This window comes from Gopherus evgoodei, chromosome 1 (assembly GCF_007399415.2).
Source record: "Gopherus evgoodei ecotype Sinaloan lineage chromosome 1, rGopEvg1_v1.p, whole genome shotgun sequence".
Classification (NCBI taxonomy): domain Eukaryota; kingdom Metazoa; phylum Chordata; order Testudines; family Testudinidae; genus Gopherus; species Gopherus evgoodei.
Window position 1 is genome coordinate 23,510,954 of NC_044322.1, and position 236,244 is coordinate 23,747,197.

The 236,244-nt window shown below is 44.9% G+C and overlaps 3 protein-coding genes across 4 annotated transcripts; 2 read left to right on the forward strand and 1 right to left on the reverse strand.

Annotated features, from left to right (window-relative positions):
- The first annotated feature begins 39,380 nt into the window (after positions 1-39,380).
- Positions 39,381-100,229, forward strand: HEPHL1 (hephaestin like 1). The gene is given in 21 exon segments (XM_030559679.1): positions 39,381-39,484; positions 39,486-39,607; positions 50,681-50,925; positions 53,485-53,697; positions 53,810-53,989; positions 55,529-55,783; positions 57,779-57,947; positions 64,320-64,459; positions 64,640-64,771; positions 68,761-68,972; positions 69,730-69,880; positions 70,998-71,210; positions 74,648-74,846; positions 79,684-79,823; positions 81,996-82,136; positions 87,520-87,626; positions 89,626-89,848; positions 91,130-91,269; positions 91,869-92,028; positions 97,399-97,479; positions 97,563-100,229. Coding segments are annotated over 21 exon segments (3,471 nt in total). The 5' UTR covers positions 39,381-39,436; the 3' UTR covers positions 97,763-100,229.
- Positions 100,230-109,745: 9,516 nt separating this feature from the next.
- On the forward strand, positions 109,746-164,890 carry PANX1 (pannexin 1). The gene is made up of 5 exons (XM_030550916.1): positions 109,746-109,931; positions 137,606-137,745; positions 157,057-157,280; positions 158,764-159,431; positions 163,451-164,890. The coding sequence occupies exons 1-5, from the start codon at positions 109,751-109,753 to the stop codon at positions 163,534-163,536; spliced, it is 1,299 nt and encodes a 432-aa protein (XP_030406776.1). The 5' UTR covers positions 109,746-109,750; the 3' UTR covers positions 163,537-164,890.
- Positions 164,891-224,980: 60,090 nt separating this feature from the next.
- On the reverse strand, positions 224,981-232,714 carry GPR83 (G protein-coupled receptor 83). 2 transcript variants are annotated; one of them, XM_030559699.1, is made up of 4 exons: positions 231,947-232,714; positions 230,504-230,629; positions 228,725-228,858; positions 224,981-227,906 (listed from the first exon to the last, which is right to left on the reverse strand). In XM_030559699.1, the coding sequence occupies exons 1-4, from the start codon at positions 232,331-232,333 to the stop codon at positions 227,282-227,284; spliced, it is 1,272 nt and encodes a 423-aa protein (XP_030415559.1). In that variant the 5' UTR covers positions 232,334-232,714; the 3' UTR covers positions 224,981-227,281. The 2 variants fall into 2 exon arrangements, with proteins under 2 accessions (XP_030415559.1, XP_030415552.1); XM_030559692.1 differs by having other exon boundaries at positions 224,981-227,921.
- Positions 232,715-236,244: the final 3,530 nt, after the last annotated feature.

Genomic DNA, 236,244 nt, shown 5'->3' on the forward strand with positions numbered 1-236,244 from the left:
CGGCTGCCGAAGAGACCAGACGCGGGTGGCCGAGCTCCCGCCTGGCCTGAACTTCCCTGCGCCCGGTATCCTGAGGAGCTGCCTGAACTTCCCTGCGCCCGGTATCCTGAGGAGCGGCCTGAACTTCCCTGCGCCCGGTATCCTGAGGAGGATTGGCTGAGCCTGCCCCTTGCCCGGTATCCTGAGGAACCCATGGTCTGGGACCCACCGGAAGAAGCCGGCGAGACCCAGGTACCCAGAGAGAGGGAGGTCGGAAGTGACCTGGGGGTAGCCGACCCTGGTTTGGCTCCCAAAAAGCCTGAACCAATGTCAGTGTGTTGTGGCCAGGATCCCCACTGACAGCAGCGAGTCTTGGCCGTTATTAGGGCCCCGGGCTGGAACGCAGTGGAGTGGGAGGGCCTGCGTTCCCCCTGCCACCCTTCCAAGGGTGGCAGACTCCCCCTCTCCCTGGCCTGAGGAGGCCTTCTTTATAGACTACTTGTTTGCTCAGCCCCCTGCTGAGGGGTCTGAATCCTGACCTATTTTGCCATCTGTAGTGAGGCGCCCTGGCTCCCAGCTGCGCCTGAGAGGGCCGAGCCCCAACACCGGACATTTACACGTGGTGCCTTCTCTGAGGAGTTCCGCCCAGGATGTGGGTGTGAGCTCTTGACTCCGGTGAGAAGGGGGCTGTGGGGGAGCAGCTCCCCTCCCAGGAGATGGATCTGTCCCAGCTCCTTGCCCTCGTGACTGAGAATCAAGAACGACAGCAGGTGGACCAGTCGCGGCAGCAGCAGGAGCAGCAGGCTGCCTACCTCCAACAGCAACAGCAACTTGTCGAGCAGCTGGGAACCCAGCAGTGCCAGCTGCTCCAAGAGCTGATCACCCAACACCAGGAGTTCCAAGGCCAATGCATCCAGCAGCTCGCAGCGGCTCGGTCTGCGCCAGAGGGACCCCAGCTGGGGGGCACGGATGGGGCCCCGCAACCCAGCCCCCCGATCCGGCTGATGAAGATGGGCCCCAGCGACGACCCCAAAGCCTTCCTCGTCACGTTCGAGCAAGTGGCGGTCGTCGCAGGGTGGGCCCATGACAGTGGGCTGCCATCCTGGCCCCCTACTTGACAGGGACCGCTCAGGCGGTCTATCGAGGCCTGTCGGCGGAGGCAGCCCAGGATTACGACAAAGTGAAGGCCACAGTCCTAGACGCCCTAGATGTAAGTCCCGAGACGTTCCGACAGCGGTTTAGAAGCCTGGCCTACCCCATCAGGGCTCAGCCCCGTATGGTGGCCCAGGAACTCCGCGAGACCTGCAGGCGCTGGTTGCAGCCAGAACGCCGGACGGCGGAGGAGCTAATGGAGCAAGTGGTGCTGGAGCAGTTCACCCACATCCTTCCCCCGCGGGGAAGGGCCTGGGTCCTCCGCCATCGGCCAGCGACCCTGGCTGCCGCCATCTCCCGGATGGAGGACTTCCTCGCGGCTGAAGCACTGGTGGGCTTGGCGGTTCGAGCAGTGCCTCTGGGGGCAGAGCGCCCTAGCTCCAAGAAGAAGATGGCGCTCGCCCGGGCTGACGCCCGAGTTGCATATCGGGGGGCGGAGGCCTGGACCCAAACCCCGGCAGCCCCTGGGCGACCTGCTCGGACCCCGACTCCAACGACCCGGGGGGGGCCCCCGGAACCCTCCAGGGGGCACCCCCAGGACCTGGCCTTGGCCCGGGCAAACAGACTTGGTGCCCTGCTTTTCCTGCGGGGAGTATAGCCATCTACAGCGGGACTGCCCCAGACTCGAGTTCACTTTTGGCCAGGTCTGTTCAGGGGAAGCTCGTGCCCGTCAATCCCCGGCAGCCAAGATCACTGTGCCCGTGATGGTTGAGGGATACCCGACCACGGCCCTCCTCGACTTGGGCTGTGGACAGATGCTGATCCGGCAACGCTTGGGTCCCCCGACTGATGCCCACCTGGGAGAAATCCGGCTACAGTGCATCCTCGGGGACATCCGATCTTACCCCAGCACCCAGACCCAACTGACAATTGATGGGGTCACCTGCTCAATGGTAGTGGGGCTGGCGCCGCGGTTGGCATATCCGGTGATCCTGGGCCGGGACTGGCCCGAGTTTCCCCCAGTCCTATGCCGCCACACTGGGGAGGGGGGGCTAGAGCCCATGCCTGCCTTGGAGGGGGAGACCCCAGAAGCTGAGGAAGACGAGCTGGAGGCACTCGACCTTGCCGACCGGCTGGGAGGAGTGGAGGATGCCCCCCCGGGAGGGGTGGAGGATCCCTCGGCCCCTATGGATTTTTGCCGAGACCAAAGGGCTGACCCTACACTCAAGCAGGCTTACTAACAACTGGCTGCCGTGGATGGAACCGTCCTCGATCCCGGCCGGGCGGCACAGTGGCTGCATTTTGAGCTGAGATGAGAATGCTTGTATCGGGTTGAGCGGGACCCACACACCGGGGAGCCCCAGACCCAACTTCTCGTGCCCTGATGTCATCGGCGGGCGGTACTGTCATAACCTTAGTCCCAGATTTGGATCTTAGCGTCCAAAATATGGGGGTTAGCATGAAAACCTCCAAGCTTAGTTACCAGCTTGGACCTGGTACTTGCTGCCACCACCCAAAAAATTAGAGTGTTTTGGGGCACTCTGGTCCCCCTGAAAAACCTTCCCTGGGGACCCCAAGACCCAAATCCCTTGAGTCTCACAACAAAGGGAAATAATCCTTTTTCCCTTCCCCCCTCCAGGTGCTCCTGGAGAGATACCCAGACACAAGCTCTGTGAAACTACACAGAGTGACTCCCCCTCTCCGTTCCCAATCCTGGAAACAAAAAGAACTTTCCTATTTCCCCAGAGGGACTGCAAAATCAGGCTAGCAAATCCAACGCACACAGATTTCCCCTGATTTCTTCCTCCCACCAATTCCCTGGTGAGTACAGACTCAATTTCCCTGAAGTAAAGAAAAACTCCAACAGGTCTTAAAAGAAAGCTTTATATAAAAAGAAAGAAAAAATACATACAAATGTTCTCTCTGTATTAAGGTGACACAACACAGGGTTGACTGCTTAAAAGAATATTGAATAAACAGCCTTATTCAAAAAGAATACAAATCAAAGCACTCCAGCACTTATATTCATGCAAATACCAAAGAAAAGAAACCATATAACTTACTATCTGATCTCTTTGTCCTTACACTTAGAAACAGAAGATTAGAAAACAGAACTACTTCTCCAAAGCTCAGAGAAAGCAGGCAGCCAGAAAACAAAGACTCAGACACAAACTTCCCTCCACCCAAAGTTGAAAAAATCCGGTTTCCTGATTGGTCCTCTGGTCAGGTGCTTCAGGTGAAAGAGACATTAACCCTTAGCTATCTGTTTATGACAGGTACTGAAGCTGGCCCACGACATCCCAGCGGCTGGACATCTGGGTCACGACAAGACACTGGCCCGGATACTAAGGCACTTCTTTTGGCTGGGTATATATCAGGAAGTAAAACAGTACTGCAACTCCTGCCCAGAATGCCAGCGGGCTGCCCCAGCACGAACTCCCAAGGCGCCCCTAGTGCCCATGCCCGTAATCGAGACTCTCTTTGAGCACGTGGCTATGGATCTAGTGGGGCCCCTCCCCAAGAGCATTGCGGGGTTCCAGTACATCCTGGTTATGTTGGACTATGCTCCCAGGTTCCCTGAGGTGATTCCCCTGCGAAACATCACAGCCCGCACTCTCGCAGGCAAATTGGTGAAGGTCTTCGCCCGCATTGGCCTGCCCTGGGAGATCCTCACGGGCCAGGGGACTAATTTCACCTCGCGATTACTATGCCAAGTGTGTGAACTCCTGGGGATCAAACAACTGCGGATGTCGGTATACCATCCCCAGACCGGTGGATTGGTTGAGAGATTCAATCGGACTCTAAAGGACATGCTGCGCAGATTCCCCCCAGCAGGACCTCCGCCGATGGGACCAGCTACTCCCACCCTTGCTTTTAGGTTCCCCAATCATCTACCAAATTTTCACCATTTGAACTGCTGAACGGCTGCCGGCCCCGGGGCCTCTTGGATCTAATGCGGGAAACCTGGGAGCAAACCTCATCTCCCACCCAAGGCCTTTTGAAGTACGTGATCCAGTTGCGGGAGTGTCTGAGGCAGGCGGGGCCCTGGCCCGAGAGAATTTAAAAGCCGCCCAAGAAACACAGGCCCAGAGCTACAATCGGGACTCACAGACCCACGACTTTCAACCTGGGGACCGGGTCCTTCTCCTTCTTCCCTCCAACTAGTCCAAGCTCCTGGCTCGGTGGCAAGGACCGTATTAGGTGGTTAGGAAAGTAGGACCAGTCACCTATGAGATCAACCAGCCCGAGTGGCGAAAGAAGCGACAGCAATACCATATCAACCTTCTCAAGCCCTGGCGGGAATGAGAAGGTCTTCTGATTAACCCTACCACCAGAACCTGAGCTAGGACCCCAGGTAACCCACACCGAGGACCCGGAGGGGCCCCAGCTCGGGGAGACACTGATGGAGGCCCAGCTTAAGCAAAGCCAGTGCCTCCTACAAGCATTCTCCTGCACTTTCACGGCCCGGCAGGGATACACCACCCTGGTACACCATAGGATTCAGACGGAGCCTGGAGTGGTGGTCCGGGGCATGACCCGGCCCCTGCCCTATCATAGGAGGCAGGTCATTGATGAGGAGGTACGGAATATGTTAGACTTGGGGGTGATTGAACCCTCGCAGAGTGAGTGGGGTAGCCCCGTGGTGCTTGTCCCGAAGCCCGATGGCTCCCAACGTTTCTGCATTGACTTCAGGCGCGTCAACACCATCTCCAAATTCGATACCTACCCCATGCCCCGGATAGACGAGCTGTTGGCCCGGCTAGGAGAGGCCCGGTATATTACTACCCTGGATTTAAGTAAGGGTTACTGGCAGATCCCCCTTGATCCAACCTCCAGGTAGAAGATGGCCTTCGTCACCCCGACGGGCCTCTATCAATTTACTCGGATGCCCTTCAGCTTCCATGGGGCCCCGGCCACATTCCAGGGCCTGATGGACCGCCTCCCCCGGCTGCATCAGGACTACGCGGTGGCCTATCTGGACGACATGGTCATCTATAGCTGCCACTGGGAGAACCACTTAGAGCGGGTCGCAGCCGTCCTGAGGTTCCTGCAGGCGGCCGGGTTAACGGCCAACCTAAGAAGTGCCGCATCAGCTGGCAAGAGACCACCTGCCTGGGGTACACCATTGGAAATGGACAGGTGAAACCCCTCGTGGACAAGGTTCAGGCCGTTGCAGCCTGTCCCCCGCCAACCACAAAACTCCAAGTATGTCAGTTCTTGGGGCTGGCTGGGTATTATCGGCGGTTCATCCCCCAGTTTGCAGCGATCGCCGCTCCTTTTACGGGGCTCCTAACCGAGGACAGCCCATGACAAGTGACATGGACCCCCGTGTGTGACGAGGCCTTTCAAATGCTTAAAGCAGGTCTCTGCTGTGAGGAAGTCTTGTATAGCCCCGATTTTAGTCAGCCATTCATTCTACAGATGGACGCCTCAGAGGCGGGGCTCGGGGCTGTCCTCTCCCAAGAGGTGGACGGGGAAGAGCATCTGGTCCTCTACATCAGCCGGAAGCTGTTTCTTCGAGAGGAAAATTATGCCATGGTTGAAAAGGAAGCCCTCGCTGCGAAGTGGGCTTGCGACGCCCTGCGGTACTACCTCCTTGGGGCCCCATTCACCTTGGTCACCGACCACGCCGCCCTCCAGTGGTTGGCACGCATGAAGGACCATAACATGCAGCTGCAGCGATGGTACCTGGTGCTGCAGCCCTATGCCTTTACTGTTCACCATAGGGCCGGGAAGGATCACGCAAACGCGGACTTCCTTTCCCGCCTGGGGGTATGGAAGGGGTCTGGCCCATTGCTTGGGAGCCCGCCTTGAGGGGGGGGCCGTGTAGTGAGGTGCCCTGGCTCCCAGCTGCGCCTGAGAGGGCCGAGCCCCTGCAGCCTCCAACGTGGGTAGAGCCACCGCTGCCCGTTCCCGCCCCCTGGAAGTCAAGGGGCGGGACAGGAAGTATAAAAGCACAGCCCCGCCACTCCCCTGGAAGCCAGCCACCAAAGAGACCAGATGCGGGTGGCCGAACTCCTGCCCTGCCTGAACTTCCCCGTGCCCGGTATCCTGAGGAGGACTGGCCGAGCCTGCCCCGTGCCTGGTATCCTGAGGAGCTGCCTGAGCTTCCCTGTACCCAGTATCCTGAGGAACCCATGGCCTGGGACCCACCAGAAGAAGCCGGTGAGACCCAGGTATCCAGAGAGAGGGAGGTTGGAAGTGACCTGGGAGTAGCTGACCCTGGTTTGGCTCCCAAAAAGCCTGAACTAATGTCAGTCTGTTGCGGCCAGGATCCCCACTGACAGCAGCGAGTCTTGGCCGCTACTAGGGCCCCGGGCTGGAACGCAGTGGAGTGGGAGGGCCTGCATTCCCCCTGCCACCCTTCCAAGGGTGGCAGACTCCCCCTCTCCCTGGCCTGAGGAGGCCTTCTTTATAGACTATTTGTTTGCTCAGCCCCCTGCTGAAGGAGCTGAGCCCTGAACTGCCCCGCCCTGACCCAGGGCCTGGGCTTTATAGACTACTTGTTTGCTCAGCCCCCTGCTGAAGGAGCTGAGCCCTGAACTGCCCCGCCCTGACCCAGGGCCTGGGCTTTATAGACTACTTGTTTGCTCAGCCCCCTGCTGAGGGGTCTGAACCCTGACCTATTTTGCCATCTGTAGTGAGGCGCCCTTGCTCCCAGCTGCGCCTGAGGGCCGAGCCCCAACACCTGTCATTTACAGGGAGGCACCATGTAAATCTAATGTATAGCACACCACCAAGGATTCAAGAGACCTGGCTTCTATTCTTAGCTCTGCCATTGGACAGCAGGGTGGTCTTGGGCAAGCCATTTTACCTCTCTTTGCCTGAGTTTCCCCATCTGTAAAATGGGGATAATGATACTGATCTCCTGTGTGAAGTACTTTGAGATCTATAAGAGAGCTAGGTTATTTTTAACTGAAATATTGTAACTGGAAATGCCAGCGATATGAAACCTTTCCAGTCTCTACTCTGGTGGCTTTTAGTGTTCTATAGCCAATCCCCTGCTCAAACAATATTTTCACCAGCTGCCTAGGCCTGCTCCACAGTCACTCCACACAGGCAGAGTCTGTGACTCTCGCCTCAGACTGCCATATATGAGCTCCCCAATATCCATGACTTGGGGTAGGGGAAGGGTAGTCTTCCCCATGACTGACAGCCAGGGAGAACTGAACAAACTGCATGCCCGGATTAGTCTGCCTTGGTTGGCTGCCGATGTTTTAATCAGCCTGTCTGCCTTAATTGGTTCTAGCAGGTTTCTGATTATTCTAGTGCAGTCCCTGCTCTGGTCACTCAGGAACAGAAAACTACTCACCAGTATATTTGCCCTCTACCAGACACCTGTACCCCACTGGCCTGGGTCTGTCGCATCCTCTTTTCTTCACTAACAAATGAAGGGCAATAAGCAGCATATTCCCTTTAAGACTTCTTAAAAGCAAATAAAAGGTTCAATTTGAATATAGAATCCCTGTTTTATTGTTGTTCCTCTTCCATACCCTTTGTGCTCAATACATGGGGGCAGATCCTCTGCTGGTGTAAATTGTCACAGCTCCTAGAAAACTAGCTCCAGAACTCTAATTACATCAGCTGAGGATCTGCCCCATTAAACCGAGATAGATCAACTTACCTTCCTGTGCTGGTCAAAACAAAAAACGTAGCATAGGATGGTTCAAAGACAGCAGGATGGCTGTTTATGCTTCCAATCGCCAAACCAAAAGTCTGTCTGTGTTAGTCTTTGGCTGACTTTCTTCAAACTTTCTGGAGTGATTAATTTGCCCTAAACAAACCAAAAATTTGTTTTAAACTATTTAGAAAAAACCCTGAACTTTGTCTGTGGAGTGGCCGGTAACCAAACTGAGTATATATCTGTGTGTGTCTGTTTGTCACCCTCGAGTATTGATTTTTAAGGCAATGAAAGTATTGCTCTGTTCCACTGATCAATGTTCCCCGGTTATTGATCAACTGAACACCAGTGCTATATTTTTTTTACTATAAACTCTTTATTAATTTTCCAGTTACATTCAGTGGCACAAGTAATGAGAAAGGAAATGTAAACATATACAACATATATGTGTGTATATATATATACACACACCATATTAAGGATCAGAATACCAGCTGTAATATTACCTTGTATAGTATAATGTGTGGTTTGGAATCAAATTATGCCATCATTCCATCTTGCAGGGCATATTTGATTGTTCACTTACTCCTTTAATAGCTCTGTTCTATTATTAATGTAGAGATGGCGTACTAACTACAACAGGTCCTCTTAGTTGTTTACATTATATGTGTCATTTATACTGGTATAAATCTGGAGTGAAGTCAAAAGCATTACTCCAGGTTGACACTAGTATTACTGAAAGCAGAATTTGTTCTAGTGTTGGCATCATCACAAACACTTCGTTTTTTCCAATCTTACAATGATCTTCTATTGTTCAGGTATTTCTTCAGCTCTGGGGAAGTGAGGGGCTGTTTTTCCTGGGGAAGGGTCTGCCATTGCCTTCCCCCAGATCTGGGGGACAAGCCCACCTCACGTTATAACATATAGGGAAATGATTGTGAGTTCTTCACAAAAGGGATCATGTCTTCTCTGTTTGGAAAGTGTGTAGATGCTACCAGAAATAGCAATAATACATGCAATAAAACAGGGGTCTGCAACCTTTCAGAAGTGGTGTGCCGAGTCTTCATTTAGTCACTCTAATTTAAGGTTTCGCGTGCCAGTAATACATTTTAACATTTTTAGAAGGTCTCTTTCTATAACTCTATAATATATAGCTAAACTATTATTGTATGTAAAGTAAATAAGGTTTTTAAAATGTTTAAGAAGCTTCATTTAAAATTAAATTAAAATGCAGAGCCCCCCGGACCGGTGGCCAGGATCCGGGCAGTGTGAGTGCCACTGAAAATCATCTTGCGTGCCGCCTTCAGCACATGTGCCATAGGTTGCCTACCCCTGCAATAAAACAATATAACACAGCAAACTACTTTGTTAAAATTAAGAACAATCCTAATAGATGGAATAAAATACTAGGTTTTAAACATGCACTCTACCCTCTTTATAAGTGTGTGTGTGTTACAATCTCTTCCTTATAAAGATGTCTTGGCTTCCATTAATATTGTTATTGTTAAACTGATATAGAGTTCTCTGAATGTACATGTGCTTGTAACAACTTCATAACTTTTGAAATAATTGGTCCTTCTTTCTCCTTTAATTTCCCTGTCTCCATTATATTCTTTCAAACTGCTCTCCCTTTTTTCCCTCTCTTCCTCATACTCTTTCTTTTTGTATCCCTTCCCATACCTTTATGCACCTATCTCCAATCTCTTCTCCACTCAGACAATGTACAAAGCCTGGCTTACAGTGAGAAATGGCTAGCCCAATCTACTCTTACAGCAATGGTTCAACAGGCAGTAATGACACAACTAGAAGACAGACCTTGGGAAGAAAGCCACATATTTATCCATTGACAGTATGTTGCCTGCTGTGTGATCTCACTGAAACCTTCAGTTGTTTGCACAGCCAATGGTTGTTTGCAAAAGCCATGGTGAGTAAAAGGGAGGGATGGGGGAAGGGTTGAAATGGGTTTCTGTGAGCTAGACTCAATACAGCCAAATGTTTATCCAAAGATCTGTGATGTGACTATGGGTCCACTTGCTTTGTCTCAAAACTCATTTTACTTTAATTACACAGAAGTGTTGCTGAGACAACATTGTGCAAGCTTGAAAATATTTTGGAGATGGTATTATCTGGTGAACTGTGACCCATGGCCAAGGGTTGCTTGTACGCCTTGTTGTATGCAAAATTGTTTGACAGGTAGTTTCCTCTCATAATTAGAGTTATGCAAAGCTTTAAGCTTTCAGTTTGCAGGATTTCAATGCAACACTTTTTTCTGGCTTTGTTTCATATGTGTTTACCACCTGTGAGTTTCACTTTGAATTTGTGTTCACTTGGGTGCACTGAACTGAAGAACTAAAAGCAATACACAGAAGAAATACCCAGTTTTGCCTGGTTTCAGAGGGAAGCATGCATTCCTCTTCCTGAGTTCCAAATCCCCTTTGTTTCTTCAAATTCATCCTTATAATGCATTGCTTCTCCCATGAAGCCTTCAGTAACGACCTCTCCTAGATATTCCTGTAAGCTTGAGCATATGTAGCTAACCATTGTACTCAATGACAACTGTATAGTCCATATTCTGTCTTGGCTAACACCCCAGATAACCCCAATCAAATCAATGTGTAAATCAGGGCAGAAATTTGGCTCTGTGAACTTGATCCAAGACTTCTGGAAATCTTTCCATTCACTTCAGTGGAAATTGGATCAGACCTTAATTTAAAATGAACACACGACAGAGAGTGGCATCTAGTGAATAAAGCAGGGAACAGGGATCTATTTCTGACTATGCCACTGACTCACTGTGTTATCTTGGACAAGGCCCTTAGGGCCAGATTTCCAAAAGTGGCTTTTTATTTTGGGTGACTCAATTTTCAGGATCCCAAATCTAGACACTTGAGGTAGGTTCATAGATTCCAAGGCCAGAAGAGTCCCCTGTGATCATCTAGTCTGACCTCCTGTATAACGCAGGCCACAGACCTTTCCCAAAATAATTCCTAGGTCTTAGCATCTAGAAAAACAGCCAGTCTTGATTTTAAAGTTGCCAGTGATGGAGACTCCACCACAATCCTTAGTAAATTGTTCCAGTGGTTAATTACTCTCTGTTAACATGTTAATGTATATCTTATTTCCTGTCTGAATTTGTCTAGCTTCTGCTTCCAGACATTGGATTATATGTACTTTATTGTCCAAAACTGGCACCTGAAAAATGGAACGCGCCCATACTTAGAGGCTGCATTGAAAATTTGTGGCTAATCCCTCTGCCTCTCTTACCAACATGTGAAATGGGGATAATAATACAGTACTTGCTACCTCTCAAGGGTGTTATGACTGAGGTTTAATTAATGTGTAAAACACATTGCAATCTTTAAATTTTAGGTTCATGCAAAGTTTTAATAATTTTTAAAAGATACCAACAATTTAAGTTCCATAAAGATGTGATCATAATGACTGTTGGTGATCTGGAGTACATTGGGCAATGTTGCCTTTCATTAAGTCATTAAGTTTTTTGTGACAGGTTTCAGAGGGGTAGCCGTGTTAGTCTGTATCAGCAAAAACACAAGGAGTCCTTGTGGCACCTTTGAAACTACACAATTTATTTGAGCATAAGTTTTCATGGCTAAAACTCACTTCGTCAGATGTATGGAGTGAAAAATAGAGTAGACAGGGAAATATATTACAGCACATGAAAAGTTACCTTACCAAGTGGCGGGTCAGTGCTAATGAGGGGCCAATTAATAAATAAATAAAATAATAAATAAATATTAGTTTACATCACCCTGTGTGAATTGGCCCCGTTAGCACTGGACACCCCCCACCCACACCACTTGGTAAGGCAACTCCCTTCTTTAATGTGCTGTAATATATATACCTGTTTACTGTATTTTTCACTCCATGCATCTGATGAAGTGGGTTTTAGCCCATGAAGCTTATGCCCAAATAAAATTTGTTAGTCTCTAAGGTGCCACAAAGACTCCTCGTTATTGAAGTTTTTAGTGATAACCCTAAATTTTCAAAAGTGGCTGCTGATTTTGGAAAATGTCTTAGGTTGGGTTCCTGAAAATTGAATTGAATCTCCCAAATCAGAGGCCACTTTCAAAAAAGGTAGGCCATAGTCTGTTAGGTGTCCAGGAAAGTGTGAACCAGAACTTACAGCAGAGGCCAGACCCACAGAGACTAACAGAGACAGACCTCAACTGATTAATACCAGGGTGGCACCTTTTCAGATTGCAAAAATGGGACAACATGCATGATCACCCTAGCTACTATAAATCAACATAGTTTCAATTGACTTCAATTTACCTCAGCTGAGGATCTGGCCCATGAAGTATAATGAATTATGAACTAAACGAATCTTACTCAAGTTATCTACACTCCCCTTGAGTTAGCCTACCTCAGGCATGAACAATCACATTGTAAAATAATGACTGAGCTGCACAGAGTAGTCCTGTTAGCAGCTAGTGCATTGTGCAGATTCCGGGTTTCACCCATTCATGGGCCAGTCAACTTGAGTTAAAAGCATAATCATACCTGAGTTAAGAAGTTTTGTGTGTGGACAGGACTTGAGTTAGGGACAGCACTTGGAGGTATAACTTTGACTTCACTGTAGTGAAGACAAGCCTAAGAGGACTGAGGAAGGGGGCAAGACTCCGGGCATGGCTACACTTGCAGATGTAGAGCGCTGGTGAGTTTAAAACAGCCCTCAGAGGCCGCAGCAGGGAAAGCGCTGCAGTGTGTTCACTCTGGCAGCTGCAAGTGCACTGGCATGACCACAATTGCAGTACTTGCAGCGGGCAATTGGGAGCGGTGCATTCTGGGGAAAGCTATCCCACAGAGCCCCTCTTCCCATTCTGGCGCTGTAGCTTGTGGGAAGGGAGCAGGGGCGTGTCAGGCATTCTGGGTTGTCTCCCAATGCCCCGTAATGCATCACTTTGCATCCCAGCAATCCCTGTGCTTCTGTCCACATTTGGTGCCGTCTTTCAATGTTTTTTATATTACACACTGTGTCTTCCCTTTCGGTCTGCGGGAATGGATCCTGAACTGCTGAGGAATATGCTGATGGGTCTCACCAGCACGTCATGAATTGCAGTCAAGTTACTCCTTAAGCTACAAACTGACAGTGAGGAGTCCGACGATGATGTTGACTCGCGTAACGCATACGACACGTGATTGCTTGTGGCATTCACAGACATGCTCAGCACCATGGAACGCTGCTTTTGGGCTCGTGAAACAAGCACTGAGTGGTGGGATCACATCGTCCTGCAAGTCTGGGATGACAAGCAGTGGCTGCAGAACTTTCGGATGAGAAAAGCCACTTTCATAGGACTGTGTGATGAGCTGGCCCCCGCCCTGCGGTGCAAGGACATGAGATTGAAAGCTGCCCTGCTAGTGGAGAAGCGGGTGGCTATTGCAGTCTGGAAGCTGGCAACTCCAGACAGCTACTGATCGGTCGCTAACCAGTTTGGAGTGGGAAATTCGACTGTTGGAATAGTTTTCAGAGTAGCAGTCGTGTTAGTCTGTATCCGCAAAAAGAACAGGAGTACTTGTGGCACCTTAGAGACTAACAAATTTATTTGAGCCCACTTCTTCAGATTCATAGAATGGAACACATAGTAAGGAGACATATATACACACAGAACATGAAAAGGTGGATGTAGCCATATCAACTGTAAAAGGCTAATTATTAAGATGAGCTATTATCAGCAGGAGAAAAAAACCATTTGTAGTATAATCAAGATGGTCCATTTCAGACAGTTGACAAGAGGTGTGAGGATACTTAACATGGGGAAATAGATTCAATCTGTGTAATGACTCAGCCTGTTGATGCAAGTTTGCAGGGCCATTAATTGCATCCTGCTCAGAAGGAGCGTGACTCTGGATAACGTGCATGACATTGTGGCTGACGTTGCACCAATAGGTTTCCCTAACTGCGCGGGGACAATAGATGGGACAGATATTCCAATTCTAGCACCAGCCCACCTAGCCTCCAAGTACATAAATTGGAAGGTGTATTTCTCTATGGTTCTCCAGGTGCTCTTGGATCACAGTGTGCATTTCATTGACATTAAAGCAGGTGGGTCTGGAAAGGTGCATGATGCATGCATCTTTCGGAACACAGGCCTATTCAGGAAGCTGCAAGCTGGGACTTTCTTCCCAGACCAGAAGATCACTAAAGGGGAAGTCGAAATGCCCATTGTGATCCTTGGAGACTTCGCTTACCTTTTAATGCTGTGGCTCATGAAACCCTACCCAGGGAGCCTTGACAGCAGCAAGGAGCAGTTCAACAACAGGCTGAGTTGGTGCAGAATGACTGTGGAGTGTGCTTTTGGCCATTTAAAGGGCCACTGGCAATCTCTGTATGGGAAGGGACTTGGGCGAAAACAGCATCCCCGCGGTTATATCCGCGTGCTGTACCCTCCATAACATTTGTGAAGGGAAGGGTGAAAGATTCACTCAGGCATGGAGCTCAGAGGTTCAACACCTAGAAGTTGAATTTGAACAGGCAGAGAGCAGGGCTATTAGAGGGGCCCAGCACGGGGCTGCAAGGACTAGGGATGCCTTGAGGGAGCAATCTGAGGCTGAAAGCCGCCAGTAATGTTTGGTGCTCTGCATGGGGCAGTGGTTCCAATGTTAGTAGGAATCTGTGTTGCTATGTATGATGCACTGACTTGCAGTGCCTGTTATTTTCCTTGGCTACTGCATGGTTTACTTAATGCAATATTAAAGAATGTTTTCAAAGCCAAAAATTCATTTATTGAAAATAAACACAACTGCTTGGGCAGAAAGGGCATGACACATCTGTGCTGTTTGGGACGAGGGAAGGGGGTGGGGTGGGGAACGGGACAATCACAGCTTTGCGTATGTCCTGTTATCATACTCAGCCTTTCTGTCTGGAGTGCCGTGCAATGAGTGCTGCACTTCAGGCTGGCTAAAATGCATGGTGATGGGGGTTGAGTGAAGTGGGTAAGGGTCTTAGTTTGCAGGGGGGTGATGAAGCTACAGGTGTTGGAGGCAGCTGGTGGCGATAAGAACCTAGAAGTTGTGGAAAGTGGGTTGGTGGTGACATGGGTGCACAAGGATAAGAGTTTTGGGACAAAGGCTGTTGGGGGTGGAGGGAGGAAGTGCTCCGCCTGCATTGCTATGAGCGCCTGTATCGGGTCCACTTGGCGCTCCTTGATGCTTAGCAGCTGCTCCATGCTTTGGTGCCGGCAATCCACATTCTGTTGGCGGACCCTTCTTTCACTCTCTGCCACTCCTGCACTTTTTGGTTTTCATTAAGGGACTGCTGCATGACTTCATGCAGCATGTCCTCTTTGCTTCTCCACGGACGCTTCTTGATTCTTTGGAGTCTTTTGGCCATTGATAACAAGGACAGCTGAGATCTCAAGGCTGCATCTGTAAAGCCAAAATGCAACTCTTAACAGAGGCAGCATTGTTCACACCAGACAGAGCAATGATTTGACCATACTCAAAGACAAGCACAGTGTACACAATAACAGAAGTTGCCCATCCCAAAAAATGTGCACATAACCCACAGGAGCCCCAAAATGGTAAGTAAGCACAGAGGCAAGGGAGACTGATTGTTTCACGGCCGTGCTGTCCTCTGGAGTTCTGTGTCTTGGGAGGAGCCAACAGCTGCAGGAGGCCCCTATACTGAACACTGTCCCCACATTTTCCACAGGATGAGTTTGTCCTGGAAGATATCTTGCTGCTGAAGGTGACCTGGGAAGCAAGGGAGGGTCTTCTACTACAATGCAACTTCTGTCCTGGCCCATATGCAGCTTGCCTCTGTGCAGAAATGGTCCCCCCCACCCGTCGGCACACTGGTGCAAACATGTTGGCCTTACTGGGACAAGGAGAACAGTAGCTTGGCCAAGGAACCTGCCCAAGCACATTGCCCAGCTTCTGCATGAGACCTTTGAAGAGATCACTGAGGCCGATTACCACAATGTGAGAGAGCACATCAACACCCTATTCCGCATCTAGACATGCATGCAGCCCTAACCCTTCTCGCCCGAAGATCCCACACTGAACAACTTCCTTCTCAAAGTAAAAGCTACTTACCGGCCACCTCCTCTGGTGTTTGTTCTTCCCCAAGCACCATCCGCTGCAATTGGCTACCGTCCTCCTGGCTTGAGAACAGCTCCTGGCTGCATGCATCTAGGGATGCCTGGCTGTCCCTCTCCTCCTCAGCACTCTCGCTCCTGCTTTCCTTCTCCTCCCACCTTGTTGAACTGGGCTCTGAATTGTCCATGGTGGTACTCGGAGTGGAGGTGGGGTCGCTCCCAAGTATAGCGTTCAGCTCTTTGTAGAAATGGTAGGTCATGGGGGCAGCACCGAAGCAGCAGTTTGCCTTGTGAGCTCTGCAGTACACATTCCAAGCTCCTTCACTTTAACCTGCACTGCAGTGCATCTTGGTCATGGCCCCTTTCCATCATGTGCCCAAAAGTATTGTAATTCCTACAGCTGGAGCACAGCAGGGACTGGAAAGCTTCCTCCCTCCAAACACTGATGAGGTCCAGCACCTTGCCATTGCTCCATATTGGGGATCGCCTGGTGCATGGAGGCTTGGTCACCTGGAAAGATTCACTGAGAGCACTACATGTCTGGCTGAGCAAACAGGAAGGGAATTTTTGAAATTCTCAGAGAATTTAAAGGGCGGGTCTCACGGTTGTTCACCTGAAGGCAGGGCAGTAGAGTTCAAAGTGATGACCAGAGTGGCTAGAACAGGCATTGTGGGACACTTCTGGAGGCTGATCAGAGCGGATTAATAGACCAGGGCATCCACACTGGTGCCATGGTACTCCAGACGGGGTGCAGCAAGCATTATGCTTTCATGGAGGTGGATTACCAGTAGCGCTCCAGACGCAGAGTCCGAGTGCTCTACATGCCTTGCCAGTGTGGATATGTCATGAGTTAGAGTGCCTGAGCTGCTTTAATGCACTCTAACTCGCAAGTATAGTCAAGCCCTCAGAGGAAGTCAGGTGAAGAGGGAAGAAGCTAAGGTAGAGACAGGATCAAAAAGGAACTAGGAGAAAGGCACACTTGATAACTGGAGGACCCAATCCTTTAAATCTTGTTCCTTGCCCAGTGTACCAGGTAGCATTGAATTTCACCTAAGTGTAGGGTGACCAGACAGCAAGTGTGAAAAACTGGGACAGGTGGTGGGGAGGTAATAGAGGCCTATATAAGAAAAAGCCTCAAATATCGGGACTGTTCCTATAAAATCAGGACATCTGGTCACCCTACCCAAGTGACTCTACTGTGACTCTTATCACACAATAAGAACACTCTTCATCTCTGGCCATTAGAGGGAGCCTGTCCCGCATCCACAGAATAAAAGCTAGCACTTTAGGGCAAAGGTTGTACATGCTGGATAATTTGTTCATCTTGTAAACTTAGCTTTTGGATGCCCTAAATCCAGAAAGCTGAGGGAATTGTGCTCTCTACTGTTGACAGGAAGAAATACTAGTGGCTGATTTTTAAGAAACTGGTTTTTGAATAGTTATGCTGCAACGAATAGGCTATACGTCATTATGCCCCAGCAAGCCTAGGAATGCATGTTCTGTTTTTCTTTATAGGAACTTCAGAGATTGCACACAAGCCAGTGTTCTGGTGATAGCACCTTCCTCAGGCCTTTATAGCAGGATTTATCAGAATGACCCCATGAGCAAGAGGGTCTCTGTGGAAATGGTCATGAACTAGCCCTAAGGAGGTCTGGATTCAATTCCTGGTTTAGTCGCTGGCTTCCCATATGACCTTGGAGAAGATACTGATTGGGTAGCACTACCCTACCTCATAGGAGTGTTGTGAGGATAAGTACAAATGATTGTGAGGTGTTCAGATACTGAGGCAATAAAAGTGCCATAGATAGTTCCATGTACAAATTACTTTTGATTTTATCAAGGCAAATAGTTTTAGCTCAGAAGCCAAACACAGCCTTGATAATGACAATATGAAAATCAAGGAAGGATTTGGTGAGACATTATAACCAATCTTGTAGTTTAAAATATCTTTGTAGTGCTAAACAAGACCAGCTAACACCTGCCTCAGAAGAACTACATTACCACTATGTAAATGAGAAGCTCACACTGAGAGATGTATGCAATGAAGCAATTCTCAGTTTAGAAGTTCGTACAGAATGCTACTTCTTAAAAATATAATAAGAATAGATACCCACAAGATTTAAATCTGCATGTTGTCCTGTTGCAACAAGCGGAAGGAACATCAGGGAAGGAAAGGGATCGTATCTTTTCTGTTCCTGGCTCTTCCATTGACCTGCTATGGAACCCTGGGCAAGACACTTCACCTCTCTGTTTACCCTCCTGCCCTATGTCTGTCTTGGCTATTTAGATTGTAAGTTCTTTGGGACAGGGGCTACATGAGTTCATAGAGCACCAAGCACAATGGGGTCCTAATCTCATTTGCGGCCTCCAGATGCTACTATCATACGAATAATACCAATAATATCACAAGATGCTCTTTAAATGAAACTCAATTAATATTAAGAACAAGGTCACAAAGGAAATAAGGCTAGGGAATTTCTGAAATCAAAGAACTTCTAACCAAGGCAGGGCCTTCACCCTAGATCAGAGAAGGACAGGTGCTGCAAGGGTGAAAGTCACACATGAGGACTTATGCTTCTCTTAAATCTTTAACATAGAGTTTATGTGGTGTATGGAGTCTTGGGAAGAGCCCTGTACAAGCTGAGATTCCTCCTAGGAGAATGCATGTGGTCAGAGAGTGACAACTTCATCTGTTAACAACAGGAGGCTTTCAACTATTCCCTGAGAGATAATGTAGTTATATTCCAACCTAAAACCTGCTCTCTCTGCCTTGTGTGTATTTGTGTGTGCAAGTGTATGTGAAGCCAGAGAGCCCAACTTTTGCAATTTCATCACAGTCTCATAATATTTCATATGTTTCCAAAGCTTCAGCTCCTGGAGTCATGTGAGACTCTCAACTTTGAAAAAAAAAGTAAATTTTAGCCCTCGAGATTGTGAAGAAAAGCTCAGAAACATGAGCCCTAAAGACTCAAAGCAGTTTTTAAAAAATGTAATGGTTTGTTGGGCTCCTGAGTCATGATTTTTGAATGCTTAGGGTTGGTAATACAGACATTGCTAGCCAAATTAGAAAAAAAAATCTGTTAGAAAGCATAGTATCCTCAGACTATAGCCAGTCACCACCTTGACCACTTTTCCAGGTTGTTGTACCCCTTTTCTCTATCCTTTGCTTGGGGGTCTGTCTTGTAACATTGCAAGCCCTTTGGGGCAGGGACTGGGCCTCCCTATGTGTTTGCACAGCTCCAAAAACATTGTGAGTGTACCAGAAACAAATCATTGTCATCATACTTTCTGCTTTCATGTCCAATTGCATAATATAAATAATTAATAATAATTTTGCCCATCTGTAGATTTCAAAGTGCTTGACAAACATTAATTACGTTGGCTTCACAACACTGCTGTGTGGTAATTAAATCTAATTATCCTCATTTTGCAGATGAGTAAACTGAAGTCCAGAGAGAAACTAAATCTAGAATTATCAAATTTGAGTGCCTAAAGTTAGGCAGCTAAATCCTCATTTAACAACTGGGAGGTGTGGGCACTCAGCACTTCTGTAACTCAGGCCATTTGTTTAGGTGCCTAAAGATGGGTTTAAATGCCTAATTTCAGTTTCCCAAATTGAAAATTTGGATTTAAGTCATTTGCCTAAAGTCACGCAGCAAGTCAGTAGTATGTGCAGGAAACAAGCATCCCGGCTCTGAGACTTTTGTAGTCTAACAACCAATCACACAACTTCTCTATGTCAGTAGGCACAGATTAAAGCTATGACTCCAAGTTACATGTACTGAGGCTGTAGACAATCAATGCAGTGATGACATTTAATGGTCTGATTCTGTCGTGTTTTGAGCCCCTTCAAATCTCATTGAAATCAGTTGGGTGCTCAGCTCCTCACAGGCTCAAGCACTTAAAGGGAAACATGCAGTGAGTAAGAGCTGGGTGACTGCAAATAAGCAGAGGTCTTTCACCTGGTAGAGATCTGGATAAAAGCAGCAGCAGGGATGCTGGGGAAGGGTTAAGAACTGACCTTAAAGGCAAATTATGATCTGGGAATGAGCAGTGACCACTTTCAGGTGAGCAGCAAGGGGTGTTTGCTTTAACTTGTCTAGCATTTGGGCTAAGAGAAGGGAGAAACACACGCACAATCAGCTAAAACTGGTTGGTCTTATTACAAAGCTCTGTAGACAGATGAAGGACTTTAAGTGCTGATAATATCCCACAAGTGGTGTAAAATCATGCTGCTTCAGTATGGGCAAGATACCAAGTTTCCAAAATGCCATGACATCTCCTCCACCATTTCTTCTAAGTGAGAGAACGTAACTAAATGGATCCGCTGGAGAATAATGGTCATTTTAAACTCCTTCAGCAAATACAACAGCCTGTGGTCTAGAAGCAATCACACCGCTTACTCCTTCCCCAGGAAGGCTGTTCTACACCCTCAATTATTCAGTTATCTACCTTAAACATTGATAATAGGCTTTTCAGTGCCTGAAACTCTGTCCACAACTCCCAAGTGTGTGTGTGAGAGAGAAAATGGGGCAGTATAATAATCTGAAATCCTGTGGGCAAAATCCACCACTCCACCATTAAAGTCAACAGAACTGCACCAACTTATACCCATAGTGTAGCTGGCCCAGTGTCATCAAAGCACTGGAAATACTACAATATGTGCAATGTAAGTCAATATAGTTTTTTAAAATCCTCTAGTCCAGGCTATCTTCTCTGCCCTTAGGGAAAACACAAGTTGCCGCCATATTCTTTTGTCCACATAGAGGTCCATCCTGTCCTGTCACTGCTGCCTTCGAATGATCAAAACACTAGCAGACTAACCCACCCAACAGGCAGGTGCTGAGTGCCCTTAACTTCCAGCACAATAAATGGAGTTGCATATGGATCTCAGTGTGTCTCTGCAGGTAGATCTGGCCAACTATACCAAAGGTGAAACACAGACGATGCCATTAGTCTTAATAATGACAGTAATGACAACATGCCAACTGGGGTAGAAAACCTTTACCCTGTCTAATGACACAGATTTCCTTCTTGAAAAAGGCATGGTTGGTATAAAAGGGGCCTAGTCATTCTAACAAAGCTTCTTTCAAACAATACTCTCTTTAAAAAGCCACACATGAAAACAATTTAATCTCCAAATAGCTCTTAATCTGAGAAAGTAAGCAACAAGAAAGAGAGAAATGTTGATTTTGTTGTACAGCACCGGACTGGGACGCAAAAGATCTGGATTCTCTGCTTGGTTCTGCCCAGACTTCCTGTGTGATATTGGGAAAGTTACTTAACTATCTCATGCCTCAGTTTCCTCATTTGTATCATAAGGATAATACTTCCCTGCCTTAGAGTAGTATTGTAAAGTTAAACTCATTAATGCTTGTGTCTTGGTTCTCAATTCAGCCCTGACATAAGTGGGTGCATCTCTCTTGGACCTCATTGTACTAGTTACTGGGCTTGGGTAGGTCATGCACTAGAAAAGAAGAGACCTTAGGACTGGGAGATTTTATTCATATAAAATTCGAGCTTTCTCCCTCCCTCCCATCTGTCCCTCCCACAGCTGAGCCTTTAGCTTATTTTAGAACACAAGATGAATCAAAGCTTTTAGGGGGCAGATGTCCAGCAGATAAGGGGTCTCAGTTGGGAATCAGCAGAGTTGGATTCTATTTTCAGCTCTGCTACCGACCTGCTGTGTGACATTGGGCAAGTCCTTTCACCTCTCTGTCCCTCAATGGGCCATCTGTAAAATGGGGTTATGATACCTTCCTTTGGAAAGTGTTTTGACGCCTTTTATGGAAAAGGTTAATATTCTTATTTGTAGTTCTGATATGCTTATATAACACTTTCTTTGCACTAACCCTTTGGTTTAGTAACCTTTACACTGCCAGGTTCAATCAGGGACTAGTCCTGGAACTAGCCATATACTGCAAGAAAAGCTTTTCTCACAGAATTTCTATCCAGGATTAAAAGTAGAAGTGCTGGACTTCTTGTCAGAATGGCTGTTTTCATGAGATTTCCATCTGAATTGTGTAAAGCCTTTCCCTAAGCATCCCAGCCCACAAAGAGAATCTAGCCTCTGAACATATTAAAGTTCACGCACTGCCAGTAATGCCTGTCCCTCAAAAAATACTTAAAATTAAATATGATGAGTGAAGTTACAATTTTTCATTAATGTAATAGTTGGTAGTTAGTATGTGTCTGTGCTTGGGGAAACAGGAGACAAGGAGGATGCTCTTGCAGTAAGGATTTGGAACATAATCGTTCAATCCTGACTTTGACACAAGCTTCTGTGTGACCGTGGACAAATCACAATCTGTTTCTTCCTCAGTTCCTCTTCTTTAAAAAGCAGGTTATAATGTTCGTTTCTCCCACTCTTTGTCTTGTCTGTTTAGATTGTAACTTTCTCAAGGAAGGAACTGTCCCTTACGTGTATATATACTACACCTACTACAATGGAGGGCTGATCTTGAACCCTCTTTTTCAGAAGCACCAAAGGAAAAAAAGAGGAAACTATTTAAAAAATACTCTTTTAAACAAAATATCTAATATTTTTTAGAGGAAACTGATGGGAACTAAATTTGCAAGTCACTTAGTGATTGGGTAAAGCAAATTACTGGAATATATGAGAATGACATTTAGGAAGTCAAGGTCTTCTTTTTGGGAATTCAGAAATCTAGGGCTTTCCTGTAAATAGCTGTGGTGGAAGGAAAGCAGCTCCCGTAGGCAGGTAATCCTACCTGAGTTTGGAAATGCCTTTAAAGGCCCATTTCCAAACTGGCGCTTGAGACAGACTCATTCGTGACTTTAAAATGTTTTTTTTTTTTCTCTCTCTAACAAAACTTAAAAATACCCAAACCCTGCATATGTTTTGGATTTGAAATGTGTGGAAAAAAGCTGTAGGATGGCTCCTCCATGAATGTTTTCTAAAGGTTTATGAAAATTCTGATTGACAAAACAATTTCAATCCATCGCTTCGCTGCTGGGAAGTTCCCAAGAATTTCCCAGATGTCAGGGCAAAACAACTGTTCTTTCATCTTTTTCTGAATCATAGTGTGCACCTTAAGGAATGTTAGACATGCCTCAATTTAATGATGCAACAGGTAGTGAAGCATTAATGTACACCAAGGCTGCCAGGTATAGTAACTGCTGGAGCCAGGCTAAGGTGTTTTCCAACATATGGTTCTAATCACATCCACACATTATTGCTGTTATGCAAATAACTATCACAGTAAGGAGCAAGAAAATTGATTACTATTCAGTTGTTATTCCAGCAAATCTACATCTGGCGGACCTAGTCTTGCTCTTAAGATAATCAAGGGCCAAAACTAGAATTTACTGAGCCCTAGTCCTCCCCTGCTCCCTCCCGTGCAGAGCTGGCCCTCCCACAAGCCCTCTCCTTCCTCCTGTTCGGAGCTGCCTACCCGAACCCCTCTTCTTCCCTCCCCCACTTCCCGCGTGGAGCTGCCACCCACAGCCCCTCTCCTTCTCTCCTGTTGCTCTATATATATAAAGGTTAATAAAATTGAAATTAAAAATGTAAAACTCATTAGCCCTTAAAAAAGAAGAAAGGAGATAGTAAGGCTGCTGGGGTGAAATTCAGGCCTATGCTGATGCCAGTGTATGGTATATGCCCTGCTTTAGTTCCACTTAAGCTGTATTTTGATGGCTTCATTGAAATTTACATAGTGCACAGGTTGCATTTTACCCTCAGAGAAATACTCTGTATGAAGTTTCCATACTGAAATATAAACAGACCTTGTTTCCATAGGTTATATGTAAGGACCCAATACTGCAACTGTGACTCACCTGAGTAACGCAGACTTAGGCACATCGTGCAATTGAGCTCAACCTAAACCACTTGCTGGAATATGGGGTATTCGTGAGAGTTAGGATTTGCTTGATCATGGACTAGTCTGCTCTCTTTCTTGCTCTTATAATTTGAATGTGAAGTAACAACCCTAAGTTAACTTTCTGACAGCTTTGCCATCTCCATTCCCCCATTTGTTTTCTTTCTAATGATGAATGTTGGAAACATAGTAATATAATTTGGATTATTTGAATAGCTGAGCGATGAGCTTTAAGCAGTGGAAGAAGAAGGTAATTATTAACACCAGCATTTTAAATGGGCTGGAGTAGAATGAAGTGAGATGTTAGGGAAGCCAGACAGAAAGTCTTGAAGTAAAAGAGGTGAGAAAGGAGCAAGACTTTTAGGAGAGGAATGCGACTTGTGGGTGCACCTCAGCTCTCAGGATCAAGTCTCCTCTTTGCACAGCCTTATGATGTTATAGTAATAAACAAAAGAATGTGGAGAAATCTATCAGTAACTGACTGGGATAATGAACTTCATTGTATCAGGGGACAGCACAGCTGATAGCTAAACATTAAACCATAGCAGCAGCACTGAGTCAAAAGTGGTTGGGGGTAAAATAAGAGGGAGAATTGTCTGATCTTGAAAATAAGAGGATAGCTCATCCTTCGGACTATACTTGCCTTCTCTTATTAACAATGGTTTTTATTTTCACTCTCCTAGGACTTAACTATGCTTTCTGAGCTTTAGAGATTATGTTAAGATACATATATATTGCATTATAAATAGAAATATTTAACATAAAGAAACTCATAAAGCTACTTCCAGTAAAAAGCAGTCTGCATTGTTTCTGGGTCAGATGGGATCAGCCTCATTCAAGTGCCCTGAAACCAGATTGGTGTGTTGGTTTCCGTGTTTTTTTTCAATTGCTCCATTGGTGATTCCGAGAAGCACAGACATTTGAGATGGAAAAAGACCTTTTAGGTCATCTAATCCACTACCTTCCCAGTACAGGATTTGTGTCAAAGTTAGAATCAGGACTCACAATTTGTCAGACCACTCTGTTTATTAGCGCAGCGCTCCGCCAATAACATTCAGAATATGTGAGTGGCCATGCAAGGCCCAAACCAGTCTTATTTATACAGATAAAAGAGCGGGAATTAGACAAAGGGACAAAGAAATCAAAACAGTAAAATTCACCTGGGGCACAGCGTGCATATCCTATTTCCTTACTGTTATCGATCTAAGGCTAATACTTCACCAATTGCCCTTAAACGGTTGCAATTGTTCTATGTTAATGTCTATATTCCTTACACCTCGGTTGCAACATTCCAACAATTTTTCTTAAAGGTAAGGACAACATTTCTTAATCCTTTCTATTCTTACAATATAATTCATTCTACTTTCACAATCCCTCCTTTGGTCAGGCGTACGCCATGACCAACCCTTACTGGGTTCCACAAATTAACTGTTCCTTATCTCTTGTTCATCAGTAATATTCAAATCATCATATAGCACTCTGTTTGGGTCAGTAATCTGGGTGACCCCAATCTGGATACAACAGGAGATTAACTGAAAGCATACAAAATCACTAAGATTCCAAACAGGATAGTAGGGCTCCCTGAAACAACAGTTTCCTATGCCAGAGAAATCGAACAGGTTACTTAGCCACTTCATAAAGAACTCAGCTCTTCATGAGGAAGATATGCGATTTGTTCTAATGGCTAGCGTGATCTATTACCTCATTGGTATTGTCAGGTATAAAACACAACATTCTTTCCCAATGAGAGCACAGGTCCCCTCCTTTGGCCGCCAGCATATGTCTAATGTTTGACGGTTTTGGATGGCAACTGTCTGATCACCTCTGTTTCTTGGTCAGGGTTTTAAAACTTCTCGGTTTCTTTGCCATTATTTCAACCACTGCTTGTAACCTTAGGAGTCTTTTTGCGTGGTGTATTACTCCCCCAAGTGGGATAAAGGAAGTGCCAATGGCATCTTCCCAAGTTAAGGGGCTAATGTTATGTATCTACCATTGGGCATCTAGTAGTCCCTTCTTTTTTTGCCTGAAATTACAGAGGCGTTCTTGTGGGAGGGACTCTAGTACCCGGAATTGTGGGAAGAGTTGGGCGGGATAACAGATACCTGACCAGTTAGCTGGTAATACAGTATAAGCTTTGGTTCCACAAACCCAATGATGGCCTGTTAAGGCCGGGAAGGGTCGATTGCATCCATTTGTTACATAGGTATCTGCAAATTGAGAGTAATATCCTCCAAAGGGCACAGGTAATCCTCCTTATGAGGAGTGGTAGTATTTGTATGGCATTGGAAGATTGTATTATTTTACTAAGATTACTGTAGGGGAACATGAGATTGATTTTTCTGTTTGATCCCAGGTTGAGAAAAAATTCATATCCCCATACCCAGCCCGCCACTCTTTAGTTTGTTTGAATAATCCCATACACCATTTGCCACAATATGCTGAGGCAACAGCTTTTTCCCAGATCCAGCCCTGTCCCATTACACACCCAATACCAATGACCTTTTTCCCCCCACCACACTTATCCATTTTAGATACATTTATTCCCATGCTTCCCAAGTGTCATTGCTGTTCCATGTTTTGTTAAACGGACGAGGTCCTCCAAGTAAGGTCTGGGGAATTCAGTGGGATAGCCAGGACAGGAACACCAGCTTGAGAGTGGGCTGGGATTGTGGCTGCAGACCCAAGCATTTAGAAATAATAATGGTCTGAACTATCCACACTTGCTGCTGGATAAAAGAATTGTTTTGTGGGCTCTCCAGATCTTAAGATACCAGCAGCCGAGGAACAGGCGCCACCAGAGGTGCATGTTGGAGGCAGGGCCCTTCTGGTTCTGACAACCTCAACTGAGGGAACTGCAGTCACAGTTTTATGTCCACCAGGCAGCAGGCGCTGGGCTCACTACTGCTGCTTCTTGGGCCTTGCTTTAGGTCCGTAGTCTGCTTCTGGCAACCCTTACGAGAGCGTAGATTGTAAGGTATTGCAGGCTGTTCCTCTACGTCTTCTTCTGGAGTCAAAACTGACTCTGCACAGTCCTGAGGTGTTGATTGGTTTGCCGGGGAGGGTGTCTTCTACACTGTGAAGCATGTATCCATGCTGTGATGCCAGATAGCTTAACAGCTGTCTGGGTAATAAGCCAGTACCTGATGAGGACCCTTCCACTGAGGTTCCAAGGCGTGTTTTCGATTGGTGATGCCGTACGTAGACCCAGTTACCTGGCTCAAGATTGTGGCAGGCGTCAGAGGTGGGTTCCGTTCTGCCAGGCGGCTCGAACCTGTGAATGGAAGTGACTTACAGCTTGCATTAATCCCTTGCAATATTGAAGGAGCGTACTGTGAGTCAAGTTCAAGTCTGGGACTGGAGTAATGGTAGCCACAGTTTGCATAGGGCGTCCCATAATGATTTCAAAAGGACTCAGTTTATGTCTTTGGGATGGAGTGGATCGCATTCCATAAGGGCTAGTGGTAAAGCTGCTGGCCAGCTTAACCCTGTGGAGTCACAAATCTTAGCAAGTTTATTCTTAAGTACACCATTTTGCCTTTCCACAGCACCTGCACTTTGTGGGTGGTAGGGACAGTGCAGCAGGTGTGTGACATGTAATATACGATCCAGGTGTTGAACAATTTGTCTGGTAAAGTGTGTACCCCAGTCACTGGACAGAGTGGCAGGAATTCCCTTGGCAGGCATAATATGGTTTAACAAACATTTAGCAACGGACACTGAGTCAGCCTTGTGACAAGGAAAGGCTTCAGTCCAACCAGAAAAATAAACATACCATAACCAAAATAAATTCAAATCGTTGACACTTAGGCATTTGTACAAAATCAAGTTGTCAATGCAAGAAGGGTGCTTGGGGCAAGCCCGGAATCCCTGAGCCACTTTTACAGGTTACCAATATGTGGCTCTGGCAAGTGGTGTAGGCGGCACAGTGGCGGGCTGCAAAAGAGCTGAAATGGGAAGCCCACCATCCCGCCTTAGAGCAGAGACCCATCCCCTCCTTTCCGACATGCGAAACACCATGTAACAGGGCTGCCAGCAATGGGTAGAATGAAAAGGGGCTACAAAGGTACCAGTGGGGCGAACGTCAAAGGGTATCAGGATGTATGAGAGCAACGCTGGGCAACCCAGGAGTCTTTTTGGTTCTGGGGCAGAGTTCTGGAGCAGAGTGAGGTCAGTGAGGGATGGTGATGGTATAGAAACAGAGAGGGAACCTAGAAAGCAATCTGGGGAAGGTTCTATGGCAGCAGCATGTTTAGAAGGAGGCATCAGCAAATGCGTTACCCTTAGCAACATCAGTGTCTGCCATCGAGTGGCCAGGACACTTAACAATAGCCAGGGCCAGAGGGAAGTAAAACTGCATACAGGAGAGCAGCGATATAGGGGCCGTTCTTAATAGGGGTACTGGCAGATGTAAGGAAACCCAGAGCTTGCCAGAGGGTACCACAAGTCATGTACAACCCCAAAAGCATAGCGGGAGTCAGTGTAAATGGTGGTGGAGCATCCCTCCGCCAAAAAGCAGGCACGGGGTGAGGGCAACTAATTCAGCAACTTGTGCTGAGGTTACAGAAGGTAAAGGTTGCAGCTTCTAGGGTTTCAGAGAGTGACACTACAGTGTATCCTGCAAGGAGACGACCTTGGTTGTCTCGAAAACAGGAACCATCAGTAAACAAAACAAGGTCAGAGTTAGGAAGAGGGACATCAGAAAGATCAGAGCGCGGGACGGTGATAGCAGAGACAGTTGCAAGGCAGTCGTGAGGATCACCCATCATTAGACAAAGGAAGGAGAGTGGCAGGATTTAACTGAGAACAGCGCTTTATAGTGATATATGAGGCCGACAGCAAGTAGAGGTTCATACCTGGTAAGGCGAGGCGCGGAGGAGAGGTGGCTTGTATTGCGTTGTAACAGCAGAGTTTCTACAGAGTAAGGGACCATGAGAGTAAGGGGGGAGCGAAGGACAAGGGATTCAGACATTTCGACTAAGCGTGCTGCAGCAGCCACCAGCACCAGGCAGGGGGGCAGGCCTTGGGCCACAGGGTCCCAAAGTGGCAGAGAAATAAGCTACTGGGCGGTTCTTGCTCTCCGTGCACCTGAGTGAGAACTCGAAGTGCACATCCAGATTGTTCATGGCAGAAAAAGGGTAAAAGGCTTAGAATAGTCTGGCAGCCCTAAAGCAGGGGCAGAAGCCAAACCTTGTTTTGAAGGAAACAAAGGGCAGAGTCTGCTTCAGGTGGCCCATGGCATGGGATTAGGCCACAGAGAGTCGAGTGAGTTCCTGTAGAGGTTTTGCAAGGGAGGCATATTGGGGAATCCGTTGCCTGCAAAATCCAGCCATGCCCCAAATTTTCAGACCTGGCGTGGAGTGCAGGGTTGAGGAAAGCCTAAGGATAGCCTGGACGCGGGGTGGGAGAAAGCGTAAGGGAACCCTGGGAGAGGAGGGAGAAAACCAAGGTATGTGACAGAGTTTTGACAGCTGTAGTTTAGAGCAAGAAGCCTTGTGACCTTTGTTTTGCTAGGGCAGTAAGGAGCACTAAAGAATCAGTTTTTGAGGCAGATACACGAGGGAGAACAGAGGAGCAGATCAATCTACATGTTGACTAGAGTGGTCCCAGATGGGAAAACAAGGTCAGATAGGTCTGGGCTAATGCCTGGGAGAAATACAGATGGACTTTCTGTATACCCCTGAGGGAGCGTGGTCCATGTATATTGCTGTACCCTGTATGAAAAGGCAAAGAGGTACTGGGAGTCAGGGTGAACCGGAACAGAAAAGAAAGCAGAACACAAATCAACAACAGTTAAAATGAGTCGCAACTGGTGGGATAGAAGCCAGGATCGTTGCTGGGTTTGGGACAACAGGAAAAAACGGGTTCATGGACAATATGATTAATGGCTCGAAGGTCCTGAACAAATCACCATGATTTGCCATCAGCTTTTTGAACGGGGAGGATAGGAGTGTTACAGGGACTGGAAACAGGGAACAATAATGCCTTGCTCCTGCAGGGCAGTTATGACTGGAGCAATGCCAGCCTCTGCCTCAGGGTTTAAAGGGTACTGGCATAGGCGAGGCAGGGGTTTGGAAGAGGTCAACAGTAATGCAGACAGGATCAGTATTTAAGCGGCCCACCTCAGAGGGATGGGTTGGCCACAGAGAGGATGGGACCTGCGAAATTAGATGCTCAAGGGACGGGACCAGTGGGCAACAAGGGACCGGAGTAGAAAAGGACTTTTCAGACAGCAGGGAGGCTACAGAATCACTCAGGGAAGACTGGGGAATTGGTAAATAGACCCCATCCGGGGAACAGTATATGGTGCAGCCAAGCTTATATAATAGATCCAGACCCAAAGGTTTACCAGAGTGGAACTCAGAGAGAAGGAAGGCATGATCCACAGAAAGGGGACCAACCTGGACTGGTAGAGGTTTTGAAAGGGGATAAGGGGTTGGGACTCCCATAATGCCACAGCGGACACGGTTTTTCCGGAGCTGGGAACCTCAGGCAGGTCAGTAGTACGAACTGCAGAGAGCGAAGCTGCCGTATCAACAAGGAAAGGGAGAGAAAGATCATTGATAGTTAACACACACTCACCGTGGGAGTGAAAGGTAGTAAAGGGGCTAAAATTTCCTGAGGTTCCCCGGTTGTCCCGTCATTGTTGTGGGGCAAGTAAGGCTGGGGGCTGACTGGCTGTGCTGGCAGGGAGTTTTAACTGGTTGTTCACAGAGTTACCAGGCCGGCTTGGACACTCATTCTTCCAATGTCCTGGCTGTTTACAGTAATTACAAACATCCCCATAACCCGAAAATCCGGCTCCCTGTCCCCTCCCACGACCACGTCCCCATCCCTGGTATTTTCCCCATCCCCGGTACTGTTTGCTCTGCCCTGAATAATGCTGTATTTGCAAGGCCATTAACTGCTGAGCGGATTGCTCTTCCTTTCCTTTTAAAGTACTTTGGCAGTGCTCTGCCACTGTTTGCAATTTGTCCATGGTTTCGGTCTCCCATCCAATATTTATTCATTTTAGCAGATTGCCAATAGCAGGCAGGAGGCCATTAACAAATGCAGTAGCCAGGGCACCCTGTCCATTTGTATCTGGTTGCTGTATACCAGAATGTTGCAGAAAAATGTCAGTTAGTCGGGTGCGATAGTCGCCCGAGTTTTCTCCCTGTCGTTGCTTACAGCTATTTATGGCCATCCAGTTGGTTTTAGGAGTCCATACCCGAGGGATGGCTTCAAATAGATTTTTAGCTCGTTCCTTACACTTTTTTCGGTATTCAGCAGTAGGACCAGTGTCTGGCAAAGTAGAGTGGCGGTCAGCAGCGAGCCAAACTGCTGCTGTGAGCCATTTTTCATGCTCGCTAGGGGCTGTTACAAGTAGCTTGCACAGCTTCAGGAGGTCTGCCTCAGAGGGTTCATAGGTATCACACACTAACAAACATTCCTCTGCAAATTTGGTAGGATTTTCTCGGGGCTTTGGAAAGCCTTTTATAATTGAAAGGAGCTCAGTGCGAGTCCAGGGTTTATAGCTCCAAGTGGGGCCCCCGTCCTGGCCCCCAGTATGCAGGATTCGGAGGGGAGCCTGAATATTTTTAAGGCCCAAGCGCGAGCTTTTACGAGGCAGAGTGTGTCCAGAGGAATGGGCCTCGGCAGTACCGGATGATCCGGATGGGTCTGAACTGGAGATCTCTGGGAATTGTTCCTGATCTGGGAGATCTGGTAACAGTTGTTCCTGAGCTGGGGGCGTGGGTGGCCGTCTATTGATTCGACGCAAGGCTGCCAGGCCAATTAATGCATCTTCTTCATCCTCGTCCCTGGAATCCAGCAAGGGATTTTCTTCGTCTTTTCCCACCAAGAGACAGGAGTATGAAGGGGGGTCTGCTTGGACAACAGGGTAAAGGGGAGCGTTCAGTCTAGTGGTGGAGAGGAGGTTTCCAATAAAGATTTTAACTTATCATATGAATCTTTGAGAGAGGCGAGTTTCGATTCTGTCCATCTATGATTTGCCTCTTCCCACCATTGCTTGAAACAATCGACCTCTCCTTTTGCCAATTTAGTTTTAGATTGGCCGAGTTTGTCTTTTAAGACATCTACTTGATCCTTATCCCAAGATCCTAACAGTGGCCACTGAGTTTTGGGATCTCCCTAAGTTAGCCTAGACCATTTTTCCAGAAACTTACAGGAGTCCAGACCTTTCCTAAAATACATAAAATGAGCCAGAGTTCCTTTAGGGAACTGCCCCGGCTTAGACGTCTGGTTACACATACAGGAGGACTTCACACACCAATCACACAAGAAGGAAATTAGGGTTTGTCAGAGCGATGCCCAGTGCAACACACAAAGGAGCCCACAGGCTACTGCCTCAATCGCCCTTGCTTTCACACTAAGGGTTTTACCCAAGGTGCAGTGCGGCTGCGAGTGTGCAGATTTCACTCACTCAGACAGCGGGGACAGGAACCCTTGGTCGGCCGATTCCCGGACGTAGAGGGCACCCAGACTCAACACTCCACAGGGAGGACGGATAGACACAGAGACAGGACAGTCCTCAGTCCGGACAAAACACAGAAATAATTACCTGACCAGATTCCTGATGTCAGATCCTGGGATCCATACCAGAACAGAGTGGGAACCAACAGGTTCGACGGCGTAGACTTCACTGTGGTCGTGCGCCTTTCCGTTCTAGTGGAGGACCGCTTGGGCCAAGTGCTCAGGTGACGGCTGCCACGGTCGTCCTACAAAAATGGTCAGGAATCACACAGCCCCAGTGAAGACGGTTGCCATCTCGGTGGAACCTCCAAATTGTCAAAGTTAGAATCAGGACTCACAATTGTCAGACCACTCTGTTTATTAGCGCAGCGCTCCACCAATAACATTCAGAATATGTGAGTGCCATGCAAGGCCCAAACAGTCTTATTTATACAGATAAAAGAGCGGGAATTAGACAAAGGGACAAAGAAATCAAAACAGTAAAATTCACCTGGGGCACAGAATGCATATCCTATTTCCTTACTGTTATCGATCTAAGGCTAATGCTTCACCAATTGGACATTAGCGGTGCAATTGGACCTTAAACGGTGCAATTGTTCTGTGTTAATGTCTGTATTCCTGACAGCTGGTTGCAACATTCCAACAATTTTGCTTAAAGGTACAGACAACATTTCTTTAATCCTTTCTATGTTTACAATATAATTCATTCTACTTTCACAATTGTTACCTACAGCAGACTGAGGTCAAACAGGCTAAGCATTATGGGTGAGATTTTCAAAAGAGCCTGAAATTTGCTGTGTTCAGGGGGTTTGTTTTTTCACACCCCTGAGCGAGAAAGTTGCAGCACTGTAAAGTGCCAGTGTAGACAAGGCCTTAGGAACACAAGCCTAAGTCCCCACTGAAAGTCAATGGGGCTTGTGCTCCTAAGGCCAGACTTTTAAAGGTATTTAGGTGCTTGAAGATACAGATAGGCACCTAATGGGATTGAAATCAATTGTAGTTAAATGCCTGGGCACTTTTGAAAATCCAAGTAGATGCCTATTTGCATCTTTAGCTGTGTAAATACCTTTAAAAATCTGGCCCTAAATACTTTTGAAAAGCCCACTCTATAGCTCCAGAGACTTCCTCATCAACCTCTTCCAGGCATTCACCAAGCTGGTAAGTTCAGCAAGAGCTAGCTGAGCTGAGTTGGACACTGGGATTCAGTTCCTGGCTCTGACTAGATTTCCTCATGTCACTTAATTAATAATAATCTCTCTGCGCCTCAGTTCCTTCATCTGTAAAATGGACAAAATACTCCCCTCTTTCAAAGTTCTCTTGTGAGGACAACTGTATTAATGTTTGTGAGGCACTTGGATATCACAGTGATGAGGGCCATCTGTGTATCTAGATCACAAATTCTCAAAGTTGGAGGTGAGCCACCCTGGATGGGCACAGACAGTGGTGTTTTACCGCATCGGCCCATGGGGCCCATGCCCGTGGGCTCCCACAAGGTGTAACTCTGTCTCCATCTTCTCTGGCTTCTCCTTTCTCTCCTCCTGGGGCCCTGCTGCCCTGCTCCTCCTCTTCCCCCTGGCCAGGCCAAATGCAGGAGCTGTAAAGTAAGCATATCCCCTCTCCCCTCTGTGCGGAGCTGCCCCCACCAAACCCCTCTCTTTCCCCCCCCAAGTCTATCTCCTTTCCCCTCTCCCCCAAGCCCCTCTCCTTCCCCCTTCCTTCCCGTATGGAGCTGCCCCTCCTCCCCAGCCTCTCTCCTTTCCTCCATGTTACACATGGGTATAGTGAAACACACAGAGGTTAAGTGAATTGCCTACATTCAAGCACAAAGTGAATCAAGTATCACTGCTAGTTAGAGAACTCAAGAGTCCTGACTGCCTATCTCCAACACTTACCAATAGACACTACTGTTTTCATAAAAAACCTCATGACTCAACTATTACAATGTTTGGCACTTAGACAGAGTTCTCTGGCATAATGCTGCATTATGTGTACAGACAGCTGCAGCTGTCCACACTTACTCACCTGAAACTACGGGCTCCAAAACTACTGTCACGAGTATCTGCAGGGTTATTCATTCAAAACCAAACAGTGTATTGACAAGAGGACAACTTTAAGTGCATTGAACCATTTATTTTTATTCATATTTATTTCTATGCTGCCTATTTTATATTAGTGTTTGATTCTTTGACATGTAAAGAGACAAGGCTCCTGCCATGAGCAACTTACAATCTAATATTTTTCCAGTAAATATGTAGTTATATTTAGTGTTTTAGAATTGCAAGTTGCTTTATAAAAGCTAAATAATTAATCCTCACTTACCTCCAGGCAGGGAGTAAGTAAAAATCATTTTATGATGTGGAAACTCAGACAATGCGAAGTTATGCAATGAGCAAAGATCATCTAGCGAGGAAGAGAACTCATTTTTCTGGCTCCACAACCTGTGCTCAGACACTCTGACTACATCAGCTTCTCAGACCACTTAAAAAGGAAAATTTACATTTCATATGTAAGTTACACAGGAATAATTGGAGTATTTTAAATCATTACATGTTTTCCTTTATTAAACCAGTTGCAAGAAGATAGGCAGTTCTAACCCATTTTAAAACAATCAAGGCAGTAAACTAAAATGCAGCAACTGTACATGGTTCCTTTGTTGTCTTCAATAAATAGTTGGTTCCACCCATAGCTGATTTTTAAAAAAACACTTTTCCAGCCAGCCCAGTAGATAATATATAAGTTCGCTGGGCTTTTCTCTGCTCTCCTCCCACCCTCTCTCAGATTCTTTCTTTCTCTATTTGAATGGGTCTTTTAGGACAGCCAAAATTTCCCGTCTCCTTTAAATATATATACACATTGCTCCTTTGCTCCCTGAATTTGTAAACAGACCTTCCGTCTAAGAGTCCCCAAAACTCCTCTGTTGCTCCTCCCTCCCAAGGACACTGCCCCCCACCAAAGCCCAGTTTTGCCAAAAGCTTGGGAAGTCTGGGGTGGAGCTTAAAAAGAGGCTTGGCCTGGCCAAAACAGGATGTGTGGTCACCCAAGACTGTAGTAAGAGGTGCCCAGGGAGTCCAGGTAGCTGTGGGGAGCCCCGGACCCTCCACCTGCCCTGGGCGAGGAGTCAGGGTATCCGAGAGCAGCCCCTGGCCCATGTCCCTGCCCCCAGGGCACACCATCTATAACAGGTGGAAGATCCAGGGCTCCTCACAGCAGCCCAAGCTCCCTGGGCAGTTTTTACCCTGGCCTGACTTCCAGCCAGGCTAGGAGGCAGGGTCGTGGGAGGAAGGGGAAGAGCAGTGGGCAGAGCCCCATGGTGTGTGTGTGGTGGGGGCAATGTTATTTGTGCCCAGGGCCCCAATAAAGCTTAATCCACCTTTGGGGAAGGAATGTATTCTGGGAGGGCATGAGACATTTTAGAAAAAAATATTGTGACATTGCATCCCATTTTTGTCATAGTAATATTATTATGATATGATTATGGCATAATTATGATGCATTTTGTACAAGTCATGCGAGGTGTCACTGAAAAAGTTATGATTTGCTGAATATGATTATCCTATTCGTATGCATTTGTCATTTTTGTATCTGAAGTTATGAATATTGACTAAGGATCTGTATTTTAAACGGGCTTACTCTGGAAAACACTCACAGCCAGTCTTTCAGGTACAACAATGAAGAAGCCAGACTGTGCTGATGGCCCATCAACAAAGACAATGGACACTGGAAGAAATTCACCTTCCTGTGAATGTTCCAGACAGCCTGTAAGTAATGGCTGCTATGACTCAGCAAGGTATGCACAGGCCTGGGACCAGGCCACATGACTCTGGATTCCATCTTGGGATATCAGTGTTTTTCCACAAGCCGAGGTTTGGGACAAAGAGTTCCCACCATATGCTAAAGCTATATAAGGCAGACAGTGACATCATCATTGGTTCTTCACTCCCCACACAAGAAGACTCCTGGAAACACCTGAGGAACAAAGACTGAACTGGGGGGAGTGCTGGACCCAGGCTACAGGGATTTCTAGCCTGTGTATGAAAACCTGAGGATTCCAAGCTGTAAAGCAAGTGTAACTTGTGCTTTAAGAATCTTCAACCTGCTTGTATCATCCGCCAGGGTGAGAATTTGCTAATTCGTATCCCATCTTTCTAGTATTTTAGCCTTAGTTTGCATTTTTGTTTATTTGCTAGGTAATCTACTTTGATTTGCTTGCTATCACTTATCATTTAAAATCTATCTTTTGTAGTTAATAAACTTGTTTTTGCTTTATCTAAACCAGTGAGTTGGAGTGAAATGCATGGGAAATCGAAGGTCAAGGGGCAAAGGCTGTTGCATATTCCTCTCCACATTTCGGGGGGGTGTTGAACTCTATGAGCTTACACTGTACAATCCCTGTGCAGCTCAAGGCGGTATAATTTTGGGTTTATGCTCCGGAGTAGGTGCATGCCTGGGGAGCTGAAAGTTACCTTGGCTGTAGCCTTTCTACTGTTGGTTCATGCAAAGGCTGGTCAGAGAGCCTTGCATGTAACTGCAGCTGGTGTGTGAATGCTGGTGGAAGTGTAGGACTGGGAGTGGGTCTGCAGCATGTCACAGCAGCATTAGCTCAAATGGTAAAGATCTGTGAGGTGCATCTAAAATGGTCCAACCCTGCTGATGAACTATTTTGGTGTCAATATGATGCTACATGACGGAATTTCTGTTTTTTCAGTTTGCTTTCTTGAAAACCTTGGAAATTATATACATGCACCACATTAAAAGAACACTATTAAGACTGCAAAGTCTAGCACCCAGAAGTAAGGAAATGTACGAATTCAAGCTGCTTGTGCAATCTCAGTTTGACCCCTTTGCATGCATGCATTGTGATACAGTCTTTAATTACATGTACGGTTGGCAACAGTCTCATATTACAAGGGACAACCCTTATTTAATAGAAAAATTACCTGTCTTGTACTAAGTCAGCCCAGGTCACGTTTATCCAGTATTTCAACAATAGGGAGCTAGTACGTATGGGTGCATCTTTCCAGGAGAGCCCTGGGGTTACCAACAGTCCCTTATTAGAAGGGACGTCCCTTATTTCTTCATCTCTGTACAACAAGATTGGGAGTTGCTGAGTGCTGCAAAAAGCAGCAAGAAATATCCCTGGCGAATACATAAGTACTGCTTACTGTTATTGTATTATTCATTCATTCATTTATTTATTATCATCATCATATTGGGGAGAGAGTTGACGCAGGGGTTTAAGAAAACAATCCCTTATTTTTGAAATACGCTGTTGGCCACCAGAACTACATGCTCCCGTACTATATGTTGGACAGGACCCTGTCCCATTCAGATAGACCTGCTCTAGGTATGACTCAGGGTTGTGCAGTGAAGGATACCATTGTCTGGAGGACCCATGTTTAGTTTGTTGCAGAAGCTAGAACATGTGTCATGACTGAGGAAGGTGATTGCTAGGAGAAAAAGGATGATTTCATGCATAGGCGCTGACTCTGTGGGTGCTCTGGGGCTGGAGCACCCACGAGAAAAAAGTGATGGGTGCTGAGCACCCACTGGCAGCCCCACTATCAACTCCTCTCCCTCCACCCAGCACCTCCTGCCTGCTGGCTGGCCCAACCAATCAGATCCTTCCCTTCCCTCCCAGTGCCTACCTCCTGCCATGGATCAGCTGTTTCGCGGCATCTGGGGGTGCTGGGGGGAGGGGAGAGAGGCGAGGGAGCAGCGTGGTTGGGGGAGGGGGCAGACTGGGGCGGGGAAGACATTTCCTAACTTGAGAGCTTGTCATTGCAATCTTAATAATGTCCTTTTAACATTGCTTGTTTGTGCTTGTATTCAAATATATTTTGCATATATAATTGGGTGTATTCTCCGATTATAGACAATTAGGCCTGGATGTTCAAAAGTGACTAATAATATTGGATTAGGGTTGCCAGAAGTCCAGAACTGCTGACCAGGCCACTAAAAGTCCGGTTAGTGGCACTGCCAGGGCAGAGGGGATGGCAGGCTCCCAGCCTGGCTCTGCGCGGCTCCTGGGAGTATCCCTCCAGCTCCTAGATGGAGGAAGGGCCAGGGGCTCCACATGCTGCCCCCATCCTGAGCGCTGGCTCCATTGACCAATAGGAGCTGCAGAGCCTGAGCTCAGGGTGGGAGCAGTGTGCAGAGTCCCTGTGACCATCACTCCACCTAGGAGCTGGAGGGACCTGCCAGATGCTTCTGGGAGTCGCCTGAGGTAAGTGCTGCCTGACGCCTGCGCCCCAACTTTCTCCTGGGCCCCAACACCCTGCCCCAGTCCTGAGCCCCTTCCCACACCCAAACTCCTTCCCGGAGCCCGCACCTCCTCCTGCACCCCAACCCTGTGCCCAAGTCCGGAGCCACCTCCCGCACCCTGAACCCCTCATTTCTGGCCTCAAGCCAGAGCCTGTACCCCCTCCCACATGCCAACTCCCTACCCCAGCCCGGAGCCCATGCCCCCAGCCAGAGCCCTCACCCCCTCCCACTCGCCAACCCCTGCCCCAGCCGATGACAACAAGTGAGTGAGCAAGGGTGGAGGAGAGAGAGCGATGAAGGGAGGGGGGACAGAGTGAGTGGGGCGAGGCCTCATGGAAGGGGCGGGGCAGGGTGCAGGGCAAGGGTGTTTTGTTTTCTGCAATTAGAAAGTTGGCAACCTTATGCTGGATGCCTCCATTTTTTAGGGGTCCAACTTGAAAAAAATTTAAAGGGTCCTGATGTTTAGAAAGTGCTGAGCATCCACCCTATGAAATTAGGATTGTTCTCAGCTGTGCAGTGGCTAGTAGGGTGACCAGATGTCCTGATTTACAGGGGGCCGTCCTGATATTTGGGGCTTTGTCTTATATAGGCGCCTATTACCCCCTCACCCTCTGTTCTGATTTTTCACACTTGCTACCTGGTCACCCTAATTTCTAGTGACTTAAAATTACTAAGCAAAGTCCAAGAGTCTAGATTAAAAGTCTAAAGAAATGATGAAAAGCAAATATTTAAAAAAAAAATATGTGGATGTGATGAGGACCAAAAAAACCTGGCCTAACATTACAAACCACACTTTCTGGTAAAAGTGGAAGAAGGACTAACAAGCATCCAAACTTCCCAAAACACTAATTTGTTGTAGCCTGAAAGGCAAACAAAATAAGCCAGTTACACATTCATTGAAGGGCTGGCAAAAGTCCTGTCACCATAGCAACCCCCTCAATGGGCCTGTTTTGCTTGCACAAGCTTTCTTGTCTATCCCAGCCCCAAACTGCTGAATAGGAGGAGCTTTGCTTTGTCCATTCCTCATTTATAACTTGTTGAGAGCTAAGGGGAGGGAGGAGTGAGCCATCTCTGCTGCACGCTGTCTGCCTGAGTTGCAATTACACCTACAAATGCCTTCTGTGTTGTGTGGTGGCTGCATGCTGCCTCTTAAATTCCTTTTGGCTGTTTGTGTTAGTAGAAGCAACTACCAGAACCTATTATGTTGGGATTGTGGAGGAGAACTGGGACTATGCACCAACTGGGAAGAATCTGATTACAGGACAAAGCCTCACAGAAGATGAGTAAGTCCCTCAGGTTTCTGGTAAATCAGATCTCATGATGTCTCTAAAGAAAAATCCTTAGGTCACCAATGTTGTCTTAAATGTCTTAAGTTGTGCCGTCACTGAACTTTAGTTAAAAAAACACAAACTTTTGCTCGTGTGGCTGCAATATACATTTAAGGCTGGATATGACTTCTATTCAAGTCAGTGGAGAGACTCCCACTGAATTGAATGGGAGTTGGATCAGGCCTCTGCTGTTGTCTAAAATGACTTATCTCTCTTATTGCTGATACAATAGGGTGGGGTGCAGGCCCTGAATGCGTGCTGTGATGTTTATTGAAGGGTGAATTTCAGGTGTTGACAGTTCTCAAAAAGGATTAAAGGGTTTTTCTTATTGCAGCTTTACTTTACAAGGATTGGTGTGGGAAATCAGGTCCTGGGGAGCCAAAAAATCTTACCGTGTTATAGGTGAAACCGTAATATATCGAATTGCTTTGAACCACCAGAGTGCACAGCCCCACCTCCCCGGAGTGCTGCTTTACCACATTATATCCAAATTTGTGTTATATTGGGTCATGTTATATTGAGGTAGAGGTGTATTTCTGTGAGCGCTGGCCCAAGGTGACGTCACAGTTTGCCACCACTAAACACAGCTTTTCACAATGAAAACTGAAGAGAATCTTTTGTAAATTGGTGAAATTTGACAGACTGGAAAAACTGGTGTGAAATCAATAAGGACAAATGCAAAGTACTGCACTTAGGAAGGAAAAAACAGATGCACAATTACAAAATGGGGAATAATTGGTTAGGTGGTAGTATTGCTGCTGCAAGGGATCAGGGGTTATAGCAGATCACTAACTGAATATGATTCAAGAATGTGATGCGGTTGCACAGAAAGCTAATATCCTGGAGTGTATTAACAGAGATATGATAAGAAAGACACAGGAGATATTTTTCTTGCTCTGCTTGGTACTGGTGAGGCCTGAGCTGAAATACTGTGTCCAGTTGTGGGCATCACACTTTAGGAAAGATGTGGACATATTGGAGAGATTCCAAAGGAGAGCAAGAAAAGTTTAGGAAACCTAACCTATGAGGCCCAGGTGTAGGAGTCCACACTAGTAAACTGTGATGCCAGTTCAGAACTTTGTACTGTTGTAGAAGTTAGAGATGGAAAAGACCTCTGGGAAAGCTATCTAGGCAATGCCAAGCCAATATAGGATTGTTCCCTACACCCATAGTGATATATTCACGCTAGTTTGAAAAGTCTCAAGCAATACAAGGAAAAGTATTTTTTTAAATAACTTAGGTGGAAGACATATGCAATTTTACAGTTAATTACCATTAAGTACCAAAAATGCAGTATTAGCAAATGAAAAAAAATGGACTTATCACTTTTTGTTTTAGCATGGATGTGATGGTTACGGAGAAGGAGGTGAAGAAATGGCATAACACTCTATAATCACTGTTTCTGGTAAAAGAGGAATGACTAACAAATGAAAGTCTTCAACTTTGAAGAAAATGTTGTGCAAATTCATTCACGCTCCCAGAAATCTCTCCATTTTGCAGAATTTGTAAAACAGTAGTTTGACTGCAAAACTATAAAACTATGTTTTCAAACAGCAACTTCACAGAAAGTGGACTCTTTTTCACTCACAAAAATTATGACATTTTAGTGAGAAAAAAATAATAGTGCTGGGGTGATAGAACTGAAAATGGTCCCATGTTCCTGTGAGCATTTTGGGAAAACAGGACCAGTTTTGAATTAGCAACAAAATGTTCAGTACTTGAGTACTTAGAACGTATTGCAACCATTTCACCCCAATCTAATGGGCATCCAAATGTAAGAAACACAATGAGGTTGTTTCTACTAGTTTTCACAAGAGCTTCACAGGTGTACCCATTGTTGATTGTCTGTTACATTTCACCCTGCTGTGACTGATTCATAAATAGTATGAGTCTGCTACAGTACTGAGGCAAGAAAGGGCTTTGTGTTTTTGCTCAAGCGGAGAGGTTGTGCAATTAGTTCAGGAGGCCCAGGTTTTATTGCCTAGGGTTATCAAGAGAGTCATTAACATACCTAGACTGCATGGTGGCTGCTTGTTCTCCACACGTGAATATATTTCAGAGTTTGTTATTTGGAAGGGAGTAGGGTGGCCAAATCTTTCACTGGGAAGGCTACGCAGTTGTGTTACATATTGGAATTTCTCACTTCCCTGCTCAAGATAGCGGAGGATTGCTTCCCTGCTCTCATTCCTAAGATGGAAGAACTCTAATGAAAGGAATTAACTTCAGATGGGGTGCAGAATATTTATAAATCTCACACACACCAGGAAGAGTTTGTATCCACCTTGCAGAATGTAATGTTAATGATTTGTGCTCTCTGGCCTTGGGACTATTTGAATACTAACCTGTACAGTTTGCTGTTTGGAGCAGGGTGCCCATTCATGCACAGGACTCTCTGAATTTGGTTGCATGTACTTTAAAGTCAGTGACATTAATTCACATACCTATTTCAAAGACAGAGAAACTTTTTGTTAAGGATTTTAAGTTAACTCTTTGCTTATTTTTGTAGTCTAATTTTTACAGGACATTACTTCCTAAGAGTAATTGTTTAAATCTTTTAAATAAGAAATTGATTGCTAAAGGTATTAAGCCTTGCAGGATAATCCAGTCCCATAAAACCTTTGGATTCATGCCATTCCAGATGACATGGACAACAGGGCAGTACCTCTTTGAAAAGGTAGCGTTCTGCAAATAATAATGCTTAGTACTTACTATACACAGTCATTTTCATTTTCAAACCTTGACTGATTAATGCTCACAACAACCCTCTGATGTAGACAGGTAAGTATTCTTACCCCAGTTTTACTGATGGGGAATCTAAGACATAGAGGAGGCAACCTAAACTGGGTCTCTTTAAAAGAGCTAGTGCACACAGTTAGGGAATGTTCCCTTTTGAAGCTAGCTGGTCTTCAAAGCTGGCCTGAATTCTCATCCAGTGCAGTCCTAAGAACATAAGAATTGTCATATTGGACCAGACCAATGGTCCATCTAGCCAATATCCTGTCTTCCAACACTGGCCAATGTCAGCTGCTTCAAAGAACGGCAATTATCAAGTGATCCATCCCCTGTGATCCAGTCCCAGCATCTGGCAGTCAGCGGCTTAGAGACACTCAGAGCATGGGGTTCCATCCCTGACCATCTTGGCTAACAGCTACTGATGACCTATCCTCCATAAACTTATCTAAATATTTTTAACACAGTTCTAGTTTTGGCCTTCACAGCACTCCTGGCAACAAGTTCCACAGGTTGACTTTAGGTTGTATGAAGAAGTACTTCCCTTTGTTTGTTTTTAGACCTGTTGCCTATTAATTTCATTGGTGACCCTGGTTCTTATGTTATGGTTAAGGGGTAAATAAAACTTCCTTACTCACTTTCTCTATGCCATTTGTGATTGTGTAGACCTCTATCACGTCGCCCGTTAGTCATCTCTTTTCCAGTTGAACAGTCTCAGTCTTTTTAATATCTCCTTATATGGAAGCTGTTCCATACCCTTGATCATTTTTGTTGCCCTTCTCTGTACCTTTTCCATTTCTAATATATCTTTTTTGAGATGGGGCAATCAGAAATATATGCAGTATTGAAGGTGTGGGTGTGCTATGGATTTATATAGTTATATTATGATGTTTACTGTCTTATTATCTGTACCTTTTCTAATGGTTCCTAACATTCTGTTCGCTTTTTTGACTGCTGCTGCACATTGAGTGGATGTTTTCGAGAACTATCTGCAATGACTCCAACATCTCTTTCCTGAGTGGTAACAACTAATTTAGACCTCATCATTTTGTACGTATAGTTGAGATTATATTTTGCCATGTTCATTACTTTACATTTATCGATAGTGAATTTCATTTGCCATTTTGTTGCCCAGTCATCCAGTTAGTGAGGTCCCTTTGTAACTCTTTGCAGTCTACTTTGGACTTAACTAACTGAATAATTTTGTATAATCTGAAAATTATGCCCTTGCTGTTTACCCCATTTTCCCAGAAGATTTATGAATATGTTGAACAGCACTGTTCCCAGTACAGACCCTGGGGGACACCACTATTTACCTCTCTCCATTCTGAAACTGACTATTTACACCCACCCTTTGTTTCTATCTTTTAACCAGTACTGATCCATGAAAGGACATTCCCTCTTATCCATGACTGCTTACTTTGCTTAAGAGCCTTTCATGAGGGACCTTGTCAAAGGCTTTCTGATGGTCCAAGTACACTATATCTGCTGAATCACCCTTGTTCACGTTTTGTTGACCCCCTTAGAGAATTCTAAGAGATTGGTGAAGCCTTTACACAGGCCATGTGGACTCTTCCCCAACAAATTGTGTTGACCTGTGTGTTTGATCATTCTGTTCTTTCCTACAGTTTCACGCAGCTTGCCTGGTACTGAAGTTAGGCTAATTTAAGTTACATACCACAGTTAGTAGCTTTGCAGTTTCATTATTATTTTTTAATTTAACAGTTCATCCAAAACTTCCTATTGACACCTCATCTGAGACAGTTTCCTCAGATTTGTTACCTAAAAAGAATGGCTCAGGTGTGAGAATCTACCTCACATCCTCTGCAGTGAAGACTGAGGCAAAGAATTAATTTAGATTTTCTGCAACGGCCTAGTCTTTCTGAGTGCTCCTTTACTGCCTCGATTGTTCAGTGGCCCCACTGATTTTTGGCAGGCTTCCTCTTCTAATGTACTTGAAAAACTTTTTGCTGTTAATTTGAGACTTTTGCTAGTTGCGCTTCTTTTCAGCCTGCCTAATTATACTTTTACACCCGACTTACCAGAATTTATGCTCCTTTCTATTTTCCTTAGTAGGATTTCACGTCCAATTTTAATGCCTTTTTGCCTCTAACTGACTCTTTTACTCTGTTCTTTAGCTACTGTGGCATTTTTGGGTCCACTTACTATTTTTTTTAATTTGGGTATACATTTAATTTGAGACTCCGTTATGATGTTTTAAAAACTTTCCTTGTAGCTTTCAGGCATTTCAACTCTTGTGACTGTTCCATTTAACAAGCTTCCTCACTTTTGTATAGTTCCCCTTTATGAAGGGAAGTGCTACTATGGTGGGCTTCTTTTGTATTCCTCCCACCATAAAAATGTTAAATTTAATTATATTATGGTTGCTACTTTGAGCAGTTGACCTATATTAATCTCATGGACCAGATCCTGTGCTCCACTTGGGACTAAATCAAGATTGGGCTCTGAGGCCCCGTGAGGGTAGAGGGTCCCAGAGCTTGGGCTTTAGTCCGAATTCAAACATCTATATGGCCCAAGCAGGCCCTAGCCCTGCAAGCCTGAGTCAGCTGACCCAAGCCAGCTGTGGCCATATGGATGTGCTGGGGAAAGCTCAGGATACACTCAGTGGATGCTCTCTTGCATTATGCCTCTGAAAAAATGCCTCCAGGCATGGGTTCTTCAGTGAAACTCCTCCCCAGCCTGACCAATATCTCTGGTCCCAGACACAACCCTAGGGAACCTCCATCTTGCTGTGTCCAGTTATGCCCACTGGATGCTGCAATCTTATATGGGTTTATCAGTTTAACAAAGAGATTGATATGTTCCAGGCTTGTTATCCCAAGGGGAGTCTCTGACATGCTTCTACCAAACATACTGCTTTAGGTAGAATAAACTAACAAATTTATTAACCACAAAAGATAGATTTTAAGTGATTATAAGTCCAAAGCACAACAAGTCTGATTTGGTCAGATGAAATAAAAGCAAAATGCATTCTAAGCTGATCTTAACACTTTCAATGCCCTTACAAACTTAGATTCTTCACACCACAGGCTGGCTGGTTGCCCTCAACCAGGCTCTCCCCTTTGATTGCTTGATGGTGATGTCTGTTGATGGAGGTGGAAGAGAGAGGAAGAGCATGGAAAACGGCTCTCCCTTTTATCGTGTTTCTTTCTTCCCTCTGGCTTTGCCCCCACCCCCTTCAGAGTCAGGTGAGCATTGCCTCATTGTAGTCCCACACTGACCAAAGGAAGGGAGATGACTCACTCGAGAGTCCAACAGATCCTTTGTTGCTGCTTAGGTCAGTGTACTTTGTTCCTTTAAGGCTGGGCTGGGTTTTTACCATACATGCCCTGATGAGGTGTGAACTGCCCTTCTGTTCCTGGAGAGTTTTTCCTGGACTTATTTTAAGCCATGAGGACACATTTTCAGCCTCATAACTGTATACATGAAATTACAACCTATAACATTACTATAACAATGCTCAGTGCATCATGAGCCTTCTGAAAACACCCGACATGACAAACTGCATTGGATACCATACAGTCATATTACAAGGATGAACATGGGGGTGCAGGGTGTTCCCCTGAGATACAGAGTGTCACGGGGAAATTTTAAGGAAACAAAGCCTAGCATATAAGTGAAAGATATATGGGAAGGTGGGGAAAGCATGGGAAACAGAAAATTAAAGTGTGGAAAGCCTGACATAGCCAGAGCTTTGAGGTGAAAACCTTGAAAATGGTGGTTGTTAAAAGAAGACTAATGCTCAACCTTCATGACGGTAGTAATATGGTGGCCATTAAAAATCCACATTTACCTACAGTTACCACTCAGTTGTATGTAGATGCTACAGTTAGTCTCTAGACTAAGTATAGGGGGAAACTCAAACGACCCCTGTCTGGTAACTGTTAGCAAATGTTATCATGATGCCAGGAAATCTTGACAATGGTTAGGTTGTTGTTGTACAGATTCCACTGCCTGTCATGCTGACCAGTATTGTCCCATTGTTTATCCTTATTTCCCCATCTGTTTGTATGCATCCATTGTCTCTTGTCTTGTACTTAAATCTTAAGGTTCTTGGGGCAGAGACTGTCTGTTTGTTCTTCGTTTGTACATCACCTAGCACAATGATGCTCTGGTCCATGACTGGGGCTCCTATGTGCTATGGTAATATAAATAATATATATAATGACAAATGCTGACATTTCAGTGGAGATCACTGTAACGTCAAGTGACAGCATAAACTCAAAGGGCCATTGGAATTGCACCAGAGAGGAATCTTACTCCAAATCTCCAGAAGCTATTGTATCGATACTGGGCGAGTCTTGTTTTTTGTCATGGTCAAGGTCTCTCTCTCTTAGGGTTTTCTATAGTACTCTTCACTGTGATAGCTACAATGAACAGCATAACTTGAAATCCAGATAATTTTTGCTACAATCAAAGTTGACATTTATATAAGAAAAATGCTAACAAATTAAGGTCCTCATGCTGAACACTTGCATACTCAAAACTTCCGCCATGTAAATGCCTGTTTAATAGATATCTGTGCTGGTGCAGTAGTTTCACTATGAGTTAACAGATGGTTCCTATCCTGTGATTGTTAAACTTGCCAATCTTAAATCAAGTATTATGACTTTGAGATCAAAGGCAACCTAATCTCATTTAAGGTGACAATCCTTGGCAAATACTCTTTGTGACTGATGGGTGAAATAGGTGTTGACATTACACTTAACTCATAAACATTATTGTATGACCTGAGTATCAGCATGGCTAGTTGTAGTGTCCTCTGGGTGAAATATTTATTGCTGTAGCGTTTTACTCACAATTCCTTTTGGAATAATATATCAATTATAGCACTTATGAGGGAATGGGAAGCTGAAATTAAATCAGTAATAACTCTAAAAGGCTGCAGTTTGTTCCCTTTTGATAACTCCTTGAAGTTACATTCTCCTCCTCCATCCATGTGTGTAAGCAGAAGTTGCCTGCTGGGGCTTAAGAATTGCTAGAAATGATAAATTGGGAAAATGAAATCAAGATGGCCTAAGGATTTGCATAGAGCCCAAGCTGCCAGAGTCTGAACAAGGCCTTCAGGGCCTGATTTAGCAAGGCACTTAAGCAATGTGCATAACTTTAAATAAGTGACTGGTCTAACTGAAGTCAATCGGACTGCTAGTGGCAGTCAGTTTCCAACCAAATACCTGTGCAGGCAAACAAGAGGAGGCTAATAAGACAAGTCCTGAGCATGTTTGCAGGAGGAAATGTAGGATATTTATTCTCTCCAGGGAGTCTAGAGATTTTTGTCTACAGGGACAACTCTACATACCGAACAAGGGATTGCCAATGATGGAACGTTATCATGATTGCAAGGAGTGCCAGTTGTGGTCCTGCCTGAAGAAAGAGATGCTCTTTGCAAAAGTTGCCAGGTGATGTCGTATTGGAGGAGAAGAGTCAAGATCTGGAAAGGCAGCTAGTGAGCCTGTTTAGCTAGAGAAGCAAAAGAGTGTTGGACAGCCAGATTGAGGCAGCACACTGCAGATCTATCTGTAGAATGAACAGGTTTCCAGGAAACAGAAGAGAGTGGAAAACAGAGAGAAGACTTAGCTGTTTGTAACCAAGCAAAGACAGAGAAGCAGGATTTTACACAGCCAGAAGCAGATGGGCAATCTGTACCCACCAGAAGAAAGAGGACTAGGGTGAATGAATGCATGTAGAGGTATCTAATCACTTTCAGGCAGTTCATGCAGAAGCTACAAAGAATATATTGGAAGATTCAGCTGAAGGGAAAGAACAGGGATCTCCACTGGACACACCTGTGGATGGATGCTCAGCCCAGCTGTTGAGAATGTCAAGCATACCCAAATGAAGACCACAGACAAACCTCAATGAGGACTTGATATTAAGGAGAGTGGACAAGACATTCTGCAGGGGACAGAAGGACAGCCAGACCATACACATCACTGAAAACCTGGATGGGATTCTGAAGATTGTGGGCAAGACTCCATTGGTTATCATAGAATCATAGAAGATTACGGTTGGAAGAGACCTCAGGAGGTCATCTAGTCCAACCCACTGCTAAAGCAGAATCAACACTGACTAAATCATCCCAGCCAGGGCTTTGTCAAGCCAGGTCTTAAAAACCTCTACGGTTGGAGATTCCACACCTCCCTATGATGATGTATATTGGCATGAATGACACTGCTTCATGGAACATCGAAAGCATCCAGGATCTTAGAAAGAAGAGGAAAGGTCTGATGACTCTTCTCAGGGGATCCTTCCTTTCCTGTGAATGAGAGAAGACAGACAGCAAGAAGATGCTGGACATAAACTGTTGGCCCAAGTACGTGGTATAAAATAGAGCAGTCTGGTTTTATGGAACATTGGTCCACCTAAGGTAGAAGAGGGTATGTGACTTGAGCTATCTCCAATCTGAATAGAATGGGAACCAATCTTCTGTGTAGCAGACCAACTAGAGTAGGTAGGAGAATTTTAAACTAGCATCTACAGGACAGGGTGCTAAGAAGGAAAACAATAAGGTCAAGCATAAAACTCATATTCAAGATACCATGAATGTAAAATATCAAGGATCAAAAGGATATAAAGAGAAGAAAATTCTTCAGTTGTTTACACACCAATGATAGCACCTGGATAATACAAAAGAGGAATTAAAATACTAATTTATTAAAAGACATTGATAAGACTGGTCTTACTGAAACCTAGTGGGATCATTCATGTGAACTGGTGTGTCCAAATCACTAGATACATTCTATTCAGAAGGGATAGAATGGATAGAAGAGAATAGAGGTTGGTGGTACTTTACATTAAAGATACCATTACGGCTTTAGAGTAACTGATAGTTCAGAAGGATGGGATCTGAAATGTTTATGCATCATGAACTAACTAATAAATCACAGGATGGGCACTACCAGGGGTCTGCTATAAACCTCAAATCAGATGAAGGAAACAGCCGAGCAGTTCTTTACACATCTATGTACCAATGTGTCAAAAGAAAAATTATGTTATTGTGGGAGATTTCAGTCTGTGGGACATATGCTGGAGGTCTGATGCTACCCCTAGTTTCAATGAATGGTATAGGTTCGATCTAGACAAAGATGATAAAATTATCAATCATGATGTAAAAAAGGCAGAAATATTCAACGTATGCTTCTGTCTATATTTAAAAGAAGGATGATGTATTCTATTATACAGAAGAGTCGTAAAAGATTGGCCAAGGCGCACTCTAAACGAATGATGGTTTTTAACAAATCGTGGAACACTGGGAAAGTTCCTGAGGACTAGAAAAAGCTAATGTTGCTCCAGTATTTTAAAGCAGTGAATCAGATGACCTGCAAAACTAACAGGCCAGTGACCTTAGCATAGATTCTGGGCAAAAATTATGGAAAGGCTTATATGGGATGCACTCAGTAAAAATTTAAAAGATAGCATAATTAATGCTAGTTAATATGGTTTTATGGAAAATAGTTCTTGTTAATTAGACATCATTTGTGGCTGCTAAAGGTAACTGGATTGACACAATATTCTTAGATTTCTGTAACCCACTTGGTCAAAAATTGTGTTCTTTTTTTTCCTTGCAAAATTTGGATTGTTTGACAGAAATTAAATACTGAAAAATTTAAGCCAAACCCTCAAATATTCAATTTGTAATATTGCTGCAGTGCTTCATGGGAGTTGTAATTCAGGTCTTCATCCTCCTATTCTCATCCACCGATCAAATGGAAGTTATGGGCTTGAAGGAGAACTATGCTGAGGTTGTTTAATTTGTGTTATGCAGGAGGTCAGACCAGATGATCATAATGGCCTCCTCAAGCCTTGAAATCTACGAAATCTATTAAACTGGTGCCTGAATTAATTCATCCTCTTTTCCCAGTGCTAGAGTGGGGACTATGCTTTGCTTGCTTGCTTTTATGGGCCTCCTGAGCAGCTGGGGATCAAGCTGTGGACTTTCTTCCTTGGTCTTCTTTTGTCGAAGTGGGAATTGAGTGATGAGCTTCTGGCACTACACAGAAACCCCTAAATGGCAAGACCTCAAGCAGTTGTTTGTCTTGCTTGTGCTTAAGGCCAGCCCTCATAGCATGACAACTACTGTTACATAGGAGGAAACTTTCATCAATGTAGTACAGTAGTGTAGGAGCTGACTCCTCAGCCTTTATTCGGGTTGAGTAGCTCTGAATGGTCTCCCTAAGTTCAGAGGAACCACTTGCATGAATAGCAAGCACCAACTTTTGCGTAACTTTAAAAAAAGAGTAATTCTGTCTTTAAACTATTTCCCCCTCCATTCTGTAGACATGCGAGTGAGTTTGTGAAGAGAGGAGCCAACAGAATAGGACGTATTTACAAGAAAGCTGTTTATAAAGAGTTCACAGATGGTACCTACACACAGGAGATCCCCAAGCCATCCTGGCTGGGTTTCCTTGGTCCAGTCATGAAGGCTCAAGAAGAGGATATCCTCGTTGTTCACTTAAAGAACTTTGCTTTCCGTCCATATTCTCTGCATCCACATGGTCTCTTCTACTACAAAGATTCTGAAGGTAAACACCAGTTCTCAGCTTCACTCCACACCTGCCCCTTCTGCCTTCTCCTCCCTTGCCCTGTCCTCCTTACTCTGCTGCCTCTCCTTTTCTTTCTGTTCCTAAGTAATTCCTACCACCACCCCACCCCAAAAAACCCTATGGTGCTAACTTTATGTTTGCCACCCCTCACATTATTTCACTCTATTTAGTGTTTTATACCTCTTCCCCCCGACGTTATCTGCCTTGTCTATTTCAGCAATATTGTCTCATTTTTCCTTGTATTCCCCTGTCTTTGCTTATTTCTTTGCTTATTTCTTATATTTAGTCCCTGCCCCAAAGAGCTTGCAATTTATCATTTTGTTCTGTATTTGCACAGCACCTAGCACAATGGTCGATGACTGGGACTCTAGGTGCCGCACTCATGCAAATAATAAATAATCATTTTGTTCTGTCTCAATTTCTCTTTTTTCCTACCCCCTTCCCTTTGTGCAGTGAATATACTGGATAAGGGCCTGGTCCAAAGCTGATTGAAGTGAATGGGGAACTTTCCATTGACCTTAATGAACTTTGTATCAGTTCCTAATAAACTGGCCAGTATCATTAACCAGTAACTTAAAAAAGGAAAATTCTCATTTATTATGTTTTTTCATTTTTAGAAAATAGCTTCTTCCTGCCTTGGTTGCTTTTCTTAGTAAAATGTGAACAGTCTAAATCTCCTCTCTAGTCTATATGAGAGATCTTGGCTCCAGCAATGTGTTCTCTCTATATATACACAACTCCCAGGGGCAAATGACTAAGCTTCTATAGCTCTTGTGGGGCTATAACATGTGATGTCATTTGCACAAGGAGGGATATTGGTTAGAATGCAAAATTACTGCTGTGTGCATTTCTCCTCACCTCCGTCATCAACATTTTCAACAATTTTAAAGCCAGCTGGGATAATTACAATCACCTAGTTTGACCTCTTGCATAACACACATCACAGAATATCACCCAGTAATTTCTGCACCAAGCTCAATCATTTGTGGCTGACCTTGAAGTGAATTGAAAAATACTATTTCTTTTATCTTTTTTACAGTGCAAATATTTGTAATAAAAATAATATAAAGTGAGCACTGTACACTTTGTATTCTATGTAATTGAAATCAATATATTTGAAAATGTAGAAAAATATCCAAAAATATTTATAGTAAATTTATTTTGGTATTCTGCTACTGTGTGATTAAAATTGCAACTAATCAGAACCATTTTTTAATCTCACGATTAATTGCGACTATTTTTTTTAATCATTTGACAGCTCTAGTTGCCACTTATTTATAACTGAAAGAAAATCATTCAGATTCAGCATCACAGAAGTGTGAGAGACCTGACCTGGCTTCTTTGGACAATTCCAGTGAGAAACTGCAAGATGCTGAGTTTAGCTAGAGGCTGTTTTTGTATCACAGTGGAACAACGTGTACAAAACTTTCATCATGAAACCTCAAAGTTGTGCCAGGGTCACCAAAAAGTTTTCTGAGTTTTGTGAACTTTTTAGCAACTGTGGGTACAAATGGGCCTGAATCAAAATCCCCATCAACACCCCAAATCTTGAAAGTATTGAATTCAAAATCTAACTCTGCACTAAATTTTGAAAATGGCTCTATGTATTGCGACAGAATATACCCTGTGCTCATACCCTACGTACTATTGTAATATGTTTGGGTGAGGTATGCAGTGTGAGGCATCATTTAAAAAATCATAATTTGCTGATGAGTAATACCATGGCAAAATGCACATAGCCGCATTGTATACGTGAAGTTATAAACATAACTTGAGATGACTAAAAGTATATTTTCCAGTTAAGTCTGGGGAATGACTAAACCAGTTTCTCAGAGACAAAGGGCAGGCTGACAGCTCAGCAAGGTGTAAACAAGGCTGATGGACTATTACTTCTAAAGGGCATCCTAGGTTACACAGCTACTTATTAGTCTGGATTTTGCCTCCGTAAATCACATCTGTGATAACAGGCTAGGCCAAAGCCCCAGATTTAAATATCTCAAATTAAATGGCTGGGAATAGGATGTTTCATGGGAGCATATGCATGCATCTGGGTGTGGGAGCCAGGTGCATGGGCCAGTCCTTCTGTCAGCTGAAGAGCTGCCGTTGCAGATGTCTTAGGTAGCTTGTGCAGATTTTTATACGAGCAGCAGCAGGCACAGCTACTAGCATGGAACTAGCATGGAAGCAGACAGACAGTGTGTCTTTCTGCACTGTGTATGCTTCTACCTTTTATTCTTTGATCTGTAGAGGCAACCTCTCAAAACAGATCAGGTGTACATCAATGTTACCAGACATGATGTCCTTTGAAAATTATACTTACTAATATTGTGATGGCTTTTTATTCTGGAGGCTATGCTCAGAATTAAGTCTTGATTTGTAAATGATTCTGTGTTTGCAATTGCTGCTGTCATTGGTCTGTTTGTGAAATACTTTAAGTTATTTCCAAAAAATGTAACAAACAGAAGAAATTCCATCCTTATCTAGGGTAACCCATTTTCCCAATATGTTTGGCCTTAAACTCCCTTTTTCTTATATTAGGTGCCCTCTACCCAGATGGAACAAGTGGCAAAGACAAAGAGGATGATATTGTTGTTCCTGGTGGAAATTATACATATACATGGCCAGTGAAGAAAGAATATGCCCCCACTTTGGCAGACCCAACCTGCCTGACTTGGATTTACCATTCGCACATTGATACACCTCGAGATATCAGTTCTGGGTTAATCGGACCATTGCTGGTTTGTAAAAAAGGTACAGAGCTGAAAATACTGAGAATGCCCTTCTGCCTGTTTTGGCTTCTAAATAATAGTTTTTGTTTACAGGTGTTTATTTTTTAGTACTTTCCTGTTTGTTTGCTGTTTAGGAAGTTTAGATGACTCCTCGATACAAAGCACTGATGCTGCTAAAGGCTTTGCCCTGATGTATAGTATTGTAGATGAAAATCTCAGCTGGTACATTGATGCAAATATAAAAGCTTTCTGCTTGGACCCAACCACAGTTGACAAAGAGGATGAAGGTTTCAAGAACAGCAACAAAATGCATGGTGAGCAGCCACTATCAAGCACAACCTTGTCATGCAGTAGCGACTAGACTGTTTTCATGTCTGTAATATATTGCTGTTCCTTATAGATGCTTTTTAGATGTCTTTCCTTTCTCTGTTTATTGGAAAGGCTGAGGGTGGGCCAGACTATTAACCCATTGTACTTACAGAAAGCCTCCCCTCAAGTCTATAAGCAGCATGGTATGTAGGGCACAGGATCTGAGGAAGGAAGCCTGGCTCCTGTGTCCATCTCTGCCACTGGCTTGCTGTTTGAACTTTGGCAAACGGCTTAACCCCTGGGTGCCTCAGTTTCCCCACCTGCAAAAGAGAAATGATGAGACTGACCTTTTGTAAAGCATTGTGAGATGTACTGCATAAAAACACTACTGGAAGTGGTGAGTGTCCAAAGCTCAAAAGTGCTTTACAAATAATGAGCCAGATCCTCAGCTGGTATAAACTGGCATTGCACTATTGCAGTCAGTGGAACTACAGCCCTTTGTATCAGCAGCAGATCTGGTCTAATGAAGTGAGCTGTGGCACTGTAGTCTCTTTACTTGTGGAGAAGGTGAGGTAGAGAGAGATTAACTTAACCGTTTCCAAATCTGAGTGCCCACAGTTAGGCCCTAAATCCATATTTACACACCTAAATAAATGGCCAGATTTTGAAGTTAATGGAAATGTGGAATCCCCATTAATGAGGGCTTTTAAGAACAGGTTAGACAATACGCTTGTCAAGGATGGACTAGGATACTGGGTCCTTTCTGAGCACAGGGGGATGGACTGAGGATGGACTACATGACCTCTCAAGGTCCTGTTCAGCTTTACATTTCTATTATTCTGTGATTTTCAGAGGTGTTGCATACCCACAGTGTCCATTAACTTCAAAATCAGGCCATTTATTTGCAGATTTCAGTGAAAACATAGCCTAAGTGACTTCCCAAGATCACCCAGGAAGTTTGCAACAAGTAGCGGTAGAAATCCAGGTCTCTTGATGCCCAGGCCTGTGATCTTAACTTCAAAGTGCTCCTTCTTCTTTCCTACCTGGAACTATTGCCTCTGTTTTTCAGTCGTAGCAGCCGCTCATCCTTTCAGAACAGTTCTTCAGCTGCAACTAATACATGCTATTAATTATTTATATCTGTTTTATCGTAGTGACTAGTCATGGACCAAGACCCCACTGTGCTATCCCCAAAGAGTCCCCAAGACCCCACAGTCCCTATCCCCAAAGAGTTCACAATCTAAGTATAAGAAAGAATAGACTAGATGGATACAGACGAGAGGGCACAAAGAAATACTGAAACAATATTGGCGAGCATGAGGTCTCTGCACATTAGCGGCCTAACCGTTGTCAAGTTTTTTGTAGGCATAATGGAAAAGGAGACTTTTGAGGGGGGTTTTAACTGCCTACTTTGGATAGGTCTCAGCATGGACATTCTGCGGGTTTATTTTAAGGACCAGGCATTTATATTCTTTGAATAAGAGTCACTAGCAATCTGTGCTTCTCCTTTGTATCTCATGGGTTGTGTTTTGTTTTGCTTTTAGCTATTAATGGTTACATTTTTGGAAATCTCCCCAACTTGGAGATGTGTGCTGGTCAATCCGTGTCCTGGTATTTGATTGGAATAGGTAGCGAAATAGACATCCACTCTGCGTATTTCTATGGCCACACCATCATTAACAAAGGCCACAGGGCAGACGTCGTCAACCTATTTCCAGCAACCTTCATTACAGTGGAAATGATTGCAGGGAATGTTGGGAAGTGGCTGTTAACCTGTCAAGTAAATGAACATTTACAAGGTACAGTGATACAGATCTGGCAAATCCTTCCAGAAAGATGCCAAGTTAGATAATTTATAGTACCTGTTTCAGACTAAAAAAGAGATCTCAACGAGGAGAAGTAGAATTGTGGGCCTACATTTTCCCAGGACAGTAACATCTTACACTTACTTGTTTCATCAAATAAATCTCATGAGTCTGATTTCAGTCATTGACAAAAAGCTATATGGTGCCAAATCATCAGCGAGTGAGGATGATTCACACAAGAAGGGCGTGCCAGATCCAGCCCTAGTTCAGTACTTTTGGTGCATATTGGGGCTTTTGATGAGCAGTGAATGCAGGGTCAGGCCCTTTGTATGCACTGTCTTGTAGAATATAGACTGAGGTGAGCAAACTTTTTGGCCTGAGGACCACATCTGAGAGGGGGAAATTGAATGAAGGGCCATGAACGTAGGGCTCGGGCAGGGGGTTGGGGTGTGGGAGGGGGTGTGGTGTGCAGGAAGGGGCTCAGGGCAAGGGGTTAGGGTGCAGGAGAGGTGCAGGGGGCTCAGGGCAGGTGATTGGGGTGCAGAAGAGGTACGGGGTATGGTAGGTAGCTCAGGGGGTCGAGGCTCAAGGCAGGGGTGCAGAAGAGGTGCGGGGTGCAGCAGGTGGCTCAGGGCAGGCGGTTGGGGGCTCAAGGCAGGGGGTTGGGGTGAAGAAGGGGTACAGGATGCAGCAGGGGGCTCAGGGCAGGGGACTGGGGTGCAGGAAGGGTATGGGGTGTGGCAGGGGGCTCAGGGCAGGGGGTTGGGTGCTCAGGGCAGGGGGTTGGGGTGAGGGGTGCAGGAGGGGCTCGGGGTGCGGACTCCAGCCTCGCGCCGCTTACCTTGAGCGGCTTCAGGGGGACTCCCTGCCTGCCCTGGCCCCGCACCGCTCCCGGGAGTGGCCAGCACCACGTCCCTGTGGCTCCAGGAGGGAGGCAGAGGGCTCCACGCACTGCCCTCACCTGCAGGTACCTCCCCTAAAGCTCCCATTGGCCATGGTTCCCCTTTCTCGGCCAATAGGAGCTGCAGGGGGCGGTTTCTGCAAGCAAGGGCTGCACGCGGAGCCCTCTGTCCCCCCTCCCCCAGGGGCCGCAGGGACATGGTGCCAGCCACTTCTAGGAGTGGCACGGTTCTCACAGCACCACGGGGGTGACAATCCTGGATCTGACGGGCCAGATCCAGCCCATGGACTGTAGTTTGCCCACCCCTGATATAGACTCTTTTACACTTAAAAGATGTCACGTCAGGTAAAACATTTCATACTTTTTCTGTTTAAAGAAATCTGATAAAAGTGGTCTGTGTTTCTAGGAGGCCAGTGAGAGGCCTTTGCATGAAAGAACTTACTATTATTATTAAGTATTGTTTGTATTACACAAGAGCCCATAAGTACCCAATTGGCTCTGCGTCTCATTGTCTCAGCACTGTACAAACCTAATATAAGATAAAGTCCCTGTTCCAAAGAAGTTACAATCTCAGAGTCTGATCCAGAGACTCCCACTGGCTTCTATGAACTTTGGATCAGGCAATCAAGGCTTGATTCTGTAAGTTGCTGAGTGCCTCCCACAAGATGCTGCCCACCCTCTCCATTCCTACTGAAGTCAGTGAGAGGTGAGGATACGTCATACCTTTCAGGAGGTGCTCAGTGCCTCAAAGGACCAGACCCTAAGGGCCAGGTTCTGCCATCCTTACTGAAATCAATGGGAGTTAAGCGCATAAATACTTTTGAGGATCTAGGCCTCTGACTAGTCCCTTTGATTTCAATGGTATTACTGTGAAATACAAGTAACAGTGGTAGAATTCAACCCCATATAAACTGGGGAACTCTTTCAAAATATAATTTTATCCGAATAATCTGTCATTTCTCACAGTCCATGTAGTTCACCTTCCTCTACTGAAGCTAATGTACATTAACTTTGTGCAAAGAGATGCCTGAAATGGTGAAACTTGCACTGTCTTAAGAACTGTTTGTGGGTTTTTTTCTACACTTTAGCTGGTATGAAGGGGCTGTATAATGTTCAGATCTGCCATAAAAATGTTTCTCAGCCTTCATTGACTGGTCAGGAAAGAAGATATTTTATTGCTGCGGAAAGTGTGCTATGGAACTACGGCCCTGAAGGCTATGATAAATTCACGGGGCAGGCCTTGAATACCACTGGCAGGTATGTATCCCAGCCTTTCATTCAGACTTTTAATGTAAAGAGTATGGGTGGATTTTCACACCTCTGTAGCAGATTTGTACACTGGATTACCATTCATTAAAATGGGTGTTCAGCTCCCGTAAATCCTTTGATAATCTCAGCCATTCTGTCACAGGTTGCCATAATGTGAAATCTTTTTTTTAATTTCTGTTGATGATGATGATGATGAGATTTTGTGCTAGGATATTGCCCAGAGACCCTAATCAGGATCAAGGGCCTATTGTGCTAGGTGCTGTACAGACACGTAGGATGACACAGGTCCTGCCCTCTAATGTTTACACTCTCTTATGTCTTGCCTTGAGTTAGAATGTAACACAGAGTGAGCATGGATTTGTTAACTTGGTTTTCTAGATATATTAATACATGTAACTGGCCCTTTCATGCCAAATAGCATGTATCTCACTCCTTTGTGTTATAACCCCAATTTATAAACAAACTTTGCTCACCCATGAAATGTAACCAGCCGAAGCCCTGATGAGCCACACCTGGGTTGAATCAGTTGATCCCAGGGTAAAAGGTAGCGAGAAGCTGCAGGAGTGTCAGGTTGAGAAAGTAAGCGTAAGACAGCAGTGCCAGAGCTCCTGCTAGATAGGTGGGGCTTACGATTTTGAACTCTGTGCAGGGGACTCATTGAGGACCTTTTGGATTAGTTTGTGGTTAAGGACTTTTGAGGTTTGTGTGAACTTTATTTGACATTAAATCAGTCCCAGAAAGGGCTGCTGTGAGCCACAGCAGAGACTGTCTGGAGCATGTAAGGGTATATCTGCACTGCAATTAGACACCTGCAGCTGACCTGTGCCAAGTGACTGGGCTCATGGAGCTTGGGCTAAGAGGTAGTTTTACTGCAGTGTTAACATTCAGCTCTGGGACCCTCCTATGTCTCAGGGTCCTACAACCTGGGCCCAGAAGTCTACTGCAGTGAAATAGCCCTGCAGCCTGAGCCCCGTGAGCCTGAGTAAGCTGCATGGGACAGCCGTGGAGTTTTGATTGCAGTGTAGACATGCTCTAAGGCTAGAGTGACCAGACAGCAAATGTGAAAAATCGGAATGGGGTGGGGGGGTAATAGGAGTGTATATAAGAAAAAGACCCAAAAATCGGGACTGTCCCTAGAAAATTGGGACATCTGGTCACCCTACCTAAGGCAGCGGTGGGCAACCTGCAGCCTACGGGCTGTATGCAGCCCATCAGGGTAATCTGCTGGCTGGCCGCCAGACAGTATGTTTACACTGACCATCAGCAGGCACAGCCGCCCACAGCTCCCAGTGCCTGCAGTTCGCTGTTCCTGGCCAATGGGAGCTGCCAGAAGCAGCAGCCAGCATGTCCCTGTGGCTTGCGCTGCTTCCTGCAGTTCCCATGGGCCAGGAACGGTGAACCGCGGCCACTGGAAGCTGCAGGTGGCCGTGCCTGCGCATGGTCAATGTAAACAAACTGTCTCACAGCCTGCCAGTGGTTACCCTGACGGGCTGCATATGGCCCATGGGCCGCAGGTTGCCCACCACTGCCCTAAGGTAAGGGGCCTAAGAGGGGCTAGTAAGGGCAGGGTACCTGTAATGGGACCCCTGGCCACGAGGGAGTGCTCTGTAAGCAACCACATCACTACACCTCTCATCTAAAAAGTGACTCCTCCAGTTGCTCTACACCTCAACACAACACTGGAGCACTGGTTCAGTACACACACCTTGTTGAAGGAAAAGGCCTGGGCAGAGACTATCGAATAGTGGAAGTAAATGTGTGGCTACTCAGGTTGTGTTGGTGAGAGGGTTTTGGCTTCTTTGACAATGAGCTGATGTTCCAGGAAAGAGGATTACTGTGATGAGACGGGCTCCATCTATCAAACAGTGGGGAGAGCATCTTTGGACATTGTCTGGCAACCTGATTATTTTATTTGGTATATGCAGTCTGGTCAAGCCAAGCCACAGCATTCTTATCAACCATGTTCAAGGCACAAAGACCTCCAGGAAGTGGAGTCATTTTGCAGTCCTCACCAACGCATGTCATGGTTTGTGGCTGCCCACATTGACATGGTGGACTGTCTCCAAAATGCCACTGAAATTCTGCTGCAGCACAAATTCCATGTCCGGTACAAAACCGGTTGAGAAGGCTCCATTGCCTTTATGGTAAATCAAATGTGGATTAACACTGAGTGGGGTCTGAGACAAGATAATTATTTGTCACTTTCTCTGCGCACCATGAAGCTTGCTACATGTCCTCTGCCGTAAATCACTTACCTGGTAAATTTATCCACAACAGGTGCTGTGAAGGCGGACAACCATATGCTGGATTAAACAAGGCTTAAGTTAACATTAGATGTGGCATATTACACAATTTTGTCATGAGCTTTGCTATACTTTCCTCTCTGCAAACATTGGATGGAATAATATTGCAGAGAACCCGTAACCATGGTAGACGAGTAGATTTAAGTGTGCCTGGAATAATATGAATGGTGCAATTAAGTTATACATCAATCATCCTTGTGTGGGATGAGCCAGCCCATACTGAAGTGCACTCTGCCACTGAGTAACAGAGTACCATGGCTGAAGTGCATAGCGTTTGGGTGTTGGCGCCTCGTGTCCTTCTGGCCAGTTTTCCGAGCAGATTGTTGTGCCTTTTGACCTTTGTTGCTGTCTTTTTAAGATGGTCACAACTAAGGTCAAGCAGCAAAGAATCCTGTGGCACCTTATAGACTAACAGACGTTTTGGAGCATGAGCTTTCGTGGGTGAATACCCACTTCCTCAGATGCATGTAATGGAAATATCCAGGGGCAGGTATATATATGTGTGCTAGCAAGCAAGCTAGAGATAACGAGGTCAGTTCAATCAGGGAGGATGAGGCCCTGTTCTAGCAGTTGAGGTGTGAAAACCAAGAGAGGAGAAACTGGTTCTGTAATTGGCAAGCCATTTCACCAGTTTCTCCTCTCTTGGTTTTCACACCTCAACTGCTAGAACAGAGCCTCATCCTCCCTGATTGAACTGACCTCGTTATCTCTAGCTTGCTTGTTAGCATATATATACCTGCCCCTGGATATTTCCATTACATGCATCTGAGGAAGTGGGTATTCACCCACGAAAGCTCATGCTCCAAAACGTCTGTTAGTCTATAAGGTGCCACAGGATTCTTTGCTGCTTTTACTGATCCAGGCTAACACGGCTACCCTCTGATAACTAAGGTCAAAACGCTCAACAACCTGCTTGGAAAACTGGCCGGAGCAACATGGGGTATCAATGTCCAAATGTTACACACTTCAGCCTTGGTACTCTGTTACTCAGTGTAGGTGAATGTGATGTGGAGAGCTTTAAACTAGGTCCTACATGGAATGGTGACAAAAATCCATCCAGTGTGCATCCAGGCTCAAATAATGAATGACAGGTGAAAGGGGCTAATTTCTGGAGAAGAGACTAGAAATCACAACTGCATTGAAAAGACGAGAGGAAAAGCAAGAGGGCACTCATCAAAATATCTTTGATGCCTGTATGTAAATGCAAGTAGTATGGGAAACAAGCCAGATGAACTGGAAGTCATGGTATATGAATAAAATTATGACATAATTGGCATTACAGTGACTTAGTGGGACAATTCCCATGATTGGAGTACCAGCACTGAGGGCTATAGCTTGTTCTGAAAGGATAGGTATGGGAAAAAAGGAGGTGTTGCGCTGCACATCAAGAATGTATACACTTGCTCTGAGGTCCAAGAGGAAGTGAGCGACAGACCTACCGAGAGTCTCTGAGTGAGGATAAAAAGGGAAAGAACAACAGTGATGCTATGGGTGGGGGTCTGTTATAGACCACCACATCAGGGGGAGACAGTGGATGAGTCATTCTACAAGCAGGCAACAAGACTAACACACATGAGCTAGTGTTAATGGGAGATTTTAACTTTCCTGATAGCTGTTGGAAGACTGTTACAACAAAACATAACATAGCATATGTCAGGGACAACTTTCTCATTCAGAAAGTTGAGGAAACAACTAGGAGGTCATCCGTTTTGGATCTGATTTTGACCAACAGGGAAGAATTCGTTGCGAACATGAAGGTGGTCAGGAACTTGGGAGGAAGTGATCATGATCTGTTAGAATTCAAGATCCTATGGAAAGGAAGACATGAGAACAGCAAAACAAGGACACTGGAATTCAAAAAGGACACTGGATTTCAACCAACTCAGAGAAATAGTAGGCAAGAAGTTCCATGAAAACACCAATTAGGAAAAAAAGGAGTCAAAGGGGGCTAGCTGCCAAGGTTGGCAGTTCCTAAAAGATGTAATACTGGAGGCTCAACATCAAGCTGGTCTGACGCAGAGAAAAGATAAGAAGCACCATAGGAGGCCAATGTGGCTGCACAAGGAGCTTTTTAGTTATCCAAAAACCAAAAGGGATACATACAGGAAATAAAAGGAGGGGCATGTCTCCAAGGAAGTATACATGGGAATAGCATGAATGTGTAAGGAAAAAATCAGGAAAGCCAAGGCAAAGAATGAGTTATAGCTGGCAAGAAATATTAGAGACAACTAGAAGGGGTTCTTCAAACACGTCAGACAAAAAAGAAAAATCAAGGATAGTGTGGGTCAGCTGCTCAATAGAGAAGGTGGGCAGACAGCATGGATTTACTAAGGACAAATCATGCCAAACCAGCTTGATTTCCGTCTTTGACAGGGTAACTATTTTGGTGGATGGGGGAATGTGGTGGACATAATATATCTGGATTTCTACAAGGCTTTTGTCACAGTCCCACATGACATTCTGATAAGTTGGAGAAATGCAGGCTTGACAGAACTACCATTAAATTGATACATAATTGGTTAAACAACCACAAATAAAGAGTAACTACTAATGGAATTATGTCAGATTGGAGGTAGGTCCCAAGTGAGATCCCCAGAGATCTGTTCTGGGTCCAGTGTTGTTTAATATCTTTATTAATGACATGGATGTAAGAATAGAGAGCATGCTGACCAAATCTGCAGATGACACAAAGGGAGCCTTGCCAACACTTTTGAGGATAGAGCTAAAATTCAGAGGGATCTTGATAAACTGGAGAACTGAGCTATAGACAACAAAATGAAATTCAACAAATACAAAAGTAAGTTGCTACACTTAGGGAAGAAAAACCAAATGCACAAATACAAAATGGAGGATAACTGGCTTGGCAGCAGCACTGCTGGAAAGGAGTTGTGGTGGATCACAACCTCAACAGGAGTCAGAAATGCGATGTTGTTGCAAAAAAAGCAAATGTGATTTTAGGTTGCATTAACAGAGGCATAGCATGCAAGTCACAGGAGGTGATAGTACCACTCTACTCAGCGTTGATTAGGTCTCAGCTGGAGTACCGTGTCCAGTTTTGGTCACCAGTGTATAGAAAGGATGTAGAAAAACTGGAAGGATCCAGAGGCCAGCAGCAAAGATGATCAAAGGGATGGAATGCAAGCTATATGAGCAAAGGCTGGGGGGAACTGGATATGTTGAGTCTGGAAAACAGGCGATTAAGATGGGACATGATAGCAGGCTTCAAATACTTGAAAGGCTACTTTTAAAGAAGATAGAGAAAAGTTGTTCTCTCTTGCCGCAGAGGACAGGACAAGAGGCAATGGGTTCAAACTACAGCACAACAGATTTAAGAAGATTTTCCTGAGATTTAATCCTAACTGTAAGAATAGTAGGACAATGGAACAGACTGCCTAGGGAGGTTGTGGAAGCTCCTTCACAGGAGATTTTCAAAAGGAGGCTGGATAGCATCTGTCTTGGATGGTTAAGACCCAACAAATCCTGCATTTTGGTAGGGGGTTAGACTAGATGACCCTTACAGTCTCATCTAACCCTATGGTTCTATGATCTTGTTCCTCACACTCCCTTCCTGTCATTTCTAACAACAGCCACACTCTACCTTTCCAGAATTCGAAATCAGATGACGACACTGTCATTTAATTCTGGAATGTATAACCTGCCAAGGCAAGAAGTTTCAGAGAAACAATTAGACCGATCTCTAGGGCTGGTTCTGGATCTGCAGTGCCATTCTGTTCTCTATAAAGCACATTTTTTTGTTGGTTAATCTTCACACAGAGCTCCCATTCATAACCACGGGACTTCCAGTTGTGATACAGGCTCAGCATATGATGGTACCTGAATTCTGGGTACATAACAACATGATGACAACAACAATAATATGCCTAGCTTTTATATAGTGTTCTATATCAGTAGATCATAAGAATGGCCATACTGGATAGATCCATTGTCCATCTAGTCCTGTGTCCTGTCTCATCTGAGAGAAGGACTTTTGCCCTTACTGTAGTGTTATAAATGTATATGCTACTATGTAAATCAGTCTGATTTGTTTATTTCTCAGTGAGTCTGCACCATTCTTTACACAAGGGACTGACAGAATAGGAGGACAATATTGGAAAGTTCAGTATGTGGAATACACTGATGACAAGTTTATCAGAAAGAAGAACCGAACTGAGGCTACAATGCACCTTGGAATACTTGGTACCGTAAATATTTTCAGGTCCTATCACTGCCTCATTTGTAAGCATGCAATTCCAATCCATCTCAGTGGGAATTTTGTGAATGTAGCTATTAGAAAAATCAGCCCTGTTCTGTAGAGGGGGCAATATTTTTATGCTTGGCACTTTTTCTAAGTGACTCATTTCCTGCTGTGTTTTCAAGGCCCAGTTATCAAGGCTGAAGTGGGAGATACTTTGTTAGTTACTTTTGCCAACAAAGCTGAGAAGAACTATAGCATTATGCCCCATGGTGTGAGCTATAGCAAGCAATCAGAAGGAACCTCATATTTAGATGGTAAGTTTCAGTTGTGTGTGTGATGAAGGTAGGATTGTTGCCATCTGATTTACCTGAAGCTAACTCTCCTCATCTGTAGCATTATAGCTTTGTCTGCTTCATATAGTCATAGACTTCAAGCCCAGAAGGGATCCTTAGATCATCTAGTCCAGTGGTGGGCAACCTGCAGCCCGCAGGCCACACATGGCCCATCAGGGTAATCTGCTGATGGGCTGGACCATTTCTTTGCATTTGCACAGCCACCCACAGCTCCCAGTGGCCACAGTTCACCGTTCCCGGCCAATGGGAGCTGCAGGAAGCGGCGCCCCCCACCACTGATCTAGTCTGACCTTCTGTATAACACAGGCTATAGAAATACATTCAGTTACTCTGTGTTGGATCCTCCACTTGGATTTGCACCAGACAATGTATTGGAGACAGGGCCGGCTCCAGGCCCCAGCACAGGAAGCAGGTGCTAGCGGCAGCCAATGGGAAGGGGCAGCATGTCCGGGTCTTCAGCGGCAATACGATGGCGGCTCCCTCAGTCCCTCTCGAAAGGAAGGACCTGCCGCCGAATTGCTAACGAAGAATGAAACGGTGCGGTAGAGCAGCCGCCAAAGTGCCGCCGATCGTGGCTTTTTTTTTTTTTTCTGTTTGCTGCTTGGGGTGGCAGAAAAGCTGGAGCCAGCCCTGATTGGAGACTAATAGATATTTTCCCATCTTGTAATGTCAAATGAAAATCGTGGGCCAGATTATATCTCAGTTATACTAGCGGAAATCTAGAATAAGTCAACTGAAGTCAATGAAGCTACACTGTATTTGCATCGGAGTAACTGATATTAGAATCTGGTACCATATCCCATGCATCCAACAAAGTGGGTATTCACTCACGAAAGCTCATGCTCCAAAACGTCTGTTAGTCTATAAGGTGCCACAGGATTCTTTGCTGCTTTTACATATCTCTTTGTTTGTCTTGTTTTTTTAAATATTGCAGTTCTTTAGGATATTGCTGTTAATAATTCAGTATCTGATCTGAGCTACTTGTTTTTTCTGCCCTCTTCCGCCTCTCCTCACCCGCCCTCCCCCCAGCTGTAACGGTAGCATTGTTTTGATGTTCTGATGTTCTAATCACAGTGGCATATTGTGATAAACCTGGAACATTGAGCAGCACTGGAGGTACCTTTTGCCCTATGTAACTGGAAAGCAGCAAAGCAGTTAATCCTTGTAAATATATAAATGTTTATGTGAAAACTCCCACATTATAAATTAGGCCTAAACATTCTAGTTCCCTAATCTGAGGGCTTGTCTACATCAGAAAGTTGCAGCGCTGGTGAGGGAGTTACAGCGCTGCAACTTAGGAGGTGTACACATCTGCAGGGCACCACCAGCGCTGCAACTCCCTGTTTGCAGCGCTGGCCGTACTCCCGTTTTGTCTCGGGTGTAGAGGATCCAGCGCTGGTGATCCAGCGCTGGTCATCAAGTATAGACACTTACCAGCGCTTTTCTTGACCTCCGTGGAATAAGCAGGTATCCCAGCATACCTGAGGAAGCCTCTGGTAATCAAACTGGTCTCCTTCCCCAGCTTGCTCTCGCGTTCCCCGAACTCCGAGCAAGCAGGTCTCCTTCCCTGAGGTTTGCTGGGTGGTTCCGGGAACGCGAGAGCAAACCGCGGCGAAGCTGGTCTCCTTCCCTGGTTTGCTCTCGCGTTCCCCGAACAAGCAGGTCTCCTTCCCTACGGTTTGCAGGGTGGTTCGGGGAACGCGAGAGCAAACCGCGGCGAAGCTGGTCTCCTTCCCCGGTTTGCTCTCGCGTTCCCCGAACAAGCAGGTCTCCTTCCCTACGGTTTGCAGGGTGGTTCGGGGAACGCGAGAGCAAACCGCGGCGAAGCTGGTCTCCTTCCCCAGCTTACTCTCTCGTTCCCCAAACCCCCGAGCAAGCAGGTCTCCTTCCCTGCGGTTTGCAGGGTGGTTCGGGGAACGCGAGAGCAAACCGCGGCGAAGCTGGTCTCCTTCCCCGGTTTGCTCTCGCGTTCCCCGAACAAGCAGGTCTCCTTCCCTGCGGTTTGCAGGGTGGTTCGGGGAACGCGAGAGCAAACCGCTGCGAAGCTGGTCTCCTTTCCCGGTTTGCTCTCTCGTTCCCCGAACCCCCGAGCAAGCAGGTCTCCTTCCCTGCGGTTTGCAGGGTGGTTCGGGGAACGCGAGAGCAAACCGCGGCGAAGCTGGTCTCCTTTCCCGGTTTGCTCTCGCATTCCCCGAACCCCCCTTGAAGCCGCCCAACAGCGCTGCAGTGTGGCCACATCTAACACCACTTGCAGCGCTGGTTGCTGTAAGTGTGGCCACTCTGCAGCGCTGGCCCTATACAACTGTACTAATACAGCTGTAACAACCAGCGCTGCAAAATTTTAGATGTAGACATGGCCTGAGAATATCTCTGCATTGTCTCTGTAACACCTTTGGTCTAATTTAAAGCATTCAACAGAAGGGCGAGTCACTTGTTGGCTCACCTGCTTTGTTTCGACTGCCGTGGCAGTGCTCTGAACTAATGCACAGGACATTCCCAGCAGAGACTTGTACAGAGCGAGTAAAGGGGAAATGTAAACAAACTAATGAAATCAATACAAACAGCAGCAGCACATTCTGTTATGCTTTCGATCACTGATCTCCCGGCATGTAATGTGAGCATCCAGGCAGCCCGCAGTGTTGTTCTCCTGAAACAAGCCTTCATGTCATTAGTAAAGACCCTGCTGCCGCCCACATCAACAACCGTCCCCTGATTGACATGTGCTTCTGCTCTGTCTGCTCATATTCACGTTCTGACCTCAGTGGGAGTTCTCTAATAATAGGGCCCTAGGCGACGCATGTGGCCATGCTTGGCATGGATTGGCCTAAGTAGCTAATTGTACCTTGGGTGCATTATATTGCTTTTTTTGTTATGACATCTAGACATATTCTCCTGTCCTGAAGCTCACTCCTGTTCTGTGGCAGAGCAATGCTATTTTGTTTACATTCTTCAGTATAACTTTCTGCTTCTGCATTCTTTGTAGTGTGGCTTGTAGCACATATTATAGCCTCAAGTAATAATATTAATATACTCGTTCATAGTCCATCTAAACCTTCAAATGTATCCTCTGTGGTCCTATGAAATATTTCAGGAGCACAGTTGAAGTAAACTGACACAGAGAGAATAAAATGCACACAGCCTGCCAGTGGCAGACACATTTAACTGCAGTGAGACAACCAGCCCAATCGATTTCTTCAATCTTAAAGCACATTTTGGGCCTGCTTTTGCTCACATTGAAGCCAGTGGATGTTTTGCCATTGTGTTTGAAGAGTGCAGAATTGACTCATTTTTCTAACCATCCTAGAAAGTCCCTTTTGTAAGTCTTCACTCAGTGGTACTGGCAATCTCTATGGCAGGTGTGTTACTAGTTTAACATTGTCCCTGAGTTTGCAGTGAATGGAAATATACCAAACCTTTGCATGACAGTACCCCCTTCCAAGTAAGTCACAACATATAAAGAGCAAGCAACACTCCTGAGACCACAGCAAAGTTTCTGGTGTGCTGTTGCAGAGCCAGAAAGAAACAGATAACAAAGTCTGAATTCAGTGGTAGTCGTGTTAGTCTGTATCAGCAAAAAAAACGAGGAGTCCTTGTGGCACCTTAGAGACTAACAAATTTATTTGGGCATAAGCTTTCGTAGGCTAGAACCCACTTCATCAGATAAATGTGTTAGACTCTAAGGTGCCACGAGGACCCCTCATTTTTTTTAGAGTCTGAATTGTTAAGCAGCCACAGCTGCACCTGCTGTCAATGGGAGTTGGGCATGCCCAGCCCTGTTGAAAAGGGCAGTGAATATTTGGACAGTATTTGAGTTTTTTTTTTGCTTAGAATGGAGAATGTGTCTTCAGGAACTGACTGTGACCAACCTTCAACTATTACTTACTTTCTGGGAAATGGAAGAGAAGTGTAATTTTTTGGGGAGGCTGCTTTTATTTGTTTTGTATTTTAAGGACATTGGAAGCTAGGAGCACATGTTAAACCCTGTGAGACCTTCACATACAAATGGAGAGTCCCTGAAAACGTTGGCCCAACCGCCAGCGATCCACCATGCCTGACCTACCTGTACTACTCAGCATCTGATCCAGTCATGGACACCAACTCTGGCCTCGTGGGACCTTTGATAGTTTGTAGAAAGAACACTTTGAATCATGATGGAACACAGGTACTAACTGTGTTTACCTATCCTGAATGGCATGATTTGGTGATCTGTGGAGAAGGTCACATCCAGGTCTGAATTGCACAACACGGGCTCAGCCGAATTAATAAAATATTGGAAAGGGTAAACAAATATCATTATTCAGGGTGGAAGCTCATCAGTGGAAGCTAAGTGTGTTATAGTTGTACCTTCGTTTTTTCCGCTTTCCCTGAAGCACGACATTTGTTTATTTCTATCATTTGTCATACAGACTAGAGCTGGACCCAAGCTATGAAGTTCTGATCTGGCTCTGAACTTCCCCATAGTTGGAGGTGTTTGGATCTGGACACAACATTGACATTGGGGCCAGATGCAAAGTTTGGATCCAGATCCGCATCTGAACATCATCATAGTTCCTGGGTGTTCAGATCAGGGGCTTTCGTGTGTGCCTATCTCTGTGGGTCTCTGTGTGTGAGTTAATATGTAACTCAGATAGCATGGTGACAAGTGCAGTATAAGAAGCTATACACACTAAAGTAGAACCTGAGTCCTCAATCTGGGGGTCATGAACAGGTCTCATGGAATCATGAACAACCTACCTTTCTTTATGGCTGAATGGAAAAGGCCCTGATGTGACATGGGGTGCTGGTATGGAGAAGGTCGAGAGCAACTGAAGCAGAGTATTTATTTTGCTATCACAAAGTTCATAAGAAAAAAAGTCTTTACATGTGTAATTCTACAGGCACCTTTCTTTTTAATGCATTTGCTTCCTCCCTGACTGCAGAAAGGAATAGACAAGGAATTTTATCTGCTCTTCACAGTCTTTGATGAGAATCTCAGCTGGTATCTTGACAAAAATATTAAGGTGTTTACTGGGGACCCCTCAAAGGTAAACAAAGAAGATGAGGATTTCCAGGAATCCAACAAGATGCACGGTATGGAATCTGTAAAGAAGACTTTCCAGAAATATTTAAGAAGATGAATAGTGAAGGTGTAAGACTTACCAAATTTTGTCATCATTCATTGTAGGGCCAGATTCTGATTCCTTAACTCACACTGAATAGTACTTTGCTCCCATTGCAGTAGATAAGATTACATCTCATTCTGCATCTCAGCATGTGTAAGGGGACCAGAATCTGGCTCTTAGGCACTATCCTGATGGGCCCAAGACACTCTGACTGACTAACTGTATGACCTGGATCAACTCACTTAACCTTTCTGTGCCTCAGTTTCCCTGTCTATAAAATGAAAATAATCTATTACACTTATGCAGTTAACTGCTCATATTACATCAATTAATTATAAAGGAAATATTGTGAAATAGTATGCATGTGGTGTCTATCAGCATCACATACTTTAGATTAACTATGCAGGTCTTAATTAATTTCCTATAAACTCAGAATTGGGTTTGTTCAACTGATTATATTTAATTCTTTCAGTATGAGGCAATATCTCTTAATAGTTCCTTATGCTGACATGGCACTTTTCATCCAAGTATTGCAGAGTGCTTTACAAACCTTACTGATCTTAGCTCCAATAAAGAGGAATTACAGCCTCACTATATAAAAATGTACATTGAGGCAAAGTATAGTTAAGTGACTTGGTCTATGTAACACGGGAAGGCTGAGTCACAGCTGAGACTATAACCTAGGTCTCCTTTCGCCCACTCTTTGCCTTAACCATCAGTGTATTGGTGTTTTCTAATTTACAGGACTGCTGTGAGGCTTGCATAATGTTAGCAAAGCACTTTGAAATGCTTGGATGAAAGCTGCCATCTCAGTGTAAAGAATTATTAAGAGATCCCACTTCACAGACTAAGAATGAAATCTAACAGTAGCTCAGATACCCAGACAGGAGTTTATAGGAACAGCATTAAGGCAATTAATCTTCTGTACTTGATGTTGATAGGTACCACCTGTGCAGTGCTTCGCAGAAGACTCTTCCTAATTAATTAACATGACATACTCTGTCAGAGTTCCCTGGCTAGACATGCTAGCAGAGTATTTGCAGAATTATGACACATCTTACTAACTAGACTGTCTTCTCCTTCAGCTGTAAATGGCTACTTGTTCGGTAATCTGCCAGGATTGGTGATGTGCAAGGATGACAAAGTTTCTTGGCATATGATTGGCCTAGGCACCTTCACGGACATGCATGGAGTTCATTTCCAAGGAAACACCATCCATTTGAGCGGGAGGACAAGGGATACACTGCCCTTGTTTCCGCACTCATCAGGGACGGCACTCATGCAGCCAGACCGTGTGGGTATGTTTTTGAATTTCTCTGAGTATTGCTCTGTTCACAGGAATCAAAGGGCTTGGTTATCACGTATGTTAAGGCCCATATACAGTGCTCTGGAAATGTGAAGGGGCCACAAAGTATGTGTGAATCTAGGAGCCTTAATTCGGGCCAAAGTTCTTTATTGCCAAGATGCTAGAAATCAGGTAAGTATTTACACCAGGGAACGAAAGACAGCACCCCCACATTGATGGGCATGGGATAGACTGACAAACAGGCAGAAAGGATCATCATAAAATGTTCCATAACTCTAAATAACAAAATAAAGGTAAAATTCACTCCCATGAATAAGGTCAGCAACCACTTAAGATCTATAGTGAGGTCTTAAGTAGGACTGAAGTAAGCCATAGCCTTGTGCCTCTGTACTGGACTCCGTTTCGCCTACAGAGTGTGCATAAAAGGTGTTCCCATTTCTCCATTAATCATCCAGTGATGTGATGTTTTCAAAATTAATATCGGACATATTCTGCACTCAGAGAAGCTTTGCAAACATTAAGGTCCAATGTTGTTTTCCTTTACACTGGTGTAACTCCAGTGGAGTTGTTACAGTTTTTCAACAGTGTAGTTGAGAGAAGAATTTGGCCAGAGCATTTAACAAACACCTGCATTGTGAGCTGGGGTGTTATTCCCCTGCTCATGTACACACAGTTGTGCCAGCTCTCCTACCCACCAGTTTCAGGAGGGTCTGTATTCTTCCTGGCTCAGTTGTGCCTGCTCTAGCGTGGCTACACTGCTATTTAGATGAGAGCTCTCATGAGTATGTGTATATGAGCACTGGAATCACACCCCTAGTTCATAGAATCATAGGGCTGGAAGATACCTCGAGAGGTTTTCTAATTGAGACCCCTGCACTCAAGGCAGGACTGAGTATTATCTAGACCATCCCTGACAGGTGATTGTCCAACCTGCTCCTAAAAATCCCCAATGATGAAGATTCCACAACCTTCTTAGGCAGTTTATTCCACTGCTTAACTAAACCACAGCTCTTGCTGTGAGCAGGATTCAAAGCTGAGCAGGGAAACCCCACTGGATTTCAGCTCCAATCCCTTAACCACTCAGCCATCACAGCTGTGTGTAGCTATAGTGTAGACATAGCCAATGTGACATCAATGGGAGTTATGAATGTTTATTAGCTAGCAGGATTTCTCTATTATGTGCTGAGTGTAAGTATGGACTAGAAAGAAAATTCTGTTCCAGCGTGCACCCTATGCAATGCCATCATCTACAATGGAATTACAGAGTATAAATCTTGGCCAGAATTTGGGCATCTGAACAAACAATAATCTACCTTTCTCATGATCCTGCACTAGCAAGAAGTTGGAGTGAATAGCTTAATGGATTTTTTTCAGTCTCTAACATCTGTGATTCATCTTAATTAAAGGATATCTTACTTCTCTATAACCTTGACTTTATAAGCAGTAGGGTGAGATTGGAATCTAGTATGTAGAGCAAGATTCTGAGAGTTAGGAAGCGTGGGTTCTACTTCTGGCTTGACCATTAAGCCACTGAGTTGGGCTTGAATACATCACTTAACTTCTCTGTGCCTCAGCCTGCCCAACTACAAATAGATCTGAAAACATTTACCTACCTCACCGGGGTATTGCAAGATGTAACTATTCAGAGCCAGATTGTGGCCAGCCTCTGCTTGGGTGCACAAGAAGGAGGATACAAGAAGCCTTGCCCATCTTTCGCACATTTATGGGAAGCCACCTCTCTCCTTTTAAGCCCTGAGAGCAAGAGCTATTCAGAGCTAGGCCCCTCTGGGTGGGAACCTCTCTAGAAGGACAGAGAGGAGTCACGGCTTCACCTAACTCTCTTTGCACTTGCCAGAGGGGATGGTCAAATGCTGCACCCTCCTATTTAGTATAGGCCCAAGCATTCATCCCTTATTCATGCTGGTGAATATGTGGGTGGCACAACTGGCCCTTATGTATTGCAGTAATTCCAAGTCAGGTCAGAGCCCGTTATGCCAGGTACAAACATCTAGTGAGAGTCGTCCCTTCCCTGAAGAGTTTACACTCTAAGGGCTAGTCTACACTAGAAGCACTACAGTGGTGCAGTTGCATCGAAGACGTTCCCTGCTGACAGGAGAGAGCTCTTCCATCAGAATAATAAAACCACCTCTTCAAGAGGTGGTAGCTTTCCTGCTGACTTAGCGCTGTCCACACCAGCGCTTAGGTCAGTGTCACTTTTGTCGTTCAGGGGTTGGCTTATTCACACTGCTGAGCGACATAAGTTATACTGACATAACCTGTAGTGTAGACAAGCCCAGAGGAATGGCACAACAGCTGTGCTCTCAGGAGCTCTGGGAGTCATTGTGGCACAGTGCCTTCCAGAACGTTCCCTGGGACAAGACTGCTCTGCACTAGTCACTCTCCTGGGCTGGGCTTTCACAGTGCAATCTATCTACTAATACAAGTATTGATGTTTGCAAAGCACTTTGAGACTATTAGATAAAAGGTGCTAAGTTCTTGTTCCTCACTTTACTATTTGATCAATGACTTCACATCTACACAGTTGTTCAGGTATTAACATTAAAGCTCTGGCACTGAATACGTGCCTAAAACACAAGCCAATGTTAGCAGAAGCTGAATGCCAACTAAAATGGAGCTGAAACTTCTAAGCAAGAGTGTTGTTCAGCAGCCTGCAGTTGGATTTGCTGCCCGATCCCACCTAACAAAATGGATAGGATGCCGTAGTGTCCCCGTTATATTCTCTGAAAGAATATCTGCAGAAAAAGAAATGGCATTGTAGTATTAGATAAATGGTGTTACTCCTGGGATAGCTGCCTTCAAAATTCTGCATCTGGAAGTGTTATACCCATAGAAAATGCAGCTAACTGGATGGTACTTAATGGTAGTGAGGGTTTGCTGGCCAGCTCATTTCTAAAAGCCAGCCATCTTATTGATAGTATTCCCTCAGCTAAAAGGGCTTATTCAGGTTTAAATAATGAGAAATAATTAAGGATGATGTTTAGGGATTTCTAGAGAAGATTATGTCAGTTCTCATGAGGGTAGCAAAGTTACTTGCTTTCTCAAGGATACAGTGGTCATGTTTTGGTCATTACATATCAGAATCAGTGAGGGAATATTCCCATTGATCCTGAAAAGACTTACACTGCAGGATCAAAACCATAGTTTGTAAATAGCAAAAGGAGATAAGTAGTGTATTTCCATTTCACTGAATGCATGGAAAGCCATATGTGTGTGCATCTGCACCTGTGAGGATCTCCACTTATCTTAGCAGGACTCTCTGAGAGAACAAGTGTCTGGCTGCATGGCTCTCAGTGCAAGAGCAGGTCTAGTTTGCTTTGGGGACAGGTTACTAAAGTATGAGGAATGGGGTTTTATCTTTAATCCTGTCGTTTTATCCTTTATATAAATCCCCAGTGCATTCCCTTGCAGGCATTTTTAAAGTGGTTTGCAGAACATTTGATCACTTTGTGGCTGGAATGAAACAGATGTATGAAGTGAATAGCTGTAGCAGTACAGCTCGCCCTGGGCAGCCCTATGGAACCATGAGAACATATTACATTGCTGCAGAAGAAGTGGAATGGGATTATGCACCTAATAAAACCTGGGCTCTGAGTGACAAAGATGCAAGGTACTGAAGTCAAATTAATGCCAAACTGTATTCATGGGTATTCATACATGCTCTGATGGGGAAACCTAAACATGTTTTTGGTTTCAGAAAAGCTAGCTAGTGCTTTTGGAGTGTGTTAGATGTTTGCTAAAACAGATATTTTCTGCAAAGAAGTTACAATACAATGTTTGTTTCTTACTGAGTAATGTGGTTTCTGGGTAAAAATTTAGAAAGTGCTTAAGTGACTTAGAAACCTAGTCTCATTGAAAGTCAGTGGCATGGAGGCTCCTAAGACCCAGATCATCAAAGGGATTTAAGTGCCTAGCTTCTCTTCTCAAAGGTATGAGGCACCTAGCTCAGGCACCTGTGTTACTTTTGAAAATGGGACTCGGTCTCCTAACTCAGGCACTTTTGAAAATGTTATTCTATATTTTTAGTTATTAAATTACAGCTCGGTTCTCTGGCTAACATTCCCTTGTGAGCTGATGCTGCTGAGGTTTTAGATTCCCTGGCAATGTTTTGGCCTTGGATTTCTCTTTTCAGTGCCCTTACCCCTGCTTCCTGAGCCCTTTCTGTTGGTCTATAGATAGATAAACACAGACCAGAGAGTGTAACAGTGGCATCTGGTGGCTAAATATATCATCACTTTGAGTTTAATATTATAGTGCCTTATAACCTCGGGATGGGACACAGCGTTCAGATCCTTATCTGAACTTTTCCAAAATGTGGGGTGGAGATAGCAAAGGGGTGGATCCAGGGTGTTGTTTCATCCCATTATAGGAACAGGACCAATGTGAACTCTAGTCATTTAGTAGCTATTTAAAAGAGAGGCTTTAGCTCAGCCAGAAGTTATGGGCTTGATGCAGGAGTTACTGGGTGATTTTCCAAGACCTGTGTTTTGAAAAAGGTCAGACTAGATGATCTTCTGGCCTTAAAATCTATAAATCAAGTTTTTAAAATGTAAAGTATCTTTACATTATTATTAATTGTAGTGGCTCACTAGTGGTTGGAGACCCCAACCAAGACTGAAGCCCCTCTGTGCCCTGAACAGAGCAAACACGTGAGACAGTCCCTGCCTTGAAGAGCTTACAGTCTAAGGCCCTGATCCTGCAACTGGCAATGTGCAGGCTGATCTCCATCTGGTGCTTCAGTGAAGTAATGTGATATAATGCAATAGAGTATTGCGCCTACAGCATTGGAACCACATTTAGCCACAGAGGGTCAGATTCTCAAAAGAATTCTGCTCCCATTTTGGCACATACATTTTCAAAGTGCTAAGCACCCAGCAGCTCCCATTAGCAGTAGGTGCTGATCACTTTAGAAAGTGTGGTCACTTCATTTATGCCTTAAGAAGAGCTGCTAAGTGCCAGGCTCTTTGAAAATCTGGCCCAAGATGACAGAGTTACATGCTCTGTTCTATATATACCCAAACAGATGGGACACAAAGAAATCCAACAACCCCAGGATAAATAAATGGGATTGAAGCGCACATACACTTTGCTGAGTCGATGCCTAAGAGGCTTGCCCAAGATCACATAAGCAGTATAACTACACTTGTCTCTTGAGCCTCTTGCCAATTTGAGGGTTTTCTTTTACAGTCATATATTCCTATTTGTTCAAATGTTTTTTATCTCTCCTGTTTCTGGGTGAAAGACCCACTCGAAACGGAGAAAACAGCTAAACTGACTGACAGTATGGGGAAAGAAACAGTGAAACTGACTCGGTCAACAAACTGAAAATTTAGAAAAGGTCATTCTTTCATTTCTTTCTGTTTTAGTAACCTTAGGAGTTAAAGTTCTTGTAACAATGGCAAGTCAGCAGGTTGATTGTTAAATGGATGGTGTCCCTTTATAGCTGTTTAGGGGGTGGGTTCTGGGCCTCTGTCACCAATGCTATTTTATAGGCAAGTGTTTCCTGGGTGCTCCACTTTGATGTGAATAAATAATTTACCTTTGGCTGGAGGAGTATAAAGGTCTTATCCTGCAGAAGCTTAAACACATGGGTAGCTTTACTTACCAGAAGCACTGCCTCTGAGGCTACGTCTACACTACAGCATAAAATCGAAATTACTAAAACTGGTTTTATAAAACCGATATTATAAAATCGATTTTATGCGTCCACACTAGGGCACATTAATTCGGTGGTGTGTGTCCATGGTCCTAGGCTACCATCGATTTCCGGAGCGGTGCACTCTGGGTAGCAACAGTGAAAGAATGAGACCAATAACTTTGATTTCCGTCCACATTAACCCTAAATCGATATAGTAATATCGATTTTAGGGTTACTCCTCTCGTTGGGGAGGAATACAGAAATCGATTTTAAGAGCCCTTAAAATCGATTTAAAGTGCCTTGTAGTGTGCACGGGTACAGCGTTAAATCGATATAACTGTGTAGTGTGGACCAGGTCTGAGTTCAGTGGGACTGCTCAGATGAATAAAGTTGCATACCCTCAATGTATGCAGGATCAGACACGACATTAAGAATCACACATAGTCAAGATGAAGTCAGAATAGTGTTTACTTGTATAGAAAGTAATTTACCTAAATAGAAATCAGGTCCAGTGAAAGTAAACTTTTTTGTTCACAGGGTTGTTGTAGCTGTATTGGTCCCATGATATGAGAGAGTCAAGGTGGGTCAGATAATCTCTTTTACTGGTTCACCCACCTTGTCTTTCCTTTTTTTTCTTATATTTAGGGTTAAGAAAAGTATTTACCTTTTCCACACGCTTTTTTAAAAAATTCTTTTAAAGCTAGTTTTGCCAGCAATAAGTACTTTGCTTTACCCAGTTCTTTATACTCTTGGACAGATAAGTTAGTTTGCCACAGGACTAGAACTACCAAGTACGAGAATTCAGGCATATCTGATTATTGTACTGGCTCATTTGAGGCCTGATTCAGTTACCATTATAGTTAATGGAAGGACTCCTGTTGACATCAGGTGGCTTTGGATCAGGTCCTTAGCTCAATCCTGCAAGATTCTGAGCACTCTCAACTCCCAGTTAAGTCAGAGTCACTCAGCCACTGCTAGGAACAAGACCTTATTGAAGATGAAGTAGCTCAGGTCTGTCTATTGGAAAATTCACCCCTGGTTGCAGCACAGTAGCCCTGCACCTAGTTAAAACACAGTATGGGCTTCCAGTATAGCCACAGCCAAATCATGTTTTTTTAACTGTTCTCCTGAATTCTGCTGCTATAGGGAAACTTGAACTCTGCAAAGAATTTCAGAGGCATCTATGTGCAATGCCCATTTACTGCCAAGCCTCCAAAGAACATAAAAGGGAGTTTGAACCTGACAACTTCAAAAAGACAAACGACTTCAGAAATATGTGCTAGTCTGGCAAAATGTACCCAGTTAAAAAAAATGAGGAGTACAAAGGAGCCAAGAAAGATAGATTTATTGAGGACCATTGGCAGTATGTTATGTAACAGTGTGGAAGAATCCCGAAAGAGTCACTTTCTCCTAACAAGGAACGTGATTAAAACATTGTCAGCTCCACCCTTGGCAAAGGATTGCTCTTTTATGTCCATGCAAAGTACAAAAGTTGGCATATGTTCTGCTTTCATTTTGCAAAAGCATGCTGTGAGCCAACCTAGAGACTCCCCTCCCAGAGCGCATCTTGAAGGTGACACTGCAATGAAAGGCCACTGCTCCCGGAAGAGAGTGGAAACAATCTCCTCTTTGTTTGTTTTTTGAGTGCCCCCTACTGACCAATCCACCTTTTTTTTCTAGTATTTGGTCCAAGATGCTGGGGTTGGGGATGGGGGGCGGGGGGAATTATGTAAACCTGGGGCAAGAGGACTGGATAATTGGAGAACCTTGTGTATACTAGCATTATGGTCAGAGCCAGAAATGTGTAACATATAGTAAAAGCATCAGTGGCTAGTGCAGGGATGGGCAGACTACAGCCTGCAGGCCGAGCCATTTTAAACTGGCCCATAAGTTCCTGCTGGGGAGCCAGGTCAGTGCCACACCATGCTACTTGGCCCCGCTGTGGCACTCCAGGCAGGACACCAGATGGGCCACTGCACCACAGGGCTCCCAGAAGCCATGGCATGGCTCCGCTCTGAGGGTCGGAGGCCTCTCCATGCCTAGGAGCCGGAGAAGGGACATGCCACTGCTTCAGGGAGCCGCTTGAGGTAAGTGCCGCTCGGAACCGACACCTCTGAGCCTCTCCCCATGCCCCAACCCTCTGCCCCAGCCCTGATCCCCCTCCTACCCTCCAAACCCCTCGATTCCAGCATGGAGCATCTTCCTGCACCCCAAACCTCTCAGCCCCACACCAGAGCCTGCATCCCCAGCCAGAACCTTAACCTCTTCTCACACCCCTGCCTAAGCCCTGATCTCCCTCCAAACCCCTCGGTTGCAGCCCAGAGTACCCTTCTATACCCTAAACTCCTCATCCCCAGCCCCACTCCAGAGCCCACACTCCCAACCAGAGCCCTCACTCCCTCCCACCCCTAATCCCAATTTTGTGAGCATTTATGGCCCACCATCCAATTTCTATTCTCTTATGTGGCCCTTAGACCAAAACGTTTGCCCACGCCTGGGCTGGTGTGTATCACTGCCCTCTTCTGGATGGAGTCAGAAATGCTCATTCTGTGTGTCAGGCTCTAATATTGGTTTAGGTAAAACTATTGCTGTAAAAGGCTGTGAGTTATCACCTTGCTGGTGCTATTAAGCCCAAATGGTCACAGTGATGAATATGATGGTATTCACCGATTTGTCACATGTAAGATGTAAAAGCCTTAAACTGAATGCTAAAGAGGTGTTCTCCAGCAAGTAATAAAGCAAATCTTTCATTAGCACTTTAGATAGTTAAATAGTTTGCACTTTTAATTTTTGTCTTTTTAATTTGCAGTTATGGGAAAATTTTTGTAAGCCCAGGTAAAGGTCGGATTGGTTCAAAATACAAGAAGGTGGTTTACAGAGAGTATACAAACGGAGAATTTACAGAGCACAAACTGAGATCAGCACAGGAGGAACACTTGGCAATCCTAGGCGAGTAGCTCTTATAACTCACAGAATATATCAAATGTAAGAGAGCATCTCTTTCCAAAACCAAACAGGTTGTGTGGTAAAGTACCTTCTTCTCCTCAGCAGGCTCAGTCCTTTTTAGCCTTGGAGACACAGGCTTGGGCAAAGCAAACCCTTCTAGGGGTATGGCTACACTTGAAATTTCAAAGCGCTGCCGCGGCAGCGCTTTGAAGTGTGAGTGTAGTCAGAGCGCCAGCGCTGGGAGAGAGCTCTCCCAGCGCTGCACTAAGCCACATCCCTTACGGGTGTAGCTTGCAGCGCTGATTACACTGAGGCTTTACAGCGCTGTATCTTGCAGCGCTCAGGGGGGTGTTTTTTCACACCCCTGAGCATGAAAGTTGCAGCACTGTAAAATGCCAGTGTAGCCCTGGCCTAGGTAGCATAGGGTCTGGCTAATCCTTCCCTCAATCAGACCCTTGTGCTTGTTTTCTCCCCTTCTGGGGACAGGGCACAGCCTTTCTTGCTGGAAGGGTTCAGAGCCTTGCTACACCTAACTTGCTGGCAACTTCCCTGCTTCTCTAACTCTCCCTCCTGCTTCTGCCCCCAGGGAGGGTTTAAAAAGGTCTTCAGCAGTTGGAGTCAGCTGAACCTAATTAGTTCCCTGGCAACCCCTTTTCCTGCTGAAGCTTATTTCCCCCTGGTTATCTCTTCTCAGTGGATTGGAAGAGGCCTTTTAACTCCCTGGGACTAATTACTGCCCCTCCCTTGGTAGCCATTTGTCCTGGGTTTGCCACAGTTGTGTCAGTTTTGTTGTAGAAGGAAACAATGAACACTTGGATTAGTCCCAGCTTTTTCAGTGGTTTTACACACATTTTAATCAGTGATTGTAAAGACAGGTATTTCCAAACAGGAAGCAGTTTGTTGGAAGTATGTAGCACATATAAGAGTGCCAAGTTTAAGATTTACCTATACCTTTAAAGATCTGCTGAACAGGTCAATGGGAACAGCTCTGGGGAGCAGGGTGTGGTTGCAGCAACAGAGTATGGTATGCTCCAAATTTGGACTCAGCCACAATTTGGGAATGTGCAAATTGTGTGTGTTTGTTTTTTGGGTGCTAAGTTTAATAAAACTACCCCAGGGCCTGTCCCTGGTAACAAGTACATCCAGCTAGGATGGACAAACACAGACATTTCCAGCATCTGCCTTAGTTTCGTATGCACAGTGGTTTTTTTTGCTATGTTCTGGTGGGCAGGCAGGTTGGACTGGATGTTAGATGTTTGGGTTGAGATTAGGAGTTGGAGAATTGGAAATGTTACCTGTGTCCTATGGAATGATCATCACCTCCTGTGATTTAGGGATGGGGCTAGAGCTGGTCAAAAAATGCTATGGATTTTCTGGGAACATTTTTGAAAGTAATTAAAACATTCCTTTTTTTAAAAGGTTCATGAAAACTTTCCTTTTTTCCCCAATGAAAAACTGAAAACCAAAAAAAGGTTTGAATGATTATACCATGAGACATAATCAGTTGTTTTCAGTTTCTGAAAAAATTGCCGTTAACATTTTCATTTGTTAAAAAAATCCAGCTCCCTCCCCCACCCCCAAAAACCATTTTTCACTGGAAAAAATTTGACTTTTGACTGGCCATATTTGGGACACCCTCATCTGCTGGGGTTAGGGACCTGTTTTGATGGCCTGTCCCTGGAGGCTGATGGAATCTGACCATTTCTGATGGGCTCTGAGGGAGAATATTGTTTCTCTAAGGTCATGTGTACACTACCATTTATGTTGGCAAAACGTACGTTGCTCAGGGGTGTGGTTTAATTATGCTGAGGGGAGAGTTCTCTCCTGTTGGTGTAGAGCGGCTACACGAGAGATCTTACAGCTGCATCGGTACAGCTATGCTGCTGTAAGGTCTCTAGCCTATGAAAATAACTCTCAGTGAAGTGGCTGTTAGCCTCTTTACAGTTTTGAACTCACAGCATTTCACGTGTGGATTTACACTGATTTCTCTTTACTTTCATTATGAGCAACAGTGACATGTCACAAAAGTAAACTTCCAAGTTAAACGCTAGCAAATTCTACAACTTGTAAAAATAATATTAAATATCTGTTTCTGACCTGACTTCTGGACAAACTCCAGTTTTCTTTATTTTAAAAGAGCAACGTTAATTACCATAGCTTGTTGTTTTCATTTAGGGCCCTTAATCCATGCAGAGGTTGGTGACTCCATACTCCTTATATTTAAGAATAAAGCTGTCAGGCCCTATTCAATAAGTGCACATGGCATAGAAGAAGTGGGTAGTGGAGAAAGACCTGGAACACTAATCACCATGCCTGGTAAGTGTGATCATTTATTCTTGAGCAACAGAAGAGCTCCTTAAATCTTATATGAAGAAGTCATTTTAAAAATCAAATGGCATTCCTTTTTTCAAACTTTCTGACACCCTCACATCTTTTTGGGCACAGTAAATTCTACTTTTATCTATCTATATGTCTGTCTAGCTAAGTTCTTATTATTAGTAGGCTCCAGATTGTATAAGCTTGTTAGGACAGGGACTATGTCTTCACTTGTTTCTGGGGCACATCTGGACACTCAGAAACAATAATTAATACTACCAATGGCTCAAACTTTAAAATTAGGTGCCTAAATATAGATTTAGCAACTTTACTTTAGGCACACAGGAACTGAAAATTCTACCCAATAAAAACAAGAGAGATCAGGCTTGAGTAGAAGAGATCTCTTGAACAAATAGGAATCGGTATACAATATATTTCTGTTTTCTCTCGATCCCATGCTCAGGCAAACTCCCACTGAAATCAATAAGGGCCTGATCCAACTCCCACTGAAATCAATAGGAGTCTTTCCATTTACTCAAACAGGAATGCGATCAGGGCCTACGGGCCTAATCCAAAATCCAGTGAAGTCAATAGAAAGACTTCCCATTGACTTTAGTGAGTTTTGGATTAGGCCTAAAGACACCAGGAGTTTTGCCTGGGTAAAGGCTGCAGGATCAGGATCAGTAATACTGCTCAAACATGATGTTTACCTGAAAGAAGGTGTTACAATTGGAATTTTATGTTATACATGGAAACAGTGATGTCATTTAGTGGGCCAAACTCTGAATAGGCAGAAGCAGGCCCAAATCAACTGGAGTCAGTAGAGTTTATACCTGTGCTGCATTTGGCCAAAGGCTGAGATTTTAATAACTTAAAAAAACCCAAGGAATTCAGAGTTAAGGTTTCCAACAACATAAACTCTGCTTCTTTGTGCATCAACATTACAAATGGAACCTTCATTTAGAGTTGGCCAAAAAAGCTTACGCAGAACCATTTTCCATCGGAAAATTAGGTTCCATCAAAATTGAAATCAGGTTGATTTTGCTAAAATGTTGTTTCAGAAAAAAAAAATGGAGGGGGGAAAAAGTTCCAACTATGTTGAAACATCCTGTTTCAACATTTTCATAATGAAATGTTTCAATTTTTTGTTTTGAAACCATTTGCTATTTCAATCATTTAAATGTATTATATATTATAATATAATAATAAAAGTTGAAAGTGAAACTAAACTACACATTTTGATCAATCTGAATATTTTCCCCAGAATTTTCTTTCATGGAGAATTGTGAAATTTTGGTGTTTTGTTCCAAATCAAAACAAAAACAAATCCTGAAATCTCAAAATCCTTCACAGAATGGAATTTCCATCTTTCACACAGTTCACAAAAATGCATAAAATACAGTAGTTCCAAATGCTGCATGTTTGATTATTATATAATACAGTGCAGCTCGTTTGTATGATTCCTTTGTGTTCTGTTATTTTTTAGCTAATATACACGCTGTCCAGCATTGCAGTGTTATGATAGACCTTGTTGTAATGTGCACACTGGGGCCAGGTTACAGTAAAGTTGTAGGAAAGGTAGCCCTGATGTGCATGACTGTTAGATGATTAAAATCTCAACCTGAATTTTGCATTCAGATTAAGGTGACGAGATAGCAAGTGTGAAATATTGGGATGGGGATGGGAGGTAATAGATGTCTACATAAGAAAAAGCCCTGGATATTGGGACTGTCCCTATAAAATCAGGACATCTGATCAACCTAATTCAGCTCACCAGACTCTGATTTTTCAAAAACAAAGAAAATTAATGTATGGCCCATGCCTTGAGCACTGTCTAAAAAGCCCATCACATTAATCTATGGAGCAGGGGACCATGCCTCTTGAAATGTATGGTTGCAGAGTCCTCCCTTCACCTCTTTCCTTGACTCTTTTCAGAGAAAGGATATTTTTTGCAGGGGCTGGGAAATTACATAGAGAGAGGCAATATCCTTTATAGCCACTTTTCTCCTGGTCTCTGGCTTTCCATCGGTTTGGTTCCCAATGACAGTGGGGGAGCATAGGGGCCTGCAGTCATTCCTAATGACCTATCTTCCTCATTAAACTATTTCCCTGTGATTCTTAACCCTTTTGCAGTGTAACTCTTCTGCCAGATGGATTTGGGAGCAACAAGGGCCAGGTTTAATATCTAGAGGTTCCTCTTAACAATACAAAGCAGAATCTGCCCAAGCCTCTATGCCGTTATCTGGGAAAACTTACCACCCGTGGGTGCTTCTAAGAAGCAATACTTTCCCTCTCACAAGCACCGAGTCTGTGTATAATAAAAGGGAAAGGGAACCAAGCATTAGTCTGGGAAAACAACCACATTGAAAAGCATGCAGCTGTAAGGACAAACCTGACCCCACAGTGTGCTGGGCACTGTCCTTTGCCTCAGTTTTCCACCCTCCGGTGGGAAATTCACACATCACTCTCCTCCACCCCACTCACAGTTGTTTGGCTTTGGTTAGCGAAGACCCACTGGAGAGGGGGAAGGTTAAATGGTGACTAGAACTCTTTTGGCAGAGTCCATACCACCAGGTACAAGCACTTGTCCTCACCGCCTCTCTCGTGCCCTCTGCTTAGTGCATGAGGTTCAGTTTAGGATGACTCCCTCAATCAGGGTAGGTTAAGCACAGTTCAGCTGCCCTTTACTCATACACTAAGGGTAACAACATTTCACTACCCCTGTACTCAACGCTGAAGTGATTTGTAACCCAACACCAGACAAAAGTGATCATTTTGGCAAAGTTGTGCCATCATGCTGAGGACTTAGGCAGAGTCAGCATAGAACCTGTGCAAACACAGTCTGTTCCTGAAGTCTTTTCCCTCAGCTCATCGTTAGACGTCAGGAGAGTGCTCACTCAGAACCTGCTTGCAGCAGTAAAGACTGGCTCACATCATTTCTACCCATTGTACTGCCATGCATACGGCTGGATTGTTCCAAACAGCCACAAAGAGTCCTGTGGCACCTTATAGACTAACAGATATATTGGAGCCAATACCTCTGTTAGTCTATAAGGTGCCACAGGACTCTTTGTTGCTTTTTACAGATCCAGACTAACACGGCTACCCCCTCTGATCATTGTTCCAAACAGTATCCATTAAAACTTGTTTCCTTTTAATTTGGTCTCGCTGTGGATCTTACCTTTTTTCCACACAGGGATGATTTCTATAGGACTTACCCACAGGCCATGTGAACTGAAAGGTTACTGAACAACATTCTTGCACATGAGAAATAAATGTGGCCTAGACTGTGCCCTTGCAGGGTCGTGCAGGTCAGGGGAGGGAAGGTCTTGCATGGTCTGCACAAGTGCCAGGCACAAACAGTCCTGAGCTCAGTGTAGCGCAGAAACTCCTCACTCCATAAGTCCCACAGCATCCAAAGTGGGAAGGTAAGAAAAAAGAGGAGGATGAGGCAGGGCAATGGCCATGCCCTCCCTCAATAACAGCCCACACAGCAGGGTCAACCCATGGAGAGGAATATACTGTGCCCCACAGAAGATTGGGTCACCAAATGAAATTAATAGGTAGCAGGTTTAAAACAAATAAAAGGAAGTTCTTCTTCACACAGCACACAGTTAACTTGTGGAACTCCTTACCTGAGGAGATTGTGAAAGCTAGGACTATAACAGGGTTTAAAAGGGAACTGGATAAATTCATGGTGGCTAAGTCCATAAATGGCTATTAGCCAGGAAGGGTAAGGAATGGTGTCCCTAGCCTCTGTTCATCAGAGGATGGAGATGGATGGCAGGAGAGAGATCACTTGCTCATTACCTGTTAGCTTCACTCCCTCTGGGGCACCTGGCATTGGCCACTGTCAGTAGACAGATACTGGGCTAGATGGACCTTTGGTCTGACCTGGTACTGCCATTCTTATGTTCTTATGTAGTAGTGGCTGCACTTTGCCTGCACATGTCTTGGGGGGCAGAATGCTTCCCAGCGCACCTGTAGTTCCACGTCCCCTCCCAAATCCAGGGTTGTGCCTTTAAAAGCCTCCCTGGGCCCTGCAATTCACAGTTGCCAACTTTCACGTGGTAAATAAGCGCCCCGACTTTCACAGTCAGCCAAAACTCAAGCTAATCCCAGAACCCCAACACTCTATGTGACTAGATCTACCCCCAGCATACAGTCTGGGACTGTGGTAGGCCCGCTGTGCACCCCGACTCTCTCCCCCCATTGCCCCTACCCCCCCTTGCCCATACTTGCCAGGAGCCGATAAAAAAAAAAAGAAGCAACAAGCTACAAACCAAACAAGCAACAAGCGAAAAACTAACCAACAAGCAACTCACAAGCCAATTAAGCCAAAACCCAAGCCCAATTTCTGTGGGTTTTTTTGTTTTGTTTGTTTTTGGGGAGTTTTTTTGTGTGTGTTTGGCATGTCTGCCCTGCATAAGTACATAAATCAATACAGTAATGAGCAGCAAGGTTTTGTCCCATAAATTTAGAATAATAGTGGTAATGCAGTATTTGTGTGACATTCACAAAGGTCAGAGCCATATCTGAGGTTCACCATTTTTTAGTATACATTTATTATTAGAAAACAATATATACAACTAAACATAGTAGTAAATGGGGTTTCTGTTCACCCGTACCCTAAGCACAGACATTACAAATAAATCTTGCCAATTTTAAACTTTAAAATTGTCCTTTGCTGTGATGCCTACTAATAATCTTGACATTGTGGTATGCTGAGACCACAGCCTAACATGCTGACCAGTACTGTCTCATTGTTTCCTTGTACTCCCCTGTCTCTCTACTGTATTAATATGTTGTCTCATGTCTTATACATAGATTGTAAGCTCTCTGGGCCAGGGACCATCTTTTCATTCGGTATTGTATGGCATTTAGCACAGTCAGGTCCTGGTCTATGACTGGAGCTCCTAGGCACTATGAAAACACAAATAGGAAATAATATTAATAAAAGCAGTAGAACAGGAGGAAAATAATCTGCTGTATTATTTTTTAAAATATAGAGAATTTAATGTGGCCACAGCAGACAGTTTCTTCAGTCAAATTATTTTGTTTTGTAAAATCAGGGATCAACACACAACTGGAGACACTAATCTCATACTAATACAGTTCTCGATCATTTCATGCTACATAACCATTATAAGAATCTTCCAGTTTGCCTCTAACCTCTGATAAAGAACAAAATGTTTTCAGCATCATTATCAGAGTTTGCTTTCAAGGGCATCAGCCCATTATAACACAGCTTCTCCTCAATGCATATGACGCACATTTGGCTCTTTACATTTCTGATTACGAGACTGTCAGATCTGAATTATATTTTAAAAACTCATAACATCCAACTGCTGTTGGTAAAACTGTTTTCTCACTACCGTTTCAGGGGAAATAAATACATACAGATGGAATGTTCCAGAAAGGTCAGGTCCAGGTACTTCTGATCCAAACTGCATCAGTTGGGTTTATTATTCAACAGTGAATTTTGTCAAGGTAACCGGGAAATAGTAACTAAAGGTTGTTATTTTATGTATAGCTTCCTTAACTGGGGCTGGATCCTGTGAACCTTTATTCACTACTTGTCTGAGGACTATTGGCATGAGGACAGGTTTACAGGACTGGGTAATTCATGCTTTTGAAGATGACAGCTGATGATTAAGGCTACGTTTTAGTCACAAGTATTTTTAGTAAAAGTCATGGACAGGTCACAGGCAGTAAATAAAAATTCACAGCCTGTGACCTGTCCATGACTTTTATTAAAAATACCTGTGTCTAAAACTTGGGTGGGGGGCTGCGGGTGTTGGGGGGGGACAGTCTGGAGATACTGTGGTTACTGGGGGGAGGACTCCGCTGGTCTGGGGGTGGGGGAGGGTTGGCAGGCCTGGCAGGGGCTCCCTACCCGGCTCTGTGTTTCAGCAGCTTCTAGGCAGTGGAGGGGCACAAGCACTGGCTGCCACACCTCCATTGGCCAGGAACTGCAGCCAATGGGAAATGTGAACTTGGGCAATACAAGGTGCAGAGCCCCGCCTCCAGCCTCTCCGCCGTCTAGGAACTGTGGGGCCATGCCAGTGGGAACCCCCCACCCCGAAGTAAGTGCCCCTCCAGCACCCCTCAGTCCCCTACCTGTAGCCCCCTTCCACACACCTAAACTGCTGCTGCTGCAGAAGTCACGGAAATCATGGAATCCTTGACTTCTGTGACATTCGTAAAAGTTTCGCAGCCTTACTGATGGTGCATGAATAAGGCCAAATTTGTCCCCATGTATAGTCCATTGAAATCAGGGGAGTTACACCAGGACTAAATTTGGTCCTTAATGTTTTATTTTCAAGGAAAACTTCAGGGCAGTTTGGGTGGAGGTGGGACTTTGCTTTATTTCATGAAAATCTAAAAGGTAGAAAGTCATTGTTACCATGTTAGACTTTTGTGTCAACTAAATGCACCAACAGACAGGCATAAATAGCACACAGAATACATGAAGCTAAGAGGAAGAATGGCTTCTGGTTTATTGATTAGTAATCAGATGGAAATGTTTTTGGATTCCCAATGCAGACAATCCCCATTCTCCTTTCAGCACTTGAACAGAAGTCTCTTGCATGGCAGGGGTCAGATTTTCAGAAGACCTCAGGCACCTTGATGAAGCAGCCACATTTGATGAAGTGGCTTATGAGTCAGCACCTCACAATGCTCTTGTGAAATTCTGTCTCTCAGGGTGTGTCTGCAATCAGAAGTGTGACTGCAGCACATGTAGACATCCCCAAGCTAACTTTAACCTAACTGGCTTAAAGAACAAAAGCAGTGAAGCCACAGCAGCACAGGCTAGCGTCTTGAGTACATACCCAAAGTCCCAGGTGGGCTTGTACAGCCCCTGCTGCCACAGTTTCACTACTATTGTTATTTGAGCTCACTAGCTCAGGTATATCTAGTGGTGCTGCAGTCACACCTCTTATTGCAGTGTAGATAAACCTTTGATCCTTTTGAACTGATATGTGCTCCGCATCCAGATATCTCTATGCATTCTTGCTTGGCTCTCCCATGTGCACATGGAATTGAAACAAAATTGGATAGCAAAAATCTGGGTCGTAGAAAATGTTTTCATCCATTTTGGGCGTGAGGAATGGAAACTAAATTTTTCATTTACTTCTTACAAGATGGTGGCAGTTACAATTCCAGGAGTTGGAATAATTATTTTTATGTCTATTATTTAAAAGGTTTTATAAAACAGAGATAAATTGGAAGTTTGAGTTTATAGTAGAAAACTATGTTGTAGTCCTGACTGTCTCAACTCCAGGAAGCATAGCCACGGTCAGTCATTCCTTTATTGCATGGGAAAATATAAGGCTCAGCTCTAACTGATATATATCATATCTGTATTTATTTATTAGTTATGTTATGTGAACTATCAATAATTATTAATTTAACCACAGCTCAATGTTATGGTTAATAGCAATGTTATGTACTGTGTATAATGTCTTTTTTAAAAATCTAATTGCAGGACACTTACAGTGGTTTGGTTGGGCCACTAGTAATTTGCAGAAAAGGAATACTAAATGAAAAGGGTTTAAGGAGAGATATTGACCGTGAATTTGCTCTTCTGTTCATGGTCTTTGATGAAAATAAGTCCTGGTATTTGAATGAAAATATTGAAAAGTATCTGCATAAGTGTTCTGATGACTTTAATTACTCCAAGGACTTTCTGGAGAGTAACCTCAAGCATGGTATGTAGGTTTCATTGGTTGCAGCAGCAGTTTATCCAAGAGACTAATGAATTCATTTTTTAATATAATCCTTTTAGAAGACTGTTAGATTGTCTTGCAATTGTATAATCTTGCTGTACAGTCCTCACGAACAAAGTAGACTAAGTCATTATTGGGCCAGATTGCTACTAAGGAACAAGGGTGCATTCTGGGCATCAATAACAAACCTGGAATCAGCCAGCAGACTTTGGGGGACCTTGACAAAAGTTTTCTTAAGAGTTAGTTTATATTTCTTTATGTGCTGAATGGCTCAAGACCCTGATAGCTGGAGCATTCAGGATATATTCCTGGTCTTGGATCACTCATTGACTTTGCTTTATAGTTCTTATTTAAGGGCCAAATCCTCCTCCGCCACTGTAGTGTGAGTGCACAGGGCAGAAAAATCAGCCAAACTACCAGTGTATGTGGAGAGGCCATTCCATGACCTCCTGTCACTGCAGAGTTGTGCTCCATGTTGGCACACTTTGTAACAGCATCATCATGAAGTTTGGGAACTGGGGGCCAAGTGGCAAGAACCTACTGGCCAAACCTCTGGGTAGGGGATAGAACAGATTGGATGCTATAGTAGCAGCCAGAGAAAAGCCAAGTTTGTGTTTCTGCACATTTCTCCCAGTTGGAATGGGATTCCATCCCCACGTGGGTCCCCTGTACAAAGCCCGCTCACTCAGCACTTTATATTAAGATAGATTAAAATTTGCCTTATGCATTGCAAAAAACTGCTTATGGTGCTGGGTTGAAACTGAAATGCAAACTGTACTGTCTCTTTGCCTGTAACCTTTGAGATGTGAACAACAACTTTACATTTGAAGGCCTGGGTCTGATTCTCCACCTTCTTGTTTCTTGACAGCCATTTGCACTGTTGCCAAGTGACCCTGATTCACCACTTTGTTACTTGTTTTATGCTGGGATAACTCCATTGGATTTCAATAGACTTACATTGGTGTAAAACTGGAGTAATGCAGTTATGAATCAAGCCCAGTGAGTGCAAAGTGGGTGTAAAATGCTACCAGTGACCTAAGTGAGGGTAGAAGTCTGATTCGGTAACGTTTTACTTCCCATTTTCACCCACTTTGCACAGATGTAAGTAATGACATAAGACGATGGAAAACCCTGTCCTTGGTCTCTGCAAAGAGAAAGCAAGAACAAGGGTATGGTACTGGTGTTTCTCTTCAGCACCCTCTCTCTTTACTGGACACATTTAGTCCACTAGTGAGAATCACTCTCACTTTATAATCCTTTCAGCAATTAACGGGAGGCTGTATGACAATCTCCGTGGGCTAACAATGAAAGAAGGTGAAAACACAAACTGGTACTTGATAGGAATGGGAAATGAAATCGATATCCATACAGTCCATTTCCACGCAGAGACCTTTATCTTCAAGGTTGGTAAAAACAAAGTAAAATCTTTACATTTTGATGGGAAATTTTTGCAAGATCTTCTAGCTTCTAGCCTGATCCCACAGCCTTTGCACATACACATGATTTGTCATCAATGGGAGATTTGCATGTGAATACTGCAGAATTAGTTAGAATTTTGTAAAGCTCATGGTTCATATGCCTTTGTGTGGTAAAATATAAATGAATATCAATAGTTAAGGTGTGCATGTGCTACAGGACAATAGAGGATGGTTCACACAAATTGAAGTCAGTGGGAATTTCACCTGCATATTTTAGGGTTCAGTGAAGCCCCGTGTTCTGTATTTATGTGTTGAAAGAACTATTTAAAGAGCTTGCTTTAAAGCAAATACCAACCATAGTATGGTATTTAAGGCATCATTGATGTTGCTAATGTAGCACCTGAAATCATTTGTATTAATCTGTATTGCCCCGTGGCCCCATCCCCACTGGGTGAGGCGCTGTACAAACGCATAACAAGGAGGGCAGCCCTGCTCCAAAAAGCTTCCAGTGTAGTCAGAACATGAATGCGTTGTTTCAGGTGTAGTAATGAAAGTCTTCATGATGCTTTTTTGTCTTGCCCCAGACGGATAATGATCACAGAGCAGATGTGTATGACCTTTTCCCGGGGACATTTCAAACAATCGAACTCATAGCGGATAACCCTGGAACATGGCTTCTGCACTGTCATGTAGCTGACCACATTCATGCTGGCATGGAAACAACTTTTACCATCAGCAAATCAGGTATAGTATTTGAAAATGCCATTTCATGACTGTGCGCTGGTCTTACAGCTGTTCAGATAAATGGCAGATGGTGAAAAAACATAAGGCTTGGGTCAGCACTGTCAGTATGCTTCCATGCCCCATCAATGGCTGGTTCCAGGGAGTGGACCTACACTGCAGTGTGAACAGGCAATGTTATCACTGCTGCCTTCTGCAAATTTTAAACCTCTTGGAGACCCAAAAGAGCTCCTCGAATGAGTACTGCTTGAAGGGAACCACTCTTGGGATTGTGCTGGTTTTATCCCTCCTCTAGGTGGAACTGAAGTTGCTTTGTGTTACCATAACCTGCTTTTTCAACAAGTCTTGCCACCAGGGATCATCACAAGAGTTTCTGCTAGCCTAAACCAGACAAGCAACTAGTGCAGGGGACAGCAACTTCCAGAAATGGTGTGCCAAGTCTTCATTTATTCACTCTAATTTAAGGTTTCACGTGCCAGTAATACATTTTAACATTTTTAGATGGTCTCTTTCTATAAGTCTATAATATATAACTAAACTATTGTTGCAAAGAATCCTGTGGCACCTTATAGACTAACAGACGTTTTGGAGCATGAGCTTTCGTGGGTGAATACCCACTTCCTCAGATGCATGTAATGGAAATATCCAGGGGCAGGTATATGTGTGCTAGCAAGCAAGCTAGAGATAACGAGGTCAGTTCAATCAGGGAGGATGAGGCCCTGTTCTAGCAGTTGAGGTGTGAAAACCAAGAGAGGAGAAACTGGTTCTGTAATTGGCAAGCCATTCACAGTCTTTGTTCAATCCTGAGCTGATGGTGTCAAATTTGCAGATGAACTGAAGCTCAGCAGTTTCTCTTTGAAGTCTGGTCCTGAAGTTTTTTTGCTGCAGGATGGCCACCTTAAGGTCTGCTATAGTGTGGCCAGGGAGGTTGAAGTGCTCTCCTACAGGTTTTTGTATATTGCCATTCCTAATGTCTGATTTGTGTCCATTTATCCTTTTCCGTAGAGACTGTCCAGTTTGGCCGATGTACATAGCAGAGGGGCATTGCTGGCATATGACAGTATATACGCCATCATATGCCAGCAATGCCCCTCTGCTATGTACATCGGCCAAACTGGACAGTCTCTACGGAAAAGGATAAATGGACACAAATCAGACATTAGGAATGGCAATATACAAAAACCTGTAGGAGAGCACTTCAACCTCCCTGGCCACACTATAGCAGACCTTAAGGTGGCCATCCTGCAGCAAAAAAACTTCAGGACCAGACTTCAAAGAGAAACTGCTGAGCTTCAGTTCATCTGCAAATTTGACACCTTCAGCTCAGGATTGAACAAAGACTGTGAATGGCTTGCCAATTACAGAACCAGTTTCTCCTCTCTTGGTTTTCACACCTCAACTGCTAGAACAGGGCCTCATCCTCCCTGATTGAACTGACCTCGTTATCTCTAGCTTGCTTGCTAGCACACATATATTTACCTGCCCCTGGATATTTCCATTACATGCATCTGAGGAAGTGGGTATTCACCCACGAAAGCTCATGCTCCAAAACGTCTGTTAGTCTATAAGGTGCCACAGGATTCTTTGCTGCTTTTACAGATCCAGACTAACACGGCTACCCTCTGATACTAAACTATTGTTGTATGTAAAGTAAATAAGGTTTTAAAAATGTTTAAGAAGCTTCATTTAAAATTAAATTAAAATGCAGAGCCCACCGAACCAGTGGCCAGAACCCGGGAAGCGTGAGTGCCACTGAAAATCAGCTTGTGTGCCACCTTTTGCACTCGTGCCATAGGTTGCCTACCCCTGAACTAGTGAATATGGTGCGTAGAAATTAGAGATGAACAAGATCTATTAGATCATGCAAAAGTGAGATCTAAAACTGACCCAGTTAGCTTCCTCAGCTTCCATTGAAGTCAGTTGCAGATGCAGGAGCTTGGCACTTAAAATCAGGCACAGGGGCCCAGATATACAAAGGTCTTTAGATGCCTAGCTTCCATTGAAATCAGCGTAAGCTAGGAGCTTAAGTACTTTTGTGGATCTGGGTCCTGGTGTCTCAAGTTGGGCTCCCAGAAACAGAGGCACCAAAAATTAATGGACGCATGACCATTTTAAGCACTACAGCAGCCGTTAAAACTAGAGAGAATTTTACACTGGATTGAGTGTGGCTCTTTAATTAGAGCAGAGGATTGAGTGTGGCTCTTTAATTAGAGCAGAGGATTGTAAATTACTGTTCTCTGTGAATTAGGCTGGCAGAATCTGGTCCTCAGTAACTGAAGTCTTTTGAGCCTCTCAGATGAAAGTCCCTGTATCTTTACGTCAAATGGGAGGAGACGCAGCTTCAGAACATTGTACTTCTGCTCTAAATTCATTTTCTTTTAAACGCCTGTTTACGCACATTAATAGCCTATTTTTATAAATCATTGTCACAGCTTATGATGCAAAGTGATTGTTTTGGAATGTTGACTTCATACCTGGCACATGTAGTCTGATCAAGTGCTCATTAGGTGTGGTACAAGTTCATCCAGTGTTGGCCTGGGCCATTAGCACAGAGAAGAGCTGCCATTTGACTGTGTATGTCAGCTTTGAGTTTTGGAATCATCCTTAAGTAGATGCTGAGATCCTCGAGTTATGGCTAGACTGAGAGCTTCCTGTTTAAACACTAATAGAACAGTACATTTAGCTACTAAATGGGAGCGGTTGCATATTGACTAGGGCTGATTGAAAATTTATTGTCAAAATGTTTTTTTTGATGGAAAATTTTGACTAAATTAATTTTTTTCGAAGTGTCTGTTTTACATAGAAAAGTTCTGTTGACAAACTGAACACCTGTTTTCAGTCAAACATAAAAATATTTTTATTCTGAAATGCTGCCGCACTGCCTCATGGGAACTGTAGTCAAGGTGCTTCATGCTCCCATTGTCTGTGAGCCTGGTTTCCCTGCCAGGCGTCATCTACTATGTTATATCATGGCAAAGTGACTTTCATGAGGCACTGCCTCCTCTCACCTAGAAGGGAGACTGAGGTGCATCATGGAAGATGTAGTCCAGCCAGGTAGCCCAGCATATAGAGGAGAATGAGAGCATAGGGTACATGTGAGCATGGGGCACAATTTTAGAATTGAAATATTTTGGTGCAGGGACAAATTACTGTCAAGTTACTTGCCCAAAACTTAAAACTTTCCACAGGAGGAAAAAGCAATTATTTTTCAGCCATCTCTAGTGTTGAGCTTCTCTGAAAATATAGCCCTAAAGAAAAGCTGTCAGCTCTTTAAAGACTTTCTTAATACAAAAGAAAATTAGAAAAAATGAAGTAAAAACCTATAGCAAGTGAGCTGGAATAACTTTTCAGGAGGGTGATGAAGAAGACTAGATACAGACATTGGACCCAGTCCTGCCTGTGAATAATGCCCATTGGTTCCAGTGGGAATTGTGAGTACACAGCTAATGCAAAAGCAAGCCAATCTAATTCATGTTGTGCTTGAGAGCTTTTCCCATCAAGTCATTTAGAAATCTTACACGTGGAAAACATTTTTATTTCATTTCTGGTAAAAAGACAATTTATAAATTCTTCTCAGGGGCACATGCTTACATGGAATATGTTTATCGGGCAAACCCTGCCCACAGCTGGGGTAATGATACTGTGGTCTGGGAATGTCCACAGGGGCTGGGGAAAGAAAGCCTCCCGTGACCAGGTGCTCCACAGGTGCTACAGCACATTCAGTGACTGCTGTAACCCCCCCTGCCCGCCCCCAGTAAGAGATGGAGGAATACACAATGGATTTTGCTCACAGTAATGTAAGGATTAAGCTGAAATTCCCCTTCACTGTCCAATGTGAATCAGTTCTGTAATTTTCACTTATTCTGGGTGTGAAACTTCTATTGATCTGAGTGAAAGCATGCAGAACTAATGCAACTGAGATCTCTGCTGTTTATAGGTGTAACCCTTCTGCCAGTCAGAGCTGGCAGCAACAAGGGCTGGGTTCAGTATCTAGGGGTTCCTTTTCAACAATACAACACAAAACCAGCTTGAGCCCTCACCCAGTGACCTGGGACAATTACACACCACCCCCTGGATGCCTCTAAGAGGCAATACTTCCCCTCTCACAAGCACAGAGTCTGAATGTAGCAAAAAAATATTAATAAAAGGAAGGAAGTAACTCAGCATTAATTCGGGAAAACATCACAAACAGGATTCATAAACTTAGACCATGAGCAAAAGACCCAACCCCAAGTAAGTTGGGCAGTGTCCTTTTCCGCTGAGGTTCTTAAGTCCAGCAACCCAAAAGTCCCTTTAACATGCTCATCCCTTCTCTGCACCCCACTCACAGTTGCTGTCCTTGGTCAGTGCAGACCCAGAGTTCACCTCCTGCCCTGATTGGAGGGAGAAGGCAAGGAGGTACTTTACACGCTTCATTGGTCAGGCACTCACTCACCACCTCTCTCTGCCAGCTGCCCAATCACCACACATCTCTGCAGGGCTCTGCTCTGGCCCTCTCCCCCAGCCATTCTGTCAATCACTGCACCTCTCCACCAGCAATGCTGCTGGCCACTCACTGCGCCTCTCCACCAGCCATGCTGCTGGCCACTCACCAAGATGTTTTCAGAGCCCACTACTTAACACAGCTCTCAATTATTGCAGTTCTTAGTTGGGGAGCCTCACAACTGGTGTACACTGGGTAGTCGCTTGGATCAGACACACTATTCCAAAGCAGATCTAATACTTAAACTTAAGTATCAGTGATTTCAGCTCTGTAGCATGTAACAAGACTTTCAAATGACTCTAAATTAGCTCTTTTATTACACGAGAGGAGAAAGCTCAAATAGTATCTATAGCCATTAAGCAGGGCCCACCTCAATACAGCTCCCAGTCCCTACCCTTGCTCATCTCACTGGGATGTGGAACCCATGTCCCCTACCTAGCGAGTGCCCTCCATAGGGCTATGCCAAGTACAGTTCTGCTGCCCTTGATTCACACAAGGATAACAACCCTTTATTACTCCTGCCCCAATAACAAGGGGACTGGGGATCCAACACCAGCCCAAAGTGATCATTTGGACAAGTTGAGCACCTAGGCAGGGTGGGTGTGCCCTTACAAACAGAGATCAGCTCCTGAAGTCCTCTTCCACAGCCCATCACTAGATGTCAGCAGAGAGCTCATTCAGACTCTGCTTACATAAGAAAGGGAAATTTTGCCCTTAAAACTACCCCTGAGCTACTGGCAATCTCTGCCTGAAACTTTGTTGGCCTAATCAGAGTTTCTATTTGCATTACCTAGGTAGAATAAACGATGCATTCACTGTTTTCTCAAACCACTAAAATCTGCTTCTTTATACTGTTTTCAGCCTAAGTAAACTTTTATTTTTTTACACAGATAACAAAGCTCCTTTAGAAGGGGAAGTAACAACCACAGCATATGACTCAATTCGTGTCAAAAACCGGGCTCCTGTAAAGGGTATGGATTCATTTTATTTAAATAATATAAACTTAAGCCGATGGATGTACAGATTTCTCATATGCCACTTTTCATTTTGACAGATGACAGAGAAGGAATCAAATTCTTAGGCAAAGCTCTGCATGCAGGAGAAGCTAACTCAATGCTCATAGCTCTTTTTTCTGTTGGACTTGTTCTTCTGGCAACAATATTAATCCTCATCATCCTCATCACTTGTCAGAGAAAAAGGACATACTACAGGTCTGTGCAACCCAAGTGTGCGCTCCCAACTGATTCCCTGTAAATCTGTATTTTGGAGACCATTTATAGAGCTCTGTTGGATTTCATTGTGTATTGTTGGTATATTGAGGCAAGATATATGTTTGTGAAGTTTACAAAGTGAGAGCCCAATCCTGCAGCCATAAGTCATGTGTGACATAGGCTGCAAGCTTAGGCCCTGATGACCATATCCTGCTTGTCTTTGCAGCCTGATTCTGCTCTGTTGAAGTCAGTGTGAGTTGTGCCATTGAATTCAATGGGAGCAGACTCAGACTTAGGGCTAGTGTACATTAGAAGCTCCCATTAGAAGATCAATGCAGCTGTGCTGCTGTAGCACATCTGGTGACGACGCTCCTCACCAACGGGAGAGAGCTCTCCCATTTGCATAAATACTCCATCTCTGTGAGAGGTCATAGCTATGTTGGCGGGAGAGCATCTCCCACCAACATAGTGTTACCAGCTTAATTTCAGGATGCACCGGGCTTAGATTGGTGTAACTTGCATCACTCAGGGGGTGACTTTTTCACACCCCTGAACAACATAAGTTATATCAACATAAGCAGTAGCGTAGACCTGCCCTTATACTTGAGAGGTCCCACTGATATCAATGAGATTGCTCACTTGAATTAGGCAAACAGGATTTGTCTCTGAGACCTGATAAAATGCTTCAGGCTTCTGATTCTTTTAATGCTGTAAAATGTAGTCAAACAACTTTATTTTTAGAATTTGAATTGAGTTGTGACTGGAGCAATGAGAAACTCAACAGGGTAAAGGGTTCCTGCAAACCTCTTCTTCTGTTTCAGTTCATGTTCATTGTGCTTGGAGATTCCGGTTCAAATAAACAGTAAAAAACACACTGAGAAACGTAGTCAAACCCACAATAAAGCCCAGACATTTCTTTTTATGAAAACCTATTATTGGCCCTAGATTCTCTCAAAAGATTGTTAAGCCTCAGTGAACATGTTGACCCACATGGGTTAACTTTCTAGGGCTTACTGGGCTTCCCCTATAGTTAATGTGAGCAGGCAGAGCCTGATCCAAAGCCCACTGAAGTCAATGTAAAGACTCTTACTGACTTCAGTAGCTTTGGATCAGGCCACAGACACTAGATCGTAATGAACCCAAAACAGTTGAGTTTTGCATGGCTTTGGTTTCGTAATGAAAATTTTACACAGCTCTAATTGCGAATCACTCTCAAAGGTGTGTGCAAACATATTGACTTGAAAGAGCTTTTAACAGAATCTTGTGCTTAAAAAGTAATACACAGGACCAAATTATGCCTTCAAGTTCAGTCCATCATCTTTGCATTTCCACTGAGTGCAATGGGTTTGCATGGGTGTACGTGAGGGCAGAATTTGGTCCATAGCTTCTGTGATAAAACAGTTGCATAATGGGATCTCTATTGAGTAATGCTATGTTGAGCTATTTTCAGTGTGCCAGCTTTTGCATGTGCTAGTGTAAATCTGGAACAAATCCATTGATTCACTGGCTATACTCTGGATTGACACAGTTTGAGAACAGAATCTGGCCCACTGAATCTACCAAAAGTTTAAGAGTTCACTTCCTTTATCCTATTAAATGAGATTGCTATGTTTTGGGGGCCAAAATTTTAAAGGTATTTAGGCACCCAATGAAGCAGATAGGCATTCTGGGGTTTTTTAAAAGCACTTAGAGGCCTAACTACCATTAAATTAGGTAGCACGGTGCCTATCTACAGCTGGCCCCCAAAACACAGCAAAAAATCTGGCTTTGGGTTACTAAAGAGAAAGTCGTCTGGTTCTATAACTACTGCTTATTGTGGGCCTGACTCTGTGACCCATACTTACACTGAGTAGTAGTTTACTCCCTGATTTCAATGAGATTACTCAGGAAATCAAGTATTTACTCAGTGTTAGTAAGGGTGGTAGAATCAGACCTTATAGTGATACTTGAATATTTACAGCTTATTTGTTTATTTCTGCCACAAGAATGTTCATATCACCTACAACCCTGGTGGATGAACTCCAGAACTAAAGCAACGTATTATCTGTGAAATAATTTAACTGAGTTTGATTTTCAGTGTAAATTCGAGTTGGTGTATAACATCATTTTTTTCTCTTCTGTATTTAAAAATATGCTTGTAGGGAACTTTACTGACAGTTACTTTGAATGTAGGTTAATGGTGTTCTGGATTAATGCCTAGATCACCAACAGATAAAAGGTGTTAAAAAAAATCCTTGAGGTGCAGGGTGTTTCTCAGTGTTTCCTTGATTCTTTTGTTTTCTTCTGGTTCTTTAAAAAGCAAAACAAAAAACTTTCTAGAGAAGAGACCTGATCTTCCAACTATTATTCATTCAAGAAGTCTTTCAAGAACAGTGACTTGTGTGAGTTAGTTACAGAATTAGGCTAGTACAGAATTAGGGCTCAGAATTAGGATAGTAATTACAGTACAAGCTGTTTTATTCGGCATATTGGGGAAATGGGAAGTGCTGGTAAATGAAAAACAAGGGTTAAATAAGAGGGAGGGAGTTTGGGTGTGGGAAGGGGAGCAGAGCACAAGCTCTGGGAGGGAGTTTGGGTGCGGGGAGGGTTTGGGGCAGGGGCTTGGGGCATGGGAGATGGCTCAGGGCAGTGGGTTGGGACACAGGATTGGGTATGGGGTGCTGGATCTAGGGGGCGCTCACCTCAGGCGGCTCCCCATAAGCAGCGACCTATCCTGGCTGCTCGTAGGAGGAAGCATGGCAGGCAGCTCCATGAGCTGCCTCCACCCTGCCCCAAGCGCTAGCTCCGCAGGTCCCCAGGCTGGGAACTGTGGCCAATGGGAGCTGCAGGCGTGGTGCCTGCGAGTAGAGGCAGTGCACAGAGCTGCCTACTGGACCTCTACCTAGGAGCAGCTGGGACAGGTCACCACTTGTGGGGAGCCACCCGAGGTGACCACCTCCTGGATTCGGGACCCCACACCAGGGCCGCCTGGGGGGGCAAGTGAGGCAATTTTCCCCAGGCCCCGCAGGGGCTCCCACAAGAATTCTCTGGCCCCAGCCCCGCCTCTGCATTCCCCCATCCCCCGGCGCCTCAGCGTGCTGCGTCCAAGAGCGGTCATGGACAGAGCTAAAGCAGTGTGGCTCCAGCAGGGCCTGAGCTCCTCCTGCTCAGAGCCACATGTCAAGGGGGTGGGGCTGCGAGCTCTGGAGCCATGCCGCTGCAGCACTGTACAGGGGCCAGGGCAGCTCCTGGATGTGGCGCATTGAGGCTCCGAGAGAGGGGAGTGGTGGGGTAACCCAAGAGTGGCCCTGGACAGAGCTAAAGTGGCATGGCTCCAGCAGGGCCTGAGCTCCTCCCCGCAGAACCGCGTGGTAAGGGGGCCGGGCTGCAAGCTCCAGGCCGACTGGCGGGAGCTCAGGCCCTGCTGGAGCCACACCGCTGCAGCTCCTGGACGCGGCACACTGAGACTCTGGGAGAGGGAGGAGGCGGGGTAAGCAGCATGGCAAGGGGCTAGGGGGACGGATGGATAAGGGGCAGGGAGTCCAGGGGACAGGGAGGGGGCAGAGGTTCTGAGGGGGACGTCAGGGGATGGGGAACGGAGGGTTGGATTGTAGGCATTCCAGGGGTCTGTCAGGATTCGGAGGAAGTGTGTGGATAAGGGTCGGGGCAGTCAAGGGACAGGGCATGGGGGGGTTGCTGGAGTCCTGGTTGGGGAGGGGGTCTTGTGGGGGCAGCGAGGGGACAAGGAGCAGGATGGGTAAGGGATTCTGAGGGGACAGTTGGGGGGCAGGAAGTGGATGGGGGTCGGATAGGGGGCAAGGCCAGGCTATTTGGGACAGCACAGCCTTCCCTACTCTAAAGCTCATTCAGTAGTTTGAGGCTTGCAGGCAGATATTTAACACAAAGAGCCAAGCTGTTATGTTTTCCATGGGGGAGGATCACGTGAGAGCAATATCCTACACCATCTACCTCCTTTTCAACCCTACCAAAGGAGACACCCCCCCCCCACATTCCCCGAGGCTCCAGAGGGGTTAATTCAGCGGTTCTCAAACTTTTGTACCAGTGACCCCTTTCAACATAGCAAACCCCTGAGTGTGACCCCCCCCTTGTAAATTAAAAACACTTTTTTAATATATTTAACACTATTATAAATGCTGGAGGCAAAGTGGGGTTTGAGGTGGAGGCTGACAGCTTGTAACCCCCACTAATAACCTTCTGACCCCCTGAGGGGTCCTGACCCCTTGGGTTAATTTAATTTTAGCACCCTGTGTCCATTCACATGCATGTGCTATTTTGAGCATTTCAGTTTTCACAACATAGGCTCATCCTAGATTCTGGAACAAGCTCAAATGCTCAGTTCGTGGAGTATGTACATAAGCTATACTAAAGACAAACCCACAGCAACCGTCTCCAGTTTGTGAGGGACCCCGTGGAGCCAGTCTCTAAGAAACTGATACATTCATGGAGGTTAAGTCCATTAATGGCTATTACCCAGTATGGGAAAGGAATGGTGTCCCTAGCCTCTGTTTGTCAGAGGGTGGAGATGCATGGCAAGAGAGAGATCACTTGATCATTACTTGTTAGGTTCACTCTCCCTAGGCAGGAGCAGCGCCAGGGTTTTTGGCACCCTAGGCTGGGGTCCTTCCGTGCTCCTGGTCGTTGGCGGCAATTCTGCGGCGGGGGGGGTCTTTCCGCGCTCCCGGTCTTCAGGGCACTTCGGCGGCGGGTCCCGGAGCGAGTGAAGGAACCACTGCAGAATTGCTGCCTAAGACCCAGAGCGTGGAAGGAACCCCCGCCGCCGAATTGCCACCCCCACAAATCCTGGTGCTCTAGGCGACCACCTAAGTTGCCTAAATGGAAGTACCGGCCCTGCCCCTAGGATACTTGGCATTGGCCACTGTTGGTAGACAGGATACTGGGCTGGATGGACCTTTGATCTGACCCAGTATGGCCAGTCATATGTTCTTATGTTCTAAGGTAAATGAACCCAAAGTTATGGAGACCGATATGAATCAAGGAAGCCAGCAGAGTATCAGAAACCTGGAAAAATCTCTGACTGGATGGGCTCAGGTGTTTGGTTACAAGCTGAGGTGGCTCAAAAGTTTTGGATTTTTTTTAAGCAGAATTTTTTTATTGTTTCTTTAAACAAACACAGTGTAACCCTTCTGCCCCTCTGAGTTGGCAGCAACGAGGGCCGGGGTTCTGTTTCAATAACACAATGCAAAACCGGCTCGAGCCCTCACCTAGTGACCTGGGACAATTACATACCACCCCCCCGGGCACCTCTGGGACGCAATATTTCCCCACTCGCAAGCATGGAGTCCGAGTGTAGCAAAATCCTTTTAATAAAGGAGGGAAACAATGCAGTATTATGTTGGGGAAACACCACAAACAGGATTATAACACAAACCATGAGCAAAAGACCCACCTCAATGGGTACGTTTCAATGTCTTTTTCCCCTCAGGGTCTTAAGTCCAAATCACCCCAAAGTCCAACAACCCAAAAGTCTCTGTCCCTGGTCACTGCCACCTCAGTGTTCAAAAGTTCATCTGCAAAGTTTTACACCACACCCAATCTGGGTGGAATTGGGGGGGGGGCACACAGGGTGATAAGGGGCACCTTACGTGAGCGAGGCCAACTGCCCCACCTCTCCGTGGAGGTCTGCTGCAGCCTTCACCACGAATGGCTCTGCTCCACCAGCCGCTCCGCTCCGCTCCTCCAGCCATCCCTGCAAACCGCTCCGCTCACTGTTCCATGGGCTGCTCCAACCGTCCCACAAGCTGCTCCACTCCACCAGCCATCCATGAACCACTCCAGCTATCCCCACAAACTGCTCAGCTCCACTCCACTGCACTTGCTCACTGCTCCAACTGTCCTGCAAACTGCTCTGCCAGCTGCTTAGCAGTATATCTTCAGGCTCCCCCACTAGTTAACACAACACTCAGTGATCTCAGCTCAGTAGTTTTAGCTCTTTTAGTAATTTCAGCTTGCAGTAGGGAAGCCCCAGTGCTGGTGCACTATTGGCCCAAAGTGAATTCAGCTCAGCAGCCTCTAGCTAGATTCCTAATAGAATCAAAATTAGCTCTGCTATTCAACAGTGGAGAGAGAAGGTGCAATTGGTGTGCTAGGCCCTCAGGGGGCCCATGCTGTCAGGTACACACACCTATCCCCAACCTCTCTCTCAATTCACTGGATTTTGGCACCCATGTGCCTTGTCCAGCAAGTGCTATTTACTTGATGGTAAGATTCTCTGTCATAAGGCAGTTTCATAGTTCCTCAGTCACATAATCAGGGTGACAACACTTTATTCCTCCTGCCTCAATAACAAAGAAATTGGGGATCGCACAGCTGCCAAAGTAACCATTTTAGGCTGCCATGGGCTATGCTAGGCAGGGTGGGCGTGCCTATGCAAACATGATCAGTCTCTGAAACTCTTTTCCACACTCACCATAATTCACCACCAGATGTCAGGCAGGGTAGAGCTCATCCTGACTCTGCTTACATCAGCAAGAGGAAAATATTTAGCCACACACTTATAGACTCATAGACTCTAGGACTGGAAGGGACCTCGAGAGGTCATCGAGTCCAGTCCCCTACCCTCGTGGCAGGACCAAATACTGTCTAGACCATCCCTAATAGACATTTATCTAACCTACTCTTAAATATCTCCAGAGATGGAGATTCCACAACTTCCCTGGGCAATCTATTCCAGTGTTTAACTACCCTGACAGTTAGGAACTTTTTCCTAATCTCCAACCTAAATCTCCCTTGCTGCAGTTTAAGCCTATTGCTTCTTGTTCTATCATTGGAGGCTAAGGTGAACAAGTTTTCTCCCTCCTCCTGATGACACCCCTTTAGATACGTGAAAACTGCTATCATGTCCCCTCTCAGTCTTCTCTTTTCCAAACTAAACAAACCCAATTCCTTCAGCCTTCCTTCACAGGTCATGTTCTCAAGACCTTTAATCATTCTTGTTGCTCTTCTCCGGACCCTCTCCAATTTCTCCACATCTTTCTTGAAATGCGGTGCCCAGAACTGGACACAATACTCCAGCTGAGGCCTAACCAGCGCAGAGTAAAGCGGAAGAATGACTTCTCATGTCTTGTTTACAACACACCTGTTAATGCATCCCAGAATCACGTTTGCTTTTTTTGCAACAGTATCACACTGTTGACTCATATTAAGCTTGTGGTCTACTATGACCCCTAGATCTCTTTCTGCCATACTCCTTCCTAGACAGTCTCTTCCCATTCTGTATGTATGAAACTGATTGTTCCTTTCTAAGTGGAGCACTTTGCATTTATCTTTATTGAACTTCATCCTGTTTACCTCAGACCATTTCTCCAGTTTGTCCAGATCATTTTGAATTTTGACCCTGTCCTCCAAAGCAGTTGCAATCCCTCCCAGTTTGGTATCGTCCGCAAACTTAATAAGTGTACTTTCTATGCCAACATCTAAATCATTGATGAAGATATTGAACAGAGCCGGTCCCAAAACAGACCCCTGCAGAACCCCACTTGTTATACCTTTCCAGCAGGATTGGGAGACATTAATAACTACTCTCTGAGTACGGTTATCCAGCCAGTTATGCACCCACTTTATAGTAGCCCCATCTAAATTGTACTTTCCTAGTTTATCTATAAGAATATCATGTGAGACCGTATCAAATGCCTTACTAAAGGCTAGGTATATCACATCCGCTTCTCCCTTATCCACAAGGCTCGTTATCCTATCAAAGAATGCTATCAGATTAGTTTGACACGATTTGTTCTTTACAAATCCATGCTGGCTATTCCCTATCACCTGACCACCTTCCAATTTCTTTATCTGCTCCCTTATCTTCCCTGGCACAGAAGTTAAACTAACTGGTCTGTAGTTTCCTGGGTTGTTTTTATTTCCCTTTTTATAGATGGGCACTATATTTGTCCCCTTCCAGTCTTCTGGAATCTCCCCCGTCTCCCATGATTTCCAAAAGATAATAGCTAGAGGCTCAGATACCTCCTCTATTAACTCCTTGAGTATTCTAGGATGCATTTCATCAGGCCCTGGTGACTTGCAGGCATCTAACTTTTCTAAGTGATTTTTTACTTGCTCTTTTTTATTTTATCTTCTAAACCTACCCTCTTCCCATAAGCATTCACTATATTAGACATTCCTTCAGACTTCTCAGTGAAGACCGAAACAAAGAAATCATTAAGCATCTCTGCCATTTCCAAGTCTCCCGTTACTGTTTCCCCCTCCTTACTGAGCAGTGGGCCTACCCTGTCCTTGGTCTTCCTCTTGCTTCTAATGTATTGATAAAAAGTCGTCTTGTTTCCCTTTATTCCCATAGCTAGTTTGAGCTCATTTTGTGCCTTTGCCTTTCTAATCTTGCCTCTGCATTCCTGTGTTATTTGCCATATTCATCCTTTGTAATCTGACCCAGTTTCCATTTTTTATATGACGCCTTTTATATGACGACTTCTGAAACCCTAAACCATGTTCAGGTTTTGGCAGACTAATTTCAGCTTTTCAATTTAAAAAAACCACAACAAATTTTGAAGGAAAGCAGACATCGTCCGTGATTTTTTTCTGCCTTTTAAAAACCCCTGGTTTTCAACCCAAAAAAAGTTTTGATGGAAACTATTTGTCCACCCCTTTTAATGAGCTTTCATGCCTTTTAGGACTAGCTGATGCTGAGAACCAGTGATACCTTGTAAAGGTGACTTGAAAAGAAGTTTTCTCAAAACTAGGTTTGTGCTGAGATGTGGAAGGTTTTTAAATGTTTATTTTTCCCAGGGCTGCCTGGGGGGGGAGGGGAGGCAAGTGGGGCAATTTGCCTCGGGCCCCACAGGGGCCCCCATGAGAATATAGTATTCTATAGTATTGCAACTTTTTTTTTTTATGGAAGGGGCTCCTGAAATTGCTTTGTCCCAGGCCCCCTGAATCCTCTGGGTGGCCCTGTTCCACATTGCCATCCACGCCCCAAGCCCCTGCCCCAAGCTGCCTCTCACACTCAAACTCCCTCCCAGAGCCTGCGCTCTACACCCCCTCCTGTGTCCCAAATCCCTGCTGGCTCTATGCCAACCAGACTATAAACCGGAATTTCAATGAAGATCAGAAATTCTGGTTATAGAGCTTTCGGTGAAGTGCCGAATAAAACAGCTTTTACTGTACATTGTACCACAAACACTCCTTCAATCATTACTTTTAAAGGTTCCTTTGTAGCTGGCTAAACCTAATAGCAATCAGGGAACCACAGACATTCTAAACACTAGTTTCTTTCCACTATGTAACCACTAGCATTGAGGTCTCTTGTTCTTTGTTAAATACTATTCATGTGTCCAGAACGCTTGTGTACAATACACAAATAGAGTTAAGGCTTTCACCCATCATGCAGCATAAATTAATCAACATTATTGAGGTATTTTTATTTCTGTTTTCTGTATCTTTGCTGTTTAAAACAGAAACATAAAATATCTGAATGGTATAATTTAGCCTTTTATATAAAGTTTAAAACTGTAATGTATTAATAAAAAAAGTTTACCATTTGTATGAACCTTTTGACAGTTTGTTTAATACAGGAACTCTTCTTTATTTGAGTTGGATAGCTCTGGTGGAACAGATATGGGGTATTCCAAAATGTCTTCAATAGCATTGCAAAGCTTCATGCTGTTAGTGAACCAAACTTTACAGTTTCACTGTTACCTTCTCCTTCCCCACCTTCCCTCCTTGCTTATCTTTTCTCTCTCACCATATGCTAAGAGTGTAAGCTTTTTGTGGCAGAGTCTGACCTTTTATTGCATGTGCGTACTGCACCTAGCAGTATGGGGCTGACCTCTCCAATTTTCTTCAGGAGCTTTGTTAGAATAGCATAACATTCTTATTTCAGATGCAAATCCCAAACAAGCCCTCAAGGACAGCATGTCTCCCTGTACCTTCAAATTTTAGGCTGAATATCAGGAAAATGTCTTAATGCTAAGTTCTGTTAGACTGTAGCCTAATCTCTCTAGGAAGAAGCCTCTCTCACCAAATCATTTATAGCTGAAGTGGAGAATATTTATTTACCTATTCAATGTTAGCTTGCGGTAATGCCCAAAATGTGATAGGCTCTTTCCAAACAAAAGCAGAGCTAGATACCATCCCTGCCTTGTAGTGGATGCTACAATCCTACACTGACAAGGAGGGTGGGTTAGTTGTCTTGTTAGGGTCTTGATCCCACAAACATTCTGTATGCGGAACTTCAGTTGAAGTGAATGGGGGTTCTGCAAGGCAGAGCATTTGACATATTGGTCATTTTCATCATTAATTTCTGAGATTGTTATGTGAAAGTGGGTTGCTCCTTAAAAATCAATGAACCGGTAACATATGCAGTCTGGTTCCATTGCCTCCTGGGCCCTCTGGCTCTGGAGAAAGCTGGAGTTATCTCATAAACACAAGAGAATGGAGTTCACTGGATTCAATCTAAAACCAAAAATTCCCACAGAAAGTTAATGGAAGCCAGAGACCAGATGGTTTAGGTGGGGGGATTTTCTTTTCTCTCCCTGTACAAATAAGCTATTAATATGCAGTCATAGCTAGTTGCCATTCCACATACTTTCTATTGGATGTTACAGGCTGGAGAGTAGCCAAGTAGCAGTACAAATACAGGCTGCAATTTGTAAGAAGCACTGGGAGTAACCCAGGGTTTAATCTGTAATAACAGAGCTGCTGGGGCCAAGTCGTTTTTTTACGTTCATAACTAATGCAGCAAGCCCAGAGGTACTGGGGCTATGAACTGCCAAGCACAGAGGTGCCGAGTCTCAGCACCTTTTGGCCTAAATTCAGTGGGGACTGCCACAATTTATCTGTAGAGCATTAATCTGGTCCTCAGAGCTCTACTCTAATCTCTGCCACATGAGATCTTTGGCTTGCTTCTCCGCTCCCACTACTATAAACCAAGAGTAGCTTCACTGAAATCAGTGGAAACGACTTTGGCTTAAAAGCAGCATGACTGGAGCATCAGGCTCACTGGCCTCTGATACTGCTTCTTTCTATAAGCACAATTTTCCCCGAAATGATATGACAGGCAGAGAGACCCTCATCCCCATAATCACAAGGAGGAAGATTGTTTGGGTGGAGGGATGGGGCTTGGAGCACTCACATCATCAACCCAGAAGCTCCTATCTAAGTTAGGGCCATTGGGACAGTTCTAGGGTTTGGACCAATTACTGCCCTCAGCCACTCCTGGGTGGACCCAATCCTGCCACCTCCCCTACCCCTGCGCCCAGCCAGCGGGGCCCAATCCTGCCACCATCCCAACCCGTGCGCCCAGCCAGTGGGGCCCAATCCTGCCACCACCCCTACCCCTGTGCCCAGCCAGCAGAGTCCAATCCTGCCACCACCCCAGCCCCTGCGCCCTGCCAGCGGGGCCCAATCCTGCCACTGCCCCTACCCCTGTGACCAGCCAGCAGGGCCCAATCCTGCCACTGCCCCTACCCCTGTGACCAGCCAGCAGGGCCCAATCCTGCCACTGCCCCTACCCCTGTGCCCAGCCAGCAGGGCCCAATCCTGCCCCTGCGCCCAGCCAGCGGGGCCCAATCCTGCCACTGCCCCTACCCCTATGCCCAGCCAGCAGGGCCCAATCCTGCCCCTGCGCACAGCCAGCGGGGCCCAGACCTGCCACTACCCCCAGCCAGCGGGGCCCAGACCTGCCACCACCCCCGTTTCTGAGGGCCACACCCCGAGCTACCCCCGGTTCCCGCTGCCCGTCGCAGGGCTGAGCCCGGCCCCACCTCCTCCCCGCGCCCGCGGGCTGCAGCGCAAGGTCCCGAGCCCCGAGCGCGCTGGCTGGGGAGGGGGAGGCGCCGCCGCGGCCCCACTCGGCTGCGGAGAGCCGCGAGCCAGACAAAGAGCGAGAGCGGGGCCGGGAGCCGGGCGCTGCAGCGGCAGGCCGGGGCTTGCCTCGCTGCTGCCGGCGCCTCGGGCCGCCGGGGGCAGGCGCGAGCAGGAAGCAAAGCGAAAGGAGCGGGGCAGGCTGCGTGCCGGGCGCTCCAGGCGCCCCCTGTCCGGCCCGGCTCGGCCCGCGCTCGCCATGGCCATCGCCCACATCGCCACCGAGTACGTCTTCTCCGACTTCCTGCTGAAGGAGCCCTCCGAGCCCAAGTACAAGGGGCTGCGGCTGGAGCTGGCGCTGGACAAGCTGGTCACCTGCATCGCCGTGGGGCTGCCCCTGCTGCTCATCTCGCTGGCCTTCGCGCAGGAGATCTCCATAGGTAACCGCGCCCCGCGCCGGGCCAGCCCGCAGCCTGGCGCCTTGCCACGGTCCCGGCCGGGCAGCCCCGCCGCGGCTTCCCGATCCGCGTACGCCTCGCCCTGCGCCCGGCTGCATTGTCAGGGCTGCGGGAGCTTGCTCAGCCCTTCGGAAACCCGCGTGTGTGTGTGGACAGCTCTGGGTTAGGCTGGCTCTGACGGTCCTGCTGACCTGGGGCTCAGCACCAAGGCACTTGCCTTTCTTCCTGTCTGCAGCAGATTTGGGTTTATCTTTATGGTAAGGGGCGAGTCACACAGGTCAGCAGAGAATCTGAGCTGGCGGCAGAAAATGGGGCTCCTAGTTGGGCAAGAATTCTTTACTCTTGCTAGAAACCCATCTCTGGATTTTGGGGAATAATGTTATTCAGTCAGTTCGTCTTTCCTGGCGCACTGCACGCGCTGGTGATGTCTAACTAATAATAATGAAGAGGCGGGTTTATTTCATACAAATTGTATCCAGCGCCATAGATTTCTCTGGTCAGAGTAAACGCGCTGTGTAATATTAAAGTATCCTTCTCAAGGAAATAACAGGAGAGAGAAATAAAAAAACATCTGTGTATCACAATAGGGAACTGAGCAGTTTCTTTGTTACTGACTGCACCAAGATGTGAGACTGTTCAGGGAGCATGGGAGAGGAATGTCTCTGAATAATTAAAACTAATAGTTTGGCTTTGATGTAAACAGGTGTGGATGACTACGGGTGCACTGCACTTCAGGCTTAAGAAAATGCTGCTAGAAATGTCATTTTTAAGGAATATGGTGAAATGTTTGGCTTGTCAGCCTTTGCATTGTTCCATTGAAATACTCCGTTTTCCACTTCCGTGACTGATACGTTTTTGTCACTCAGAGGGACTGAAGGTTACATATGGTTACAAAAGGGAAGCAGCAAATGATTCTGAAAGATTTGGGGGTTGTGGTAGCTAATCAGCTGAACATGTGATGGTGTGACCAAAAGAGCTAATGCAATTCTGGGATGCCTAAATAGAGGAAGCTCAAGCAGGAGAAGAGAGGTTATTAAATCTCTGTATTTGGCACTGGTGCAAGCACTGCTGGAATACTGTGTCCCGTTCTGATGTGCACAATTTCAGAAGGATATTGATAAATTAGGGAGTGTTCAGAGAAGAGGCGCAAGACTGATTAAAGGATTATAAAACATGCCTTATAGTGATAGACTCAAGGATCTCAGTCTATTTAGCTTAACAAAAAGAAGATTAAGAAGTGACTTGGTTATAGACTGTAAGTATCTACATGGGGAACAAATAGTTAATAATGGGCACTTCAGTCTAGCAGAGAAAGGCAGAGCATGATCCAGTGGTTGGAATTTGCAGCTAGACAAATTCAGACTGGATATAAGGCATACCTTTTTAATGGTGAAAGTAATTAATAATTAACAATATACTGAGGGTCATGGTGTTTTTCTAAAAGCTTTATCTAAAAGCTATCCTCTAGAAATTATTTTGGGAAAGTTCTATGTCTGTGCGATACAGGCGGTGAGACCAGGTGATCACCGGATCCCATCTGGCCTTATAATCTCTGAACTAGGTACATCAATTCACATGCAAAATTCTCATTGAATTCAATAGGTGTTCCATGCATATGATGCCTGGAGATGACCCATAATTTACACACTGACAGAGGCAGACATGGGGCTTTATTATGCTGCTGAAGAAGAAAGTTTGTCTAATATTTGTACGTCTCAGACACTTGAATGTGTGCCCATGTCTGTTTCAATAGAGGACAATCTAGATAGGTTGTCATCTCTGCTCCTTTGATTTCTTTCAGTTTAATTCAACTATAACACTTTATTATGCTTACACTTGGGAAAAATATTGTAAATTTGATTTACAGCCTTATTAATGCTCCCTGTTGGACTTTGGTAAACTGTCATGGGTATTTTTATGACCTTCATTACTGTGGTATCTGTGGTATAAATCATAAAACTGGAAGGGACCTCGAGAAGTCATCTAGTCCAGTCGCCTGAACTCAAGGCAGGACTCAATATTATCTAGACCATCCCTGACAGGTGTTTGTCCAATCTGCTCTTAAAAATCCCCAATGATGGAGATTCCACAACTGCCGTAGGCAATTTATTCCAGTGCTTAACCACTCTGACAGTTAAGTTTTTCCTAATGTCCAACCTAAACCACCCTGGCTGCAATTTAAGCCCATTGCTTCTTGTCCTCTCCTCAGAGGTTAAGAAGAACAATTCTTCTCCCTCTTCCTTGTAACAACATTTTATGTACTTAAACTGTTTTCATGTCCCCTCTCGGTCTTCTCTTCTCCAGACTAAACAAACCCATTTTTTTTCAATCTTCCCTCATAGGTCATGTTTTCTAGACCTTTAATCATTTTTTTTTGCTCTTCACTGGACTTTCTCCACATTCTTTAATGTATTTATCCTCACAACTCCCCTCTGAGGCAGGGAAGTGCTAATATCCCCATTTTACAGATAGGGAACTGATGTACAGAGAGGCTAAGGCCCAGATCCTCAAAGGTATTTAGGCACTTAACTCCCATTAAAATCAATGGTAGTTAGGTGCTTATTTACCTGCCTTAAGTGGCTTACCCAAGATCTGTGATGGAGCAGGGAAGCTGGGTCTCCCAAGATCTACGCTAGCACCTTAACCATGGGACCATCGTCTCTTGTTTCATCCTAATCTGTGACCCTCCGTGCTTTCACTGTCTGTTATGAATGTAATATTCTTCTAAACAAGATTGTATTAGTGCAGTGCACTGAAGTAACTGCCACCTCTTTTTTAACACACTCTTTGCTATTGATTTCTACAGGCACCATGTTACTCTTTTCCCATCGAATGAAATGTTGCTTAGACTGATGAAAGAGCAACAGATATGTAATCTATTCATTTTGTAATACTTGGCTATGAAGGGCTAGATTGTGCCTTTATAATTCAGTCCTGAGTAGGTACATAGAGCTGTACTAATGGGAGCTCAGCAAGGGATTTCACCATGAGGATACACCGTCCATCCCTGAACTTCCAGATAAACATGCTATCCCTAGTCCTGTGCTTAGCCTGCTCTAGTCCTAGTCTTGTGCTTAGCCTGCTCTAGTCCTTCCTCCTTCTTCTCTTCCTTTGAGGAGATTTCTCTTCCTGGGGTGTGCACAGAGGGATCAGTCTCTCTTGTCCCTCAAATGCAGTGACTATGGCTGGCCATTGGCAGGGCTTCATTGGGGAAAGGTTTTGTGCCTCCACCAGCAGCCCCCCACAAGAGCAAGTTGCAATCTGGTCTTAAGCAAAGCTGTTAATTGAACAAACTTGTGTTCAGTTACTGGTAACAGTTGAAGGCCTGATCCTGCAAATGCACATGTGAGTAACTTTACTCCTGTGAGTAGTCCCACTGAAAGTCAGTGGACCCACTCACAGTACTAAGCACTCTGCCCCTAGGCTTTAGTCACGATAATGTCCTGAGTGGGCCATAAGCCTGAGCCTTCCAGAAAGTCACTCTAGGCTTTCGTGGTGAAAGGACTAGCTATTCTGTCTGTTTTTAGAACTAGAAGTCACCAAATTAAATTAATAGGCAGCAGGTTTAAAACAAAAGGAAGTATTTCTTCACACAATGCACAGTTAACCTGTGGAACTCTTTTCCAGAGGATGTTGTAAAAGTGAAGACTATAATAGGGCTCAAAAAAGAATGAGATAAGTTCATGGAGGATAATTCATCAATGGCTATTAGCCAGGATAGGCAGGGATGGTGTCTCTAGACTCTGTTTTCCAGAAGCTGGGAATGGGCAACAGGGGATGGATCACTTGATGATCACCTGTTCTATTCATTTCCTTTGAAGCACCTGGCATTGGCCACTGTCAGAAGACAGGGTACTGGGCTTGATGGACCTTTGGTCTGACCCAGTATGGTCATTCTTATGTTCTTTTCTCTGGTATAGCCCAGGTCTACATTTAAAATTTAGTTCGACTTAGAGGTGTGAAAAATTCATATCACATAGCCCTTAATCAAGCCAACCTAGACCCTGGTGTAGCCATGGCTAGGTCAACAGAACAATTCTTCCAGTAACCTAGCTGCCACTACACTGAGAGGTGGTTTACTAGAGCGATGGAAAGCCCCCTTCCATTGATGTAGAAAGTGTCTACACTATGTAGTGCTGCAGCAGCAGAGCTGCAGCTATGTAGCTGTAGCACCATGAGTGGCAGGTAGGCCAGGGAAGTTTAAGTCCTGGCGCAGCTGCTGCCGACCCGCTGCTGGACACCTGGGCTACGGTGGCCCCTGGCCCCCACCGTCTGCTGCTGCCTGCCTGCCACTGCTCTCCTCGTCCTTCCTCCTTGGAGGTGGGGGAGTGAGGAGAGAACGCAGTGAGCCAGCGGTGGGCGGAGCAAGGGTCTGGCGGGTGGGAGTGAGGTGGCTCGCTCGACCGTGTGCTGGGGCTGGCCAGGTGCAGGGGGGCAGGGGCAGCAGCTTGGCCTGGTGCTCAGTGGGGGTGGGGCCTAGCCCGTCCGGGGGGCAGCTCAGCTCAGCATCCTGACTTGGGAGGGGGAGGGGGACAGCGGCTTGGCCCGATGCTTGGCGGGGCCGGCACTTGGCCCATTGGGGTGGGGGGGCAGCTCAGCCTGGCACTCGGCCGATTCAGGGGGCGGCTCAGCCCAGTGGCTCGAGGGGGCCAGCAGCTGGGGGGGAGGGGCCGGCGGATGACTTGGACCAGACTGGCGCTGGGGTTGGTGGCTGGGGTGGGCAGGCCACAGGACTCCTCAGTCATGGGGGTGGGCACTCAAGGCTCCTCCTGTTAAGGAGTGGGGGGTTGGGGCTCTGGCATGTGGGAGGGTGGGGCTTTGGGTGGAAGGGAGGTGGCCAGCGGGCTAGCTTCCCCAAACTGGGGCTTCACCCTCTGCCAATGTGTAGCACCCATAGTGCAGAGATGGCCTGGTATCAGTTGAAAAGTGTATTTAGTAAATTCAGGTCAGATTTCTTCAGAAAATACTGACTTCAGTGGGAAATTGTATTATCTGAGAATATTAATCTGGCTCCTGCATTACAAAGGCCAAGATTTCTGATTGTCTCACAGATTTCCCAGAATTAGGGAACCTGCATCATAAGAAAATTTTATGGATTGGTTATTTGAAGTTTGAAATAGACAGATATATATGTCAGAACAGGGCAGCTCACAAACATGCTTCATGGGTCCATATTTTTCAACCTCTTTTTCAAGAATATTTGTGATAATTTTCTGCTTCTTCATAGACTCATAGACTCTAGGACTGGAAGGGACCTCGAGAGGTCATCGAGTCCAGTCCCCTGCCCTCATGGCAGGACCAAATACTGTCTAGACCATCCCTAATAGACATTTATCTAACCTACTCTTAAATATCTCCGGAGATGGAGATTCCACAACTTCCCTAGGCAATTTATTCCAGTGTTTAACTACCCTGACAGTTAGGAACTTTTTCCTAATGTCCAACCTAAATCTCCCTTGCTGCAGTTTAAGCTCATTGCTTCTTGTTCTATCATTGGAGGCTAAGGTGAACAAGTTTTCTCCCTCCTCCTGATGACACCCTTTTAGATACCTGAAAACTGCTATCATGTCCTCTCTGTCTTCTCTTTTCCAAACTAAACAAACCCAATTCCTTCAGCCTTCCTTCATAGGTCATGTTCTCAAGACCTTTAATCATTCTTGTTGCTCTTCTCTGGACCCTCTCCAATTTCTCCACATCTTTCTTGAAATGTGGTGCCCAGAACTGGACACAATACTCCAGCTGAGGCCTAACCAGCGCAGAGTAAAGCGGAAGAATGACTTCTCGTGTCTTGTTTTCAACACACCTGTTAATGCATCCCAGAATCACGTTTGCTTTTTTTGCAACAGTATCACACTGTTGACTCATATTAAGCTTGTGATCCACTATGACCCCTAGATCTCTTTCTGCCATACTCCTTCCTAGACAGTCTCTTCCCATTCTGTATGTGTGAAACTGATTGTTCCTTCCTAAGTGGAGCACTTTGCATTTATCTTTAATTAAACTTCATCCTATCACCTTACCACCTTCCAAGTGTTTGCAGATTATTTCTTTAATTATCTGCTCCATTATCTTCCCTGGCACAGAAGTTAAACTAACTGGTCTGTAGTTTCCTGGGTTGTTTTTATTTCCCTTTTTATAGATGGGCACTATATTTGCCGCCTTCCAGTCTTCTGGAATCTCCCCCGTCTCCCATGATTTCCCAAAGATAATAACTAGAGGCTCAGATACCTCCTCTATTAACTCCTGGACTATTCTAGGATGCATTTCATCAGGCCCTGGTGACTTGCAGGCATCTAACTTTTCTAAGTGATTTTTTACTTGCTCTTTTTTTAATTTTATCTTCTAAACCTACCCTCTTCCCGTAAGCATTCACTATACTAGACGTTCCTTCAGACTTCTCAGTGAAGACCGAAACAAAGAAGTCATTAAACATCTCTGCCATTTCCAAGTCTCCCGTTACTGTTTCCCCCCCCTCACTGAGCAGTGGGCCTACCCTGTCCTTGGTCTTCCTCTTGCTTCTAATGTATTGATAAAAAGTCTTCTTGTTTCCCTTTATTCCCATAGCTAGTTTGAGCTCATTTTGTGCCTTTGCCTTTCTAATCTTGCCTCTGCATTCCTGTGTTATTTGCCTATATTCGTCCTTTGTGATCTGACCTAGTTTCCATTTTTTATATGACGCCTTTTTATTTTGTAGGTCACGCAAGATCTCGTGGTTAAGCCAAGGTGGTCTTTTGCCACATTTTCTATCTTTCCTACCCATCGGAATAGCTTGCTTTTGGGCCCTTTATAGCGTCCCTTTGAAAAACTGCCAACTCTCCTCAGTTGTTTTTCCCCTCAGTCTTGATTCCCATGGGACCTTACCTATCAGCTCTCTGAGCTTACCAAAATCCGCCTTCCTGAAATCCATTGTCTCTATTTTGCTGTACTCCCTTCTACCCTTCCTTAGAATTGCAAACTCTATGATTTCATGATCACTTTCACCCAAGCTTCCTTCTACTTTCAAATTCTCAATGAGTTCCTCCCTATTTGTTAAAATCAAGTCTAGAACAGCTTCCCCCCTAGTAGCTTTTTCAACTTTCTGAAATAAAAAGTTGTCTGCAATGCAGTCCAGGAACCTATTGGATAGTCTGTGCCCTGTGGTGTTATTTTCCCAACATATATCTGGATAGTTGAAGTCCCCCATCACCACCAAATCTTGGGCTTTGGATGATTTTGTTAGTTGTTTGAAAAAAGCCTCATCCACCTCTTCCACCTGATTAGGTGGCCTGTAGTAGACTCCCAGCACGACATCACCCGTGTTTTTTACCCCTTTTAGCCTAACCCAGAGACTCTCAACACTTCCATCTCCTATGTCCATCTCCACCTCAGTGGAGTGTGTACATTTTTAATATATAAGGCAACACCTCCTCCCTTTTTCCCCTGTCTATCCTTCCTGAGCAAACTATACCCATCCACACCAACATTCCAGTCGTGTGTATTATCCCACCAAGTTTCAGTAATGCCAACAATGTCATAGTTGTATTTATTTATTAGCACTTCCAGTTCTTCCTGCTTATTACCCATACTTCTTGCATTTGTATATAGGCATCTAAGATACTGGTTTGATCTTGCCTCCCAGCTTTGCCCTGACCCTCCTTTCTCTCTGCCATTATAGCCCGTGCTCCCTCCTGTTTCCAACCCATCTCCCAGGTCTTGTTCCCGACTTACCTGTGGGGTACGCTCACCTGTCCCCGTCGAACCTAGTTTAAAGTCCTCCTTACTAGGTTAGCCAGTCTGTGCGCAAAGAAGGCCTTTCCCCTTCTCGAAAGGTGAACACCATCTGTGCCTAGCAGTCCTTCCTCGAATAACATCCCGTGGTCAAGGAAGCCAAAGCCCTCCTGGCGACACCATCTTCGCAGCCAGGCATTCACCTCCACGATGCATCTGTCTCTGCCCGGGCCCCTACCTTCGACAGGAAGAATCGAAGAGAATACCACCTGCGCTCCAAACTCCTTAACCCATACTCCCAGAGCCCTGTAGTCACTCTTGATCTGCTCAGTGTCACACCTCACAGTATCATTTGTGTCCACATGGATGAGTAGCATGGAGTAGTAGTCAGAAGGCCGGATAATCCTCGACAATGCCTCTGTAACATCTCTGATACGAGCCCCTGGCAGGCAGCATACCTCCCGGGATGAACGGTCAGGGCGACAGATGGGTGTCTCCGTCCTCCTCAGCAGAGAGTCTCCAACCACCACTACCCTACGTTTCTTATTATCAGTGGTGGCAGCAGACCTCCCAGCCTTAGGGGTACGAGGCTTCCCCTCCTTAACTGTTGGGGGTGATTCCTTCTCTCCTGTATCAAGAAGAGCATAACGGTTATCTATTATCACAGCAGGAGGGTTTGCAGCAGGGGTGGAGCACTGCCCGCTGCCAGAAGTAACCAGCTGCCAGTGTCCACCCTGAGCCATCTCCTCCTCCACTGGTGTGTCAGATACACCCTGAGCCATCTCCTCCTCCACTGGTGTGTCAGTAGTCCTGTGAACTGGGACAGCTACGTCAGCTGTCTCCACATGAATACTGTCCAGGAATTGCTCATGGATACGGATGTTCCTCAGCCTAGCCACCTCCTCCTGTAGCTCTTCCACCTGCTGCCTGAGAGATACCACCAGTAGGCACCTTTCACATTGGATGCCACCCCCAGCCTGGATATCAGTAAGTGGAAATTGCAAGTTACAGTCTTTGCAAGCCCATACCAGAATCTGGGTAAAAGCATCCATGCTTTGGTGCTCTGTCTGGCTACAAGCGCAGGTGGAGGAGACAGAAGCAGTGCTGCCACAGGTGTTGCTCGTCCTCCTCACCATCGTAAGCCTCCCTCTGTCAAACTCTCTCAAATTCCCATCTGCAACTCCCTGTCCACTCTGCTCTGCTTTAAACAGAAAGGTTTTGGATGTGGCTTAGTTTATAGGTTCAGGGGACCAATGGGTCACAGATGAGACCGACAAGGGACCCCCACTCCCTGCCTACTCCCCTTCCAAACTCCCTTGTGAAACTCCCTGTTAGCAGCTCCTGGTCGCTAAGCTCCCTGGTCACTTGTGCGCAGCTTTATGAAGCCCTGGCCTGAGTGAATGGCCCGCCCACTGGTTAAGGCTCAGCCAATTACCAGAGGCTTCTAGCTTTCAAACCTTCCTTGGTAGCTCCGCCTCCAACTGCCAGCTACATTCATTCATTCATAGACTCATAGAATATTAGGGTTGCAAGAGACCTCAGGAGGTCATCTAGTCCAACCCCCTGCTCAAAGCAGGACCAACACCAACTAAATCATCCCAGCCGAGCCTTAAAAACCTCTAAGGAAGGAGATTCCACCACCTCCCCAGGTAACCCATTCCAGTGCTTCACCACCCTCCTAGTGAAATAGTGTTTCCTATAAGACAATCTAGACCTCCCACACAGCAACTTGAGACCATTGCTTCTTGTTCTGTCGTCTGCCACCACTGAGAACAGCCTAGCTCCATCCTCTTTGGAACCCCCCTTCAGGTAGCTATCAAATCCCCCCTCATTCTTCTCTTCTGCAGACTAAATAACCCCAGTTCCCTCAGCCTCCCCTCGTAAGTCATGTGCTCCAGCTCCCTAATAATTTTCGTTGCCCTCTGTTGGACTCTCTCCAATTTGTCCACATCCCTTCTGTAATGGGGGGACCAAAACTGGATGCAGTACTCCAGATGTGGCCTCACCAGTGCTGAATAGAGGGGAATAATCACTTCCCTCGATCTGCTGGCAGTGCTCCCACTAATACAGCCCAATATGCCATTGGCTTCTTGGCAACAAGGGCACACTGCTGACTCATATCCAGCTTCTCATCCACTGTAATCCCTAGGTCCTTTTTGAAGAACTGTGGCTTAGCCAGTCAGTCCCCAGCCTGTCACGATGCATGGGATTTTTCCGTCCTAAGTGCAGGACTCTGCACTTCTCCTTGTTGAACCTCATCAGATTTCTTTTGGCCCAATCCTCCAATTTGTCTAGGTCACTCTGGACCCAATCCCTACCCTCCAGCGTATCTACCTCTCCCCACAGCTTAGTATCATCTGCGAACTTGCTGAGGGTGCAATTCACCCTATCATCCAGATCATTAATAAAGATGTTGAACAAAACTGGCCCCAGAACCGACCCCTGGGGCACTCTGCTTGATATCGGCTGCCAACTAGACATCGAGCCATTGATCATTACCGGTTGAGCCCAACAATCTAGCTAGTTTTCTATCCACCTTGTAGTCCATTATTCCAATCCATACTTCTTTAACTTGCTGGCAAGAATACTGTGGGAGACTGTATCAGAAGCTTTGCTAAAGTCAAGATAGATCACATCCACCACTTTCCCCATATCTGCAGAGCCAGTTATCTCATCATAGAAGGCAATCGGGTTGGTCAGGCATGACTTTCCCTTGGTGAATCCATGTTGACTGTTTCTGATAACCTGTCTCTCCTCCAAGTGTTTCAAAATGGATTCCTTCAGGACCTGCTCCATGATTTTGCTGGGGACTGAAGTGAGGCTGACCAGTCTGTAGTTCCCCGGGTTCTACTCCTATATGGGCACTATATTTGCCTTTTTCCAATCATCCAGGATCTCCCCCGTTTGCCACAAATTTTCAAAGATAATGGCCAATGGCTCTTCAATCACATCAGCTAACTCCCTCAGCACCTTTGGATGCATTAGATCTGGACCCATGGACTTGTGCATGTCCAGCTTTTCTAAATAGTACTTAACCTGTTCTTTCACCACTGAGGGCTGCTCCCCTCCTCCCCATGCTGTGTTGCCCAGTGCAGCAGTCTGGGAGTTGACCTTGTCTGTGAAGACCGAGGCAAAAAAAGCATTGAGTACTTCAGCTTTTTCCACATCATCTGTCACTATGTTACCTCCCCCATTCAGTAAGGGTCCCACACTTTCCCGGGCCACCTTCTTGTTGCTAACATACCTGTAGAAACCCTTCTTGTTATCCTTCACATCCTTTGCTAACTGCAGCTCCAATCATCCCTTGGCCTTCCTGCATGCTCTAGAAATATTTTTATACTCCTCCCTAGTCATCTGTCCAAATTTCCAGTTCTTGTAAGCTTCCTTTTTGAGTTTAAGCTCACTGAAGATTTCACCGTTAAGCCACGCAGGTCATCTGCCTTATTTGTTATGCTTTCCGCACATTGGGATGGTTTGTTCCTGTGCCCTCAATAAGGCTTCTTTAAAATACAGCCAGCTCTCCTGGACTCCTTCCCCCCTCATATTAGCCTCCCACAGGATCCTGCCCTATCAGTTCCCTAAGGGAGTCTAAGTCTGCTTTTCTGAAGTCCAGGGTCCGTTTTTTGTTACTCTCCTTTCTTTCTTTTGTCAGGATCCTGAACTCAACCATCTCATGGTTATTGCTGCCTAGGTTACCATGCACTTCTACTTCCCCTACCAATTCTTCCCTGTTCATAAGCAGCAGGTCAAGAGAAGCACGGCCCCTAATTGGTTCCTCCAGCATTTGTACCAGGAAGTTGTTCCCAATGCTCTCCAAAAACTTCCTGGATTGTCTGTGCACTGCTGTATTGCTCTCCCAGCAGATGTCATGGTGATTGAAGTCCCCCAGTGGAACCAGAGCCTGTGACCTGGAAACTTCAGTTAGCTGTCTGAAGAAAGCCTTGTCTACCTCTTCCTTCTGATCCGGTGGTCTATAGCACACGCCCACCACAACATCACCCTTGTTGCTCTTACCTCTAAACTTAACCCAAAGACTCTCAGCAGGTTTTTCTCCAGTTTCATACTTGCATACAATGCAACTCCTCCACCTTTCCTCCCATACCTGTCCTTCCTAAACAGTTTATATCCATCCCTGACAGTGCTCCAGTCACGTGAACTTCCCTGCCAAGTTTCTGTTGTTCCAATCACATTATAGTTTCTTGATTGTGCCAGGACTTCCAATTCTTCCTGCTTGTTTCCTAGGCTTCTTGCGTTCGTGTACATGCACCTAAGATAACTAGCCAATTGCCCTACTTTCTCAGTATGAATCAGGAAGCTTCCCGTCTTGTACCCTCCTCCTTCTGTTTGCTCCCGGTATCCCATTTCCCACCTACCTCTGGGCTTAGGTCACCATCCCCCGGCAAACCTAGTTTAAAGCCCTCCTCACTAGGATAGCAAGCCTGCCTGCGAAGATGCTCTTTCCTCTCTTCGTTAGGTGGATCCCATCTCTTCCCAGAAATCCTTCCCAGAACAAAATCCCATGGTCGAAGAATCTAAAGCCCTCTCTCCAACACCACCTCCATAACTATGCATTCGCCTCCACAATTTGACAATCCCTACCTGGGCCTTTTCCTTCAACAGGGAGGATGGATGAGAACATGACTTGCACCTCAAACTCCTTTATCCTTCCTCCCATTCTTGCTATTTTAGCAGCAGATTCTTTTAATTTCCAAAAAATGACTGAGGGGCTTTCCAAGTCCTAAGGATAACATTAACTTACAGTTTACAAAGTATGTAGTTTTTGGTTACAAAATGTGTGGCAGAGTGTGCTTAAGTATTATTATCCACTTCTGCAGATTAGGAAACTGCATCAGAGAAAAGATTTATTCCAAAAGTAGCCTGTATCAGTGGGTGCCTCAGTTCTGGGTCTCCAGCTTTAGACTTCTTGAGCCTAAATTTCCTTAGAGGTTTTTAAGGTCAGGCTTGACTGGGATGATTTGGTTGAGGATTGGTCCTGCTTTGAGCCAGGGGTTGGACTAGATGACCTCCTGAGATCCCTTCCAACCCTGATATTCTATGATTCTAAGTGTTGAGCAACCACAGCTCAATCTGTTATCCATGAGAGCCTGAATTAGACTTTGAATTCAATGGCGAACCTCTGCAGAAATTGAAGTATTGGGGGATGTACTCATGGCGCTCACTTGCATTGCCTAGCAGGTGGACTGCCATACTCTGTTCCTGTTGCAGCTCTTCCAGTCTGTGTGGCTTTATTCCTAAGTAAAATGAGTTACAAGAATCAAGAAGTCATAAACACACAAGTTAGAGTCACCATGACTAGGTCTGAGTCTGATAGGATGAGGCAAAGTTTTCTTACCAGTCACAGATTGAAGAGAGATGTACCTGTTCCTGAAATCCCTTTATTCATGCTTTCCCTGGTTTTAAACACTTTGAGGGACATCCTGCTCCTCTCCTGTTTCAAGGGGGGGAAACCTTTCCGGAGATTGCGTAGGAGTTGCGTACAGGTGGGATAGGGTGGGATGGAGGATTTGCCACTACATAGATCCTCCTGCTCCTCTTCTCCTGCAGAGAGAACTCTAGAATGGTAGAGTCTACTTCAGTCATTGGTCTGGAGTAGTGGCTACAGATCAATTCCCCTCCTGGTCTGCAGTCTCTGGGGAAGAATTCCTTTTCTTCATTCCTTCCATGCAGAAAACCCCAGTGCACAAAACAGTTGCACAGGATGATTGCTGGAGAGAGTGGTCCCACAATGGCTGGTCCTGCTGAAATTAGTGGCAAAACTCACATCTACTTCCGTGGAAAAATGATTTGGCCCCAAACACACAAAAGTATAAAAAATACATCCCTCGGTGTGAAAATAATTTGAATAGATAATAATTGAAATTATAAAACTACACGGACAAAGCAAACATTAGCTTGATCACCAACATTCTATGTCCAGGTGATACTGATCCTTGGAATTCTAAGAATCCAAAGGAAACATGTGGCTTTTGATTCTCTGAATGGAAGAGTTCTGTTTTTAAATGAACCATTTTATAATACAATGGTTCTCTAGTATGGTGATACTGCATGGTATCATAACCTGTTGGTGTGTTAATATTGAACAGTTGTCACAGCTACCTTCCCAAGTCTTATTCCTTAAGTAACTGAAGTTACTTAATTGAATGAACTGAACTATTTTAATATTGAATTTCTCAGAAGGAACATAATTCTGTGAGCACTCATCTAGGAAAACTAGTACTGGATTCAGATGTTCCCTTCTGCGACTATACTTGGATTGTTTAAAAATTCAATCCCGCCAAAATGGGAGATGATGGTAAGATCCTATTTCAGCTCTGCAGAAGAGTAATATAATATTTAAAATAGATGGAAAGGATTAGCTAGCTGTGAAAGCAATGCCAGTGATGAGTCAGAACATGAAAATAGCTGTATAGGAGAGTACAGGAATTGCTTTTCAAAGGAATCTGAGTGTTATGCAGTCATAGGAATTGCCCTCCACACTGAGTGCCCTCCATATCCTCAAAGCAGAAGACTCCCGGTGTGAAGGTGGCCAGTTGAGCTCTTGCTGAATGATGCCTTCAGTTAATCAACCCTGAACAGTGCTTTGGTCAGTGAGTTTTACATGGAATGCAGGGGAGAGAATGGTATGAGAACACCTCATCCCTGTGCTGATGCAGCTCTTTTGAGTAGTCAGCTTGCCAAGTGAAGACTGGGGGTATGGCTACACTTACAGTTGTACAGCGCTGGGAGTTACAGCTGTCTTCGTACAACTGTGTAGGGAAAGTGCTGCAGTGTGGCTACACTGACAGCTACCAGCGCTGCAGTGTGGCCACATTTGCAGCATTTGCAGCGCTGTTGGGAGTGGTGCATTGTGGGCAGCTATCCCACAGAGCACCTCGTCCCATTTTGGCGCTGTGGGTGTGGGAAGGGGACGGAAGGGTGCCGGTCATTCCGCTTCCTGTCCCAATGCCCCGTGGTGCATCGCTACACATCCCAGCAGTTTGGTGCCATTGTGAGTCTGCAGCGTGATTTCTGTTAGAAATGGAGCCCGAGCTGCCGAGGACTTTGCTGATGAATGTCGCCAGCACATCACGTTTGGCAGTTGAGCTATTCCTTCAGCTCCAAAGTGACAGTGAGGAGTCCGACGATGATATCGATTCACCTGACGCGCGTGACAATAAATTGCTTGTGGCAGTAACGGACATGCTCAGCACCGTGGAACGCCGCCTTTGGGCTCGGGAAACAAGCACTGAGTGGTGGGATCACATCATCCTGCAAGTCTGGGATGACGAGCAGTGGCTGCAGAACTTTTGAATGAGAAAAGTCACTTTCATGGCACTGTGTGCTGAGCTCGCCCCGACCCTGCGGCGCAAGGACACGAGATAGAGAGCTGCCCTGTCAGTGGAGAAGTGGGTGGCTATTGCAGTCTGGAAGATGGCGACTCCAGACAGCTACCGATCGGTCGTGAACCAGTTTGGAGTGGGAAAGTCGACCATTGGAATAGTGTTGATGCAAGTTTGCAGGGCCATTAATCGCATCCTGCTAAGAAGAACCGTGACTCTGGGGAACGTGCAGGACATTGTAGATGACTTTGCACAAATGGGTTTCCCTAACTGTGGAGGGGCGATAGATGGGACACATATTCCTATTCTGGCACCACCCCACCTGGCATCCCAGTACATTAATCGGAAGGGGTATTTCTCTGTGGTTCTCTGAGCGCTTGTGGATCACCATGGGCGTTTCATTGACATTTACACAGGATGGCCTGGAAAGGTGCATGATGCATGCATCTTTCGGAACAATGGCCTGTTCAGGAAGCTGCAGGCCGGGACTTTATTCCCAGACCGCAAGATCACAGCAGGGGAGGTCGAAATGCCCATTGTGATCCTTGGAGACTCCGCTTACCCATTAATGCCATGGCTCATGAAACCGTATACAGGGAAGCTTGACAGGAGCAAGGACCAGTTCAACTACAGGCTGAGCTGGTGCAGAATGACTGTGGAGTGTGCTTTTGGCCGTTTAAAAGGGCGCTGGAGATGTCTTTATGGGAAGCTAGACTTGGAGGAAAGCAGCATCCCTGCGGTTATATCCGCGTGCTGTACCCTCCATAATATTTGTGAAGGGAAGGGTGAAACATTCAGTGAGGAATGGACCTCCGAGGTTCAACACCTGGAGGCTGAATTTGCACAGCCAGAGAGCAGGGCTACTGGAGAGGCCCAGCACAAGGCTACAAGGATTAGGGATGCCTTAAGGGAGCAATTTGAGGCTGAAAGCCAACAGTAATGTTTGGTGCCTTGCACGGGAGTGAAGTGCAGTGGTTACAATGATTTGCAGTGCCTGTTTTTCCCTTGGGGTACAGTATGTTTCACTTTCTGCAATAATAAAAACTGTTTTAAAAGCCAAGAAATCATTTATTCAAAATACAGTACATAAAAGGGCAGGGGGCAGGGTGCTGAACTGTACAGTTAGAGGTTTGAATATGTCCTGCCTGGAGTGCTGTGCAATGCCTGCTGCACTTCAGGATTAATATGCTGCATGGTGATGGGGGTTGAGTGCATAGGGTAAGGGTCTTAGTTTTCAGGGCTGGTAGGTGAACGTACAGGTGTTGGGGGCAGCTGGTGGTGGTAAGAACCAGGATGCTGGAGAAGGGGGTTTTGAGCAAACAGTGGGGCAAAAGGGAGAGAGCTTTGGGATGTGGGGGGGTTAGCACAGTAGTGATCTGCCTGCATGGCTACAAGTGACTGCATACAGTCTGTTTGGCGTGCCAGGAGGCTTATCAGCTGCTTTGTGCTTTTCTTGGCAGCCAATTCCTTTTTCCTGCTTTGTGTTTCCCTCCACTGATGCATTTTCTCTCTCCAGTCCTGCAGCCTCTTATTCTCTCTGGCATACTGATTCATAACTGCTTTCACCAAATCTTCTTTGCTTTTCCTTGGTTTCCTCCTCAAGTTCTGTAGTCTTTCAGCAGGCTGTGATAGGGCCGGAGGATTCAAGAACACTTAAAAAAAACAGAAATAGAAACATTTAATACAGAGGCTGCATTGTTTATAATCACAGTGAAGGAGTTTGTAGACTATTTGCAGCATCATTTACACATAGCAAACATAGCACAGAGAGGCCACAGCAGCGAAGACATGGTGAGTAATGGGGAATGAATGATTAATGAAGCCATGTTGCTGCCACGGCTCACCTGGGAAGGGGAGCTGCTTGAGTCAGGGCTCACTGGGGTTTCTGTGCATTGGGGAAAGCAGAGAGCAGCTAGGGGGAAAGTGCACTGAACACCACCCCCACATTTGCCACAGCAGTTACTCCTGGAAGCCATGTTTCTGCCGCGACTCACCTGGGAAGGGGAGCTGCTTGAGTCAGGCCTCAATGGGGTTTCTGTGCATTGGGGAAAGCAGAGAGCAGCTGGGGGGGATCTGCACTGAACACTATCCCTACATTTTCCACAGGATTTTATCCTGCCAGATATCTCGCTGCTGCTGGTTACCTGGGAAGAGCGGGAGGCTCTTCTACAGCAATGTGGATTCTGCCCTGGTCCCTATGCAGCTTGCCTGTGTGCAGCAATGGTCCCCCCACCTCTCGCGGCACAGTAGCGCGGACGCGTTAGCCTGACCGGGACAAGGACCACAGTGGCTCTCCCTATAAACTTGCGCAAGCGCATTGCCCACGCTCTGGCTGAAACTTTTGAAGAGATTACAGACGCCGATTACCGAGACGTGATAGACCAAATCAATGGGCTATTCCACATCCAGGCATGCATGCAGGCAGCCATAACCCCCACCCTCCTCTCCCAAAACAGTTCCATCCTAAAAATAAAATCTGCTTACTGGGAACCTGCTCCTCTGCTGCTGCTTCACCAACAAGTTCCAGCTCCTGTGACTGGCTAGCTTCCTCCTGGCTTGAGAAGAGCTCCTGGCTACATGCTTCCTGGGACTCCGGGGTGTCTCCCACCACCTCAGTAGCCTCACTCTTAGTTTCCTCTACACCCTCCCCCTCCTCTCCCTGCTCTGAACTGTCCATCGTGGTCCTCGGATTGGCAGTGGAGTCACCCCCAAGTATCGCATCCAGCTCCTTGTGAAAACGGCAGGTCATGGGGGCAGCACCTGAGCGGCGGTTTCCTTCACGGGCTTTGCAATAGGCACTCCGCAGCTCCTTTACTTTAACCCTGCACTGCACCGCATCCCATTCATGGCCCCTTTCCAGCATGGACTTTGATATCTGGCCATAGGTATCATAATTTCTATGGCTGGAGCGCAGCTGTGACTGCACAGCTTCCTCACCCCAAACACTGATGAGGTCCTGCAGCTTGCAAGTGTTCCATGCTGGGGCTCATTTGGGGCGTGGAGGCATGGTCAGTGATTGATTGATTGCGCTCCGCACCTGAGCAAACAGGAAGGGGATTTTTAAAATTCCCGGGGAATTTAAAGGGCGGGTCACCTGAGCCCAGGGCAGTGGAGTGCGAAACGATGAGCAGAGTGGCTGAAAAGGTATTCTGAGATACCTCCTAATACCCTGGAGGCCAATAACAGCGCTTTTGCTTGCCACACTTGATGAGCAGTGCTGCATCACCAGCGCTGGAATCGTTACACCCCAAGCAGACCAGGTGTACAGCCCGCGCTGCAGCCAGGGAGTTGCAGCGCTGGCTGTGCTTTGCAAGTGTGGACACAGAGTAAGTCGCAGCGCTGTAACCCCATCACCAGCGCTGCAACTCTCCAGTGTAGCCAAGCCCTCAGATGCATCCCATTCAAACTTTGCTGGGTGGACAGTGGAAAATGGCCTCCCATCTACGCTTCACTCCAGGCTGGCCTGCACCAATGTGCGTGGGAAGGAGAAAGGGTGCTGCTGCTAAGGGATAAGCTTAACCTTTGCCCACCTTTTCCCATCTACTGGGTCTCAGTAGTGCCCAGTAATTGGCCTCTGTGCTGATATAGAAAAGCCACTTCAGTAGTAACACCTGAAGATGGCAGGGGAAGGGAAAGGCAAGGCAGACACACACAAATGAGTTTAAAACCCAGCTGCTGATCCCCTGATGCCCTCATGGAAAGAAAGCATTTCCCATGAGATTATCCCTGTGAGCAGAATGTTTAAAATACAGTAATTAACCACGGCTTACTGTGGGAGTTGGTAAGTGTAAAGAATATAAGCAAAATAAGCAATAAGCTAGAGAGAGGAGAAAAAATTTCTACCTCAGTACTTGGGAGCTGAGGCTTTAAAGTTTCAGCCAATGGTTGTACATGGCTCATATAGTACTGGTCACAATTAATATTCGGATCTTTGTAATATAAAAGAAATATGTATATTAAGAAATACCTTGGGAACCTTTTCTAGATATCCAAAAAGAGGCACATGAAGAGGTAGACAAAACAATGCAAATAACCCATATACGATCTTGCTGTAGATCTGGGTTAAACCCTGATTGTGTTTGCTTTGTAGCCATAGTAGGAGCAAATATACCTACCCACAGGCAAATCCACACACACACACTCAGCTGTCAAAACCAACAGAGTACAACACAGTAAATTCCCTTCTCTTCTGTTTACGTTCTTGTACCATGCCCATGATGAGTGCTAAATTGTTCCTTGCCCCTAGGGCTGTACGAGGATTTGGGGTGTGTGGGTGAATGTGAATGAAGCCTTGTCCCACATAGTACCCTTCACAGGCCAGAGGCCAGTCACTGTGCTCAGGGTGTAACGCTCTCCACGAGGCAGGCTGAGGGCAGAGCTTATCCTGCATGTGGTGAGGGAATAAATGGCACATTGTGCATCCTGCAAGAAGGTATAGCAGCCACTGCTATGACCCATGATTCTCTGGTGTCCCTGGAGGCACTGTGCCAGAATAAATACCTTTAGGTTCTCTTGGTAGGGCAGTGCACCTCTTCACCCTTGCTATTACGGAGCTATGCCTTTAAGCATAATCTAACCCAAAGTGTGTAAATATGCCCCTGTTTTTTTTTATCCAAGTTACTCATGCTTCTAAACAAAGATCCGACTTAAGCCCTAAAGAAGGGGAAAAAGCAATTCTAGGACCAACCTATTAGACATGCACTAAGAAACAGTTCGGTCTCTGGACTGGGTTAGGCTGTTTTTCCTACAGTCACACACATCTGTTGTCCTAGCACACAAGGAGGCCATTAATGAAGCCACAACTTTGTCTTGTTAAAATCGATCTTGTGATTTCTGAGAAGGCCAGAGTCTGTAATTAAATTTGACATCAGTGGGCTAATGTGCATGTACTACTGCAGTTGCCTACTGTGAATGCTGAAAAAGCACTGTAAACGCTGCTACTGAATCTGACTTTCACAATACATGTGTTAATGGATGTGGTTGGCATATCTTACAGGCAGTACAGTGGGGCCAATATATTCTGAAAAAGAATGCCCTAGACTTTTAGACTATGAGGAAACAAAGAAGAATTATTGACTGATCTGTGTCTTTAGGAATATGAACAGCAACATGATGATTTATCTGTCTAGAGAAACATTTTAGACTGGAGCTGTTGTAACAGTTGATATTCCAACCATTTCAAGATTTTCTTTTTACTTATCTGAACTATAAAGTCAAGGATTTGCAGTGAAATGCAGTCTTCACCTACCATGGAGAACTGGCCAGAGAAAAATGACTATTGGGGCAGGTTTTTCGTAGGATTAACAGGAGGAATTTTTAACTTTTTCCCATTTTTAGCCATTAAATAACACTTCTTGATTATGTTAAAAGTTGATAAATGCTTAGTTTTAATGATTGTACTGAATTTTGATACTCGTAGAACAGTAGCACCTCATAAATATCATCATTCATGCAGATCCCAAAGAGACATAGACTCCTTGTAGATTGAGTACCACCCAGCTGATCTCAAGCTAGATCTTTAAAACTGTTTTTTAGCTCAGTGTTCGGTCTGTGTCTATCATCAGCAATCTTATCACAGTACTAATGCTTTTGGCAGTCACATGTTGATTGGCTGAGTAGCATAGTCCTTGGAAAACATGCTTCATAATTCATTGGTCTTCCATTCGAGTAATATGTCCGTACCAAGAAAGCACCCACGGAGAGAATAGCACAGCTGCATAGTTCATAAATATGAAGCTGTGTTCTCTCTATATGTGGCAGTATTCAATAGATATCAAAACTCACTCTCAGCAGAGTGTCCTGTGTTGAGCAGTAAAACAGTTATTTTTGTTTTTTTTTTTAAAGATCTATTTAGTCTTTAAAGCCAAATTCTGTCTGTGGATGCACATCTGCAACTCCCACTCACCTTGGGTGAACTCTTGGCCCAATTATATTTAGTAGGGCTGGGATTTCACACTTTACATTGAGCCTTGCCTGTGCTTCTGAAGGCAGAATTTTAAACACCATTAATTTGGAAAATACTTATCTATTCTCCGTTTCAGTAAATGCAGCCCACTGGTTGGAGAAATGCTTAAATACTCAGCTTTTTCTATTACAAAGTAATCCCCCTCCATAACAGTGTGTATCTAAAATGAGATACATGTGGAGAGTGAGGTGTAAGCGACAATCCATTTATCACCCAACCTCTCTCCCACATTTGCTTCGCTACACTGGCTCCCCTTTGCATGGCACAACTAATTTAAGACTCTCATCCTCACCTTTATGGCTCTGTACTGCTCTTGCCTCAGATAAAGTCCTCTCTCTACTCTGCCATCAACACCAGCTTGAATGCCCTGTTTGTTTCCTGTTCCCACACTGGTTTACATGTCTTTTTCCATGCTTCTCTTGTACATTGAATGACCTTTCTTCAAGCTACCTCTTCCCATAAGAAGTGGTCCATAGTAAGAGGAACTCCCTGCCCCAAAACTGCCCATTTGTCAGGGTTTCCCAGTACATCCTGTCTGACTTACATTGTAATATCTTTGGTGCAGGGAATGACTTTATATTGTGTTTTGTACAGTGCCTATTACTATACCATGACATGCATCCGACGAAGTGAGTATTCACCCACGAAAGCTCATGCTCCAAAACGTCTGTTAGTCTATAAGGTGCCACAGGACTCTTTGCTGCTTTTACAGATCCAGACTAACATGGCTACCCCTCTGATATTTAGTACTATACCAGCATTTTTCAAAAGTAATTATTATAGTGGTTAATTCTTGCTGGATGTTTTCAGAATCAAATGTCTTGGTAGCTGCAGTTTGCACTGCATTTGCCTAACACACTGTTGGCACTATAAAGGTAATAGTAATAATTTGCATAGATTTAGATGAAAATGTCATCTTTTATCTCAGTAATAGCTGCCTGTCTGAGAGTGTTTAAATGGAAAGCAATTTGATTACAGTAGCACCTCAGAGTTAAGAACACCAGAGTTACAAACTGACGGGTCAATCACACACCTCATTTGGAACCAGAAGTATATAATCGGGCAGCAGCGGAGACACACACAAAAAAGCAGCAAATACAGTACAGTACTGGGAAAAAAAGGGGAAAGTTTAAAAAAAAAAAAGATTTGACAAGGTAAAGAAACTTTCTGTGCTTATTTCATTTAAATTAAGCTGGTTAAAAGCAGCATTATTCTTCTGCATAGTAAAATTTCAAAGCTGTATTAAATCAATGTTCAGTTGTAACCTTTTGAAAGAACAACTGGAACATTTTGTTCAGGGTTACCAACATTTCAGAGTTACGAAAAGCCTCCGTTCCCAAGGTGTTCATAACTCTGAGGTTCTATTGTACTTACTCTGGGGGGCTCAGTCATGCCAGGTGCAGAACTATTTTAGCATGTGATAAATATCAGCTTTCAAAAGTGCTCATAACTTGAAATACTGCCAAATGCCCAAATTCTTGAAAATCTAAGTCGCTGTGTCCAATTTTTTCCATGTATAAAATGGGAATAATAATATTTATCTACAGGAATTAACTAATGTTTGGAAATACACACTGTTTACTTTTGTCCTGAAGAATGAAAGATCATAGGAATCACTCTCCCATCACTGAAATGCAGCCTTCTCTTGCATCAGAATATAACCGCTGTTCTGCGCCAGCAAAATTGAATAACTGTTGAATCACTCATATGACTTCTTAAAGTAGCTTGGATTTTCCTTGGGACTCTGGGTGGGGAATAGGGATTTGTGCTTGCAGATTCCTTTCTAGTATTGGGGCTGTGATTTGTGAAACCTGACTAAATCCCGCTTCCCTTTGAAATCAGTGGCAAAACTCACATTAACATCAGGGAGAATAGGAGCAGACTCAGACTTATGGTTTGTATTGCAGCAGTGCTTAGAAACTAGGGATGTAAATACTGTTTAAAAATTTAACCGTTTAAATGATTCAAAAATATTTCATTTAAACAGTTAACCGATTAAGCTGCTGGGGCCACTTCGGCCGGGGTTGGCATGGCTGGGGCTGCTCTGGCTGGGTGGCGCTGTTCTGGCTGGGCGGTGTGGTGGGCCTGCTATGGCCGGGCGGTGTGGCTGGGGTTGGCCGGCCTGCCAGCCGGTGCAAAACCACTAGGGCTAGCCGGCCAGCCCGAGGGTAACATTTGAGGCGGGTAAACCAGTAAGACTAATGCTTACCGGTTAACCAATTAACATTTTACTTCCATGCTAGAAACTCCAGTCAAGATCAGGGTCGTGTTGTGGTCAGCACTGTATACACACACGGTCAGATGGACCCATCTGTATATAAATAGAGGCACAGTGAGGTAAAGTGGCTTTCCCAAAGTCAGACAGTAGATTGATGGCAAAGCTGGTAATAAAAGCCGGGGGAAGAGATCCTCACCACTGCTCCAGGCTCTTTAACTGGGTAAAAAGGCTTGAGCAGGACCGGCGCTAGGGGTTTGAGCGCCCTAGGCAGCCAGCAATTTCGGTGCCCCGCGCGCTGGTCCCGCGGCTCCGGTGGAGCTGCTACAATAGTGCCTGTGAAGGGTCCGGTGCTCCAAAGCTCCGGTGGAGCTGTCGCAGTCGTGCCTGCGGGAGGTCTACCGGAGCTGCGCAAGGAGCCGACCGTCCGCAGGCAGGACTGCGGTGGCTCGACTGGAGCCGTGGACCAGCAGACCCTCCGCAGGCACCACTGCGGCAGCTCCACCGGAGCTGCCTGCCGCCCCCTCCGGCAAAACGGCGCCCACCATTTATTCTGGCACCGTAGGCAATTGCCTAGGCTGCCTAAATGGTAGCGCCGGCCCTGGGCTTGAGCAACGTATAGGCACTTTAAAAGCCTTAGTTCCAGCGGTGAGCGGATTGCCCTAGTGCAGTTACTGAAGCCAGCTGCTTTCTGAGGAAGATCCCTTTACAAGGTCTGGTGTAGGGAGTGGGTGGCGGATGGGAGGGGCATGTTGGAACTGAGGCCTCGGCATTATGTAAATTTCAGGCAGCTCTGCAGCCCTGAAACTTAGACTTTTATTATGTACCATAAGGTAGATTTGTACTATGTACTTAAGTTGCATGCCTTTAGGTATTTCTGCGTCCATGACTTGCTGATAATTTCAGTATGCTTATGAAGATAATTTTGATCATGTTCGTGCTCTCACATTCTAGTCTGTATTTAACTGTAATGGATAGCATGCTGCAGCTGTCTTATGCAGTCTTTCTTTAGGATAGCCTTGTAAATGAGCTGGCTTTTTCATTGCCTTTTGCTTTGTTGTTGAGGAAAATGCTGTTGTATAATAAAAATTAATTACGTTTTTTCTCTCTACCTTCTCTGGGTTAAAAGTCGTGCAAATGTAATTTTGTTGATGTCACAGTACATAACTTTTCTTCTAAATTAGGCAAAGTATGCTGTGATTGCAGCTTAGTATAATAAATATGATTGTTTTGCAGTGACTTCATCTTACCCCTGCACCTTTTGTTTGTTGTATCTACCTGCAGTCCCTCATCATGTGCTAACATTTTTAATTTTGGTGGACACTTACTTTTAAAAAAAATTATGTGTGTGTGCAGAACCTACTTCAACAGGGCCTTGATCATTTATTGAGGCTTTTAGGTGCTACTCCAACATAAATAATAAAAATAATGTATTAATGGTTTTAACTTTCCTCCCCAAGATACCTTTACATTAAAAATGTTTTTGCCTGTATTGATTTAATAGGTGTTAATCTTTTGCAAAAAGTGAATTGAAAACACTGAAAATAAGCATGCAGTAGAACGTTGCTAATCTGCTCATTTCATGGCCAAAAATGCAATCTCAGCTGAAATGATGACTCATATCAATAAGAATCCGTAAATTTTACTAAAATGCTACAGTATGCTTATGTGTCAATTAAGTCTAGTCCTGCAAGGTACCTGGAGTGCCCTAGCTTCCACTGATGTCTCTGTCTTCATACTTCTCTGTGACAGTAGGCTGGTGCACTGTTGGAACTAAATAAATACAAGGGCCTCATTATACCCTTGAGATCAGTGGAATTACACTGGCATAAAATTGGTGTAACAGTGTGGAGAATTTGCACTAACATGTTATGAAGTATTATCAATCACTAAAATTAAACCACAAATAAATGGGAAAATACATGTTCTGATCTATATGTTTTTTTCTTTGTTTTCTTAATTATGGCCTGATTCTGCAAAATGCTGAACTTCCTTAACTCTCCTTGACTGTAGCGGAAATCGAAATAGCCAGTACCTCATAGGAGGCACACAGCACTTCCCCTTACTCACTAATTCACAAAAACATAGCAATTTGCAATGGGTCTCCCATTTGTTAATTCAAATTAATGAGGTTCTACTGCATCTGAATTACATTCGATTACTCTCACTGATGACACTGGCATTACAGAGGCAAACATGGCTCAGGACTATTCTAGTTATTCACCTCTTAAATGTTTGAAAGGGTCATATTCTGCTGTTGTTTCCCACACAGAACCCCCCATTGACAGCACCTGGCGTCTTGCTAAATAATGAGAGCAGAACATAAAGCTCATTTGTTCGTTGGATAGCAGACGATGAAGGGCACGCAAATTGCTGCACTGGCCAGCACTGTATTTCCGGGCCCTCCACGGATAGCAGGGGAAATGCCTGTAAAGTACAAGCCACCCTGGAGTTTTGGTAGAGCATAACTGTTGAGGGTTGTGCCAACCCTGTTAAATCCATTTAAGCTTTCTGTAAATCTGATAAATAAGTGACTTCTTTTCATGAGGGAGCCTTGCGACTGGTCAGAGCATGTTGTCATGTCACTGCAGTCTTATAAATAATGAGAACAGTGACTCACAATTAAGCCTTTTGTATTGTGCTTGGAGCCCCTAACTATCTTTGGTTCACATGGTGGCATAGTTATAATTTTAATGAATTTAGTTCTTGTTATGAAAGGGGCTCTTCTTCTTTTACAAGAACTACACTGGCATGTGGATACAAAGTCCAGGAAGCAATCTTGCAAATATTTTGTTGATTTCTTTAAGGCAATGCAGGGGCAGCATCAGCACTATTTTGGGAGAGTTGGGTAATATCCCAGCAGAAATAATGGCAGTGATTCCGTTCTTAAAATAGTCTATGCAGCTTTCAAAGATTAACTTATTCTGCCTCATTTTTACAAGTCAGTCAACTTAATTTTAAAAAAAGTTTCTCCTTAAAGAGTGTATAAATGAGCAAGTAAAAATAAGAAAAATGTACAAATATATAAATGTTGAACAAATAGTAGGGGCCACTTGGCAAAACCTGCCATGAATTCATAGTTCCTGTACAGGGCACCTGTTTTCCTATCCACCTTATTTCTTGTGGTGATGTTCCCTTCAACAGAGCTGTGGAATGCTTCTGTGTGCAGGAGGCTATGAAAGGCTCAGTCCTGCAGAAGCTATCCTCCCGGACTTACGAGAAATCATTTTCCAATTTGTATAATGTTAGATGATTTAGCCAGAGTTATCTTAGAATCTGGGGAGACCCAATACTACTATTTTCTAATAGGGCACAGGAAATTATTTTTCCTTTTTGGGAAATTGTGCAAAAATAAGCAAACTAGTGTCCTCATCTTGTTCTGGCTTTATATTAAAGGTGCCAGCAATGTGGCTTGCCAAATAATCCCATCCTTACTAGGTGCAACCCGCTGTGGGAAAATTTAGTGGGCCATTAGAGCTGGGCCAAGTCTGAATTTGGCCCTATGACTCTGGGTCTGGCTACATTCAAGGTGGGAGGTGTGATTGCCAACTTAGGTAGACATACATGCGCTAGCTCTGATTGGGCTAATGAATAAAATTAGAAGTCTAGCTCTTGTGGCACAGGTAGCAGGAGGGTCTGTGCAAGCCTGTCCAAAACCCTAAGCGCATGCTCAGGTTTCTAGCCCGAACTTCTGCTGCCTGTGCCTCCATAGCTAAACTTCTAACTTTAGGTGTTAACTCAATCAGAGCGAGTCTGTGTGTGTATGCCTGACACAGGAATCATGCCTGCTTAGTTCTTGCAGACTGCACCTGCTACTTCCCATTCAGCTGGATATGTTGTAACCTACAGTGGATCTTGGGTTTCACTGATGCTCAAACTGAGGGCTAGTCTACAAGAGCGTGCTACATCGGCACAGCTACATCGGTGCAGCTGCACCGTTGTAGCATGTCTTCCCCAGACATGCTATGCTGACACGAGATCACTCTCCCATCCACATAATTACCCCACCTAAGCAAGAGGCAGACGCTGCATCAGCAGAAGAGTGTCTCCGGCTGACATAGCACCAGTGTGGACAGCGGATCAGTTGATGTAACTTATGTCGCTCAGAGTGGTGGCTTTTCACACCTGTGAGTGACATGAGTTACATTGACCTAAGCGGTAGTATACATGAGCCCTGAATGAGGTGGCCTGCTTGAGCACAGCACAGAGGCTCATGGTTAGGCTGGTGGAGAGGGGTAGAGTACCATTCAGAAGAGTCCAGAGGACCAATATTGTTATCCTAGAAGGTAAATTGGGAACGGTTAAATTAAATAGTTAATTTGAGAATCCTGATTTATTTTTTCTTACAGAATGGATTTAATATTGAAAAAACTGAAATGTTAATTAAGTATTAAATTTTGACTCTGATACATTTTGCTTTGCTTTTTAGGTACCCAGATAAGCTGTTTTGCTCCCAGTTCATTCTCCTGGCGCCAAGCTGCGTATGTGGACTCCTACTGCTGGGCGGCTGTGCAGCAAAAGCAGTTATTACAGAGCGATTCAGGACACATTCCACTGTGGCTTCATAAAGTATGTACAGATATATTTTCTTCTTGAAAACTGGGTCCAATGCAGAAGCCTATATTTCCCCTTCCCTTCTCCCCATCCCCAACTTCTTCTCTTGTTGACTCAAAATCATTTATTATAGCACTTGTAAATTTATTTTTAGAGAGTATGTTTACTTTCACTGGTATCCAAATATGGCATTGTTGAGAAAAGTATTTGCTTTAAAAAAAACCCTCCTGGCTTTCTATACCCAGTAAATGTTTCCAATTATCTGATTTACAAATAATGACAACATTAAAGTGTTATCCTCTGAAATGCATCTAAGTAAACATACTCTACATATTTCTCCCCAGTGTAAGTTCTGAGTCATGTCTGCTGATTTTAATGGCTCCTTTTTGCTCCTATTAGCACTGCACAGTCTATAAAGCTATTAGACAGTGAGTTGGATTCTGTTTCATCTCATGGACATTAAGTAAGGGACAGATTTTGCCACCTTTACTCAAGTAGCATAGTAAGTAGAATAGTATCTTACTCTACCAGTAATCCCACTGATTCTTCCTGGAGACCTGCTGAAGGCCATGGGGCCGTTTAGCATGAGTAAGGGTGTCACAATCTGATCCTAAGATCCAGTTGCAGAGGTAATAGCAATAGTCTGTATTTATTTTGTTTTCCTTTGAGTTGGCGAACTTTTGTTCTTTGCTTTCCCTTTATTTAGTTTTATTCCTAACAATTGGGCAGTGATATTCTCTGACATGTAGCAGCAGATCCTTTAATGCTACCTATGGTGAACACCTGAAGTTATTCAGTTTTTAATTTTTGCCAAAGGGCTTCGTCGTTTTGGCAATAGGTGCTATCCCAAAGATGGATATGTGACCTTATTACCATGCTCTCTATAGTGGTTTATGTAGCATTACCCATGATTTTTTGAGATGTTTACTTTAAATTAGGGCAGTCAAGTGATTAAAAAAATCAATCGTGATTAATCGCACTGTTAAACTATAATCAAATACCATTTATTTAAATATTTTTGGATATTTTCTACATTTTCAAATATATTGATTTCAGTAACAAAGGATACAAAGTATACAGTGCTCACTTCATATTTATTTTTATTACATATATTTGCACTGTAAAAAACAAAAGAAATGGTATTTTTTTCAGATCACCTAATACAAGTACTGTAGTGCAATCTCTTTATCATGAAAGTTGAACTTACAAGTGTAGAATTATGCACAAAAAAACTGCTTTAAAAAATAAAACAATGTAAAATTTTAGAGTTTAAAAGTCCACTAAGTCCTGCTTGTTCAGCCAGTCGCTCAGACAAACAAGTTTGTTTACATTTGCAGGATCTAATGCTCCCCGCTTCTTGTTTATAATGTAACCTGAAAGTGAGAACAGGTGTTCTCATTGCACTGCTGTAGATGATGTTGCAAGATATTTACGTATCAGATGAACTAAAGATTCATATGTCCATGCTGATGATGGGTTCTGCTCAATAACAATCCAAAGCAACTTTATTGGTGGTTTGGGTTCTGTAGTTTCCACATCAGAGCACTGCTTTTTTAAGAATTCTGAGAGCATGCTCCACACCTCATGCCACTCAAATTTTGGAACGCACTTCAGATTCTTAAACCTTGGGTTAAGTGCTGTAGCTATCTTTAGAAGTTCTCACATTTGTACCTTTTTTATACCTATCTCAGAGCTGGAAGGGACCTTGAAAGGTGTTTGAGTTCAACCCCCTGCCTTCACTAGCAGTACCAAGTACTGATTTTGCCCCAGGTCCCTAAGTGGCCCCCTTAAGGATTGAACTCACAACCCTGGGTTTAGCAGGCCAATGCTCAAACCACTGAATTATCCCTCTCCCCTTTGCATTTTGTGAAATCTGCAGTAAAACTGTTCTTAAAATGAACAGCATGTGCTAAGTCATCATCCAAGACTGCTATAACATGAAACATATGGCAGAATGTGGGTAAAACATAGCAGAGGACATACAGTTCTCCCCCAAAGAGTTCAATAACAAATTTACTTAATGCATTTTTTTTTTAATGGGCATCATCAACATGGAAGCATGTCCTCTGGAATGCTGACCGAAGCATGAAGGGGCATACAAATGTTTAGCGTATTTGGTACATAAATACCTTGCAATGCTGGCTGCAGAAGTGCCATGCAAATGTCCGTTCTCATTTTCTGGTGACATTGTAAATAAGAAGAGGGCAGCATTATCTCCTGTAAATGTAAACAAACTTGTTTGTCTTAGCGATTGGCTGAACAAGAAGTAGGACTAAGTGGACTTGTAGGCTCTGAAGTTTTACATTGTTTTGGTTTTGAGTGCACTTATGTAACAAAAAAATTCTATATTTGTAAATTGCACTTTCACGACAGAGATTGCACTACAGTACTTGTGTTAGGTGAATTGAAAAATACTGTTTCTTTTGTTTATAATTTTTACACTGCAAATATTTAGAATAAAAAATAATATATACTTTGATTTCAATTACAACACAGAATACATTGTATATGAAAATGTAGAAAAACATCCAAAATATTTAATAAAATTCAGTTGGTATTCTATGAACAGTGTGATTAAAACTATGATTAATTGCGATTTAATTTTTTAAATCACGATAGTTTTTTTGAGTTAATTGCGTGAGTTAACCGTGATTAGTCAACCGCCCTACTTTAAATATATCGCTCTGGGCAGTCTGTGCAAGCTACCTAAACATCAGGTACTCTAAACATTAGAAAATGTGGCCAAATCAGGGTGCCTAACTTTAGGCTCCTGTATCCATATTTAGGCCCCTAAATTGGCCTGATTTTTCAAGGATGCCAAACGCTTGCAGCTCCCATTAACTGAGAGTGCTCAGCAGCTCTGCAGAGCCAGCCACTTCTCATTAGGAGGGTTAAATGCAGATTTTGAAGCCCAACTCCAGGCACCCAGATTTTGATCCATCTTTGTTAATTGGGAAAAGAGTTACACTACCCCCAATGACTCTTAAATGAGCTCATTTATACTTGACAGAACTCCTGAAGTGTTGCTGGGAAGTCGGTATTAATGAATGCCGTTCTATTTTTGACTTATTAGTCTTCATGCTTCGTGAGGTCCCAGGAGAGGAGCCACATCATAATTGTCAACAGCAGCCTCCAGTTCCTTTTGGGGTGTCTCTAGGTGTTTGATTCTTATTTGCTGTTGTCAGGGATAGCTGCCACTTGCTGCACCTGTTACTTTGCTTGCTATATTGATTGTACTTTCGCATCAGAAAAGGGATTCAGCTGTCTCCCGAAACAGACTGTGTGCCGTGAGGTAGTAAAAGCTCATTGTCCTGCGCCCTTTGTGTAGATAAGATAAAAAAGCACACTGTGTTTGTGTTAGCACAATGACATTAACAAGAGACAGGAACCTTGTTTATTTCATATAAGGGAAGATTAACCAAACTCATCCGGAGAGCAAGGTAACTGAAGTCAGTAGAGAGACATTGGAGATAAATTTGGGTCCAAAGTTTTTAAAACAGTGTTCAAGTTTGTATTTGTGAGTTTGTGACACATTTGTGTGCAGAGCACTGCAAGTGCTGTTTAGTATTGTGACTCGCTTTCCACTGTGATGTAATGGCATGCAGGAGAGCTCCATTACAAGTAGCTAAGGAGGCACTAGATGGGATGTGAAAGTGAAATGCATTTTCTCTGAAATGCATACTCCTTGCTGCTGCTTGTTTTCTGATTTATGTTGAAGTAACATCATCAAAGTTTTGAGAACTAAGAGTATTTCTACACTATGAAATTAGGTCGATTTTATAGAAATCAGTTTTATACAGTCAATTGCATATGTCCACACTAAGCGCATTGTATCCTCGCTACCGTGGCTAGCATCGACTTATGGAGTGGTGCACTGTGGATAGGTATCCCACAGTTCCCACAGTCTCCACTGCCCATTGGAATTCTGGGTTAAGCTCCCAATGCCTGATGGGGCAAAAACATTGTCGCGGGTGGTTTTGAGTACATGTCATCAGTCACCCCTCCCTCTGTGAAAGCTGCGGCAGACAATCGTTTTGCACCTTTTTTCCTGGCTTACTCATGCAGACGCCATACCACGGCATGCATGGAGCCCGCTCAGCTCACTGTTACCACTGCTGTTGTGGGCAAGTCTACTGTGGGGGCTGCTGTGATCCAAGTAGCCAATGCAATCATTGATGTTCTGTTATCAAGGGAAGTGACTCTGGGAAATGTGTGGGCCTTTTTAGATTTTAGGTGCATCATATTCCTGTCCTTTGTTGCTGGTGAAGAAGTCTTGCAGCTGTACATTCCAGTCTGGTCAGCGCTGTAACACCCCATCGCACTTCTGTGGTTGACGCATGTAACAGCTCCGAGGCTCTTGCTCTTTTGCCTTGGCTGAGGTATCTTGCCCTACCAGGACCTCGAAGCATTCGACACAGAAGCACCTGCAGCAGCTGGCATTGCTACACAGCAGCAGCTCCTTGCCTTCGCAGCAGATGGTGCAGTAGGACTGCTAACCATCCTCATCAGACATAGAGCTTGCTCAGGGGTTCTGCGAACGTCTTCCCTGCCCAGCTCCTAGCAACCTCCAGGGAATGGCGTACGGCTCCACTGCTTCCGTTGCAACTCTGTTCTCCTGCTCCCCAACAATGAGCTCGAGGGATCCATTCTGGTCCTCCTGGGTACTGCTGGCAGCAGATGGTGCAGTAGGACTGCTAACCGTCCTCATCCACCACTTCCATGCAACTCTGCTATCCTGCTCGGGGGAATCTGTTCATGAAGCCTGGACCGTAGTAAGGAGCAGTTCAGCTAGAGGCTAAGCAAGTGCAGAATGGTGGTAGAATGTGCCTTTAGACATTTAAAGGCTCGCTGGCGCTGTTGGTCAGACCTCAGCACAACCAACATTCCCATTGTTATTGCTTCTTGCTGTGTGCTCCGTAATATCTGTGAGAGTATGGGGAAGACATTTATGGCGGGGTGGGAGGTTGAGGCAAATCGTCTGGCATCCGATTTTGAGTAGCCAGACACCCAGGGCGATTAGAAGAGCACAGCAGGGCGCGCTACACATCAGAGAGGCTTTGAAAACCAGTTTCGTGAGTGGCCAGGCTACAGTGTGACAGATGTGTGTGTTTCTCCTTGATACAAACCCACCCCCTTTATTGATTTTAATTTCCTGTAAGCAACCACCCTCCCACCTTCGAAATCAAGTAACTATTGTTTTGAAACCATGGATTCTTTCTTTATTAATTAAAAAAATGAGATAATGGACAAGGTAGCTGTGGGATGGGGGAGAAAGGAAGGACAAGGCCACATTGCTTATTGTAGCCACACTAAAAATCAAACTGTTTGAATGACAGCCTTCTGTTGCTTGGGCCTTCCTCTGGAGTCAAGTGGCTGGGTGCCCAGAGCCTCCCCACCGCTCCATTCTTGGACATCCGAGTGAGGAGGCTATGGAACATGGGGAGGAGGGTAAGCGGTTATACAGTGGATGCAGCAGGGCTCTGTGCTCTTGTTGGCTTTCCTGCAGCTCCAACAGATGCTTCATCATGTCCGTTTGAACCCCCATTAGCCTCAGCTTCGCTTCCTGCCTCCGCTCTTTGCGCTCACTTAATTATTTCCTGGCCTCTGCCACTGAATGCCTCAGTGCATTTACCTGTGCCCTATCAGTGCAGGAGGACTGCATGAGCTCAGAAAACATGTCATCGCAAGTGCGCTTTTTTTCACCTTCTAATCTGCGATAACTTCAGGGACGGAGATGATGGGGGAGCGTAGAAACATTCTATGCTGTACAATTCCGGGGGGACTGCATGGTCACCTGTGTTGAGTTCACGACGCTGACCAAACAGGAAATGAAATTCAAAAGTTCCCGGGGCTTTTCCTGTGTACCTGGCTAGTGCATGGGAATTCAAAGTGCTGTCCAGAGCGGTCACAATGGAGCACTCTGGGATAGCTCCCAGAGGCCAATACCGTCAATTTGCATCTGCACTACCCCAAATTCAACCCAGCAAAGTTGATTTTAGCACTACTCTCCTCGTCGGGGAGAAGTACAGAAGTTGACTTTAAGAGCCCTTTAGGTCGACGGAACAGGGTTGGTTGTGTGGACGCAGTCTTTTTTAAATCGACCTAATGCAGCTAAATTCGACCTAACCCCATAGTGTAGACCAGGCCTAAGATTGCATTTAGTATTATGTTAAATTAGTTTGAAACATAATAGTATGTAAGTAATAATGAACACAGAGGAAGTACAGGAACTTTTTTTGGACCTGTTTTGAGATGAGTTAAGAAAACAGCAAGTAAATAAGAAACAGATGGGTTGGAAAATGTCATATGTATTGAAAATAGTTTGGGATTCAGTTTAAAATCTAGAGTCAGGATAATCTCTCAGCTAGATTGCATTTCCTCAGGATTCCATGAGTAATATGCCTACTCTTTCTCCCACTGAAGCCAACTCCCATTAACTTCAACAGGACTGGGATTGCATCCATAGTGAATTTAATTTCTGGGCTTCTGGAAACTTTTATTGGTTCATTTCTATTTGCAGAGGGGTTTTCCAAGGCATAGTCCTTCTTTCTCCCATGAGGCAGAGTAATTCAGAACCTGTCGTCAGTTAGCCTAAGACATCTGTGGCTTTTGAGCCTTCTCTTCCCCTTCAGAAATGTCTTAGTCCCACATTGCTCTAATTTTCACTTATTTTATCTTTTTTCTGTCCCCCATACTTTTCTCATTACATGGAAGAGAATTTACTTTTCCTAAAGCTTGATCCTGTCTTGAGGTTGCAGTTTTCACAGCTCTATTAAATTAGAGTTAATTCACTAAATGCTGTGCCAGCCCGAGTGTTTGGGTCACACTGGTGCTGCTGTTTATCCAAAAGTCAATGAGAGCTGACCATGCGATAGCCAACCTTTTCTGTATATTGCTGGAGTCTTCCCATGCCATGGATCCCCGGGTGTTAGTGTGCCTTCCTTAGTTCAGTCTCCACCTTAATAATGCTCTTATTGAGCGCTCAACCTTTATAAAACACATTTATTGGGTGCCCCGCAACTGTCATTACCTGCACTTTTAAAAAACGATTCAGTCCAAACATGAATTTATCACTCACATTAAAGTGCCCTTTTAATTTATTATTTTTAGTTTATTTATTAGCTCCAGAAGGAATTGATAATGGTATCATCTGCATGACAGAGAGATTCCAGGCTTGGAATTCAGGCTGCTGTCTGTGCAAGTTGGGGAAAGAGCCCTGGAGTGTGGCATTAAGTATTTTATAGAGATTCATTATATGTTGTGTCAGAACCTACAGAGAAAGACAGAGCAAGCAGCTGCACATATTGAATATTGGTATTTGAGTATGCAAACAAACTTAAAAACAAACTTCACTTCATCTCATGCACACATTTTGCATACACAGTTAGAGTGCATCATATTTTGATGATGAAACATTTTCCATCCAGTAGTAACTCAGGAGGATGTTCAAAAGTAGCTGCTAAAGTCTGACGTTTTTAAATCAGCGCGTCTGAGTAACTAGCCATCTGAGTTTTAAAAGAACTGACCAAGGTGCTTGCTAGACCATTAATGTTTATTTTCAATAATTCTTGGAACATTGTGGAAGTTCCAGGAGACTGGACGAAAGCTACTGTTCTGACACTATTTTAAAAGGGTAAACCGGGTGACCCAGGCCTGTCAGCCTGACATTGATCGTAGGCAAAATAATGAAGCGGCTGAGACAAGAATTAAAGGCAGGCAATGAAATTAATGCTCATGGAAAACAGATCCTGTCAAACTAACTTGATATATTTTTTGATGAGATTTCAAGGTTGGTTGATAAAGGTAACAGCGTGGATGTAACAGACTGACTTCTGTAAGGCATTTGACTTGGTACCATAAGACATTTTGATAAAACAACTAAAATGATACAAAATTAACATGGTGCACATTAAATGGATAAAAAACTGGCAAACTGACAGGTCTCAGTCTCTTTGGGCCAAATTTTCAGAAGATTTTAAGGCCAGAAGGAGCCAACTAACCCTACCCCATTCCTTCTACGCTCCCTGCCCAAACTGGCTGCTCAGAGACCAGACCCTGTGGATCTGTGACACACACAGTGGAATAAATATTTTCCATGTCCGAGTTCTTAGGCTAGCATTTTTGAAAAAGTTTGACTTCCAGTTAGGTGGGTAAATAAATGTTTGTGTTTTCAAAAGAGCTCAACCTATTAGCTCTCATGAACTCTCATGAAAATCTGGCCCCAGTGTGGGTACAGAACACTTGAAAAATATGGCCCTGAGCTCTGCTGAAAATCTGGTTTAAAAGTTTTTTCTTTTTAATTAATATGAATTAATACCTGGTGTCAGATTTGGTGGCTTATATGTAATAGTGGTCAGTAGGGTAAGAGAGTAACACATTTTCTTTTGTGGCTTTAATAGATTATCAAGATATATTTTGTGACTTAATTTTATATCTTCTCAGATAAGTACAGAACACAAGAAAATGCTTTTGTAAATAATGTGTCAGTAATATCAGCGAGGGGAACAGAGGCTTTAAAATACCGATGTCACTGTATCATGTTACTAGAGCTATCGTTAACATATAAAATGATGTCTCCTACATTACACTGTGTGGTGGCAGATAGGAGCTGGAGAAGATTACCCAAGCAAATTTTGCATCTTTGATTACTCTGCTGTGAGTCTTACTCACAAAATACAGGCAGATAGTGCTGCAGGACTAATCTCTTTTATACTGTATTATTACTGAAGTCATGTGTTAATATTTCAGTTGATCATTCTGGTTTAATAATGTTAATCAAAGGACATTCGTGGCCTGGCTGTGGAAGCTATACTTAATTTCCAGTTCTGCCACTCTAGCTTGCACTGAGTAGGACCTTACTCCATGAGTGGGGCCACTGATTTCGGTGTTTCTTTAATAACATGGCTGACGTCCTTTCTCATAGTAAAAACTCTTGGGAAGGAGAACAAGGACTCAGAAAATTCACCTTTGGAATTACTGGCAGCTGCCTTGTTCAGAAGTGTGAGCAATTTGTAGTTTCCCAGAAGGATCAAAAGGAGTGTTCTCCAAACATTGCAGAGCTCAAGGATCCACCAGGAAAACCAGCTCCAGCCACATGGAGCCAGGTGCATCTGTTTTACTTTATCTACCTTGTTTCCTTGGACTCTGCTTGTCTCCTGGAAAAGGGGCTACTCTAGGAGCTAGCCACCTGCACCCTTATCCGAGGGAATAGTTAGCACAGAGTGACAGTTAATGTTGCTTCTAGCATCCTTAACTTCCACTAGCTTGTCAGGCAGAAATATTGCTTGGCTTGGATGGGAACATGCTATGTGTATGGAATGTTTGCTCCCAGTTCCACCCGTCATATCCCAAGATGCCCATCCCAGACATCCAGAGTAACAATCACACAACATTTGCACTGAGCAGTTTCCAAAGACCCAAAGAAAGGGAACATACTCCTTAGGGCTTCTCTGTGCTTGAAATGCTACAGTGGCACAGCTTCCGTTGTACCACCGTAGCGCTTCAGTGTAGACACTTCATACGCTGACAGGAGACGTTTTCCTATTTGCATGGGTAATCCACCTCCCTGAGAGGTGGTAGCTTGCTGGACAGAAGACTTTTTTTCCATTGCCTAGTGCTGTTTATACTGGGAATTAGGTTGGTTTAACTACACCACTCAGGAGTGTGGATTTTTCACACCCTAGAGTGACATAGTTAAGCCAACTTAATTTTCTAGAGTAGACCAGGCTCTTGGCTCCCCTACTCTCCTCCTGTTTCAGTCATTTGAGCTCTTCTTCTTGTACTTTTCTTTTTCCTTTCCTTTCCTGTCATGGTGACTCATGATTATTCAGAGTTGGGGATAATCTAGGCTGGGTGTGTCTAATAATTCATCATTGTCTTCTCCTAGGTTTGACAGTGGATGGGTATTTGAAGTTGATTTTGTGTAAACAACTGGCTTGTGAAGTATCCCTCCCTGCCATGAGGTTTACTTGAAGTTGTAGTACAGGTTATGAACAGTTTTCTGCATACATAAATTTATAATCACAGCCTGAAATAGACACTGTATGACGCATACATATCTCATAATGACCGTCCAGTTCAGAACATTAGAAATTTTCATAAAAGACTTTTCTCATTATACATTTATGGCGCGATAATACAATATGCAGTCAGTTGGTTCTACTGCTCATTTTGGGGGTTTGAACCTTCTGTTCTTCTCTTGTGGTATCTGGACCCTGATCGTTCCAACTGCATATTGACACATGTAGAGAAACTTTAACTGGTGATGTTTAGAATCTGAACGTTTCCTACAAATGGCTTATGTTATCTCAGTTCTAATCACCTAAGGAAGGGTGTGACGTTCCCCTCTGGTGTTATCTGGACCAGTGATCTGCTAGGTCACTCCAACCCTGCCCTGCTGTGAGAACCCCCACTCCTGGGCTGTTCACGCACAGCCTCTGGCATGTAAGCTACTCCCAGCTACTTGCGGCCAAATGACACTAGCCAATATCTCCAGTCCTGGACACAACCCTAGGAACCTCCGTCTTGCAGTGTCCAGTTATGCCCACTGGGTGCTGCAAGCTGATATGAGTTCGTCAATTAACAAAGAAATTGATATGTACTAGCCTTGTTATCCCAAGAGGAGTCTCTGTCACGCTTCAAACAAAATGCGCAGCTCCAGATAGAATAAACAAACAGATTTATTAACTATAAAGCTAGATTTTAAGTGATTCTAAGTCAAAGCTTAACAAGTCAGAGTGGTTACCAAGAAAATAAAATATAAGCACACAGTCTAAACTCTGAACCTTATTAGACTGGGCAGCAACTAGACTAAGCAGTTTTTCTCAATCCACTGGATATTACAGTCCTTAATATAAAGGTTTGTTCCTTAAACCTGGGCCAATCTCCTGTGTTGGAGTCCTGTCTTCGTCTCAGGGTCTTGGTCGCTTGCAGCATAGGTGGTGGCAGGAGAAGGGCCCAGTATATGTCCGCTCTGTCTGTTTTATACCCTCAGTCCGTGTGCTTGGAGAGCACAAGTCCAGACATGTCTGGGGGGGCATTGCTGAGTCTCTCCAAGTAAGACTGAGCAATTCCCCTGGTGTGGCTTCATGCAGGTGAGTCATTGCATTGTAGCTCCCTTGCTGGACAATGTTTTAGTGACCACCATACAATACAGTTCTCATAACTTCATGTGCATTAATGATACACATGTATGGATAGAGACATGACTTTCAGCAGATCATAACCTTTCCCCTGATACCTTACAAGGCAGGCTTTATATATAAGATCACGATTATATGAAAATGAGGAACATGGGAGTTACAGTATAGGTATAGAATGTCACAAAGGGCCTTTTGCATGTACAGTAAACTTCAGATTATCCGAATTGCATGGGGAGATAGACTTTATTTGGATAATCAGGAGTGTGGATCATTGAGACGGCAAGTGCCCTTCAGCCATTTGGCAGCAGGTTGGCCTTCCTGGTGGCTGGGGGCTTGTCCTCCTCTCAGTCCTGGCCGGGGCTGGGGGCTCTCTGCTCTGCTCCATCAGGTTCGCAACCTCCCCTTTGTGCCTGCAGGGTGTCACCTGCACTGCCACAGGAGCTGTTCAGCAGCAAGGTGGCCTCCCCTATGGCCAGGGACTTGTCTTCCTCCTTCTTGCAGTCCTGGCTGGGAGTCTCTATTGCCTGAATCTCCGCATTATCCGAATCCCCTCCTTTGCGACATATGTGCCTTCTGCAGCACATATCTCATGCTGGGGGACAAGGAAGGGATTTGGATAATGTGGAGGTTTGGATAATAGGGTTTTGGATAAACAGGAGTATACTATATTCATATTTACTAGTTCACATCCAGCATTATAAACTTCACAAAATGCTGTTAAGAGGCCCTTCTAGTAATCTTAGAACTAAAGCACTCTGGGGCAAAACTGAATTTCATTTCAGGGATAGTAAAAGTCTTCAGTTTATTTGACCATATAGGTCTTTAGCACCAACAAAAAACATGGCTAATGTAATGCAGACTATCCCCGAGACATCTCTCCACTACTTAATGTAATGCTGCCACCTTGTGAATTGTGAGGCACTGAAATTAAATTTTTTTGAAAGGCAAATTGCATACTTTGATCCATACACCAAGCACCAGTTGTTTATCCATGTATAACTATCATGAATCTTTGTGTGTGTGGGGGGACTTATTTTGCCCACTGCTATTTTAAAAGATTGGTATGGCAGTGTAAATAAGGTTATTTAAATATTGGTTAGATGAGCTGGATAGTTCAATAAATCCTTTCCATTCTGATGCCTATGATTCTACTGTCAGATCATCTTTTGCTTTTCTTCTCTGGTTGTGCGTTCATCTCAGAATTTCATGTGGAAATTAACTTCTGATCACAAGTTAGCACATGTAAAGAAAAAATTAAGAGGATAATGAGATGAGGAGCGAGAGTTATGAACTGGATCTTGAAAACATTGTGGAATGCTTGGTAAACGAAGACTGCTGCTTCCAAATAAAACAGGAGCAAATGCTGCTTCTTTCCACAGTTGGAACACAAAACAAACTTATGCAAGGTTCCCCTTGTGCTCTCATTAATATTATTATTAATTAGCACAGCACTTAGGTGCCCTAGTCATGGACCAGGACCCCATTGTGCCACACACTCTACAAACACAGAACAAAAAGACAGTCTCTGGATCGAGGGGTTTACAATCTAAGTATAAGACAATAGACAACAGATGGAGGAGTACAAAGAAACAATGCAATGATATTGGTCAGCAAGATAGGCAGTAGGCTCAACAAACTAGTCGTCTGGATTTTTGTAGGTGTCATGGCAAAGGAGGATTTGAAGGGAGGATATTGAGGTAGGTTTGAGGGGGTTCCTGAAAATGTAATAAGTGGAGAAGGGAGGCTGGCATCATTGTCTCACCAGAGTTGGGAGTCAACATCTCAACAGTGAATGAAAGATGATACATGGGGTGCAGATTGATGACGAAGGACCTTGACAGTGAAGGCAAAAAGCTTGTTTGATTTGATAGAGCAAAGAGAGGCAGTAGAGGAATGCAAAGAGAGGGGTATGACATGGTCAAAGCAGTGGGTTAGGAAAATGATATTTGCAAGATTGTATTTGTCAAGGTCAGAGAAAAAAATGTTGCAGTAATTAACTTGAGCTGATGAGAGACTGGGTGTGAGTTTTAGCTATGTAGATGGATAGGAAAGGCCGTATCTTACAGATGTTATACAGAAGTAATCTGCAATATTTAGACATAGTCTGGATGTGAGGACCTAGAGAGAGAGGATCAAGTTGAATATGACCACTAGGTTATTTGCCTGCATGACAGGCAGGATGGTGATGGTGTGCACAATGGTTGAGAAAAGAGATGGAGGGAAAGGAATTGAAGGTGGTAGATTGAATGCTCTGTTTTAGTCGTGTTGAATTTCAGCTGGCGACCAGACATCCAGAAGAAGGTATCAGAGAGACAGGCAGAGGTTTTAGTTTGGACAGAAGGAGACAGGTCTGGAGCAGAGAGGTAGATCTGTGAGTCATCGGTACAGTGATTGGTCATTGAATTTGTGTTTGAAGATGCGTTTACCAGAGATAAGGTACAGAGGGAGAAATGAAGGGGACCTAGGAAAGATCCCAGTGGAGACCCCACAAAAAGCTGGAGAAGGGATGAGGAGGATCCCCTGAAGAACACAATGAAAGTTCCTATCTTTAAGAAAGCGAAAAAATGTGATCCGAGTAACTATAGGCCTGTTAGTTTAACATCTGTAGTATGTAAGGTCTTGGAAAAAAATTTGAAGGAGAAAGTAGTTAAGGACATTGAGGTCAATGGTAATTGGGACAAGTTACAACATGGTTTTATGAAAGGTAGATCATGCCAAACCAACCTGATCTCCTTTGAGAAGGTGACAGATTATTTAGACAAAGGAAATGCAGTAGATCTAATTTACCTCGATTTCAGTAAGGCATTTGACACGGTTCCACATGGGGAATTATTAGTTGAATTGGAAAAGATGGGGATCAATATGAAAATTGAAAAGTGGATAAGGAACTGGTTAAAGGGGAGACTCCAACGGGTCATACTGAAGGGTGAACTGTCAGGCTGGAAGGAGGTTACTAGTGGACTTCCTCAAGGACTGACCTTGGCACAAAAAGTGGGAATGTGCTAATAAAGTTTGCGGATGACACAAAGCTCGGGGGTATTGCTAACACAGAGAAGGACCAGGAAATCATACAAGAACATCTGGATGAACTTGTAAACTGGAGTAATAGTAATAGGATGAAATTTAATAGTGAAAAGTGCAAGGTCATGCACTTAGGGATTAATAATAAGAATTTTAGATATACATTGGGGACACATCAGTTGGAATCAACAGAGGAGGAGAAGGACCTTGGAGTATTGGTTGATCACAGGATGACTATGAGCCGCCAATGTGATATGGCCATTAAAAAGGCTAATTCAGTTTTAGGATGCATCAGGCGAGGTATTTCCAGCAAAGATAAGGAGGTGTTAGTACCGTTATATAAGGCACTGGTGAGACCTCATCTGGAATACTGTGTGCAGTTCTGGTCTCCCATGTTTAAGAAGGATGAATTCAAACTGGAACAGGTTCAGAGATGGGCTACTAGGATGATCCGAGGAATGGAAAACCTGCCTTATGAAAGGAGACTCAAAGAGCTTGGCTTGTTTAGCCTAGCCAAAAGAAGGCTGAGGGGGGATATGCTTGCTCTTTATAAATATATCAGAGGGATTAATATTAGGGAGGGAGAGGAATTATTTAAGCTTAGTACCAATGTAGACACAAGAACAAATGGATATAAACTGGACACTAGGAAGTTTAGACTTGAAATTAGACGAAGGTTTCTAACCATTAGAGGAGTGAAGTTCTGGAACTTCCAAGGGGAGTAGTGGGGGCAAATGACATATATGGCTTTAAGACTAAGCTTGATAAGTTTATGGAAGGGATGGTATGATGGGATAGCTTAATTTTGGCAATTGATCTTTGATTATCAGCAGATAAGTATGTCCAGTGGTCTGTGATGGGATGTTGGATGGGATGGGATCTGAGTTACTGCAGAGAATTCTTTCCTGAGTGCTGGCTGGTGATCTTGCCCACATGCTCAGGGTTTAGCTGATTGCCATATATGGGGTTGGGAAGGAATTTTCCTCTGGGGCAGATTGGCAGAGGCCCTGGAGGTTTTTCGCCTTCCTCCGCAGCGTGGGGCATGGGTCACTTGCTGGTGGATTCTCTGCAGCTTGAGGTCTTCAAACCACAATTTGAAGACTTCAATAACTCGGACATAGGTTAGGGGGTTGTTATAGAAGTGGATGGGTAGGGTTCTGTGGCCTGCTTTGTGCAGGAGGTCAGACTAGATGATCATATTGGTCCCTTCTGACCCTAAAGTCTATGAAAGAGAGATCAGAGAGGTAAAAGAAGATCCAGAAGAGTACAGTGCTGTGGAAGCCCAGGGAGGAAAATATTTCAAAAGCATGGTTGACTGTGTTGAATGCAGCCGACGGGTCAAGGAGAATGAGCATGGAGTGCTGGTTCTGAGCGCTGTCTAGGAAGAGGTCATTAGAGACTCTGGTGAGAGCAGTTTCATTTGAGTGCAAGTGATGGAAGCCAGATTGGAGAGGGTCTAGAATGGAATTAGAGGAGAGGCACTCCAGATAGTGATTCTGAAGTGTGTTCAATGAACTTAGAGATGAAAAGGAGGGGAGAGGAAGTGGGATCGAACATCTTTTTTTTAAAAAAAAGAATGGAGAGACTGGAACATGCTTGTTTTGTGAGGGGAAAGAGCCACAGGAGAATGAGGTTAAGGAGAAGGGGAGGGGATGAGAGTGGGTATGAGGGAGAGCAGGAAATGGAGAGGCACATGGAGGGGTTAGAGGAGAGCAGACAAGAAACCTCTGCTTTGTGACCCTCACCCTCACCCCATGGTCTGATCCATGATGGGGAGTGTGAGAGAAAGAAAGGCCTCTGTAAGGGAGGGCAGCTACAGAGGCAATGCTGAACAAAGGGGTCCTGGTTTCTGAGAGAGACAGGAGCTGAAAGAAGCAAGATAGGAAGAAGTTCTGGATTGATGTAATTTTTTTTTTAAATATGAGAGAAGTGGGCGGTCCAGAGACAGCAAGAGAAGGGGAAGGAAGGGGAGGGTGTGAGGTTAGGAATGGAGGCACAAGAGGGGCAGAGGTGGGGGTTGGGATGGGTGCAGGAGGTGGGAAATGAAGGGAGGGCCAAGGCTGGGTAAATATCACGAAAGGTGAGGAGGAGGGTATGGTTTTGGGACCTAGATTTGAGCGAGTGAGAAGAGGGAGAAGATTGAGGTGGAGTAGGGAAGAGGACAAGTAGAGATGATGAAGAACTGTAGAGGAGTGAGAGAAACCAAGAAGGGGTGATGGAGCCAGTGGGGGGAAAGGGAGGACAACTGATGCTATGAGGCAGAAGATGGATGTGGTGAGAGCTGTGTGTGAGTGGCAGATGGACAAAATTTCAAAGTAAATAAATAAATTCCACAACCAGCCCACAACCCAGGAGGTGTGAAGGCATGTGCCCAGCCAGCAGCTGAGTCCCTGCTGGCTAAGAAGGGCCATTGACACTGTTATAGGCCAGGACCCCCGGTAGCCATCTCCATTTTGGGTGTGAGGGGACAGGGCCAGGCTGCTTTGCAGAAGCAGCCTGGCCTCCAGCCCAGCTCTGGGTCCTTGCTGGCTAGAAAGTGCCTCTCCCACCCAAATCACAATCTTCCTCATTTCATAGTCATGATAAGTTTTTGAAAACTAATTTGTTTCTGGGCTAGTCCCCCTTGCACCTTGCCCCATCTGTTCCAATTATAAAATGCGTGCATTATGGCACTGTTTTTCTTGAGGACTTGGAAAACTGAACCAGTGTCTTTGCCCACATATAATTGTGATGGGACCAAGCAATAGAAGTCGTGGCACGCAATAGAAGTTGAAGTAGTTAAGCTTCCCAGGCCACACTTAGCACAGCAATTTCAGGATTTTATCACCAGTTAAGGCTTCACAAATTTGTTATTTACTATGACTAATGCTTTCAAATTTTTGATGTGGCAGTTACCGTTTTAGAACACAGCAAGTTTCCTGATTAGCATGTTAATTGTAGTCAGAGTGTGTATCATCTCCGCTGTTGAGAGACATTGTTTAATAAGGTATATGTATAAAGATATGCTAAGAGAGTGAGTAAGCACAGAGGCAATTCACAGGATTTTGACACAGTTGTCTGAGATGTTGGAAGCAGCTTTCCTCCATAGACGTATATGCATCAGATCATTTGTTTTGTATATACAGACAAAGCAAATTCAGGTAACATCTTTATCCTTGCTGAAAATGCAAGAGTGGGCTACTAGCCACAGTGACCAACTGACTGGGCCAGATCCTCAGCTGGTGAAATCTGTGTAGATCCGTTCACTTCAGTAGAACCACGTCGTCCATTTGCACCAGCTGATGATCTCTTCATGGACTTTCAAATGTATGTGTTGAGGGAAAAAATATTTGTAATTTAAAACCAAATGAATTTTGGTCATCATGACTATAATTACAATTCCTTGGGTTCTGATACTGGAGTTCATTAGAATATGCTTTGTACTAAAAGTTAAAGACATCGTAATTTAGAAGTTCTTGGATGAATAAGATAGGTAATTATGTTTGGTAGAATTAGACAATATATGCATCTGAAAGGATTTTCAGATACTATTGCTGTTTTATACCTTATACATTTAATATAAATGTGTCTTGAGAATATATTGAGAGGGGCAAAGTGGGTGAGATTGGTGGAAGGGACGAGAAGACCCGAAGAAGAGCTCTGTGAAGCTCAAAAACTTGTCCCCTCCACCAACAGAAGTTGGTCCAATAAAAGACATTACCTCCCCCAACTTGCGTCTCTCTCATCCTGGGGCCAGTGGAGCTACAGCAATATTACAAACAACCTTGAGAATGTATTGCCATTATTATATGATTGATAAGAGCATGCACTGAGTAAGCTATACTGGCATGAATAGTGTTATAAGCTTACAATACATGTGTTTTATAACCATCGTTATATAGGAAGAAAGTAGTAACACTTAACCAGGTTTTAAAGCTTTGTAAGACAATTACTACCAAGAGACCAATATGTAGAGCCCTGCAACTGACCAATTCCAAGGTGGGGTGGGCTGCTGATTGGCCTACATTCCCCAGCTCCCAGGATTCAACCTGGAACTGGGGCCATGTGGATCCTCTTCTGCTCCGTTCCAGCAGCCCACCCTACCCATTCTGAACTAGGAATGGGAACCCAGCCTGTTAGATGCTGCAGGTCTAGCTGATCTCCAATTTGGGGGTCAGGAAGGATTTTTTTTCTCCTGAGGGTCAATTGAGGATAAGGAAGTTTTTCATCTTCCTCGCAGCACCCTTGAGCCACAGTGGGTTAAGTAGGAAGGTGCTTAGTACTTACCTGAGGTTCTTGGGTTGAGGTGTTAATTCCTCACAACTTGCAGCCTGTTTCCAGTGCAGTCAAAAAATAAAATGAACAGTTTGCTGAGGTAGAAGTCCTGGGATTTTGGTGATGGCCCTTGGGCTCATGGGATAGGGTGAGACTTTGTTGCTTCCAGGGCTGAGGTCCCCAACCCTCTACACCATCTGTCCCCCTCGCCATGAGGAAGGGTGCTAGTACTCAGAGAACTGAGTCCTGGGGGTTGGGGGAATAGACTGAGGAAGTCTACACCAGGTTACAGGGTATATCGTAGGAGCCCTGTAACCCCTGCACTGGATCAAATTAAATGTCTGGTATAGAAGAGTATGGGTGATGGGCAGGTAGCTCCCCTCCCTTGTGTTAAAGTTTAATAAAAGGCTCAGCAAGCTTCTTGATTCCATGCATGTGTCTGTCCTCATTTTGCCACTGTGTCCACGTCAAATGACATTGTTCTTGTCAGTTTCACACTTGCCCACACAGTTCTGAATAGCTATGGTGAAAATGTGGTCCAGAATTTTGGTTTCGTTCACTCTCCTTCTGTTTGGCGAAATCTGAGCAGCAGCAGAGGAAATGGATCTGTCTGTCTGCACACTCAAGAAGATGGCTTTGCATTAGCTCTTAATGGGAGCTTTTCTTTGTACCTATGGGACTATTTCCTGGTTTCGTTTTTTTTTCCCTCCAGAAAAGAACAAAAGCTTAAATTCTGCATACATTTTTGGCTTCCCCCTTCTCCCAATCCACCAAGAAAGTTTCTTACTCACCCTGGTTAGTGTGAAAATGGGTTTTTATAAAACAGTGTTCCTTGCCCAAGAAAATATTCTTATTTGGCTTGTTTTGTTACAGATTGATTCTAATTTTTAATGCTATTTTTCTCTTCCAGTTTTTCCCATATATCCTGCTACTAGTTGCTATCCTGTTGTATCTACCATGCTTGTTCTGGCGCTTCACTGCAGCACCCCATCTTTGCTCAGATCTGAAATTTATTATGGAAGAGCTTGACAAGGCCTACAACAGGGCAATCAAAGCAGCTAATAGCTTTCACAGTGGAGACACTAGAGACCCCAGTAGCCTGCGTCCAGCTGTTAACGAAAACTTGACACAGAGGTAAGGTGCTGTAGCTTGGTATTTTTGGTCTTTATTTCTTTTAGCCTTTAATAAGTATAATATGTTTGGAACACTTGTAAATCACAGACACATACTGTAAATTTATACCAGACATTTTAAAAATGAGCTGAAATGTTTTTTTAGAACTATGATAAAAAATGTAAGATCTCAAATCGATAATAAAATGTGTGTGTGGAGTTAGAACTTACAAATAGCTACTTTTTTCAAACAAAATCAGATTGTCTTCCTCTCCCTTTGTAGAGCCTGAGGTGGCTCTGTGTTTCCTTTGCGCCAATGGATGTCAATATAGCCTAAAACAGCATTAGGAAGTGCAGGTGGCTGCATTCCTTACCTATCAGTACAGTTATTTTTCACATCCTTTGATGTGTAAGGCCATTACTGAGCTCACCTGTCACTCCGTTGTTCTCAAAGTTGTCTCTGCAAAGACTCTTTTTTTCTTTTCTTTTAAAAATATTTGTCTTTTCCCTCTCTTGGATTAGTTGCTGCACTGTTCTAACCAACCTCAGTTTCACAGACTCCCTAGACCAGTGGTCCCCAACCTTTTCCTCTGGCAGACGCCAGAGGAAGGACCACTGCGGCGGTGGAGCACCTGCCAAAATGCCGCCGAATTTTGGCAGCAACGCCTCTCGATGACGCCGCTTGCCATTGAGAAGTTGCATTGTCGAGAGGCATCGCCACCAAAATTCAGGAGCGATGCCTCTCAATGACGCAACTTGTTGAAGGCAAGGGCTTCATCAAGAGGCGTCGCCGCCGAAATTCGAGGGTGACGCCTCTCGATGACATCACTTGTTGGAGACAAGGTCGTCATCGAGAGGCGTCCTCGCCGAAATGCTGCTGAAATTCGGCGGCATTTCGGCCGGTGCTCTCCCAGGGGCTAGGACGCAGGTGCATTAAGATGCCCCTGTGGGCGCCGCATTAGGGATCCCTGCCCTAGACAGTGCAGCAATTTCACCTCTTTCTTCAGAAGAAATAAAAATTTCAAATGAGAATTGAAAATTGTTTCTTTAATAATGAGTTGGCATGGATCTCTGAAGTTAGGTCCTGGTAGGTAAAATGCCATTCTCATCTTAATGTAAGACATGTTGCAGCTGTCTCTGCTTTTTCTCTTAGGCTGGATTTGAGTATCAGTGCTTGAGTTGCATTTAAAAATTTCTTTTTAGTATTTTACTTATTCTGTCTGAAGCTTGGGCATTTTTCCTGTTGACCCTCATACTTGTCTTGTAAACAGTTATATTCAGTACTAGTGAATGTACCAGAATTCTGGTCTTGAGATTGCCCTCATATCTGTTTTACACAAGTGTTAACTTCATTGATTTCAGTAGAGTAACTCCTGATTTACAACAGTGTCAGTGAGATCAGAATCAGGCCTTTTGTTTGTGTGTGTCAAAATGTTTGGCTTATTTAATATGACAAAATGATTCCTGCAATGATTGATCTATGTTTTTTTTTTTTCTTTTTCCAGTTTGTGGGAGATATCTGAAAGCCACTTTAAATACCCCATTGTGGAACAATACCTGAAGACAAAGAGAACTTCCAAAAACTTAATAATCAAATATGTTGTTTGCCGTTTACTAACATTAGCAATTATCCTGTTTGCATGCCTCTATCTGGGCTATTATATCAGTCTCTCCTCTATGACTGATGAGTTTTTGTGCACCATCAAAACTGGAATCTTGAAGAATGACACAACAGTTCCAGAACTAGTTCAATGTAAGCTTATTGCTGTTGGCGTCTTCCAACTACTCAGTTACATTAACTTAATTGTGTATCTTTTGGTGATGCCTCTTGTAATGTATGCCATGCTCGTCCCATTCAGGCGAAGCTCAGACATTCTTAGAGTATATGAAATTCTGCCAACGTTTGATGTTCTGAAACTCAAGTCAAATTATGATGATTTAAGCCTCTACCTCCTCTTCCTTGAGGAAAACGTAAGTGAGCTTAAATCATACAAGTGCCTCAAAGTGCTGGAGAATATTGCAGGCCCTGGGAAGTGTGACATAATCCATCTGTTGCCAAACCTTGGTACGATTAAGACGACAGATACAACAGATGGGAAGCCAGCAACTGTTAAAGAGAAGCCTGAAGAGAAAATTACAGAAGAACCAGAAAGGACTACAACAGAACTACAAGGTAAAGTTGAGCTGCTTGTTGTGTTTAAATGATGTGTCCATTAACATGGGCCTGAATAAGAAGAAAAATTGTTTCTTATATTAGGAAATTCTGTATCTAAGCAAATAGAAGCCTTAGAATTCTTATGTGCAAAGACTTAAATGTTCTGTATAAGAAAATTGACTAGCTTATACCTAACAATACAGTCTGCTTATATGATTCTTATAACTTCAGTTAAACCACAAGGAGGTTATGTTGTTGAAAGCTATTGTAGTATTTTTGTTTGTTTGTCATAATGGACCAGATTTTCAAAAACAGATGCCTAAACTGTGCCTGCAAAATATATAAGCAGAGATGGAAGTTTTCCATCTACAGCTTAGGCACTTGCTTTTGAGAAATGTCACTTCCAATTAATATGGTGTTTGTGCAATAATATTGCTTGGGTAATTTGAACTGATGGTAAAGAAAAACTAAGGAAGTCATGTGCCTGTCTTAGCTCTCCTGCCTGGTTTGTGGGTATGGATCTAACCTGTGGCGGAGGGTTAGAACAGGCTCTTAGATCTGTGTTAGCCCTTCCTAACTTCATCTCTCATCAGCTTTAAGCCTAGCAGAAGTGGTGGTAGCAGCAGTTGGTTACTGAGTTCTTACTCCTTTGGATCTATCACAAAGTAGTAAAGTATACAGTCACTGTACAATGTGTTTGCATTTAGAGATAGAACTAAGATAAGATGGGGAAGTTAGTGGTGTCATGATTTTGTTTTAAAGAACAGCGTGAAAGGCTGGTAGTCTTCAGGCTAGAGGGACAGAGGTGCATAGAAGTTAATCCCCCCCCCTTTCTCTCACACACACAAGATCCGATGGGGGTGGTATTGGGGAAAGGACTCCTTTTAGTGGAAGGGTAGCAGCAGAGCCCCTGTTATTGCTGGCTGTCTGCTGTTTGTGGCAAGAGAAACTGTTTATGTATAAGCCACCAAGCCGGCTACATGTCTCTCATGCTCCCTGTCCAAACCTTCCCTGTTCTGGGGTGGAGGGAGCCGCTTAAGGGTATTATACTACACCAAAGGATCCCTAAGGCTTGATCTACAGCCAGGGATATGAAAAAAACACATTTCTGACTGACACAGGTATGCCGATAAATCCCCCAGTGTAGATACAGCGAGAGGGATTCTGTCAGCATAGCTAACGTCATTAGGGGAGGTGGTATTCCTCTACCATCAGATCTCCTCCTTCTGTCGCTATACACTGCATCTACGCTAGGGGGCTCCGCAGGCCTAGCTAGGCTGCCGAAGGCCCTGTACTGTACGCATGGCCTCACACAGGAAATAAGGCGCACGTTTTTAACCGAGAAGGTAGTTGGGAACAGTTTACCAAGGGTCGTATGACTGGCAGTTTTTAAATCACAGTTGGCTGTGTTTCTAAAGGATATACTCTAGTTCAAACAGGAATTAATTCAGGGAGGTTCTATGGCCTGAGTTAAACAGACGGTCAGACTAGATGATCACAGCGGTCACTTCTGGGTTTGCAATCTACAAGTTGGAACAATTTGTATAATGGAGGTGCTGAGAGTCAATGAACCAAGCTGTAAACCTTGTATATAATGGAAACCACTTCAAGCCGGGGGTGTGGCAACATCCTCCCATCCCTAGTTCCAGCACCTATGTATACAACTCCTTCATGACCATCACCACATGCAGAGGGACCACTTCAGTTCCACCGCAGTGGGGCCTTAATTGGTCACAGAGGAGAGGGGAAAATTTGTCCCTAAGTGATTTCACCAAGATCTTAGGGTGAGTCAGAATCCAGAATAGAGCATTTAAACCATAATAGTTCATCCCCTGCCCAGACATGGTTAATTCTATTGAGCAATAATGGTAATATGACAATAAATATTAAGATACAATGGTAATGAGGGTAGCATATTTTATATTTCAGTGCATTCACTTGGATCCTGCTCTTTCTACAGAAACATAACCTGGCTTCAGATAATGCTCTTTCCATTTATGGTGTTCATTGTGATTCCAAATCTCTTTGAAGGAAATTACCAGTCATGTTGTACATGGAAAGAGAGATATAGCCTCTTTTTGCAGAGGCGGGAATGGCTGGGAACTCTGACCATATTTAGCTCAGATAGGAGGAAACTGCAGATGCAGATTAAGTCGAAGAACGGTTTCCAAGGCAAAGGATATTTAAATTATTTTTCAGCACAGTAATGATACTGTTCCTTCTGCCTAATATAATGGAGGAAGCATCAGCTTAAGAGAAATGTTCATGATGTAGTATTCTAAGTCACTCCCCTCCACCATCCCCGGTACCGACAGCCAGCTACCACCTGACATCATCGTCACCGACGAGGCCCAGAAAAAGATCATCCTTGTTGACGTCACAGTCTCCTTTGAGAACAGGACCCTGGCATTTCGCGAAGTCCAAGCTTGTAAACTGGAAAAGTGTGTCCCCCTGGCTGACACCCTGAGAGCGAAGGGTGATGAGGTGCAGATGGACGCCCTGATTGTCGGAGCCCTGGGCGCCTGGTACCCCTGCAACGAGCATGTGCTGTGATTGGTTGACACTACACACGGCTCATGTGGCACCTCATAGTCTCAGACACCATCCAATGTTCCAGGGACATCTACATTGAACACATCACTGACCACAACAGTACCAGAAGGGGTGAGCCGGAGTGACATCATGCATCGACTACGAGAAAGGGACCATTGGATCATATGAACTGGAACCGTAAACTCCCTGAACATTTAAATCTCACCAAATGAGGGTCAATCCATCCTCATCATCATATCCACTCATTATACTCCACACCTGAACATAGCCGTTATATGAACTTCATACCTCAATGTCTGTACTTTGACCCATCAACCTTTTACCCCCAATCGGGGATGTTGCAGATTATGTATTCCATATGCCCCTGATCTTAAACCGAACTTCGCATCCCTCGATAATCTGTACGTTATTCCCTGATAACCAGAAACTTCTATGCTTAAACTCTGTACCATTCACTTTTTTTAAACATCATCTTAATAAAAAATTTAATTCTAAGTCACTCCCCCCACTTGCAAAATAAAATAAAAAATCCAATATGCCCTAATGACAGGAATGTTTTTATTAGAGTTGGTCAGAACACTGGTGACTAAATGTTTGTTGCTGAAATGTGCTGTTTTGTCAAAGCTAAAATGTATCGATTTTGACGGGAAAGTTTTTCTGAGGTTCATGGTGGACTCTCCAGTCGCTGAGAGGGAATAACTTATTGAAAACCTGACCTTTTGAATCTGAAAACTGATCTTTCAACTTGATTCTGTTTCGTGAAAATGTTCAAAAGGTTTTTGTTATGTTCCAATGTGGAATGAAAATAAATGTTGAAACTCAGAAGTTGTCATGAAATGGATGTCTGGTTCACCCGTCAGCTCTCGTTTTTATAGATTCTGTATGAAATTTGACTGGGATGATTGTGGCGTTTGATCTGCAGTAGGATTACTAAGGGTTGCATTTAACTGCCCCTACATTTTCGCCCGCCTCTAGTGATATTAGCATGATTCAATAAAAGATTTTATAAACCTAGGTACAGATTCTAGCTCCTTTGCACAAGAACAAGAAAGGCCCCAAGACGATTTCTTTACCACTTTGGCACACCTCAGAGGACAGGAGCAGCCAGAATCACAGCAATACTGACCACCCCAGAAGTAGAGATATGCCTGGGGGATGGCTCCAGAACCCTATGCACCAGCTCGTGGTTCTATGCTAGCTCTGGGTTCTGCATTTCCAAAAGGAAACTGTAAGGTGCTCTTCATGCTCAGTGTTTGACAGGTAGTGCTACTAGGAGGGCGCCCTTTGGATATGTCCCTGTATAAAGCCATACACTAGCCCAGCTATAGTACAAAGCACAGGTGAAAATAGGTTGCGGGTTTGTGTGGTTTTTGTTTTTTTTAAATCGCCGTGGCTGGATGTTGTTTTAAGGAAAGCAGGACTATTTGCTTATGACAAAATGATGTGATGAAGTTTCATTGTAATGAGCATTTGTTTTTGTTTAGTTTTAACAGATCTGCTCCCAAGTGGAAATACAAGCGCAAGCAATGAAGATAAGGTTCGTCAAAGACTTATAGATTCTTCATGCTGATTGCTGCTGCATGCTCCTCTTTTGACAGGAGCACAAGACAACTGCCCTCTCTCCCCACCTCCAATACAAGCCGCATCGAACACAGGACACTGCCTTTCTCAATGAATGGACTGGGTTTGAGGTCCTAGCAGTTCACCAGAGAGGATAAACCAGTTTGCAGACTGTTTATATACAGTACAGTTAACCTCGTATCGCAAAAGGCACTGTCTAGAGTTTGAATCTTTATAAAACCACTTGAATATGAATTATGGAAAGGTGAAATCCATCAGGTAATTAGCATGCAGAATGGATTACCAGAAGCAGCTGTTGAAGCGGAGACCATTTAAACAAGAGGAGTGTGCTTACAGTGATGAAACACTGAACTGCATAGACACTAGAAACAGAGATGGGCCGATTCCATCCTGAGAGGGCATGGTATTGAGGTGTGTGTAACAGAGTGCTGGAAATGCCAAACTTTGTTACTTCCCACCTAGAGTCTGCAGTTCTTGTTAAGGTAAAATATCCCATTCATTGCAGTGGGTATCAAAGGAGATGACTGTGTTAGATCTGGGTTTAGAACTAAAGTGTTCTTGGCTCCCTAGCCTGTAAAGTTATTGGGAGTTTTGTTTGAGTATGGACTGCAGGATTTCAATCCTTAAGCTATTTCTTAACTGCTTTGGTTTTAATTCCCCAGCCCTCTGAATAATGGATTCTAAAGACTAGGGGCTGAACAACAGTGATAACCCCTACTAAAGCGGTTTGCCTTGTCTATGCTGATGTAAAGAACCTGCATTTTATATCCATTGTGTTTAAAATAGCCACTTTTTAATATTTATTGGGTATCAAATCCAGTATAGAATGCACATTTTCCACAACATGCCTGAGAAGAAAAGCATGCATGACATTCTCAGTTGTATTACAGTAGCAACTAGAGGCCTCAAGTCAGGGCCCCACTGGGCTAGACAGGATACAGAAGAAGATAGTCTCTGCCTCAGAGTTTGCAATCTTAGTTATAGATCAGATACAAGGGTAATTGAAACAAACCGAACCGAAGAGGACCATGATGTGGTGATAGAAATATGGACATGTTTTGTGGCAAAATCGCTGATCCACTGAGGCATTTTGTAATTCAGAAAGATACTGCCATAATTCGTTCATGTGGGTTTTTTAAATTGCTGTGTGGGGGTTTCATTCAATTTTGTAACCATGTTCCAAATGTGGGTTCATGTCAGCATCATGGCATTTCTTTCAAATGATAAATTAAGCCTAATTACCATGGAACTCTTGAATATATAGTGGAACCTCAGAATTACGAACACCTTGGGAATGGAGGTTGTTCGGTAACTCTGAACAAAACATTACCGTTCTTCCAAAAGTTTACAACTGAACATTGACTTAATACAGCTTTGAAACTTTACTATGCAGAAGAAAAATGCTGCTTTTAACCATCCTAATTTAAATGAAACAAGCACAGAAACAGTTTCCTTACTTTGTCAAATCTTTTTTTTTTTAACTCTCCCTTTGTTTTGCTAGTTTATGTTTAACACAGTACTGTACAGTATTTGGGGGTCTTTTCTTTCTTTTTTTTTTTTTTTCTCTGCTGCTGCCTGATTGCATACTTCCGGTTCCAAATGAGGTGTGTGGTTGACCAATCAATTCATAACTCTGGTGTTTGTAACTCTGACGTTCTACTGTACTGAGAAGGGATTTATTTTTAATTACCAGAATGGTAATGTACATCTTGAACAGCTTTTAAATAGTCATTGGTTTTACCATATGGTCTGGCATGAGAATTACCTTTTAACTGATTAGTGTCATCTATAACTTTTGTCCAGAAATGCAGTTTAAAAACCACTTGAACATTAATGACAGTGCCTAGAAATATCTAAATAAGTCTAACATTTGCTTTCCCATTTAGCTTATTCACTGGGTCCTTTTAACATATCAGTTATCAAAGTTGCAAAAAAGTGTTGTTGATAGTGTGAATGGGATAACCAGTAAATAATTAGTGTTAAACCTTTCACTCAGAATTATTAATGAACAACCTAGGTGCTAGCATAGTACAATAAGAACTACTTGGGTATTTTGGCCAAGATAAGCCTCAATGTAATAAAATACAGTACCTAAAACCATAGTGCTTCCTCTTTGCTGACGAGTCAATGGCTGCAATGCAAGTTCTTTGTTCCACCAAAAGTGAGAAAAACCATGTCTTCAGTTTAAATATCTTAGGGTGTGAAATTTCTGGATAAAACTTTTAGAAATAATCTTTTTAAAAATGATCCTTCCTGTGACACAGAGTTGCAGGTTTGCTTTGCAGCTATCAGGCAATATGATGCACCATTTCTATTTAACTCTGAAATCGGTGGTACTCCTTGTTTGTTCTTAAATTGGAGTTAACTGAGCTGAGATTTTTCTAAATGGCCATCTGACCTTCTTCAATTAAACAACCCCTCTGTAAAAAATCTTAAAAGCTACTGATCATCCATATGCACATTCCTCCGATGTTGTCCATCTGCCAGAGATCAGAGACTTTTGGCCCACAGTACCCTTAGGACAGTGGTTCTCAAACTTTTGCACTGGTGACCCCTTTCACATAGCAAGACTCTGAGTGTGATCCCCTTTATAAATTAAAAACTCATTTTTATATATTTAACACCATTATAAATGCTGGAGGAAAAGCGGGGTTTGGGGTGGTGGCTGACAGCTTGAGAAACCCCCGCCCCCAATAACCTCATGATCCCCTGAGGGGTCCCGACCTCCAGTTTGAGAACCTCTGCCTTAGGATGTACATGCCCTCTTCAGTCCTCGTGTTCTACTTAAAGGTTGAGGAACACTATCCACTATTCAGTTCTTCTCACCAACTCACAGCTTAGAGATGGAGCCTGACTCACAGAGGTGGCCAGCCTCTCTCTTTTTATTTGTAGCTCATAGTGTTTATAGTGCTAGTGTTTTCGTCATTAAGTTGACTGTTGTGACCCTTTTTAGTTGTTAAGATCCTATTCGTCGTCAGTATGGTGTTATCCAGTTCTCCCGAATTCAAATGCTGCCTCTTATGCAAGGGAGCTATCCCAGCCTCTGATGAATACTCGTTGTGCCCCTGTCTGGAAGAATCGCACAGTCCCAGTAAATATGCCCTTAAGCTGTCGGGCTAGGAAGAACAGGGAGGCCTGCCTTCAGGTCTTCCTAATGACTAAATCCATGATGTATGCTTCCAAACCAGGCTCATTCGACACTCCCCACCCCTCTGCATGGAGACCTTCAGAGCCCCAGATCATAAGTGCAGGCTTATTGTCTGACTAGAACCACAACATTGTCCTCAGACAGACAGCAGGGAGCCAGAAGTCCCAGAGGTAGATTGCCTACCATGGTTTCTTCTAAAGAAAGCTTCCCATGATATGAAAAATTATCTGAGGCTCCACAGTCTGGAATGGTTCCTATCAAAGCTCAGTCCTGAGCTGAATCTGACCATATGGTATTGTAATGTCCAGCACCAAAATCCAGGACTTTGGGGGAAAGTTTGGCATGAAACCCCAATATTATTTACCTCAGTGGCCATGGCACAGACTCTTGGCACCAGAACCAGGCTGATCAGGGCACTGTATCATGACTCTAGTGGAGACTGCAATACTGCTGTGGGAAAACCTGGTTCCAGGTCACCTGTCTATGCCACCTCACATGGCACCGTTCAGATTCTTAGCACCGATGGCTATGCAGAACTCCAATCGTCCTCTGCTGTCAGCTGTCAGCACTTCATTTGGCACCGACCCTATCCAGTCCTGCAGCACCATAGGTCCACTGCATTCCCTATGGATCCAGCCTGCACATTCTCCTCAGCTTGATCTTCAGAATTGGTGGTCAAGGAATATCTGTACCAGCAACATCTTGATTCACCCAGCTTCTCACCACAGCCCTTTACATCTTGTGAGGAGTATCAGAACTCCCTATAAGAATGATACTGGGATCCACCAAACCCAAGCTAATGGTTCTGTAATCCCTTGCTACCAGACTCCTACCACTGCCCCAGTGCCCTTGTTGGGGACCATGGTCAGCTCAGAGCAATTGTGGGCTGACGGAGCAGAAGACTGTCTCCTCCATGGCACTGCACATATGAACGCCCCAATAACCCTTCCTGGTTCTGACAGCCTCAAACAGAGGACAAAGAGGTTGCTGTGGAGCTGATGGCCCCACAGATGGGCAACTATAAGGGATTTCAAAAACTACTGAAAAGGATGACTGAGGACCTCCAAATCCCTATTGAAGAGGTGTACAACAACAGACACACACATCGGTGTACATACTTCAGGCCTCCTCAGTGGAAAAGATAGTTTTATTGATAGGGAGGGTTATCATAGACCCTGCTAAGACTGTGTCAGACACCTGCTTTGGTGCTTCCTACTTCCTCCAAAGCAGACACACCCTACCCCAAACACCCTTATGGTCAGTGCTGCAAACGAAAAGGCAAAACAATTCAGGTCCACCCCGAAAGAAAGAAAGTCAAAGAGGCTAGATTTGGCTGGAAGACTTACTCCTTAGAAAGCCTACAGTTCCGTGTGGCCAATCATCATCCCATATTAGCTGGATATGACTTCTGAATGCATGAGGCAGCTTGCCTTTGCAGATAATCTGCCCAAAAAGGCTCATGAGGATTTCACTTCCCTAGTTAATGAAGGCCAACTCATAGCCAGGACAAGCCTCCAAGAATGCTGGAGGCTGTAGATATGGCTGCCAGATCAATGACAATGGCTGTCTTTTATGTGATAAGCGTCACGGCTTCAAGAATCAGGATTCCTCAGAGAAGACCGAACAATGGTGAAGAATCTGCACTTTGAAGGATTTGAATTGTTCAGCTCTAAAATAGATAAGATACTCGATATCTTGAAGAACTCAAGAGCCATTCATTCCCTTGAAGTCTACACACCAGCTCCTAAGAGGAAACACATAAAACAACTTTAAACTTCAAGAGACCAGTTGCACTGCCTTTCTACCATCAAAGGTTGGCAGAACCACCGAGGAAACATCAGTATTTCCATAAAAGGAGACAACCCTTGGCTTTATTACAAACCACCTAGTCTTCCCACTCCCAGAAACACTCATTTTGATGGGATAGTCAAAAGATGTGTTCTACCACCATCAACTGCAGAGATCAAAGGCCCCCTCCCCTTCAGAAATTAACTATTTAATTTGAGGCATGCTTGGTCCCTTACCACTACCGACCAATGGACCATGAACACAATAATACATTGCTACACCATCCAGTGTTCTTTGATGCCTATACTCAGCCCCCCTTTCCTTTCTCTTTCCAGGGACTCTTCTCGTGAGGATTTATTACATCCAAGGGTCTTCATGCCTCTGGGGGCGATGGATGAGGTCCCTCTATGCTAAAGGGGGGGGAGGGTTTTTACATAAACTATTTTCTCAACTTGAAGAAAAAAGGAAGCTGGTGACCCATCCTGGACTTGAAAGACTTCACCACCTTCATTCGCAAGTCAAAATGTCATATGATCACTCTGGCAATGATAATCCTAGCTCTGGAATCAGGAGACTGGTTTGCATGTCTTGATCTTCAAGATGCATACGTCAACATCTCCATCATTCCATCCCCCAGGAATTCACAGTGAGCCAGGACCACTACCCATACCAGGTGCTGCCCTTCAGACTTTTCATAGTACCAAAAGTCTTCAGCTAGGTGCTCTCAGTAGTGAGTCTTCTGAATTATGCTGCCAACATCAGCGAATACCCTCACCTGGATGATTGGCTAGTATGGGTGAAATCTCCTCAGACTTCTGAAGCCATTTGCATCACTCTTGACCTTTTCAAAAAGTTACACCTGAGAATCAACATGCAGAAAATCAGCCTTAACCCCAGTTCAGAGGATTGAATTCATTGGCATGACTATAAACTCCACCAAAGCTGCCTTCTCTCTGGACAAATTAAAGAAAGTGTCCACCTTAATTCAACTAGAAAAAAACCCAAACACCAGCATAAGAACATGCCTTTCTCTTCTAGGTCATACAGCCACTTGCACGCTTGTGATGCTGCGTGCTAGTCTTCTCCATTGCTCCTTGAAGTGGGTCTATATAGCCTTCAAGAACTACTTGGACATGCTTGTCATTTCATTCATGGTCCTATCCTTGTTGAAATGGAGGAAGGACTCACTGAACACATGCAAGGTGGTCCCCTTCAGAGCACCCCTGCCAACTAGAACTGTTTTCACAAACACATTCTTACAGGGATGGGGTGCCTATATAGATGAATTAATGACACAGGATCTGTAGGCCGCAAGAGAGAAAAGAATGTACATCATTCTCTTAGAACTCAGAGCTGAACAGAGAGCCTGAGAGTCCTTTCTCCATCTAATAGTACAGTTAGTACAAATCATGATTAACAATCTGACCACCATGTTTTAAATCAATAAACCAGGTGGGGTCAGGTTATCCCTCCTCTGCCAAGATTAACCATCAGACTCTGGAACTGTTGCATCAACCACCAAGTTCTATCAGCATTGTACTTATCTGGACTACAGACCATGCTAGGAGACATTTTCAGACATGCTATCTCAGAACTGAGAGAAAATCCTACACCTAAATCTACCATCCCTGCACTGCACAGCATGGGGACTGGATGGATATCATCGATTGAGTAGGCTTTCACTTTTCCAGATCTATAAAAAGTAGGAAAGAATCAACATGACAAACTAACCTGGCTGAATGGTTCTCCTACTGGTGCCATCTACACTCTGAGTCCACACCACTCCTTGGTCACACACATTCTAGACTACTTACTCAAATTAAAAAGGAATAACATGTTGCCAAGTTCTATCTAGGTGCACTTGGTGGCAATCTTAGCTAACCACCTGCAGGTGGAGGACCATGCAACATATTCTCATCTGACAGTGATCAGGTTCCTGAAAGGCCTAATTAAAGTGTTTCCACTTGTGAGAAAACTGGTTCCCCTTTGAGTCTTGAACCTGGTACTTACTGCTCTCATAAGACCACCCTTCAAACTCCTGGCTTGTCCTCTCTGCTACATCAGTCAATGAAAATGGCATTTTTGATCACCATAATTTCTGCTAAAAGAGTGGGAGAAATTCAGGCACAAATGTCTGACCAGCTGTATATGCTCAAAAGTGTCTATGAGGACACGTCCTACATTTTCCCAAGGTGGTGACAGAATTCCATCTGAAGCAACAGATTCACCTCTTGGTAGTCTTCTCAAAGTCTCACAGATCCAGATCTGAAGCAATACTGTATAAGCTGGATGTGAGAAAAGCCCTGGCTTACTACTTACAAAGGCTGAAAATCCTTTAGAACATCACCAAGACACTGTGTAAAAGGCTCTACAATTTCATCTCAGAGACCATCAGACTGGATGGTTCATTATATTAGAACATGCTATGAAGTGCCCAAGGTAGATCCACCTTCAATAGTTAGAATTCATGACAATAGGGCACAAACCGCAAAAGCAGCATCGCTGCTGAACTTACCAATATCAAATATTTGTAAGGCAGCTACTTTGGCATCAATCCACATGATATTATGCCCTAACTGAAGATGCTTCTTCAAGGAGTGTTCCTGTGAGTGCTCCACTTTAGGTATCTTGGCAGCCTGTGCTTCTAGTCAGATACTTGTTGTAGAAGTGCCCCAGGTGGCCGCACACACCTCACACCACTCCGAGTGGCTACTCCACGCGTGCAGCCAGCTGCCACCCAGTTCTTTCTCTACAGCCCTTGGTTTTGGTCCTTATCAGCTCTCATATTTCTTTAATCTCTGTCCTTTTCTCAGTTAATTTTCCTCTTTGTTTATCTCTCTGTTTATTTCCTTTCATTTTCACATTTAAAAAAAAAAAGTTTTTTTCTTTTTTTTCCGCACCTCAGGCGGGCCGTCACTGAAGAGGCATTAGCCAGGACTATTCCCATTCTTTATTCACCTAGCCCCTTGGACATGCCTAACTCTCTGGGTTTCAAGTGCTGTCTGACCTGCAGACTCTCAAGACCAGTGATAGACAGCCATTCGCAGTGTGTCCGTTGTCTGCGGGAGACGTACATTACTGAAAAGTGTCCCCACTACAAGAAACACACAGCACAGACAAGAAAGGAAGGGGGACCTCCAATTAAAACTTTTAATGATGGAGAGATCCCTCCAACTCCGACTCCAGGACAGCTCCTCGCTAGTCCTAACCTGCAGCTGCTTCAGATACAGTAAGTCCTCGCTTAATGTTGAAGTTATGTTCCTGAAAAATGCTACTTTAAGCAAATCCAATTTCCCCATAATACTTAATGTAAATAGCGGGGGTTAGGTTCCAGGAAAAAAATTTTCGCTGGACAAAAGCAGTGAGAGGTAAAAAGGCATCCTTTAAAATGTAGAGGACAAATTCTAATGAGGAAAATAGAAAAGAGCATAAAGTCTGGCAAATGAAGTGTAAAAATATAGAAAGACCAAAAAAGAATTTGAAGAACAGCTAGCCAAAGACTCCAAAAGTAATAGCAAAAATTTTTTGAAATACATCAGAAGCCGAAAGCCTGCTAAACAACCAGTGGGGCCACTGGACAATTGAGATGCTAAAGGAGCACTCAAAGACAATAAGGCCATTGCGAAGAAACTAAATAAATTCTTTGCATCGGTCTTCACTGTTGAGAATGTGAGGGAGATTCCCAAATCTGAGTCATTCTTTTTGGGTGACAGATCTGAGGAACTGTCCCAAATTGAGGTGACATTAGAGGAGATTTTGAAACAAATTGATAAACTAAACAGTTTCCAAGACCTGATGGTATTTCCCCAAGAGTTCTGAAGGAACTCAAGTGTGAAATTGCAGGGCTACTAACTGTCATCTGTAACGTATCATTTAATCAGCTTCTGTACCAAATGACTGGAGGATAGCTAATGTGACGCCAATTTTTAAGAAGGGCTCCAGAGGTGACCCTGGCAACAACAGGCCAGTAAGCCTCAAATTGGTTGAAACTATTGTAAAGAACAAAATTATCAGACACATAGATGAACATAATTTTGTTGGGAAATAGTCAATATGTTTTTTGTAAAGGGAACTCATGCCTCACCAATCTACTAGAATTCTTTGAGGGAGTCAACAAGCATTGCAGACAAAGGAGATCCAGTGGATATAGTGTATTTAGATTTTCAGAAAGCCTTTGACAAGGTCCCTCACCAAAGGCTCTTAAGCAAAGTAAGCTGTCATTGGGATAACAGGGAAGGTTCTCTCGTGGATTGGTAACTGTTTAAAAGACAGGAAACAAATGGTTGGAATAAATGGTCAGTTTTCAGAGTGGAGAGAAGTAAATAGTGGTGTCTCCCAGGGATCTGTGCTGAGCCCATTCCTATTTAACATATTCATAAACAATCTGGAAAAGAGGGTAAACAGTGAGGTGGCAAAATTTGCAGATGATACAAAACTACTCAAGATAGTTAAATCCCAAGCAGACTGTGAAGAGCTACAAAAGGATCTCACAAAACTGGGTGACTGGGCAACAAAATGGCAGATGAAATGTTGATAAATGCAAAGTAATGCACATTGGAAAACATAATCCTAATTATACATATACAATGATGGGGTGTAAATTAGCTGTTACCACTCAGGAAAGAGATCTTGGAATCATTGTGGATAGTTCTCTGAAATCATCCACTCAATGTGCAGCAGCAGTCAAAATAGCAAACAGAATGTTGGGAATCATCAAGAAAGGGGTAGATAATAAGACAGAAAATATCATATTGCCTCTATATAAATCTGTGGTATGCCCACACCTTGAATACTGTGTGCAGACGTGGTCACCCCATCTCAAAAAAAGATATATTGGAATTGGAAAAGGTTCAGAAAAGGGCAACAAAAATGATTAGGGGTATAGAACAGCTTCCATATGAGGAGAGATTAATATGACTGGGACTTTTCAGCTTGGAAAAGAGGCGACTAAGGGGGGATATGATAGAGATCTATAAAATTATGAGTGCTATAAGAAAGTAAATAAGGAAGTGTTATTTACTCTCTCATAATACAAGAACAAGGGGCCACCAAATGAAATCAATAGGTAGCAAGTTTAAAACAAACGCAAGAAAGTATTTTTTCACCCAACACACTGTCAACCTCTGGAACTCCTTTCCAGAGGGTGTTGTGAAGGCCAATACTATAATGGGATTCAAAAGGGAGCTAGATAGATTCATGGAAGATAGGTCCGTCAATGGTTATTAGCCAGGATGGGCAGGAATGGTGCCCCTAGCCTCTGTTTGCCAGAAACTGAGATTGGGTGACAGGTTATCATCAAGTGATCCATGCCCTGTATGTTCATTCCCTTTGGGGCACCTGCCATTGGCCACTGTCAGAGGACAGGATACTGGGCTTGATGGACCTTTGGTCTGACCCAGTATGGCCATTCTTATGTAACCTTCACTTCCAGGTCTGATACTGCACTTGGTAAAGCTGTTCTCCATTCATTGTCCTTATATCTACTCCAAACTCCCACCTCTTTAACACATTCATTGCTTGGGAGTCGCCATCAGTGGAATGTGCATAATGGACCAGCCCTGAAGGAGAATGGGAAGTTTACCATGTACAGTAACTGGAGTTCTTCGAGGTGTGTTGTTCATATGCACATTCCACAACCTGACCTACTATCCTCTCTACCTCAGAATCTTTATCTTAGGGATTCTGAGGTGAGAAGGAGCTGAATGGCAGATGGCACCCTTGTTTGTAAGCCCTCACAGTGGAGCACGAGAACTGGAAAGCACATGGGTACTCTACGGGTACTCCTGGCCCAAAAGCTTTGATCTCAAACCCATGATGTGTATGCACACCTTCAGTAGAATGCGCATATGGACAACACGTCTCAAAGAAATCCACTTACTGTACAATTAAATAACTTCTCATTGCACTCACCATGTTATATGCCCTTTTCAAAGCCCCAGGGTTTAATAAACTAACTAGCTTCTGTGCTTGTTGCTAAAATAAATATGCAGATGCTCTTAAACACACACCTGCATACACACTACAACAACTTAGCTCAGACTGAATCAAGTCCGAATCCTTCCTTAACTACAATGATAAAGATATTCACCGCTCACTGGTGACTTTTATATAATACAAACATTTTGTTGTTTTCTTGTTATTACTAGATGGGAATGGTGGAATTGTCAATAATAATGCAGAAAAGGCAGAAGTGTTCAGTACATATATCTATCCTGTATTTGAGTAAAAAACAGATGATGTGGTGATCACACTGCTGTGTGGTGATAACTCTCTTTTCATTGCACTGGTATGTCTGGAGGCTGTTAAACAGAAGCTATTAAAGTTAGACATTTTTAAATCAGCAGGTCCAGACAATTTGCGTCCAAAAGTTTTTAAAGAGATGGCTGAGAAGCTTGCAGAACATTTAATGTTGATTTTCAACAAGCCTTGGGGCCCTGGGGAAGTTCCAGAAGACGAGAAGAAAGCTAATGTTGTGCCATCTTTTAAAAAGGGTAAACAGTGTCACCTGGGTAAGGCCTGTCAGCCTGACATCGATTCCAGACAAGATAATGGAGCGTCTGATATAGGACTCAATTAATAAAGAACTAATGCAAATCAACATGGGTTTATGAAAAACAGAGCCTGTCAAACTAACATCTTTTTTTTATGAGATTACAAGTTTGGTTGATAAAGGTAATAGTGTTGACCTAATATACTTAGATTTCTGTAAGATGCTTGACTTGATACCATAGAACATTTTGATTAAAAAAACTAGAACGATATAAAATTAACATGGCACACATTAGGTGGATTAAAAACTTGCTAGCGGATGTCTCAAAATATAACTAAGTGGAGAATCATCGTCGAGTGGGTCCCTTTCCAGTGGGGTCCCACATGGATTGGTTCTTGGCACTATGCTATTTAACATTTTTATCAAGAACCTGTAAAGAAACACACAATCATCACTGATACAGTTTGCAGATGACACAAAAATTACGAAGTGGTAAATAATGAAGAGGACAGGTCCATGATTCAGAGTGTTCAGGTAAACTTGGTTAACTGGACACAAGCAAACAATGTGCACTCAATACAGCTAAATGTAAATATTGATCTAGGAACAGAACGCATGCCATACTTACAGGATTCTTACTGGTTATACTAGGAAGCAGTGACTCTAAAAAATGATTGGGGGCTCATGATGGATAATCAGCTGAGCTCCCGGTGTGACACTGTGTCCATAAGAGCTAATGCGATACTGGGACATATAAACGCAAATCTCAAGTAGGAGTAGAAAGGTTATTTCACCTCTGTATTTGGCACTGATGCAACCACTGCTAGAATACTGTGTCCAGTTCTGGTGCCCACAATTCAAGATGGATGTTGATAAATTGGAGAGAGTTCAGAGAAAAGCCACAAGAATGATTAAAGAATTAGAAAATATGCCTGGTAGTGATTGAGCTCCTTGAGTCATTCTATTTAGCTTAACAAAGAGAAGGTCAAGGGGTAACTTGATTACAGTCTATAAGTACCTACATGGGGAACAAATATTTAATAACGGGCTCTTCAATCTAGCAAAGAAGGGTAGAACATGACCCAATGGGTGGAAGCTGAAGCTAGACAAATTCACACAAGAAATAGGATGTAAATGTTTAGCAGAGAGTAATTAGCCATTGCAACAATTTACCAAAGTTCATGGTGGACAATCCATCATTGACCATTTTTAAATCAAGATTGGATGTTTTTTTCTAAAATCTCTGCTGTAGGAATTATTTGTGTTATACAAGAAGTCAGACTAGATGATCATAGTCTTGGCCTTAGAATCTATGAATAGTGTATTTAAATGAAGCCTGTCAAATGTTGTTAAAATTGTGTGTTTCATATTTACTTCCAAAGTAATGAGATGTAATATCTTGTAATGTATCAGCAGTGGATGGAATAGTTAGTAGGTTTTTATTCCTTGAAACTCACGAAAGTCAAGTATTTTTGTGGTGTATTATATTGTGTCCATTTCTTTAGCAGCATGAGTATTAGTGCACTGTAGTAAAAGTCTTTGTTTGTGAAAGCATGATTGGAGAGATGCTTGTGGATGTTTGTTTTTATACTGAACAATATAATGCATTGGTTGTTTAAAGATACACTTCCAGGTTGATTTAAACACAATTTTGCAGACTGGAATAGTTTCAGGAGCTATTTGGGTGAAGGTTCAGGGGACAGTCACTCTGCATCCTTATACCAGCATGCTTCATTATAACAGACAATTTAATAATGGATGCACAGTTCAAAATATTGGACATTGTAGTTCACTTTTCCCTGACAATTTCTGTCGCAAATTTCTTATACCTCTTAAAGCATTATATTTTATGGAAAATGTCATTGATAAGTTGATTTTTAAAAAAATCACTCAACACATTTTAAAATGTCCACGTTTGGCATTTAATTGTACAATATTTTTTTCCGCTGTTTTAAAGTTAGTTGCGCTGGCTGCCTAACTAAAAAATTAGATTAGTGGTAAATTAGATTAGTACACTCTGCCCTTTAGAGATCTGGATTAAACATTCTGACTTAGGTCAGAAATGAAAGCAAGTTTGATAGTTCATCCTACCAGACTCCCCATTAAAACTACTAGAAGATATGGTACAATTGCTAGTCTTTGTCCCAGATAGGTCTAGCAGTGGGATGCCAGGTGTAGTGAGTCAGAACTGATATACACCTGCAGGACTGAAGAAAAACATGCAGTCTCTGGGCCTGATTCTCTTTTCACTTACCTTGGTATGACACTAGTGTAGTTCCATCAACTTAGTAGCGATACCACTGATAGGTTTAAGGAGAACCCTCCTACACACAAGTGTAAACAATAAGAATCCCCAAACATGTAACAATATTTGAAAATGTCCTTCTAAAAACAACAAATGCCCCATATTTTGATGTTATTGATGTAGTTTCTCAATTGATTTCTAAATTAGGAACCCAGACCTGTTCATCCATTTACTTGTAAACATGTAAACATTGACTTCAGGACTGGGCCCTAAACCAATTGGCTAGTCTGTGTATTGCAATCATATTGGCTGCCATTAAAACATCACTAGCACATGGAGGCTGGAAATTAACAGTTGCTATAGGTACAAATGGCAAGAAAAAAGTAGTGATGTTTATTGCACTCTTTCAATGTCAGTCCAAATTAAAATTTGCTGTCTGGAAAAAGGAAAGTCTTTGGCCTGTGTCATTGTAATTACATGAATATCACCATTTTTATGTGATTTATTTTCCTGTCAGGATGGGCAGGGTAAATGCATTATATACTGTAATGCACAGAGAGATTAACTGAAGCCGACTCAGTTACAATGCTGTCAGTCTTAATTGACTGCAATCTTCAAAGACACGTTTCCCACAATACCTCAGACATATCAGCTGCTTTTTTTAGCTGAGCTCTACTGGATCAGCCAGACTTGTTTCAGTCACAGGCAGTGATCTTTTCAGATCTTCAGATGAATATGGTGTAAAGCCTTTCAGGAAACCAAAAACACCACAAAAAATATGGCAACAATTTATAACCAATATGTCTTTTTTAGAGCACTCAGTCATTACATACCTGGAAAGGTCGAATTTTCCTTTCTCTCTTAAATTTCAGTCTCAGCAGCACCACCAGTTGGTGAGTTCACTACATAAGCGCTCAACACATGACAGTTGGAAATCTGGAAGCACATGTTGGCATGTGAGCAGAGTTTGGCTGACTATAAGCCTATAGGTTCTTCAGTTAAAGATGGAGGAGGAGGACTCAGGGTAAGGTTCAGAGCCACTACAAGGAACTGGGAAATTTTATTTACATGATCTTTCCTACCTGGCCAACCTGTGTAAGTGCCTCAGCATGAAACTTACTGCCATATTGCCCTTGAGCAGTGGGCTGATCCTTTCCTGGAAAGGATAATCAGTTACTGAGCCACAACACCAAGGATATCTCTGGGTGGATGGAGCCATTAGCAAGGCCTGATCCAAATTTCATTGAAACAGAATTGAAGTATTTCCACTAATAAGTTGGATCAAACTATAGGAGATAAATACCAGAGAAACTGTTGCAAATAAAAATAACCTTGTGCGCTGTGCATAAACAATAAGTGCCCCTATTATACTGCTGCTGCCAGGGGAACATAGTCAATTCTAAAGGTATATTAGAGACGGTCTAGTGGCAGCTTGAGCTTGTACGTAAAGCAAGTCTGCCATCAACAATTCAATTTCCTTTGTGCAGCTGGAAAGAGATCCTGTGACACAAGCCTAGTCTTGACAGGAACAACTGTTTCCCCAGTTAAGATTGCAGTCTCGTTTTTGACCTGTGGGCCAAAACATACCAGGGTTATGACATGTATGAGGCCATATGTAAACAGTTAGAACTAATCTACCCTATGGAAGAATTCTTCTGTCAACCTAGCATGGTCTGCACAGGGACTTAGATCATCTTAAACATATCAGGCAGATGTGTGTGGATTTTTCACACTCTTGAATGATATAGTTAAGACGACCTAATTTGCTAGTGTAGGCTAGGCCTAAGAACAGCTATAATTTTGTTCTAAGTACATTTAGTTTTTTCCTCGTGATACTATTGCTGCCCAGCATAAATTTTCTATCATGCCCTTAAACTGGTTTTACAGAAAACTCCCTTAATCCAAACAATAGCAAGAGCAGAGGTGTGAATTCGGCATCCTTCCAATACCCCAATGAGATTGCCCATTAATGCTTAAAAGGCTATTTAGAGCTGTAGTCTGTCACCCTACTCAAGTTGATTAGTATCTTATGCTGCGTAGTGCTCCTCCTGAAATGGCTGGGGCTGCTCACAGAGGAAGGATTTATACATGAATAAGTGTGGCACAATCCAGCTGTCAGTGGCCATGTAACCAAATCAAAATCTGACCATTTTTAGTCAAGAACGTAACTATGGATTTAGGAGCCTACCTTTACAGCAGAGCTTGGAGAGTGTTGGCCTCTTTCTGTCAAACAAAGAAAATTTAAGAAAGAAAGAAAATTCAAAATGCCTAGAACTATGTTAGTGTGAAAATAAGGTTACAACTGTAAACACAAAAATTGGGGAATGACAAACTTCATGGGCTCCGAACAAAAATAACTATAGCATATTTGCACTCTGCACCATCTGTCAATTACTGTCAGTCTTTTTAAAAACAAAACATAATTTTCACTCAAAACATACTCTAATAACTGAACTCCAGATGTCGCCTTAATCACAGCATTCAGTACTGCAAAAACTATGGTTTACAGGTAGGAAGCCCAGCCTTCCCAATTTTATAGGGACATATATAGTCCTGATATTTGGGGATTTTATAGGGACATATATAGTCCTGATATTTGGGGATTTTTTTACATGCGTGCCTATTACCCACCCTTCCCATCCCCATTTTTCACACTTTCTATCTGATCACCCTATTTGCAGGAGATCAGAGTAGGGACTTGGCTTTACGTATAGTGCAACAGCGGTGCAGCTACATACGGCTGTAGAACTACAGTGTAGACGCTATTATGCTGGCAGGTGAGCTTCTCCCTTCAGCATAGTTAATCCAACTCTCCAAGAGGTGGTAGAAGCTCTCCCAGCAACACTGTGCTGTATATGTAGGGGAGTTAGCTTGGTATAACTACGGCGCTGAAGGGTATGGATTTTTCACATCCCTGAGTGACGTAGATATTCTGGTAGAGATCTGTAGTGTAGACCTAGCATAGATTATTATAATAGTCCTTTTTTGGCTTTAAGATCTATGAATGTATAGAAACTGGTGGGGAAAAAAAGATTATTTTTTTTTATGAGGAATCCATCCACAATCTAAGGCTATGTCTACGCTACAGAGTCTGGGCTGGCATAACCCCATAGTATAGATGCAGTGTGTGCCAACAGCAGGAGTTTGGACGGGGTAAGGAATATCACCTCCCCGAATGACATAAGTTACATTGATAGAGGCACTCTTTTGTCAGCATAGCTGCCTCTACAGTGGGGTTTTGTCAGCATAGCTGTGTCACTGGGGTGGGAGTGTTTCCCATACCCTGACCAACGTGCCTATGCCAGTATAAGTTCTAACCACAGGTGAAGCCAGAGGCAAGGTCTACACTATAAACTTACATCGGTAACTACGTCACTCAGGGGTATGAAAAATCCACACCCCTGAGCAACACAGTTATACCAACCTATCCCCCAGACTGGACAGCATTCTGTCAGCAGGAGGGCTTCTCCTGTCAATGTAGCAAAACCCTCTTGTGGAGATGGAGTAACTACCCCAGTAGGAGAAGCTCTCCCAGCTGGGTAGTAGCGTCTTCTTTAAAGTGCTACAACAGCACAACTGCAGCTTTTTAAATGCAGACCTGCCTTAAATGTGTCACTATATGCAATATTGCCAGGATTACAGGTGTTTTTTCTTAGGCACAGAACAAAGATTTAACTCAGGGGAGGGTATCAGACCACGTAATTCTCAGGATGCCTTTGGCAACATCAGTAATTCACTCTTCCCTTCTCTCCAATGTAGAATAGCCTTTAGCCAACTTAATTCTCTTTTTCTCCTCTTTTTATTACAATAAACTCAGGCTGAAATTGAAGAAAAGCCTTTCTGTGTAATTGGCAACCTCCTGTATATCACCTACTAACAAATGTGCGCATGGAGTATTACTTAGGGCTGAGAGTATGGAAATGAGAAATCACCAAAATGAGAGTGAAATTAGAGTCCTGGGAACATTAGCTGTTTGAACAAACCATTCCACATGAGAAATTCAAACTAAAAGCAATCATATGGAAGCAGAAAAAGAGCAATTTGCAACCGGCAGACACACGAGAGAATGGAGAAGGCCATTAAAAAAAGAAAAAAGATATAATAAAACCAGGATCCCACAAGCATCATAGCTTATTATGCGCAGGCAGCAAAACCAACCCTCACACCTTCCCCCAAAGACTGATCTGGGAGGAACTCTACAAAAGATTCTCACAAAAGACTTCCACCCCAGAGCTTCCTCTAATGGATTTTAGCACAAGTGGGTCAGGGGGGCAACCTGGACCATGGTCAGAAAGCCAAATCAAGTGGCACTAGCATAAGGATATGGATGGTTATAACTTTTCAAGATTGATCTCTTGGGTTTTTCTGCTCAGATCCTCATGAAGTCACATTTGGACATATCTATCTTTACCATGGCTAAACTCTCATTAGCGTCAGTGGGAATTTTACCTGAGTAAGGACGTCCAGATTTGGTCCTTTGCTATTAATATTTATTAAGTGCCATCAGTATACTTGGCCCTGAGCAAGCCAGGATGCCAAGCATAGAAACTCAGTGATATGCCACTGTCACATCCTGTGCTGGGTTCGAATCATAGCTGCTCATAGCCATTACATTGCCTGGCATCACTGGCTTTTCAGCCTCGTTTCTAGATGTTTTGTAATCAGCTATTGTACCTTCATGCTAAAGCCACATGCCAGACCTGCTGCTGTATAGTGTTACTCTGGCATTTTATCACATGAATCAGGGGGCATAGGCAGGGAGAGCTCCAGCATAGGTAGGAATCTCCCCACCTTCCCCTTGTGTCGACTCTCTTCACCCATGTTGCGTCTCTTCTTTTTCATGCATGCTGGTGCGTTTACTGCCCGCTCCTGCTATCGCACTGTGTGTGCCTTCTCTCCACTCCAGCCTTTGTGCTGGTTCTCTACACTGTTCTGTTGCCTGAGAGAAGAGGAAACACTCACCAGCAGAAGCAGAAATACCACTGGAATCGTCTCACTGTATTTCCCTCCGACTCATTCTGCTGTCAATGGGACAGGCTTTGCCCCCCCCCCCCCCCCCCAGAAAGGGTAACAGGTCCACTGCTCACCACACAGCTCCTGGAGCATGTGCACAAAACGCTCATCTCATTGGGGTTTGTACCTTTCTACCAACCGCAGGGGCCCCTGAAACTCAATCCAGCTCCCAAACAGCACAGCTCCATTGCAATCACAATTCCCTGCTGTCACTGCCTCAGGAGTCCTTTTAAAAAAGGGTTTCCCCAGAGTAGCTTTGACTATGGAAGAGTGATGGCTTTTAATGCAGTACAATGCCCCCAAGCCCATGTGGAGGGGATTAGTTCACTACTTACCCAGCAGAAATACAAGGTACTGTATTCCAAACCAACAACCTGCTTCCTATAGTCTGTAACTTTGCCTTGGAGGTCTCCAATGCAAGTATTTCATCCAGACAAATTCTGCTCTTCCAAGATCTGGTAAAGTCACAGCCTAAGGTCATAGGAGAGGAAGAATAGTATCTTTGTTATTAAGATACTTTATCGGTACTCAAGAAACCTGGATTCAAATCTCAGCTCTGCCATAGAATCTGGTTGACCTTGGGCAAGTCCCTTAATCTCTGTGGCCCTAAGCCACAAAGTTATTCAAAAAGAAGGAGGAGTACTTGTGGCACCTTAGAGACTAACAAATTTATTTGGGCATAAGCTTTCGTGGGCTAAAACCCACTTCATTGGAGGCATGGTTTTTAGTCCATGAAAGCTTATGCCCAAATAAATTTGTCTAAGGTGCCACAAGTACTCCTGTTCTTTTTGCTGACACAGACTAACATGGCTACCACTCTGAAAGCTTTCAAGTGTCTAAAGCTCAGGATTAGGCACCTACATCCCACTTTTAGGCTCCACTGTGATCTACAAAACTCCCACTGACCCTGTAGGCACCTAACATCACTTGGCACCTAAGTTTCCAGAGTAAAAGTTCCCTGGGTATCATGGCCCCCAAATGATCCATGAAGTGGACTGTCATAAACAGATAGTTAAGGGTTAATGTCTCTTTTACCTGTAAAGAGTTAAGAAGTTCAGTAAACCTGGCTGACACCTGACCAAAGCACCAATGGGCGGGGGGGGACAAGATACTTTCAAATCTTGGTGGAGGGAAGTCTTTGTTTGTGCTTTTTCTTTTGGGGGTTGTTCGCTCTCGGGACTGAGAGGGACGGGACATCATTCCAGGCTCTCCAAATCTTTCTGAATCAGTCTTTCATGTTTCAAAATTGTAAGTAGTAGCCAGGCAAGGCGGGTTAGTCTTATGTTTGTTTTCTCAACTTGTAAATATTTCTTTTTGCTGGAAGGATTTTTACCTCTGTTTGCTGTAACTTTGAATCTAAGGCTAGGGGGGCAGGGTCTCTCTGGTTTATATGAATCTGAGTACCCTGTAGAGCATCTTCCATCCTGATTTTACAGAGATAATTTTTACCTTTTCTTTCTTTAATTAAAAGCTTTCTTTTTAAGAACCTGATTGATTTTTCCTTGTTTTAAGATCCAAGGGATTGGGTCTGAACTCACCAGGGATTGGTGGGGGAAAAGGATGGGGGATGGTTAATTCCTCCTTGTTTTAAGATCCAAGGAGTTTGGATCTGTGTGAAGCCTCTCAAGGCAACCCAGAGAGGGAGGGGAAAGTCTGTGGGGGGGATAGAAGGCGGATGGTTAATTTCTCCTTGTTTTAATATCCAAGGGGTTTGGATCTGGGTTCGCCAGGGAAGGTTTTGGGGGAACAAAGTGTACCAGACACTAAATTCTGGCTGGTGGCAGCGTACCAGATCTAAGCTAGTAATTAAGCTTAGAAGTGTTCATGCAGGCCCCCACTTTTTGTACTCTAAAAGTGTACAAGAGTACACTTGACATGGTGAGCAGCGGTTTGGGATTATTTTTAGGAACAAAAAACCAGTGAGATTTTTTTTCTCTCCTTTCTAGCTGCTTGGAAAGCAGCCTGAGGGCAGAGGTATTAAGTTTTTAACAAGGGTCTTTGTTAGGGAGGCTTCAAGCTGTGAGTAAGCAGAGAGCAAAAAGGAATTTACAAGTTGAATTGTTTTCTTTCTTTCTATCTCTCAGGTATAGCTAGTTAGAAAATCTCTGTTAACCAAGCAGCCCTGAGCAGAGTGCATCCCAGGTTTCAGTGAGCTGCAGAGAGGGTGTGGCCAGCACATGAAAGCAGAAAAATGAGTACCTGTGGAGCAACTAACAAACTAAAAATGGCTAGGCTGAAAGCAACAAAGAAAGACAACGAACATAAGAGACGGATGGAACTAATTAATGCAGAAATAGCCAGGGAAGAAGCGGCCCACAAGAGAGCTGTAGAGATGAAAGAAAGAGAGAGAGAGAGAAAGAGAAGAAAGAGCCAAAGAGGCTGACCGCAGGAGAATGATGGAGATGAAACCAAAAGAGAGAGAGATCCAAAGGGAGGCTCACCAGCAGGCCCTGGAATTAGCAAAGTTAAGCTGGATGTGCCAGCCAACCCTAACAACCCTTCTTCAGGTACTGTTTCCCATCCCAGAAAATTCCCCACCTACAAGGCAGGTGATGATACTGAGGCCTTCTTAGAAAATTTTGAAAGGACCTGCCATGGGTACAACATCTCTACAGTACATCATAGAGCTGAGGCCACAGCTCAGGGGACCCTTAGCAGAGGTGGCAGCTGAAATGCCTAAGGAACACATGAATGATTATGAACTTTTTCAAACCAAGGCCAGAATCAGAATGGGGCTAACACCTGAGCATGCCTGTCGGCGGTTCAGAGTCCTAAGGTGGAAACCAGATGTGTCATTTACCTGACATGCCTACCACATTGGAAAGAATTGGGATGCCTGGATATCAGGAGCAAATGCTAACTCTCTGGAAGAGCTGTCCCTCCTAATGCAAATGGAGTAGTTCTTAGGGGGTGTTCCTGAGGAAATAGAAAAGTACATCCTAGATGGGAAGCCCAAAACTGTAACCGAGGTGGGGGAGATTGGAGCCAGATGAGTGGAAGTGGCAGAAAAGAAAAAAGCTACTAGCAAGGAGAGCGAATATCAGAGGGGGCAAACCGAAAATAAACCCTATCGCCGGGGGCAACCCAAGACCCCACCTACAATCCAAGAAAAGCCCCAGACAACCTATTGTCCCACCTCACCAGTCTCCAGCAACCCACCTTGGCCCAGTGGCCAGTCAGCTGGGTGCTATTTTAAATGTAATGAATTGGGACATATAAAGGCCAACTGCCCCAAGAACCCCAACCGAGTACAGTTCATTACACCACCATCACTCCAAAGATCCCCAGGCCCAGATGCCTCTTAAATACCTTCGGAGCAAAGGGAAACCTTGAGGGTGGGCGGAAAGAAGGTTATCACATGGAGAGACACAGGGGCACAAGTTTCAGCTATCCACCAATCCTTAGTGGACCCCAAATTCATCAACCCAGAGGCCCAAGTGACAATTTACCCATTCATGTCAAAATCTGTAAACTTGCCTACAGCTGAACTGCCTGTCCAATACAAGGGCTGGTCAGGACTGTGGACGTTTGCAGTCTATGACAATTAACCCATCCCCATGCTACTGTGGGAAGACTTAGTCAACCAGGTGAAGCTGGCTAAGAGGGTGCGAATGGTCACACGCAGCCAGGCCAGGCAAGCTTCCAGGCCCATCCCTGTTCCTGAGCCATCCACAAGGGCTCCATCTGTGTTACCAGAGACCCAGACAGAGGGGGTGGGCCTGGATCCTCTGCCAATGACTGCAACAGCCACAGTGCATCCAGTCCCAGAACTGGAATTGGAAAAGCAACCAGCACCAGAACCGTTGCCAGCACTGACTCCAGCGCTTGCAAACCCATCTCCAACCCCAGTGCAAGAGGGCACCAGTGGGCCTGAACTGGCAGAAGCAGCAGACAACCCTACCCAAGAGGCTCAGCCAGAGCCTGAAATATCGCATAGTGCACCAGCGGAAAGTGGTTCACCAACAGTGAAAACAACCCCATCACCTACATCGCTTCCAGAGGGACCAAGCCCAAGTCCATAGTCTAAGGAGGAACTGGTGTCTCCAGCCTCAAGGGAACAGTTCCAGACTGAGCAGAAAGCAGATGAAAAGCCTTCAGAAAGCTTGGGCGGCGGCACGGAGCACCCCACCGCCTCTCAGCTCTTCTAACCGATCCCGGTTTGTTGTAGAACAAGGACTTCTATACAAGGATGCTCTTTCTGGTGGACACCAGGAAGACTGGAATCCTCAAAAACAGTTGGTAGTTCCAACTAAGTACCGGGGAAAGCTCTTAAGTTTAGCCCATGATCATCCCAGTGGCCATTCTGGGGTGAACAGAACCAAAGACAGGTTGGGGAAGTCCTTCGACTGGGAGGGGATGGGCAAGGATGTTGCTAATTATGTCCAGTCTTGTGAGGTGTGCCAAAGAGTGGGAAAGCCCCAAGACCAGGTCAAAGCCCCTCTCCAGCCACTCCCCATAACTGAGGTCCTATTTCAGCGAGTAGCTGTGGATATTCTGGGACCTTTCCCAAAAAAGACCCCAGAGGAAAGCAGTACATACTGACTTTTGTGGACTTTGCTACCCGATGGCCAGAAGCAGTAGCTCTAAGCAACACCAGGGCTAAGACTGTGTGCCAGACCTTAGCAGACATTTTTGCCAGGGTAGGTTGGCCCTCCGACATCCTTACAGATTCAGGAACTAATTTCCTGGCAGGAACCATGAAAAATCGGTGGGAAGCTCATGGGGTAAATCACTTGGTTGCCACCTCTTACCACCATCAAACCAATGGCCTGGTGGAGAGGTTTAATGGAACTTTGGGGGCCATGATACGTAAATTCATAAATGAACACTCCAATGATTGGGATCTAGTGTTGGAGCAGTTGCTTTTTGCCTACAGGGCTGTACCACATCCCAGTTTAGGATTTTCACCATTCAAACTTGTGTATGGCCACTAGGTTAAGGGGCCTTTACAGTTGGTGAAGCAGCAATGGGAGGGATTTACGCCTTCTCCAGGAACTAACATTCTAGACTTTGTAAGCAATCTACAAAGCACCCTCTGACACTCTTTAGCCCTTGCTAAAGAAAACCTAAAGAATGCTCAGGAAGAGCAAAAGGCCTGGTATGATAAATATACCAGAGAGCGTTCCTTCAAAGTAGGAGACCAGGTTATGGTCTTGAAGGCGCAACAGGCCCATAAGATGGAAGCGTCATGGGAAGGGCCATTCATGATCCAAGAGCACCTGGGAGCTGTTAACTATCTCATAGCCTTTCCCACCTCAACCTTAAAGCCTAAAGTGTACCATGTTAATTTTCTCAAGCCCTTTTATTTCAGAGACTTCAAGGTTTGTCAGTTAACAGCCCAGGGAGGAGATGACGCTGAGTGGCCTGAAGGTGTCTACTGTGAAGGAAAAAGTGACGGTGGCGTGGAAGAGGTAAACCTCTCCACAGCCCTGGAACGTCTGCAGTGGCAACAGATCAAGGAGCTGTGCATTAGCTTCGCCCCAATGTTCTCAGCCACCCCAGGACGGACTGAACGGGCATACCACTCCATTGACACAGGTAATGCTCACCCAATTAGAACACCACCCTACCGAATGTCTCCTCATGCCCAAGCTGCTATAGAACGGGAGATCCAAAACATGCTACAGATGGGTATAGTCCGCCCCTCTAACAATGCATGGGCATCTCCAGTGGTTCTAGTTCCCAAAGCAGATGGGGAAATACGCTTTTGTGTGGACTACCATAAGCTAAATGCTGTAGCTTGTCCCGACAACTATCCAATGCCATGCACCGATGAGCTATTGGAGAAATTGGGACGTGCCCAGTTCATCTCTACAATAGACTTAACCAAGGGGTACTAGCAAGTACTGCTAGATGAACCCGCCAAAGAAAGGTCAGCATTCATCACCCATGCGGGGGTGTATGAATTTAATGTACTTCCCTTCGGGCTGTGAAATGCACCTGCCACCTTCCAAAGACTTGTAGATGGTCTCCTAGCAGGATTGGGAGAATCTGCAGTTGCCTACCTCGATGATGTGGCCATTTTTTCTGATTCCCGGGCAGAATACCTGGAACACTTGGAAAAAGTCTTCGAGCTCATCAGGCAGGCAGGACTAACTGTTAAGGCTAAAAAGTGTCATATAGGCCAAAACAGAGTGACTTACCTGGGACACCAGGTGGGTCAAGGAACGATAACTCCCCTACAGGCCAAGATGGATACTATCCAAAAGTGGCCTGTCCCAAAGTCAAAGAAACAGGTACAATCCTTCTTAGGCTTGGCCCGATTTTACAGGTGATTTGTACCACACTACAGCCAAATCGCTGCCCTCTAACAGACCTGACCAAAAAAACCCAGCCAAATGCAGTTAAGTGGACTGATGAGTGTCAGAAGGCCTTTAACCAGCTTAAGGCAACACTCATGTATGACCCTGTGCTAAGGGCCCCAGACTTTGACAAACCATTCCTAGTAACCACAGATGCATCTGAGCATGGTGTAGGAGCAGTTTTAATGCAGGAAGGACCAGATCAAAACTTCCATCCTGTCGTGTTTCTCAGCAAGAAACTGTCTGAGAGGGAAAGCCACTGGTCAATCAGTGAAAAAGAATGCTTCGCCATTGTGTATGCCCTGGAAGATGCCCTGGGGATGGCGCTTCCAGCTACAAACCAACCATGGCTTCATACTGCCAAGGGAAACAACAAAAAACTTCTCTGATGGAGTTTAGCTCTGCAAGATTTTGATTTTGAAATTCAACATGTTTCAGGAGCTTCTAACAAAGTAGCTGATGCACTCTCCCGTGAAAGTTTCCCAGAATCAACTGGTTAAAAATTGTCCTTGAAATGTGAAAAATCTTGTAGTTTTACATAATTAGTAGTATATGTAAAGGTGCATGTGTTTTAATTATCTATTTATTCTAAAGTTCTAGAAAGAAATCACCACCAGTGTGGTTCCACACTGTCTGAGATTTGGGGGGCGTGTCATAAACAGATAGTTAAGGGTTAATGTCTCTTTTACCTGTAAAGGATTAAGAAGCTCAGTAAACTGGCTGACACCTGACCAGAGGACCAATGGGGGGACAAGATACTTTCAAATCTTGGTGGAGGGAAGTCTTTGTTTGTGCTTTTTCTTTTGGGGGTTGTTCGCTCTCGGGACTGAGAGGGACGGGACATCATTCCAGGCTCTTCAAATCTTTCTGAATCAGTCTTTCATGTTTCAAAATTGTAAGTAGTAGCCAGGCAAGGCGGATTAGTCTTATTTTTGTTTTCTCAACTTGTAAATGTTTCTTTTTGCTGGAAGGATTTTTACCTCTGTTTGCTGTAACTTTGACTCTAAGGCTGGGGGGTAGGGCCCTCTGGTCTATATGAATCTGAGTATCCTGTAAAGCATTTTCCATCCTGATTTTACAGAGATAATTTTTACCTTTTCTTTCTTTAATTAAAAGCTTTCTTTTTAAGAACCTGATTGATTTTTCCTTGTTTTAAGATCCAAGGGATTGGGTCTGAACTCACCAGGGATTGGTGGGGGAAAAGGATGGGGGATGGTTAATTCCTCCTTGTTTTAAGATCCAAGGAGTTTGGATCTGTGTGAAGCCTCTTAAGGCAACCCAGGGAGGGGAAAGTCTGGGAGGGGAAAAGGAGGGGGGTGGTTAATTTGTCCTTGTTTTAAGATCCAAGGGGTTTGGATCTGGGTTCCCCAGGGAAGGTTTTGGGTGAACAGAAAGGGTGCCAGACACTAAATTCTGGCTGGTGGCAGCATACCAGATCTAAGCTAGCAATTAAGCTTAGAAGTGTTCATGCAGGTCCCCACTTTTTGTACTCTAAAGTTCAAAGTGGGAAAAAAACCTTGACATGGGCGAAGAGAGGCATTTGCTTGCCTATCTCACATGCAGGGCCCTAATCTGGTAGGCGTGCTCATAGGCCACCCACCGGTTCAGATCCCATTCAAACTCCAGCCAGAGGAGGTGGTGGTGGTGCCCACTTCATGACTTTTAGCCCCATGGTAAGTGCGCTCACCTGGAATGTGGGACACTCTGGCTTAAAACCTCCCTCTCTGCCAGAGGGGAAGAAAGGATTTGAGCAGGGATCTCCCACCTCTCTGGAGCATGCTTTATCCACTGATCTATGGGATATTCCCTCCCTCTCTCCTGGTGAAACTGTTTCCCCATGGACAAATAATGAAAGATGGACCAGACAGACTGGATCCTGGCTCTCCTACCTCCTAGATGGGTGCCTTAACTACTGGCCTATGGAGACCTTCTGTTCAAATTGTGTCCTCAAGCAGAGGAGGGAATTGAATTTAGGTCTCCCACATCCCAGGTGAGTGCTGCAGTCTTTGGGTTACATGTATAAAGTGGCTACTCTCCAGCTGTTGTGTGTGGAGTCAGGCAGATGTCCAACTCATTCCTGCAAGAACCTACTTAGGCACCTCCAGGGTTCAGCAGGAGTTTTGGGGATGGCAGGAAGCTGGTTCCTGGTTATGGATTACAAGCAGAAATAGGCAGCTCCCTGCAGCCCATAATTAGGTGCCGTAAAAGAGTGGAGCTTGGGATAAACCGCTGTCATTGGTATCTCCCATTGGCTTACTTAGTTGGCTCCCCATCTAGTGTACTGGCTCTGTGGATCACATTCTAAGGTCCCTGTCTCTCTCCCCATCCGTTGTATAAGAGGCCTAGCGCAGGCTTTGTGGATCTTGGTGTTGTTCCTGTGATTTTCTAGGAACCTGATATTTGCAACACCTAAGTCCCTTGGTGGAGCAGGGACTATGCCATGCCTTGATTTCCTCATATATAAAAGGGAGGGAAATAATACTTCCTTTCCTCTAGCCTGTCTTTGCCTCGTTCATTTGAGACCACCACTTACTCTGTGCTGTACAACCACAATAGGGCTCCATTCTCAGGTGGAGCATCAAGGCGCTACTGACATGCAAATAATGATATTCCACTTAAAAAGCAAATGGTATTTTTCCTGCTGTCAGCAAGAATTACCCAAAAAGATGATAATGAGAATCTCTGAATAGCTGCCATTCTGAATGTCTGAGACCAATTAAAATTTAGACAGAAAATGTTAGACTGCACCATCCAAGAGCTGCATTTGAAATAATGGTACCTTAATTATCATGAGCATTTTCAAAGTAGAAAAAACAACTTGCTCTCATTAAGGATTAATCACTTGCCAGTTCTATTTTCACCATTAAAGGCTGAGTTTGAATTACAGAAGCACATTAAAATATCAGCACACTTCAAAAGGTATTTTAACAGCACTTAGCAGCACTCAGATAGCATTTTCCAGCTTCAAAACACTTTACAGGCTAAGTAATGGATTCAGTGGTGGGTTTTGTACAGAACCTATATACCTGCTGATAATGCCATCTACATGGATAAAGAGCTTCAAAGGACTGAGTGTCTCTAAAGTCGGTAGGTGGGCAGTATTATTATCCCCAGGCACCCACAAATTAAGGTGCCCAAAACCAGTGGCCACTTTTGAAAATGTTGGTCTATGTGACTTGCCAAGGCTTCATGGGGAGACTGTGTGAAAGTCAGAATTAGAACTCACCTCCCACTCCTTTGCTTAGACCACTAGATCACACCTCTCAGTTCCTATACTTTATAGATGGCTGGATCACTTGTTTCCCATTTTGGTGGCAATATTCCATTCCCGGGCTAGGTTATGATTGTCAAAAGGTCAGTCCAGGGAGGATTTGTATCCAAAGTGATCGATAACTGAAAATAAAACTGTGGAAAAGAAATGTCATGGCAACCTCATCTATAGCAACAGGAAAATCCCGGCCAATGGCAGCCGCAGAGCAGGCCCTTGGGGTGAGGGCAGCTCACAGAGCCCTTGTGGCCACCACTGTGCCTAGGAGCCAGACATGCCAGCCGCTTCCAGGAGCTGTACAGAGCCAGGGCAGGCTGGGAGCTTTTAGCGGACTTTTAGTGGCCCAGTCAGCAGTGCTTACCACAGCCACCTGGGTCCCTCTTCGACTGGGTGTTCCAGTTGAAAACCAGATGCCTGACAAGCCTACACCTGAGGCTGCTACCAAGTTTCTCTATCCTGGAAGCAAACTGCTGAAAATGAGGCAAGGAGTAGGTGGGCTGCACCAGCCTAGCCCAGCAGATGAGGCTGGGGAAGGAGAGTGTGTTTATGCTGTGGAGGGCTGGAGCACCCACTACTAGGGAGCAGCAGTAGAAAGCCTCCTAGTAACCAGCCCAACTTATCCTCTGTAATATGGCTCAGACGCTGCTCTGCCATGTCAAACCAACAGAGTTTCCCTAGATCAGCAGATCGGTTTTGTCAATAAGTACAGCAGGATACTTTGACTCCTAGAGGCTTCTTGCTCAGTAAGGGTCTGATTCTGTCACTGTTACTCATGCTGAGTAACTCCTTACTCTGTCAGCAGTCCCCATTGAAATCTATGGAGTAAGCCCCTCAGGATGAGAAAGGAGGATTGAATCAGGCCCCAAGGGAATGTTTACATTGTAATTAAACACCCGTGGCTGGCCCACATCAGCTTCAGTGTAGACATACCCTGACTGTCTTATCTGGACTCTTGTCAGAGAAGATATTTATAGTGCCTGTGGTGGGGGCTGATTAGCTGATGGTTGCTAGGCAATCGATCTTTCAGAAACAAACAAACAGTCTCGTTCTTTAGTACTGGCAATAGACATAAGAAGGAGGTTACACTCATGGGCCAGATCCTGCTCCTACAGAAGTCAGGAAATGATAACATTCCCATTGACTCCCAAGGGAAGAAGGGACAGGCTTCTAATGATCAAACCTCCATGTTTACTATTTATACATATATTATCATCACAGCAAAATGGCTGACCAAGTATTTTACAGTTACTTAACAACATAGTAAAGGCATCCTGATTGGTTAGTAATTAAATCACACAGTGTTTTAGTATCATAAGAACATAAGAATGGCCATACTGAATCAGACCAAAGGTCCATCTAGCCCAGTATCCCATCTTCCAACAGTGACCAATGCCAGGTGCCCCAGAGGGAATGAATAGAACAGGTAATCAAGTGATCCATCCCCTGTCGCCCATTCCCAGCTTCTGGCAAACACAGGCTAGGGACACCATCCCTGTCCATCCTGGCTAATAGCCATTGATGGACCTGTCCTCCATGAACTTATCTAGTTCTTTTTTGAACCCTGTTATAGTCTTGGCCATCACAACATCCTCTGGCAAGGAGTTCCACAGGTTGACCATGCGTTGTGTGTGTCAGGATAGTTTGCTATTGTGCCTTTAATACTGTCTCCTTGAGAAACCTTCAGCTCTCCTGAACTCCTGCATCTCTTAGATTTCCTCCCAACCTATTTTCTTCCCTACAGATTCTGAGTGTATTGAAGTCCGTTTTTTTTTTGAGGTGCATGGTCCTTATTCTGCTGGTCCCCTTCTTTCCTTCCTTTAGAATCATGAAACCTACCATCTCATGATCACTTTCACCAAAATTACCTTCACATTCGCTATTAATTCCTCCCTCTTGGAAAGAATTAAGTCTAAAATTGCTCCTCCTCCTTCCCCCGCTCCCTGCAGTTACGTTCCACTTTCTGAAACAAAAAGTTGTCCCCAGTACATTCCAAGAACTTATTGGAAGTTTTGTGTTCTGCGGTATTACTTTTCCAATGGATGTGTGGGTGGTAAAAATCCCCCATTACTACCAGATCTCGTATTTTGGGTATTTCTGTTATTTGTTCTAGAAATGTCTCATCTACCTCCTCTTCCTGATTTAGTGGTCTATGGAAGACCTCTACCATGACATCATCCCTATTTTTTTACCCCAGTTACCTTTACCCGGAGACTTTCAATTGGTCTGCCTCCCACCTTCTTCTGGACCTCAGAACAAGAGTATACATCAGGAGTTGGCAACCTTTCAGAAGTGCTGTGCTGAGTCTTCATTTTTTCACTCTAATTTAAGGTTTCGCGTGCCATTAATACATTTTAATGTTTTTAGAAAGTCTCTCTCTATCAGTCTATAACATATAACTAAACTATTATTGTTTGTAAAGTAAATAAGGTTTTAAAATGTATAAGAAGCTTCATTTAAAATTAAATTAAAATGCAGAGCCCCCCAGACCAGTGGCCAGGACCTGGGCAGTGTGAGTGCCACTGAAAATCAGCTCGTGTGCCGCCTTCGGCACGCATGCCATAGGTTGCCTACCCCTGGTATATATTCCTGAAATATCATGCAACGCCACCTCCTTTTCATCCTATCTGCTCATCCCTCTATACCAATATTCCAGCCATGAGTCTTATCCCACCAAGACTCTGCGTTGCCAATTAACTCACAATTTAGCTTATGTACTGATATTTCTAGTTCTCCCTATTTATTCCCCATGGTACTTGCATTTGTATATATCCATCTAAGAGGTTGAGCTGATTCCCCCACTAATTTCCCTTTTGTCGCTTCTATGACCCCATTGTAATTTCCCCTGTCCCCCTCGCCCCCTCTCTTCCTTCTCCCCCCCCCAACCCCAGCATCTAGTAGCTGCCTCTGAAGCGACAGGACTGTAGCCAGGAATATAAGAGTTAAAGGGAGGAAATCTGGAGCAATGATACCATGGGAAATTGATACACTCACCAACTGCAGTCATGGGATCTTTACAGGCCATCACCTCATACCTGAGGTCTCATCTCAAAGATGAGTGCTCCCCTGAAGAGAGAGGAATTTGGAAAGGTTTTTTCAGGGTCAGGAAGTTGGCCTCTCTCTGCAGCTGCAACATCAGACAGTGGGAAATAGCAAGTTAGTCTCAAAGAGCACAGATTCCCAAATGAGAAAACGGACATTAGTACACATTATCTGGCATCCACACTTTCAATGAACAGTGCAAAGGAGTAGAGTACATAGATTATTTAATTATATATAAGCAGAGTCAGGATAAGCTCTACCCTGACATCTGGTGGAAAGAATTTCAGAGAGTGTATTTACATAGGCACGCCTACCGTATCCCAGACTGCCGAGCTGTAGGACTGCCTGGTGACAAATGACTCACCCTCAGTTGGGTGGTACTTGCTAGACAAAGGACATGGGTTCCAAAACCCTGTGAATTGAGAGAGGTTGGGGACAGGTATCTGTGCCTGGTGGTGCAGTTGCCTTGTGGAGCCAGAAGCACCAGTTCCACCCCCTCCTCTCTCCACTGTGGAAGGTCAGAGTTGATTTTTTTATTTCCTCAAGAATCTAAATACAGGTTACTGAGCTGAACTCACTTTGGGCTAATGGTGCACTAGCACTGGGGCTCCCCTACTAAGAGCTGAGATCGCTAAGAGTTGAAATCACTAAAGAGCTGAAATTACTGAGCTGAGAGCACTGAGTACTGTGCTAACTAGTGGGGGAGCCTGAAGCTATACTGTGGAACAGAGCAGCTGGCGGAGTGGAGCAGTTGTGGGGACGGCTGGAGCGGACCATGGGACAGCTGGTGGCAGCGGAGTGGCTGGCAGAGTGGAGTAGCTGTGGGACGGGTGGAGCGGCCCACAGAGCGAGCGGAGCCGAGCAGTTTGTAGAGAGAACTGGAGCAGCTCATGGAGCAGAGCAGCTTCTGAGGACGGCTGGAGGAGCAGAGTGGAGCGGCTGGTAAAGCGGAGCAGTTTGTGGAGAAGGCGGGAGCAGAACCCACGGAGAGGCAGGGCAGTTGGCCCCGGACCATGTAAGGTGCCCCTTTCTACCCAGGCTGGGAGGAGGGACCTCTACAGATAAATTCTCGAACTCTGGGGTGGCATGGACCAGAGACTTTTGGGTTGTTGGACTTTGGGGTGATTGGACTTAAAACCCTAAGGGGAAAAAGGACAGTGCCAAACGTACTTGGAGGTGGGTTTTTGTTTATGGTTTGTGTTATAACCCTGTTTGTGGTGTTTCCCCAATCGGGTGCCGCATTGATTCCTTCCTTTATTAAAAAGATTTTGCAACACTCAGACTCCTTGCTTGCGAGAGGGGAAGTATTGCCTCCTAGAGGCGCCCAGGGGTGTGTGGTATACGAGTGTCCCAGGTCACTGGGTGGGGGCTCGAGCCGGTTATGCATTGTGTTACTGAAATGGAACCCCTGGATACTGAACCCAGCCCTTGTTGCTGCCAACTCAGAGGGGCAGAAAGGTTACATATATAAACCAGATTTGATTATAAAGCAAACAAGTACTCAGTTCCTTCCGCCTCAAAGGCTAAATAAGATTTTACCCTTATGGAAGAGTCCTGCAGAATTTAATACAGAATGATACCCTTTGAAATGGATTTTTAAGCCATCCTATAGACTTTGATAGAAAATGATATACCTGCTATCAAATTATTTAGGATGTTTTAAAAAAAAAAACACCAAAAAGATCTCAGGGTTAGAAGGAGCCATTGTGATCACCCAGTCTGACCTTCTGGATAACACTGGCATATAATTTGTCAGATGACCAGCATGCAAAAGTGCCCGTTGTTATCTCAAGAGTACTTACCTAACATCTGAGGTCTCAGCTAGAAGACTGACATTTAACACCCTTTCAAAAAGGAACATGTTAATGTGCATGCTGTTCTCACTATTTTTCTCTGTGTAGAAGCTATTGTAGAGTAGCAAGAAAATCATCCATCTTTGTTGACAGAATATTCCATAAACTATTAGGAAGGCTTTGAAAATGTTGATCCCAAGTACTTTTTAAAAATATCTATCTGAAACAAGCTAGTTCTCCTAAAACACCACCATTTAGTTGTCCTTCAATGAAGGGATTAAAGACCAGGTCATTTGAAATAAAAGCAGAAAATCCAGGCTGATAGATTGTGGACAATGACTGAGTTTTTCTGCCTATGTAGATTTGAAATGGATAAGGATATTTTGGGGGAAGGAAGGAAGGAAGGAAAGGGAATCCTTTTGGTTAAGGGACGTAACTTGGAGTCAGTAGGCTCGGGGTCTGATATCTAGTTCTACTATGGGATTCCTTTGAGACTCTTGGCGAACTATTTAGGGCTATATTTTTCCAGAGTGATTGTTAATTTTTGATAGCTGAAATTTTAGATGCCAAATTTTAGACATTTAAGTGCCAAGTTGGGCATGGAAAATTAATGGATGCTTTCAAAACTTTAGGCATTAACCTCATGGTGCCTAACTTTCCTGTGTCACAGCCTCAAATGAATGTTCATAAAGCATTTTAAGACAACTGGATGGGAAACATTATAAAAATGCCACATTTAAAAAAAACACTAGACATTAGGGCTCACTGTTCAAAGGTGGCCTCTAATTTGCAGATTTTTTTTTATTTTTTGGGTGCCCAACTTTAGACACCTAGATCCAGATCCACAAAAGTATTTAGGCTCCTACTTTCCATGGAAATCAAGGGAAGTTAGAAGCTGTAGATGGGTTCCACCGGGGCTCGACCCTCCCTGAGGGGGACGGGAGCCACACCGGCCTCGCTGTCATCCCTGCAATCACAATCAGCTCTGGCCCTTTCGGCAGGTCAGAGCAGTGACAAAGTCAAAAGAGGCCCAGCCCTTGGTTCGGGCGGGGCACCAAACACAGTTACAAGCAGCTCTGGCCTTTGGAGCAGGGCAGAGCACCAAACACAGTTACAATTAGCTCTGGCCCTTTGGACAGGGCAGAGCAGTGGCAAAGTCAAAGGGGCCCAGCCCTTGGTTTGGGTGGGGCACCAAACACAGTACAAACAGCTCTGGCCCTTTGGGGCAGGGCAGAGCAATGGCAAAGTCAAAGGGGGCCCAGCCCTTGGTTCGGGCGGGGCACCAAACACAGTTACAAGCAGCTCTGGCCTTAGGCTGGGGAGAGGGGGAGTCTGCCACCCAGTGTGTTTCGGTCAGTGGGGATCCTGACCGAAACACACTGACATTGGCAAGGTTAGCTCTGCAGCCTGACTGGAATCAGGTGCCCATGGGCTACTTCATAGCTCCCCCTCTATTCCTACCTGGTCCGGGGACGTCCAGGACCATCGGTTCCTCCCAATCCGGGCTGGGCGGCAGGTCCGGTAACGTTTCGGGGAATGCGGGCCAAGCCTGGTTTGGGGGCTCCTCGGGGCCGTAGTAGGGGCGAGGCAGCTCTGGCGGCTCCTCGTCGTAGTAGGGGTGAGGCATCTCTGGCAGATCCTGGTCTCGGCCTCTGGCCTGGGCAGTCTCCCAGTTACGGGTGTCAGCGGACACGTCTGCTCCTGCCAGGAGCAGACCTGCAACTGAAGGCTGGGGCCCGGCTTTTATTCCTCTGGGTCACCGCATGACCCTCTGAGGGGCGGGACTTCCGCTCAGCGGCCCCGCCCCTGTGGATGACTGATGGGGCTCGACCCTCCCTGAGGGGGAGCGGAGCCACACTGCCTCGCTACACCCTCCCCAAGTCCGGCCCCCGCCTGTCAGGGCCGGGCTGTCCCATCTCCTCGAGGTGAGACAGGAAATCTGCGTTGGCATGGTCCTTGCCCGCCCTATGCTGGATGGTGAATGCATAGGGCTGCAAGGCCAAATACCAGCGCTTGATGCGGGCATTGTTGTCTTTCATCCTCATAAGCCATAGAAGGGGGGCGTGGTCCATAACAAGAGTGAACAGGCCGCCCAAGAGGAAGAACAAAAGGGCCTTGCAGGCCCACTTGACCGCGAGGGCCTCCTTTTCCACCGTTGCATAATTCCGCTCTCGGGGGAACAGTTTCCGACTGATATACAATACGGGGTGATCACCTCCGTCCTCCTCTTGGGACAAGACGGCCCCTAGGCCGACATCAGACGCATCCGTCTGGAGGATGAAGGGCTTGTCAAAGTCGGGGCTGTACAGAATCAGTTCTCGGCACAAGCAGCTGCGGAGCGTTCTGAAGGCTGTCTCACACTCAGGGTTCCATTGCACCGTTCGAGGGCTGTTCTTCTTTAGTAGCTTGGTCAGAGGGGCTGTGGTGGACGCGAAATGGGGAATAAACCGCCGATAATACCCCACAAGCCCCAGGAAGGGCCGTACCTGTCGCTTTGTTGTCAGGGTGGGGCACTCCGCTAGGGCCTGTACTTTCCCCACGAGGGGCTTCACCTGCTCCTGCCCGACGGTATAACCGAGGTAAGTGGTCTCTTCCCAGGCTATCCGGCACTTCTTGGGGTTCGCTGTCAACTCGGCCTGTTGAAGGTTCGGAGGACAGCCGTGACCTGGGTCAGGTGGTCGTCCCAGCAGCAGCTGTAGATCACGTCATCCAGGTAGGCGGCTGCATACTCCTGGTGCGATCGTAAGAGGTGATCCATGAGCCGCTGAAAGGTTGCGGGGGTCCCATGGAGACTGAAAGGCATCCTGGTGAACTGGTACAGCCCGGACGGAGTGGCAAAGGCGGTCTTTTCTTTGGATGTCTCCTCAAGCAGGATTTGCCAGTACCCCTTGCTGAGGTCCAGCATGGTGATGTACCAGGCCACCCCAAGGCGGCCGAGCAGCTCGTCATCCCGGGGCATCGGGTAGGCATCGAAACAGGATATGGCATTAACTTTCCAAAAGTCAGGCTTGGGTACCAGGACCACCGGGCTGCGCCACTTGCTCCGAAACGGTTCAATGACCCCTGGGGCCAGCATGGCCTGAACCTCTTCTTCCACTGCCTGGCGCATTCTGTACAGTATTGGCCAGGCGGTCTCCCACACAACCTTCCCTGGTTCAGTTTGGATCCTGTGACAGGTGGCGGTCGTGCAGCCCGGTAGTGCCGTGAAGGTCCGTTGGAAGGCCCGCAGGAGACACTTGGCCTGCTGACGTTGCTCGACCGTCAGGGCGCTCCCCAGCGCGGGTTCCATCACCTCCTCTGTCTGGGCAACTTCCGGACCTAGTTCTAACTTCGGCGGGCATGGGTCGATTAGCAGGCCCTCTCGGTCACGCCATGGTTTCAGCAGATTGATGTGGTATAAGTGCTTCTCCTTCCGGAGACCTGGTTGGCAAATCTCATAGTTAACGGGCCCCACTCTCTGGAGTACCTCGTAGGGGCCCTGCCAGCGGGCCAACAATTTCAACTCGCTGGAGGGCAGGAGCAGCAGAACTCGGTCTCTGGGGCCAAATTCCCGCGCGTGCGCACCTTGGTTATAGCTTCGCTCCTGCCTCTCCTGGGCTGCCTTTAGGTTCTCCCGCGCTAGGGTCCCTGCCTGAGTTAGACGCTCTCGTAGCTAGAGGACGTACTGGAGGAGTCCCTGGGTCGGGGAGGCCGACTGTTCCCACGTCTCCTTCATCAGGTCCAGGAGGCCCCGAGGCCTCCGCCTGTACAGGAGCTCAAAGGGGGAGAATTTGGTCATCGCCTGGGGGACCTCCCAGACAGCGAGGAGCAGCGGCGGGAGGAGTTGGTCCCCATGGCATAGCTCGTCTGGCGGGAACCTTCTCAGCATGTCCTTGAGGGTCCGGTTGAACCGCTCTACCAATCCGTCGGTTTGGGGGTGGTAGATGGAGGTCCGCAGTTGTTTTACTCCCAGGAGTTGGCAGACTTGGTTTAGCAACCTGGATGTAAAATTAGTGCCCTGGTCCATTAGGATCTCCTTAGGCAATCCCACGCGGGCAAATACCTTCACTAGTTCGCCCGCGATGGTCCGGGCCGTGATGCTCTGCAGGGGGATGGCCTCCGGAAACCGGGTGGCATAGTCGACCAGGACCAGGATGTATTGAAAAGCTGCCACGCTCTGGGGAAGCAGGCCTACCAAGTCCATGGTGATGCGCTCGAACGGAGTGTCAATTAGTGGCATGGGGACCAAGGGTGCCTTGGGTGTCCAGGCTGGGGCGGCCAACTGACACTCCGGGCAGGAGTTGCAGTATCGCTTCACCTCTCCTTCAAGCCCCGGCCAGTAGAACCGAGCCCGAATTCGGGCCAGGGTCTTCTCATACCCCAGGTGGCCCGCGGCTGGTATATCATGGGCCAAGCTCATTACGGCCCACCGATGGCATTGGGGCATGAGGAGTTGCATCCGCGGTTCTTGTGTGCGGGGGTCCCGCTCCACCCGATAAAGCCGGTCCCGGCGGAGCTCAAAGCGGGGCCACTGCGTAGCCCGACCAGGGTCGATAACGGACCCATCAATTGCCGCAAGCTGTTCGTAGGCCCGTCAGAGCATGGGGTCGGCCCTCTGGTCCCGGCAGAAGTCTGTGTCAAAGCAGGGCGCAGGGGGAGCTCTTTCGATTGACCCCTCAGCCTCTAGGGTTTCTAGTCCCACTTCCTCGGTGTCCGTCTCAGTTTCCACCGGGGGTTCCAGGAACTCGGCCGCTAGGGCCAATATAGACCGAAGGAGCCCGTCAAAGGCAGGCCAGTCACGTCCCAAGATGACAGGGTAGGCCAGTCGAGGGGCCATGCCGACGATCAGCGACTGAGTGAGGCCGTTGACAGTCAGCTGGGCCCGAGCACTGAGGTTGGGCCGAACATCTCCGTGGATGCATTGCAGGTGAATGGGCCCCAGACCAGGATCAATCGGGGGCCTCAGGGCCCTACGGACCAGCGTTTGCCCACAGCCCTGAGTCGACCAAGGCCGTGGTGGCTTGGTCCCCCACGAGTACTGGGACCGTGAGCTTGGGGGGCTGGGGTTGCTGGGCCCGGCCTTCTCCTGCGCACACCTGCCCAAAGTCACACTCCATCTCAGGGCAGTACCGCTGTAAGTGGCCGGCCCTCCCACATCTAAAGCAAGGTCCTATTTCCGAGTATCCGCACTGGGGACTGGTGGCTCGAGGGCTTCGGGGTCTTCGGTGGGGCTCCGACAGACCTGCAGGGGAGGTCCACGAACCCGCATGCGGGCCAGGTTCCGAGCGTTGGGTCCGCGGGGCCAGTCCGGTGTCCGGTCCATGGCTCGGCCACTGCCGCCCAGGCGGGGCAGATCCTCTCCTGCCTCCGCGATTTTGGTCGGGCCCCGGGGCTGGTGGCCGGAAGGCCGGCCCCACAGGAGCTTCCGCAGCGAGGAAATCCTCCATCAGGGAGACGGCTGCCCCCAGGGTGGCAGGCCGGTGGCGGAGTACCCAGGCCCTTCCTCGAGCCAGCAGGATTTGTACAAATTGTTCTAGGACCACCTGCTCAGTCACTTCCTCCACCGTACAGGTTTCTGGCTGCAGCCAGCGGCGGCAGGCCTCTTTCAGGCCTTGAGCAATTAAGCGGGGACAGGCGCCAGTTGGGTAGGTCTGGCCCCGGAACCATTGTCGGAAGGTTTCTGGGCTGACATCCAAGGCGTCGAGGACAGCTGCCTTCACCCGATCATAGTCCTTGGCATCTTCCGTGGCGAACCTGCGGTAGGCCAGCTGGGCGGGCCCGGTTAAATACGGGGCCACAAGGGAGGCCCATTGGGCTCGAGCCCATCCTGCGACCCGGGCCACATGCTCGAAGGTGACCAAGAAGGCCTCAGGGTCATCCCCCAGGCCCATCTTGGTCAGGCGCAGGGGCGCCGGCGGCCGGGGACCCACGGGGTCTTCCTCCGTGGCCCCGTCGGGGACTTGGGCGGCGGGCCCAAGAAGCGTCTGTAGCTGGGCCCTGAGTTGCTGGATGAGTTGCTGCTGGTGCTCCAACTGAGTGGCATGTTGCTGTTGTTGCTGCTGGAGGTGGGCGGCATCTTGCTGTTGCTGCTGCTCGAGATGAACGGCCTGCTGCTGTTGCTGCTGCGGTAGTTGCACCGCCTGCTGTCGCTCCTGGCTCTCCGTCAGCAGCTGGACCAGCCATTCGACCTCCATATTCGTGATCCTGGGGACACCGGATGCACTAGCATCCTTCTACCAGCCCCTTCTCACAGGGGCAAGGGGTTCAGAAGGTCCCTGGTCAGGTGCCAGTTGAAGACGGGTTCCGCTGGGGATCAACCCTCCCTGAGGGGGAGGGGAATCACACCGGCCTCACTGTCGTCCCTGCAATCACAATCAGCTCTTGCCCTTTCGGCAGGTCAGAGCAGTGGCAAAGTCAAAAGAGGCCAGCCCTTGGTTCGGGCGGGGCACCAAACACAGTAACAAGCAGCTCTGGCCTTTGGAGCAGGGCAGAGCACCAAACACAGTTACAATTAGCTCTGGCCCTTTGGGGCAGGGCAGAGCAATGGCAAAGTCAAAGGGGGCCCAGCCCTTGGTTCGGGCGGGGCACCAAACATAGTAACAAGCAGCTCTGGCCTTTGGAGCAGGGCAGAGCACCAAACACAGTTACAATTAGCTCTGGCTGTTTGGGGCAGGGCAGAGCAATGGCAAAGTCAAAGGGGGCCCAGCCCTTGGTTCGGGCAGGGCACCAAACCCGGTTACAAGCAGCTCTGGCCTTAGGCCAGGGAGAGGGGGAGTCTGCCACCCAGGTACGGGTGGCAGGGGGAACGCAGGCCCATCCACTCCTCTGTGTTCCAGCCCGGGGCCCTGGTAGCGGCCGTCACTGCTACTAGTGGTCAGTGGGGATCCTGACCGAAACACACTGACATCGGCAAGGTTAGCTCTGCAGCCTGACTGGAGGCAGGTACCCCCGGGCTGCTTCCTAGCTCCCCCTCTTCTCCTACCTGGTCCGGGGCCTCCGCTCTGGGGACGTCCAGGACCATCGGTTCCTCCCAATCCGGGCTGGGCGGCAGGTCCGGTAGTGTCTCGGGGAATGCGGGCCAAGCCTGGTCTGGGGGCTCCTCGGGGCTGTAGTAGGGGCGAGGCAGCTCTGGCGGCTCCTCGTCGTAGCGGCCTCGAGAACGCTCCGGCGGCTCCTCGTCGTAGTAGGGGCGAGGCAGCTCTGGCAGCTCCTGGTCTCGGCCTCTGGCATGGGCAGTCTCCCAGTTACGGGCGTCGGCGGACACGTCTGCTCCTGCCGGTGGCAGACCTGCAACTGAAGGCTGGGTCCCGGCTTTTATTCTTCCGGGTCGCCGTCTGACCCTCTGGGGGGCGGGACTTCCGCTCAGCGGCCCAACCCCTGTGGATGACTGAGGGGCTCGGCCCTCCTTAAGGTGAGGGGAGCCACACCGCCTTGCTACAGAAGCCTAAATACCTTCCTGGACCTGGGCCCTATAATTTCATTTTCATAGGTGTTAATCTCCTGAAACTCCTTCCAACCCCAAATCTGGGATTATTAAAATTTGATATAGAATAGGTTACTACTTTTAACAACATTTGATTGTTTTGCTGTGTTCCTCATCTCCACCCACTCCCTTATTCTTTCTCTTAGTTGTGTTCACTCCAATCTTCCCCATGTTCTTTTAATTTCTTCTCGACTCCACAGGGCTGGCTCCAGGGATTTTGCCACCCTATGCAGCAAAGAAAAAAAAAAGAGGGGGTTAAGGCAATCGCAATCTGTGGCACTTTGGCAGGAAGTCCTTTGCTCCAGGCGGGAGGAGTGACCCTCCACCGAATTGCAGCCAAATAGCTGGACATGCGGCCCCTCTCCGGAGTGGCCGCCCCAGCACCTGCTTGGTAAGCTGGTGCCTGGAGCCGGCCCTGCTACTCCACCTCAATCTCACCTCCCTCCCTTCCTTCCAGTTGTCTCATTCAACATCAGGGGGGCTCAATACCTCTGAAAATCAGGCCATAAAACCATGTAAAATTTGAGGCAGCAAAAATTAAAGATCACTCCTGAAAATGTGGGTCTTAGTATGTACTAAGCTTTTATTCTTTGGTTTTGTGAGAAGGAAATTGAAATAGTTTGGGAAGAGTCTGCATCTTGCAGTTGTAGAAGCTTACCTAAATCTTACTGCATAGCTGAAGTACAGGGCAATGATGAAATACTTACATGGAAACTTTCAGATTACTTTAGACTAATGGACTGGACTGAACAGTCTGTATAGCCCTGAGAGCACATTTGTCTTCCTTTAGCCTGTTCTTGAAGAGATGAGAAGTAATTTCATGCAATTGCCTGGTAACAGAGATTTCAGAGCAAGTGGGACTTGTGAGCTACATCTTAAAGTTACAAAAAGAGACTTTCCAAATGTTTTCTTTTTACTGCAGTGCAATTTTGGAATTAAATTAAATTAAATTAAATTAAACTGGGGTGGGGGGCAATTTTACGTTGTGTAGTCCAAGTATTGTTTACTTATAGGACTTTGTGAAATTTAGGACACCAAAGTGAATATCCTATTCATGATGTCATGAGTGAAGTCCTGGCACCATTGAAGTCAATGGGAGTTTTGACACTGGCTTAACTGGAGCCAGGATTTCAACCCATCTTTCTTTCTTTCTTTTCTTTTCTTTTCTTTCTTTCTTTTTTCTTTTTTTTTTAAATGTCACTCCCTATAGCCCTGACTCTGTACAGTGTTGAGTGGTGCTGAGTATCCTCATCTCCCAGTGAAGTGACAAGGCTAGGATGGCAGCAGGAGAAGAAACCAGGTCACAAAAAGGTATTTCCAGAAGCTTGAGGAGAGTTCCCTGAAAATCTGTGGGGTGGAGGGGGCAGGCATGGGGTTATTGAGACTGGAAAGAGCACAGAGTAGGACCTGGCTGGAAGTCTGGGAGAGATTGCATGGCAAAGGGAGAGAGCTGCATGGATGATGTAGGAGGGTGGGTATGAACAGTGTGAATTTAAAGTGCCTCTAACACTTGTTTTCCAAAACAAAATTAATTATAGTGGCAGGATATTTGCAGCTCATTATTCATACACATGCACTTAGATTTTTGTGTGCGTGCGTGTGTTCCCCTCTGGCATCTCTTGATTAAACAAAAATGCTGGAGAAAATAACATAAATTACAGTGAAATCATGGTTTATCAGCTGTAAAATGAATGAAAAATGCTATATTTCCCCCGCAGGCATAACAAATAAAACCTGTAAGACAGGCTTCATCTTAATTCATACACAGGGGAAATGACCATACAGATTTCAAAGAATATAAAGCAAATCAGGACATTTTAAAAGAGAAGAACTTAAATATTAGGATCAGAGTGCATATTTTAATTAGCTAGCTAGCCCTATGTTCTGGGAATAGAGCTTGAAAGGCATGTTCCTTCTAATAAGTGTAATTTTTGTTTAGATCATTTTGATTATTGCTCTTTCAGCATGACATTACGTAAAGTACATGTCAATAGACTACAAATGAGCTTTGGGCCAGGATTTCAAAGGTATTTAGGAGCCTAATGATGCAGATAAACATTTAGATGCTTTTGGTACCTATCAGCATCTTTAAGCTCCTAGATACATACGGAAATCTGTCCTGTGTTTAGTCAGCTGTGCACACTTGTCTTAGTTCATTAAGAATGGGGGGAAATCTTACCTTTTTATGAAGAATCAGTCACAGATTGCTCCCAGAGGCAGGTTATTGGATTAATGATCCAATCCTCTGGCCAGTCTTGCAAAGGGTTCATGCAAAAGGTATAGATTCTTACTCTTTGTATATTCAGTAAGGGCTAGAATGCTAGATTATAAACACCTTACTCACACTGTGAGCATTTACTCAGAGAAGGTGTCCCAATTAAGTCAGTAAAGCTACTCCTGTGACTTTGGCCTGCTCTACAATGCAAAATTATGTTGATTTTCGTCACCTTGCATTGACCTACGCGAGCACGTATCTACACTCAAATTTGTCTCTAGCCAATGGGAGCATCTCGTTACAGCAACATCATCTTCTTGAACAGCATGGAGGTATTGTCAAGCTACAGAGGTTGACACAGTGCAAGTGTGACCTATGTTGACTCCGTCCTCCAACTGCTGTCCTACAATTTCCCATTCCTGGCAACAGTGAATGCTGTGGTCACATTGTTGTGAAGTTCTCTGTCCAGGAGTCATGGAAAGTGGAAGACATCCCACCCTTAAAAAAATACTGTGTATTTTTTAGCAATGCCTTACTCTGACTGCCCAGCTTGGTGAGTGCACCTCAGAGCTCCTTTGTTCTCTGCAGCTGCCCAACTCACTGTTCTGGCTGCACGCTCTGTAGTAGAGAGAGAGCCCGGAGCATGGGGCGTGGTGCAAGGCTTGAACCTTGAACCTTAATCGCTGTATAAAAGTGACCTCAGAGGAGGAGCACCTTTGTCCAGCATAGGGGGCAGCAGAAAGTCCTGCTGCTGACTGAGCTGAAGTCATTGTCATGGGAATACATGGGTTAGTTACCTGTAGCTCCTATGGGGCGCTAGGACCATGCTTCGTTGGCAATACCTAGCCAAGGCCTTTGTCACCGAACCAAAGCTGTGGTCTTTCTGGGTAGTACTACTGAGGTCTGCTAGGACGGCTATCTGCAAGGGCTGGTATAGCATATGGAGAGAATACACTTGCATGCCACTGACAACATGCTCTAGATGCACTCCTGCCTGGAGTAGACAGACCCGGCTCTGCTGGGCCTGTGGGGAGCAGAGACTGTGCAAACCTAGCTCTGGACCAGCTGTAGAAATGTGGACATCTCAGAAAAAGTTGCATGAAGGAAAGACAGGGATTAGCAGCATTGTCACATTAAAGTGAAGGAATTGCAGCAGGAGGCCAGGGAGGAGCAGCTGTGCTCTCTGTGTCTGTTACCCTCAGGAGTGAGATATCAGCTAACAGCACCATCTCCACCGCCTATGGAAAATGGCGCCAGTATTTAGTGCCACTGCCCTATGCTTATACTCATGGAAATAGGGACCAAAATTTTGTTTTATGCAACCAAAAGTCTTAATGCCCTCCTGCCACCACCCCACCACACACCGTGGTAGGCCATACTCACCATGGCTGGGGCTCAAGAGTGGCACTGTGTAGACACACTCCAAGGCTGAAATATTAATAAGCACGTCTTACTAAACATTTTATGGAAATACGGGAAGGGAGTTTTGAAATTTCTCTTTCCCTTTCCATTGTGACTGTAAATCCAATGATTTATTATCTTTAGTAGTTTACCACACATACTGCAGCATGCCTAGTGGTACTCAAAGCATCCAGTACCTGTCCATGTACAGCACCCTGGAACTCATAGGTTGAGGAAAACACCCAGTTGTGCATGTAAATGTAGAGCAAGCACCACAGAATTCACAGGTTCAGTAAAACGCAGGGACAGGATAATTATTATAAACATAGATCAAGCACTACACAATTCTTAGCAGCCCTCAAACTGTCAGGTCCAGAGCACAGGCCAGCACAGCACATTAAAGCCTGAATGAAAACTGACTCAGGGCCTCCTTAATGATCCAGCAAATGGACAGCACCTCAGGTCCAAAGAGGGAGGCACCATCCTTAGGGAAGGGTTGGAAAGAGTGTAGCCTACTGAGGCCCGGTAAGACTGAGAGTGCATGTTTGGAGCTGAAGCTGTGGTGGACTTGTGGCCACTGGAAAACCCGTGAGTGGGATATGAAGGACTTTTTGCCAGACAGAGCCCATGCTGGAGGTGGGGGTTATCTCTGGTAAGCTAATTAACATGCACGTAGGTTCTTTTGTTGTGTTTTATATGTGTTCTCTGTAGCGCGTTTACATTAAGAATAAAGGTGCTTAGAAAGAGCTGGGTGGTAACTTAACTGGGGCAACTACACCCTGCACCATCTGTGAAGAAAAAGTAAAGCAGGCTGGCTGAGACAACTTGACTTGCCAAGGAGGTCACTGTTTGTGAGCTGTGGAGCCTGGAAATACCCCAGAGAGAGAGAGACATAATTATTCCCCCAGCAGGGGCAGTGACTGGGGAACTGGGAGTCGATGAGTGGATGCCCTTGCTGGACTACTGAGGGGAAATATAGGTGTAGCTGCCCTGAACTGTGACCAGTTTATTTGAAACAAACTGGATTTCAAAGCCATTCTTTTTATTTTGCTCGGACTGCTAGTGCCTAAAGCAGGAGTGGTCAACTTGAGCCTGAGAAGGAGCCAGAATTTACCAATGTACCTTGCCAAAGAGCCATCAGCAGCCCCTCATCAGCTCCCCCCTGCCAACGCCACTCCAAGCGCCTCCTACGGACTGGCAACCCTGCTGATCCGCACCTCCCCCTCCCTCCCAAAATAGGTGCCAACTTCTCCTGGCACTGGTGGATGCTCAACCCCCTGCCCCTGCCCCTGGCCCCACCCCCACTCTGCCCCTGCCTCATCCCCATTCCAACCCCCTTCCCCAAAATCCCCACCCCAACTCCGCCACCTCCCTGTCCCTATTGGACTCCTTCCCCAAATCTCCACCCTGGTCCTGCCTCTTCCCCGCCTCCTCCCCTGAGTGTGGCTTATTCCCTCTCCTCCCCTCTCCCTCCCACAGCTTGTTACTCCACAAAATAGCTGTTTCGCAGCGGCAAGCGCTGGGAGGAGAAGTGGGGATGCGGTGCGCTCAGGGGAGAAGGCAGAGTGGAGGCAGAGGTGAGCTGGGATGGGGGAGCGGGGTGGGGAGCTTGGCACTGTCATAAACAGATAGTTAACGGTTAATGTCTCTTTTACCTGTAAAGGGTTGATAAAGAAAACTAACCCCAGGCCCAAAAGCCGGGTCTTGATCAAGCTAATAATTACATCAAGGCCATAGGCCTCAATCATACTAACATATAGAAGAGTAAGGAAAATAATCAATCACTAACTCGCCTGAGGCTCACTCTCTGATTTAATACACTATCATAACTCTATTAAATGCTGCTAAACAATCAAAATGCTGCTATAAGGGGTTAAACAACTGACATAAAATCCCTTACATAACCCATCCATCACTGCCGGAATAGACTAACAGCTGCTAGGTCATTATAGTTTATTAAGTAGCCCATGCAAGCATAAAAGATAACTCCTAATAACTTGGCCAAAAGAACAAACATGTATTTTTGGACCCAAGTTCCTCAAAATTCGCTTCAGAACACAGCTGCTGAAACCGCAAGTACAAGGTAACCGAGTGTCAAGGTCTTGGCAATAGCAAGATCTTCCTAAGAGGAAGTAAAAAGGGACAAGCTTTGCAATTTTAGCTCTTTTTGCAATATATAAAAATAATTAATAGCAATTGTTTTGAAAAGATGTCATATGTTAGCCAAATAAGGTATCATCGGATGTATAAGCTCATGTGATAATTTGCGGTTTTCGGCTTTATAAACCCAGGTATCACTGCTGTAAGGTAGAGCGACTTACCTCTTGCTAGAGGACTAGTCGTCTCTCCATGCATATGCATGTATTCTCTGATTAATCAATAAAGGAGCCTCAGGCTGTCTGATCAACTCAACTGGGTGGTGGTCATTTTCCACGACAGGGTTAACAAACAGGGACCCAAACACCTAACCAGAGGACCAATCAGGAAACAAGATACTTTCAAATCTAGGTGGAGGGAAGCCTTTGTTTGTGGGGTTTGGGTTTGTGTGTTGTTCTCTCTGGGTCCTGGACGGGACTAGAGGTGCAGCCAGGTTTCTGCCAATCTTCCTGCTACAGTCTCTTATCTATTCAGAATAGTGAGTAAGTACAAAGGCGGTTATAGTCTTTTAACTTGTTTTTCTTTATTTGCAGATGTGTACTTGCTGGAAGTAGCTTAAATTGTGTTTCTGCTGGAGAAAGCTTCTTTCTATTGTCTATAAGCTAAAAAACCCTGTATATTTACCATCTTGATTACAGAGACAATTTTTATGTTTTTCCTTCTTTATTAAAGTTTTCCTCTATTTTTTTAGAATCTAATTGATTTTTTGGTTATCTTTTGTAAGACTCCAGGGAAGGGAGTCTGCACTCACCAGGGAATTGGTGGGAGAAAGGAAACGGAGGAGGGAAGAAAAACCTGCTCTCTGCATTTATCTCTGTATCTCTCTCCGGGGAAGAAGGGAGGGGGAAGGTAACATTCCTCTCGGGGTGGGTCTCCTAGTGTACCCAGGGTGGGAAAGAGCTGGGAGGAAGAAAGGAGGGGGAAGGGAAATGATTTATTCCGCCTTGTTTTGAGACTCAAGGAATCTGGGTCTTGGGGGTCCCCAGGGAAGGGTTTGGGGGGACCAGAGGGTATCAGGCCTTGGAATTCCTGATTGGTGGCAGTGCTACAGAATCTAAGCTGGTAATTAAGCTTAGAGGACTTTAGGCTAGTACCCATATCCTGGACGCTAAGGTCCAGAGTTGGGAATTATACTATGACAGGCACCCACCAATTTTTCCATGGAGTTGGCACCTATGCCTCCCCACATCTCCTGATCAGCTGTTTCATGGCATGCAGGAGGCTCGGGGGGAAAGGGAGAGGAGCAAGAGCATGACAAGCTCAGGGGAGGAGGTGGGAAGTGGGAAGGGGTGGAGTGGGGGCAGAGCATCTGGCAGAGCCAGCGGCTGAGCAGTGAGCACCCCCCAGCACATTGGAAAGTTGGCACCTGTAGCTCCAGCTCCAGAGTCAGTGCCTATACAAGGAGGCACATATTAACTTCTGAAGAGCCACATTTGGCTCCGGAGCCATAGGTTGGCCACCCCGGCCTAAAGGTTTCTCCCCAAAATAAACATCACTCTCCAAAGGAAAACAGATAGCATAAGTCTTTGCCACCTGCAGCACAGTAATGTAGCAATTCCAAGATGTTACTGTCCCTCAGTAAAGTAACTCCCTGAAATGCAACTTCAGTGAAAGAAAATCTACTGCAACTTCTCAGCAGATGTGCCAGTGGCATTCAAAAACTTTTATATGGAGTTGTATGAGGGCAGGAGACACTGTGGGAAAACAAGAGAGCTGCTCTACTTCCTTTTTGCATTCACCAGTGACTCAAGGTGGGGAATTTTAATCAGAAAACATCTTTTGTGTTTGTTTGTCTTTCAAATTGATGGATGGGAATTTAATTGTACACAGCAGAAGTGCAGCATGACTCACCATGCCCACTGAGGAGGCTCTGGTCAACATAATGGAATTTAAAGTATGAGCAACAAAAAGGATAGACCAAAAACTGAATTAGGGGAGACACTGAGAATTTTCTGTAGGCTCTTTAAAAATAAATTAGATCAGGTATTAGTATGATTATTCCTTGGAGAATTCAGTATTAAAAGAAGGGACCTTAATGAAGGGTAAGTTATTCCATTTCTGTATAAAAATGGTCTTTTGTTCTTTGCAAAAACTCTCAATTGAGACAAGGTAATGCTTAGCTTCTTAATACCAGTGGGCAATTTATACAAGTTCTTTCAGAATATCATTGAGTTCCCTGCACCTTACTGTACAGGAGAGACCAGAGATTTAATCCTTAGGGTTCATAATTTCTATCAGGTTCCAACTTTGTTTCATATAAGTAGCTATTACATTATATGCTTAGCCTGCAGAAGAGGGCATCTCGAGTGATTTTCTTTCAGGTTTTTGCTTTTTTTTTCCTAATGTTTAAAACTTATTGACAATGTTATGAATGTAGAAATAAAACAATCCACAATTACAAAAATATAACAGTAGAAGGGCCAGATTTTCAGTGGAGTTATGTCTTACATCGGCTGAGGATCTCATCCAAATTATGTATGTATAAACAGCATTAAAAATAAAGATGGATCTAACTGGCAAAACTTGGATCCAAATTGTGAAACATGCTTGTTGTCCCAAAATTTCAGGGTTCAGATCCAGGCTTTTGGTTTGAGCCTTTTATAGAAAGTTTCTAAGTTTCATTTTCTTTAAACTGTTCTTTTACAGATCTATAAACATTACACATTTTGTCTCCCTTTATCTCATAAATGACTTTTCACTTCACCATGAAACTTTCCATATAGTGCTCCAGATGTATTTGCAGGAGACAATATCTTTACATAGTTTGGAATTAATTATTTTTGTTGAGGATAGTTTTGGGGCCTCATCTTGCTCCATGGATTTCAGTGGACGTTATCCTCATAGGAATAAATGGAAGATTATTACCACTGACTTCATTGTGAGCAGGTGTGACATACTAGGGTGTTGTCAGTAGCTACTGGTGTGGTGCTCTGCTCTTGTTCGATGATGATAACAATTGGCTGCATGTGTGTTCCCTCTGTGCGCTGTCCCAGCTGTGTGCAGATAGCTGACACAGCAAACCCCGAGAGACCCCCCCAAAGACCACAGAATCTAGTAAGGTACAAAGGAACCTGAACCAGTTTATTGTCAAATGAAGCACAATAATAGTTTCCCGTAGACTCTACAAGACACACTACAGATTTGTGACCCCTGGCAATGGACCGGCTTAGTCAGTGGCGGGACTTTCCACTGCCTCCTAGGCTGGACAAAAATGCGCACTGCGGGACCTACTTTTATACAGTTACAGGACAGATTACTCATTCTTACTGACGTATTGAAGTACAGACCCTTTGCTAATTAGGGTGCTGTCTCCCCTTTGATCATGTTGTTTCAAACAAATCTATCCATCATGTTGTCCTTTTGACCCTGTCTTTAAGATGCACCTTCCTGTTCCTTGTTATGTCTGTGGAGTGTCCTGATGTCATCTTGGCACAAGTTCCTCTTATTAGCACTTATATGTGGATGCGCCTGCTTCTAACAACCCTCTTCTTGCCAGCTTCTGTGAGCGGGGCCTGCCTATGGCTCACAGCCCAGCTTTTGCTTAGCAATGCCTGGAAGTACTTTGGTTCAGGCCTCAGACTGGGCCTCTGATACAAGAGCTTATGTTTCAGAGTCTCATCTTACTACACGGGGTACAATCCAGACTGATGAGTAGCTGTGTTGCTCCTGCCCTCTAGCATGGCATGCACTTTACAATGCTTTGCTGCTGTAGCCTCCAGCCTGCGCTGCTCACAAACATCCTTCAGCATGTAAGTCACTCCCAGCTCAGCCTGCGTACTTGCTGCAGTCAGCCAGCCACACCTTGGTTCTTACTGGTCTTGGTTATGTTCAGGGTGACCTCCACACACTCCTAGTCCTAGATTTTCCCCCAGAAATGTATGGCCTCTCCTGGACAATAGCTTTATATAAAGCCTGTTATTTCAGTAACAGAAACAATATGCACACAACTTGCCAACCCAACTGGAGTTTCCCAAATACTTCGATTTAAACACACTGCATTAGATAAAACAATTAAACAAGTTTATTAACGACAAAGAGATTTTAAGTGAGTACAAGTAATGAGGCATGAAAGTCAGAAATGGTTACAAGATAAAGATAAAACACAGCTGGTACCTAATTTAAACTATGTTAAATTGAAAGCAAAGTTCTCACCATATGCTCTCAGCAGCCTTGCTGACCAAACTTCTTGAGTCAGGACCCTTTCTCCCAGAGTTCAACAAATGCTTCCTTTGTTGCTTCTGGTGCCATGAATGCAATGGGCAGGGAGGAAGAGAGGGTGTTTGTCCCTGGCCTTGGAATGTTTGTCCCTCCTTTGTCAGTCGCCCACTCTTGAACGCATTTCCAACTGATATTCAGGATACTGTCTATGTGAAAGGATGTTCCCTGCTGCTTTTTCTTCACCTGTTTGAGCATCTTTTGTTTCCCTTCCTGCTTGAAGACTCTGTTATCTGCTTCAATGCAAATTAAGCAGAGCATACTTTCCATGGCATGAGACAGATTTGTTTGCCAACTTCAGTTTGGAACATGTGTTAATAACACTATATAGTGGAATCTTATTACTTTACATACAATGTTGCCACACACATTTTATCAGGACAATAGTGTCCAGCAAATTATGAATATTCAAATATACCTCACACGGCCATACTGTGTACAATAGTGGGGGGGGGGGCCGCAGGGATGGACACAGGGGTACATTCTGTCACAGCAGGATTAGGCACTGGGTGCCATATTCATCCCTGTACCAGAGTTGAACTTTGCACAGACTGAATGAAGTGGCGAAGGTGACTTTACTCTTGTGTTCCCATGTCCCCTACACTGGGGCTTCAGGGTCTAATCTAACAGTGCTGTTTAGAGCAGTCCCTTCCCTACTCCATCTGCTTGTCCAACTTCACAAAGTGGTTTTGCCGGAAATCTTTACACTTAGTTCCTGGAGCTATATTAAGTAGAGTGATAGGGTATGGAGTGACGAATTGCTGTCAATGAAATAGTGGTAGAAGTTGGATTAGCACAGGACCATAGGCTTATTAGCGGGATAGCACCCGTCAGCAGCCAAGCTCCCCTTCCGGCCCCACTCCCCCACTCCTGGCTGTCCGCAGCCCTGCCAATCAGCACCCCCCTCGCCCATCACCTTCCACCCTCTGCAATCAGCTGTTCTGGCGTGCAGGAGGCACTGGGAGGGGAGGAGGGAGAGGAGCAGGGATGGGGTGCACTTGGGGGAGGAGGCGGAAAGAGGTGAGGAAGAGGCAGGGCAGGGGCAGGAGGTTGAGGGAACAGGTAGAGTGGCAGGGGGCCTGGGGCTGAACAGGGGTTGAACACCCTTGGGGAAAATTAGAAGCCGGCGCCTGTGCACAGGAGAATGGATTAGGGGGCAGGGAAAGCTGTCAGGAGCTGGTTATGGCCTTCTGATTCTGTGGGCTGATTTATCTGTTGGGTCTTGGCATACAGAAGTGTGGGGGCTGCTCTGTCTTTTGGCAGTTGAGAGTCAACAGACTAGGACAAAGAAGACAGAGCAGGAATGAGAATTGGGCCCAAAGTCACAGTAAATAGCAATGGCTAAAGCAGATTGAAACAGCAGAGGGAGCTCTCACTGTGCCAACTGGAAGAGGAGGAGCTGTGGGGGGAGCTCCCCCTCTTTTGGCGGGGGGGGGCTGTGCTTTTTTAAAGAGGGTGAGAGTGTTAAGGGGGCGTGTTAAGAGCTCTCCGATCCCTGGGCTTGCCCACCACTTTGCATACAACTGACTCAAAATTGTGATTATTTTGCTTCTTTGGCTGATGGGTTAAATGAAGCAACCTTTTCCTAAGTTCTAACCATGTGAACTGTAAAAATCGATCCCTGCCTATCAGCCCCCTCCTCGAAGTGCTATCGATTTTTCGCATCAACACTTCTACAGCCCTAAAGGCCAAATTGTCACACCTACTGTAGCTACACAAATGTACAGAGCAAACTCCAAGTGTTTCCATGGTGCTGGGGTCACTTTGGGGTCACTGGAGCCTCAGTAGACTCTGCGTACAGCTGTTCCTTTTCCAGCCACACCCTGTCCTCTGTGTCCTTTTGCTGTTTAAACCAAGTGAGGCACTAGAACATAGGTTGGGGTCAGTGAGCAATCTACCCCTAATTTTAAATGTCTTGGCCATGGTCAGTTTAAAGGACCATTGGCGCCATCTGAAAAACTTAAAGCAAAACACAGGCAGTTTTGTACTCCATCCATCATTACTTGAACATTCCTCTTTACAAAGAACTATTCTATTTTCTAAACTACTCAGCTGTGGTCCAAGCAATGCAGGCCACAGGACAGAGTCAGAAGATTTAGGTCTCTGCTCCGGACAGCTCTGGCTGAATTTAAGCCCTGCTAATGGGTCCACTAAAGATTGTTGTGACTATAGAACAGTGATTTTCAATCTCTGGTCCATGGACCAATGGGGGTCTGCAAACTATGTCTAAGATTTCCAAAGGTGTCCACACCTGCATTAAACATTTTTTAGGGGCTAGCAAATGAAAAAAGGTTGAAAAACACTGAGATAGACTCTACTATGTTGAGAAAATGTGCAGCTGCATTGCCTAAAGTGAGACACCAAAGTCATTCTGTCTCAGAGGGACAGTACCTGGAGGAGCACATACAGATTTACACCCCTTCACAGGATACAGCCCATGAGTAACTATTTTCCAGTGTGGCCAGCCAGCACTGGCTGCAGGGGGCACACAGCCATGGTGCCAGCTTCTTTCCACCCCTCCCAGCCTCCTTGGGACCCCTGCGCTCCCACGGAAGCAGTGAAGGAGCAATCCCTGAACTCTTCTGAGGGCAAGGACTACCATTCTGCTTGGCTCTTACATGCAGTGTGCAAGCAGGGGGAGAAGTCTTACTCCACTACCTGTCTCCAACTAGCCACCTGCATAAAGGCAAGGCAGAATCTAATCCTTGGTAAGGGGAAAGGAGCAGCTTTAAAAAAACACATGCCAATTAAATGTGGCTTTGAAAATGGTACCAAGTGTGCTGGATTGTGACTGTGGTTCCTTCAGCCAGACCGTTGAGTCCTACTGAATTGTGCCAGATCCTCAGCTGGTGAAATTTTTCAGAGTTTCATTGACTTCTGTGGAATGCATGCTACCAGTTTACACCAGCAGGTCCTGGGGGGTTGCTGAATAACGATGTAGTTTCCATCTTTTTCAGAAGACTAGGACAATCGTGCTAGTGCTCTGTCAGGTTACTGGTTACAGGACAACCTATTTGGAAGAGTAAAATGTTCTTGCAGCTCTTTCTGCTCTATATAGTTTCTTATATTGTGCTCATTGCTGTAGTATCTGAGCACCTGCCAGTAGCACATTAAGCAACATGACTAACATCTGTCATGTGGTGTTTGTTCTCTCATCCTCTTCCCAGGGGGAAGCACATGCACTGGAGTGTCTTGTCTCGGTGGGTGAGTTGGGTTTTGTTGTACTTGTTGCTATGTAGTTATGTTGGAGAAGGCTGGTCGAAGAACTGCACCTTGTACTTGGAGAAGAAGGCAGTGAGGTTTGTGATGGTCCTTACTGCATGTGAGTGTTCATGTCACACTCTTACTGGCCCCAGAAAGTTCTGTCTCCACCACAGATGAACTTTATCCTTATTATAGAGGAGTTCCACTGGGCCTGAGGAGCACAATTGTCAAGCACAGTCTTCATCCCCGAGTTTTAAGTGCTATTTTAGATCTCCAGAGCCCAGGTCATGGAGTGCCTTGAAAATAAGGTTTGAGACCCTGAACATGACTCATTCTATGAGAAGTCAGAGAGTATAGGTCAGGTCTGATGTGCTCGCAATACCCTGTATTGCTAAGCTGTGCTGCAGTCTTCTGTACTAATTAGAGTTTCCTGAGTGCTGAAAACTTCTTACCCAGGTATATCATGTTGCTGTAGTGTGAATAACTGAGGCCAGGTCATCAACCTGGATGGGTGGAATCTCCTAGACAACTGGGAATGATAGAAAGCATTACTTACATTCCACGAGCAATCCAGCAGAACTCCTAGGCTACAGACAGAGTTGACTAACTGTGACTGCGTACCTTCAATCAAAGGAGACTGCACCATAGGCTACAAACTCTTCAAAATATTATCCTTTTCTCACCAGCATCACCTCTTTCTTGCTTGGGTTCAGTTTCAACCAGCTGTTCTTCATCCATGGGCTGAGCTCATCCAAGCACTGGATCATCTTGATGGTAGTGGTGTGGATGTATGTGATAAACGATAGGTAGAGGTGTGTGCCATCTGACCAGTTCTTGTAGTGGCTGCTTGTAGATGTTAAAAGGACCAGAGAGATAACTGATCTCTCTGTGACTTCACAGGTAAGGTGCCTAGTGGTTCGGTTTTGCATCATGGCTCATTGAGTGTGTCCCTCTAGGAAGGATGCAAAGAGTTTTCACTCATTATCCTGGACCTCTGATACCTCTCTCAGGTGAGGCAACAGTATCTTATGGTAGGTGTTGAATGCTGCAGAGCGATCCAGCAGGATGAGAACAGATGTCTGTCCTCTTTCCATTGATAGGAGGAGATATTCATCAATGCCCCTAAAGTAGTTTTGGTTCCATGTCCTGGCCTGAATCCAGACTGTGCCAGCTCTAGGATATTAGCTTCAACTAGATGAGTTTGCAGTTGGCCTTTGGATTTTCTCATGGATGAAAGGTATGATACAGGGCTGGCTAGAACCAATATATCCAGGATAGGTTTCTTCAGTGTTGTTGGACTATTATGTGTTTTGAAGGTGCAAAAGGAAGAGTCTATCTCTGACTGAAGTATTGGCTATTTCAGATCAGGAGTGGCACCAACTGCTCATGACCTTTCAATTAGTCAGGAAGGGTATGGCTGGGATTCACAAGTCTTGGGTCGAGGGTCCCTTTGGGCATCTAGAATTTCTTGATGAGAGAATGCCCTGAACTCAGAATGTAGGCGAGCTGTTGAGTATAAGGAAATGGATCTATGTTGTTTGAGAAGATTTCCTGCTTCTTACATCTCATTTCTACACTTGCCAGTTTTCAGCGCCTGCTTGCTTCTTTTTACTGTTTTTAGGGCCAATCTTCAATGGAACTACTTGAGAAGAAAGGTGCTACTTGGTGTCACTAAGGGAGAAATGTTGGAGATTCCATGAAGTACTCTAGGGATTTGCTCTTGTTATTGATTTTTATGTTGAAAGTGCACAGATACTGTGGTGCTAGGCAGCAGTATGAAGCCCTTAGAAAGTCAGGGAATCACCATCTGGCCCTCTGTGATTCCTACATAGTAAATATCCAGAACACTTACATTCCACTGAAAAATGATGTGAAATTTCATATATTTTAAATATGGGAAATCCAGGCCATTTCTCTGGCCTAATAGTTACTGCTCCATATTACAGAGACATTGGCCTTGGTCTTTCATTTCCCTGGGCTGGGCAAGAAATGTATTCAGAGTGAATTTAATCTCAGTCAAACTGAATGTAAAAAAATGTGATTTCTTTCTTTGCGCTGTCTAGGTGAATTATATCCCCCTTCAATTAGAGGATGTTTCTCAGGGTGGCCCATATAGATTTTGTCTGTCCTCAGTATTATTATGGTATGATCATTACATAGTATGCATTGTCAGTTTTGTCTATACTGTTAGATATCCCAGTCTCCATTAGATACAGCTATAATGCTCCAGCGACTGTGCAGACATAATTTAACTGAGATAAACCATAAGTCTTGAGCAGTGTTGTTAAAGGTCTCCTGGCACTTTTCATAGGTATTAAGTATTAATTTTATTAAAGCCCTTGGATCCTCAGATGAAATGAGCAATAGAAGTGCAAAGGTTTATTTTAATATAAATGGAGATGAGCCAGTGAAACTAAATCCAGAGGTTTTTTATATCCAAGTCTCATTTCATTTGAGCTGCCAACCTTTGGGACAAACAGTGGGATCAGCAAAGGGAATTCAGCATTGCAACACTGAGCATCACAGCAGGTAATTTTTAGGCACTTAGAAAATCACAGGAACGACACAGCAATCCACGAAGCCTGAATTAGGCGCCAAGGCTCCCTACCCAATGAATGGGAAGAGAAGAGCACCTTATAGATTGCAATCCACAAAGCCAGCACACTAGGCGGGCAGCCACCTAAGCTAGCCAATGAGAGATACTAACCAAAGGAGGATGTGCTAAGCCCCGCCCCTCTGTTGGAGACAGGCATCTAAGTCCAAGCTGCACAGAGGTCTCTAGCTCTGATAGTCATCCACAAATTGAGGGAAGGTAGGTGGTTAGCTGCCAAAGTTGTGTGCAGGACCCCCCTATACCCCCCAAAAAAAAACCAGGGGGAGGGGAGATGCCATATAACATTTTATCCTACTGGGCAGGATACTCACCCAGGATGTGTGAGACCCTCCCCCAGATCAAGTCCCCCCTTCCTCCTGAGGGGGAAAGCAGGGCTTTGAAAAGGGCTCTGCCATCTCTCAGGTAAGTGCCCTAACCACTAGGCTAGGGAATATTCTGATTTGGGGCTCCCTCAGTCTCTCCTGTTGAAGTTGTTCCACTTGAATTAAACAATTGAATACTTAAATGTTACTTGGGCCAGACAAAGAGTTAGAAAGACTCTATAGCCTTGTGATTAGGGCACTCAGCTGAGTGGTGGTTGTAACCCTAAGCAGCCCTCAATGCCCACTGACAAAGGGTTCTCTGCCACGTCACAGCATCTCCTGTTAAGCCTGACAAACTCACTGCACCTAACTTATTGCTGTCAGGGTATTTATAAAGAATGTCATGCAAAGTGTCAAATGAAAAGTTGTACTGGTCATCACAGACATTGTGTGATGTGTGTATGTATGTTAATTAAAAAGTGTAGTTGTATACTGGAAATGTTTAAAACCATGTCACCAAACTGAGTTGACAAACAAGTCTGCCCCAGACAAAGCAATGTTGAGTTACTTGTCTGCCTAGGTACCCGTTGTGAATCAAGTACTGTAAAACCAATGCAAAGGATGCAGCATTTGCATTTTAAGTCAACAGGAAAAGCAAGTTTTCAGGAGAATGCGAAAACAGCATGGTGCCAGCACACTGGAGCACAAACAACAGAGGGAAAAAGCTGTATCTGGGGACACACTTCAAAAGAATACATGTCAAAGGGTTACTGGACTATATGAAGAAGGGGAGAGAATCCCTTTGTTATCCATGGCCGAGGGAATAAAGAGGTCAGCACTTTTTGCATCTATGAATGGTGGATCCCAAACTGCGTGGGTTGGTGATGCAGAGAAGTGGTTGTAGGCTGTAGACAAAGCTTAGACTATGCTAAGGTTATGTGTAGGCTCTTAGACGTATATTAATTTTTTGTTTTATTGGTAACCACTTCTGTCATTTACATCTCTGTTCTTTCTTAATAAACTTAGTCTTGCTCTATTATAAATTCATCTCAGGGCTGTCATATTAAAATAAAATGTGGACACATAGCTGAACCAACAGGCTGGTGAGTACAGTGTCTCTTTGGAGACAGCAGACTTGGTAATTGCTGTGAGTGTCCCATGATAGGGGCCATATGTTGCAGGGAGATACTCCTGGAAAGTTTGGGAACTGAAGTACATCCAGGGTTAACCTACAAGGCAAAGTTAGCACTGGCAGAGTCCATTTGGCTGACAGGAAGTTGTCACACCGGTTAGCAAAACCAAATCCCTCTTTTGCTGCAATTGCAGATCCCTGTTCAAACCCCTTCTCTGACTCAGGAGGAAGGGGGGACTTGAACCAGCAGTCTCCCACATCCTATCCACTATGCTGAAAATTATAAGGAAGGGCTGCCAACTTCTCCTCTTCCCGACAGCTGATCTGCGTGAACTTGTCTGAGGAATGCAGTTTACAGTCATACCCATCTGTGCAGGATCAAGCTGAGATAAATATGGCAATTTCATGCAAAATCCTTGAAGAACCTTATTGATTTAAGTTCAAGTAGCTTTAGAGTCCATAGCATTAAAAATGAAAAATGTATGTATAATTGTGACCCAGGTAAACCTTGGGAAGAACTGTGAGCTTCAAAGGACCATGTTAAACCTGGGGGGAGATGAATGCACACTCCCACCTCTGGCCCCAACCTTTTGAAACTACACCCTGAGGAGAAAACCACTGTCTGCTGATTACCTGTTCCTGGAATCTGATGGCCAAAGGTCCAAGGAATATAAAGGAGAGAGTGACTTACTCAAGGGGGTGCTTGTTCTGAGCTAAAGGTATTATGAACTTGTAGCCACAGAAAACCCCCTTTGTGGGGTTTAGAGGACTGATCACCTACCAGAGCCCTTGTTGATGTTAGGGGTGATCTCTGGTAAGCTTATTAGCATGAGTGTAGGTTCTTTGTTCTTTTTCATGTTTTCTCTGTATTGCTTTTGCTCTAAGAATAAATGTGCTTGTTTAGCAAGGCCCGTGTTGTAACTTACTAGTGTACAATTACACTGTTTACAGTCTCTGAAGAGCAAAGCACACACACTGGCTGTTTAGACCATCTGGCTTCCTGGGAATAGCACAGTATAGGCAGGGAACTATGCAGTCTGGGAAAACTCTCACCAGGAGGGAGAGATATGTGGGTGTCCACCCAAGAGATGTGATGGGTGGGGAAGCCTGACAGCCAGTGCCCTTGGTGGACCATGACAGGGGAATACAGGTCCAGTTGCCATGAACTATGAGCTATATGGTGGCAGTCTATGGGATTTATGGCATTGTTAATGAGTGCCAATAGCAGTGAAAACAAGTACTGTAGAAGGGGAAAGCACATAAATAAGTCTCATTGCCCTTTTGGGAAAGGCATAGCAAAAAGGGAGATGAGGGAAATGAATTATGAACAGCTGAAGGAAAAATGAGTGGCTGAGCTACACAAAGAAAAGCAGCTCAACACTGAGGAGCAGACAAAGGCACAGCTAGCACGCTTGCTGTATTCTAATGGCCAGAAGAGGAATGATGGCCCAGGTTCAGAGGGAATGTCCAGCCCACTGGCACAGGGTCCAGCAGTCAGGGGAAATCTTGGAACCAGCACCACAGAGGAAAGCAGGGAAGAGGTTGACAGAGACAGCAACCATGTTCTGCCCAAACCAAATGCATCACTGCAACTGGGATTGTGGACAAGTCCACAGGTGGATCAAGAGAGGATACAGCTGGAGAGCAATTGACTGCATCTGGAAATCCAGTAGCTAGCAGGTTGGAAAGGCCAGCAGGAGCAAGAAGAGAAAGAGAAGGATTGTCAATATCAGCTCAAGATGCAGAAATTGCACCAGCAGGACCAAGTTTGACAACATCAATTCAAGACAGAGAAACTGCACCTATAGGCCAGCAGGTGACTCCAGGTCTCAAATACCTAGCCCATTGGATGGCATAGACTACAAATTATGCCCTCACTTTAGGGATGAGGATGGCATGGGTATGTTTCTAAACACTTTGAAATGGGGTATGAATTGAATAATGTGGGGAAGGAGAACATAATATGGGATCTGGCTCCATGATTGTCAAGGACAAAGGCTTTGGACATTTTTACCCTTATGAACAGGAACAATCTAAAAGATTATAGATGATGTAAACAAGCTTTGTTGCAAATGTTTAAACTGACCCCCTGCAGTGTGGAGGAGAACGTTATAGCTACTTTTTCCCTTGTCTCTGTCTTTCCATGTGTTTGGTTCCCCATGACAGTGGGAGGAACATAGGGCTTGCGGTCATTCCTGGATTACTTATCTTCCTCACTGATATATGTCCCTGTGAGTCTTAAATCTTTTGCAATGCGACCCTTCTGCTGGGTGGAGTCGGTAGCAACAGAACTGGCTTGAGCCCCCATCCAGTAATCTGGAAAAAACTTACAACCACATCTAGGTGCCTCTAAGAGGCAATATCTCTCCTCTTGCAAGCACAGAGTATAACAAAATAACTTTTAGTAAAAGGGAGAGGGAACCAAGCATTAGTTTGGGAAAACACCACAATTCTATTCAAAAGCATGCAGCTGTAAGCAAAATCCTAACCCCACAGTGTGCTGGGCACTGTCCTTTGCCTCAGTTTCCCACCTTGTGGTGGGAAAGTCCAACAAACTAATGTCCCTTTAACACATCACTCTCCTCTCCCTCCGCTGCACTGCACTCACCATTGCTGTCCTTGGCTAGCAAAGACCCAGAGTTCAAAGGTGCTTTCACAGGGCTCCCTTCCCAGCCCTGTGGGGGTCGGGAGCATCAAGCAATGCCTCTGCTGCTGGTACCACTGCTCTCTACAGGTCTGTCTCATCTTACATTGAAGTTATGTTCCGCAGTCAGCACGTATAGTCAAAATTACACTGAGTGCAATGGTGGGCGGAATCGCCTGCACCACAAAAACTATTTAAATAGTTATTTTTCCCTTTTTTATCTTGTTTTTTCCAACCGTGTAAAGCTGAAATTGTGCATGTTAAATGCGCCTACGATGCGACAGACCTGTGCTTCCACTGGCCACTGCCACTTGCAGCTCCCACAACATCACATTCTGAGGTTCCGTCGCTTAACTGAGATCTCAGCAGGTAGTGGGGAACTGCACAGCCAGTGCAGTCTCTATGTTCACTGCCCCCACACAATGTCTAAGGTTTAGCTCCTCAGTCAATGCAGCACTGATGTCAGCTCTAGGAACCACTAACTTGAAACAAGAATCCTTATTAGAGTCTAATCAGCTCTATCATTAAATATTGGGGGGGAGGGGAGTTAAACAGTAGCTAGGACTCTCTGGGCAGCATACACACTGCCAGATAAGAACCTCTTCCCTCACCCACTCTCACCTTTGCCACGATTTGGTATTCCTATCCCCTGCTTTGCAAGTGAGGATCAATTTAGGATGACCCCCTCAAATTTATTACTCGTGCATTCAAAAACTAGAGTAGAAGTAGTAGAGAGGGTTGCTCACATATTTGGGGGAGGGGTGTAGAAGCAGCTGATTCTACAGATCAGTGACATGCTGACTCTTAGGACCTTAACAAGAGAGTAACAGAGTAAAGCCTGATTCTGAGAGAGAGCTGGATAATGCCTTGAGAAGGGAAGCCCTAAGAGACCAGGGTGTGTGACATTCCCTTTGTTTAACACAGTGGTGCGTATACAGTGATAGGCTAACTGACAAATGTTGCATACATTTTATTTTCTGTAAGTATACAGCCATGAAAAACTTGCACAAGTCAAAGGCGCTAGAAACTGGTACAAGACATTAGTTACAACTGGTTTCTCTTTCCATTCATGTTATTTTCATTCTCTCTCCTTTTCCTGCGAGCTGCTGAGTGTTTCATGTAGAAAGGGGCACCTTTGGATAGTAAGACACTCATAATGGCCAGCTGATTTCCGCATCATGAACACATGGGTAAACATCACCGTCCACGATACAGCTTCTGGAGGCTCTGGAGTTTCCTTGCTTGGTATCATACACCATCTGTCCTTCTATTTTAAAGCAGCTAGTTTGTGTGTCCACGATTCCAAAGAGGTAATATACAGCATTTTAGAAGAGAACATGTATAGTCCCTCGGTCTCCGAACTGAGAACAGCTATACAATTGCATTACAGAGCAAGAGAGCAATGCTAAATTCTAGGGAAGCTGCAGGATTCTTTAGCTGTTATGTGATGATGATGCAGAGATACTCTGGTAAATAAGATTCTAAATCAAATACAAATTGGTTTGTAAACATTACTGTTCTAAATGAGCTTGTGCAGTACTTTCAATGCACTAAGAAATGATTTCCTGATTTTAATTCTCTGACCATAAGAACTTCCTAAATATTCTTTCCTTTAATTGATTTGATGGGACTGTAACTAGATTTCCTTAAAAAAATTCCTGGCAAATTTGCTGAACTGTCAGCCAGAAGTCACCCTTTGTTTGTTTGTTTGTTTATGTATTTTTAAAAGTACAATTTCTTCCATCAGTGTGCCTCAACCCTGCCTTACAGAAAGCATCTATCGGGGTAATAGGACAGCTCCATTTTTCCATATCCATCCAACCTAGGGCATCTCTGATGATAATTTGGGTGATGGCGCTTGTGATGCAGACACTAATTCACTTGGAAATGGACTGAGACCAAACCATATCTCACACTGGCCAATGAAGAGCCATTACAAGGTGTAAGGTAGTGTACTAATCACATGTAGCGCTCCCTTGTGTCAGAGTGCAACACTGCAAGGGATCCTCATCCCCAGCACCTCTGCTTGGCCCTCTCCTTCTCACCAGGTCTTTCATGGCTTGGCCCTCCGGCCCAGTCACCTAAGTTCAGTCCCCTTCAGGAGTAATGAAAGGTCCAAGCTAAACACCCAAATAATAATTCTTCTGTCCCTCTAAGGCTGCACTGAAGTGTCCTCACAGACCTTCCCTCTGAGCCTTCCTCACAGGAGCCTAATCTGCCCCTGCAATGGGGCTTGTGTGCCCCTTCCTCAAGGCTGGTAGGGAAACTGAGGCCCACCCAGGGGACTGTATTAAGCGGTTGGCTTTGCTGCTTCAGACATGCTGCTGATTCCCTGGGCCACTTCCTATCTCTAAATCCCCCTTAGGCTGCTTTCCTATAGCCTCTGCTTATCCCGGCCTCCATTTGGCACTCAGGCTTTTCCCTTCTCTGCTGAACACTAGTAAGTCTTCCGCAGGGACTTTGGCAGCTTCCCCTAGGGATCTCCCTGCTCCTTGTAGCTGTAGCTTAGGGCTTTCCCCCACAGGAAGCGGTGCTGCTCCCTGTGAGTTCTGCCTACCTGTAGGAGAGTCTTACCTTCTCTGCAACCTCTCCCTCCCTGGCTGTACAGTCTTCTCCTAACCCTTTCACAGCTGGGGTCAGGAATTAGCATTAAGTTACTATATCACCATCAGCGGGGGATGGCTGCTAGGTCATAGGGAAGGCTGAGCTTGGCTTGCCTTAAAGAGCCAGCCAGCCTGTGACCCATGGTAACAGCTTTCTGTCACTGCTAAATTGGGCTGGATTTAGCGCCATAACAGTGAAATTGTCTGTTCATCAACCCCATGTTCACTACAAGACATTTTTAACAGTGAGACTCGATGTATTTAGATAATGGTTTCAGTGTTTTGGTTCTAGCTCAACAACAGGCAACATACACACAAACCTCCTAGGAAAAGTGACCGGACTGGACAGAATTACCGACGGATAACAATACACAGAGTTCTTTGCTAGTTGCCAGTTCAAAATCAGTCTGACAATTAAAAGGTTTTTTTCCCCTTTTCAAGGGCTGTGCTGTCTGTCTTCTCTTTGGAGGCTGTATAGATATACTACCAGTCTGCATTAAAGAGATAACTCTCTTGCTGATAGGAATGCACTGACTCCTATTGTTCTGGGTTCTCAGCACAAACAGCACGCACATTGGTGTGTGCACTCTAGTAAAGTAGTCAAGGATTCCTGTCTCTCTTCATCACACTCGTCAGCTTTCACCCAATCCACCTGCAATCCTGGCGCATACCCCATGTGCTCCCATTTTATTGCATCATTCAACTCATGGCTACTATAGGTTCAACTGAAGTGATGTCTGTCTTCCCTGACTGGAGATTGGAGGTTGATGGAAGGACATGGGAGACCTGAGACCGCTTGAAGTTGCTGTTTTCTGGCCAGGCTACTCTATAGGATGGAACTGTGGATGGAAGCCTGTGCTCTTTTGGGCTAGGTGGTTTTTTGCACATGTTGAGCAAAGACTTCAGTTCCAGTCTGAAATGTTCATTGAGCCAGCAGTAAATGAAGGGGTTATAACAGGCGCTGCTCATTGCAAACCAGTGAAAAGCAAAATACAGGGCATTGTTGGTACGAATAGTTTGGCTGGAAAGGAGGACGACGTAGCAGTTTAAAGGAAACCAGCAAACAGCAAAGAGGACAACCACCAACATCAGCATCTTAATGGTCTTTTTCTTCTTCCTCCGAAGAGCGAAGTACTGCTCCGTGGTCACATCCCCAATGGCATTGCGCAGCCAGAGTTTCTTGGCCACTCTCAGGTAGGCAGCAGAGATGATTAAAAGGGGCAGAACGTAGAGCAAAATGAATGTTGTTAAGTCTAGGTACTTCCAGAAGAGGTCAGCTGGTTCAGGGAAATCTGGGAGACACAGGCATCGGGTGACGTCCTCACTGCAGATAAAAGGACTGATAACAATGAATGAACAAACATGCCTGGGTATCACAGTAAGGGAGAGAAAGACAAGACTCCTGTCATAAAATCAAAGAGCCAGATCCTCAACTGGTGCAAATTCACATCATTCCATTGACTTCAGCAAAGATGTGCTAATTTACAGCAATTGAGGCAGTGGCGCATAACGTAGCTTACAAGAAATGTGATCAGAATAATTTCTCACCGCATGCATGAGATTATGATTTTTTTAAGAAACTAATTAATTGCAACCTCTAATTACCAGCTGCACAAAATTAAGTTCTTAGGATGAAGTGAAACTCTCTATGCCTTTCAATGAACTTCTGTATGTAAACGGTACTACAAAATCTATCACCTTTATGACCCGTTCCATCAGCAAAACACTTCACAAACATTAATTAACCCTCACAACAGAGGGTGACAGGTAGGTATTATTATCTTTATTCTACAGAAGAGGAAACTAAGACAGAGAGGTTGAGTCACTTGCCCAGGGAGTCAGTGTTAGAGCTGAGATTAGATAAGAACCAATTAGGGCCTCATTTCCAGTCCTGGCCTCAGTCAATGGGCAAGATCTCTAGCTGGTGTAAACTGCCAATTTATGCCAACTACGTATCTGGCCTGATGCATCTGACACGCTGTGTTGTTGATGAATAATACTTGAAGAGTAGCCATTGTGAAAGGTATCGATGTGCATTATGGACCTGACCCTCAGCTGGTGTAAATTGACATGGCTTCCTTGTCTCTACTGGGGATCTGGCCCCATATGTTTCTGCAGATCAAAAGAAGGGATCAGCCTTACCTGTATTCAAAAGTGAATAGTTTTTGATAAATAGCATGTGGGAGGGAGAAACACATTGCCATAATCCAGATGACAGAGATGTAGACAATGCCTTTTGCGGTGGATACACGAGGTTTCAGAGGATGCATTATAACCTGTTTGGAATAAACAAACATGTGGCCTGATGACATTTTAATAATTATGCAATTTTCCTCACATTATCTCCCACTCTTGAATACAGCAGTAATCACAGCAGTTTAATGAGCAAACGTTTCATGGGAGATCCCTGCATTCAACTTCCATTGACTTCAGGTTACAGAACCAGAAAGTGAACTTGACTCTGAATGAAAGCTGAACTGAAGTAATTAACATTCACAGTCCAAGCTGACAGACATGGATAAAGTAAGGCCCTGATCCTGCTACAGCTGCGAAGGTGAACTTCTGCACTCACATGGAGATGGGTTGACTTCAGCGGGCTGGGGCAGGCACGAAGTTCTGCCCTTGCATATTAGTTTGCAGGTTGGGCCTAATTCAACACTATAAAAAAAGGCAAGGATGGAGGCTTTTAAAATGCTTTCAGTGTTTGTATTCAACAGCATTAGTGACACAAAGAAAGGTGAGTTTCCAGTATCATTACAGATGAATGGTTTTCCGATAGAAAATGCATTTTCCGAAATCTCCTGTTGGGAAAACTGAAATGAAAGCTCTCAAGATCCCAGGTTCCCCACTCCCAGGCTGCTGGGCTCCCCAGCACCCTGCCCCAGGACCCCAAGTCCTTGGCTCCTCAGCAGCCCCTCTGGTATGGAGCTTGCGACCTGTCTCCCTGCTCGCCCAGGCTCTGGGGGCTTTCAGCGTGCTAGGCAGGCTGCTGGGGCACTTGGATTGGACATTACTGAAAAATTCCACGAGTGATTCTCCAATGGAATGTATGGAGAATGTTCCTCTCCCAGCACATTTTGCATAGCCTGCCTTGTATGCCAGTTCAGAACACACATTTTTTTGGAAATGCAAAATTTTCCCTGGGATAGAAATTCCAGTTCCTGGCCAGAGCAAAATATACTATTTAAATTAGTGTCCCTTGTAAATCATTTATTTGACAGCTCTGCTTCTTGTGTGAATTTAGCATATTAAGTTAGGGTCTGAAGATGCAGCATGTACCTGCATTTAGAATAATACATAATATTTTGTGAAGTGCTTTGAGATCCTTGGCTGAAGGTGTACAAGCAGTTCATTCAGCTTCACACTCCCTCTCTGAGGCAAGTATTACTACCAACATATTAGAGATGCAGAGAGGTTTGTGCAAAAGCCAATGGCTGACCTGGGAACAGAATCCAGGAATCCAGACTGCCGGCACACCCTCTAGCCCGGTGGTTCTCAAACTTTTTTACTGGTGACCCCTTTCACATAGCAAGCCTCTGAGTGTGACCCCCTTATCACTTTATATATATTTAACACCACTATAAGTGCTGGAGGCAATGTGGGGTTTGGGGTGGAGGATAACAGCTTGCGACCCCTCCGCCCCTGGAATAACCTTGCAATCCCCTGAGGGGTTTCGACCCCCAGTTTGAGAACCCTTGCTCTAGCCCCTAAATTGTATGTATTCCTCCTCCTTAAGTGATACCAGAGAGCTGATCAAAAAAAATATACATCACTACCCTGGCAATTCTTACAGAGAGTGCCCTGTGCTAAACTCCTTAGGGTCTGAGGTGTTCAGAAAATGGTTTTTAATTTCTTATTTTAAAATAAGGGAATGCTCCAGCATTTTCAATTCATGGCCATTTAGCTTAAGAGAACTCTCACCTGGTGTCTGTCCACTGCGATTGCTGTGAGAGTCAAAGCAGAGACATGGAGGGAGCAGTATTGTGCAAATCTACTGATGTGACACATCCCCTTCCCGAATATCCATGTGCTGTTTATAAACCGAGCCTAGGAACAGTCCAGTGGGGAATATATTTAGCTTTCTACATGCATCATTTGGGTACTTTTCACATGCCTGATATTTGACTCATTGTGCATTGTCAGCACTCTACTAACTGCACTTGTGGTCATTATTTTGACTTCCATCCCAAAAGGATTATTAAAAATCTGCAGGTCACAAACAGGCTAACACATCACTCCTTTCTTTCATAGAATCATAGATTATTAGGGTTGGAAGGGACCTCAGGAGATCATCTAGTCCAACCCCCTACTCAAAGCAGGACCAATCCCCAAATGGCTCCCTCCATGATTGAACTCACAACCCTGGGTTTAGCAGGCCAATACTCAAACCACTGAGCCATCCCTCCCCCCAAAAGGAGATTTTATCTAATCTCTGTCTCCTTTGATTTATTGGCTGATTACTGAAGCCTGCAACAGGTCATGAAATAGAGTCAAGACTTCAGGAGACGTGATCCAGAAATACAGTGATGTTAGTACCTCTTTACTGACCTGGCAATGTGCACCCAGCTAGTATGGTGGAGCAACTTCTAAGGCATTTGACTTCCTTCAGAATATTTTCCTCCATACCCAAAAAACTGCCAACAAGTCAGTTCCCCTCACCCAACCATCCCTGCTGGATACATGGGTACTCCTGCATTCCTGATCTGGGTACAGAGCAAGTATCTCTTTTCACCAGACCATGTAACATGATGCTGATCATTAACCATTTTTTTAAATAAGGGAGATTCATGGTATTATATTGGAAGCTCCTAAGGAGAGGGAACATAACTAAATACTGTAAAACTGTGAAACTACAACTCTCTTATGCTTACTAGTTTAGTGCCAACAATGTCCTTGGGCACAAACCAGAGGTTCAATTTTAATTATTATTACATTTCTAACCGGATCATAGAAATTAGAAAAGGAAAAGACCTGTTAAATCTTCCAAAAAGTAATGACTCCATCCCTGCAGACATTTAAAACTAGTCTGGAAAGATTACTAACAAGTGTATCATAGAACTATCTTGCATTAGCAGAGGATAAACTGAGAATATAACTCCATATAACAGGATAAAGAAAAAAAGTCATTAAATTAACTCTAATGCTTTAACACGACTGGAAGCCCAAATTGCAGCCTCAAATTTAATACAGTGTCATTTGTCATTCCAGTGAGTGCAAGTGACAACAATCAGAGGCAAACTCCACACACTAAGCTATTTCTGTTACAGGAAGAAAAGACAAAATGATACGTTTTCTATTACAGATGCTCATAATTTAGAGAAAAGAAGCAGAGTAAGAGGGAACAGACTTCTGTCAGGTTCTTACCAACGTAAAGGGAGTATTGAGCAGCGTTATCATTATGTCTGCTACAGCTAGATTCACAATAAACAGGCTGGTAGCGGAGTGCATCCTTTTGTTTTTGATGATGACATGACAGACCAGGACATTCCCAAAGAGCGAGAACACTATGATGAAGGAGTATGCCACAATGAGCAGGGCTTTCACTGTAAGATTTTGAGATTCTGCCCCATATCTTCTCCTGCCCACAAAGATCTGCCAGTCAGCAAGTGTGTAGTTATTCCAGGAAAAAAAACTGGAGACGTTGGGTATTTCAAAAGATCCTTCAAAACTTCTGTTGATGGGAAGCTTTGCTGATCTCTCAAAGGCAGTAGCTAAGTATGGGAGAGAGAGCCATATATAATGAATAATCATTTCTGAAATGCTGCTTCTTTCTTCAGATTCAGAAATAGCTCATCTATGAAACAATACTGTGTGTCCAGTCAATGGGAGGCTTAATGAGCTGTCATTTGCTTTCCGTAGCACAATCTTTATAATTGTGAACAAAATGCAGAAATTATCAGCCAAAACAACAGCAGGTGATCCAGACAAGTGCTGTGGCTATGCAGCTCTGACACTCAGTCAGTGCAGACTTCTCTTTCAGCACTTTTATATCTCCCGTCTCAGGCAGGCTGCTAGCAAGAATCTTCACTCATTGGATGCTTAATATTACTGCTATTCTGATGTACTCGCTTTGTCCAAGATTGCAGTCCTACTGGGTTTTACTCCATGCCTCCCACTTCTCCTCAGATATAATTACATCTGTAATATATAAGAAAAATAAAATCTATCTGGTTTCACCTGAGCATCCTTTTGTCCTTTTCTCAGCATCCTGACCTGCAGCAGCAGCTTCTTGTAAATTCTGTTCTGTTTATAAACTAACACATCTGGTAGCTGTGCTGCAGTCTAAGAGAGATTCCAATTTAAAAATACAATTTTAAATGTGTTTTGGGGTCATTTAAGCTTTGTTTACAGCACCGCTATATTGACTATAGCTAGTAGTAATGATTTTTTTCCCCCTTGTAAGCTAAAAGGTTATGTGGCTTATAACTGGCTATTGTTCAGCCTCTCATTAAAAATACCCAACAGTCTATGTATTAAAGGTCACTTTTATTATGTTAGTGTTTTTCTAGAGATGTTTTTCTCACAGGCAAGTCAAAGCTAATCTTCCTTTCGGCAGCTACTTTCCCCTCCTGGCCAAAAGAATAAAAATGTTTTTAAAAGCTAGATCTTATATTGTGTATTTCGTATTTTATACATACACAGTATGTCACGAATGTATAGCTGCTGGGAGAACTGATGTGCACCTTCATATCATACAGCCAGTGGGTGGGTGTTGCCAGGGCCGGTGCAACCATTTAGGCGACCTCAGCGGTCGCCTAGGGTGCTGGGATTTGGGGGGCGCCATTTTCTTCGGCCGCCCCAGTTGCCGCCGGGATTTAGGCGGAGAGAGCTGGGGCACGGAAGCACGGAGAGGGCCACCTGCAGCAAGGGGGGGGAGGCACGCAGGGGAACTACCCACCCCAGCTCACCCCTGCCCCGCCTCCTCCTCGAGCACGCCGTAGCTGTTTCACTTCTCCTGTCTCCCAGGCTTGCTGCACCAATCAGCTTAGGCGTCGCAAGCCTGGGAGGCGGGAGAAGTGAAGCAGCCACGGTGTGCTCGGGGTGCTCATGGTCGTGCACAGAGCAGGGCTGAGCTGGGGCGAGGGGGTGCCTCAGGGTGGAGGGTGGGGAGCCTCTGGGCGGGGGGGTGGGGAGGAACAAGGTGGAAGTTTCGCCTAGGGTGCGAAACATCCTTGCACCAGCCCTGGGTGTTGCCTTATATATTAAAAATGCATACACTTGGACTGAGATTGAGATGGAAATAGGAGACAGACTTATTGAAAGTCTTTGGGTAAGGATAAAAGGGGCAAAAACAAGGGTGATATCATGATAGGGGTCTATTACAGATCATCTAACCAGGAAGAAGAGGTGGATGAGGCTTTTTTTAAACAGCTAACAAAATCATCCAAAGCACAGGACCTGGTAGTGATGGGGGACTTCAACTACCCAGACATTTGTTGGGAAAATAACACAGAAGAGCACAGATTATCCAGTAAGTTCTTGGAATGTATTAAAGACCATTTTTTATTTCAGAAGGTGGAGACAGCTACCAGAGAGAGGCTGTTCTAGATTTGATTTTGACAAATTAGGACGAACTGGTTGAGAATTAGAAAGTGGAAGGCAGCTTGGGTGAAAGTGATCATGAAATGACAGAGTTTGTGATTCTAAGGAATGGTAGGAGGGAGAACAACAAAATAAAGACAATGGATTTCAAGAAGGCAGACTTTAGCAAACTCAGGGAGTTGGTAGATCAGTTCCCATGGGAACCAAGTCTAAGGAGGAAAACAGTTCAAGAGAGCTGGCAGTTTTTCAGACATTATTAAGGGGACGAGCAAACTATCGCACTGCATAGGAAAGATAGGAGGTATGGCAAGAGATCACCTTGGCTTAACCAGGAGATCTTCAATGATCTAAAGATCAAAGAGTCCTACAAAAAGTGGAAAGGACAAATTACAAAGGATGAATATAAACAAATAACGTATGTAGGGACAAAATTAGAAAGGCCAAGGCACAGAATGAGATTAAACTAGCTAGTAACAAGAAAACATTCTACGAATACATTAGAAACAAGAGGAACAAGGACAGAGGAGGCCTATAACTCACTGGGAGAGAGGGAGCAAAACCAAAAAATGTAGAAATGGCAGAAGTGCTAAATGCCTTTTTTTGGTTTCGGTTTTCACCAAAAAGGTTAGTAGTGATCAGATGTCTAACATAGTGAACACCAGCGAAAATGAGATAAAATCAGAGGCTAAAATTGGGAAAGAACAAGTTAAAAATTACTTAGCCAAGTTAGATGTCTTCAAGTTACCAGAGCCTGAGGAAATATGGTGATGTTGCACTCTGTAATGCTTTATAAAAATATGTTTATAAGTGTAACTGGAATATGCTTTATGCAAAAGGTCTCTTGTAAGGTATCATTACAAAACTTATAATCTACTGAGTGTGTTCATCCTATTTGTATGAATGCATCATTCTGAAACTAGGAATACGTAGCATAACTCTGAGGTCCTAGTGTAATTATACGAAGTGTGGACCATTAACGGTGGTTTAGACTCTTGATGGCTCCCGTTATCTAGGATAATTGACAGTAGATGGCTCTGTTTACCTGCAAGTCTCCAATGCACACATGTTGGCCAGTCCTGGAGGAATGGAGGGGGGCTCACAGGACGTGCAATCATGTCACCAGAACTGGAATCCAACTTTAACTTGGCGCTTTTCCATTCAGACAGAGGGGTGGGAACCTAGAGAGAGACGAAGGATTCCTGCCTTGTGCCAAAGCTATAAAAGGGGGTGGAAAAGAACAAAGGGGACCAGTCATTAAGAAATCCCCTAGTTACCACCCGAGCTGGAACTAACAAGGACTGTACCGGGGGAAAGGATTGGGCCCAGACTCGGAAACAGTCCAGTCTGTGAAAGAAGCTTATTGGAACGTCTCTGAGGGTGAGATTTCATCTGTAATCAGTTTCTTACTGTATTAGGCTTAGACTTGTGTGTTTTGTTTTATTTTGCTTGGTAACTTACTTTGTTCTGTCTATTACTTGGAACCACTTAAATCCTACTTTTTATACTTAATAAAATCATTTTTGTTTATTAATTAACCCAGAGTAAGTGATTGATATCTAGAGGGCAAACAGCTGTGCACATCTCTCTATCAGAGTTATAGAGGGTGAACAATTTATGAGTTTACCGTGTTTAAGCTTTATACAGAGTGAAACAGATTTATTGGAGTTTAGGCTCCCAGAAAGACTGAATACTGGGTGCTGGGAAAGTCTCTGTTAACTGAGAAGCCCCTGGGCTAAGTGAATCTTAGTTTCTGTGAACTGCACGGGGGCATGGCCCAAACTCTGGGTCTGTGCTGGAGACGACTGGTGTGTCAGCAGGAGTGGAGGAAAGCCTTTTCTGGCAGTGGGGTTTGTGCTCAGTGGTATCCCAGCACACCTAGTGACAGTCTTGAGAGTGTTTCTGTGACCCAACCCATCACAAATACATCCTAAATACTCAAGGAGCTGACTGAGAAGATATCTGAGCCATTAGCGATTCTCTTTGAGAAGTCATGGAAAACAGGAGTGATTCCAGAAGACTGCCCACATGCTCACGGTTTAACTGATTGCCATATTTGGGGTCGGGAATGAATTTTCCTCCAGGGAAGATTGGCAAAGGCCCTGGAGGTTTTTCGCCTTCCT

Coding starts and splice junctions, on each gene's coding strand:
- PANX1 (XM_030550916.1), top strand. CDS start 109,751: ATGGCCATCGCCCACATCGCCACCGAGTACGTCTTCTCCGACTTCCTG. Junction 109,932..137,605: donor CGCGCAGGAGATCTCCATAG/GTAACCGCGCCC, acceptor TTTGCTTTTTAG/GTACCCAGATAAGCTGTTTT. Junction 137,746..157,056: donor TTCCACTGTGGCTTCATAAA/GTATGTACAGAT, acceptor TTTCTCTTCCAG/TTTTTCCCATATATCCTGCT.
- GPR83 (XM_030559692.1), bottom strand. CDS start 232,333: ATGATTATTCATTATATATGGCTCTCTCTCCCATACTTAGCTACTGCC. Junction 228,859..230,503: donor TCGCAGTGGACAGACACCAG/GTGAGAGTTCTC, acceptor TATTCCAAACAG/GTTATAATGCATCCTCTGAA. Junction 227,922..228,724: donor CTATTCACTTTTGAATACAG/GTAAGGCTGATC, acceptor CATTGTTATCAG/TCCTTTTATCTGCAGTGAGG.